Here is a 288,358-nt window from a genome sequence, read left to right as displayed (position 1 = left end):
TATAAGGAGGGGTTGGAACAGAATAGGAGTAGAAAGGAGAGGGCAAAAGGAGGAGATGAAAGACGAGAAGGAAAGACCAAGAAAAGAGGATGGAAGGGATAAGGAGAGACCATAAAAAGGGATGGAAGCAAAAAAGAAGGGACAGGATAGAAGTAGAGAGGAGAGAGCAAGAGGAGGGGAATGTAAAGGAAGATGAAAAAGAGAATGGTATGAAAGGAGAAAGGAAAGAATGGAAGGAGAGAGGACAGAGAATGATAGTATAGAGAAGAAAGAGACTGGGAAGGATAAAAGTGGAGAGGACAGGACTGAGAAGATAAAGGGAGTGGCAAAGAGACTAGGGAAGCAGAACAGAATAAAGTAGAAGAATGTTGAAGAGCAGAAAGGAAGTATAAAGCAATGGATGAAAAAATAAAGGCTCGTTTACACTATTGGCAGCCCTTGCAGCCCCCCTGAAAAGTGATTTGCGATGGATCCCTGTGCTGCAACTAGTTCAGTGGAACACAGTCGATGGTAGTACTGCCTGCCGAGCAGGACAGTTGATATAATTTTTTCTGTGGCCATTCCATGTGTACAACCACCTCTGTCTCCTGTATTAGGTTAAGTGGGGCAGTCGGGGGGCAATAAAAACGTGGCTCAACTACCTATTTTTCCTGCCCCCTTGGCCACAAGTGTGATTGAGCCCTTAAGCCTTGAAATCATGATGAGAATATCGGAGGAATGAACGTCTGCTTTTTTTTTGCATGCTAGTCTCATATGGAAAATGAAGAGGTTACTAAAGTGTAGCGGGCACCTACTTTTATGTAGGTGACCTTTTTGTTAGTTTACAATGTCAGGTACATCTAGGCAGGCTTGTGCTATTACAGCAGGCCTGTTTGTTTATTTGGGATTTGAGTGGCAGGTAGTTTGTATGCGAGTCTCGGCCAATCATTAATTTGTTGGGCAGTGTCCCGGGACTCTCATATAAAAGCCGGGTCACATGGTCTAGAGGGGAGTGTCTTCCTGTTCGAGCTTGGAGAAGCCAGCCTGGTTCCCGGAAGGGAGGGGTTCCCCCTCCGGGGAGCCAATGGAGCCCCCCCTTGCGAGGAGGGTGGGGAACCGGCCTCCATAGAGGAAGAGACGACACCGTACAGCATGTAGTCGCTGGTGTCGTTGGCCGCCCCTGCGGGGAAGGGAGCGTGCCAGAAAAGCGGAAAGGGAACAAAGAATCATTTCGGAAGAAGTAGCAACAAAGCGGAAGGAAACTGGGCGATCGATCGTTTATGAGTGGCACATGGACTATTGATCACGTGAGTGAAAGCCCAAGGTAAGGGTGCTGCCAGAGGCTGAGGGATGTTGGTATGCAAGTCAGTGGGACAGGCGGTGATGGCCTGTGACTTTGGGTTCAGCAATGCCCCGGGATTCCAATCAGTCAAGCAGGAGGAGTTATTCAGAGTGACTTTTCTTTAGCTCAACTTGGAAGTACCATGCAGATGGGAAGTAGTGGTAAAAAGGTAGCGGTAAAGCTGCAAGCACACATGTAGAGATACAGACTGTTCTTGAAAAGTTCTGCAGATGAAGAAGTTATTCAGAGTGACTCTTTATCAGTTATTCTCTATCAAATCTACTTCCATCTTCCCTGATTGAAGAAATCACACAAAGTGATTTCCTATTATCCGCAAGTGATTCTAGTTCTTCCATGAGACACAGTGAAAAGATGATAATGCAACAAAAGAGCATCTCAAAAGAAGTCCTATCCCAGTTCATGTTATTTAATAAAGCAAGAGAAAAAGCATTATGGACTGTGTTTCTGAATTCATGGGTTGCGATGGGTTAGGTTATAAACGTGAATTACGGATATAACAATTATTCAGCCGCTCCTTCGGGGGGTAAGCGCTACAAAAGTATGACAGAATACAACTTTGGAAGTGATGTGATATGTTGTATCGTATTATAATGTATTCTTTCATTTCCGAGCATGCGTGGTCTTGGTCTTCCGATTTTTTATGGATGAATCCTGTACTAATTATATGAAAATCTTACGTTCTGTTATCGTATGAGAAAAATTTTTCATATGAGCGGGCTGGGTGCCTGGGCCTCCCGGTGGGATAGGTCCCCTTCCGCTGCTTGTAATGACAACAAAGCAGCTGCTGAGCTTCATCGGTTGTTGTTACAATAAAGCTGACCATCCGCTCTGTAGAACGGTACTAGTACCAGGTGATGCAGCTGCATGCATCACCCCGGTAAAACCCCTTGAAGCAATATCGGTCAGTTTTGTGACTGATACTTCTAAAAAAAGAGAATATCGGCCACTGATAATTGGCTGCACCGATAATCGGTCGATCCCTAGTGAGTTTAAAGGATAAGTTCACTTTTTACAATAAGTTACACCCATATTCAGGGTGTAACATGTAACATGTTATGAAAGCATCAGAGTCAATGGCTTGGTATTTTGGACAGCTATTTTATCTAAGAGAAATTCACAAAACATGGCCTGTTGGGGGTACTTGAGGACTGAAGTTGAGAATCACTGCATTACGGAACACCAAGACATTAGCAAAGAGAATATCAGACTACGCAAGAGAAGGAGGTGTATAGGGGGAAAGAAGAAAAAGAAAAAGGAAATCATAGACACAGACACATAGACATTTTTAATTTAACGGATATACAATTTTCTCAAGAGGAATTAGAAGTTCTGTTTAAGGTATTAAAGTAATATTAAACCCTCCTTTTTTCTAAATTAAAAAAAACAAACATGGTATACTTACCTGCTCTGTGCAATGGTCTTGCACAGAGCAGCCCCGATCCTCCTTTTTTTAGGTCCACCGCCGTCGCTCCTGGTCCTCCTCTGCAGCGAGAGCCCCCCCCCCCATGGAAATTTGCTTTCCATGGGGGCACCTGACAGACAGGGCGACTCAGCCCCGCCCCCTACTCCCTTGTCACAGCATTTTATTAAAAGCAGCGAGAGCCAATGGCTTCCTATGGGAGATTCTTTGGGCTTTGTATGTTCTTGGGTTATGTGAAGAGGAAAAAGAATGCCTTTTCTAACCATTAGAGAATCCGGCCCAGAGACACCTAATCGCTTGGAGCAAGGGGTGCAGAGAGACCTGGCATCTAAGTAGAGGGTATATTGACCTTCTTGTCACCCAGAAGTCATCAGATATTTTAGGGTTACCCACTGGTCTCTCAGCAGCTCTACTATATCTGTCAGAGTACACTACCAACTACAGACTCGGTGTGTGCACTGTACGACAATGCATTCGATTAGTGCGCTATCCCCTGTATCAATCCCGCTCTGCTCTGACATGTCATTTCAGATGCTGGACTCAATTCACAAAGCAAAATCGCATGTGATATTTGGATCATGTCACTCATTTGATTTAAATTTTGATATGGTAAATTTCATTTCATTATTGGTTTATGTGGTATTTACCAAAAAAATAAGATACGCAAAGTAAACCAGCAAATTCTGCATAAACGGATCTAAATGTCAATTCACTAAAATAAAAAAAATTGAAATAAAAATACATTTGTTAAAAAAGTTGTGCTCTAGCCACATGCTACTTAAAAAATTATAAAATAAATAAATAGTTTGTTGTTAGGGCTCTTTAAAACTGGCAGACTTTGCCAGCAGATCTGCCTGCTTAGCGGGGATCTCCCTGCTGAGCAGGTGGAGGACTGGTCCGTGTCTGCTCCGCTGATGCAGAGTGGACACAGACATGGACACAACCCGCTTTCCTCTATGGGCAGTCGGATTTAAATGGACTACCTGTCCGTTTACATCCGACTGTCATCCTATCTGCCAGACGGATGGGGATCGGATTCCCCCATCCGTTTTTAGTGGATAGGATCGGATGGGATGTTGGCAGGCATAAACTAACACATGTCCATTTAAAGCTGCTGCGCCATAGAGGGCAATGGATGATTTGATCATGTCTGCCTACAAAACTGACAGGCAGGCCCGATCGGTCCGTCCATCTGTGTGAAAGGGGCCTTAAGAAGCACCTGCCAGTCAAGACATGTAAAAACAAACAAAACAGGATGGAGGTTCCCCACCAAGCCATACCAGGCCTTTCAGGTCTGGTATCAAATTTAAGGGGCACTCAGTGCCCAAAAAATGTAGTGAGGTCCCCAAAATCCATACCAGACCCTTATCTGAGCATGCAGGAAAAGGTGGGGAGGCTAGCATGCAACCCCCTCTCCTCCTGAACCATACCAGGCCACATACTCTCAACCTTGGGGGGGGGGGGGGGGTACTTTGCCAGCCTGCATGCTCTGATAAGGCTCTGGTATTAATTCTGGGAGGCACCTCATTTCATTTTCTAAACATTTTTTGGCATTGGGTCCCCCTTAAAATTCATGCCAGAGTGGTGGTGGAGACTTCACACCTTTTTTTGTTTTTTAACCACTTGAACTCCGGAAGATTTACCCCCCTTCATGACCAGGCTACTTTTTGCGATACGGCACTGCCTTACTTTAACTGACAATTGCGCAGTCATGCAATGCTGTACATAAATTATGTTTTATGTAATTTTTTCCTACAAATAAACCTTATTTTGGTGGTATTTGATAACCATTGAGTTTTTTATTTTTTTGCTATAAACAAAAAAAGACCGACAATTTTGAAAAAAAAAATACAATATTTTTTACTTTCTGCTATAAAACACATCCAATAAAATCCCAATAAGTGTATATTGATGGGTTTGCGTAAAAGTTATAGCGTCTACAAGCTATGATATATAATACTGAAACTTTTATTTATTCAATTTTTTTAATACTAGTAATGGCATCAAGCAGACTTATAGCGGGACTGTGATATTGCGGTGGGAAATCTGACACTAACTGACACTTCTGACACTGTGGGAACCAGTGACACTAATACAGTGTTCAATGCTAAAAATATGCACTGTCACTGTACTAAAGTGCTTAGGTTTTCACCTTAACCACTTCAATACAGGGCACTTTCCCCCCTTCCTGCCCAAGCTAATTGTCAGCTTTAAATGACAATTGTGCGGTCATGCAACACTGTACTCAAACAAAATCATTTTCTTCCCACAAATAGAGCTTTCTATTGGTGGTATTTGATCACCTCTGTGGTTTTTATTTGCTGCTAAACAAATAAAAAAAGAACGAAAATTTTGAAAAAAATAAAGTTTTTCTTTGTTTCTGTTATAAAATTTTGTAAATAAGTATATTTTCTCCTTCACTGATGGGCATTGATGAGGCTGCACTGCCGGGCACTGATAAGGTGGCACTGATGAACATGGATGAGGTGGCACTGATGGGCACTGATATGCGACACTGATAGGTGGCACTGATATGCAGCACTGATGGGTACTCATAGGCGGCACAGATGGGCACTCATAGGTGGCACAGATGGGCACTAATAGGTGGGTATGGATGGGCACTGATAGGTGGCACTGATTGACACTGATAGATGGCACTGATTGGCATCACTGATTAGGAGTCACTGGCAGGTATTGCTGGTGCGCACTGATTACATCATGTGTGGGCACACATTGGCATCATGTGTGGGCACACATTGCCACCCATGGCCACCAGGGATCTCATCCCTGGTGGTCATCAGTGGTGGCCATCCCCGGTGGTCCTGGTGACATCCCTGGTGGTCCTAGGTGGGCATCCGAGGGGGGGCTGCGCTGATAATCAGTGCAGACCCCCCCTTTCAGGACAGCTGCGGATCAGATGCAAGTGAGGAAAAGACAATAAATGGCTCTTCCTGTTTACATCGTGATCAGCCATGATTGGACGTGGTAAAGAGTCTCCGTCAGAGATTCTTTACCTAGATCGGAGTTGCGGTTTGTCAGGCTGACACGCCACAACAATGATCACCGGTCAAGATATTGCAACCACTTTCCCAACGTCATTTTGGCGGGTGGCAAGTGGTTAACAGCTTCAGCCCCGGAAGATTTTACCCCCTTCCTGACCAGAGCACTTTTTGCGATTCGGCACTGCGTCGCTTTAACTGACAATTGCACAATCGTGTGATGTGGCTCTCAAACAAAATTGATGTCCTTTTTTCCCCACAAATAGAGCTTTCTTTTGGTGGTATTTGATCACCTCTGCAATTTTTATTTTTTGCGCTATAAACAAAATAAGAGCGACAATTTTGAAAAAAACGCATTATTTTTTACATTTTGCTATAATAAATATCCCCCAAAAATATATAAAAATTTTTTTTTCCTCAGTTTAGGCCAATACGTATTCTTCTACATATTTTTGGTAAAAAAAAATCGCAATAAGCGTTTATTGATTGGTTTGCGCAAAAGTTATAGTGTTTACAAAATAGGGGATAGTTTTTTGGATTTTTTATTAATAATTTTTTTTTTTACTAGTAATGGCAGCGATCAGCGATTTTTATTGTGACTGCGACATTATGGCGGACATTTTTGACACATTTTTGGGACCATTGTCATTTATACAGCAATCAGTGCTATAAAAATGCACTAAACCCTGTGTAAACGACACTGGCAGTGAAGAGGTTAACCACTAGGGGGCGGGAAGGGGTTAAGTCAGTACTAGGGAGTGATTACTAACTGTAGGGGGGATGTGCTAGCTGTGACACTACACTAATCTCTGCTCCCGATGACAGGAAGCAGAAATCAGTGAGACTTGTCACTAGGCAGAATGAGGAGATGCTGTTTACATCAGCATCTCCCTGTTCGTCCTCTCCGTGAGGCGATTGCGGGCATCCCCATGGCGATCGAGTCTGCGGGACCCGCGACACGACTCACGGAGCTCCTGGCCGGCGCGCACGCAATGGCACAGCGGGGAATTCAAATGGACGTACCTGTAAGCCCATTTGCCCAGCCGTACCATTCTGCCGACGTACATCGGCGTGTGCCGGTCGGGAAGTGGTTAAAGCACCCATTTTTACAACTCTTCAGCATCCCTCACTAAACTGTGCACTGTAAACGAATTGGATATTTTTTTCTTTTTTTTCTCAGCACCTACTGTATATCTGCTGTATTCATTTTTCACTTCCTCCTCCCTGGCCGCGGCCCATCGCATCATTTCCTGTTTGCAATGCCTTCTGGGAAGGGGCAGCAACTTCCTCTGACACTGCCGTTGCTATGGAAACCTGACCTGAAACCTATTACACCGCTTGTTCTGCACTGAGCATGTGCGAAATCTGCAAGGATGAGATCCAGGAAGAAATACAGTCTGGCTTCAGATGCCCACACTTAAGATGGCCACGGCCTGCTGTAAGTTTATAAAATAACAAACTACTGCTATAAACTAACAAAACAGACCTTAGTTTACAGACTAACTTTACAAGAATACATTAAGCTTGTGTATTATAGGGGTATTTTTATGTACTTTAAGGTGAAAAACCTTGTGTGCTGCTGCCCCCCCCCCCCCCACCCCACCCCTTTTTCCTACCTTAGCCCGATCCAGCGATGTGATCCTGTTGCTGTCTAGCTCCTGATTGGGCAGATTGATTGCAGTCATTGCCTCCCGCTGCTGTCAATCAAATGCTTTGACACGGGAGTGGGGGGGGGGGGGTTGGGTTGTTGGGCAGACACAGTGGGGCATGCACAGGTGCCCCCGTGGAGAGCGGCTTTCCGTGGGGCAAAAAATGTGGAAAAAATTCAAATTTAAATCGGTTTGAATAGTTTTCAAATCAATTTCGAATAGTTTTCGAATCCAAATAATTTTCAAATTTGGATAGTTTTTCATTTGTTTTACAATTTCCAAAGAGAATAAAGTAGAATAGAAAATAAAGGCATAGAATAGAATAGAATAGAATTAAAGTAAAACAGAACAAAATATAATATAAAAAAGTAGAAAAAAATATAATAGAAAAAAATGGATAGAATAGAAATAGAATAGAAAATAAAACAACAGAGTAAAACAGAACAAAATAGAATAGAAAATAAAGGAATAGCATAAAAAATAGAATAGAATAGAATCAAAAAATGTAACCATCTTCTGAAATTCGAATTTCAAATACATTTGAATTTGAATACAATAGACAAGAATAAAATAGAAAAGAATAGAATAGACTAGAAAATAAAAGAATAGAATAGAACCATTTCCCAAAATTCTAATAGAATCAATTCAAATAGAATAGAAAAAATAGATTAGAATAAAAAAAGAAAAAACAGAATAAAATAGAAAAAAAAACAACAGAATAGAATAGAAAGAATATAACCTTCTAAAAAATCTTCTAAAATTCAGATTTTGAATAGAATAAATTCAAATTTAAATAGAAAAGAATAGAAAAGAATAGAAAACAAAAGAATAGAATAAACAGATAGAAAAGAAGTATATATCAATATAACCGTTTTTTCGAAAATCGCATTTGGAATAGAATAAAGTCAAATAGAATAGAAAAGAATAGAAAAGAATAATGGAATAGAAAGAATATAACCATCATCCAAAATTTGAATAGAATAAATTTGATTTAGAATAGAATAGAAAAAAGGAATAGAATTCAAAAGACAATAGAATAGAATAGAAAGAATCTAACCATTTTCCAAAATTCAAATGGAATCAATTCCAATTTGAATAGAAAAGAATAGATTAGATCAGAATAGAAAATAACAGAATACAATAGAAAAAAACAACAGAATAGAGTAGAATAGAAAGAATATAGCTATCTTCCAAAATTCAAATAGAATCAATTTGAATTTGTATACAAAAGAATAGAATAGAAAATAATAGAATAGAATAAACAGAAAAGAATAAAAAGTATATAAAAATATAGCTGTTTTCTGAAATTCAAATAGAATAAATTTGAATGGAATAGAAAAGAATAGAAAATAAAAGAACAGAATATTAAAAAAACAATAGAATGGAATAGCAATAATATAACCATCATCCAAAATTCGAATTTCGATTAGAATAAATTTGATTTTGAATGGAATTCGATTTGAATGCAATTGGGGTTCCATTTGATTCTAATGCGATTCGGATCGATTGGAATTTGGAAAATTCAAATTGGAATTCAGAAAATTCTAATCGATTTGAATACAAATAAATGGATTGAATTCCGAAAACGAATTTAACAATGCTAATTTATGTAAATAATGAATCTAAACTATTTTTTTAATTCTGCACGTTTATTGGGTAATATATTTTGACTGTATGCACTACAAAGTATTTTTCCAAAGAAAATTTTTGAAAAACCATTGTGCAAATACTGTGTGACATACATTATCTCACAAAAGTGAGTACACCCCTCACATTTTTGTAAATAATTTATTATATCTTTTCATGTGACAACACTGAAGAAATTACTCTTTGCTACAATGTAAAGTAGTGAGTGTACAGCTTGTATAACAGTGTAAATTTGCTGTCCCCTCAAAATAACTCAGCACACAGCCATTAACTGCTTCCGGACCAGCCGCCACAGGTTGGCTCCCCTGCGTGAGCCGTCGTAGCTGTTTGACGCAGCGTGTCCCTGGAGCTGATGCGCGTGCTCAGCGGGCGTGATGACCGCCAGGCACCCACGATTGCTCGTGACAGAGCGAGAACTGGGATCTGTGTGTGTAAACACACAAATCCCGGTTCTCTTAGGGGAGTAGAGACAGATCGTGTGCTCCTACTAAGTAGGAACACCAATCGGTCTCCTCCCCTAGTCCGTCCAACCCCCCCCTTTCCCTGCCAATGACATTTATACCATAATCAATGGCTATTTTTAGCTCTGATCGCTGTATAAATGTCACTGGTCCCAAAAAAGTGTCAAAAGTGTCTGATCTGTCCACCGCAATCACAATAAAAATCGCTGATCACCGCCATTACTAAAGTAATAAAAATAAAAATGCCATAAATATATCCCCTATTTTGTAGACGCTATAACTTTTGCGCAAACCAATCAATGTACGCTTATTGTGATTTTTTTACCAAAAATATGTAGAAGAATACATATCGGCCTAAACTGAGGAAAAATTTTTTTTTGTTTTTTAAATTTGGTGATATTTATTATGGCAAAAATGACAAAATATTTTATTTTTTTCAAAATTGACACTCTTTATTTTGTCTATAGCGCAAAAAATAAAAACCGCAGAGGTGATCAAATACCACCAAAAGAAAGCTCTATTTGTGGGGAAAAAAAGGACATCAATTTTTTTTGAGTACAATGTCGCATGACCGCGCAATTGTCAGCTAAAGCGACGCAGTGCTATATTGCAAAGAATTGCCTGGTCAGGAAGGGGGTAAATTCTTCCAGGGCTGAAGTGGTTAATGTCTAAACCGCTGGCAACAAAGGTGATTACACCCCTAAGTGAAAATGTCCAAATTGGGACCAAAGTGTCAATATTTTGTGTGGCCACCATTATTTTCCAGCACTGCCTTAACCCTCTTGGGCATGAAGTTCACCAGAGCTTCACAGGTTGCCACTGAAGTCCTCTTCCACTCCATGACAACATCACAGAGCTGGTGGATGTTAGAGACCTTGCGCTCCTCCACCTTTCATTTGAGAATGCCCCACAAATGCTCAATAGGGTTTAGGTCTGGTTACATGCTTGGCCAGTCCATCACCTTTACCCTCAGCTTCTTTAGCAAGGCAGTGATTGTCTTGGAGGTGTGTTTGGGGTCGTTATCATGTTGGAATACTGCCCTGTGGCCCAGTCTCTGAAGGGAGGGGACCATGCTCTGCTTCAGTATGTCACAGTACATGTTGGCATTCATGGTTCCCTCAATGAACTGTAGCTCCCCAGTGCCGGCAGCACTCATGCAGCTCCAGACCATGACACTCCCACCACCATGCTTGACTGTAGGTAAGACACACTTGTCTTTGTACTCCTCACCTGGTTTCTGCCACACGCGCTTGACACCATCTGAACCAAATAAGTTTATCTTGGTCTCATCAGACCACAGGACATGGTTCCAGTAATCCATGTCCTTAGTCTGCTTGTCTTCAGCAAACTGTTTGCGGGTTTTCTTGTGCATCATCTTTAGAAGAGTCTTCCTTCTGGGATGACAGCCATGCAGATCAATTTGATGCAGTGTGTGGCGTATGGTCTGAGCACTGACAGGCTTACCCCCCATCCCTTCAACCTCTGCAGCAATGCTGGCAGTACTCATATGTCTATTTCACAAAGACAACCTCTAGCTATAACGCTGAGCACGTTCACTCAACTTCTTTAGTCAACCGTTTCGAGGCCTGTTCTGAGTAGAACCTGTCCTGTTAAACCGCTGTATGGTCTTCGCCACCATGCCGCAGCTCAGTTTCAGGGTCTTGGCAAACTTCTTATAGCCTAATCCATCTTTATGTAGAGCAATTCTTTTTTTCAGATCCTCAGAGAGTTCTTTGCCATGAAGTGCCATGTTGAACTTCCAGTGACCAGTATGAGAGAGTGAGAGCGATAACACCAAGTTTAACACACCTGCTCCCCATTCACACCTGAGACCTTGTAACATAACGAGTCACATTACACCGGGGAGGGAAAATGGCTAATTGGCCCCAATTTGGCCATTTTCACTTAGTTGACAGCGGTTTAGTCATTAATGGCTGCGTGTTGAGGGGACAGCAAATTTACACTGTTATACAAGCTGTACACTCACTACTTTACATTGTAGAAAAGTGTCATTTCTTCAGTGTTGTCACATGAAAAGATATAATAAAATATTTACAAAAATGTGAGGGGTGTACTCACTTTTGTGAGATACAGTAAAAGAAAATTGCAACATTTTAATCTCTAGGGCCTCTGTGTAGAAAATATATTCCATTTTCAATGATTTTTATTAAAGTTTTCACAGTACAGGTTAAAAGACCTCGGCATCCCTTTGAACATTGTACAGTATTTATAGTCCATCAAACATGCAATACAAGCGAGAGGAATACACCTTTCGTTCCTTCAAGGCTATTTATCAAAGTCCTGGTGTAAACTTCATCTTATCTACTTTAGCATTTGTGGTTTATCCACCAGACTATACGGTGGATTCTCCACCTTGCACATTACAATATATTTTGTGGCCTTATGCATGCTCTATATTAACATAGGCCCCAGAGCACGTCCCGCCCGCCGGGAGACACCAGCTCCCCAGCTATGTATTGGGGGAGTCTGGCTTTCCAAACCATGGAGGGGCACCGTCCAGACCTCATTAAGCCAGAGTCTTATGCCCTGTACACACGGTCGGACTTTGTTCGGACATTCCGACAACAAAATCCATGGATTTTTTCCGATGGATGTTGACTCAAACTTGTCTTGCATACACACGGTCACACAAAGTTGTCGGAAAATCCGATCGTTTTAAACGCGGTGACGTAAAACACGTACGTCGGGACTATAAACGGGGCAGTGGCCAATAGCTTTCATCTCTTTGTTTATTCTGAGCATGCGTGGAACTTTGTCCATCGGATTTGTGTACACACGATCGGAATTTCCGACAACAGATTTTGTTGTCGGAAAATTTTATCTCCTGCTCTCCAACTTTGTGTGTCAGAAAATCCGATGGAAAATGTCCGATGGAGCCTACACACGGTCGGAATATCCGACAACACGCTCCGATCGGACATTTTCCATCGGAAAATCCGACCGTGTGTACAGGGCATTACAGAAGGAAAAGGGATAGATTATAAAAGGAAGGAAAATGGGTTTAGAGAAAATGGAGGGCAGAGTTGGGGGTGGGGGGGGTGGGGGAGGCTCCTTGTCATGTCATTCAAGAAGGGTCCTGGTTCGTGATTGTCCGGGGGTGTCGAAAATATGATATAATATTTAATGTTTGGGGGTCCTAGGTAATGTGGTCCTATGTATGGCAGAAATGTGAGAGTTGGCCTGGGAGACAAGTAGTTAATCATGAAATAGTAAAGTTTTTGGACAATACTGCTTGCGCTATTTTTGGTGCCATATTTTAGGCGAGGTTCACACATGTCCAGTGTGAATTTCTCCTCAGTTTTCACTGCGAATATCCAAAGCAGCTGTGATTTAGATGCGGTTCAGATGCAAATTCTTGGAGCCGATGGCCACAGACATCTTTAACATTAGCTGGTTAAGCAGCGGGCCGGGAAGCTCCCGCCATTTCTTAAGATAGCTAAGGTGCGGGGGCCGCGGGGCCACCCGGCGAGAGTCACCGGGTGGCACTGCCCCGGTGTGGTTGTGTTGGTAAGACCTCACAAATTGTCTGTAAAATATGTTCTAGCTACAAGGATTTGATTACTGCACAAAGAAAATTGAGTACTGTCCGTGATACTTTTTTTATTTGCACTAACATACAATTTTTCAGGACAAGCTTTCGGGGTATGTCCCCTTCTTCAAGGTCCAGGACCTTGAAGAAGGGGACATACCCCGAAAGCTTGTCCTGAAAAATTGTATGTTAGTGCAAATAAAAAAAGTATCACGGACAGTACTCAATTTTCTCTGTCACAATTGCACTAATACGGCTACAACAAATCAAGTATTACTGCACAAGAAAGGTAAGCCTGGGACATCAATATGGGGGTTACACCATAGTTGCCAACAGTCCCGATTTTCCTGGGACAATCCCGATTTTGGGACCCTCGTCCCGATTGGAGGCTGTCCCGAATCAGGATTTTCTAGAAGGAAAATCGGGAATGTTGGTTTTTTTGTTTTTGGAGCAGCGGGCTCCAGCAAAATGGCGGCCGGCACCGCCGCTCTATCTTCCCCCTAGTGTTGAGTGGAGAGAGGAAGGGGGCTGGATCCGTGCAGCCAATGAAGCGGCTTCTTTAGCTGCACGGCCCCTCCCCTCTCCACAGAAGCAAGCAGAAGGCACGGCGCCATCGCTGTGTCTTGCTGAAAGTTCCCCAGCCCCGTACTGCGCAAGCGCTGCGCCTGCGCAGTACAGGGGGTCCTCCATTGCCGAGGGGAACTTTCTCGGCAGAACACTGGCCGCGGGGGCTGCATTGAGGGGGGGCTGCACTGAGGGGGGGCTGCACTGAGGGGGGGTCTGCACTAATAGAGGGGGGATCTGCACTAATAGAGGGGGGCTGCACTGAGGGGGGGCTGCACTAATAGAGGGGGGGCTGCACTGAGGGGGGGCTGCACTAATAGAGGGGGGGCTGCACTAATAGAGGGGGGGTCTGCACTGATGGAGGGGATCTGCACTGATGGAGGGGGTCTGCACTGAGAGGGTCTATACAGACTCTGGCTGGGGAACCTGATGCAAGGACAGACTCTGCCGGTGGCACCTGATGCAAGGACAGACTCTGCCGGGGGCACCTGATGCAAGGACGGACTCTGCCGGGGGCACCTGATGCAAGGACGGACTCTGCCGGGGGCACCTGATGCAAGGACGGACTCTGCCGGGGGCACCTGATGCAAGGACGGACTCTGCCGGGGGCACCTGATGCAAGGACGGACTCTGCTGGTGGCAGGCGACGTGGCTAGTGACACGCTTAGGGATCCCACTGATTCGGCATTATGGTGAGTTGAATGATTTAATTTTATATTACAATGTAATAATAGAAATAATGCGCTTCAATCATCCTGACACCATAACAACCAGGGTGCCGGGATGATTGAAGCGTCAACACCAGGTGTTTGGAGTATCTTTATCTGCTGATTGTTAAACTTTCTAGAATACACACATTTCTATTGTGTAGGATCTGGGGCTGCTGTCCCGTCATTCCCCTCTCCCCCTTTCCTTCTCAATCCCTCATTCATCTCAGACTCTAACAACACCCTCTTGAGCCACGCCCATTTAAGCCACGCCTACTTTAACATACGCCACGCCCACGTTTCGTGTAAGCCACGCCCATTTTCCGCCACCGCACGCTGTGCGCGCCGCACTTATAATTTTTGCTAAACCACGCCTACAAACGAATGCCCCGCCCCCTAATTATTTTACGGCTCCGCCTACAGCCAGGATAGTGTCCCACATATTTTTTTTGCAATGTTGGCAACTATGTTACACTGAGGTGGTGGAGCCCAGGGTGTGACCAAATTATTGAAGTATACTGTATAGACAATTTACCACAAGCCCCCATGTAACACTTGTTTTACTGCAGCACACTTCATTTATTACACTTAGTCCTGGTTGACTTCCAAGCATTTTTTACACAAAGTAAACCGCTGACACACACACGCCCAAACAGCGCGGCAGGAACTACTATAACTTTCTCTTTCTCTCACTGAACATATGTGATCTCCAGACAATAGCCTTCTTCTCGCGAGAGCCGCGGGTGCGGTGTGTGGTAACCAAGGAGAACCATAGAGAGGAGATTCGCGGCGCCTGGGTGATTTCCGCTTCCGGTTATGAGGATAGGAAGTCTGTGGCTCCTACGAGGTTTGAAGTTGCCATCTGTGGTGTGCTGCAGAGGCATGGCGAAGAGCAAGTTTGAGTATGTGAGGGAATTCGAGGCGGTGGACACATGTCTGCCTAACTGCTGGGTGGTGGTGAGAGTGGACGGGAGGAACTTCCACAGGTGAGGTCACGTGGTTCTCTGCGGACCTATCATCCCCCATCACAGGCTGAGTGGTCCTGATTGCACACAGCCCCCTGGGATTGGTCATCATGGTACATATATTGGAGTATGATTCAGCTCCCTATCACTGTGACTTTTCAAAGTGTATTCTTGTGTGCAGGAGTGTTACAGATGATTTAAAGTGATGGTAAAGTCTCCTAAACTTGCACTGTTTAGGATATATTCAGAGTGCATGCAGCCGGTGAGGTTACCATGCGTTCTGAAGGTCCGGTGTTCTGTGATTCATTTAAGATCTCCAATCACGTCACTTCTAGTTACTGTAAACCATCAGTAATTGAAGTTTTTGACAACTTGCTGTTTTGACACAACTTCGGCAGCCATGTACTCTCTCTGGTACACCAAGAATCCATTTTTTTGACAGAACAGCCGGTAAGGAGGTAAAAGTTGGCGCCACCTCGGAGGCGGCCATGTTGTTGGTTTGTATCAGAGCAGACTAACAATGTCCGCTCATAATATTGTGTACTGGAGTATACACGGTTGCCGGTGTTGTGTCAAAACACCAAGTTGTTGAAAGCTCCAATTACTGATGCTTTACAGTAGCTGGTGATGCTACTGCAAGTGATGTGATTGGAGTTCTCGTTGAATCGGCTATTTTGACAGAACACTGGCATACAGTGCTGGACCTCAGAGCCTGTGTTGTAAATTGCGGCTCCCACCCACTTCACCCAAGAGCCTAATCACACTGCAGCACATATAAAAATGTGCCTGTAGTCAATTGCACTTCTGTATGGTTTTATGTGCATTTTTATGCATAGCGTGTGTGTGGTTTTTTTTTTTTTTTTTTTTTGCTGGGTTCACATTGCTGCGATGTGTGACATTGCATATGATTTGCACAACACTGCTGTGCAAATCACATGAGATGTCTGTGCGATGTGAAGTCAGCCATACAGATTGTATGGCTGAATTTGCATCGCATTCGGACCAAAGTCGTGCAGGACCCTTTCTTTGGTCCACACCAGAATCAGATTGCATAGGTGTTCACAATCATGCGATCCGATTCCTGAACGAATTCACAGTTAGCACTGCGATATGCGAACCGATCTGGGGGTGTCATTAACTTTGTATTGACACCCGCAGCGGTTGGAAAAAGGCAGTGTGAAGTGCCTGCGAGTCAGGTGTGCGATGTGGGAACCCACAGTGGATTTACAGGGTTTCTTGCATCGCAACAATGTGAACCAAACCTTTCCTCTGAAATAATTGTTGTGGGTGAGAGTTGTGATGCATCGTTTTTGTGCATTTACACGTTTCTGTGCGTTATGCAAACATGTTGCATAAAAAAACATGCAGGTACCTATATTTCTCCATGGGGAACAATGCCAGTAACTGCACATAGTGTGAATGAGCCCTAAATTATATTTTATATTCTGTTAACTGAGGCCTTCCACCCTTCCTCCAATTGTTAGATAATAAACCGAGGTACTGCTCAGTAGGGCCGAAACAACTAATCGATTAATCGACAACTAATCGATTATGAAATTAATCGATTACTATTTTCATAATCGATTAATCGGCCAGTAACATAATGGGGTTAAAAAAGCTAAAAATTAGCCCTATATAGTACAAAAAGAGCAAACAATCTCTACTGTAAATATTACTTTCACTGTTGCACAGTAAAAAAACGAAGGGCTAATTTGTTTTTGTTTTTTTTAACTCCATTATGTTATTAAATGTCTTAGGCCTGGTTCTCACCCATGTGTTTTTTTGGTGCTTTTTGCAGAAATGCACTACAGTTCATTTAATGTTCACATCTATGCTTTTTTCAGCTGCTGTGTATTTGGAAAGGGTGCTTTTTGGTTCAATATACTTCAATGGAGAAGCTGCAGAAAAGCATGTAATATTACAGTTCTGTTTGAAAATCTGCAAAACAGTCTAGAATTTTTTTTTCTTTAAATAAAAAAATTTGATCTGAGTCTGATGATATTTACCAATTCAACCTCTAATAGAGTATATCTCTTCTGTCTGTTATTCTCAGAGAGGATTAAAGATTTTAGTCCCTAACCAAACAGTTGGTTATTTATATTTACCCCTGCGTATAAAGATATTTAGGAATAAATTGCCTTTTTTTAAACTTTACATATTAACTAAATTATACACTACACTTTTTTTTAAGGTTATTAACCGATTAATCGATTAATCGAAACAATAATCGGCCAACTAATCGATAATGAAAATAATCGTTAGTTGCAGCCCTACTGCTCAGTGTTCATTTTTTAGACCCAGTACCACTAATCCAACCTTAAACTACCGTATTTTTCGCTCCATAAGACGCACCTAGGTTTTAGAGGAGGAAAAAAAAATATTCTGAACCAAATGGTGTACTAAAATATTTACCAGTGCCCATGAAATGCAGCCTGATTATTGCCATGAAATTCAGCCTTACCTGTGCCACCTCCACCTCGCACAGGCTGACGTTCCTTATGGATCCGCCTGTCACTCAGAAAACAGAGCAGCCCGAGCGGCCGTATTCGGCTGCTCTGTCTTCTGTGATTGAATGACAGGCCCAGCGGGAGATCACCTGGCGCTTGCGGGAGACAGCCGCACCTGGTGTTGTAATATGGTGGTGGTGGGGGGGGCCTGGTTCTTATTCGGCCATGAGACGCACAGACATTACACCCATTTTTTTTGGGGGAAAGCCCAAGGGCTTCCACACTGGAGTGGTGCGCTAGCAGGACGGCAAAAAAAAGTCCTGCTAGCAGCATCTTCGGAGCGGTGTGTATACCGCTCCTTCACCGTTCCTGCTCATTTGAAATGAATGGGGCAGCACGGCTATACCGCCGGCAAAGCGCCGCTGCAGCAGCGCTTTGTGGTGGTTTTAACCCTTTCTCGGCCGCTAGCAGGGGGTAAAACCGCCCCCGCTAGCGGTCGAATACCGCCGCTAAGGCTGGGCTAAAAATAGCGCCGTTATACCGCCAGCGCCCACACCGCCCCTGTGTGAAAGGGCTCTTATGGAGCGAAAAATACGGTATATTATTAAAATGAACACTGGTATTCTTGTATTGTTCTCTTGGCAAAATGTTGCGGCCATCCTCATTGTGAACTGTATGCGCACATTAAATAATAAAAGGCCAATGCATGCCCCCTATACAAACGTACACCAGCAGGCTTGCAATATAGCATGCAGGATGCTGTGAACAAGCCACTAAGGTGCACCCAGATTGGGAGAGGGAAGATCAGTATTCTGAACCAGGTAGGTTACGCTTGTGTCGTAAAAAGCTGTCTGTCAACTGTTGTGAGCATGATTATAGGAAAAGAGAGCAGAGTGTTACCTAAATGTGTGGCATGGGGTAGGACAATTATGAAGCTTTGTCACTTAATGCCCAACTGCACTGGTCAAACTGTTAGAGGGACCCTGCTGGAGTGCAGAATAAGGTAAGTGTTTCAATTCTCTGCCCCTAAACATATTAAAAGACAATTAACCCTTGCTTTTTAGGGGGATACCTACTATAAAGGTGTATTATTTTTTCCTATGGAGTTGGGCTTTAACTGCACAAGTAAAAAGGGAGGTCACTAACCTAGTTGTGCTGCCTGGGAGGGGTGTTTGGATCACTAGACAGACGGAACACAATTACAAAAACATGAATAGGTGAAGCAGTTAATGTATATGTATTTCAGAAGTTAGTGGAGAACACTTCTGAGTTAGTTTAGTAACGTTCTACAGAAAACGGGGGTTATTCTGCATTACAGCATTTCTATGCCATTTTCATGCCAATGTTACCAACATTGTTTGTTTTTGTTTAGCATGTTTGCTCTGTATATGCCCACTGAGCCATCACTTGTTCCAACAGGTTCTCAGAGCAGCATAATTTTGCGAAACCCAATGACATCCGTTCTCTCCAGCTCATGAACCGCTGTGCACAGAATGTGATGGAGGAACTGAAAGACATCTGTCTGGCGTATGGACAAAGCGATGAGTACAGCTTTGTTTTTCACAAGAAATCTAACTGGTACAAAAGACGTGCAAGGTCAGTAAATGTTTTTGATACATTGCAATCGTTTCTTTTTATCTTTGGAACATTAACCTCTTCACGCCGGCTGCACACATATGTGGCCTCCTGGTGTGTGGGCCTTCACACCGAACAGCCACATATTTGCGGCCTTGTGTAAACCACTTACCGTGCTGAGAGTGCGGTAGCAGATGGTTACCGGAAATCTCCCGATGCATACTAGCGATCAGCAGCTTTCTGATCATATTATCTATGTGACAGCTAATCACATCGGTCACATGACCCGAATACCCACCTCCGGCTCCCGGCATTTAGAACCATTAAAGGGCTGGGAGGCGGCTGGCGGAAAGGGGTTATGGATTAATTCTGTCAGATCCAAAGAAGATGTGTATAAGAAGCAAATCTTTTATCAACTCTAGAAACTATAGGTGCACCGAATGGAAATTTTGGTACCGAAAATGCAGGATGCACTTAGGGGGAAAGATGGCCCCCGCTCGGCTCCATAGCATTGGAGGGCGGAAGCGACGTTAAACGTCACTTCTGCCAAATGCTCTTAAAGGGGATTTTTTTTTTTATCTTTTAATGACATTTAATTATTTTATTTTTAATTGCCTTATAGTGTAAATATCAGATCTGAGGTCTTTTTGACCCCAGATCGCATATTTAAGAGGTCCTGTCATGCTTTTTTTTTTTCTATTACAAGGGATATTAACATTCCTTGTAATAGGAATAAAAGTGACCCAAATGTATTTATTTTTTTTTTTTAAAGGACAGTGTAAAAAAAAAAAAAAAAAAAAAAAAAAAAAAAGTAAACCTAAATAAGGAAAAAAATTTAAAGCGCCCCGTCCCGCCGAGTTTGCGTGTAGAAGCAAACACATGCGTATGTCACGCCCGCATATGAAAACTGTGTTCAAACCACACACGTGAGGTATCGCTGCGATCGTTAGAGCGAGAGCAATAATTCTAGCACTGGACCTCCTCTGTAACTCAAAACTGGTAACCTGTAGACGTTTTTAAACGTCGCCAATGGAGATTTTTAAGTGCAAACATTTGTCGCCATTCCACGTGCGGGCCCAATTTTGAAGCGTGACATGTTGGGTATCAATTTACTTGGTGTAACATTATCTTTCACATTATAGAAAAAAATTGGGCTAACTTTACTGTTGTCTTATTTTTTTTATTTTTTTTTTTAACTCGAAAAATGTATTTTTCTCCTATCACCTTCCAGGACGGCACACCTGAGAGCTGAGAGCTCCTCCTTACAGGAAACACAATCAATTGACAGCTTGTTATAAGTTCCCACCCTTCCTCTTGATCCCCAGTATTTATTGTGTTTCTCCCGAACACGCCAGTATGTTTGTTTTGTTTAAAGACCAAATGACCGGGGAGGGTCGGATGGTCCCCTGTTGAGATTCTAGGGAGGCCGGGGAGGGCTGAACTAACTTGCAGGCTTGTCCTTCTCACAGGTCGCCCTCAAGGCTGCACCAGCGCTCTGGCCGCAGGGAGTGCGAACCATCGCTGCATGTGCATAAAACGTCGCCGCCAGCCGATCTTCATTTCCAGGAACCATCTTGCAGGAAGTGCTGCACCCCAAGCCTCACTCTGGTACACGGCCGCATCACAAGAAGTAGGTGGTGCCAGAGGAACAGCGCAACCCGGAAGTGCAAAAAAACGCCGGGAGAACAGCATGAAGAGCGGTGTGAAGAGACAGAGCAAGGTGGCGGACAGAGGTTGGCTCGCTGTAATAGCCCCACAAGCAGTACCAGCAGCCCAAGACCCAACCAAACTCATGGAACAGGAGGAAGGGAAGAGGACTACAACTGCGGGCAGATCCAGGTCGGGGCCCGGTGAGTAGAAATCCCCTTGGAAAGGGGGGCAGGGAAGGGGGTGAGAGGTCCTGGCTTCTAGGGGTCTGAGAATTCCTGGGCCGGCCAGAACAGGCTGGGCTTCACCAATCGCCTTACCTTTCCTCCCAGTACAAGCCCACAGTTAGGGGGGAGACAGAGTAAAATTACATGTATGCTTTATATTCTGTCTTACGGAATCCCCCAAATGGAACCCAGGAGGCCCCAGATAAACAGCCTCCTGCCGCAACAGGGCATAGCTCCTCAAAAAAAGTGAGTACTGTAAGGATAAACTCCCAAAGTCCCATTCAAAACCCTTCTGCTATAAATGTATCAATAAATTAGCAGGGAAAGAGGCTTCTACTTTGAAAGTTTTTTTTCATCTATGCAGACGGAAATGCTGGCAGCAGTCAAGTCTTTCCGTGAAGCTGCCGGGCAGTCAGCAGCCCAGGGTTCTGACCCAGAGTAGCTTGCCCCTAGTGAAGGCACATCCTCCCTCCCAGGAAAGACTCTCTGTAGGGGTACCTAGTGCTCTCCTCCCCCCTCAGTCACTGCCTCTAGCTCAGGTAGAGGAGGATGGGGGGGGAATAGAAAGCCAGGTCAGGTCAGACCACAGCTCAGATGGAGAGGTGGATCCAGACCAGCTAAGTCTGACCTCTCCTTTGAGAATGCAGGCAGTATTAAGGATCTGATGGACCGTAGATCAGAATCCCTCCTTAGAAAGGCTTGGGATGTCCAGCCTTAGCAGCAGCCAGGAATGCAGATTTCTGGGTGGATAAACTGACCGAACACCTGTCGCAGGAATCGGATAACATCCTTGACTCCATATCAGTGATAGGAAAAGCTGACGCTTACCTTGCAGATGCCACAGTTGAGTCTGCATGAGCCTCAGCTAAAACAGCCGCAATTAATCAACTCGGCTAGAAGAGCTGTCTGGATTAAGGCCTGGGAAGGAGATGTTGCATCAAAGGGTAAACTATGCGACCTTCCCTTTCAGGGCTCATTACTGTTTGGCCAGGGCCTGGACGACGTTCTGTCTAGGTCCTCAGAAAAGGGTAAAAAAATTCCCAGTAAAGCCCAAAAACGAAAAATTTAAGAATGAAAAAGAATGTTTTTCGTAGCCCCCCCCCCCCCCCCCGGTGCAAACACAGCATAGAGCCAAAAGAGAGCCCAACAGAAGGTGGGGCTTTGGTAGGGGAAGGCAAAAGAACAATTTATTATTTTCCTCCCCCAAGGTTGGCGCCAAAGAAACGTGATGCCAAGATCAGGGTGGGGGGTTGGATGTCCCACTTTGTCCCTCAGTGGGAAAAAATATCAGATAGCACTTACATCTGCCAGATCCTGTGAGAAGGTTTTCGCTTGGAATTTTTGGCAAAAACCCCCTCTATGATCACCCTTACACATCGTCGCCCCCCCCCCAGAGATGAATAAACGATCAAGGGGTTAATATGGCGCACAATGGAGGTAGCCGAGTACATATAACTAAAAATGGTGGGGGGAAGGGGGTGGGTTGGGGGTTCCTGAGAGGGGGAACTTGATGGTGGTAGTTAATGTTTCACAACAAGTTCAGGTATTAGTCCATGTAAGGATAAAATGATGCTGAATAAATGGAAGGCAGCCAGTCTATAAAAGCTAGAAGAAGCTCTGGAACAATAAAAAAGAAAGAAGGACGGCGCCCTCTAAGTGCAGCATGTATGTTAAAAATATTTATTACAATAGATAAAAACACTCACATTTGATTTGCTAAAAACCAGCATGTAAAGTAGTTTCATCCGTGTGCTCTCTGGGGATGTGGGTGTCACGGGCCAGTGGGGGGGTTCCTGGGATGTGAGTCCTGTGACCTGGGTCCTGGTAGCTGTTCCGGTGGTACCGAGGGTCCTCAGAGCCTCCGGGCGGCCAGGATGTCGGTCATGGATCCTCCGTGGAGCGCCGTGCTGACCTGCGTCTTCACTTCCGGGAGCGGGGTGAGGCGGGCGGTGCTTCGCGTTCGGAGCATGCGTGCTCCTTCATCAGGATGCCCTGAAAAGATCTACCAATTCCTGCATACCATCCAGAATGGCTGAACAGCAGGTGATGGTACCAGTACCAAAAAAACAATACCAAGGATTCTACTCCCACGTATTCGTTGTTCGCAAGCCGTCCAGAAAGTATCGGCTGATGGTAAACTTAAGAAACCTGAACAAGTTCTTGGAATACGAAAAGTTTACTATGGAGAGGCCTACATGACGACACTGGACCTCAAGGATGCCTACCTGGATGTGCCAATTCACGTGGATCATCAGGCATTCTTTAGGGTTCGCTGTAGTCATCGGAGGGGAGATTTTTCACTGGCAGTTCAGAGCCCTCCCATTCGGGTTAAAAGCCAGCCCAAGGATTTTTACAAAAATCCTAGCAGAGGCAGTAGCCTTTCTGCATCTCCAAGGTATATCTCTGATTCCATACCTGGACGACCTACTGATCTCCGGACCATCAGTCACCCAGGTCAGATCAGATACCAACAAGGTAATGTCTGTTCTGGAAAACCTGAGTTGGATAGTCAGCATGGAAAAATCCTGCCTCAAACCAGAACAGGTCAAGACCTTCCTAGGCTACATGGTGGACACCAGACTACAGAAGCTCTTCTTGCCAAAGAACAAAGTGGCAAAACTAGCTTCATTGGTGGGGGACTTGATAAAAACCCCATCACGCTCCAGAAGGGAGGTGCTAAGAACCCTAGTCTGATTTCGGAAAGTATACCAGCCATAGTCTGGCCGCAACTTCACTCAAGAGTCCTTCACTTCTTCCTGTCCTCCTGGGACAAAAAGGAGTCCCTGGATCAGGAGATAATGCTCACCCCTCAGGTCCTGTCCTCCCTAGAGTGGTGGACAGTGCCCAAAAACCTAAAGAGAGGCAGACCATGGGCGCAGTGGGATCCGGTAAGTTACCACCAATGCCAGTTTTTGGGGGTGGGGGGGCCCACCTAGGAAAGGAGAAAGCCCAAGGTCAATGGAACAGCTCGCTAGGTCAGATGTCATCCAACTACACGGAGCTCAAAGCAGTGGGGGAGGCCCTGAAAGCCTTTTAAAAAAGAATCATGCGCATGGAGGTCCAACAACACCACTGTCGTAGCCTACTTGAGTCACCAGGGAGGTACCAGGTCCAGACCCCTTCTAGAATTATCCAAGGAGATCCTGGACTGGGCCGAGGGAAAAGTTCTCTCCATATCAGCTGCCCACATAAAGGGGACCAGCAACACCGAGACGAACTTCCTCAGCCGTCAGCCGATAAGGCAGGGGGAATGGGAACTGAACCCTGAGGTATTTCAAACCCTGGTGCAGCGCTTCGGAAATCTGGAAATAGATCTGTTCACCAATTGGCAAAACAGGAAAGTAAAGAGAGATTTCTCGATTTCCCAAGAGAGGGAGTCAGCAGGCTTGGATGCCCTGACTCAGACCTGGCAGTGCAGGTTGGCATACGCCCTTCCCACCCCTAGCACTGATTCCGCGGGTCCTTCAGAAGCTTGGCCAGCACCCTGGTTGGCCGAAGAGGGCTTGGTTCGCAAGCTTAAGATCCATGGAAGCTCCCGAAAAGGCCGGATCTTTTCAGGCAGGGGCCAGTACTACACCCAAGGCCGTAATTCTTCCAGCTGACGGCCTGGTTAGTGAGCGCCAGATCCTAAAACGTAAAGGCTGCTCAGAAAAAGTAATAAGTACCCTCATTCTGAGCAGAAAACCAGTGACTAAAAAGATTTACTCAAAAATTTGGAAGACTTTCTGTTCTTGGGGAAAAAAGAAAAACGGATGACCTCCACCACTGTACCGGTTATCCTGGAGTTTTTCCAGGACGGAGTAGACAAGGGCCTAGTGGTCAGCACACTTCGGGTTCAGATAGTGGCCCTCTCGGTATATCTTGATACAAGACTGGCAAAGGAAGACCTCAATAAACGTTTCTTGGTGGCCAGGGAGAGTTTCCCCGGTCTCCAAAGGCAGTTTCCCACCATGGGACTTGACAAGGGTGTTAGAAGCGTTATCTAAACACCCATTTGAACCTATAGAGGAGGTTCCCTTTAAGTTTCTAACCTTAAATATAATTTCTGTTAGCAATTACCATGTCCATGAAGGAACCCTTCTTATTGATACAGCTAGATAGCCACCTTCAGGCCAGACCCTTTGTATCCTCCAAAGGTAGCATCCTTATTTCATAGGACGCAAGATATAACATTGCCATCTTTTTTTGATAAACCAAAAAATGAGACAGAAAAGAAATTTCATTGTCTGGATGTAAGAAGGTGTCTCCTTACCTACAGTCAGGTCCATAAATATTGGGACATCAACACAATTCCAATCTTTTTGGCTGTATATACCACCACAATGGATTTGAAATGAAACTAACAAGATGTGCTTTAACTGCAGACTTTCAGCTTTAATTTGAGGGTATTTACATCCAAATCAGGTGAACGGTGTAGGAATTACAACAGTTTGTATATGTGCCTCCCACTTTTTAAGGGACCAAAAGTAATGGGACAGATTAACAATCATCCATCAAAATTTCACTTTTTAATACTTGGCTGCAAATCCTTTGCAGTCAATTACAGCCTAAAGTCTGGAACGCATAGACATCACCAGACATTGGGTTTCATCCCTGGTGATGCTCTGTCAGGCCTCTACTGCAACTGTCTTCAGTTCCTGCTTGTTCTTGAGGCATTTTCCCTTCAGTTTTGTCTTCAGCAAGTGAAATGCATGCTCAATCGGATTCAGGTCAGATGATTGACTTGGCCATTGCATAACATTCCACTTCTTTCCCTTAAACTCTTTGGTTGCTTTCGCAGTATGCTTCGGGTCATTGTCTATCTGCACTGTGAAGCGCCGTCCAATGAGTTCTGAAGCATTTTACTGAATATGGACAGATAATATTGCACAAAACACTTCAGAATTCATTCTGCTGCTTTTGTCAGCAGTCACATCATCAAAAATACAAGCGAACCAGTTCCATAGACAGCCATACATGTCCATGCCATGACACTACCACCACCTTGCTTCACTGATGAGGTGGTTATGCTTTGGATCATGAGCAGTTCCTTTCCTTCTCCTTACTCTTCTCTTCCCATCACTCTGGTACAAGTTGATCTTGGTCTCATCTGTCCATAGAATGTTGTTCCAGAACTTTGAAGACTTTTTTAGATGTTGTTTGGCAAACTCTAACCTGGCCTTCCTGTTTTTGAGGCTCACCAATGGTTTACATCTTGTGGTGAACCCTCTGTATTCACTCTGGTGAAGTCTTCTCTTGATTGTTGACTTTGACACACATACACCTACCTCCTGGAGAGTGTTCTTGATCTGGCCAACTGTTGTAAAGGGTGTGTTCTTCACCAGGGAAAGAATTCTTCGGTCATCCACCACAGTTGTTTTCTGTGGTCTTCCGGGACCTTTGGTGTTGCTGAGCTCACCGGTGCGTTCTTTCTTTTTAAGGATGTTCCAAACAGTTGATTTGGGCACACCTAATGTTTTTGCTATCTCTCTGATGGGTTTGTTTTTGTTTTTTCAGCCTAATGATGGCTTGCTTCACTGATGGTGACAGCTCTTTGGATCTCATATTGAGAGTTGACAGCAACAGATTCCAAATGCAAATAGCACACTTGAAATGAACTCTGGACCTTTTATCTGCTCCTTGTAAATGGAATAATGAGAGAATAACACACACCTGGCCATGGAACAGCTGAGCAGCCAATTGTCCCATTACTTTTGGTCCCTTAAAATGTGGGAGGTACATATACAAACTGTTGTAATTCCTACACCGTTCACCTGATTTGGATGTAAATACCCTCAAATTAAAGCTGAAAGTCTGCAGTTAAAGCACATCTTGTTCGTTTCATTTCAAATCCATTGTGGTGGTGTATAGAGCCAAAAAGATTAGAATTGTCCCAATATTTATGGACCAGACTGTGTTTACAGAGAACAAAAGAGTTTAGGAGATCCAATCACCTACTAGTTTTGTATGCTGGGCCAAGGAAGGGACTTCAGGCTTCTAAAGCCTCAGACTCCAGATGGATCAGGGGAGCTATCTCCCTGGCTTATGAGAGTTCTGGAGTTCCAGCACCAGCAAAGGATAAGGCCCATTCAACAAGGTCACTTGCAACTTCCTGGACTAAAAAAAGCTGGGGCCTCCTGGGAACAAATCCGCACCGCGGCCACCTGGTCCAGTCAGGATACGTTCCTGAAGCACTACTGCGTGGAAGTGTTGTCACAGCAAGACTTTGGCCGGAAGGTCCTACAAGCTGTGGTCCCATCCTGAATGTAGGCCTGTGTTTACTTGATTATATTCTCATGTGTGCTATCCTGGAAGGTGATAGGAGAAAACCTACGTTAGACTTATCGGTAACGGTATTTCTAAGAACCTTCCAGGACGGCAGTCCTACTTCCCACCCTATGTGAAGGGAAAAAATTAGATGAACACTAGGTGGTGAATACCTATGTGGAGTGATTCTCCTTGTGAACCGCTACGGGATTAGTTTTATTACAAACTGGGGATCAAGGGGAAGGGTGGGGACTTATAACAAGCTGTCAATTGATTGTGTTTCCAGTAGGGAGGAGCCCTCATCTCTCAGGTGTGCCGTCCTGGAAGGTTCATAGAAATACCATTACCGGTAAGTCTAATGTAGGTTTTTCAAAAACAAATTCCGCTTGTAAGACCGCTGCGCAAATACTGTGTGACATAAAGTATTGCAATGACCGCCATTTTATTCTCTAGGGTGTCTGAAAAAAATATATAATGTATGGGGGTTCTAAGTAATTTTCTAGCAAAAAACCTGATTTTAATTTGTAAATGACAAAGGCTCGAGGCTGAAGTGGTTAAATTTAATATGAATTTATTGTTTTCTATTATTGGCACCTTTTAGAGTAAGAAAAGCTCAAGAAAAATGCCGTCTGCAGTCTCTGACCATCTCTTGTATTATGTCCTCAGTCTCCAACCATCTCCTGTATCAGGTCTCTGAAATCTCTTACTTAAATACATTGCTAATAGTATTGGAAAAATTTCCATTCGGTGCACCTCTAGCAGACATGATAGTCGATGGTCAGACTGCAGAGATGATACAGGCGATGGTCAGAGACTGCAGACGTACCACAGGCTATGGTCAGAGACTGCAGACGTACCACAGGCGATGGTCAGCTCCCCCCTCCCTCTCTTACACGGCACACAGCTCAGATTGATTCTCTAACAGATGGCTGCTATCTACACACTCTGTAGCTTCTTGCTATGCTACAGTTCTGATCTGTGATGTTCCCAGATAAAAACAGCTGTGCAGCATACCATCCAGCTACACAGTGTGATAGAGGCTGTCTGTAAGAGAATCGATCTGAGCTGTGCATTGTGTGGGAGGGGGAGAGGAGCTGTGCTGTGTGAAGTCTTGGGCTCCACCTTCAACGCAAAACACAAACCAGAAGGAATAAATAGCCACTCCCTCATCCTCCATTGTTTTGGGTTTCTGACCATCCAGGAGTACACCTCATCATGTATGTTTTGTTTCTCCTGACACTGATATTTGTGGCTGTTGGGCCCCTCTCAGTTTCATGAATAACTTTTAGTAAAACAGTAAAAGAGGATTTAAAAAAAACAAAAACCAAGGGGGGGTAAGGTTCCACTTTAACCAAAAGTTTATCTGTTGTGAACGTAAGTCTATCTTGTCTATCTATCTGTCTCAGTGTAAATTGACAGCCCTATAATAAAGAAGTAAATCAAATAAATTGAGTATCAACATTAAAGCCTTATGCACACATGGCGTGCAGGTTTAAAGAATGGGCGCACTGTCCAGCCCTGCTGCTGACAGCCTGTAGAAGTCTATGGAAGGCTGACAGCTGGACAGGGCTGGACTGTGCATTAAGTGGTACTAATGTTTAGAGCAGTATGCTGGACTTTTCATGCTTCAAGGCTAAAAACCCAGTGTAAAAGAGAGGCCTTAGTATCCAAACTAAGCAAACATTTGATTTTTACCAACTACAGTGCATTCTATACAAGGAAAATATTTGACTGCATAATTTGCAAGGGTTCGTATTTGCATGTTTATATTACAAAATAAAATGCATTGATTACATTTGAAGATTAACATTTGTCACAGCTGGGAATTTTTTTTTCCTTTTAAGCAAGTTTATGACACATGTGGTTTCACAGTTTGCCTCCAGTTTTGTCTTCTACTGGAAGCAGTTCTTCCCGGATCAGCCAATCTTGTACCCTCCTGGGTTTGACGGTAGAGTGGTATTGTATCCCAGTGAGCAGAACCTAAAGGATTATCTCAGCTGGAGACAGGCTGACTGTAAGTAGCCATTGTAATCTCAGCTCATGACTGTGACATGTAAAAGTGTCAATTAGATTGTGTTTTCACAAAATGTGGCCTGTGAATTCGTAAAGAGCCAGTTCCATATACTGATTATATAAGTTGCATTTACATACGATGTGTGTCCATAATTTGAAAATATGTAATGAGAATGATATTTTAAAAATTCTTCTTTTGAAATATTTTACAATTGAACATTGTCTCCTTCAAAGTATGCACCGTGTGAGTCTACACTACGCTCCCAGCGATTATTTGTTTTTTCATGGCATCCCTGGAAGTCTTTAAGTAGGATGGTGTTCAGAGCCTGCGTAGTTTTCATTTAGTCATTCGAGCTTTCTGTTTCAATCTTTTTTATAAAGATTTTGGAAAAACAAGATAAGACATTGTTGGGTAGCACAGTATAGTATAGGCCAGTGATGGCGAACCTTGGCACCCCAGATGTTTTGGAACTACGTTTCCCATGATGCTCAACTACACTGTAGAGTGCATGAGCATCATGGGAAATGTAGTACCAAAACATCTGGGGTGCAAAGGTTCGCCATCACTGGTATAGGCAGTATACAATAAAGGAAATTGTTGACAATATTTGATGGACGATAAGGGTTTAGCTATGAACCCATGGACAGTCCATAAGTAAGTGGGAGAAACTACATCATGCTCAAGTGGTGCTCATTCGAACTTTCTTGGGGTGAGGTGACGTGGGTGTGTGCCATTCTGAACGTTGTTTCTTGGTCTCGGGATCGTACTCAAACACCCAGGATTCATCTCCTGTGATCACTTCAGGCTTTCTTTCCAAACGGGCCAGCAGGTCTTGACTTGGTGATTCCTGTTTCCTGCAATCATTGAGAGCAGACTTCACTGCAGCCACTTTCTGTTCCCATTTTTGACGAAGGGGGGCATCCCAATCATTGTTTGTCGTCTTCACCTTCTTGTCCTTCCCTGAAGGCTTTGTGTCATCGGTACACTTTTGCAGATTATAGCGCAGCTTCTCCACAAGCTTTCCTCACCATTTCCAAGGTTTCTGATGCACTCTTACCCAGTTCCTTACATAATTTTATCGCCTACCGCTGTTCCAAACTCACTTGCATTTGAGACACTTAAACAGAGTGTCCCAAAAAAGAATGTCTGGACTCTGACACAGTGGCGGCTGGTGTTTTTTTTTTTTTTTTTTCTTTTGGGGGGGGCGCAAACAACAGCAGCTGCGATCATTACCCACAAAAAAAAATGGACAGTCTTTCTCTGTGGGTAGTGGGAACATACCTTAAAGAACTGAAGTTTTTTTCTTTTTTGTAATTCAAATATTTGGAAATTGAAATTTTTTTTTTATATCGTGCACACAAAACCCAAAGATTATTATTCTGTGTAATCTTGTCTGGTGTGCACACAGCAACAGGACTTTGTCACCTTTCAGGAGCTTATGTGCCCATGAAATTTCTACAAAGTTCTACACTTAAAGTGGATGTAAACCCAATGTCATCCTTTCTAAACTACTGCCATAGGGGTTATCTATAAGGATATACACGCCTCCTGCATGTATCTTTACCTGTCAAATGTCTCCCCTCTGTCTGTTATGAGACCCGAAAAACTGCAGATTCTGTGGGTGGGTCTGTTGTCTGGAGCTCGGTGGATTGAGTCGTGATGTCAGTAGACTCCCCGCCCACCTCTACACTCCCCTTGTCAATATGCATTTTCTCCTGTGTATTTCTTACACTGAACTTCTGCTATGATCTCTAACATCCAGTAAAAAGACAGGAAAGTAACCACATGACTTCAGTATGCCAAATCAATAATGCCTGTGTCTTAGGCTAGTGCATGAGATGTAAATCAACTTTCACTCACAGCAAGGGGGAGGATTTGACAAAATGTTTTCCTCAGTTTGTCAAGATTTGTCTCACTGAACAATAAGAGGATTGCTCAGAGATGGATTAACTCTGTGTGGCAAGACTGGGCTCAAATGATAGGAAATCTTATACGCTACAGCACAGGTGTCAAACACAAGGCCCGAGGGCCGAATCCGGCCCTCCAGGCCATTTCATGTGGCCATGGCACCTCTCCTGCAGCTGCAGGAGAGCTCCAGCCCTCCTCTGGTCCTCCTCCAGACCCCTAACTTTCTGCTTTCAAGCAATGCATCCAGCTTCTTCCCAGCAGCAGCATAAGAAAAGGGGGTGCACTGTGATGTTAGGGAGAGTAGGGGACTCAACTTCTGATGGTGGGGTGGCTCTTGACATCTAATGTAAGGGGAGGAGATGCGCTGGACATCTAATCTTACAGATACAACCGGCCCTTTTGAGGACAATCATAATGCTGATGCGGCCCATGATGAAATTGGGTTTGACACCCCTGCTCTACAGTATATCAAAAAAAAAAAAAATTGGGGGGTTTACATCTACTTTAATTCATTTTTGTTGTGAACCGTCACTTTTAGGTGTAGTTAATTAATTTTGCCATAGACTGCTTTTCTTTTATCTTGACTGCAATTTTAATGCTCCTCAAAGTTGAGTAAATTGTTGTGTTGATCTCTGGTGATATGACGAAGTTGCTAAACTACTGTAGTTTGGTTACAGCTTACACATGGGCATTATGTTGGCTATTAAAAAAAAAAAAAAAAAAAGTAAGATTGTGCCACTCCACAAGATATGAGCTTTTCGTAAATTCTTCTGCATCCTGCACTTCCAGGAGTGTCAAATGGCCTGATCCCTGCTGTGCAGTTGTTTCATTCAATGGGCCCTTCCTCTGTCTCTACAGGGCACAGTGATGTGGGGGTTGACCGAAGGAACCACTGAGTGCAGAAGGAGACCAGTCACTGGGCAGTCCCAGAGGTGTCAAATGCAAAAGACCTTATAGCAAGCTTATCTCCTCCTTTTTCAGTAGTAAGAGGGAGAACAGGCTGGGCTTCCTTTTTAAACTGGTTGTAAAGTCAGAAGGTTTTTTTTTTTTTTTTTTTTTATCTTAATGCAATCTATGCATTAAGATAAAAAGCCTTCTGTGTGCAGCAGGCCCCTCCCAGCCCCCCAAATACTTACCTAAGCCCCCTCTCTATCCAACGGTGTTCACGAATGCCTCGGCAGTCCGAGACTCACCCTCCTGATTGGCTGAGACACAGCAGTGGCGCTATTGGCTCCTGCTGCTGTCAATCAAACTCTGTTAGCTAATCAGGAGAGAGGGGGCGGGGCCAAACCGCAGCTGCATATCTGAATGGATACACAGAGCTGCAGCTCGGCTCGGTTGCCCCCATAGCAAGCTGCTTGCTGTGGGGGCACTCACCAGGAGCTCCAGCCAGGGACCCGAAAAGAGGAGGATCCAGGCTGCCCTGTGCAAATCCACTGCACAGGGTAGGTAAGTATAACACGTTTGTTATTTTAATAGAAAAAAACCTTACAATCATTTTAAATGGTACAGAGTCTGTCTTTCTCATTTGTATAGCGTAGCCATACACTTTTTCAGGGAAAATTCATCAGAAAATGAACAATTTGGGCATGTATGTTCAGTTAGATCTTATGCACAGGAATTGATGATTTTTTTTTTCTCCTAATTACTTTTCCAGAAAAGGAAAAAAAAATATGTATTTGCTATGTCTATTGTGGCTTTCTCAATAGGTTTTCCAGCTGATGGTACAGGCTTAGCAGGAAGACCTTTTGGCTTGATCCCTCCTGGCTGAACAGCTAAGGGGTAGTAGGCATTTTACACATCACTTAGGCTGGCCATATACAGATACATATATCTTTTTTTTTTTTTTTTTTCGTTCAGCCTGCAGGGTTATTGCATTCCAACAGCTGTCGACAGTGGCTGTCAGAATACCCGAACAGCAACTGCATCTGATTGGATTGTTTGGCTAATTTTTCTTTCACAATATTTTTACTGAATACAGCTAAACTCACAAAACAGTGAACAGACACAGACGCCAAGGTCAATGGCGGAAAGTGGATTGAGAATAACATATATATATATATATATATATATAACAGATAAAAAGAGCAAACGTAGGCAAAAGACCATTTAAAATCAACTCCATGATAGAAACCAGCACCTGTCCATCTTCGTTCTAATGCCACTTGCTCTGTTGTCCTTAGCTGATGTTTATTTGCAGTTGTATACTAGCTAACTCAAGTCCGCTCAGCTAGGGAATCATGTTCAGTCCTTTGAGCAGCTGATTTGATTTCATGGCTCATCTGCAGACTGGTTTTGGGCTTTATTATGGGGTTTGATTTTAAGTGGATTTATTGTGGTACAGACTAGAGGAGGGTTTTTAATAAAAGGATATTTATGATTACATTTCAGTTGCACAGAACATTGCTTTTTGGGAGAAATATTTTTTCTTCTGTGTGCTTCATGAGTTTTAGGACAAGGTTTGGAAGGGATCAGGTCTCAGGTTTTTGTCTGTGGCATGTTGGAGATTCTTTCCCCTTATTTCTTGTGCCAGTGACAACCCTGTAGACAGCAATTAAAAACGGATGGAGAATCCAGTTTTCTCAATTCTAATTAAAAAAAAAAAAAAAAAAAAAAAAGTTTTTTATTTTCCCTTTTATCTTTGTATTAAAATGGACAAGAAGTGAATGAAAATCTCCCTTTTATTTGCACAAATCTCAATAAACACAGGCTCAGATTCTTATCCAAATCAAGGGAAAACAATTGCTGGAGTTCCGTTTTATTTCTATAAAAAAAAGATTAAAAGTACCTAAATATGTCTTTATATTCACCTCCTGTAATCCATATACAGAAGCACTGGCTGAGGAAGAGGCAGCGCTCTGAGCTAGTTAGGGCTGTGTGTAGCTTTGCATAGCACTAGCAAAAACATGCTTTAAAGTGATCAACATGTGGCTACTTTATTATTTGTTCACGGGCTGGGATTGATCTTGGTCCAGGACATAGCTGTCCTGTCTGGCAGGGGTATCACGAAACTGGATGAATATGCTTGTAAAACAGTTGAAATATAAACATTTCATCTGTGTATTTGGCCTTTAGCATTCCTTTACACATTAGATGGCACACTTTTGTCCTATGTTCACTTACACTTTGTTTTACTTGCTTTTCTGCAGGCCACATAAACAATCTGTGCAACACTGTGTTCTGGATGCTGGTCCAGAGGGGAGGATTAACTCCAGCACAGGCTCAGAAAAGGCTACAGGTAAGTCGGATCACTGTTTTTCATCACTAGCGAAGTGGAGGCACAGAATCATTTGATGTAAGGCTGTAGTCCTACTCTGTAACAGTCCTAAAATTATTTGCCAGCAGTTGATGAGAATATAAATATAAATTTTATATATATATATATATATATATATATATATATATATATATATATATATATATATATATATATATATATATATATATATATATATATATATATATATATATATATATATATATATATATATATATATATAAAATATTTTTTTTTTAATCTCACTTAAGAATTCTAGCAGCGTGCAAGATAGCTTTTAAAACAGAAAATCCTGGCTAGGACAGGTCTAGGCACAGCCCCTGGAGGGATAGGATGCATAGGAACACGATACACTTTCTGTGGTGAATAAAGGAAAGGACATTAGCCACCATCTTGGTCTCAAGCCAAGTTTACAAAAAACCTCATCCTCACAGCCCTCCGAAAAGTCTACAAAGCTGAGATTGTATCTAGGCAAGGGATCCTCCAGGTTCCCCATCTTCAGAGTGATCAGAAAGATCCATTGCAACTATGTGGAAATCAGCAAAGAGACTTAACAGTATTCTCAATTTCACCAATCCTCTGTTCAGCATTGGATGCTCTATGCTTCGTTTTTTTGCATATCATGTTTTAACGGAGACAAGACCATCCTGACAGGGTCTATCAGTGAAGTTATAATGGCATGCCATTCAAGTACCGTTTCCACAATCTGCCTACGTTTAGGCAGTGTTTCCTCTAGTGGTCAGAAGTCTGATTTGTCAACATATTCTGAAGGGTAATCCACTAGAGGGCATATACACAGCATTTCTTGGCCAGCACCGTTTAGTGGCTTCCCCTTGGTGATATGTAAAATTAATTTAGCAAGTCACAAGGTGAGAGGCAGTTGCAGGGACTGATCTGCATCAAATATTGGTAAATACAGCCAAGAACTGCACAGGCACCAGGATTTACATGGTTGTCTCAGTCCAGGAATTTAGACTGTGACCTTGGATGATGTTTGAACAAATATGGTTTCATCCCTCTGGAGAGAAAAGCAAATAAAGGCATTGTCAGGGGGTGAGTACTCAGATCTCTGTGAGAGGTAATAAATACCTGGAAGTGTTACATTTACATAATCCTTATAATGCATGCACTGCACAGAGATACAGTGTTATGGCTGGATTCAGAGCTATGTGTTATGATAAAAAAAGGCATTTGCACACAGTTGTGGCGCCGTTTAGGTACATTAGCTGGCAACACAACACAGTGCACTCCAATACACATCCCATGCATTATGGTGCACGTTCTTTTGTCCTTTGTGGTACATTGGCAGTCCCTTCAAAATGAAGGGGCTGCCTCAATGCACCAAATACTATATTTAAACAAGCATGTTCTGCAACAGATCAAAAAAGTGTTAATGGTAATGCTTCATAATCAATGTTCCCGTTTTCTGTGCAATGGCCATTTTACGTACTTACAAACCTGCTGTATTTTTTTGCCTCTCCCCCACAGGGAACACTTGCTGCCGATAAGAATGAAATCTTATTTTCAGAGTTTAACATCAACTACAATAATGAGCCTTTAATGTACAGGAAAGGATCAGTCATCCTAAAGAAGAAGGTAATCAGACATCTCTCATACAGCCTATGTACTGGTATAACTAGATGATACATTGACCTTAAAATTGAAGACAAAAAAGATCCTCCACAAGAGCCATAAACTCTGGACACCCATGATGGATGGTGCACAACCTCTTCAAAAATGTCCTGTGATAAATGTGTGTTATGTTAAACTGTGCTCCCTAATCCATAAATTCATCAAAGTGAATAAGTGCTCAAAAATAAAGTGCAATGTCCATAAACAGCCACCAGATGTCTCCACCTGGATACGAGTGGTATATTGTCAGCTGTCTTCTTGTCAATTCCACATAACAGTGTTTAATATTCTCCTCCAAAACGGATCTTGCGTGACACGTCACTTCTGCCAGTAGTGGAATGCAGGTGTAGTGCATATTGGCGTCCCTGCATTAATCGTGAGCTCTGTAAATTTTTTGCCTTTTGTAAGTGTAACTTGTATAGCGTGTATTTTAAAATAAACATTACATACTTCACCATGGAAGGTATCCTCCTATTTTTATACCATTTTTGGGAGATCTAGTCTCTGTCCAAGTTTGCTGGCCCCACTGATTGGCTGAGAAGAGTACTAGCGTATCATTCTGCTTAATGTGACTACCTGTAATGGGGGTCATGTAAGTCGGGTGAGTGGGCTGTGTGTCTGGGGTTGGTGGAGGAGAATATTAAACACTTATGTGGAGTTGACAAGAAGACAGCAGACGATATACAACTCATATCCAGGTGGCGACGTGGTGGTTGTTTATGGACAGTGCACTGAATGCACTTTATTTTTGAGCACTTATTCACTTTGATGTCAACATTGGATGAATTTTTGATTAGGGAGCATGGTTTAAATAACACATATTTATCACTTATAGGTTTTCACCTTAAAACGGGCAGCTCTGTTAAAAACTTAAACACTGATTCATTGCGCAGGTTAAGGATTATTTCCTAAACTCATCTCTTCAAAAATGTCCTAGTCATCCTCTGTTTTTCACATGCGTGTTTTCTGCATACCCCATCCATTCCTAGAGTGAAAGTGTAGATGACCTTTTTCTTAGGAGTGTGCATCATGGCCTTTCCATAAGAATGAACAGAGATTGTGGTTGCACATGCATGAGCAGAGTATAGCTTGTAGATTTTATTTATTTATTTCTTAAATTTTTAATGCAATACAAAACGTGGTAGAAATAAATTAAGAATAAAACTTAGCATCGCATTATCAGGAAGGCCCTGTACATTATGGATTTGTAGAAATGTAAAAAGAGGAAAAACCTGTGTCTGCACAGGTGAATGAAAATATCACATCATTGAAAAGGCCAACAAAACCAGGGTAAACAAAATCTGCAGTTCAGAACCCTCATTAGGGTTAAGGTAACCCCCAAAAATAGGGGAGAAGGGTGCAGGTGGTGCTTTGGGAAGAGGGTAAGAAAGGGGGAGACGATCCATAATAAACAGCTCCCTAGAGTGGAAAACTCTGCAAAAAAAGGGACATAACCAGTCAAGGTAAGGGGCCTAAGTTGCTTCCAGGTGGCCAGGTCCTAGCGTGGACATTTTTGAAGAAGACTGCACAATGCCCTACTGAACCCAACACATAAATCTCAGTGGAGTGAAAACTGTTAAGTGTAATAGTTAGTGCATATTGTCTGGTGTATTCAGGACAACTGTAATAAGTACAGTTATCCTGTTAACTACTTGTTGATTTATCTCTTTAGAATTGCATCACTTTCCACGTGCGTCAGTTGAGATGACTGACAATACTTGAATTGTTCTTGTTCATTTTCATTCTCATTCTGTACTTCTTGTTTAGGTAAATGAAACCAGCAAGAAGGTAATAAAGCTAGAAGGCGAAGAGGAGAGAGAAGTGGAGGTATCTCGCTCGCGGAACCAGTTTGCCATTCTGCATTGTGATGTCATCAGTGACAAGTTTTGGGAAGAAAACCCAGATATATTTTCTGGTGAAAGCTGATGAAGGTGTTTTCCACCTGTGTGGGTTTTTTTTTTTTTTTTCTGCTTCTTGATAAGGTGGCATAATTGACACCACTGGGATGTATGGACCAAAGAAAAAAAAATGGACAGACTACTCGCCCTCTTAATTTATTGGAACTTTTAAAAATAAAAAACATTTTTTTTTCTAACTCATGTCTGTGTTTGTTGGGGTATCTAAATAAACTTGCCCTGCAGAGGCACTTTTACCCACCTCTCCCCTCGGTGGCCCATGTCTCTTTATATTCTCCCAACGCCAGTGCTACAGTCTCCATCAGTGTTTTCAGCATTCAACCCTTCTGGGTTGTTGGATTCCTGTGTTCTTCCTAATCATGGTTTCACCCACTGATTCATATTTCACTGTTGTATCATGTTGGATTGGAAGAAAAAAAATGCTTGTGAGACTGGTAGAGGCCTAATATGCAAGGGTATGGAGGCATAGGGAGCCAGTTAAAGCTTTAGAGTACACGTCAAAGTTAAAAATGAAACTGTACATTTACTGCATTCCAAATCCCACCTCCAGCCTTTCTTTCAAGTCTTATACTTGACTATTCCCACTACACAAGCACCTGTATTCTGTAGCCTGCTCCGTATCTCCCAACCTCTGATTTACTGTTGGGTTTCTTCTTTCATGCAAGAATCCTAATTCAGTTTATTGAAAACTGTTTGTCCCAACAGAGTCCAAATCGTTTATTGGCACAGATGAAGATTACAAGCACACATAGCAAAGATCTTGGTAGGGTAGGGACAAGTTTTGAGGGGATGGCTAAGGATGGCAATTGGAACCCGATTTTAAATTTATCCTTTAATGCAGAAATAAAATATTCCCAGCAGATATATATAAAAAAAAAAGTCTGTGCTGTAACACTGCCCTTTAATCTAGCACTAATCCTTGCAAAAAGGCCACCTCTCTGCTAGATAGTATTACTCTTCCGGGTAAAATGGTGGCCAGTGTCTTCAAACACACTTTGTGGGAGCCATGCTGTTGTTCACATGTTATGTGACCACTGTGCAGTGCAGGAGTAAGTACCACCCACTACTGGACAACAAAGGGCAAGACCAGTGATGGAAGCAAACCAGCTAGAATAACACTGGAGATGAGGTATATGTAAAAGGTTTTTTTTATTCCCCAATGGGAGAAGGGGTGGGTAATTTTAGATATGTGTTTTTAAAGTGATTGTAAAGTTTCAAGTGGTGTTGTTTTGTTATTTAAAAAAAAAAAAAAAGTCATACTTGCCTCCACTGTGCAGTTCGTTTTGCACAGAGTGGCCCGATCATCCTCTTCTGGGGTCCCCGGTGGCGCTGGTAGCACCTCCCCGCATCCTATAACCCCCTAGGAGAAGCGCTCTCCCGGGGGGGTTACCTTGCAGGCACGCTCCCGAGTCCAGCATTTGCGCCCATAGACGCGGAATGCCGGACTCGGCACCGCGTCATTGGATTTGACAGCAGCAGGAGCCAATGGCTGCGCTGCTATCAATCTATCCAATCAAGAGCTGAGAACCCTGGGCAGAGGAAGAGCGTGTCTCCACCGTGGGAAATTTCAGGGCTCAGGTAAGTAAAACTGGGGGCTGGGAGGCCGGTCACTGCCAGGTGTTTTTTCACCTTAATGCATAGGATGTATTAAGGTGAAAAAAAAAAACGAGAGTTTACAACCCCTTTTAAGTCATGGACTGTATATAGCCTTTCTGTGCCGAGCATCAGGTTTCCATATTTTTATTTTTTTTTTAAATCTGGCTATTGGTGTGATCATTCAGTCCACTGAACCCCCTTTTGCAATGCAGTAGAATTTTCAAACCCGTACTACCAGATTTTTTTGTTTCTCTTGTATAGAAAGCCTAAATCTGTCGGGATCAATTTTTTTTCCTTGCAATCCAGTTACCGCATGCCTTGGACATTTTGAATCTGATTTTTCATTCTTGAAGCTGGGCAATCCACCACCCACAACACATGAGTAGCCGTGTGAAATTTAGCCAAAGAGGATTACATAAATCTCAGGCTGAGGTAAATTGAGATTTTAGCACATATGTTTACCACTAGCTGTACATTCACATAGCTGGAATGAATCTTTTAAACCCACCATAGTAAAATCAGTCTGTATATGCAGTAAGCATGCTTGTTATACTCACTGTGGGGTTAATCATCCGCCTTGTGTGAAAAAGCTGGTTGATCCTGTCTTCTCTGATCGTCCCCTTTTTACTGTCCTCAATCCATCTGCTGATAGTACAGAGCCCTAGGAGGCACTCTGCTCATGTTCAGTGTGGTGTGTGCATTGCTAGATCAGAGCAGAGTATAGCTTGTAGACCCAGCTGGGATCAGGGTCATGCAGCTTCATAGGACAGTCAGAGGAAAATGAAAATTCTTACAAGCTTTATCCAGTGCCTGGCCAGGCACTGATAGAAGTCACAAAACTGCTGATGAGCACATATTTAGCAGTTTGTTCTGTGGGAGACCAGATATAGTGACTGCAGGGTCCTGGGTTTAATAACACTTTATTGCGCCTCTTCTAATCAACAGTAAAGTGTGGTGGCCAGTATTTACCTTAAGATGGACATATGCACAGTATGACCTGCACTATATTACCAAAAGTATTGGGATGCCTGCCTTTATACACATATTAACTTCAGTGACATCCCAGTCTTATGGGGCGTACACACGGTCAGACTTTTCGTCTACAAAAGCCCGACAGACTTCCGGCGGACTTGCAGCAGACTTTCTAACGAACGGACTTGCCTACACACGACCACACAAAAGTCCGACGGATTCGTACGTGATGACGTACACCGGACTAAAATAAGGAAGTTCATAGCCAGTAGCCAATAGCTGCCCTAGCGTGGGTTTTTGTCCGTCGGACTAGCACACAGACGAGCGGATTTTGGGGTCCGTCGTAGTTACGACGTAAAGATTTGAAGCATGTTTCAAATCTAAAGTCCGTCGGATTTGAGGCTGAAAAAGTCTGCTGAAAGTCCGGAGAAGCCCACACACGATCAGATTACCAGCCAGCTTTAGTCCGTCGGCGTCTGTTGGACTTTTGTAGACGAAAAGTCCGACCGTGTGTATGCCCCATTAGTCTGTAGGGTCCAAATCATTTGGTGGAGGGGTGATCATGATGTGGAGTAGATTTTCAGGGGGTGGGCTTGGCCCCTTAGTTCTAGCGAAGGGAACTCTTAGGGTGTCAGCATACCAAGACAATTTCATATCACCAACTTGGGATGGCCCCTTCCTGTTCCAACATGACTACGCCCCAGTACACAAAGCAAGGTCCATAAAGACATGGATGAGCAAGCTTGGGGTGGAGGCACTTCACTGACCTGCACAGAGTCCTGTCTTCAACTCTATAGAACCCCTTTTGGATGAATTAGAGCGGAGACTACGAGCCAGGCCTTCTCGTCCAACATCGGTGCCTGACCTCACAAATGCGCTTCTGAAAGAATGGTCAAACATCCCTATAGACACACTCCTAAACTTTTTTTGGACAGCCTTCCCAGAACAGTTGAAGCTGTTATAACTGCAAAGGCTGGGTCAACTCAGTATTGAGTCCTACGGACTAAGACCGGGATGCCATTAACATTCATGTGCCTGTAAAGGCAGGCGTCACAATACTTTTGGTAATATAGCGTATGTATCATTGCATCTGCTCACCTCCACCAATGTGAGGTCCTAGCTGCATATGTCCACCCTGGTGCTATGTCCTCCTCGTCTCAGTTTACTGTCTTATTGCATTGCCGGGAGTTGATACTGATGATTTAACTCTAGCCCATGCACATTATCTCAGTATCTGGCTTCTGTAAAATGCAAGGACTGTACAGATTTAAAAAAATAATTGCTAGCCTAGTAGGAAAGTAAAAGGTCTTTTGGCAGAATAGACTTCCAGCCATTTCTAGCAAAAGACCCTACTTGTTGGCAAACTTTTGTTTTCAGTGGTTACGTTTGCCTTTAAAAGAACCAAGTATAAGGTCTATCTTCACTACTTGCCTGTGGCTTACACCCCATACACACCCCCTTCCAAAAGCAGTATTTTATGTTTTTCTTTACACTTCAGACCACACAGGACCTTCTTCAGATCTTCTGTAGCATTGGGTTGTATACAAGGAGGGGTGCTGGCATGATTATGTCGGCGTCACTCTCTGCATCATTGTGTGCACTTACAGGCTACAAAGGGGACACCCCCCCTCTAGCAGTCGGTCCATAACTCCCTGCACTCATAGGATTTCCCTTAGCAGAAAATAATTATTCAAGGGACAGCACTGGACATGGTTTGTATTGCAATTAAAGCTACTTTGTGTTTTATAAAATATAAATGTGACAGTGCTGCATCAATATTTGACAAAATAATGAAAGTGATGTGCAAAAAAAAAAATATGCCAAGACAAAAAGTCCAATAGTAAAAGTGATAGTTTCCTCTGTGTAGCATGCAGAGATGCAAAGTACTTCTTTACTTCACACAGCCTCTATGTGCATAGTTCTCCCACCTCCAGATGCAGTAATTGCTCATCTCCTTACAAGAACCTAAAAGGATCAAACACTTTCAAAAGAAAGTGTCTCCAATAGTGCAATATCCAAGGGATTAAAAATAAACCTCTCCACCCCAGCTAGTATACAACGCATATTTTTTTTTAAAACATTAAAAGCACAAATGATACATCAGAAGGTCTCACTCGTGTGCGACAAGGTTCCACCGCCAGGCTCCACACTAGTTTCAGAACCTTGTTGCAAACTAGTGAGATTCATTTTTAATCCCTTGGATACTGCACTATTGGAGGCACTTTTTTTTTTTTTTCTCTATGTACTGTTGAAATTATCGGCGGCCAATGGGGATTATAGTGGATCCAAGTTTGAAGTAGCACAGTGGACGCAACCCCTATCAGATTTGTACCATTATCTGGGTCTCGAGAGTCCATTAGAGGTCACCAAGGACCAGCGAGGTTTTCCCTGAAGGGATTGTTGCACATAATGCAAGGCGTGTTTGACCCTTTCAAGGTCTTGTAAGGAGGTGAGCGATTACTGCATCGGGAGGTGGGAGCACTATGCACATAGAGGCTGTGTGAAGTAAAGAAGTACTTAGTTTCCTCTGTTTAGCATGCAGAGATGCAATCACTTTTAATATTGGACTTTTTGTCTTAGCATATTTTTTTTGCACATCACTTTCATTATTTTGTGGATCTGTTAAATATTGATGCCGAACTGTCACATTTATATTTTATTTACTGTCTTTTCTGTGGGAGCACTTTAGTGACAGCAGCAGCATTCTGATTGTTTTTATTTATATTAATTCATTTTATAGCATAATAGTGCGCAACTAATTCACTTTGTGTTTTAAACACCTCCATATTTTAACTTTTACCCCAAGTTGGGCTCAGTCCACATTGTGCTAGTGTGACAAGAGAAATGGCTACAGATTATCAGTACCTAGGTGGCTGGGATGGTGTGCCAGGAGAGGTAGCAATGCAAGCAGACGTTATACCCTGCACATAGTCCAATAGCCTTGCTGCTGATCCTTTACATGGGTAACAGTGCATATAATCAACCCCCTCGTCAACTCATTTCTACCCTTAATTCCTTACTCTAGCCACCAATCTGCTTACTGCATAGGGGTTTTGCAATAATTTCAAAAACAAAATCGACACAATTTGTGATTAGATAGCCAGCGCCCAGCCTTCCCAGACCAACACACCAGGTTCAACACTGTACACAATACTTTCCTCCTTCAGCCCATTTACTACTGAGGAAGTTGCCAATATACTTTGCAAGGCCTACCTCAGTACCAGTCCCCTCACATTTACTGCAATCACCTTCCTGCTCTATCCTGAACTCCCCAACCCACACCTTCAACCTTTCCCTCCCCACTCAAACTTGCACTAGTTACCCCCATACTCAAAAAGCCTCACTGGACCCCACCCGTATGAGCTACTACCTCACTTACAACAACCTTTTTAAACCCCTAGAGTCCGGTTATTTCCACCCACAACATTGCTGAATTTTAGCAGGGCAGTTTCAGTGAAAACGACCTACTAACTGCTAAAACCAACAGCCAGTACTCCATACTTTTGGACTTTTCTGCTGCGTCTGGACAGTTGACCTCCCACTCCTCCTTAACCGCTTCCTGACCACCTCACGCAGATATACTGCGGCAGATTAACGTACCTGTACGTTGCCCTTTAAGAGGCGGTGCACAGGGAGCTCCATGACCGGGATCGCGGGTCCCCCAGACTCGATGTCCGCAGGCATACCCACGATCGTCTCATGGTGAGGAAGAACAGGGAGATGCTAATGTAAACAAGCATCTCCCCGTTCTGCCTAATGACACCGACACTGATCACACTCCCTGTAATCGGGAGCGGTAATCAGTGATGTGTCACAAGCCCCCCCCCCCCCCCCACACACACAGTTAGAATCACTCCCTAGGACACACTTAACCCCTACAGCGCCACCTAGTGGTTAACCCCTTCACCGCCAGTGACATTTTTACAGTAATCAATGCAATTTTTTAGCATTGATCGCTGTATTAATGCCAATGGTCCCAAAAATGTGTCAAAATTGTCAGATGTGTCCACCATAATGTCGAAGTCACAATAAAAATCACTGATCGCCGCCATTACTAGTAAAAAAAAAAAAAAAAATCAATAAAAATGCCATAAAACTATCCCCTATTTTGTAGATGCTATAACTTTTGCACAAACTAATCAATAAACGCTTACTGCGATTTTGTTTACCAAAAATGTAGAAGAATACATATATGCCTAAACTGAGGGAAAAAAGTATTTTTTATATATTTTTTCTGGGATATTTATTATAGCAAAAAGTAAAAAATAATGCGTTTTTTTCAAAATTGTTACTTTTTTTTTTTATTTATAGCGCAAAAAATAAAAACCGCAGAGGTGATCAAATATCACCAAAAGAAAGCTCTATTTGTGGGAAAACATGGACGTCAATTTTGTTTGTGAGCCACGTCGCACGACCTCGCAATTGTCAGTTAAAGCGACGCAGTGCCGAATCGCAAAAAGTGCTCTGGTCAGAAAGGGGGTAAATTCTTCCAGGGCTGAAGTGGTTAACAAACGACACTCCCTTGGCCTTTTGATTCTGCTCTTTCCTGGTTCTCCTCCTACCTAGCTCAGCACACTTTCAGTGTCACATACAGCATCATCTCCTCTTTTCTCTCTATAACTCTTCCTTGGGCCAGTTGATAACCTCCCATGGCTTCCAATACAACCTCTATGCTGACGACACCCAGATCTAGCTCTTCACTCAAGTCATCTCCTCACCCATCACAAAAAAAAAAAAAAAACACTTACTGTACAACATATCAGTATAGCTGTCACATCATTTCCTAAAACTCAAGCTTTCTAAAAACAGAGCTTGTAATATTTTCCCCTCCCTGTGACTTTAGCATTGAGGTCAATGGCACAACCATTGGTTCCTCCACCCACACCAAGGTGCTGGGTATAACTCTGACCTCTCCTACAGCACCCACATCTAATCACTGGCTACTGTGGTTATTCTTTTAAATGGTATCGACGACTATACTAAGCATTTGCATCGATACCAGAAGTGATGCCAGCTTGGAGGCAGACAGTGGCATCGCTAAAGGGGCTGCGGGCCACATCCAAGTGACACCCGAATGTCCAAGGCAGCTGGGCTGCTCCTTGAGCCAAGGCTGCTCACCCAGCCTCTCTGTGGTGAGCCGGGCACCCATTCCAATTACTGCACAGCTATCGGAGCGGAGACTAGGCCAGCTGACCGTGAAGGGGAGAAGCTGGAGAGGAGACATCACAGACTACAGAAAAAGCAAGTGCTGCTTTGTCAGTTTACCACATTACATAGAGATTACTGATAGGAGAATGCATTAGTCACTGTGTCTGTCTCTCTCTTACAATGTGGAGTGATACTGAAGAGAGTATAACAGAAGGTAAAAAGAAGGCGTCGGAGATCAGATATTCCCTTCACTTCTCATTATCCTCTGTTCAGCATTACTCACATTGTAAGAGAGATCGTTCTTGGAAGCAACAAGGTGTCCTGCATTTAACCACTTCCCATCCACCACACATTTGTGGACATCCTCCGACGGGAAGGGTGATCTCAGTCATCGCTGCAGCAATGATTTAGATATTGTTAGGCCCAGTGATTCTGCACTAGATAAAAAGTAATCCAGGCAGCCAACAAGCCGCTGGATTACTTTTACAGGTGGCAGAAGAGGGTCCCACCCCTCTCTCACCAGCGCCACCTCTACTGGGCTCTCCCATGCGATCAGAGAGCCCGGCAAGGATGCAACCGGCAGCATCCAGCTCTATGTAGTCAGTGAGAGGAACAGATGTTCCTCCACTGTGTGACGTAAAAACAGAATGCAACGAGGATTTTGTCACTTCCTGTTTCGGCTCTTTGTTTACCTGGCCGTTAGTGGCCAGAGAAGCAACCAATCTGTGTCTGATTGGCTGCATTGGAAACCAGAGGAGAGATTTGGGGTCTTATAGACCCCAGATCTCTCCATAAGGAAGACCTGTCAGGGCCCAGCTATTACAAGGTATGTTGTTTATCCCTTGTAATAGCAATAAAGTTGGTAGCAAAAAAATAGTTATCAGCGAGTACTTGAAGTGATTGTAAAGCTTTGTTTTTTTTTTTGTTTTTTTAAATAACAAACATGTCACACTTACCTCCACTGTGCAGTTCGTTTTGCATACAGTGGCCCCGATCCTCGACTTCTGGGGTCCCCCAGCAGCGCTGGTAGCTCCTCCCCACATCGTACAACCCCCTAGAAGAAGTGCGCTCCCGAATCCAGCATTTGCGTCCGGACTCGCTCCCCCCCCGTCATTGGATTTGATTGACAGCAGCTGGAGCCAATGGCTGCGCTGCTATCAATCTATCCAATCAAGAGCCGAGACAATGGGCAGAGGGGAAGAGCGTGTCTCCAGCGTGGGAATTACAGGGCTCAGGTGAGTAAAACAGGGGGAGGGGGGGGGGGGGGGGGGAAAGAAGTAACATTAGTTTTTTTCACCTTAATGCATAGGATGCATTAAGGTGAAAAAAACATGAGGGTTTTACAACCCTTTTGGAGGAAAAATATCAGTACTCGTACTTTTAAAAAAAAAAAAAAAAAAAAAAGGTATTGGTGCATTCCTACTGGTTACATCTTGCTGCTTGAACCTCTGCAACAGTTCCAGAATTTGCCTCTTCCTAACGACACCACAAGACAACATTCACTCCTTGGTTATTTCCTGCCTTAACTACTGCAACTCTCTTCACTGGCCTACCTTTAACCAGGCTATCCCCCCTTTAGTCTATTATTATAAATGCTGCTGCTAGACTAATAAACCTTACTAACCCACCCATGACTGCTGCTCCTCTCTTCACTGGCTCCCCCTACCCCCACCGTCTGGTTAGCCCTTACCCTGTCTGCCTTTAGGCGATCCCTGAAAACTGACTTATTCAGGGAAGCCTACTCCACCTAAGAAATGTACCCAAGTCACCTCCATCAGATAATCCCCTGCAGCTATTACCTTTTGTACCACTTCCCTCTCCCTTTAGATAATGTAAGCTCCATGAGCAGCGCCCTCCTATTCCTTCTGTAATGAACTGTATTATAATTGTACTGTCCCACCTCTACATTGGGAAGTGCTGTGTAAACTGTTGGCACTATATAAATCCTGAATAATAATAATAATAATGTTGAAATGGACACCCAGTCGTATTTTAATAGTCTTCAAGGTGGACACTGGGTCAAGGTGTTCGATGACAATTTTAATTCGCAAACAGGCGTGCTTTTTTTTATGTCACAAAATATTTAGCAGATATCAAATTCCTTTAGGTGAATCTTTCATGTGCAGTAAAATATCAAAAGTTCCCCTTAAAAATAAGTGTATTTTATTATATTTAATTAAAAAAATAAACATAAAAGATACGTAGACTTCATTGGTATAATGCTTACTCCAGGTCATGGACTTATTTAGTAGTACAGTACAAAAGAACGAACAATGCCATTGCCAAATTTTTGTCTTCATAGTGTCAATTTGGTGGAATGTGTCCAGTGTTTTTAGTGCATGAAACTCTTGCCTAGATGAGCAGAATATACTGTAAAACACCATAGAGAGATTGTGACAACACAATAAAATATATTTTAGTGTGAATAACTCTGCTGTCTCATTACCACCACTAGCTACATATTTTGTAGTTATGCTTCATAGCTTAAACTAAGGCAGAGATCAAGACGTTTAAACCCAAGTGTTTAGCAATTTCCTTCAACCAACATAAAACATGATCAGCTAGGGCACAAATATGCAGCATTGTACTATAGACTCACAACACAACTGGGTGTGAAAGAGCTTTTATAACTTAACAAAAAAGAAAAAAAAAAAAAAAAAAAAAAAAAAAAGGGAAGAAGAAGGCTACTTTAAAATACATTTAACAAAACTGGCATATTAAAATATATGTACATGTTAAACACTGCTCACACAAAAAAATAAATAAATTAAAAAAAGAAAAAAAACGAACAAAATCAAGGCCATCATGTATACATTAAATCAAGAAGCAATTACCCTAAAGTCCGATTCCTGTCTATCGGCTGAGAGGCCCCTTCATTTGAGGTGACCTTCCCTCTCATGTATGCACAATATGAGTGTTACACACACTGGGTGGATTTACTAAAACGCAAATAGATTGCAGTTGCTCCAGAACTTGGTAAATGAGTAGAAACTCTGAGTTCCATTAGCCAATTGTGTGCAAGCAAAAATGCTATCTTTTTTACTTCACTTGCATGCGATTGGGTATTCTTTGCAAAGTGAAGCGTCACCTCATTTACTAAGCTCTGCACAGTCCATTTGCCTTTAGTAAATAAACCCCATATGCTAAAGCCAAAACGTTTGTTGACATTTTGAATAGAGTAGGGAATGGTTAACACACCTCTCAGGTCTCCCCTTTATGGTTGTCTTAGGAACAAGTGTTTTCATTGGAACATTTTCCCTTTATTCCTCTTTCAGTGACCGTTCAATATTGTTTTTTACTTCAAATTTTTCCTGGTGAAAATAAATGTTCATCGGCGTGAATCTGCTTAGGGGAGACACAGCCAGCAATAAAAACAGAACAGGGTTGCTAGCTCCTCCAAACCAAGATATAACGGTAGAACCCAAGTGAAAATATGGGCACAATGATTTAAAAAAAAAAAAAAAAAAAAAAAAAAAAAAAGTACCGAAGAACTTGAGATTATACATTTCTGAAAGTGTGAGAAAAACCGATCAGGATTTTATTGTTGTCGGTTTCCCCATCAGGGAGCATTTTTTTTTCTTTCTTTCCCAGATATATATGATAGAAGTATGTGAAAATCTCCTCAAAAGACAAAGTGTCGTTCTGACCAAAGCTGCTCAACCCAATTTTCCTTTAGTGATCCTTCATTAGATCTTCATACATGTCACACTGAAGGTCATCAGATTAATTATATATTTCTGTCTGTCCAGGGATAAAGGGAAAGACAAACTTTGCAGGATAGGAACATCAGAAGTCTATAAAAAACAGTGATCAGATCTGGCCAAAGATCACATATGCCCTAAAAAAAAAAAAAAAAAAAAACATGGGCTTTATAAACCCACCATGTTTTGTGGCCTGCTGAACGGTTGCGTACACAAAAGCATAAGACCAAAATTGCTCAGTGAAAGAAAAGTGCATAAATCCAGTCTAAGTGTAAATAACAAACACTTTGGGAATACCACCACTGTTCTCAGTCTCCATGTTGTCTATTAAAGTGATCTTGTCTTCTTTCTTAGTTTTAGCTTTGGTGGTTTCAGCTATTGTGTCTTCTTTACTTTCCTCTGTGACAGGTGCAAAGGTTTTAAACTGTTGCTGAAGGCTCTTTAAGCTGATGTCCAAGTTATTAAACGCATGGAGCATGAAGACTCCCAAGATTATGATGAGAAAGCCACACACTGCACCAACACCATCAAATGGCGACATGGACACCCATTCCTTAAACAAAATTAAGGATGTAGTAATGACCACTGTGGTGAATAAGACATAGTAGATTGGAAAGACTAGGGATGTATTGAAGGTGTCCAGTGATTTGTTGAGGTAGTTCACCTGGGTGACAACCGATATGATAAGGATAGGGATGAGTATCCATGGCAAAGGATGCTGGTAGACTGGCAGGCCTGTAAGAAGTCCTTTCACAGCTATTCCTAGACCTTTTACAGAAGACACTGAGAAGGCACCCAACAGGGAGCATACCGCTAAATAGATTAGAATGTTCGTTTGGCCAAAGCGAGGTGAGAGAAAGAAGATGAGGACCAGGCAACAGACGAAGAGAATACTGATGTACACAATGAAACCTGTGAATTAAAAAAGGAATTGAATTTAAGCAAGAAAAACATTAGATCAGAAATGTAAACATGTATTATAGGGTATTTTAAATTATATTCTATATATCTAGCAGCAAGGAAATGATAGAATAGATAGACAATTGTTAGAATTAAAAGTGGAGTATGGCCCCCTCCTACCTGGATCCTTAAGCTTGGAGGTCATATCTTCCAGCGTGGTAACCTCTTGTTCTTCTGGGGAGTGGATCACCAGTACAGTGCTCCCCAACACACTGAGTGCACACCCCAACTTTCCCAAGAGATTCAAGCGTTCCCCCAGCAAATAAGATGACATGACAGCACTAAAAAAGGACAATAAGTGAAGTTAACATTACAATTATGTTGTCATCTCAGCTAGTTAGTAGCAAGCCTTTGCTCTATGGAAGGCAATTACCTGATCAGCACACTGAGGGCCCCCAGTGGTGTAACAATGGTTGCTGGCGCAAAGGCATAAGCAGCAAAATTGGCAACTTCTCCACCTCCCACTGCAAAAAAATAACTAATTATATGCAAAATCTAGGTGAACATAACTTAAAAAGATACAAAATGCAATATACCAGTAGCAGTACCAGACAGGGGAAAGCCACAATGCCAGTGAAAGACCTACATGAATTACCTGTTGAAAATGTTATTTTTTCCTATGAATCAAACTAAATAAAAAAATTAAAAATGATAATATGGGAGCTGTTATTGCGATAGTCCATCACATTTGCTTTAATTTTATTTTTGATTTGTAGAACTTTTATTTCCCCCTCTACAGTATGAAACCATTTTTTAATCCTTTATTTAGAATTGCTACCAAGTATTCTATTGAATAAGACAGAGTGTTCACACAATATTGTTTGCCTTGTACATATCTTTACAAAATTACAATAACAAAGCGTAGTAAACATAAGTTATACGAGATAACATTTAGGTGAGCTTGAATGACCTAGTAAAGAATTCTAAAGTGTTAGGAATATTACAATTTTAAATTTTCTTTGTGTGTAAAACTTTATAAAATCAGACATATAGGGAAGGAGGGCAGGAGCTTAGAAGAAAAAATAAAGCAGGGGGTGGGGGTAATCACAAGGCTTAAGGAATTTGTAAAAGGGGAAAATATCAGAAAATGCTAAAGCTGGAGCTGTTGAATATTTTTTATTGGCAAGCTACTTCTTGGTCTGTTAAGACTGAACCCAGTAGAACCAAGTATACATAAAACTCCCACAAACCTTATATTTTCAAGCGCTTGATCCACTTTCCAAATGTGAGCTTTTCCAATTTTTTTATACATTTCTACAAGTAGGTTTATACAGATTCACACTATGTGGAGTATTTTCTTTTTTGGTCATGCCATTTTGAACATTTGAGAGGATTTGGTCCGACAAGTTGGTTGCTTCTGAGGAATGCTTCTCTGTGACATCTCTTGACCAATTGGAACATGTTCCATCATGATCTGGAGCCCAGACGTGGAGGTCCCATACCTTGGTGTTTACACCATATGCCTTGTTGACTCACCAAGCATATGCCCATTTGAGACCTCTCACTCCGGTAAGCCTCCTCACTAACCGGTGGTGGTTTTATTGTCTGTGTCTTCACTTCAACACTGATGTCACGTGGAATCCCCTTTCTGGCTATATAATCTGTTTTCACCGTTTATCCAAGGACTGTTATAGTCATGGTTTAAAAATCTTTATATGATGGAACATAGACTTTTGTTTGGGTGTGAATCTCACATCACTTTTCACTGTTTTTAATTTGTGGTCATTTCACATTATATATTAGATTGTATCATCATGAATTTTTGAGCGCTGCACAAAAATAGGATTTTTAAAAACCGCTTACCTGTAAAATCCTTTTTGGGCCAGTACGACATATTCCCCTGGTCCTTTTTTTGACAGGGAAACAATTTTTTCTGGTAACCATAACTGCTGCAAGAAGGGTATCAGTATTGGCTGCTCTTTCTTGTAAAGAGCCATATTTTTCTGGTTCACAAGGATGAGGTAGTATTGCATCCTCATCCTGACTTTTTACCAAAGTTAGTATCAGGTTTTTATCTAAACCAGGATATTGTTCTACAGCCCTTTTTCCAGAACCCTGTTCTTTGGAAGAAAAATCGCTATATTTTTTTGATGTGGTGAGAGCAGTCAATGTCTACTTAAGGCGATTGCTCAGATTCGGAAAACGGTTGTTTTTATTTGTGTTGCTTGAAAGTCCTAAAGGAGGACAAACAGCATTAAAATCTACTATTCTAAATGGTTTTGACAAGTAATTGTTCAAACTCATGGTTAAAGAGGTGGATTCCACCCTCTCAAATCAAAACGCACTCCTCCTAGGGTTGTAAGTGCTTCCTGGGCAGTGAATCACCAAGCCTCCTTGGCTCAGACCTGCAAGGCTGCAACTTGGTCTTCAGTCCATACATTTACCAGATTCTATCAAATAGATGTAAAAAGGTCATGAGGATGTCGCCTTTGGGCGCAGGGTACTGCAGGCTGCAGTATTGGTCCTCTAGTCTCTTATTGCCCTACTTTTTGTTGTGTCTCCCTCCCTTCAGTTGGCATTGCTATGAGACATCCCACATAGTAACTACTATGGCTCTGAGTCCCGTGATGTACGATAAGAAAACAGGATTTTTAAAACAGCTTACCTGTAAAATCCTTTTCTTTGAAGTACATCACGGGACACAGAGGTCCCTCCCTTCTTTGGTATACACATGTATTGCTTTGCTACAAAACTGAGATACTCTCAGTAGTGGGAGGGGTTATATAGGGAGTGCACTTTTTATCTTAGGGCGTGTCAGTGTCCATCACCTGAAGGTGGCCTATAACCCACATAGTAACTACTACGGCTCTGTGCCCCGTGATGTACTTCAAAGAAAAAGGCTGTTTTGTAATGCCAACAAAACTAAGTCCCAAGGGTTCAGGGGTTACTTAACCGGAGATTAAGCCAAGTTACCCCCTGAATAAAGTTATAGACCAAAAATGCGAAGCAAGAGGTCGTTGTAATAATACCGATAAGGCCGAGACCTATCCTTAGAAAGCACTCAAGGCCAGCTTTATTTCTCACCCCATCTGCAGAAAAAAAAAAAAATCAAGCACTCTACCTAGACTTATTTCCTGGGGTGCAGCTCCTGGTTTCACACCAGGAGACATATGTTTCCCAGACTCCATAATATAGAACCATGGAGGCTGGCTCTGCATAAACCAAGGTAGAAAACTATCGAACCTGACAGCCCGCGCTTCTTCAGAGTGTGGGCCTCAATAGCCAAACCGTTAAAATTATCGTTTGTAAAGTAGGATGGAACTTCGGACCTTGCGAGAGAAAATCTGGGCGTGAAGGTAGGGTCCATGGGTTCCCTACTGCCATCTCTACGATCTCTGCATACCAAGATTTCCTGGACCCCGCTGGGGGTCACAAGAATCAACGACTTCCCTTCCTGCTTGATCCTGTGAAGAAGTTGTGGATGCAGGCAGAATAGGAGGGAATGCACGAATCAGTGAGAACCGATTCCACGGGAATAGCAAGGCATCTTTTCCGCATGCTAGCGGATCCTTTATTCTAGACACAAAGTTGTCAATCTTTTTTGTTAATCCTGGACGCAAAACTGATCTATGTCTGGGATCCCCCATCCTTGACATATTGACAGGAAGATATCGGGGTGAAGGAACCATTCTATCAGGGAAAACTGCTGGCGACTCAAGTAGCCCGCCTACCAATTTTCTATTCCTAGAATGAAAACTGCCGATAGGATAAGATTCACCTTTCTCTGGGCCGCACAACTTCTTGTGCCCCCTTGGTGATTAATTCAGGCCCTCAGAACCAAGTGTTCTGCCTGAATTTTTAAAATGTTAATGGGCAAGGCCATTTCTGATCTAGGCCACTTCTCCTGGACAGCTGCCTCTTTCAGGACTGTCCCCCAACCTAAACAAAAAAGGTTGGCATATGTTGATACTATTTCCCAGGTAACTGAAAATCTTAGTTAGACTTACCGGTAATGGTATTTCTACGAGTCTTTCAGGACAGCACCTGGAGAGAGCGCAGCTCCACCCACTTTCCCAGGAAACACTGCAGTCAGTTTTCTTTATAGAACGGACACTTCCACCATGGCCTCAGTTGTTTAAGAGTACCTCCAGCCATGCTGAAATTAGATAAGCAGAATATAGCAATAACACCACATTTTCTAATACTTATAATGCTTTAGGGCGGGTCATCGGTGCTGTCCTGAAAGACTCGTAGAAAAACAGTTACCGGTAAGTCTAACTAAGGTTTTCTCACCTCGTCTTTCAGGACAGCACCTGGAGATGATAAAAGAGTACTTATTCTAGGGTGGGACCACCGCCTGTAGAACTTTTCTGCCAAAGGACTGCTCTGATGCAGAGAGCAAATCCAACCTATAATGGCGGGTAAAAGTGGAGAAGCTTGTCCAAGTAGCCACCTTGCAGATCCGTCCTGGAGAAGCCCCTGCCCGTTCCGCCCAGGATGCTGCTACTGCCCTGGTTAAATAGGCCCCAACTCCTGCGGGAGGATCTACCCCTGAAGCTTTATAGGCTTCATTGATGGCCATTCGTAGCCACCTACCTACAGTGCTTTTGGAAGCACCGTATCCCTTACGTGGGCCAGAGAATAGTATAAACAGTGAATTTGATTTTCTGAATTCACTTGTGATCTTCAGATAATGTAGTATACATCTCCTTACATCTAGGCTGTGAAAGTCTCTTTCCCTCGTGCCAGATGGTGAAGGACAGAAAGTCGGGAGAACTATCTCCTGCGACCTGTGGAATACCGTTGAAACTTTAGGTAAAAAACTCGGGTCAGTTCTCAGCACTACCCGGTCCGGAAATATAGAACAGAAAGGTTCAATAATGGACAGGGCTTGCAATTCGCTCACCCTCCTGGCTGAAGTGAATGCAACTAAAAGTGCTAATTTAAGGGACCAAAATTTGATTGTTGCTTCTTCTAGAGGTTCGAAGGGTCTTTTGGTGAGACCCTGTAACACCAGAGATAAATCCCATTTTGGGAAAAACTTAAGGGTACTGGCCTAGCTCTGGTCAGTGCCTTAAAAAAAATATCTAATAAGTGGGATAATTGTCTCTCCAGAAACACCGAAAGAGCGGCCACTTGCACCTTTAGGGTGCTAGTCGCCAACCCTTTTTCCATTCCTTCGTGTAGGAATTCTAACACGGAAACCACTTCCCTTGGTGAAAACTGTTTGCTTGCGCACCAGGAATTGAAACATTTCCATGTCTTAAAGTAAATCTTTCTAGGGACCTTCTTTCGGCTGTCTAGAAGTGTTGAAATTAATTTATTAGACAAGTCTTTATTTTTTAGGATCTGCTCCTCAGTAACCAAGCAGCTAGTCTTAGGTGCTCGATATTGGGGTGCTGAAGGGGCCCTTGGGTCAGAAGGTCTCTCTGTAAGGGAAGAAACCAGTGGGGTTCTACCGCCATTTTCTCTATGGTTGAAAACCATGCCCTTTTGGGCCAGAATGGGGCTACCAAGATCATGGCTATAGACTACCTCTGTAGATTTTTTAGTACTAATGGAATCATTTGGAAGTGGGGGAAAGGCATAGCACAAGTGGAAGGTCCATGGTTGCGCTAGCGCGTCTAGTCCTTCCGCTTGATCTCGTCTGTTCAGGGAGAAGTAAGTCTCTACCTTTGCATTGGAGTGGGATGCAAACAGGTCTATTTGGGGAGTCCCCCATCTTCCTGTTATCCTCTGGAATACGTCTGTATTCAGACTCCACTCCGATTCCAGTACCCTTTCCCTGCTTAGGAAATCTGCGATCCGATTCAGATCCCCCTTTAGGTGTACCCCCGTCAGGGATGCTAGATTGGCTTCCGCCCAGGACATAATTTGAAGGGGTGAGGAAAGCAACACTCTGCTCCTTGTGCCCCCCTGTCTTGTTATATAGGCCACTGCTGTGGCATTGTCCGACAACACCTGAATGTGGTGACCCAGAACTTTGTCCCTGAAAGCCCATAGTCCCAGAAGAAGGGCCCTCAACTCCCTCCAGTTGGAGGATCTCCTGGCCTCTCTGGTTGTCCATGCTCCTTGGGCCATCTGTCCATCCAGATGGGCACCCCAACCCCAGAAGCTTGCGTCTGTTGTCAGCCTTTGCTCTATGGGAAAAATCCAAAGTAGACCCCTGTCCAAATTTGATTGACTCCTCCACCACTATAGTTTTCTCTGAACCTGAGGGGGGATCCTGATCAATTTCTCCAGCGGTTCGCCATAGGACCAATTCCTGAGAATTGTCTGCTGGAGATCTCTTGCATGGAGACGTGCCCATTGCACTGCTGATATTGAGGACATTAGGAGGCCTGGAACAGACATAGCTGTCCTGATTGAAATTGGCAGATTTGTTTGAGTTCCTTTTACTGCCTTCTGGACTTTTTCTATCTTGTCCTCTGGGAGAAAAATCCTTCCCTGAATGGAACGGATAGTATAACCCAGAAACTTTGTCTGGAACGGGATCATATTTGATTTTTCTTTGTTGATGATCCATCCGAGACTCTCCAAGTGTGTTCTCGTCTCTTCTAGATCTTTCTCCAATAGATCCCTTGTTCTGGCAAATAGCAAGAGATCGTCCAGGTATGGTACTATTGATATCCCCTTTAGTCTGAGGGGTGCTAGGGCCTCTGCTATAACTTTTGTAAATATCCTTGGTGAGGACGACAGGCCAAAAGGGAGGGCTCTGAACTGTAAATGTAAAATTGACTCTCATATCTTGACCGCTAATCTTAGGTACTTCTGCGATGTTGGGGCTATAGGCACGTGCAGGTATGCATCTCTCAGATCTATTGATGCCAAAAAGTACCCTGGCGTCAGAAGATTTTTCACTGAAAATATCGTGTCCATTCTGAACTTCTTGTATTTGATTGATTTGTTTAATACCTTCAGGTTTAAGATTAAACAGAATTTCCCTGATAGTTTCCTTAGCAGGAATATGTGCGAATAGCACCCTTTTCCCTTCCTTTTCGGGGGTGGGGGGGTGGGGGTGGGACAGTTATAATTACCCTCTGTTGGATGAGTTCCTGAAGTAAAGCTAACATCCCTAGAGATTTTTCTAGGTCCCGGGGAGCCTGGGTTACATAAAAGCGATTTGGAGAGGATTGGGAGAACTCCAGTCTGTACCCCTCTGCTATTATTTTGAGGAAGAACGGACTGGAGGTCGCTGTCTTCCACTGTGGAAAAAAGGCTTGCAACCTTCCTCCCACAGTCGGAGGACTGTCATTGGTTCTTTGTGGTTTGGCCAGGAGGTCGGAATAGTACCCCTGACTCCCCCCTTCCTCTTTGTGACCTCCGGGGTCTTTTATACCAGTCTCCTTCTGTTCGGTTTGTCGAAAAGAACAAAAATTCTTTTTGGCCTGTGGAACTACCTTCTTTTTTATTGGGAAGGCCTTCTTCTTATCAGCCATTCTATCAAATACGGCTTCCAACCAAGTTCCCCTCGTAAGGTAACCCACATAATTTTGCCTTTGAGGCAGTATCCCCTGACCAGGTCTTAACCCATAAAGCTCTGCGAGCTGAGTTTACCAAGGCCGCGGATCTTGCCAACATTTTAATAGATTCGGCAGAGGCATCTGCCATGTACCCAACGGCTTTCTGTAGTACAGGCAGAGTGTCTAGCAGGTCCTTGCGGGAAGTTCCTGCTTCAATGTGCGTTTTTAATTGTTCAAGCCAATGTTCCAGGTTTCTGGCCACCACAGTTGATGCCATAGCTGGTTTTAAATTGGCTAGAGACGAATCCCATGTTTTTTTTTTTTTAATAGGGAGTCTGCTCTCTTGTCCATGGGGTCTTTCATGACGCCCATGTCCTCGAAGGTGAAGTCTGTGTTCCTTGACACCTGTGAAAAGGCCGCATCAAGCTTTGGCTTTTTATTCCAGACTTGATTACCATCGTCCTCGAAAGGGAATCTTCGCTTGAGAGATTTAGAAAAGGGGCCCTCTCTGGGTCCTTCCATTCTCTTTTCACCATTTTGGATATAAACTTATGTACTGGGAATACCGATGCTTTACTTCTCCCATACCCTGGAACATCTTATCGTGCAGAGACAGCTGAGCCTTGTCTTCCTTGATGTTTAAAGTTGTATGTATAGTTTTTAACAGATCATCCACTTCATCTAAAGACAATCTATAGCGAGAAGAAGAAACTTCCTTTTCTTCATCCTCCTCTTCCTCAGAACCTGGGGAAACACTTCTCTCTTCGTCCTCTGAATCACTGTCCCCTCTGGGTACAGGAATACGTGGACGAGAACAGTACAGGATGGCGAATTGCCACTACTGTTTGGTTGTGCCCCCGGATGTTTATCCAAAAAAGAACAGAACGACTCAAATGTGTCCGCTAGTTCTTTCCTAAAGGAGTTTAATAATTCTCCTGGCTGGGTAGCAGGTGTAGTTGGGGCAGTTTCCTCCCCAACTAGGTCTGCCATACAGGTCTTGCATAACGCTTTAGGCCATGATCCCCTAAGCGTATTTTTGCAAGACGGGCATTTCCTCATAGGAGGAGGGGAGGAATGTTTGACTTTAGCCTGAAATACACCAACACAGACCTTTATATTAAAGCATATCCATATATACATAAACATGATAAATGATTAACTGCTTTATCCCATATATTATATATATATATATATATATATATATATATATATATATATATATATATATATATATATATATATATATATATATATATATATATATATATATATATATATATATATATATATATATATATATATATATATATATATATATATATATATAAAGAAAACAATCACCAGCTGCCCAAGAGAAGGAGCTAACCCTTTAGCTCCTATACTTGTTACCGCAGCTTTCCACAGCGACTCTCCCCCACTGAGTCACTATATACAGATATAACAAAAAACGCACCTTCCTTAATACTGTAAACAAGGAAGGTGGCGCAGGCTCCCTTGCACCTCCCTTCAGGGAAGCAAGTGAGGGAAAAACACAAGCTCTAAGATAAAGTACAGGGCCTCTCTCACCCTGCTTGACTGAGCCTGGCTGGTGTTCGTGGCTCCTGCCACCGCCGTCTGCTCCTCTTCCATCCTGGCAAAGCTGTATCGGCCTCCGGCTGCTTTTATTTTAATTTTCCCCGGTCCTTACACCGCTGCGCGGACCGAAAATCACACCTACTTGAGCCCGCCTCCTCTCCCTGCGTTCCAGCGGCTGGAACCAGAAGCCGCGTCGCACCCCCCTGAGTGACGCGCTCGCCACCCGGGACCCGGAAGAAGCATGGAGGCTAATACAAACAGAGGAGACGCCGCTCTCACCTCTGAAGCGCGCCTCCTCCCTGGAGCCCCACAGCCGCCGGTCTGATGAGGACAGGACCTCCTGCAGCCTGAACCCTTGCCGGGTATGAAGGAGAGCAACCTTTATAGCACTGATCTTAGCCTGGGGTATGAATACCCTTTTATGGGTGTACCTACGATTAGGCCCAAGTATTTTCTTCAGCTTTTAAAGAAGATTCCTCTTAGGTTGAGAATGCGACCTAGATATTCCAGGTAGTCGAATGTGGTGACCATACTTTTGGTCTAACAAGAACAGATTGACTAGGTAAACCATAATCGTTATACCTTGGGCCCTCAATCTGGCTAGAAAAGGAGCCAGAACTTGAGGTGTAGCAGCTAGATCGGAAAGCAGCTCTACACACTGAAAAAGAAGATTTTCTACTTTGAAAGAAACTTACTAGTGAGCGAGGAAATAGGCATATGGAGAAATGCATCTTCATGCAAAAAGGGAGAGATTATATTCAGCATTTTTTTGAATTTTAGATTTTTGAGATCTAGAATGTCCATTTGGATTTAACCAAATCCCAATCTCTGCTCTTACATGGGACCACCATGAACACTTTTTGCCAAAAGATGGTCCAATGCCAGAGAGAAAGATTTTTTTCTCTGGATCCTTAGGAACGTTTGATCTGAGAAAACGGAGATGGAAACTCTTGGAACTCCAGTTTGTACGTTGGAGCTATTGACGAAGTCCCCCATTCGTCTTGACATTCCTTCTGCCAGATCCCTGAGAACTGTAGAAGAATTCTCCCCATTGAGCAAGCGGGGGCACCTCCTCATAAAGGGGGCTACAGTATCTTGTAGGCTTCCTCCCTCAAGACCTCTTTTGTTCCTGGGGATTAACCATGAGGATCACCCTTTGAACCTGACGGCAGAGGCCGTCATGACTGCCTGGAGGCTGATGCCCCTGGCACAGAAGAAGGAAATTTGAAATAAAAAAAATACAATTAGTCCTTCACTTAAAAAGGCAAAAGTGGGATCTTTCTTTTGCTAGAAATTATTTGGATATATCAAAAGATATCCCCAGATAGCTGCCGTACCGCAAAAGGGAAGACTAGCCAGGAGCTTCTTGCATGATGCTTTGCGAAAGCGCAATCTGTCATAGCAACTATTGCAAACATAAAGCTGCCTCCTGGACCTGCTGAGCAGGAGAACCTTAAACACCCATTAAAACTGGCTTCCCAACGATTAACCAATTACTGTCAGCGCAGGCTGAGACTCAACCTGCCAGAGAAAAAAGTTGTTTTTTTTTTTTGTTTTTTGTTTTTAATAGGAATTCCAACCTTTTATCCATTGGATCCCCAAGTATTTGAGTAATGTCTGCCGGACAAGTCAAACTTACTCACAAAGGATATACAGTAGTAGCGTTAATTGCTGGTATACCCCGCTTAGTGAATTTTCTCTACCATAGGATAATGTGCGAAAACTTTTTAGAATGGAAAATAATGCTCATCTGGGTGATCCTCCAGATACAAAAAATGTTACCACTAAAGAATGGACAAGATAAAGCATGCACAGCTTTAAGAGGCTTTAGCGAACCCAAACACTCAGTTAAGGGTACAGAAATGTGGTGCGGATCATTTAGCAAGAAATTGTACCATCAATCTTACAGATAGTGAAAGCTGACTTTCCCGCAAGTGACACCTCAGAAGTGGAGTCATCAGCCTTACCACGGTCCCCTGAGGGAATCGTCTTCTCCTGCCCCTAGTTCCTCAGTCTGAGGGTCTTAGGAAAATGGAAGAGAACCTGTCGCATCTAACCACACTGGGATGCGATTAACCACTCTGGGATGAGATTAAAGTCACTAAACTTCTTTTAAAAAAATTATATTACCAGGGGTTGTGGCGCTTCCTGTAGGGTAATAAATGGGAGGGGTGGTTACCCAGATGGTTTCCTTCAGTAGATCCCAATGGAGGTAACTAGACCTACCAGGTAGAAAAAACTTTAGTTACCGTGAGGGTATGTGTGTCTGCACCTACACACACATATCCCCATGCACCCGTGTGTATCAGCAGATAAATAAATAGATGAGTAATGTTTTCAAAAAGGTCTGGTCTGAGGCCCCTAATAGTGTGGTAAATTTACACCATATGCCACCACTAGGTGAAAATACCATATATGCATACTACTGATCTAAAATAAACCATCAAAATAACCCTTTGCTCATCGTGCAAGGAAAACACATGTAAATATGAGTAAAAGAGTAAAAGACATTACATAATATCAAAATAGTCCCAATAAACGTAGTAAAATCAATTAAGTCCAAAGAAACAATTTTGCAGTGATTAAATTCCTTAAAGTGAAAAAACTTATGTGAAAAAACTTTTTAGTGAAACAGTTTTTTGTTCAAATCCAACGTTTCAGCAATTCCGTGACTTGAGTGCTCTCGAAAAATTCCTGTGACTTTTGTGCACCCCCTTTCGGATCCCCACTCACCAGATCCAACAGCCCCACAAGGGGCGACCAGCATAAGATGTCTCAATCACGGTCTCCTTTCCACGGTAGTTGTACGGGCTCCCCAAGGTGGTTTCCGTGCCTCTGATTTTCCCAATGGATTCCTCCAATCTCAGATGGAGCAGGCTGCAAGGGGAGTTGCGGTCCAAATATTCTCTCCCCCACCTTCCTACCGAGCATCCAAATAGTTTCCCACTATTGGTTTCAATGTTCGCAATGGCTCCCTCATAAAAAGAAAAAATAGGAAGCTCCCATGGTGTAGTATATATAAAACGCTTTAATTCAAAAGAACTCCATCAGCTTACAGCGGAGTAAAAAATAGTAAAATAAAATAAAATAAATATACCATATATTTAGCTAAATAAACAACCAGTGAATAAAAACAAATTAGCTCACTCAGAGATACCCTGAGGACAGGCCCATAGCGGTAAAGAAAGTTGAAAAAACGTGCCGCTGTTTGGAGCTGTTTGCGCTCCACCTGCGTTCCAGCTAGGGCCCGTACCCGGAAGTGACGTAGCGTGCGTGGCGTCGTTGTACGCGTTTCGTCATAGGACGTCTTTAGTCGTTGCTAAAGACGTCCTATGACGAAACGCGTACAACAACGCCACGCACGCTACGTCACTTCCGGGTACGGGCCCTAGCTGGAACGCAGGTGGAGCGCAAACAGCTCCAAACAGCGGCACGTTTTTTCAACTTTCTTTACCGCTATGGGCCTGTCCTCAGGGTATCTCTGAGTGAGCTAATTTGTTTTTATTCACTGGTTGTTTATTTAGCTAAATATATGGTATATTTATTTTATTTTATTTTACTATTTTTTACTCCGCTGTAAGCTGATGGAGTTCTTTTGAATTAAAGCGTTTTATATATACTACACCATGGGAGCTTCCTATTTTTTCTTTTTATGAGGGAGCCATTGCGAACATTGAAACCAATAGTGGGAAACTATTTGGATGCTCGGTAGGAAGGTGGGGGAGAGAATATTTGGACCGCAACTCCCCTTGCAGCCTGCTCCATCTGAGATTGGAGGAATCCATTGGGAAAATCAGAGGCACGGAAACCACCTTGGGGAGCCCGTACAACTACCGTGGAAAGGAGACCGTGATTGAGACATCTTATGCTGGTCGCCCCTTGTGGGGCTGTTGGATCTGGTGAGTGGGGACCCGAAAGGGGGTGCACAAAAGTCACAGGAATTTTTCGAGAGCACTCAAGTCACGGAATTGCTGAAACGTTGGATTTGAACAAAAAACTGTTTCACTAAAAAGTTTTTTCACATAAGTTTTTTCACTTTAAGGAATTTAATCACTGCAAAATTGTTTCTTTGGACTTAATTGATTTTACTACGTTTATTGGGACTATTTTGATATTATGTAATGTCTTTTACTCTTTTACTCATATTTACATGTGTTTTCCTTGCACGATGAGCAAAGGGTTATTTTGATGGTTTATTTTAGATCAGTAGTATGCATATATGGTATTTTCACCTAGTGGTGGCATATGGTGTAAATTTACCACACTATTAGGGGCCTCAGACCAGACCTTTTTGAAAACATTACTCATCTATTTATTTATCTGCTGATACACACGGGTGCATGGGGATATGTGTGTGTAGGTGCAGACACACATACCCTCACGGTAACTAAAGTTTTTCTACCTGGTAGGTCTAGTTACCTCCATTGGGATCTACTGAAGGAAACCATCTGGGTAACCACCCCTCCCATTTATTACCCTACAGGAAGCGCCACAACCCCTGGTAATATAATTTTAGTTAGTAGAGAATCCCTAGGGAAGCTCTTTTAAGGGAGGCAGCATACCTAAACTATTGTCCTAAGCGCAGCTCTTTGCATCCAACATCCAAACTTCTTTTAAAAACCTACCATGGCTGAGGAAAGAGTAAAAATGAACAGGGGCTGCAGTGTTGAAAACAGTTGCAAACATTTCATGGCCCCGATGCTCACTCTGACCAGCCACCCCCTTTCAGGGGAGGATGCCATTTGAAGTGTAGGCTTTCCAGAGCTTGAGGGAGACCCTTTTAGCTCCTTTTTTGGGAGTGATTCAACCCCCCCCCCCCTTCTGAATATAGCCCGATACACAAAGCAGAGGTACTACTAGAAGAAATCGCATCTATTGCTTGAGCAATAGTCAGCCGCAGCTATTAACGCTCAGTGTGATGCAAATGGTAAAGGTGTTCAAAAAGAATACTTGTGTCACCAACCTCTTTCACCCTCGTGTCCCTCCACAGCTTGCAGAAATAACACTAGTGCTTTTAAAAACACTCTTTCCTGCACTGGGCATTGAAGGACGCCAACGCTGTTTTAAGCCCCACCCCCCTCTGTCGCCTACTGCCCACCTCCTTTTTTGAAAGAGAGAAGAAGTTTTCCTGCGCAAGCGCGGGCCTCAGATCCTATGGGATCTTACAGAGAAGGAAGAAAATGGCAAGGAGAGCCTGGAAGCTGCCGAGTAGTGCGGCGTGATGTTTTTGGTTTTTTTTGTTTTTTGTTTTTTTTTTTAGTGTTTCTTCCTCTTGAACCCCCCCCCCCCCCCCCCCAGACTAACCGGAGGTCTGCTGCTGGCTGGAGGAAATGGAGCCTGTTGCTCCGGACAATGTGATAATTCAGTTAGGAAAAAAAGGGTGAATCAGAGGTGCTTGGGACGGTTGGCTATCCTCCCCTGATTCCCCCCTTTTTTCCTAACTGAATTATCGCATTCGTGTTGGTGAAACGCTCCTAGCAGCGGTCAGTATCACTGTATGTAAACCTGTTGTATGTCATGCTGTCTCACATGACTAGGTTTCAATCATTATGTACATGTTTGGGATATTTATTTTATCACTATAGATCCAACTTACAACTTTGAAAATAATAAGCTCGGTTTAGTCCCTGAAGATGATAAAAACCATGTGTGTTTTTTGAAACACGTTGGCTGGTCTGTCGTCCTGACAGCTTCTGGGCTTTGGTTCATAGTTGGTCTTTTAATTCTGTGTTTTTTTATGTATATGTCTTGGTTTTACCCAATGCTTTGTATTGTGTTTTTCACCATGAGTTGCCTATTCATGTAATAATAAAAATGTAATTATTTTTCTATATTCTCTCTGTCTGTGATCCATTCAAAGTCCCACTTTTGTGAGGAAATTGGTCTTACTAAAAAACTGAGATACTCTCAGTAGTGGGAGGGGTTATATAGAGAGTGCACTTTTTATCTTAGGGCGTGCCAGTGTCCATCACCTAAAGGTGGCCTATAACCCACATAGTAACTACTACGGCTCTGTATCCTGTGATGTACGATAAGAAATTATATATCTTTCACATATCTCTTGATTTACACTTGTTTTAGTGTTGTGCTGGCTATTTGATATACGTTTGCATGTCAGCGCAACATGCACCAATTTTTCTATACATAAAACTCTGGTTTTATCTCGTAGTCAAATAGTAAGATGTACCCCATGTACATGTTTATGGGGTCTTTCACCCTAGCAAACCACTGTCTTTATTGGTTGTTAGTTATTTTTCCATGGCCAATAGGTTTTTCTTACACGGTTCACAGTAGTATGGAACATAAGATTTAGATTTTAAACCTAAACCATATTCTAGCTGAAAAAAAAAAAAAAACAAAAAAAAAACAAAAAAAAAAAAAAACTTTGTTTAGATCAAATTTTGCATGCCTGTTTGGAGAATGGGGGAAAAAAAATTTGGAGTTATTTACTGGTAATATCTTTTCCAGGACAGACACCTATGGAGAGACCTCGGCTCCTCCCTTCTTAGGAAACACCGCCGAGCCTAGATTTAAAAGGCATGCTTTCCCGCCGGCTCCTCAGTTCTTCAAGAGCAACTCCAGCCAGCTGGGGAGACACAAGAACACATCATACACCATAAATTACTTTTTGATGGTTTCAGAGTCAGGAACCCAAAAGGAAACCAACCAGGGTGGGTACACGGTGCTGTCCTGAAAGACTGCTGGAAAAGATGTTACCAGTAAATCAACTGTAATTTTCCCATATCGTCTTTCATGACAGCCACCTATGAGAGGATAAGCGAGCACTTACCCTTAGGGTGGGATTACGGCTTACAGGGCTGTATCCAAAGAGCCTGATCCCTTTGCTGACAACAAGATCAGCCTCTAGTGTCCGGTAAAAGGTGGGAGAGCTGAATGCACAGATCTGGCGTGGAGTAGCATCAGCTTCTCTGAGATCTCCCTACATATAGGCTTGTCTGATTGTTAGCCAATGCCATTGTCAGGACACCTGAGTCCAGGTGACAGATGCACTCCGTAGGAGTCAGAAGTGTGCCGCTAAGGTAGTGGACCCTAGGACTGACTGCTGCGGAGTGAACTCTGGGAGGTTCAGGAAGCAGGTCTACTGGAGCACCAACACAGATCCCACTGGGAGCTAGAGCATAGATTCCCCAGGGCGCGGAGTCTAAGAGCCAGCAGGTGTTCACCACAGCCTCTAGTGGTGAGGATGGACTGCGCTGCAGTCTGGCTCCAGGTCACAGCCCCCAGGGTCTCACAGCTTATGCTCACGGTAGACTACAGGAGAAAGAGCAAGGAAGCAGCAGGCTGGAACAAGGATAGTAAAGGGATAAGCCAAAGGTCGGGGCGACTAGCAGACAAGGATAAACATGGAACACGCCAAAGGTCAGGGTCACAAGCAGACAAGGATAGTCGAGAACAGGCCAAGATCGGTAACTGGAATCAGACGTAGGAGACACAGCAAGTTGCACACGAAAGCTAAACACACAATGGTTGATCAGCAAGGTTGGCTTGCAATGTACAGGTTAATATAGTGTTTCTAATTAGAGGCTGAGGTGGAGCTATGCTGAGGGAGGATTATATAAGCAGTCAGGTGAGGGTGGCTGGCCTCTAAAGGTGAACACAGCAAGGAGAGGCAAGCTGACAGAGAAAGATTACTGCATAACCATGACACCCATCTTGCCCAGGTACTGCTAGAGATTTTAACCTTTATTTTAGTCCCTGCCAAAGAACAAAGGAAGGAAACCCCTTATTGACACATGAACCAAAATTCAAAAGGAAAGTCCCACGGGGCCTGCAATAAGTAAAGTTTGGTCCTACTTGGGAGACTGCAGACCTAAAACTGGTCCAGCTGCCGTAATGCCTCCAAATCTCAGATAAGTGGAGCATAAAATATAATCTTGGAGGGATCCCTCTTAGTAGCCAGACCACCAGATTCCCAGAGCCCTCAGGACAAAGAACCCTTGTCCTTTAAGCCTGTGTGATGCCCACCATAAGACTGCGGGTGGGCGAGATGGCATAGCACCTGGGGAAACGCCAGCACTGAGCGTCGGCATCTACCCAAGAGTACCAATCCTATACCAGTTAAGGCCCAAAGAGGAAGTTTTATGGGAGGAAACCAGAGTTCCCGGAGAAAACTCGAGATCCCAAGGTTAACCGGCCTATAGATGGTCCAGATGGAAGTGCCTGCAACTACAAGAGGATGCCTCCACCAAGTTTAGTCTTAACTTTCGTGATCAGGCGAGATTGGGTGCATTCAGGGTACTGTGGCCATAGCCCAGCATTCCTACCTGTGTCACCCTTGTATTTCACAGGAAGGGCTTTACTGTCTGCTATGCGATTCAAGAATCGCCTCTGGACCAGGACAAATAACAGGTCCCCTGTGGGAGGGATAGCGCACAGTATTGGACATACTGTTTGTCACCCACCACTTGGATGGCTGCCCGTCCTCTTACTGACCGTGCATCAATGTGTGTCTGCAATTGTGTCAGATAATATTCTGAGATGCGTGACACCAGTTTAAATGTCAGAGTAGTTCATTTTCCTACGATGAAAAGAATCACAGGTCCCTTTCAGAAGAGAGAGTTCATTCTCTTGAGCATGGAATCCAACAATACCACCCTGTCTCCCAAGACTAGGCCGGCAAGTCTGGATCTGTGGAAAAAAAAAAAAACAAAAAAAAAAAAACTGTCTGGTGGGAGCAGAGGGTACTGAACCCAAGCCTTCCAAGAAGCTGGACCCTAGTCTTCTTCAGCTTCCATCAGACCTAATGGATAGAAACGCCCTTTCCCACTGCTCTGTACTTGATCGTGGAGCAAGAGTGTTTTTCTTGTCCTCCTGCAACCACCTCCGCCAGAGAAATTCTGTAATGAGGTGGCCTCCTGGTTTCACCATCCAGGCCTTCTCCCACTTCTTAACAAGTGTTCTAGAAACCTGTGTATCTTACTAGGGTCTGGTCACCTGAAGGCATTTAACCCCCCGTGATGCCATCCAGGGAGCCACCCAGTGGCGTAGCGTGGGTTGTCAGCACCTGGGGCAAGGCAAATAATTTGCGCCCCCTAACCTGTGGGCTTTTAGCACTCCCCGAGTCCCTTCGAATACAATAGCACTGACCTACCTGATTCCTATACTGACCACTACACTAACCTACTTGATTTCAACACTGACCAACCTGGTTCCTTTACTGACCATTACACACTACACTGAGAACTACACTGACCACTATACTATACTGTCCACTACACTGACCACTATACTGTCCACTACACTATACTGTCCACTAAACTGACCACTACACTGACCACTATACTATACTGTCCACTACACTATTGACAACTACACTGTCCACTACACTGACCACTATATTGTCCACTACACTGTCCACTATACTGACCGCTACACAGTCCACTACACTACACTGACCACTATACTGTCCACTACACTATACTGTCCACTACATTACACTGACCACTATACTGTCCACTATACTATACTGTCCACTACACTGAGAACTACACTACACTGACCACTATACTATCCACTACATTACACTGACCACTATACTGTCCACTACACAACACTGACCACTATCCTGTCCACTACACTACACTGACCACTATACTGTTCTGCCTACAGTCTTCCTATACTGACACTACATATACGGCGCCTCCCCCCCGCACCCATCCATCCCTCACCTTCTTGTCCTGCATCGGTCCGGACTCCGGAGGAGGAGGAGAAGAAGACAGCGGCCCCGGCGGCTCACACATTCCAGTGCTAGTCTCCCCTGCACTCCAGCCGCCATGTTCAGTGTTTCCCGGTGCACTGTAATTGGGCGTATGGGGGTTATGTGAGGGTGCGGGACTTCAGGAGCAACCGCGATCGTGGACAGGCCAGCCCCACTCTGCACATGATCCCCATACGCCCAATCACAGGGCGCCGAACACTGAACATGGCGGCCAGAGCGCGGGGGACACAGGAAATTTAAATTAGGAGGAGGCAGCCAGTAGTGACACTACTGGCATGAAATTGCGCCCCCCCTAAATGTCGCACCCGGGGCCACGGCACCCCCCGCACCCCCCACGCTACGCCACCCCCTGGATATTGGGCCCTGGTCACCAGAGATCCCCTGTTTAGTTTCCTATCGGGTGCATACAGGTGATGTGGCCATCAGGCACCATCCGTCCGGCAACCCTGTAACCTCAAAACACTAGTGAAACATGCAGGGTGCTAGCTTGGATGGGATTCGAACTCATGACCTCAGTGTTTAAGGCACAGTTTAGGTGCAACACCTTCAATGTGAGGTAATTTTCTTCACTGTTTGTGGGTTGACCAGGAGAACCTGAAGACCCTTGCCTGAAGATTTTAGGGGAGCTGGTTTGCTGGTTCTACACAGGCAAAGTTTTCACTGCAGTGCCTATAGTGCAGACTATATAGTGCAGTGTGAGCTGACCCTTCTGGTCATGAGTGCACGCCACCCAGCCAATGTGCTAGGTATATCCAATGCCAGCATGTGTTTGGGGCATGTAAGATACCACACACACACACAACACAGGGAGAACCACCAACTTGACACAAGTACCGGAATGTTGGGGATCTGAACCAACCACCCCAGTGCTGCCAGGCAGAATTGTCAGCCACCCAGGCCTTCTCCCCTGGATAGCCTCGGCAGAGCGACCAGGAGATCGCTCATGGAATGGACTTTCAGCCCCATCGAATCCCCCAGAGCTGCCACTGCATAAAGTGACTTGTCAAAAGGTCAGAAGGAGCTGACATGAGGATAAGATCCTATGTCTCCAGGAAGACTACCATGGCTACACTGGTTGTGAGCTATGACTGCCTCACCATCGTTGCCTTTCGGCGGCCAGCCTCGTATTTTACCACACACACTCCATACACCTCATGCAGAAGGGGAAAAATATGTTTCCCCTTCACCCAGTTACAAGAGGCAAAAACTCTCAAAGTATGTGCATGGAAGAAGAAACGCTTCAGGTTTACCTGCGAGGTGCTGGGGCCTGCTTTCGCTGCCTGTGCAGGTTTCGCAGGGGAGTCCATCCCACCCCTTTGGTGGTCCGCAGCCTCTGCTGGGTCTTCACTTTTTGAACACCAGCGCCCCTGAAACATTGCCCACTGCCCTGTTCCACCAGCAGGGAGTTGCACAGTACCTAGGACACGCACAGCTTCTCAGGTTCCCAGCAGACCAGTCAGAGCCCTAAGGAATGGCTTGAACTCACAGCAGCCAGAGGACTTACCACCAAGCCAACTGCTCCCTTTGTAGTAAAGCATGCTCATCCTATTTCTTCAGGATTAGGACTGGTGAAATAATGGCATGAACCCATGGAGCCAGCACACCCCCCCAGAGCATGCAACACTGAGCCAACTGCTCCTCCGGCAAGTCTGGATCTCTGTTCGCGCCGTATGGAGACTGTAACCTCTCCGGTGCCCACTGATGAGGTCATACACCCCGGAGGTGACCCCACTGGATGCTTCCTGTGGGCCAGCTTGGAGTGCAATAGCTCCGCCCCCTCACACGCTGCGGCTTTCTCTTTCCCCTACACATACCAGCCATGCTGTCGGCGGGGAAAGTACGCTGCCATGCCACCTATGCGACCGCACTTATGGGGACGACATCACCGCGGTGCCTTTTCATGTAACCAACAATTGAAATCTCCAGTCACCCTTTTCCCCCCCGGAGGGGGTCACAGACAGGAAAGGGTATGGAACCCTACTACTGCTGGTGAGGCACAGTCTGGGGCTGTGGGATTTACCACTCGCTCCCTGTTTCTGTGAGGAAGTCCGAGCCTTGGGACCTTCCCCACCAGCCAGACCCGTAAGGGACCACCCCCAGGAGAGCACATAGAACCACCAGCTCCCGGGTCCCATGTGCCTCCTCCCTTCCGACCACCAAGAGGGAACCCCACCTGTGGAGCTGCAGGTGACAGACAGGTAAGGGACGTAACCCCCTGGTCCTCCTTACCTTATGATGGCTGATGTCGGCCATGCCAGGAGTCGACAGGATGGCCCCTGCCTCTAACATGCTCTCCGTGAAAAGGATGGTCTTGCCTCTAGAACCTCCAACCGCCTGTGCGACCTTTTCTGGCTCCACATCAGCCAAAGCCTGGCCTGCCTTCAGCATCCGCGGCTGGAACCGGAAGCCGCGGATCAAGGAGTGGTGCACACCCCCCACCTGAAGTGACATCACCCGCCATACGGCCCCGCTGTGAGCTCCGTGCGGCTCGCAAACAAAAATGCGAGGGGAAGGAGGAACAGCGCCTCCTCTTGAGTCTCCACTGAGAACCTGAAAGCAGGCCCCCGAAGCATCCCACGATACAACTTTCGGAGAGCTGGGGTGGCAACGGAAAAACAGTGTGGCTATCAAGTAACCTCTCTCCGAGGCATCGCACCGCCACTAGAACCCAGATCCCTCTGTCTCCTTCCCGGACATACAGACTTCAGCCTCCCTGGCTGTCTTTAGCCATGGTTCCTCGCAGTGTCTCCTGCCGGAGGAAACCCCAAAAACTGAGGAGCCGATGGGGAAGCATGCCTTTTAAACCTAGGCTGGGCGGTGTTTCCTAAGAAGGGAGGAGCCGAGGTCTCTTACAGGTGGCTGTCCTGCAAGACAATATGTGAAAAAATACACTTACTTGTTAAAAGTCCAGCCCACCACAGCCAGTCCTTCAGGTACCCATGTCCACCTGCACCTAAAAAAATAGACAAAGGCAATGTGACAAAACTTAAAGACTGCTTGTACATACATTTTCCATATCGGGATTAAGTGCAAGTAAAACCAAACCGTTTTTTCAGTTCTAGATAGGAGTAAACTTATAAGATGGGCGGGGGGGGGGCTTAAAAATTTCTGCCAGGGTATTTTTTTAAATTCCCAGCTTAGAGAGTTACCTTAACAACAAGGAGCACATGGAAGAGTGGCCTTAACAACAAGGAGCACATGGAAGAGTGGCCTTAACAACAAGGAGCACATGGAAGGGTGATGAATGTCAAACAAGAAAAATTCCCAGCTCAACCTACCAACCAGCCTGCTAAAAATGGAATTGTCCTGTCTAACATTTCACATTAAAAACAGGGGTTTAGTTTGCACATGTTAGAAAAGTAAATGTCAAAAAGGCAAGCTTGCCTTTTTTATTCAAGCCCAAAAAAATAAATTTGGAAGTAGCATTTTGTTACATGAAGATTTGACTAAAATAAATATGCATGCAACCATACGGTCACAAAGATCTGTGGTGATGGGGCACCAAAATATAAAAAGAGGTTTTGGTCCACATCATTGAAGCCCAGACTTAAAAAAAAAAAAAAAAAAACACACACCTCTACCCATTAGCATTGAGTTTTCCTACCTGCCCGTGTCCTGCCCTGCTCAGATAGATGTAAGAGCCCCTTTTTCTTCAGAATGACACTGCCGCCAATCAGTAAGCTAGAAAACACAGCGAGTGCCAGACCAATGAGAAATTCATAATTGGTCTTGCTTGATGTAATGCTTGCATTAAAGGTCAGGTTTTGGGAAGTACAGTTGGACAGGTCAGCTTCATTCATAATCTGGCAGACCACTCGACGCGAGAGGCAGGTGAGTGTCACCAATGTCCCTGCAAAGAAAGACAATAATTACTCAAAAATGACTAACATTCCAGAACACTACATTGATTGCATACCTTTTACACAGATTTTACTATTATTTCAAACATTCATTAGCATTGAGCATTTCTGGAGGTACTCGCAACCGATAAAACCATCAAATACCAGTCCCAGAGAAACTTCCAACCCTATGTATATGACTACAATAGTCATATACGCCTATCCTATGGCAACATTGGTTACCCACTTGCTGACCACCCTATAGCAGTTTTACTTCTACAGGACAGCAGCTCTGCACCTGATCATGTATTCTGTACTTCTGTCTGCAGGGGGCGCACGTGCTGCCGGCGTGCCACTACTGCTGTGATTATTCACAGTAGAAGCCGATCTGCGGGTGTCAGGCACTCGATATCCGCTGGCAGCTGCTGATTGTCGGGCAGAGACTCAGAACGGAGCTCTGCCTATGTAAACAAGGCAGATCTGTTTTGGCAGGGGGACGGGGAGGGACTGATTTTGTGTTCCTGCAAAGCAGGGACTAAAATCCATCTCTTCCCCTAGTAAAAGCAGCACATACAGTAAAAAACACTGGCTAGGAACACAGTTAACCCTTTGATAACCCTAGATGTTTAACCCCATCCCAGCCAGTGCCATTAGTACAGTCACAGTGCATATTTCTATCACTGTATTAGTGTCACTGGTACCCGCAAAGCGTCAGCGTCCGATTGTTCACTGCAATATCACAGTCCCACTAGAAGGCTGGGTTCACACCTCCCTGCGGAGCGGCTCACAGCAGAGGTCCAGAGCATCCCTGTTCACTGTTTCAGGTCCGATTTCGGCCCAAATTTGAACCCGAAACGGACCAGAAGACGCACAGGACTTCTGTGCAATTCACTCCGCAGCCGTCCCAGAGATGCATGAACCAGCTCCATAGAGAGCCAGTCAAAGGCTCCTGACATGCGAATTGGATGCATGGAAATAGCCGCATCCAATTCACAGTAGTGTGAACCCAACCTTAGTCACCGATAGCCGCCATTACTAGATTAAAAAAATTCCATAAATATATACCATAGTATACCACGTATTTCGATTGTAGCAGAATACAACCAGTCAGGTTATGGATAAAGGGAAAGAAGGATCCACATGCAATCTGTTGCTGCCAAAGCCCTGTTTCACAGAAGACACGGTTTCTATATCTTCCTTGAAAAAAAAAAAAAAAAAAAACAATAACAGATTGCTATGCAACGTGGATAAAAGTCTCAAACTATGTTGTTTATATTTTATAAGACAGTAGTTCTGGATATGGAGTTAGCTACCAGAACATGATTTGCATGTACAGTATCTCACAAGACTGAGTACACCCCTCACATTTTTTGTAAATATTTTATCATATCTTTTCACATGACAACACTGAAAAAAATGACACTTTGCTACAACATAAAGTAGTGAGTGTACAGCTTGTATAACAGTGAAATTTGCTGTCCCCTCAAAATAACTCAACACACAGCCATTATTGTCTAAACCGCTGGCAACAAAAGTGAGTACACCCCTAAGTGAAAATGTCCAAATTGGGCCCAATTGGCGATTTTTCCCTCCCCGGTGTCATGTGACTTTCTAGTAATATAAGGTCTCGGTGTGAATGGGGAGCAAATGTGTTAAATTTGGTGTGATCACTCTTACTGGTCACTGTAAGTTCAACATGGCACCTCATGGCAAAGAACTCTCTGAGGATCTGAAAAAAAACAATTGTTGCTCTACATGAAGATGGCCTAGGCTATAAGAAGATTGCCAAGACCCTGAAACTGAGCTGCAGCATGGTGGCCAAGACCATACAGCAGTTTAACAGTACAGATTCCACTTAGAACAGGCCTCGCCATGGTCGACCAAAGAAGTTGAGTGCATGTGCTCAGCATCATATCCAGAGTTTGTCTTTGGGAAATAGACCTATGAGTGCTGTCAGCATTGCTGCAGAGGTTGAAGGGGAGGGGCAGCCTGTCAGTGGTCAGACCATGCACCGCACACTGCATCAAATTGGTCTGCATGACTGTTGTCCCAGAAGGAAGCCTCTTCTAAAGATGATGCACAAGAAAGCCTGCAAACAGTTTGCTGAAGACAAGCAGACTAAGAACATGGATTACTAGAACCATGTCCTGTGGTCTGATGAGACCAAGATAAACTTATTTGGTTCAGATGGAGTCAAGCGTGTGTGGCGGCAACCAGGTGAGGAGTACAAAGAAAAGTGTGTCTTGCCTACAGTCAAGCATGGTGGTGGGAGTGTCATGGTCTGGGGCTCCATGAGTGCTGCCGGCACTGGGGAGCTACAGTTCATTGAGGGTACCATCAATGCCAGCATGTACTGTGACAAGAGCACGATCCCTTTGGAGACTGGGCCGCAGGGTAGTATAACACCATAACGACCCCAAACACACTGAAGTAACTGTTGCAATATTATACAATCTAGTATATCCTATATAACTATTGCTTATATGTATCAACTTGTCTAGTCCCTATACTTGCTAGTCTAATCTATCAGAGTATGCTAGGCCTAATGATATAGTGTTAACTATGAAGACAGACACCTTTGCTTAGTGAAAACAATATGTTCCATTTATTTCCCAAGGAATTAGGAAACTAACATAAAAGTATTAAAAAGGTATTACAATGTTACATAGCTTACAATCAGAACACAATATACTAAACAGCAGATATCTACAACATATAACACAAGAATATACTTATCACATCCTCTTAGAATAGACTCGTCCTGCTGGTCTCAAGTTATTAAAAGGAGAGCTGTGGGCCTCATGGAGTTTAGGCCCGAGCCAGCACCCAGAACAAGGACTCAAGATGGCAGAGCCATGAGGCTTGCAAAGACCAGCATCAGCAGAGAGAAGGAACAGAGAGAGAAATTGCCTTTGTGTGCTCCTTTCATTCAAACATACATGCCTACTCGTAGCCATCCCCATTTGCCTTCCATCCAATAGATATTGCCTTCAAATGTCCGCCCATGCTCCAGGAAGCATGCAATATTGATCCCTAGGGGCAGCGTTTGTCCATGAATCATCTCTATTAGTCCTGTGTCAAATCTCCATAGACATCTTGGCATCAGTGGCTCTCTTGGAAGCTTGTAATCACACATCACAGCAGGTGGGTTTGAGCCAAGCCATTGTTATTCTGATTACAAAGCTTTGATGTGTTTCATTCCAACTGAGGCTACCTGGCTGTATCAACCAGGAAGTGAAATACCAGAAGTATGATAATAAACCATGTTGCTATCCAAAATATGCCGCTTTGCTCCTAAAGAGCACACACCACCCTTCTTCAGACACGGCTCCTATTGAACAGTCCATAACTGTCTTAACGCGTGTCGCTCCCCAACATGGGTTCCGTACCAGTACCTATGGAACAGTCCTTAACTGTCTTAACGTGTTGCATTCTTTCAACACGTGCTTCAGAAACAGTCCATACTGAAAACTCTATAAAAAATTTAGCGCATGTAAAATATAAGTGTGATATGCTCCCAAAGACCACAAACCTATCAACCAGGTGTGGTAAATGGAGCAAATAAAAACAAACAATCTGAGTCAAAAAAAAAAAAAAAAAATAGTTGTAAATAAAGACCAGAGTCACTAAATATGTACATAAAGAAAGTCTCCGAGCAATGGTGGATGTTCTGAATGTTGGAAGCAGACTTGGAAGAGGACTTGGAAGATCACTACATGGACACTTCCTCAACTCACAATGGCATCAAAACAGAAAATGGTAGGCGTAAACTCTTACCGAATCCAGTGGACTCCCCTGTCTTAGACATGGAGTCATGAAGACATGGTGCCACCCAGGGCATGTGGAACGATATCCGGACCGTCAAAATTGGCAGGCAAGTGGTTCACCGGTGCTGGCCTGGTCATCGGATGGATGTTCACGGTAGATGCAGGCTGGATGATGCCAGCTGGGATGCACAACATGTGATGGAGATCAGGCATTTACTTCTTTTATGCAAAGAGAAAAATAAAGCCTCTCCGTGGTACAGATAAAAAAGGTATCTTTTATTGCTAAAAAAAAAAAAAAACAAAAAAAAACGATCACAATAAAGGTCAAGGGCAACATAAGAGATGGTGTGGAAGCCAGACGCGTTTCGACCCATAGGTCTTCTACTGGGGCATGAACCACCAGCTCAGAGTTGCCAATATTTATAAATAATACATAAAATTAGAACAAATCACAAGAGGAGAGAATAACTTGATGTGATAGGGCGACTAGATGTCAGCTGATCAAAAGAGGGGCAACTGCACGTAGTGCGACCAATCATATCCCACAAGTGAAAAAGAAACAAACTCAGCAGTCAATCGGTGAATTGGCAAGAGGCATATAGGTGTTACACCTCCAAATGCCACATGTCAAACAAAAGGATATGACGTCCGGCCCAAAAGGGCACCAAACGTCAATCCTAAATAATATACTGAAGGACAGGCGGACTTAACAACCAATAAGAACAGCCCACAGTAACTCCATCTAAGGCTGTAGGTCGGCGTGTTCCACCTTGGAGTCCTACATTGCGTACAGTGGCGTGCCCAGCGTATGACTCCAAGGCACGTGACTGTGGGCAAACATCGTACGTAATCACGTACGAGGAAGTCTCGCGACCTCTCGAACGTCCTGGCCGCGTCTCTTAACAAAAGACAGAGACCGAGCATGATCACGTACAGATGGATCTGACAGCGCATCTAACATGGAGGGGACGCATAGCGTCCCGGCCAGGAAGTACGTGCAGCCAACGTGACACAATAACTCAATGTCCCCCAGACTAATAAAGACCGGAAGTGGAAATCCGAAGATGTCAAATTAATATCCTAATGTAAAAACATTAATATAAAATACATATACTAAAAGGCGATCCTGCAAGAACTACTAATATACAAAAATGGAAATAGAATGGTAATCCAATTCCCAAACATGAAAAGTATATTAAAGAAATAACATATAAGAAAAATGTATATCCCTTATATATAGTGAATGGCAATACTGGGTGGAAGGGGAGAATCTCTGTGATTGATTAATCAAAGAGTTGAGGTCCCATTCCACGTTCAAACCGAACGGGAAAAAGGACCTCAACTCATATATCCAATACGTTTCGAGGAGCGAAACGCCCTGAAGACATGATTCTCCCCTCCAACAAGGAACAAATCTGTCAATCACTTGGAAAAGAGTCCCGGTCGGGTCTTTATTATGATATTGTAAATAGTGGCGTGGTACCGTGTGTTTGCTTTTCCCTCTTCTGATACCCGTCACATGTTCATTGACATGTATGGAGAAGGTTCTAATTGTAAGGCCCATGTACTGCTTGTGGCAAGGACAAGTAAATACACGATATATTGTAATGAACAGGTGGTGAAGTGTTTCATGCTATATATTTGAGGTAACCGTCGACTTGAAAGTGGTACTTTTACACCTTCCTCCAGAGTTAGAGGCACACCTTACATTTGCGGCAAGGATAATAGCCCTTACATTCCTAGAAGAATGTAACTTTTTTAAGTGGATCTATTATGTTAGGGGCCATTTGTCCTTGGATGGATCGTGAAAGTTACATTCTTCCAGGAATGTAAGGGCTATTATCCTTGCCGCAAATGTAAGGTGTGCCTCTGTAACTCTGGAGGAAGGTGTAAAAGTACCATTTTCAAGTCGACAGTTACCTCCAAAATATATAGCATGAAACACTTCACCACCTGTTCATCACAATATATCGTGTATTTACTTACTTGTCCTTGCCACAAGCAGTACGTGGGCCGTACAATTAGAACCTTCTCCATACGTGTCAATGAACATGTGACGGGTATCAGAAGAGGGAAAAGCAAACACACGGTACCACGCCACTTTTTACAATATCATAATAAAGACCCGACCGGGACTCTTTTCCAAGCGATTGACAGATTTGTTCCACATTGGAGGGGAGAATCATGTCTTCGGGGCGTTTCGCTCCTCGAAATGTATTGGATATACGAGTTGTGGTCCTTTCTCCGGTACGGTTTGAACGTGGAATGGGACCTCAACTCTTTTATTAATCATAGAGATTCTCCCCTTCCACCCAGTATTGACATTTACTATATATAAGGGATATACATTTTTCTTATGTTATTTCTTCAATATACTTTTCATGTTTGGGAATTAGATTACCATTCTATTTCCATTTTTGTATATTAGTAGTTCTTGCAGGATCGCCTTTAGTATTTTATATTAATGTTTTTACATTAGGAGATTAATATGACATTTCCATGGATTTCCACTTCCGGTCTTTATTAGTCTGGGGGACATTGAGTTATTGGGTCACGTTGGCTGCACGTACTCCCTGGCCGGGACGCTATGCGTCCCCTCCATGTTAGATGTGCTGTCAGATCCATCTGTACATGATCACGCTCGGTCTCTGTCTTTTGTTAAGAGACGCGGCCGGGACGTTCGAGAGGTCGCGAGACTTCTTCGTACGCGAGCACGTACGATGTTTGCCCACAGTCACGTGCCTTGGAGTCATACGCTGGGCACGCCACTGTACGCAATGTAGGACTCCAAGGTGGAGCACACCAACCTACAGCCTTAGACGGAGTTACTGTGGGCTGTTCTCATTGGTTGTTAAGTCCGCCTGTCATTCAGCAAATTATTTAGGATTGACATTTGGTGCCCTTTTGGGCCGGACGTCATATCCTTTTGTTTGACATGTGGCATTTGGAGGTGTAACACTATACGCCTCTTGCCAACTCACCGATTGGCTGCTGAGTCCGTTTCTTTTTCACTTGTGGGATATGATTGGTCGAGCTACGTGCAGCTGCCCCTCTTTTGATCAGCTGACATCTAGTCGCCCTATCACATCAAGTTATTCTCTCCTCTTGTGATTGGTTCTAATTTTATGTATTATTTATAAATATTGGCAACTCTGAGCTGGTGGTTTATGCCCCAGTAGAAGACCTATGGGTCCAAACGCGTCGGGCTTCCACACTATCTCTCTTATGTTGCTCTTGACCTTTATTGTGATCACTTTTTTTTTTATACAGTATGTATCGTTTTTTTAAGCAATAAAAGATACCTTGGGGGGGGGCGTGACCGGAAGCTGTCCTGTATGGAAGCCTGAGCTCTTAGCTCTCCGTCAGCCCACAGCCTAACGGCCTATTAAGGAGATTTTTCACACCTGTATATGGGTGGAAACAGGAGAACAAGATCCTTTAGGACCGGAGGATCATCTCAACCACCTCCCGGCCCTTCTGCGACCCTCCGAGGGTACTTTAAGCTGCCTTCCGTCTCCGACGGGATGGACAAGATGGCACCGACGACATCCGCCTCCTCCACGAGGCCGCCGCTACCGCCGAGCTCACCTCCACCATCGAATCCACAGAGTATAACAGCATCAGCTCGGGAGACAGGCGGGCTGCAACACAGGGACCCAGGTGTGGCGAGTCCATCTCAGTTTGTGCTCTGTTGGTGTGTGTTTGCTGTCTGTTGGTGTCTGTTGGTGTGTGTTTGCTGTCTGTTGGTGTGTGTTTGCTGTCTGTTGGTGTGTGTTTGCTGTCTGTTGGTGTGTGTTTGCTGTCTGTTGGTGTGTGTTTGCTGTCTGTTGGTGTGTGTTTGCTGTCTGTTGGTGTGTGTTTGCTGTCTGTTGGTGTGTGTTTGCTGTCTGTTGGTGTGTGTTTGCTGTCTGTTGGTGTGTGTTTGCTGTCTGTTGGTGTGTGTTTGCTGTCTGTTGGTGTGTGTTTGCTGTCTGTTGGTGTGTGTTTGCTGTCTGTTGGTGTGTGTTTGCTGTCTGTTGGTGTTTGCTGGGTTGCATTTTGGGGACTTTTCCTTTTAGTTTTTAATTTGCCTTTTGCTGTCACTTTTTAAATAGCTTTTTTTTTTTTTTCTTGTTTCATCAGTCTATCAATTAAAGGGGTGTGGTTAATTGCTCACAGGTGCCTATTTAACTTGTTGTAGGACTCAGTCTGAGCGTGCTCAGTTTGAAGCTGTGGAGCTTGGTGTAAGTGGAGCTGGATTAAGTGGGAGTTAAAAACAAGAGTTTAAAACAGGAGGTTATAACAGGGGTCATAGTACCTGTGTAGTGTGAGTATCTGAGTGTTGTCTGAGTAGTGTGTGTGGATCGTTAGTACTTGTGTATTGTGTACCTGTGTATTGTCTTGAGTATTAGTGCCAGGAAGCTAGTTGTTGTTAGGTAATTTGGACAGGGTAAAATCCCCAAATCCTCACCAAATTTAATAGGTACGATGCCCGGCGGGTGTGGAGAGGCGACTCTTTGTACATCTTGCCGCATGTATGCGTTCCTTGATCATCCGATCGAGGGCGAATACTGCTGTGCAAAATGTAAGCACATTGTTTCCCTGGAAGCCCAGGTTCTGAATCTGGGGAAGCAACTGTCAGCACTGAGAAGTCCCTCCATACTAAAGGTGAGCCAGGAACGTACACGGCAGGTGCCGGCAGGGGCCAGCACAGAGGCGGGTGGAGACAAAGAGGTGCAGGCACTAGCAAAGAGTAGATGGGTGACAGTCAGGAGGGGTAGAGGGGGAAGTGCCAGGGAGGCCGATCCAGGACTGGAGCATCTCAATAAGTACGCCCCATTGAGTCACATTGGTGTAACCAGTCAGGGACCAGCACTGCTGGAGATGAGGGACTCTCCTAGCTGCCAGGGGAAGAACTCCTCCAGTGAGAGTGGGGGGGCAGCAAAGGGAAAGGAAAGACAGATTCTGGTGGTAGGGGACTCAATTCTTAGAAGGACAGAGAGGGCAATCTGTAACCAAGACCTGAAGCGCCGAACAGTATGTTGTCTACCGGGCGCTCGGGTTCGGCACATCACGGATCTTGTGGACAGATTACTGGGAGGGGCTGGGGAAGACCCTGCTGTCATGGTGCACGTTGGCACCAATGACAAAGTCAGAGGCAGATGGAGTGTCCTAAAGAACGATTTTAGGGACTTAGGAGCTAAATTGAGGAAAAGGACCTCCAAGGTAGTGTTCTCAGGAATACTACCGGTACATCGAGCCACACCAGAGAGGCAGAGGGAGATTAGGGAAGTAAACAAGTGGCTGAAGAGCTGGTGTAGTAAGGAGGGGTTTGGGTTCCTGGAGGACTGGGCCGACTTCTCAGTCGGTAACCGGTACTATAGAAGGGACGGACTGCACCTAAATGAGGAGGGTGCAGATCTGCTGGGAATGAAGATGGCCAAAAAGTTAGAGGGGTTTTTAAACTAGGCGATGGGGGGGAGGGTCCAGAGACAGTGATAGCCAGCGCGGAAGATATTCCAGAGGGTAGTATTGGGGGCATTAGTGGTAGGTTAACCAAAGCACAAAAACACAAGGTGAGTATAGTAGCAAGTCCAAGTTGCAATCTTGAAACACCCAATACGGAGGACAATATGCGACCGGTCTAAACTATGTGGCATGTTCACCAATGCCAGGAGCCTGGCGGACAAGATGGGTGAACTAGAGATACTGTTGTACAAGGAGGATTTGGATTTTGTGGGAATTTCAGAGACCTGGTTCAACAGCTCTCATGATTGGCTGGCAAACATTCAAGGGTATACCCTATACAGCAAGGACAGAGAGGGTAAAAAAGGGGGAGGGGTATTCCTATATATCAAGAATAATGTACAAGTGAATGTGAGAGATGACATCACTGAGGGGGCTAGGGAGGAGGTGGAATCTTTATGGGTAGAGCTCCAAAGGGATGAAGCTAAGGGGAAAATAATACTGGGAGTATGCTATAGGCCCCCTAACCTGAGGGAGGAAGTGGAGACGGATCTCCTATCACAAATTGGATTAGCAGCAAGGATGGGAAGTGTTATCATAATGGGGGATTTTAATTATCCAGACATAGACTGGGCGGAGGGAACCGCGCATTCATTTAAGGCTCGCCAGTTCCTTAGTGTCTTGCAGGACAATTTTATGGGTCAGATGGTAGACGCACCAACTAGAAATAAAACATTACTAGATCTACTGATTACCAACAATACAGACCTGATAACAGATGTGGAAATACGGGGCAATTTAGGTAACAGCAATCACAGGTCAATTAGTTTCAGTATAAATCACACAAATAGGAGACATGAAGGGAACACAAAGACACTGAATTTCAAAAGAGCCAACTTCCCTAAACTACAAACCTTGCTAAAAGGCATAAATTGGGATAAAATATTAGGAACAAAGAATACGGAGGAGAGATGGGTTTGCTTTAAGAGCATATTAAATAAGGGCATTAGCCAATGTATCCCATTGGGTAATAAATTTAAAAGAGCGAACAAACATCCTGGATGGCTTAACTCCAATGTAAAAATGCATATAAAAGCAAAGGAGAAGGCCTTCAAAAAATACAAGGTTGAGGGATCATCCACAGCATTCAGAATTTATAAAGAATGCAATAAGAAATGTAAGGGTGCAATTAGGATGGCTAAGATAGAACATGAAAGACACATAGCGGAGGAGAGCAAAAAAAAATCCCAAGAAATTCTTTAAGTATGTAAACAGTAAAAAAGGGAGGACAAACCATATTGGCCCCATAAAGAATGAGGAAGGACATCTGGTTACAAAGGATGGGGAGATGGCAAAGGTATTGAATTTATTCTTCTCCTCAGTCTTCACGAGTGAATCGGGGGGCTTCAGTAACCAAAACTGCAGTGTTTATCCTCATGACACAACACAGGAAGCACCTACATGGTTAACAGAGGACGGAATTAAAATTAGACTTGAGAAACTTAACATTAATAAATCACCGGGACCAGATGGCTTGCATCCGAGGGTACTTAGGGAACTCAGTCAGGTGATTGCCAGACCGTTGTTCCTAATTTTTACAGACAGTCTATTGACTGGAATGGTACCAGCTGATTGGAGAAAAGCCAATGTAGCACCAATATTTAAAAAGGGCCCAAAAAACATCCCTGGGAATTACAGACCAGTTAGCCTAACATCAATAGTATGTAAACTCTTGGAGGGGATGATAAGGGACTATATACAAGATTTTAGTAATAAGAATGATATCATTAGCAGTAATCAGCATGGATTCATGAAGAATCGTTCTTACCAAACCAATCTATTAACCTTCTATGAGGAGGTGAGTTGCCATCTAGATAAAGGAAGGCCCATAGACGTGGTGTATCTGGATTTTGCGAAAGCATTTGACACAGTTCCCCATAAACGTTTACTGTACAAAATAAGGTGCGTTGGCATGGACCATAGGGTGAGTACATGGATTGAAAACTGGCTACAAGGGCGTGTTCAGAGGGTGGTGATAAATGGGGAGTACTCAGAATGGTCAGGGGTGGGTAGTGGGGTTCCCCAGGGTTCTGTGCTGGGACCAATCCTATTTAATTTGATCATAAACGACCTGGAGGATGGGATAAACAGTTCAATCTCTGTATTTGCAGACGATACTAAGCTAAGCAGGGCAATAACTTCTCCGCAGGATGTGGAAATCTTGCAAAAAGACCTGAACAAATTAATGGGGTGGGCGACTACATGGCAAATGAGGTTCAATGTAGAAAAATGTAAAATAATGCATTTGGGTGGCAAAAATATGAATGCAATCTATACACTGGGGGGAGAACCTCTGGGGGAATCTAGGATGGAAAAGGACCTGGGGGTCCTAGTGGATGATAGGCTCAGCAATGGCATGCAATGCCAAGCTGCTGCTAATAAAGCAAACAGAATATTGGCATGCATTAAAAGGGGGATCAACTGCAGAGATAAAACGATAATTCTCCCGCTCTACAAGACTCTGGTCCGCCCGCACCTGGAGTATGCTGTCCAGTTCTGGGCACCAGTCCTCAGGAGGGACGTACTGGAAATGGAGCGAGTACAAAGAAGGGCAACAAAGCTAATAAAGGGTCTGGAGGATCTTAGTTATGAGGAAAGGTTGCGAGCACTGAACTTATTCTCTCTGGAGAAGAGACGCTTGAGAGGGGATATGATTTCAATTTACAAATACTGTACTGGTGACCCCACAATAGGGATAAAACTTTTTTGCAGAAGAGAGTTTAATAAGACTCGTGGCCACTCATTACAATTAGAAGAAAAGAGGTTTAACCTTAAACTACGTAGAGGGTTCTTTACTGTAAGAGCGGCAAGGATGTGGAATTCCCTTCCACAGGCGGTGGTCTCAGCAGGGAGCATTGATAGCTTCAAGAAACTATTAGATAATCACCTGAATGACCGCAATATACAGGGATATGTAATGTAATACTGACACATAATCACACACATAGGTTGGACTTTATGGACTTGTGTCTTTTTTCAACCTCACCTACTATGAAACTATCTCCGCCCCACACATCCCAGGCTGAACGGCAGCATGAACTCTGGGACACAGCGCTGGGCCTCACTACAGCCACATACACGCAGTGCTCTGTGGCCTTCCCAAGGCTGCTGCGCACGGCCTCAGACCCGATCCTATCCCAGGGAGGAGATGTGTTCTCTACCCCCTCACTGCAGTCGGGCGACTTTCCCCCGCTACCAGCTCCAGAGTATGCCCAGGGCCTGGGAACCCTAACAGCGGAGCAAACTGGAGAAAGTACCCCCCAGCAGGCGCATTATCCTGCTCCAGACTCGCCACAGCCACAAAGACAATCTCGCCACGGTAACCCCAAATCCACAGAGTGGGGGACAGGACAGGCAATGTCTTATGCTCAGGTGACCAGCTCCCCGAACCTGACCCATATGGATGTGACAGCAAACGGTCACCCCTCTCCTTCACAGCTACCTATGTGGGGCAACTCGCAGGATCCCCAAATGCAAACCTGGGAGTCACCGCGTCCTGCGCCCCCTGCCCCTCAGCGTGAATCTTCCCCACCACATTATCCACAACAACAAATGGGGGTTGATCCCCGATTTCAGCAGGCCCCATCATGGCAGGCCTGCCTCCGAGCCATCCCCACCAAAGAGGACTTTAAACTCCTTATTGAGGAGGTCAAATCTGCCTGTCGGGCGGAAATCCAAGTAATTCATGCCAACCTTAAGCATCTCTCAGAGAGTGGAGATAGCGGAGGAGGAAATTCAAGAGACCAAACTAGCCGTGCATCGCACCCAATTACAGGGAGCTGACCACCATCTAATGCCCCGGAACATGCAGCGCCATATTGAAGATTTGGACAATAGGGGGCGCAGAAACAACATCTGTGTTAGGGGCCTACCTGAATCAGAGGGCCCTGAAGATTTACACGAGACCCTGCAATCTTTATTCAATAATCTTTTGGGGGACCCCCCGAATAAACCCAGAGAGATGGATCGTGCACACCGTGCCTTGCGCCCTAAAGGGCCTATCTCCAGACCCCGTGATGTTATATGCAGGGTCCATTCCTTCCCTTTAAAAGGAATACATCATGCGAAAAGCCTGCATCGCCAAGAAGGTGGTCTATGAAAACACACCAATTCAGCTATACCCGGACCTTTCTTGGATTACTTTGCAGAAACGCAGACTTCTTCAACCTCTACTCACTTCACTACAAGAAAATAATATAATCTACCACTGGGGTTTCCCTTTCAGCTTAACAGCTCATCGGCAAGGCAAATCAGCAGTGTTGCGATTCCCTGAGGACTTGGACAACTTCTGCGACACCATGGAAATTCCTGTTCCTCGTCTTCAAGAATGGGACTTAGTGGAAACACCAACGCCACCCCCATCGGTCTGGCAGAGGATCCCTCCAACTAAACGTCCTAGGGAACGCTCGAGGGTCTACTAAACCTAGGCATGGTTGACTGCCATATTAGTTTCTCCTGATATACCCATCAGCCTTATTTGCACTCCCCTTAGGCCTCCTACCCGATATCTTGTTTAGTTCATTGGGCATCCCCTAATGGAGACTTGAAAGTGGTAATCTTCTGATCGCTAGACCCCCTATAGGACAACCTTACTAAAGTTCCCCTTTTTTACCTTGTCAGGGTATTTGAGTACCATTGTTTCTGTTTTTTGCGGTCCTCTATGTCCCCCCGACCTGGGCCCTAATTCCGGGCTCTGGCCGGGAGGACTTACTGGAACTTAATGGATCCCAGGTGGTTTGAACTGCTTGGGACTTTATGGCAATGTATACTTTTAATTACTAAGTTTCTAACCAATCTTTTTTTTTCCTCCTCTCCTTATATCTTTTTTATCCACCCCCTCCCCCTTCCTGATGAGACATTTGCTCGGGATGGTCACCTGGACGTGTCTTGCGCATGGGTCCCCTCCTTTCCTGGATGTCGAGGCACTCTTGCGGGTGGATCAGCTAAGTAATCTTGAGTCCACACACATTCACGACCATGGCTAAGATTATGTCACTTAATGTCCATGGTTTGAATTCAAATAGAAAAAAAAAAAAAAAAACAAGACATCTTGCGTTGAGGGAGCTCAGGCATTCTGGGGTGGATGTGGTCCTGCTGCAGGAAACGCATTTTAATAAAGGAGACGCCTTCACCTTTGCATCCAGACAATATCCTCAGGTTTACCAGGCATTTAGCCCCCGTAAGCGAGCAGGAGTCTATTTAAACGGGGTTCCCCCTTCAAATGTGCTGAGTCTTATAGATCCACGGGGACACTACATTATTTTGCGAGGTCAGTGGCACACACAGGCGGTCACTATCTGCACCCTGTATGCCCCTAACTCCCGACAAATTAATTTCCAGTCTAAAGTATTTGCACAACTCTTTAGATCCTCCAATTAATATTTGATCATTGGTGGGGACTTTAATCTATCCCACTCAGTAGGTCTAGATCGCCACGTAATGAACCCCCCACAGGTCCACAAACCCGCACGGCTCGGGACTCAAAATTATTTTGCCAAATCACTAGACGTTATGCCTTATTTGATATATAGCAGGCCCTGCACCCGAGAGATAGACAATACACATTTTTTTCTGCCCCTCACCGCATGCACTCCCGTATAGACTATTTCTTTGTCAACAATGCCACCCTTCGCGCCACTAAGGATGCCCAGATTTTACCTATTTCCTGGTCCGATCACGCCCCTGTAACTATGTCCTTAGAGATAGGCATCCCTACCCGTAAACCATGTAACTGGCAATTAAACAATTTCCTCCAACACACCCCATCTAAAATTGGAACTAGAGTCCACATTGCAGAACTATTTTATTGAAAATGACACCTCTGATGTCTCCCACTCTACTCTCTGGGAGGCCCACAAGGCGGTTCTCAGAGGGCGTTGTATAGCGATCTCCTCAGCCATGAAGAAAGATGCGAAAGCTTCTAAACTCCAAGTTGAAAGAGATCTTAGGGCCCTAGAACTCCAATTTACAAACTTCACCATCCATACCTCTGCTTAAAAAAAATTGTCTGCTTACGGACTACCCTCCGAGACCTAGCAATGGGTCATGTGGAGAAGGCACTTCTTAGACTAAAACAAACCTACTATGACAAAGGAAACAAAGCCCACTCACTATTGGCACGCAAATTGTCAGAACGCTCCCACACGACCGCCCCCCACCAAATAAAAGATAGAAGAGATGCACTTTTATCACACCCTCAGGACATAGCTCGGGCCTTTGGGGAATTCTATACAGCCCTATATAATGACCCTGAGATTCCACAGGACCCTCTCCCCCCCGAGCTGGTTGACCGCTTGCAACATTATTTGGATGAAAGTGGAATTCCAAAGCTACAGGCGTCGGACTTGCTTTCCCTCAATGCCCCTATCACGGTAGAAGAATTGACAGCCACCATTAAAACTTTGCCATCACATAAATCCCCCGGCCCGGATGGCCTCCCCTATGAATTCTACAAGACATGTCTCCCGATTCTCCTACCTCATTTGTGTAGGTTGTTTAATGCCTTTCTTCAACAAACCCCTATCCCTTCAGACATGTAGAGGTCATACCTTACGTTAATCCCCAAGCCTGACAAAGATCCTTCATTATGTGCAAGTTATAGGCCAATCGCACTTCTAAACTCCGACCTAAAAATTTTTACTAAACTCCTCTCGATGCGATTGAACCTGATACTCCCCTCTTTAATACATAAGGATCAGGTGGGCTTTGTCCCCCTCCATCAGGCTGGGGACAATACGAGACGGATTATTGACCTCATAGATGTGGCGAACAGGGACAGGTTGGAGACACTAGTCCTTGGGTTGGATGCCGAAAAAAAACTTTTGACCGACTTGGCTGGCCCTTCCTGTTCGCCACGTTGAAATGCATGGGGTTCCGGGGCCCTTTTTTACAGGCCATTCAACACTTATACACAAATCCCACATCTCAGGTGAAGACCCCCTTTGCTCTGTAGTCTGCCTTTCCGATTGCGAATGGGACCCGCCAGGGGTGTCCACTCTCGCCACTATTATTTGCGCTATGTGTTGAGCCTCTGGCGGCTTCCGTTCGAAAAAAATCTGAATATACACGGGGTCCCGGTGCAGGGAAGGGAATTTAAATTAGCACTGTTCAAAGATGACATTATACTTACCCTGACCCAGCCTAGGATCTCACTTCTCAATTTACATGCTGAACTCGACCTTTTTCGATCTCTTTCTGGCTATAAAATTAACGCAGCTAAATCAGAGGCTTTACCTATCAATATCCCAGCAGCAGAGACCCAGCATCTACAGCAATGCTTCCCAGATCACTGGAAGACAACAGCCCTGAAATGTTTTTTGGGTTCAGATCACCCCTCTATACACTACCCTATACCGTGCCAACTTTCCTCCCTTGTTCAGGTCCATAAGGGACTTACTACAAAAATGGAAGGCTCACCATATCTCCCTCCTGGGGAGGGTGGCCTCTGTTAAAATGACCATCCTTCCCAAACTTCTTTACATCTTCCAAACGCTTCCCATCCCAATTCCACATACGGACTTGAGGAAACTTCAGGCAGATTTAGTGCGCTTTGTTTGGAATTATGGGAGACATTTCTCGTTCTGTCTTAACGGCGGCGCGCTCAGAGGGTGGGTTGGCGTTCCCTGACCTGCATAAATACTACCAAGCTGCCCAACTATGTGCCCTGGCCTCTTGGTTTCCCCAGCGGTCTTACAATAGATGGACAGAAATTGAAAAAATATGGATGGCACCCATACATCCAAATAGCATGCTCTGGAATGCAAATGTGGATGTGGACTTGGCCCGGCTTCTGGGCCCCATGCTCCACCTTAGATCACTCTGGCGTAGATTATCCCGAGTTCATGGGCTGGGCTCGGAGAGGTCACTCCTCACGTCATTCCTTTACAATCCCAGAATGCCTGCAGGCCTTACACATCAGATGTCTTTCCCATGGGTGACAAGGAATTTATTCCACTTTGGTCATCTGGTACATCCATGTACACGTAGAATGCTCTCATTTCTAGGTATTTTATGGGTACCTGCAGATTAGACATTATGCCCAATCTTTCGCTCCAAACTTACAATTCTCAGTGCCAACTCCATTTGAGAGTTTGATGTTAGAGGGTTCGGCACGCCGAGGTTTAATTTCAGACATATACTGGGTTCTAAATTCCTACTGCTTTAATACCCTGGGAGAGGAAATCCCAGAAACGACATGGCGGACGATTTGGTCTCAGGCAGATAAGAGTTTAGGGAATTCTTTTTTTTTGGTATCAGACCTGACATTCTCCATGCCATTTACCCTTCCAGTTCAGATAGATGCTGGCGTTGTCAGGGAGACAGAGGGACCTTGTACCACATTTACTGGACTTGTCCTAAGATAGTGCCTTTTTGGACGGAGACACAGCTTTTACTGACCCGTCTTTTGGGTGTGCAGGTTCTCAGAACCCCGAAATCATTCCTCCTTGGAGTTTGTTTTACAGATACCCAAGCATTCTAAAAAACTGCTCAGACATGTCCTGACGGCCGCGAGATGCCTTATTGCCCTTTACTGGAAACAACGGGACCCGCCTACTCAAACGGACCTATACACCAGAATAAAAGACAGAGCTGATGGAAAAAATGACAGCTAGATTGCAAGATAGATTGGAAGCACATGATAAGGTCTGGGAAGAATGGCATAGACGGGAAGACACGCCCTGAGTCAGTGGCAGAGCCCCCCCCCCCTTCCCATCTTATTCTCTCTTTCTTTTCTCTACTGTACTCTTTTCCCTTTTTTCTCTTTTGATTTTGCTAAGCTCCATGTTGAAACCTACTTGTTAGCTACTGAATGTTACATGGAACTTGATATTAATCTTTTATATTCAATATATTATTTACTGATGCTCGATATCTGCCAACTTTACTGCTGGACTGTTGAAATTTGTACAACGCAGTGTCAATGTTCTCTTTTATTTACCTGCATTTTTGTTTAATAAAAAAACTTTTTTTTTTTTTTTTTTAAATAACGATACCTTTTTATCTGCACCATGGGGAGGCTTTCTCTTTGCATAAAAGAAGCGAATGCCTGATCTCCATCACATGTTGTGCATCCCAGCCGGCATCATCCAGCCTGCATCTACCGTGAACATCCATCCGATGACCAGGCCAGCACCGGTGAACCACTTACCTGCCAATTTTGACGGTCCAGATATCGTTCCGCATGCCCTGGGTGGCACCATGCCTTCATGTCTAAGACAGGGAAGTCCACTGGATTCGGTAAGAGTTTACGCCTACCATTTTCTGTTTTGATGCCATTGTGAGTTGAGGAGGTGTCCATGTAGTGATCTTCCAAGTCTCTTCCAAGTCTCCTTCCAACATTCAGAACATCCACCATTGCTAAGAGACTTTCTTTATGTACATATTTAGAGACTCTGGTCTTTTTACCACACCTGGTTGATAGGTTTGTGGTCTTTGGGAGCATATCACACTTATATTTTACATGCGCTACATTTTTTATAGAGTTTTCATTATTTGCTTGTCACATTGTATGTAGCTGCTTTTTCTTTGTCACCAGTTAGCGCAGTGTTTTCTCTTGTTATTTTCAACAGTCCATAATGGTCTTACCGTGCGCTTCTCAACATATGCTTCAGAAACAGCTCCTATGGAATAGTCCATAACAGTCTTAACGCGCTGTGCTTCCCAACGTGTGCTGCTTTGCCACTGAGTGACACACCACCATCATTCTTCAGCGACAGCTTCCATGTCACCATTCTGTATCTTCTCTTTTCCGATATCTTCAGGATGTGTGCAGTACCGGCAAGGGGTGACCATTCACTCACCATTAACTAGCACACACTCAGAGCAACATATTAACCAGCTTTCAGATACCGAGTTTCGAGGAGGGCCTTTTGCCCATTTTACTAGCCTAAAATACACCTTTAGCACACTAAATCAACCCATACCATAATATATACATATATACGTGACCCATCCAACTATGCCTCCTGCTCCCAACCTCCAAGACAACCACTGCCTTGCTAAAGAAGCTGAGGGTAAAGATGATGGACTGGCCAAGCATGTCTACAGACCTAAACCCTATTGAGCATCTGTGGGGCATCCTCAAAACGGAAGGTGGAGGAGCACAAGGTCTCTAACACTCACCAGCTCCATGATTTTGTCATGGAGGAGGAGGAGTGGAAGAGAACTCCAGAGGCAACCTGTGAAGCTCTGGTGAACTCCATGCCCAAGAGGGGTAAGGCAGTGCTGGAAAATTATGGTGGCTACACACTATATTGACACTTTGGGCCCAATTTGGACATTTTCACTTAGGGGTGTACTCATTTTCTGGGCCGATTAAACTGCACGCATGTTCAGTGAGCTCTCCCCTGCTGTAGCTGATGAGCTCTGAAAGAGAAAAGAGAAAAAGAGAAAGAAAAATAAAATTTTTTTTTTTTTTTTTTTTAAAAGAAGTCCTTCGCTGATTAAAGACCAAGTATTCACTCATTGAGGTGTAAAATGACTCCAGTACAGCAGATCCATCAAGCATGACAAATGGCCGTTACCTGCATCCACTCATTTCCTGTTAGACAAATGACCACACAACGGGTGGGGTTCAAAGGAATTTGCAGATTTAAATGGCCCATCAGTTCAGGAGCATTTTTCCACCCACCCCAGACTCCTAAACACTACAGATCAACTTCCTGATCCAGTATGTGTTTGCCGGTCAGACATGTGCATTACAGTCCTGCTAATGCATCCCTTTAAGTTTTGCTTGCTGTAAGTCAGTTCGAAATGGATTTTGCCCCCCAAAAATGTGTCAATTCTGTGTAGAACATGGATAGGTTAGAATTTGTCAGTGTTCTATTGCCGTGTCCCCATTGGGGAGATCCACCCTCTCTATTTGGCCTGGTGACCATTGTTATTGGTTCAGTAAGTGATAGGAAAGCCAACATTTTGTAGTTGTGACAAGTACAGTAATAGATGGGAAAGCTTCTGACAGGGACACCTGTTCTGGTGTGTAAGAAGGGATATCGCTTCACTTTTTGGAGAAATCTCCTTTTCCTTCATTCTGTGCTTTTTTTGGGACAAAAAGTAAAATCTTCCTAATGGGACTCAGACAGCAAATAAGAAACTCCTTTTTGTATCACCATGTATTGGTCAGGCAACGCACTGACACCTTCGCAGCCATTACGCTACATGCTGAATGCTCAGTGTGCTCGTGTACCTTTTAAGAAGGGGTGGGGCTCCACTTCAGACCATCTGCCCTCCACCTATCCATCAGAATGCATGTGCCTCCACTGTGGGGACACTCATTAGTTAGTGATAGGGACTACAGATACCAGGGTGCCTTGGCAAGGCTCTGTAGCTTACTCATGCATTTGCAAATGCGTGCAGGCTAAACCCCTGTTTTTAAAACGCATACTGTTAGGTTGATTCGGTTGTCTGTGAGCTGGTCGTTAAGTAAGCTTGGTTTTTTCCTTGGCCTTGTTTGTAAGAAACTACTAGGGGTCTAAAAGTATTTCTTACTCCTAGGGAGGAGTCTAAACCCATGTTCAGACCGAATTTCAGCCGTTTAGAGGTGCACCTACCAAATAGGTGTTCGGTTGAACCTAAAAGGTGAACCCCCTGCGCAGTTTTTTTGTGTATTACCCATTTTTTTTTTTTGTGAATGATTTGTAAAGCGCTGCAAATGCGAACTGAATCGCCTCAGGGCGCTAATGCGTTTTGTGCTGTCATCCTCTTAGAAGAGGAAGGTCTTGAGTTTTTTCCTGAAGGCCAGATAGTTTTCTTCCATGCGGATGTGAGTCTTAAGAGCGTTCCATTGCCGAGGTCCCTGGACTGCGAATCTTCGTTCTCCCCTTGCTTTGTAGCGGTATTTGGGAATGAGGAGGAGGTTTTGGTTAGATGATCGCAGATTGCGATTGGGAGTGTAGTGTTTTATTTTCTCTCTGAGGTATTGAGGGGTGTTACCTTGTATGCATTTGTGGGTGAGGCAGAGGGTCTTAAATGTGATCCTATTCTTTACGGTTAGCCAATGTAGGCTCCTCAGGGATGGGGAGATGGACTCCCAGGGTTTTTTTTCGTTTTAGCAGTCTTGCGGCCGCGTTTTGGATGGCCTGTAGGTGCTCAAGCTGATATTGGGGTAATCCTATGTCGAGTGAGTTTGCGTAGTCGAGTCGGGAATTGATGATTGTTCCAACTACTGCTGCTTTGTCCTCTTCTGTGATGAAGGTTTTGGCACTTTGGTTAGCGTGTAGGAGAAGAAGTTCTGTTTTTGACCCGTTGAGTTTGAGGGAACTAATGATCATCCAGTCATCTATCAAAGTGAGGCATTTCTCTAATTGCTGATGGTGGTCTTTTTGTCCGGTGATGCGAAAGCAGATTTGGGTGTCATCAGCTTATGAGTGGAAGCAGAGGTCTGATTTTTTGATGATTTTGAGGAGTGGGCGGATGTAGATGTTCAATAACACTGGCGACAGGGGTGAACCCTGAGGAACTCCACAGGAGATTGTTCGGGTTTCAGAGGTGAAAGCTTCTAGTTTCACTGTCTGAGACCGATTCTCCAAGAAGGATGCAAACCATTTTAGACTAGAATCTGTGGCTCCTGCTACTTCTGTGAGGCGGACAAGTAGAGTATTGTGGTCCACTGTATCAAAAGGCTGCACTGAGGTCTAACAGTACCAAGAGGCATGATTCTCCATCATCTGCTGCTTCGAGGGCATCATCCCATATTTTTAGAAGTGCAGTTTCTGTGCCATGGCCAGGGCAGAAGCCCGATTGTAGAGTGTCCAGAAGTTGATGTGTGTCCAGGTGGCGTTGTAGCTGTTGTACTACCACTTTCTCCATAATCTTGGAGATGGTGTTAAGGCTTGTTATCAGTCTGCGGTAGTTAGGGTCCTTAGGGTCGAGATTAGGTTTCTTTAGCAGGGGTTTGACGATGCCTTGCTTGAGGGTGGTTGGTACAATCCCTTCTTTGAACGACTGATTTATGAGGTGTGTTATAGTGGGAGCCAGGATGTCGGAGCATGCTTTAAAGGAGTTTCGTGGGAATTATGTCATTTGGGGATGTGCTGTCTCGAAGGCTTCTCATAATGTCTTTAGTCATGTCAGTGGTGATTGGGGTCAGGAAGAAGTCCAGTGGTTGTGTGATGTTTGTGTTGATATCCTCTTTTTGCTTTGGTTGGGTAAAGTTGGTTGTTTTTTTCTGTTGAATTGATTTCCGAATGTTGTCGATTTTGTCAATGAAGAAATTTGATAACTCATTGCAGAATTCTTGAGTATCGTTTGCTGGGGGCTCTAAGCAGGTTGGGTTCATCGACTGGGCGACTATTTTAAAATGTTCCCGTGGCCGGTTTAAGGCAGTTGAGATGGTTTTCGAGAAATGTTCTTTTTTGGCTTTGAAGATTGCTTTGTGGTATTTCCCAGTGAGTACTTTGTAGTTTGTGTGGTTTTCCTTGGTAGGGCTTCTTCTCCACGCTCTTTCAGCTCTTCTACATTCTTGCTTGAGTAGGGTGAGCGTGCCATTAAACCATCTTGAGTTTTTTTTGCGGATGAGTGTTCTGCGTTTTGGCGCTACTGAGTTTAGCAATTGTATTTTTCTTGACAATGTGGTTTTAAAGAGTTCGGAGTGCAGTCTCTTCTGAGATCTGTTCCAGTGTGTTGTTGTTGCATGTTTCTGTTGGTTGGTGTTAGTGGTGATTTTAAATTTGATGGCGTGGTGGTCCGTCCATGGTAGTGGTGTGTTGTCGAATATGTTGATGTCTATATTCTGTTTGAAGATGAGGTCTAGAGTGTGTCCTGAGCCATGCGTGGGAGTATTTATAAGCGGTTGGAGACCTAGTTCTTCTAGTTGGTTGATGCAGGCGGTCGCAATAGGGTCTTGGGTAGAGTTTGCCCAGAGGTTGAAGTCCCCAAGTACCAGAAGGTTTTTGGTTTTCAAGGTGTGCATTGAAATGAATTCAGTGAGTGGTGTAAGGAGGTTAGTCTTTGGTCCTGGTGGCCTGTAGCATAGTAGTATGTGAATGGTGTCTTGGGGTGTTGTTTGAAGATGCAGGGGGAGTATCTCCATGAAAGGCACTGAGTTCTGTGAAGTTGGTTTGGTGAAGGCAAGGTGCGATTTGAAGATCACTGCTAGGCCTCCTCCTTTTTTTCCTATTCTGTGCTCGGTTAGGATGCTGTAGTTCTCAGGCACTAATTCAGTTAGGATAGTGTTGCAGTCGGATGTTAGCCAGCTTTCCGTAATGAAGAGGCAATCTATGTTGTTTTCGATGATGAAGTCATGGATTTCCAGTCTGTGCTTGACTGCAGATCTGGTGTTGATCAGGGCGCATGCTAGTTGTTGTGGTTGGATTGGTTTCTCCCTGTATTTGATGGTTGCTTGTAGGTTGGTCCTTAGTAGTTTTTCTTTTTTTAGTCTTTTTTGAGTGGCGGCTGGTAAAGTTGAAGCAATGTTTCTTAGCCTGTGGAGGGCGTCCACTGTGTACTTGAAATTGCACATGGTGAGAGCACAAGTTGCTGAGGGAGGGTGATGGAGGCTATCTATCGCCCTCCTGTTGATCCAGAGGAAGGCAAAAAAACCCCTAGCTGAGCTGGGCAATTGCTGCAGCAGAGGAAAAATTCCTTCCTGACCCCCCGAGGGGCGATCGGACTCAAGGAACCTGGATCAAACTACTAGGGTCCCCGTGGGCTTACCTGTACAGGGTGGTCTGGAGGCTGGCGGGTGGGGGGGGGGGGTGAGGGGTAGGGGATCTAACCGCTACTTACTAGTTGGAATGGTGCTGCGGCTGGGTCTAGGAGGATCTCAAATGGATGCTAGTCAGGTCCAGAGTTTCCAGTGGTCACCTGTGCCCACGCATTAAGGTCCAGTGTCGAGGAGGGGGTGATCCAGGTGAGGGGCACGGGGGCCCGCTGGACAGTTGTTGGTGGGGGTGAGGAGGCTGCTGGATCTAGGCCGCAGCCGTGGTCTGTCCCCCGAGTCTAATGGCTAGAAAACGGGGTGATTGGACGGCGGCTGCGGTGGTGCCCCGAGGGGGGTGGGACCGTGATAGGAGGACGGTGGGATGGTGGTCCTGCCTGGAGGTGGGCCGCTGCAAGCCTGGGGGGGGGGGGGCGCCGGGAGGGTCCGGGTCCTGGTACTAACCTGCTGGGGGGGTCCGGGGAGCTCCGGGTGGAGGTAGTGGGTTGCGGCCGCAACTGGGTGGACCAAGATGGCCAACGGGCTAGGCCCAGGCCACAGGCTGTCCTGATTCTCAACTCCCACGGTGGCTAGGTCCTGTTCGTTGATGGGGAGTCTGAGGATGAGCTCCGGGTGGAGGTGGTGGTAGCTGCTGCACAGGGTGGACCAAGATGGCTGACTGGCTAGGCCCGAGCCGCGGGCTTGCCTGATGCCAAGCTTCTCGGTGCTGAGGTCCCGTCCGTGGATGCTGGGATTAGCCCTGAATGGATGGAGCTCCGATGAGGCTGGGGGTGAGCGGTGGCCGGCACTGGGGGCTGGCCGGAGCCGCGGTGTGTCCTATGAACTACTCCGGGAAGCTGCTGTGCACAGTGTTCCAGCGGGCCGAGGCGGCGTAGAGCAGTGAGGGCGGAGCTTGGCGGATCTGATACTAAAGGTACCGGGGTCTCGCACGTGGTCCACGGGGCTGGTGGGGTTGGGGGGGGGGGGGGGGGTGGTACAATGTGCTGGGAGTCCGGGCTAATCTTAATGGAAGGGGGGCCGGGTGGCCGAAGCCTTCTGGAGGCACTGGAAGCCGGAGCTTCCACACGCACGTCTGCTCTCTCTGACAGTCAGTGAAGATCTGTTCGCAAGTGAATCCTCGTCTAGAACAAGGATCTGGTATAGATGAAGGGAGTGCCAAGTAAACAGCCAGGAGATGTCATTTACCAGCAAAGAAAAAATTTTTTTTTGGTCTTTGTAAAATGTCAATTTTGCTGTAGTAGGTTGTATAAATCATACAGATGTGCCAAATCACGGGCAGGTTAAGGGCATCCATCAGCCATGTTAAAGGAATTTTGTATTTTTATTGTGGCCTTTAAAAATAATTTCTCCCCACCAAATGGCATTTATAACATTTTCTTGCTTTGGTACATGTCCTCTAGGGCAATGTCCAGCTCCCCCTCTTCATGCCATTAGTTTGACTATCCCTTGCCCAGTATCCTGTTCCATGATAAAGATATCCTCCATGAAAAGTAAAGCGTAATGCTGTATACAGGAAGCTTCCAGCGCATAATTTCAATACTCTGACAACAGGTGTTGGTTGGGACCCAGGCACTGGACAGGATATTGCAGGTCTGAGTACTGTATACAAGCTACTGAAAGATGGCAAGTGGTTCAGATGTGAAGGTCGCAATTGTAAAGCTGAACAAAACCAATTACCAGCTATGGAAGTTTAAACTAGAAATGTTTCTCAGCAAGGATGACTTGTGGCAAGGGCTGAATACAGGCACACCCACAAACGGAGAGACGGAGGACTGGAACAGGAAAAATAGGCAGGCAAAAGCGACTATAAAGCTTGCTAGTGGAAGATGACCAGCTTATCCACATAAGAACAGAGAAAACATCCAAAAGGTATGCAGACTGCATGAGAGTTCAAGCCTCAACAGTAAGCTGTTTCTATTAAGAAAGCTTTATGAGAGGAGACAAGAAGGCCAGCAGGTGTGTGACCACGTGAAAGTTATGCTGAAGATCATAGAGCAGCTGCGCACCATCAAAGAGACAAAAGCAGTCACAAAAGGAAACTGAAGACTCATGGAGTGGCACCTTTAAAGTAACAGAACGGCAAGCCACTCGGCTGGTGCATGGACTCAGGAGCGACAAGCCACATTACTAGTGATGAGACTCTTCACAAACATTGATTACAGTGCAAAAGACAGTTTTCCTAGCAAACCGGAAAGGCATCACATCAGAAGGTAAAGGCCAGGGCTTCCTGAACTGGAAGGGGAGCACCAGTCCCCTGCCACCAGATTTAGCATGTCACTTGCCACCAGAGGCGTATCTAGTGAAAATGGCGCCTATAGCAAGCACTGAAACTGCGCCCCTGTAAAAAAAAAAAACAAAACACAAAAAAAAAAAAAAAAAAAAAAAAAAAAACTACAAGTCAAGCTCTCTAATCTTTCTATTAACAAATTATGGATTAGTACTACATAAACTGCCCAATGGATCAGTTCGCCCCTGGTCATTAAACATTCTACATTCAGTGAAAGTTCATGTACTGCAAAGTTTGCACTGCATGAACTTTCACTGGATGTGGACTGTTTAAAAGGAGCTTGTTGCACAAATCACTTTATTAAACTTTATGATATCTATTTATTTAATCCATATTGAGCACTATTTGATTGTGTGTGTGCCAAGCAGAAGCAGCCAATCAAATATGGTGCTCAATATGGATTAAATGAATATGCATAGCCATAAATATCAGAAATAAAAGTGTAATAAAGTGATTTGTGCAACAGCAGGTACTACTTTTAAATAGACTGTAGATGTGACTACAGGAGATGACCAGACTGCGAATACAGGAGATGACCAGACTGCGAATGCGACTACAGCAGATGACCAGACTGCGAACGCGACATACTACAGGAGATGACCAGACTGCGACATACTACAGCAGATGACCAGACTGCGAATGCGACATACTACAGCAGATGACCAGACTGCGAATGCGACATACTACAGCAGATGACCAGACTGCGAATGCGACATACTACAGCAGGTGACCAGACTGCGAATGCGACATACTACAGCAGGTGACCAGACTGCGAATGCGACTAGAGCAGATGACCAGACTGCGAATGCAACATACTACAGGAGATGACCAGATTGCGAATGCGACATACTACAGCAGATGACCAGACTGCGAATGCGACTACAGCAGATGACCAGACTGCGAATGCGACTACAGCAGATGACCAGACTGCGAATGCGACTACAGCAGATGACCAGACTGCGAATGCGACTACAGCAGATGACCAGACTGCGAATGCGACTACAGCAGATGACCAGACTGCGAATGCGACTACAGCAGATGACCAGACTGCGAATGCGACTACAGCAGATGACCAGACTGCGAATGCGACTACAGCAGATGACCAGACTGCGAATGCGACTACAGCAGATGACCAGACTGCGAATGCGACTACAGCAGATGACCAGACTGCGAATGCAACATACTACAGGAGATGACCAGATTGCGAATGCAACATACTACAGGAGATGACCAGACTGCGAATGCGACTACAGCAGATGACCAGACTGCGAATGCGACTACAGCAGATGACCAGACTGCGAATGCGACTACAGCAGATGACCAGACTGCGAATGCGACTACAGCAGATGACCAGACTGCGAATGCGACTACAGCAGATGACCAGACTGCGAATGCGACTACAGCAGATGACCAGACTGCGAATGCAACATACTACAGGAGATGACCAGACTGCGAATGCGACATACTACAGGAGATGACCAAGTAGCCAGTTTTAAAATTTAAGCTTTCAGCAATGCACAGCTATACAGGGGGTAAAGAACATTGTCAGGGAGGGTTTAGTAACACTGAGTCTATAGGTAGATAGACCTACCTGACCAGCCGGGCTCACCTCTCAGAGGTCCGGGGGCAGAGCTTTCCGTGGTAGGGCGGGGCTTACGGCGGTAGGGGGCGGGGCTTACAGCAGTAGGGGGCGGGAATATTCGTGGTCCAGGAGAGGCGATGTCAGTGCTCCGAGCACATACAGAGTACATGGGGCGGGGCAGGGCAGGGTCAGAGCATCAGTGGAGCTCCCTGCCCCGCCCCTCCCTGCTGACAGAGCCTCCCTCAGCCTAAACAGAGCCCAACAGCCATCTGATAGAACACCAGCGCCGTGATCCTGCAGGCTGGCCGCAGCGCCAGGGGCTATATTAGTCTGGGACGACAGGTGGGGGGGTTTTTATTCATGCAGAGGGCGGCTTTTTGCCGCCCCTTCCCCCCATGGCACTTGCCATACCTTAGATACGCCACTGCTTGCCACCTGTCTCCTGACACCAGATTCAGCGTGTCACGCTGAATCTGGTGGCAGGGGATGGAAAGTGACACTCTGAATCTGGTGACAAGGGACCGATGGCAACTGATACACTGAATCTGGTGGCAGGGAATGGAATCTAATCATCATCTTGAAGATGCCACACCTGTGAGGTGGATGTATTATCTCGGCAAAAGGAGAAGTGCTCACTAACACAGATTTAGACAGATTTGTGAACAATATTTGGGAGAAATAAGCCTTGTGTACATAGAAAAAGTCGTAGATCTTTGCGTTCAGCTCATGATAAATAGGGGCAAACACAAAAGTGTTGCGTTTATAATTTTGCTCAATGTATGTTGATGACATTATAACCTGAACAATAGATTACAAATCAAAGAGCTAGGGAACATTGTCTACTATCTGGGAATCCAAATAGGAGAGAGAGAGAGAAGATGGAAGTTATCTTCTCAACCAATCTCAGAAATCTTGGAAAAATTCCATATGCAAGATGTAAAGGAAGTGAAAACTCCCATGCAGCCAGACTATCAAAAAGAGCAATGAAGCAGAAAACTTGCTACCCAACAATGACACTTATTGCAGAGCAAATCGGTAAGCTACTATATGTTGCCACTGTGACAAGACCAGACATACCTGCAGCAGTGGGCATACAATGCAAGAAAGTTTCAGCTCCCTGTCAGCATGACTGGAACGCAGTAAAAACAGTGATACAATACCTTAAAAGGAACAATTCAGATGAAGTTACGGTTACCAGCAACATCACATCCAAAATTGGTTGGATATGTAGATGCTGATTGGGCCGGGGACTGCACAGACCGCAAATCCACAAGTGGATTAATCTTCCAGTATAGGGAAGGAACCATAAGTTGGTCTAGTCGAAAGCAAACAACTGTCTCTCTATCATAAACTGAAGCAGAGTACATTGCAGCAGCATACGTGCGTCAAGAAGCCATATGGATTTGTCAATTTTTTTGAGGACATTGGGGTAGACATGTCAAAACCAATTCCCATTTTTGAAGACAACCAGGAATGTATAAAGCTTATGCAAACAGAATGGTCCTAGGATTGAACCTAACACATCATCGTCAAGTATCACTTACTGAGGGACAATCAATAGTAGGGATGGGCCAAACGGACCCCTGTTCCGTTCGCACCAGAACTTTCAAACACTGTAAAAGTTCGGACCCGAATAACAAACCCCATTAAAGTCAATGGGACTCGAACATCAGAAATCAGAAAAGTTCCCATTTTGAAGGCTTATATGCAAATAATTGGGCATACAGTGGTTAAAGGGGTCCGGGTCCTGCATCAATAAAAAAAAAAAAAAAAAGTTTGTGAAAAAAACATCAATTTTTAAATGAGCAGTGATTTTTTTGATTTTTAAAGTGAGAGCATAAAAATGAAAAATTCATTCCAATATAGTGCCTGGGGTGTCCCCTTAGTCTACTTGTAAAGTGACAGATCTGTACCAGGTCTAGAATCTGCTGCAGCAATAATTGCATTTATAAAAAAAGGCAAAAAAAATAAAATAAAATTTTCCCTGCAAGCTGCCTTTATTTTGCTCAGCAACAGCTGGGGAGCCACTGTGTATGACGAGGCCACAATGTAGTGCACTGGGAACAAGATTAGAGATTTTTTGGATACATTCTGGTGTCACTTTGACTTTGGATAGAAGTAATGGGTGCAGAAAAATTGGTCTTTGGGTGTCATTGGCGCCTTCCCACCGTAACCCTATAGAGGTACTCTTGATGAAAGCAAGAATTGGCCTTGCTGTAAAAAATTGCAATGATATGCACCTGTCAAACAGGTGCAGAATAATTGGTCTTTGGGTGTAAATTGTGCCCATGAAACCTATACCAAAAACATTTTTCAAGATGAAATGATTGAAAACCCTCAAAGCTAGGCAGCCTTGAAGTCCTGCAGAGATTTCACATCCCAAAAAGACTTAATCAATGACATCGGCATCATAGCTGGTAATCCAGGACTGATTCATTATTATAAAAGTCAAACGATCCACAGAGTCTGTGGACAGACACGTTCTACCAACATCTGAATCCGGTAATGGTTGGGCATCATCAAGGAGCAAGTGGCTGATGCCATGGTCAAATAACTCAGCTAACTCCTCCATGGCTGATGTTGGGGCTATGGCAGGAATAGATGTGGACAAGGTGGCAGGTTTGTCCACTCGGGCAACTGCAGGGGACTGCACACTTGTCTCTGCTTGTGTGACACAGGATGAGGAAGGTTTAGCAAGCCAGTCCACCACCTCCTCTGCATGCTGTGGCTGGATAGCATGGGCAAACTCAGTAAACAGAGGAAATGATGCCCTGCCTGAGGACTGACCACCACGTCCACCTTTGCCTGTGGACACATTTGTTGCTGGCCCCCTTACAGTGCCAAGGGAACATCTGCCTCTCCTTGTTGTCCTCCCAGACATTATTGGGAGGGGGGGGTGCTTAAAAACAGATGTAGAGAAGAAGTGGAAATCTGTACATAGATGCACTTTAATCAATGTAAAGTGGTGTTTGGCGCACTTTAAGTACTTTTGAGTACTCAGACACACCATAACATACTGCAATATAATACGCCGAACGTATAGAACTATATGGCATTAAACTTGCAGTAACGCACACAGAAGTAAATGATGTTAAACTGGCAGTAACGCAATCAAATAGATGGTGTTCAACCGTCACTACATCTGAACTGTCCCTACTCTAGCTATACACTAATGTAAAGATTACTGACACGGTCTCACTACACTACAGTGAAACTATCTGAGCTGTCCCTACTCTAGCTGCACACTATGCAAAGCTTAATGATGGTCCTCCTCACTACACTCACACTATCCCTAGACTGACACTAAACTAATATTCTACACTGACAATTGAAGCAAAATAGCACACTTACTAATAGCACTGAACAGAGCCCTGTTCTATCTCTCTCCACACCAAAAAAAAAAAAAAAAAATTTATATATATATATATATATATATATATATATATATATATATATATATATATATATATATATATATATATATATATATATATATATTATATATATATATATATATATATATATTTTTTTTATTATTATTAATAATATCACACTGAAAATGGCTGCCATTGAAATAATACTTTTATACTGTGGGGCAGGAATGAGCCATGATTGGATAAAGTCATGATGACAGTGTCTGATCATGACTCTGAAAGTGCTCTGTGCCCTGATTGGCTGAAGCCATCGCTGCTTCAGCCAATCAGGGCTTGCAATGCATTGTGATCAGTTCGGGTCAAATGACCCGTTTGTTCAGATGTTCGCCAAACGTCCGAACAACGAAAGTTCGGCCCGAACCTATGCTTGCACAGAACCGTTCGCCCATCCCTAATCAAGAGCAAGGCGTTATTGACATTCGATATTGCCCATCAGAGGAGATGACTGCTGATGCACTCACCAAGCCTTTGTTTAAAGGAATGTCAGTTATTTCCATTAGAAGCTGAATATATTTTGACAAAGCACCTGCTGTTGAGAAGGGGTGTTGGAAGGACAACAGCATGTCATGTAAAGTACTGTGAACTATATACATTACACCTTTCTATCCAGCAGGTGGCACTGCAGTGTTAGACTATGTATTCTATGGTAATGTAATGAGAGGAAGCGTTTGTCTGTGTTCTTGTATTCTTCTTCCTCTTTAATGATAAAGATATCCACCATGAAAGTAAAGCTTATTGCTGTATACAAGAAGCTTCCAGCATAATTTTAATACTCTGACAACACTATTGACTTCAATAGGGTTCAGATTTGGCACCGAACATAAATTTGCAAGATTAGCCCTGATCCAAACCCCAAGTATGCAGCTCATCATTCCCTCCTCCATCACCGCTAACAGGAGTCATACCAACCAACAACATTATTTTCTTAGGCCAGCTAAAGATGGAGCAAATTTCTTTCCTGCTAAAATTGGTTGCAGAAAATAGATATGCCTCCTCCCCCAACACAGACTGTGTTCACAGGGGAATCCCTCCTCACGGAGCCATTGTGTTCTCCCGGCAGGGGGGCAGAGGAAGCCGTCTCCACGGGAAGAAAACTACACTTTAACAGCATGTAAAATCCGACAGGCTGGTTGTACCCAAGTTGAACAATCAATCAACTTTGGTACTTTCAGCATGCCCATACATGGTTAAAATTTCAGCCGGTTCCTGCTGAACATTTCTAGAAGCAATTAAAAAAAAGGAATCCAGACAGTCCGGTATATAAGGATTCATGGTCCTAAAGGCAATTGCCTTACGTATCAAACACATACATATATGATACGTCATTATTAACAAATTTTTAGGGAAAATATATATTAAAAAAAAAAAAAGTATGTATGTATGTAAAAATGTATTTTTGTCTGCACAAGATCAAGGGATTCCCAAGCTTAACATGCAATAAAAAAAAGTCCAAGTCAATACTTCAAGAATAAGGATTACTCTAGTTTAACTATAGCCAGACTCAGGTTACCTCTAACAGCAGGAGGTTAGAAAGACTTTAGGTTCCAAATACTTCCACCTATCAAGAGTCAAGCTGCCCAACCCAGTCAAAAGTGTCAACAAGTCTATGGATGACAGATATTGATCCTAGAATGCAACGTGTCCCTTAACCTGCCAGTGACAGCGGTTTAAGCTGAGACTGTACAAGTAGCTTGTTTTCAAGACTCGCAAAACATTATCTGTGTAACAAGTTGGGAGTGCAACCTGATTTCATTGTGTCAGGACCATAGCCTAGCATGGTTGTTCAGGACAAAATAATCTGACATTCCACATAAACAGAGGGGCAAGAAATTCCAGTCTGCCCAATTGCTATCAATGGCTATTAGCATTTTCACTGTGCAATCACTCACAGGTATCTTCATGTATGGTTGCATAGCTTTAAAGAAAGCTTTTCTTAACAAAAGGAGCTGCCATCTCTAAATTCACATTCTGTAAATTGGCTTTCATCTGGATTATGTAAATTGCCATCTCCCAACCTTCCCCTTACAACCAGAAAGTTTTTGGAGCCCAAAACTCAAGGCATTATTTTATGGCAATGCAAACTTCAGAACTTGTGATCACAGTTTGGCAAGCATGGTTCCCCACCCTCACCCTCGCCCTATCAGGTTGCTCATTGCAGGTGAAAGACAATAAGGAGGCCCAGGAGTACAAAGTGTGATTTTGGGATCTGAAGTTGCCATGTTATTGAAGTTGTGTAAGAGAGCACCTTGGGTAACTTTGAGTACATGCAGGCACTTCCAAGGCCCCCTTTATAATATGCTTTGCGTTAATTTAATGTTTCACTGTGCATTAAGGTGTATTGCAACCAAAAAAGGCAAAAAACTTTTCTTTTCCATTTTGGATAAAGCAAAAGGAGGGTTATAACCCGTCAGATTTTTTTTTCACCATCCCATTGCTAAAACAGGAAGTGAGGAAATCCCTCCATACTCAGAATTCCAGGTGTGTCCCCATTGGAAGATTTCCCCCTCTATTCCTGTTCTTATGTCAACCCAAAATTTTGGATTTTCTTTTACTTTCGATGATAACGGTAAATAGGACAAATGGAGAGGATAAAATCTCCCTAAATGGGGACACAGACAGCAGTAAAACCTGTGTATATATATATATATATATATATATATATATATATATATATATATATATATATATATATATATATATATATATATACACACACACACACACACACACACACAAAGAGGGGGGGGGGCGGCATAGGTCCCTTTCACATGGGCTGTCCGATCAGGTCTGCCTGTCAGTTTTTCAGGCAGACCTGATCGGACCCTGCATTGTCCTCTATGGAGCGGCGGATGTCAGTGGATGTGTCCCCTGACACCCGCCACCATCTGATCCGATCTGCCAAAAACAGACGGATGGCGGTCCTACTTTCCCATCCGTTCAGCAGATCAGATGGAAATGGACAGGCGATTGGTTTCCATCTGATTGACCCATAGAGGAGAGCGGGACTATGTCTGTGTCTGTTCTGCATAGTGGAGCGGACACAGACCTGTCATGCGCCTGCTCAGAGAAAATCCCAGCTGAGCAAGCGGATTCAGCATAGCAGAGGTGCCCGTGTGAAAAGGGGCCTTATAATAAAAAGGAATCTCCCCCCCCCCCCCAAATTCTTTAGAAAAACAAAAAAAAAAAAAATAATCTATCTATCTATCTATCTAGGCAAGACTAGCAGTAATATCGTACAAGAAAAAACAATATGGGAAAAGGTCATAAAGATCTATTGCAGATATAACAACACATAAGGGTACAAAATATAAATCACATCTAGGTAATCAGTAGAGGGGTATAATTCAATAGTGCCCAGCCATACCAAGCATGGGACATTGGAGTCACCCTATTTTATTGCACTAACTAGCTAGCATACACACACACACCCACACCCCTTTTATTTAACACAGCACACAGATGTGTTGTGATATGCTGCAGCACGAGTGCCTACTACTGTAATAATGATTTGATTAGCACTGCAACACATTCCCAAAGGCTTCATACACACTGGCCTTTTAGCCCCATGCATGAAATTCTGTCATTTTTGTGCAGGCAGAAGGTGCATGCACACCACCGGTAAAACCCTGACAGAGCTTCTGGACGGTGCACTGAGTAGTACTAACATTTAGGGCAATATGCGCCCAGGGACAAATTCCCAAAATGCAAGAAATCTGCATTGTAAGTGCATAGTGACCTAAATGTTAGTACCATTGGTGCACCGACCAGCCAAAGCATGTTTCAGCCTCTAATAGCGGTGTATGGGTTGCTGGCAGCAGATGGTGTGCCTGCGCCTTCTGCCCGCACAAAAAAAAAAGCAATAATCTCATGCACAGGAGCTTAAACGCCCAGTGAGGTCTAACATAAAAAAAACGTGAGAAGGTCATAAGGGCCGCTTCACACCTGTGTGTTACAACGCATGTTTAGTGCATTGCCATTAAATTTTCAATGCACTAAGGGTGTGCACATTACATTAGAATCCAATGAGCAGATTCCTCAGCAGGTCCTTTCATTCTTAATAGCGCAGTCACAATTTGTAGCATGATGTTCTGAAAAGGCACCAGCATTGCAGCACATCGCAATGCTCATTAATGCGCTGTTGTGGTGTGCCACATCAGAAAAAAGGTGCATTTTAGCTTTTTTTTCCTGCCCTAATGCTTTGGTAGACTATTGAAATGAATGGGCTGCCTTAACAAGAAATATAATACATATTGATGCAAAACACCAGAATGTAAAAGGGGGCTCAAACATCCACCACTTAGGCTCCATGCACACTGGAGCTCATAAATGGCTGTTTTTTGGAGTTTGAACGTTTTTTTAACAGCCCATGAACTCCACTCTATGTTATCCTATGTGTACATGGACGTTTTTTAGCTTTTATCAGCAGTGGAGTTTATGGGCTGTTCTCTGAGTGCCATAAAACCGTGTTCAAAGTGCTGTTTTTCTGACCACAAAAAAAAAAAAAGCTTAAAAATGCTAAATGCCGATAAACGCGCGTTAAATTAGCGTGCGGCGTTCTATTTTTTTCAATGTATTGTGGGAGTTTGAGTGTCCTCGGTGTATTTTTATTAAAAACGCCCATAAACGCTAAAAAAAAAAAGTGCATAAACGCTAGTACAAAACGCTGTTAAAAGCACGTTTTTCAACAAGCGTTTTCTGCCAGCCTGGCGTCCAGAAAAAGCTTTTTTTTGAGCTCCAGTGTGCATGGAGACGAAGTCTTGCTGGTAGTTTAAATGCACACTGGACCCATTCACACCAATGTAGCTTTTTTTTTTAATTACAAATTACTTTAAGCAGAAAATTTTGAAAGTACTCACCATTGGCACAGCTGAGATCTGATAAGGTAGCCATATAAGAATCAACCATGTCAGGCTGTAAACATCCCAATACTACAAGATCACAGTCACTCTTGTTGTGTTAAACGTCTTCTCCCTCACCTGATGTTTAACAGGCTATAGTGTCCAACTCCACCCCTTCAATAGGTTCCACACACCTCCTATTCCAAACAGTTTCACCCTCCCTGCTGCTTTTAGTCTCGCCTTGTGTCCCACTAAACTTCCAAACGCAGTCTCCTTGTACAGGTGTAGTGTGTACAGTTGTACCTGTATACCTGAAAGCATACCTGGGAGCAATTAACATCATTGCACAATCCATCTTCCCAAATAAAGGGGGAAAGATCCCTTCCTGATTTGAGGAGCAACAATTTTGTAGAAAAACTGCTGATTTTGGCCGAAAGCCTCTGATTTTTACCATGAGGACTGCGTATGCAAATACATTTCTTAAAAAAATCTCTATATTTATAAAAGTAAAAGCTACATAATAAAATTTTTAAAAAGTATTAAAATTATACATGACATCTCAAGAAAATCTGTTTGTGTTGCTTTACAAAGTGTTTTTTTTTTTTTAGCAAGAAAAAACTAAACTTTTCTAGTATGCTAGAATGTATTTGCATTATTTTTTTTCTTCATTTGTTTGTTGTCCTTGATTGTTTTTTGATGTTTTTATCACATAGCTATACTGTATACATACTTTTTTTTTACTTTTTTAACCTTTAAACTTAAAGACCAGCCTCGTTTTGAGATTTTGGTGTTTACATGTTTAAAACAGGTTTTTTTTTGCTAGAAAACTACTTAGAACCCCCCAAAATTCTATATTGTTTTTTTTTCTAACGCCCTAGAGAATAAAATGGCGGTCATCACAATACTTTTTTTCACACCGTATTTGCGCAGCGGTCTTACAAGCGCGCTTTTTTTGGAAAAAATTCACTTTTTTGAATAAAAAAATAAGACAAGAGTAAAGTTAGCCCAAGTTTTTCTTATATTGTGAAAGATAATGTTACGCCGAGTAAATTGATACCCAACATGTCACGCTTCAAAATTGTGCCCGCTCGTGGAATGGCGTCAAACTTTTACCCTTAAAAATCTCCATAGGCATTGTTTAAAAAATCCTACAGGTTGCATGTTTTGCATTACAGAGGAGGTCTAGGGCTAGAATTATTGCTCTTGCTCTACCAATCGCGGTGATACCTCACATGTGTGGTTTGACCACCATTTTCATATGCGGGCGCTACTCACGTATGCGTTAGCTTCTGCGCGCGAGCTCGTTGGGCGTTTTAAATTTTTTTTTTCTTATTTACTTTACTTGATTTCATTTATTTTTACACAGTTTAAAAAAAAATAAAAAAATGTGTCACTTTTATTCCTATTACAAGGAATGTAAACATCCCTTGTAATAGAAAAAAGCATGACAGGTCCTCTTAAAAATGAGATCTGGCGTCAAAAAGTCCTCAGATGTCATATTCTGACTTAAATGTAATAAAAAAAAAAAATTGTCATTTGAAAAATGACATTGAAAAAATGTGCCTTTAAGAGGTATGGGCGGAAGTGACGTTATGACGTCGCTTCTGTCCTGCAGTGTCATGGAGACGGGTGGGGGCCATCTTCCCCTCACTCATCTCCATGTCAGCCCAGGAGACGGACGCGATCGCCTCCGCCGCTGCCGACGACTCCGGTAAGCGGCGGAGGGCACCGGATCGCGGCGGGGGGCCCCCTCTCCCGCCACCGCTAAAAGTGATCCCACGGCGAATCTGCCGCAGAGACCACTTTTATCTTGTAGCCGGCCGCAGGCCAAACACGGGGATACCGGGGTTATGGCAGCCAGCTGCTGCCATAACAACAATATCTGCCCCCAAAAAAGGGACGTATAGGTACATGCGGCGGTCAGCAATTGGTTAATAAAAACTGTTGATCCTGTCATTGTGTAAGCATAGCTTCTGTAAGGACAGCATTACTTGAGTTGTGTGTGTTCATTTTGTTGTGAAAGCGTGCTACAGGGCTAATCATAATTTGCAACCCTCGTAGAGTTGCCACCTCATCCCTTTAGCCCTGGTTCACACAGGGGCGACTTGTCAGGCGACTTAGCCGCCTGACAAGTCGCATCCCGTTCTGTACTATGGAACAGTTCTAATAGGAGCGACGCAAGTCGCTCCGACTTAAAAAAAGGTTCCTGTAGTATTTTTGGGGCGACTTCAGGTGACTTGCATTGACTTCTATACAGAAGTCGTTTTGCAAGTCGCCGCTGAAGTCGTGTGCAGGTCGCCTCGGTGAGTCGACCTGCAAGTCGTGTTGCCCCCGTGTGAACCGGCACTTACAGGTTCTGAGGCTAATTAAATGCAGATAAGGTACCAAGTGAGTTTAATTACCACCTTAATCAGCCACAGAACCTGTGTAATTAATATGTGTTGGGGTTTAAAGGGATGAGGTGTCAACCATACTACCCAGTGAGCTACCGAACTGGATTAGGCATGCACCCAGTGATGTCTAAAAAAAAAATCTCTCCACTACACGCTTGTTCCAGTTAGTGACCCACTACATGGGCAAGTCAGTATAAACTTGAATATGATCTTGTACCCTTAGGGTCCTTTCACACAGGATGGATCCGTGTTGATCCACTCCGTGAACATCCGCTTGCTTAGCGGGGATCGCTCCGTTGATCCCCGCTGAGCCGGCAGATGACAGATCTCCGCTCTCCCCTATGGAGGGATCGGATGAACACGGACCATCTGTCCGTGTTCATCCGATCCGCTCTGCAGACGGATAGAAAAATAGGATTTTCCTCCGTCTACAGAATCGGACCATAGCGGGGACGGATGATATCGGGTGTCAGCGCATGTTCATCCACTGACACCCGCTATCCCATAGGGATGCATGTATGTCCGTATTTCTTCCGAAAACGGATGGATGAAATACGGACATACTGTCCGCACGTGTGAAAGGGGCCTTAAATGTTTCTAAAAACTTTTTTTTTTTTTTTTGGTTATGGGTAGAGTAGGGAATGCTTAGAACACCTGTCAAGTTTTCATTAAACTGTTACTAAACCCAGGACCCTGCATTTACTATATCTGGTCTCTCACAATACACAGAACATGGAAATGAAATTATTTTAGTAAATATAAACTGCTAAATACCTTTTCTCATCAGCAGCATATAGCAGTTTTGTAAGAGGAGTTTTTTCATTTTCCTCTGACTGTCCTATGAGGCTGTACGACCCCTGACCTTCTGTCCAGACAGTGCTGACCGGCCCTGTGCTGATCACATGCACCCTCCCAAAAAAAAAATTATCTTTAGCAATACACACCAAACTGAGCATGCGCAGAATGTCTCTTAGGGCTCCTCTACCATCCCTGCCCATTGAAATGAATGGGCAGCGCTGCCGAATTGCCTGCAAAGCACTTCGGCAGTGCCACAAAACGGGCGCTATTAACCCTTTCCTCGGCCGCTAGCGAGGGTTAAAAGCGTCCCGCTAGCGGTTGAAAAGCACCCCGCTAAAGGTCGAAAAAGCGCCAATATAACATCAGTAAAGCGCCGCTAAAACTAGCAGCGCTTTACCGCTAACGCCCGCACCGCTCCAGTGTGAAAGGGGTCTTAGGGATATTTCTTGCTTCCTGCTGCATGTTTTTTTTTTTTTTTTTTTTTTTACAGTATATAGTTGTCACTGTGTGCAGGCAGCCTATGGTACTCTATAGGGACGCAGCAACTGTACAGACAACAGCCACAGGTCCTAATTTGCAGGCATGTAGAGGCAGGTGTATGGCCCCAAGTACAGACAGTGTGCATTTGGGGACCCTCAAAAAAAAAAAAAAAAAAAAAAAAAAAAGAAAAAAAGGAGGGCGCATCGACCTAGTGCATTACCACTGGTAGAATGTATTACAGTGTAAAACAGCAAAATATATACTCACAAACGAGCATGAATGACAGGCATTGATAATGCTACAGGTACTCAGTTCTGAACATCGACAAACCAGGACCGGACATCAAGTGAATATAGCGATGGCTAACGCATTTCGGGGGAGAACCCCCTTCCTCAGAGCCTAAGCGGGTAATGGCTGCTCACATGTATTTACCCGCTTAGGCTCTGAGGAAGGGGGTTCTCCCCCAAAACGCGTTAGCCATCGCTATATCCACTTGATGTCCGGTCCTGGTTTGTCGATGTTCAGAACTGAGTACCTGTAGCATTATCAATGCCTGTCATTCATGCTCGTTTGTGAGTATATATTTTGCTGTTTTACACTTTAATACATTTTACCCATGGTAATGCACTAGGTCGGCGTGCCCGACTTTTTTTCTTTTTTTTTTTTTTTTAGCCTGTGAATACCCATTATTCTGAGGAGGGCTGCAAGATGGCAGATACCACTGAACGTATACGGTCATACCACACGTTGAGGAACTAGACACCTGAGCGCAAGAGAGATTTCTATTTTTGGGACCCCTCAACCACACCTGTGAAATTAGGATCTGTGGCTGTGTTCGTACAGCTGCTGCATCCTCCAGCCACACAAACAAACTCATGGGCTAGAGAACCCATGTGAATGAGCCCTTCATTTTTTTAAATTATTTTATACAGTTTTTATTTATTTTTTAGTATTTTTTTTTTTCATTCATTTTTTTTTTTAAACAATGCTGTTTGGGTCGGAGGGAAGAGGGGCTTTGGTAAAATATCAGGGGTCTAAATAGACCCTTGATATCTTACTTTTGAGACAGAGGAAGGGGCTTAGAATATTCATTCCTCAGTCTGTTTCTCTGCACCCTCAGCTGCACTGGACAGTGAATGAACAGAAGGCTTTTTACAGAGGCTCCTGTTCATTCACAAACTGAAGCATAGTAAACACGTGACATATTTACTGACCCCCTTCCCCGGCTCTCCATCCTGAACATCCCTGCCCTGTGAGCTTGCTGCAGCTGGCAGAAAAGGAGAGGAGGGAAGCCGGCCGGAAGCACACACTGAGGGTCCGGGCAGTAGGGTGATTGAATCCTAAACAGGGAGGATGATCGGGGGCAATTATAAGAACCAATCCAGATGCAAGGCTTTAAAGGCACCCTACACAAGGCATACAAAGTCTGGGGGTGGTTTGCCCACTCTGGGGTCTTACACCATGATTCGGCAACTGGAGGAGTATTTTTTAGGATTTTTTAATTGCCTTTACATATTTTAACAGCAATACAGATGTGAAATCCAGGATAATGTAAATGGAATAAGTACTATATTTTCCAGAACAGTCACAAGGCTGTAAATCTCACAATAGTGATAAGTACATAGCTCAAAATCTGTAAGATCTTTATTTTCCTATCTATGGTTGTCTACTTTATTGGACTATGGGGTGGGGGACTAAATATGCTATGAAGTGTCTCCTAGGAGGACTTGCATAGAGGACTGGAGAATTTAAAACTGTTGTTCTGCTTTGCCAGCAATTCGATTCTAGTTGTAGGGTCCCAATGTTGGTGAACTGTAAGCACACAGTACAAAATGCATTTTTTGTACAGGGATATAACAGTGAAGACTGTGGTGGATTGCACTGGAAGATAATGCAAAAGTCCAGAAACTTTCCATTATAAGTACAAATCTTTTAATGACAGTTAGTGACATAATATGTGGGATGCTTTACGGTTAGGCTTGCCACCTGTCCAGGATTCACCCGGACAGTCTGGGTTTTGAATCATGTTTCCGGGTTTCAGTCCACCTAAAACCCAGACATATTATTCAGACGGGACCGTGGCTCCCAAGTAACCAAGATAATCACACACAAATCTGTTGCCGCCCCTGAGCTGTGGGTGGCTTTCTGGGGGCAGGTTTGGCATCACTGGAGGGTGGGGCAATGAAGTCAGCCACACCCAGTGTTCGCCGAGGCACACTGCATTACTACTCTCCTTGGGGCACCTAAATATGTCCCAGGTCTTTTATAATCCTATTGTGTTTACTGTGAAAAAAAATTGCCCTGTGCCACTAAAGTGTTCGGGTTTGGCTTGAAGAAAAGGTGGCAACCCTATTTATGGTAGTCCTGCTGCCAGTGGCATCAAGGGGGGGTGGGCTGACGTTGGCTGGAGCCCCAAGTGGGTCCCCAAAAAAGCCCCGGGTCTCAGGCATGCACAGTTGTATTATTAGCCCGCTGCTGAGCGGGGACCGATCTGACCCCGAGCGCTGCAGGCTCCCGCCTTCTGGAGCCTACAGCGCCTATGATGGATGACCCACTGGTCCAATGCCGTGACCGTGGGACGTGTGATGTCCATCATAAGCGCTGCAGGCTCCAGAAGGAGGGAATTACAATGCGGCCGCCGCGCCACTGTCAGAAGATCCCCACTCTGCGCTCGGACGGGCAGCTCTCCTGTCCTCTCCTGTACTATCATGGTTCTGGTTGCCTGGGGTGCCTGCTGTCTACTCTACTGGGATGGCTGCGCCGCTGAGCTGCAGAAGGCGAGGAGGTCACGTCACTTGAAGTCTGGTCAGGTAGGTCAGTGTATGTGTCAGTGTGGGTCAGTGCATGTCAGGTAGGTCATTGTTTGTTGTGTGGGTCAGTGTATGTCAGGTAGGTCAGTGTTTGTTGTGTGGGTCAGGGTATGTCAGGTAGGTCAGTGTGTGTCAGGTAGGTGAGTGTAATGGTCAGTGCGCATCGGCAGGTAACACCCCCCCAGTGCCAGGCTTGGACTTCGGGCTGAAGCCCCTGGTCTTTTTGCCACCTAGCAACCCCCCTGCCTGCTGTCCTAGGCTACGGCCTATGTTGGCTGCGTGTTGCACCATGTTACACAGTACATTGAGCTTGTCACAGAAGCAATAAGATGACTTCAAGAATAATCACATCTTACTGGCCATCGCTCTCAATGAAATAATTGCCTATCTATGGACAACATTAGCCACTCTTCACCAATTTATAAGGTGACATGAACCAGGCATTGCTTTATTGTCATTATGTCATTAGACCTTCGCCTTTCCATGCTCTGACCTGTTTCACAGGAATTTCAGGTGTTACTGGATGCCTGGGAACTGAGGCTGCACTTCAGGAAACACCGATAACAATCTCCAGGAACTAAGAGGCCTCTCCTCTGGTATACATGACCAAAGACACAATTAATACACCAATGACAATCTAGTGCTGGAGCACATACCAAACATGCGCAATAGAGTGAGCCTTTATCTTGCAGCCTCTATTACTTCTACATTTTTCAATTACTTTCTTTCTTAACAGATTGCATACATATTTTCAAGCAGAAATCACTCTTTTTCTGTATTGTATGCAGTATACAAAATACTGTACTTTCTTATTGATTGCACAAACTGGGTAAAACGATTAAGCTTGAATAAGGCTGGGTTCACACTGCTGCGGTGCGGGAACGCAGCGAATTTACTGCGGGTTCCCGCATCGCACCAACTCGCACGGCAGTTCACACTGCCATATGCGAACTGCTGGGGAGTGTCATACAATGTTAATGACACCCCCAGTTCAGCCCGCATATCGCACTGCGAACTGACAATTCGGACATGTATCGTATCGCATAGGTGTGAACACCCATGCGATCCGATTCTGGTCCGAACAAAAAAAAGGGTCCTGTGCGAGTTTGGACCGAATGCGGTGCGATATCAGCCATACTATCTGTATGGCTGATATCGCACAGCACAGACATCGCATGTGATGTGAACAGCAGTGCGCTGCGAATCACATACGATGTCTGCCACCGCAGCTGTGTGAACCCAGCCTTAAACTGTACCAGCAAGTCACAGATTAGTCCCTCTGCACCCTTACCCTATGGTCACATCTCTGCCTGTGGCTGCGGGAATCGTAGCAATACTCGCAACCAGTGAAAACGCACTGCTCTGCATTCTGAATGGCACGCATGTAAAATCGCAGTGCATGTGCCAAAAATATGTAGAATACATATTGCCCTAAACTGACGAAGAAATTAGTTTTTTTTATATATTTTTGGGGGGATATTTATTATAGCAAAAAGTAAAAAATATATTTTTTTTTTCAAAATTGTCTTTTTTTGTTTATAGCGCAAAAAATAAAAAACGCAGAGGTGATCAAATACCACCAAAAGAAAGCTCTATTTGTGGAAAAAAAAATGTGCAATTGTCAGTTAAAGCGGTGCAGTTAAAGCGGTGCAGTGCCGTATCGCAAAAAATGGCCTGGTCATTAAGGGGGAAAATCTTCCGGTCCCTAAGTGGTTAATGCATAGAATGCAATAAAGTGAAAAACCTAAAGGCTTTACAACCACTTTAATTGAACAAACTGAAGTTAGATGCTGATTGGCTACCATGCACAGCCGCACCAGATTTTGCACTCTCTAATTTTAGTAAATCATCAAAGTCTAGGTTGCCCAAAAAAGACACTTCTTTGTCCTGCCCCTAACAATATGTTATTTGTATGTACACTGCACGGGTCATGTGCAGTACAGAGTGCACTACAGTGTATGTATGCTGTGCATACATACGGGCTTCAGCTTGTATTAGAGTAGGTTGAACTTCAAGGTTTTATTACACTTTGAGCAAGTCTTTGCAAAGCTTTCAGCAAGCTTCAAGCAGCTTTCTCTAAGCATTTAAAGCGCCCTTCAGCTCCATTTGGTAAATGTTGAACACAGATCCTAATGGGAGTGCTGATTATAACTTTAACCTCTTTACGTTGACATAACACATATACGTGGCCTCACTGGACTGGGCTTTTTTTCAGTGGGACCGCATATATGCGTATCTGTCTTTGTGCTGGGAGCGCGCTGCACAGAACCCTCTCAGCACAGAGACTAGGGTCTCACCGAGAACCCCGGGCCCCGCACTAACAATCAGGATCAGGAACTCACAATTCCGATCGCTGTTATAGCCTCTGATTGGATATCACAGTGATAAGTCCCTGTGAAGCTGGCCCCTGTGTTTCTCTCTCTCTCTGTGAATGTATCTGTACATTGTATCTCTCTCTTTCCTTGCAGAGAGGAAAAAAAAGTGTATGTAAAAACAAAAACAAAAAAAACAAACAAAAAAAACCAAATAATAATAATAGTAATAAAAAAATAAATAAAAAAATAGCTAGATCAAGATTTGATCTAGGTTAGTGTTTGGATCAATTAAGGGTCAAAGATCATGGTCAGTATATTTCGGGCAGGGTTTTTAAAAAAAAAAAAAAAAAAAAAAAAAAGGAGCAAGTGTCAGTGTGTTTTAGGTAGGATAAAAAAAAGCAAAATGCGCACTATTAATTTTGGGCTGTACTACGGGTATATACAACATCTAACATACACTATATTATCAAAAGTATTGGGACGCCTGCTTTTACACACACATCAACTTTAATGGCATCCCAGGCTTCGTCCGTAAGGTTCAGTATTGAGTTGCCCCACCCTTTGCAGCTATAACAGCTTCAACTCTTCTGGGAAGGCTGTCCACAAGGTTTAGGAGTGTGTCTATGGGAATGTTTGACCATTCTTCCAGAAGCACATTTGTGAGGTCAGGAACTGATGTGGATGAGAAGACCTGGCTCGCAGTCTCTGCTCTAATTCATCCCAAAGGTGTTCTATCGGGTTGAGGTCAGGACTCTGTGGCAGGTCAAGTTCCTCCACCCCAAACTCGTTCATCCATGTCTTTATGGACCTTGTTTATGCACTGGTCCAAATCAGGGGGATTATGGTGCGGGGTTGTTTTTCAGGGGTTGTACTTGGCCCCTAAGTTCCAGTGAAGGGAACCCTTAAGGCGTCAAAGACGTTTTGGACATTTTAATGTTTCCAACTTTGTGGATGGCCCCTTCCTGTTCCAACATGACTGCACACCAGTGCACAAAGCAAGGTCCCTAAAGACATGGATGAGCGAGTTTGGGGTGGAGGAACTTGACTGGCCTGCACAGAGTCCTGACCTTAACCCGATAGAACACCTTTGGGATGAATTCGAGCGGAGACTGCGAGCCAGGCCTTCTTGTCTACATCCGTAATGTCCAAAGACATGCATTCAAATGTAAAATGCAACTTTTGATAAGAAAAGCTTGTGTTGACTTGTTTTCCCTGCAATTCAAACTTTCCTCAATAGGACAAACTACATCTGAAGAAATGCAGAGCAGACCAAATTTGTTGAGTGATTCCAAGAAGAACAAAGTTTACAGTGCAAAGCAGTTCATTGTAGAGTTTACATTGTAGAGTGCAAGGACAATGTCTGGGGTGTTAAAGAAATTTTTATGGCTATCTGTGTATGCAAAACCAGAAATCCCGAACCTCGTGTTTTCTTGCCTGTGAACAATTCCCCACAAATCTGGCTACCTTTTAGTGAGATATTATGTTTCAATGTACATTGTGTTTTTATTACTACTGTTGTTTGTCACTCATGACCAGGTAACACCAAGCTGTAAATGACTTGGCAGGTGCTAAGGACAATAACTAAATCTGTCCACTGGCCTATTGTGTACCTTGTTTGATGTCCTTGTGGATAGATCTCCATTGCTTGGTGTGTAGAGAAAGTATACAATTACTTGTTACCTGCCACAAAGCACTATGGAACAAAGAACAATGGTAGGTATATAACAAAAACACAAGCAGGTAAACAAAGTCGCAGCTCAGACTCAAACGGTGAGGATTAACACTCTATTATTTAATAATCAATTATTGTGTTAAGTGGTAATTATTAAGAGCAGTCCTCACCAGCAACAAATTAAAATCGACTAGTACAAGATAGATTGTGACTGGTTACTTTTAGGCAGGCCATAGATGAGATTTTCCTGTGGTTGCAGGAAAGAAAATTGCTTGAATTCCTCTCACGGAACTATCGTGTTGTCCCGGCGGGTGGGTGGAGGGATAGGGACCGTGCCTGCCTGGAGAACACAGCGATTATTGCTAACTGCTGGCAATAAATAATCACATTTAAAAATGCAACATGCTGGCTGTACCCAAGTCAATAGAGGGAGCGACTTGGATACAATCAGCCTGCCCATAGATGGTTTGAATCTCGGCCAGTCCCTGATTTAGTTGTTACAATGGGTGGCACAGTGGCTTAGTGGTTAGCACTTATGTCTTCAAGCACTGCAGGCCTTGGCAGGAATCTTGGCCAGGACAACATCTGCATGGAGTTTGCAAATTTTCTGTGTTTTCCTCCCACACTCCAAAGACCTGTTGGTAGGTTAATTGGCTCCTGTCTAAATTGGCCCTTGTATGGGTGTACAAATTAACTATGCACATGTTTTATCACATTCTACATGCCAATCCCTAGCCTGAGCTATTGAGCAGGGTTGCAGAAAGATCTGGTGAAAAAATGACCAAGAAAATTCTATGAAAAAGACTTATAAAGGCTATATCCATTGTTAGCAAAAATAATAAAAAAGCATTTATTAGATTTTTGCAAATGAGCCTGAAAAGCATTACAAGTGCAATCAGTGGATCATGGGTGCAAACTTAGGCTCCTGCAGACTCTTCTTCCAGCTTTATGTCTGTACTGAGTTACAGACTTTCAGTTAGAGAGCTGGAGTAATAGTCAATGGACAACGAGTGTAACGTTCACCGCACTTGTGTTCCATTGAGAACTAGAAATCCACTTGCCACGGTGGCAGACAGTACTTGTGATTTATTCATTCACAGATCTCTATGAATGACTGATACATTTTGGGGGTGGGGTCAGGCACTTGGCAGCATTTTACACTCTAAACAAGAGTGTATAGCCTAGTATACACGGGCCGAATGTTGGGCGACATTGGCCGGTTCAATACGAGCCCTTTCACACTGGGGCGGGGGCGTTGTCGGCGGTAAAGCGCCGCTATTGTAAGCGGCGCTTTACCGTCGGTATGTGGCCGCTAGCGGGGCAGTTTTACCCCCCTGCTAGTGGCCGAGAAAGGGTCAAAACCACCGCAAAGCGCCTCTGCAGAGGCGCTTTGCCGGCGGTATAGCCGCGCCGTCCCATTGATTTCAATCGGCAGGAGCGGTAAAGGAGCGGTATACACCCCGCTCCTTCACCGCTCCGAAGATGCTGCTGGCAGGACTTTTTTTACTGGCCCTCCAACGCATCGCTCCAGTGTGAAAGCCCTTGGGGCTTTCACACTGGAATTAAAGCAGCGGCTGTTTCGGGTCAGTTTGCAGGGGCTATTATTAGCGCAATAGCGACTGCAAACCGCCCCAGTGTGAAAGGACCCTAAAAACCAGCTGACATTTGGCCCGTGTGTATGGCAGCCAGTCCGACAGAAGCCTGCTCTTTGGCCAGCTTCTGTCGGACGAGCATGCTGTAAAACCAGCAGCCAACCGTCCCCCCGATCAGCGCTCTCAGCCAATGGCTGAGAGCACTGACTGGAGTGTTCTGGCAGGGGCGGCCATCCCCCTCTCAGAACACAATAGAACAGCAGGGGATATTGCTGAACTAACATCGGATTGTTAGTAAGGATGAGCTCCGGCGTGTTCGCATGCTGCACGTGCCGATCCCGCCAGGAAGTCGGCACGGCGCAGCGCTAATCACAGGCAGTGAGACATTTCCCGAGCTCTGCAGCCACACATCGGGAAATGTCTCACTGCCTGTGATTAGCGCTGCGCCGTGCCGACTTCCTGGCGGGATCGGCACGTGCAGCATGCGAACACGCCGGAGCTCATCCTTAATTGTTAGTACAGCAGCTCAGACCGGAACATTCAGGGTTTTTTATTTTTGGTTCAACCCAAAATTAGTAGTGTGTACTAGGATTTACATGCCAATACTATAAAAGATGGAGTTAGCCTTTATCAGCCATGATGCCCAGAGAGCTGGCCCATAGGATTACTAAGAGTAATTACAAGATATTTATTTCAAATTTGTTAATGTTTAAAGTGTATGTAACTCCAAAAGGTTTTGTTTAATTCAGATAGAGTAGGGAAGGTTTAAAACCCATTATAGTTTTTTTTTTTTCCTGCTTGTGTCTCATTCAGGAGATTTCCCTTCATTTCCTGCCCTGGAGGAGCAACAGAAAACAAGAGAAAATGTCTTAGACCCCATTCACACAGGGACGACTTGTCAGGCGACCTAGTCGCCTGACAAGTCACCTCCCGTTCTGTACTATGGAGCCGTTCTAAGGGGAGCGACGCAAGTCGCTCCGACTTAGAAAAAGGTTCCTGTACGACTTCGGGGGCGACTTGGGGCGACTTGCATAGACTTCTATGCAGAAGTCGTTTTGCAAGTCGCCCGGGCATTCGTTTGCAGGTCGCCTCGCTGAGGCGACCTGCAAGTCGTGTTGCCCCTGTGTGAATGGGGTCTTAAAGTGAACAGAATTGCAGTCTTAAAATCATCACAGGAACAGATGAACCCATTGGAGGACTATCCTCACCTTTTGTTCAGATGACAACTTGAATGACTTTCTGTCTCGGTGACAATGATTATCAGGACAGGTAGCTGTATTGTTTTCAGAAACGGACAACATTAAGTGAATATCAATAGACAGGAGATGTTTTTCCAAGTGTCTCATCTCTTAACAAAAGTAGCAAAATGGAACACAAAAGAGAGGCTGAATGGGATTCATGAGCAAATAGGATCAGTATAGACTCTACTTCCTAGTGCACAGGGGTTCTGCTGCCCCATTCATTCATATAGGTGAACCACATTTCTAAGGACGGCTAGAATATGTCTTACCAATAGGAATATATGGGGCCACAGTATGCCTGTGCACTAAGAAGAGGATCTGGGGGAAGCATTATCAGAAAGGCAGGGTTGCACAGTGAAGATCGCTGAAACAGGGAGGAAGCTAAGTATTTAACCCAGTAGGTTGCACTCAGGTCGGCCATTTATTATGAGTTAAGTTCACGAATAGTGAACCTGGCATTTAGGCTTCATTCACATGGGTAGCCGTGTAGATACATGCAAATAGAACCTCTAACCAGACCCTAGATTCAGATTGTTTGCATGCGGGGACATTGGGGGGTTATTTACTAATGGCAAATCCACTTTGCACTACAAGTGCAAAGTGCACTGAAAGTGCACTCCCTGTAGATCCGAGGGGGACATGCAAGGAAAATAAAAAACAGCATTTTATCTTGCACATGATTGGTTGATAAAATCAGCAGAGCTTCCCCTCATTTCAGATCTTCCCCTCAGATTTACAGCGATTGCACTTCCAAGTGCACTTTGCATTTGTAGTGTAAAGTGGATTTGCCTTTCGTAAATAACCCCCAATGTTTCTGGCTGCACACAGCTAATAAAGCCAGTAATTTTTTGTACATGTCAATTGAATCTCCTTGAAATCATCTGAAAATTCTCCCCACATACCAAATATTTAGCAGACAATGACTGATAGAAGAGACAAGATCAGACAAAAGATTTTTTTTCAGTTTTTTTACTTCTTATTCACAGGCGAGAAGGTAAAATAATGTAACTTTTTTTTTCTCTTTTCAGTTAAACAAATAATAGGAACAAAATATATATAAAAAACAAAATTAGAATGTAAACACAGAACTTTAATACAATTCTGTTAAATATTTTCTAAAAAAAGTTACCTATTTCAGGTACTTAATTCAGCTGTAGGAGTGGCAGTAAAAGGAGTGCTCCACCCAAAACAATTACTTTGGTATGGCTGGATAGTGATTAGGGCATACCTGTGTGATATCATGATAACTTTTTGATTCCTGCGGCCATCTTATATATTATTTATTATATTTAGAAATCTGACAAGATTGAAGGCCCACTATAATGAAAAATATTGTATACTGATAATTATGTGGAGGTTATACCTCTAATAAAAGTAATTTTTTTTTTTTTTAATTTCACTGGACTTTATTATATTTTTTTTTTCTACATTTACATGAAGGATGAGCTGCCCAGCAAAAGTTACAGTTAAATGGGTTAGGGCAAACCATATACGACTGCTAGGGGTGCTTGTAATGCACATGCTTTTTTTACAGTAGATGTTGTATATTTTATTTCTCAAAAAAGAGAAAACTGTTAAAAGCATAAGATAGAGTTGGGTTTCAATTTGTTTTTGCCTTACTTATAGTCCTTTTAAAACTACATAGTAAATTGTGTGGTCAGCGATCTATGTTAAGGTTTACAAAAGTATGGCACCAACATCCCGTTTTTAGATGAGGGGAAAAAACATAAAGAGGATATGGGACTTTCAAGGTGCAAAAATACACAAAGTGACAAAATATAAAAGAAAAATATATACAATTTTTATTAAACGAATTACATAAAATACATGTAATTAGTTTAATAAAAATTGTATATGTTTTTCTTTTATATTTTGTTGCTTTGTGTATTTTTGCATCTTGAAAGTCCCATATCCTCTTTCAAAACTACATATTTATTTAAAATGACCTTGTCCACAGGGTGACAACGCTGCATGTGTCATTTAACTGCAGAGCAAACTACGTTGACACCCTTTTAAAGGATGTGAGAAAATAATGGATCTATTAGCAGGATCACCAAGTAATAAAACTATCTTACATAGGGGAATAAAAGAAAACCAAAAACTGCTAACTTTTTGTGTGTTTTTTATTTTGTCCATAATTTTGCTTTAGTGTAAATATAATCAACGTAGGTTAGTATTTTAAAAAAAAAAAAATCTATAGTTTTATTATATATTTACACAGGGGCTGTATTGGACCATTAAAAACACAATTTGAGCTTCCTAGTACCGTAGTGATACGCTTTACTTTTTCTCTTGTCTCAGTTCAAGTCTATAGGCAGAGAGCAGTGGCAAAATACTCACTGAAAGTGGTTGGTTCGCTGCACAATCTAATGAAAAACATATGCAGTCTGCAAAACAATAGATTCATTAAATGCAATAGGGTTTTCTACGGCAGTGGTTCAGCAAAGATACAGACTGTACTGTCTGTTATAAAGATAGCCGCTAGCGGAAAACTATGATATAGCAAGCATATAAAAAGGTGAGTATTATGTCTAAGGCTACTTATAGATACAGTCAGTAAATAAAATGTAGAATTCCCAAAATAATTGTTGTTCTTCAAGGAGAACCAGCTTCAAGGAGAACCAGCTTAACAACCTGGCTTATGCCTGAATTAATTCTAATAAATATTAATTTATTATTGAAGGTCTAAAATCTAAACCCAGACATCAAAATCACAAATAATTGTTAACATGCTGAAATAATATCCAAAGACATTTTTTAATCTTTTGTTGTAGCATTTCCTGTTATGGGGTGACAACTAATTCCCATTTTCTCAATCTGGCCATATACTACTGGAATCTTCACCTGTCACTACTTTACTAGCAAAATTTGCTTGTTAGGTGGCCCTGTAGGCTTCCTTCTGGCTGACTGAAAAATCAAAAGAGCCAGGCAGAAAACTGTTGGCTGAAAAGTGGTTGCATCCATTGTCAAAAAATAAATAAATATATCATTTGTATTGCTATTACAATTCTGATGTTATAAAATGAAAGCGTATGCTATGACTATAGATCTGCATTCATTTTGTAGGATGTATATTAGAAACCCTAAGGTATGACAACTGCTACTATTTCAACCTCTAGACCTCAATGTTGATACCTAGCTCCTGGAGTGCATATAAAGACTCTAAAACCGGCCATAGAAGGTGCGATTTTCTTTCCTGCAACCATGCGGGGGGTGGGGAGCCGTCCCTGACAGGAGAACACACAGTGAATATTGCTAGTGGCTAGCCGCTGGCATTAATCGCATGAAAAATCCGACAGGCTGGTTTTACCCAAGTTGATCAATTGGTCAACTTGGGTACCATCAGCCTGACAATATATGGTTCAAATCTCTCTAGATCAAGGGTTCCATAGTTAAGAGGAATGTAAACAATTATGTAGCTCTGGTATTTGTAGTACACAGTTCTGCACACTCAGGACCTAGGAGATCCCACGTGTTATCTATATGAGGTCAAACTGTTGGCACATTAGCAACTGCTGACCACGGAGAAATGCTGGCCATACATTGTTCGAATTTCAGTGGGTTTCTGATGAACCGGTTAAAAGTCACTTTGTGGATGGCCCTGTCAGCACCCTTCAATCCTTCAATTAAAGAATCAAAGGAGCCGAGCAGAAAATTGTCACCTGAACTGCCCCTGCATCCAATCAGATGCAGGCACTGTTGAAATATTCTGATAGCTGCTGGCTCACAGCAAGAAATTCATCTATCCATGTTGTAGTGCATAAATGGAGGAATCTGTCAGCTTGCAGACTGAATGAAAAAAATCTATGCGTGTATAACCAGCCTTAGGCAGGCCATACACGATTCGAATCATGTATTGGCAGGCTAAATGTACCAAGCTGAACGCATGTTGGGTTTTACCTGTGATCATTACTAGCGGCTGTTATAGCCACTAGCAATAATCACGGCTTCCCCCGCCCTCCCCTGCCCCCCCCCTCTGGGAGAAGACAATGGCTCGGCAGGAGGGATTCTCGCATCTACAGTATCTGTGTTTTTGGGGGAATCAAGTGAATTTCTTTCCTGCATCCCATGGTTGCAGGAAAATAATTTGCTCCGAGTATGGCCGGCCTTACACTTTGTTCAACAGTTGTCCTAAGATAAAGCAAAGGTAATCAGGGAAGCCAATTTAAATCTTTTAAAATTAGGATTGCACAATCAATGTGAAACATCTTGCATGAGTTTATTTGTGACTGGTTCTCTTTGGGACGTCATGATGTGACCTTACGCCTTACCATTCATGTTACAATCTGGCTGTACAATATCTGTTAGATTGACCAAAACAATGTATTATGAAAACCTACCTAAACTATGCAATCAGGCAAGCCCTCGTACTACATAATGAGATTTTAATGTTTGTGGCAGGCCTAAAAAAATTTCCTCCTGTTGTTTTTCATATTAGTTACATGATAGCATCAAATCTTCCTTCAAAAATTCTGATCAATGTAGTGGTAGGAAGGAGTGGGATGGGGGTAGTTGGGCTGATGATGGACAAAGTTTGCAGTAGGCCTCAGTAGGTAAGTATCTGAACACAGCAAGCTGCCTAATCACCCTCCACTCCATAGTAAATTTTGAGCATCACATGGCGTTTTCCGTTATGGGGATAAAGTTGCTCAGATCATTGGCCACTCAAACAAAATAAATTGATCGTTAACATGTACTGTAGAAGTTGACAAATTGGCAATATAGTCTTTAAGCAAATGAGATTACCACAACACTGTACAGCGTCACAATAAATAGATTGATCAAACAAATTCCCAGTGACCACACTGACCAAAAGCCGGTAACAACCTGAAAATGTCTGTTTTACATCATAAAAATACTTAAAAGTTGGGCCAAACCAATATTAATACCGCCCTGCTTTCACCAGACTTCATCAGACCTTGGCTATGATGTCATAATGTGGAATTTGTCACCACACACGGTGACAAAAGTGGAAGTCAGGCCACACCTCTTTACATGGCTACATCCTGTACAGTCCTGCTGCTTCTATAGCATCATGTAGGTGTATTGTGAAAACAGGAAGAACATGCACCACAACGTTACGGGATTTGTCGATATCGTCCGGACTGTGGTCTGTGCTATGCCCCTCTCAGCAGGTGGTGGCCAGTGATTGGTGAATAGGAGGTTGGAAGCACCGTACGTGTTCTACTGTGGAACTGTCACTCTCTACAGATTTCATATATTTGTTGAGGACTGCAAAGATCTCATTGTTCAGGATCTGATACTTCCGGATGCGATCTGCCATTTTCTTTAGCGGCTGGAGGGATGGTCAGAAACAGGATAGCTGGTTAGTGAATGCGAAGACTTAAGAGATCATAAACAAAAACTTCAGCGAAGAAAATTTTGCAAACTGGAAACGCAATCCATGCAGTGCTGCTTCCACACTGCCATCAGAAACTCCATGACCTCATTTAAAGCTGGATTGGCCTGCTGAGTCCCTCCCACAGCTCTGCTCTCTGCAAAGGCTATGTGTATCCCAGATATTATTTCATTGCTACTTTAGAAGGTACTTTCTGGGTTGCAACGGCATTGAGTGCACACAAAGTGGATTTCAAACCCATTGTGGATATTGAGCTATATGTTTTAATAAAATGTTTGTGCCTGGAGCTCAGCTTTTAAAGAGAATGTGCAGTGTTTTCTGATATAGTTGTTGTCCCGGCTATAAAATACATTTTTTTTTACATTTTTTTTTTTTAGTCAAATAAATATTAAATATTGAATATAAATATTTTTCATACCATTTGCAACCAGTACCTAGTGCATTAGGCTATGTCCCCCTTTTACTAGGTTGACTGAATAATCTAAATGTGTGCTAGAAGGGAAAGATACTGCCTTCTCTGCTATGGGATTTCCATTGGACAGCCAGAAAGTGAAAAAACAGTGCTGGGCTTCTATTTTAGAAAGGTCAGAAAGGGCTGCAAAATCTGAGCCATAGGCAAACCCAGTACTAATGTTAATGTATAAAATTGAGAATTTACAAATATAATAAAAGACACAAAAAAAGTACAAAATATTGAAATAAAACTGACAAAAAATCATTTATATTTCCCCCTTAATCTATGTTGTAAAAAAAAATTATATATATATATTTATATATTTATTTATATATAGTGTGTGTGTGTATATGTATGTATATACATACTATATACACTGTACAGTGTGTATATGTGTATATATATATGTGTGTGTGTGTGTATCTCATCTCCAACACTACAGATACCCTTTCATCTATGAGGCAGAAGCTCTGCCTGTGCCCATGTCTTATTTGTGTTGGGCACTGTTCACCAGAATTAATGACGCTCAGAAGGTGTTGAACACATTGATTTGCCAAAAGTACATTTAGCATTAACCATCAATGCCAGTATGTCTGGTCAGTCAGTGAAACTCACCACATTTTTTATGATTTCATCTTTCCCGTCCTGTCTTTGAACTTTCAGAAGGTGATAGCAAAAGTCAAAGAGGTCAAAACGACGTTGCTGTCCCAGAAGCACAATAATGGCACAACCCGCCCAGTTCAAACCGTCTCCGAAGCACTGCCTGTAGGGGGAAGCAAAAGACAGGACACAAAATTAACAAGACAACGGAGCTTGTTAGAAACTTGTTATTAGGGGTATATAGAAAACCTCAGCTTACACTTAACTAGCCCTAAAATTGTCCTCTACCCCCTCCTAACAACTATGCTAACTAACCTGTGTAAGATAAATACACTTATTTATTTTCAGACCAGTCAAATAATCTACACTAGCTAGCAAAGCCTGAAGTGGTGATGTCACCCATAAGCTTTAATGGCCCATCCACTGTCAGCGGTCCCTCCACTCCCCTGCAGCCTAGTTACTGTAGGTGTAAGCTGGAATTCCACTTAAAATGTTTATGTTTTGATTGTATTTTCAAAAATACTTAAAGAAGAAGTATGGCCAAAGCTTTTTTGGCTATACTTCACCCACGGATCCCAGGAGTGCAGTTTGTTCTGCACACCTGTGACAATTTTAGCCAACAGTGGGCTAAAGCCTGCTGTCCGCTGACATCACTCAGCCGGTCTAGGCTGGGGAAAGATTCCAACTTTACAGTCGGGATCCAGCCACATGCCTGGATCGGCAGCTGGCTCAGCCTCTCAGCTGTGCCGGTGGGAGACTGAGCCAACTGCTCCCTCCCCAGCCCTGCAGTGAGCGCTGGAGGGGCAGAGCAGGGAACCGTTGCCCAACAGTCACAGCTCTCTGCTCAGAGCGGAGGGGAGAACTGAGTAATCAATTGTGTTCGTTTGCTCAGTTCTCACTGCAGAGGCGGCAGGGGACTCGATGCAGCATCGGATCAATGCTGCATCCACCTAGGTTAGTATAAGGTTTGTTTTTTTTAAAAACCCCATACTTCTCTTTAATTATTATTCTGGCTACAGTGTTAAAGAGACAAGACAACCCACTGGTGAACAGCAGTTTTCAGGGAGATAACAAGTACTCACTCTGCAGTAAATTCATTGGTCCCCACTGGAATACAGTAAACAAACTGCATGGCGCTCCAGAGTCGATGAAACTCCATACACTCGTCCACATGCATCACTCCATTGGTGGGGGGAGGACCACGCCAGATGGGGTCCTGCAGGTAGCTGCGGATCCGGGTCAGGATGACTTCAAACATGGAGAGACCACAGCACAGGCGTTCCTTGGTCAAAAGATCTCCCTCACGGGCTATAGCAATTTGCTAAAAATAAATATGAGAATTACCAAAATTTTGTGTTATCTTTTATATTATGTTACACTATTGAGTCTAGTAATGCCTAAAATAATACAAACTATTTTTGCACTGCTCCCTAAGTGGAACACTAGACAAACAACTAGGGTGATTACACTATGGCTTCCTGTTTCAGCTTTGCTACTTCCTAGTTCACATCCTGCAACCTGGACAGAGTTGATCACTGCAGATACAGTGTCCCATGAGCAGGCCGAGAGATAACCACAAAATGAGTGTGTTCCTTTGCCTGGTTGTGTGGTAGAGGTATGCAAATCACAAGACTGGCTAAACCAGGCAAACGGATAGACATTTATGTATGTATTTCAAGGGTATATTTATCTGTCTGCCTGGAGTATTGCTTTAAATTAAAAGCTGGTCTCCGATATTTCTGTGTAACTTTGATTCTTCTCTTTACAATGCCCTTTGAGCAAGAATGGGTCATTTTTCCTGGAGATAACGCTGGTGTGTTACATTACACTGACACAAATTCTGCTCTAATTACAAACCCTGTCCTTATATACTTTGTTTCTAAATGCACATTAATTATTGCCAACTAGATCTCAGCTGTTCTTGTGCCTCCCCTTCCTACCCCCACTGGGAAATGTTTAGCCTTGGGTAATGACATATATTTTTACATACATGGAGGTTGATTTACTAAAGGTAAATAGACTGTGCACTCTGCAAAGTGCAGTTGCTCCAGAGCTTAGTAAATGAGGTAAAGCTTCACTTTGCAAAGAATACCCAATCATGTGCAAAAGAATAAATATTACTGCATTTTTGCTTGCACATGATTGTATGATGGAAGTCAGCAGAGCTTCTGCTCATTTACCAAGCTGTGGAGCAACTGCTCTTGCAGAGTGCAAAGTTCACAATCTATTTGCCTTTAGTAAATCAATCCCCTGGCTCTTCAATTATTTAAGTGTATAGAATTGCAGGAGTTAAATTGGCATTGTTTTTGCATTGGGGATGTTTTCTTACATTATAGCTAATGCTTTTGGTATGACATTTCAGATCAGCTCTGAGTTCCTAATGATGCTGATCGCAAAACAAACTGAACAAGGCCGCCTCTATGCTACTGCTTGAACCAGTTATATTTACATGTGATTAAACGCTCTGGATCCATGGTAGTTAATGTGTGTATATAGATATATATATATATATATATATATACATAAAAATACGGGCTAAGCAGAGAGTGCTAGATGCTGGCGGTTAGGGGTAGTGATACGGTAGTGATACTGTATATGGCTGAATAACCTTATATTATAAGTTATGTGGCATTCATTTTTAATGGTTGTCCTTTCTTTTAAAATTTGCGTGTAATAAAATACTGTATTGGTTTTAATATACTCAATAGCTGACAGTTATTTTCAGCACACCCACAATCTGATTCATCTGACTGTTTATCTAGACATTACACCTAATAATATAGGAGAAGAAATGTTTTAGGGCCAGTTCACACCAGACTTATTCCGTTCAGTTACTTTCGCTTTTTTGCACTAAAAATGCATGCACAGTATTTTCCATGTATTCTAATGGCTCTAGTTCACACCATGCAGTCGGTTTCCGGTCATTTTCTGGTGCAGAAACTGACCAGAACTGACTGTATTGGTGCAGAAAAAATGGAACTGCATGGAACTGCAGCTGGTGTGAACTGGCCCTAAAGTCAGTTCATACCAATGCAGTCCAGTGCAGTTTTTTTCTGCATCAAAAAGGCATGGATAGTAAGTTATATGGCTTTCAATGGCATAGTTCACACCAGTGCTTGCAGGTCCAGTGTGTTCCAGTTCCAGAAAAAAAGTAGAACATGCTGCATTTTTATTGCACCCGAACGCTGTAAAACGCACGAAAAACGCACTGGAATGCACCTAAACACACCAAAAAACGCACCGAAACACATATCTCCTCATTTAGGGTTAAGTAATAAGAGAGTGAAAAAATGCACTGGACTGCATCAAAAACCCTTTAAAAATGAACTAGAACGCATCAAAAGCACCGGACTGCGTTTCTGTGGTGTGAACTGGCCTATGTTTTAGGCAGAATACAGATCGCCTAAATACTGTGTATTTTAAAAAGTCAAATGATAATATCATGTTCCCTCTGGACCTTCCCTTATGTAGAATAAAATTATATATGATGGATCTGAGAAAGAATAACACCTATGTCCTCATGAGAGAAGCAGAGACACAGACTGTAGCACAAAAAATTCGCCCCCTGTCTACCATGTGATAAGAATTCAGCCCAGTGCCAGAAGCAACTTCATGAAGGCCCCTAGGCAGTCAAAACCTTGGGGCCCCACTTGCAGGTTTCTGCAGGTTTCTCAGACACGCACTCTAGGGGGTTATCATTGAACTAAGTAGTATGCACAGTGGCCGCTAGATAGAGATGACCACACTACTGTACATTACACGAACATAGGTTGCACCTAATCTTTTTACAAACTGACAGCTGAAAGAAGATGAGCTATTCAGAGACAAACTGTAAATGTTACCCTGATATCTATGGTTTATGTACTTTAAGTTGTTATTGGGTACATAACATTTAAAGAGGTTGTAACCTTAGAAAAAAAAAATCATGCTCCTATCCCTTTAAGGCATGAGCTATAGCATAGTGCTTTTGCCTTGTCAATTGTCGCTTTCTATCTTCTACAGTACCTGGTTGTTCCTGCCTGTTCCTGTCTTCCCCTCTGTGGGCTGACCACATTTATCATGGCTGCTGAGTGTCAGAAACCATGAAATCAGACCGAGACAGAAGTACAGTTAAATCACACTTGTTTAATAATAAAAGTAAATAGAACAAACGTAGTCAAAACCTAGCCAAACATCAGGGAGTCGGAGATGAGCGTAGTAAAATAGCAAACAGCATCGGGAGCCAGAAGGGATGTCAGCCAAGCAAGTCTTTTAACAGGACTGCAGGCGAGCGTCTCTGTGATGTTGACTAAGGCGAAGGCAGAGATCCTCTGGGCTGGACGGCTTAAGTAGGCAGGACTGACAAGCAGGATAACATCAACAGATGAGTAACTGTGGACAGATAGGAACTGGCAATTAGCCGACAGCTGAGAGGCCAGCTCAGAGAAGGAAGGGCTGAGCCCAGCCCTTACAGTACCCCCTCCTCAATGACCCCTCCCCCTTGGAGGACCACCAGGCTTGAGGGGAAAACGTCTATGGAAATCACAGAGGAGGACAGGGGCATATACGTCTGAGGATGAGACCCAAGAGTGTTCCTCCAGACCGTACCCTTTCCAATGCACCAGGTACTGTATGTGCCCACGGAACCTACGGGAGTCAACAATGGACTGTACTTCGTACTCCTCATGGTTCTCAACCTGTACAGGGTGAGGACGTGGCACTGAGGTGGTAAAGCGGTTGCAGACCAAAGGTTTTAATAAGGAAACATGAAACACATTCGAAATACGCATATTAGAAGGAAGGTCTAATGCGTAAGCCACTGGGTTAATCCTGCAAAGAATACGGAAAGGCCCAATAAACCGAGGTGCGAACTTCAGTGAGGGAACACAAAGTCGGAGGTAGCCAGACCCTGTCCCCAACCTGGTAGGAAGCCGCAGGCAGGCGTCTGCGGTCAGCATGGAGTCTGTACCTACCATTAGCATGTCGCAAAGCCTCCTGGACTTGTGCCCAAGTGGAATGAAGACCACGGAGATGCTGCTCTAATGCAGGAATACTCTGCGCAACAAACGAGTAGACATGTACGCTGTAAATAAATTTGTTTCGTTTTGTTCCGTTTCGTATTAGAATTAATTCGTATTTTGTAATTCGTGTCCGAAATTTCGTACAAAATACGAATTTTCGCTATGTTCGTTAACTTTTTGTAACAATTACGAATGTTCGTTATGATGAATTTATTATTATGAGGGGCTCCCACCATCCCTGTGCTGACTTCCTGGCTTTTTAACTTTTAGGTTCGTTAACTTTTCGTAACAATTACGAATGTTCGTTATGATGAATTTATCATTGTGAGGGGCTCCCACAATTCCTGTGCTGTGCTGACTTCCTGGCTGAATTTTTTCGTAACAATTACGAATGTTCGTTAGGAATTTTGATCCGAAATTCGTAAACGAAATTTCGTATTTCATACAAAATTCGGAAGCATAGCAATTCGTATTTCGGATCCTCCGGAATGTACGAATTTATGGAAATTCGCACAAATTTTCGATTCGTATGAAACTAATCGCACATGTCTACAATCGAGTCAGGCAACATGGAGGGTTGGAAACCATAATTCGCCATAAGCAGAATTCAAGGCACTGTTGTGAGCAAACTCTGCCCACGGTAATAGGTCTGACCAGTTGTTATGATGGTCAGAAATATAGCAACGTAGGAATTGCTCCAAAAACTACTTGGCTCATTCCCCCATTAGACTGCAGGTGATACGCAGAGGAGAAAGCAAGCTGAACTCCCAACTGTGCACAAAAGGCTTGCCAGAACCGGGACACAAACTGACTACTCCTTGGGTAGCCCATGTAACCAAAAGATCTCCCGAGCAAAAATGGAAGCCAGTTCCTTAGAAGTGGGCAACTTCTTTAGTGGAATACAATGACACAACTTTGAGAACCGGTCAACCACCATAAGGATAGCTGTGTTGCCCTGGGAGTTGGGTAACTCCACAATGAAATCCATAGACAGGTGGGTCCAGGGCCTCTCTCCATTGGGTATGGGTTGTAGGAGGCTCACTGGAAGGTGTCGTGGAGTTTAATGCCCTGTACACACGATAGGATTTTCCGATGGAAAATGTGTGATAGGACCTTGTTGTCGGAAAATCCGACCGTGTGTAGGCTCCATCAAACATTTTCCATAGGAATTTCCGACACACAAAGTTTGAGAGCTTGCTATAAAAATTTCCGACAACAAAATCCGTTGTCGGAAATTCCGATCGTGTGTACACAAATCCGATGCTCAAAGTGCCACGCATGCTCAGAATAAATAAAGAGACGAAAGCTATTGGCTACTGCCCCGTTTATAGTCCCGACGTACGTGTTTTACGTCACCGCGTTCAGAATTACATAGTTAGTAAGGTTGAATAAAGGCACCATTCCATCCAGTTCAACCTGAGTGAGTGTCTACAATTGTCCCTATCCCTGTACATTGTGTCTCATTAAGATACTCATCTATTATATCATTATTTAAGGTACCCATATAGAGCCATCAATTTACACAGCACTCCACACTCATCACTCCCTACCCTCAAGGAGCCCACAATCCAAGGTCCCAAACTCACATTCATAAACTTCATAACCAATTTTGGATAGAAGCCAATTAACCTACCAGCATGTCTTTGTAGTGTGGGAGGAAACCGGAGTACCCGGAGGAAACCCACGCAGGCACAGGGAGAACATGCAAGCTCCAGGCAGTTGGTGTCGTGGTTGGGATTCGAACCAGCGACCCTTTTTACTGCTAGGTGAGAGTGCTACCCACTACACCACTGTGTTGCCACAAACGATTGGATTTTCTGACAACTTTGTGGGACCGTGTGTATGCAAGACAAGTTTGAGCCAACATCCGTCGGAAAAAATCCATGGATTTTGTTGTCGGAATGTCCGATCAATGTACGACCGTGTGTACAGGGCATTACTCTGAGCACACACATAACAGGTAGCTACGAAGGCGGTTATATCAGCACATAGACTAGGCCACCAGAATTGTTGGAAAATGGCCCAAAAGAGTTAATTCTTCCTCCCAGGGTGGCCAGCAGCCTTGGGAGAATGGTAAGTCTGGAGCATGGCAGTACGGAGACTCTCTGGGACAAAGCAGCAGTCACAAGTTTTCTCGGGAGGAGCGTGGACCTGAGCACCCAAAGGAGAAGTGAGACGGGTGCGAACTGTAGCCAGAATATGATCAGGAGGAATCACAAGAACCGGAACAGTCTCCAACTTGGAAGTGGAGAAAAATTGTCGTGACAAGGTGTCAGCCCTTACATTCTTAGTACCACCACACATAACTGCAACAAATCTCGGAGGACATCGTTAATGAATTACTGGAAAACTGCGGGGGCGTTACAAAGGCCAAAAGGCATTACGAGGTACTCATAATGGCCTGTTCTGGTATTAAACGCAGTTTTCCACTCGTCGCCCTCCTTAGTCCTCACGAGATTGTATGCCCCTCTCAAATCAAGCTTTGTGAAAACCGTTGCTCCCTTGAAGCGGTCAAATAACTCCGTAATCAACGAAATCAGATAGGCATTCTTAATCGTGAAACAATTGAACCTCAGCACGGAGCCAATCAAAAAAGGGGTTGTGCCTCTGTAACCAAGGACAACTAATAACCAACGGAAACTTAGGTGAGGAAATAACTTGGATTTGGATTATCTCATGGTGAAGAGCCCCTACGGCCATGGACAACAGAACTGTCTCATGAGTCACATGGGCAGGCTGTAGGGATCTCCCGTCAAGAACCTCAATGGCAAGTGGAGTGTTACGCAACTGCAGCGGAATCGAGTGCTTCGATACAAAGGCAGCATCAATGAACAGGCCTGCAGCCCCAGAGTCGATTAGAGCCTGTATCTCGATGGACGACTCAGCCCAAGAAAGGGTGACCGAAATCAGGGGCTTATCCTTCTGAATAACTGGGGATCGAAAAACGCCACCTAAGGTCTGTCCATGACAGGACCTCAAGGTTCGGGCGTAACCTGGACGGGTAGGAAAAGACTTCAAAAAGTGACCTGCCTGGCCACAATAAAGGCACAATCTCTCCCTTCTCCTAAAGGTCCTCTCATCTATAGAGAGATGCGTGAAGCTCAAGTGCATGGGTTCATCTTCACTGACTGACTTGGTACCAGGAGGCATGGGAGGTGAGGGAGGCACGAGTGGGACTGCAAAGCTCGGAGGCAAATGTACAGGAGGCTTCCGCAAGCGCTCCTTAAAAGAGAGTCTTTCTCTGAGTCTGGAGTCAATGAGGATGACAAACGTGATCAACTTCTCCAGCTCAGTGGGTATATCTCGGGCTGCTATCTCATCCTTGATGGAATCCGAGAGACCATGAGAAAAAGAAGCCACAAGGGCCTCTTTGTTCCAAGCAACCTCTGCTGCCAGAGTACGGAATTCAATGGTGTAGTTGGCAACATTTCTCGTACTTTGATGGACATGAGGCACTTGGCAGCAGAAGCGGAGCGTGCGGGAACGTCAATTACCCTTTTAAAGGAGGCCACAAACTCAGGGTAACTCAAGACTACAGGTTTTTGTGTCTCTATTAGAGGATTTGCCCAGGCCAAGGCTCTCTCAGAAAGCAAAGATATCACAAAACCTACTTTGCTTCTGTCCGTGGGAAACGCCTGGGGCAGCATCTCAAAGTATATCTCAACCTGGTTGAGAAACCCTCTGCATTGGACTGGATCTCCCCCAAATCACTGGGGAAGTGGAGCGAAACCAGACATACCTCTTATAGAGGTAATACTTGAGGAGGGTGCCTGCACAGAGACTGGCGCAGCAGCAGAGACGGCCTGCAACACAGGTTTTACCGGAGCAGCCACAGTGGGAGATTCCAGGTGAGCCCTGTGTCTCAGGAGCATTTGTAACGCCATGGCAAACTGATTCATGCGGTGATCTTGCTCATCCAATCTGGAAAAATATTACCAACAAGTGGATTGACTGTATCTTCTGAATTCATGGCCTTCGCCTACTGTCAGAAACCATGAAATCAGACCGAGACAGAAGTACAGTTAAATCACACTTGTTTAATAATAAAAGTAAATAGAACAACCGTAGTCAAAACCTAGCCAGAGTTCAGGAACCAAAACGGATAGTCAGACAAGCCAAACATCAGGGAGCCGGAGATGAGCGTAGTAAAACAGCAAGCAGGATCTGGAGCCAGAAGGGATGTCAGCCAAGCAAGTCTTTTAACAGGAATGCAGGAGAGCGTCTCTGTGATGTTGACTGAGGTGAAGGCAGAGATCCTCTGGGCTGGACGGCTTAAGTAGGCAGGACTGACGAGCAGGATATCATCAACAGCTGAGTAACTGTGGAGAGATAGGAGCTGGCAATTAGCCGACAGCTGAGCGGCCAGCTCAGAGAAGGAAGGGCTGAGCCCAGTCCTGACACTGAGCCATGAAAGCGTGGTCAGTTTAAGTGCCTCCGTCATCCAGCTATCTCCTCAGCGTCCCTGCATCTCCCCCCTCTCTCCCTGTCAGTTCTGTAGTCTTCAGTGAGAACACAATCTCCTCCCCTCCCCCTCCTCTTTGTTAAAGTGGTAGTAGACTCTGTTACACCACTTACACCCACAGGTAAGCCAATATCAAGGCTTACCTGTAGGTACTGTGATAATCTCCTAAACTTGCACTGTTTAGCAGATATTCAGAGTCCATACAGCAGGTGACATCACCGGCGCATGCGCTCTGACCTTCAGAGCCCAAGCCGTAAATGGCGGCTCCTGTGCGCATGCGCCGGAGTGATGTCATTTCGCCCTGGCCACTCATGTAGCCGAGGTTACATGAACCTGGAAGGAAGATCGGGGGAAGCCCTTTCAGAGGTGACAGCGTGGCGCTGGAGGGATTCGTTCTAAGGGAAATGATGCATACTAGCACATTATGACATTGCCCTGCTGGGAATTTTTTTTTTCACCAGCTGTGGTTTACTACCACTTTAAAGCTACAGTGCCCCAGGCAGTGTTTTGTCATGGGAGAGAGCAGCTAGCAGTTCAGTATTACAGGCTTTCACATGGAAATAACTAAAAATTTTAAATACTAAATTACTTACTGCAGATTATTTTGTTATACTTTTTTTTATTTTTACTATACAGGGACATTAATCATGTAATTAATAACCTATATAAGCACACTGGTTCACACCATGACTGCACGTGCATCACAAAGGAATGCGCTGTGTGTTCCTGTGGAATTCACATTTGGTTCTGTGCGGTGTTCGATTTCAGCACATTCATTTAGAAGGTGCTAAAATCCAACCGCACCAAAAGTAGCGCATTCACTATTTTTAAAAAAAAACAGTGTAACCGGATCACATGGTACAAAAGTAGCAGGGCAGGTGAGGGCAAATGCACTTTGTTTGTGACCTGCGTTTGGGGTGTCGTTAACTTTTTATTGACATCCGCTACAGATCACAATTGAATTGGGTTTTGCATGTGGTTTGAATCGCACAAGAACGCATATCCAATTCCTGTGCGACTCATGTGCGGACATTATGTGAAAGCCACATTCACATCTGCATGCAGCATGCACTTCTGTTTCATTATTTTTTTCCATTGTTGGTAATATCCATACGTTGTGCATAGGGCAGCCTATTGAGTTTAATGGGCTAAACTACGCACAAGGAATGTGCCACACAATCTCTTGACCTTTTAAAAGACTTTTAGAGTCATGTGTGGCAAAATGTGTGTCTGGTTAACATGTTTGTTGTGCCATTAACAATTCACTCTTCACAAATTTGGATTGTGTGCATCATCACCACAGTTCTAAAATTGCACTGCAATGGTGGCAAAACACAATATTCATTGATTTTTAATGGCACCTCAAACGTGCTGCATTGTTGACGCAATTGTCACGGCAATCAGCATTATGCAAAGCTTTTTGTCCTATTTTTGGGGGCGAAGCTTCGCATGATTTAGTTTGACATGACTGCCACGTGACAATTGTCACTCCAGCGCACCATGTTTAAGGTTCCATTAACAATCAGTGTCACCTAAACATGCGTGTTTAGTTTTACCACAATTGCAGTGCGATATGGCAATAATGCCTACAATTCAAAACCGCGAAGTGTGAATGCAGCATTAATGGCACAACGCACATTTGCAGCATGTTTTTTAAACGCTGCTTCCAAAGGTGTTTTTTCTATGCATTTAGGCTCTATGGACATCTAGAGATTTGTGATTGTGGGTGCAATCACCGCTATTCTGCCAGAGATTCCAAACCACACTGCAATCCTGGCAAAACGCACCACACTTGCTTGTGTGCCATTCATTTTGAATGATGCCTAAAACATACGGACCTGACAGTGGGGGGTTTCACACACAATCCAATGGCTCCAGCCACTGGGATTGTGTGTAAAACTGACAAGCAGACTCCTGCCTGTCAGGTGGAAGCATTTGGGCGGCTGCGTCGCCTCTCATTTCCTGCACATACCCCTGGTAATGGCGCACCCCCACAATGTATTCTGGCCTCCCCTTACCCATCTATGGGTGGCGGCAGGTGGAGGAGAGGGAGAAGAGCTGACACACGTCCGCTCTCCTTCCCTTCTTGCTGTGACCCGTAAAGCAACGTTTATAATGTCACTTCCGCGTAACCCTGTCACTTTCCCCGGCCAGCATAGACAGAAAGGAATGTATTGTAATGCGGTCTGCATTGCATTACATTCAGTGGAGTACAGAGGAGACATGCAGGGTCTTTTAGACCCTGCATTTCCCGTAAAACAGAACCTGTCGCCAAAAAATCATCACATCACTATTTGTCCCCTATGTGATGAAAAAAAAAAGATAAGCAAAAAAAAGTTTAAAAAAGTGCAAAAAAATTAGGTTACCCCAAGCACATTAACCCCCCCCCCCTTTTTTTTTTCATATACACACGTATTAAAGTAAATGCACGCATGGGGGCACCTACGTATTATAACATTGATTGCAATACACACATCGCCGCACACATCATAGTGAGAGCAATAATACAAGTGCAAGACCTCCTCCCTAACGCTAAACTGATGACCTATAGGGGGCTTAGCATCACCTATAAAAAAAAATGTAGGGTACTGAAGTTTGTTGCCATTTCACTGCCCTACACAAATTAAAAGTGTTACTAAACCCACAACAGTAAAATCAGTCTGTATATGCAGTAAAGCATGTTTGTTATACTCACTGTGCAACCTAAGGGGTTAATCCTCTGCATTGTGTAAAAAAGGATGCTTGATCTTGTATGCACAGATCCTCCTCTTCTTTCACTGACTACAAAACAGGTCCGGATAAGACAGAGCCTTTGCAGTCAGGCTGCACGTGCTCAGTTTAGTGTTGTATTGCTTGAGAGGTTTTTTTTTCTTTGGCCCTGTGCTGATCACATGCACTGTCCAGACAGAGAGTCAGGAGCCTTGCAGCCTCATAGGACAGCTCAGTGCAGTATGGAAACCCCTCCTACAAGCTTCATCAGGAACTTATAGAAATCACAAGATTGCTATATACTGCTGATGAGAAAAGGTATTTCGATGTTTATATTTACTAAAATAATTGCATTTCCGTGTTCTGTGTACTGTGGGAGACCAGATATAGTAATTGCAGGGTACTGGGTTTAGTAACACTTTAAGGTTTGGCATGTTGGGTATCTGTTTACTTGGTGCAACCTCGTCTTTTATATTTTGCCAAAAATTTGGGAAACTTATTGTGTTTGTTTGCCCTAAAAATCACTTGTGTTTTACTGCCATTTTGCGTTTCCTAGACTTTTGCGGTAATATCACGTGACATAAAATAACCACTATTTTATTCTCTAGGGTGTCTGCTTTTGAAAAATATATAACTTTTGGGGTTTTTATGTATTCTTCAGGCCTAAAATCATTTATTAAACAAGTGTACAAAAATTGCTCTGCCGCATCTGGTTCTCCCTCTCGCCCTTCCTGTCATTTCCATGGTCTGTGTGAAACTGATTCTCTCCCCGCCCCTTCCCTCCCCTCCTAAAACTAACAGCAGAGGAATGTGAGCTCCTCCCACCTGAGTTCCTCTGCTTGGGAGGAAGACCCGAGAAAACCATGCACAGAAGCACTGCTGGGAAAAGGTATTTAGAGATTATATTGCTGAAAAAAAAACACACTGCCATTACTATTGCCCCATAAGAGAACCTATCATGGGAGTTTATTGTGGAGACTTTACAACCACTTTAATACAGTTTGTTCTCTATAGAGCCTTTAATGTAAAGTTTTCGTTCCTTTGAGTTGATTAACCACTTCAGCTCCAGAAGATTTTACCCCTTTTATGACCTGGCCATTTTTTGCTATTTGGCACCTGTGCTATTTTAACTGGCGAATGCGTGATCATGCAACACTGTACCCAAACGAAATGTATATTTTCACAGAAATAGAGATTTCTTTTGGTGGTATTTGATAACCACTGGACTTTTTATTTTTTGCGATATAAACAAAAAATATATATATATTTTACTATCTGCTATAATACATATGAATGTCAACACAGAGCTCTGGGTTGTGATTGCACACACCTGATCAGCAGGTTATGGCCAGGATTTGCTGACAGGCCCCCGATGTGCACAATCAAACCCAGAAGTAGGAGAGCGACGTACGGGTACGTCGCTTTGCCTACAGCGGCCGCTCGTCCGCAGTACATTGCGGGCAGGCGGTTGCTAAGTGGTTAATTTTTTTCTATCTTTTGTAAACAATTTAAGAAAACTTCATTGTAATTTTCTTTCATGATCAAATCAATATTATTTTGATCTGTTGTCACGTGGACTCTTAAACGGCATGGGGCCCAGAGGCCGGTGCCTACTATGCCTATTTGGTAGTACAACACTGATTCAGCCCACTGGTGACTACTCAAGACTGAAGTATCAATTTTGGATGGAGTAAGGCTTCAGATAGAACCTCCAAAGCTTACCTGTGGGGTGCCCAGTCTCTCAATTAGTGGGACGAGATGCAGTGGAGCATACTTTGCCTCTAGTCGTTTCATCCTGACCTCCAGACGTTCCCCCTCTAAATGGCAAAATAAGATTAGAAGTTAGCTGAACAAGCATGAAATGTTTGGATCTTAGAACGGTTCAGGTCAGACTCACCTTTGATGAAAACTCGCGGTAAGATGTTCTGGAATGGTGCTGCATGAAGAAGATCACACACCTCCTCCTGGGACTGGGTGATATAAAGTGAGAAGAGATGAGGGTCACAAAGATTACAAGGAGACTGCGACAGCAATCACAACCACCAGTGCTAGACATCCCAGTCTATGTGATCTGCAAAATCACCACATGTGGAGCCAAAATGAAAACTGATCCATTAGCTCTCTAGATACAAGTTACAGATTTATGATATGAGAATATTTTCTAATTGTCCTCCATTCATAAAACACCAATATGCTATAGGAAAATGCTATATTTTAGTGTAAAGGATGCGATTTTTGAGGCACAACTATTTACATAAAATATATTTCCTTTTATTGTAGATAAATCTAAAAACATGCTGATATGCCGTACAACATTTTTAAAAATAGATCCATGATACAATCTTATTCATTGGTTTCACCACAACAATTTGTAATAGTAGTATAGACATATGCTGGTTTTATATGGTCCAATGGTCAGGCCATATAAGACGTAGCCCTTGACGACATTCGATTGGATGAAACACGCGTTGGGTGGATTTCTGACGTCACAACGCTGCAACGTGTTGACCTGTATTGGTTACAGTACAGGCTGGTACATGGATTAAGTGTTTATAAGTATATACAAGTGGTGTCATTCATTATGCTGAAGGAGAAGATGCTGAAACATACTTTAGGTGGATATAATTCAGTTCTTACCAGAGCCTGTTCTATGAGCAGACAGAAGAGGATGGCATTGCCCACCTCTCTGAGGCTCTGAAATACATCTGTCTTCAGCTCTGCATATTCAATGATATCCTTCAGCTGATGATGGAAGAATTCCAGGATGCCTGAAAAGAATTTATATGAGGGGTTTAAGATAATATGGGTAATACAGGCATTAGATAAAGCATCAAAAAGAGTATCAAATCTTAGAAGGGTAGTCTTTGAATACCTGTCACAAATAACCTCATACCAATTCTTACCCTTCCCAACACAACTTTAAATGTGTGTTTTATGTCCACATTGGAGAGATTTTTCATTACTTCCCTTCCTGGTGACAACTTCTCATTTGGAAAGAAAGTGTGGAAAAATGTCCTCATTTGGGTCCCAGGCAGCAGTAAAACATGATAGAGGTTCTAGCCCTTCCATGCTCTATCTAAACTGAAATAAAGGTTTGGCTGAAGTTGTGTTTAAAGTGTTACTAAACCCACAACAGTAAAATCAGGCTGTATATGCAGGAAAGCATGCTTGTTATACTCACTGTGGAACCTAAGGGGTTAATCTTCTGCATTGTGTATAAAGGCTGTTTGATCCGGTCTTCTCTGATCCTCCCTTCCTTCCACTGTCCCCTGATAATTTCCTGATAACACAGAGTCTATGGAGTCAGGCTGCACATGCTCAGTTTGGTGTATATTGCTAGAAAGGTTTATTTTTTTCTTGGGAGAGTGCATGTGATCAGCACAGGGCCAATCAGCACTGTCCAGACAGAGAGTCAAGGGTCTTGTAGTCTCATAGGACAGTCAGAAAACTCCTCCTACAAGCTTTAACCGGTGCTTAGCTGAACACTAATATAAGTCACCAGACTGCTATATACTGCTGATGAGAAAAGGTATTTAGCAGTTTATATTTATTAAAATTATTGCATTTCCATGTTCTGTGTACTGTTGGAGACCATATATAGTGAATGCAGGGTCCTGGGTTTAGTAACACTTTAAGTAAAGGTTTGTAAATGTAAGAATGTGTCTATAGTAAGGTCAGTGCTGGGACAAGGTCCTTAAACACTCAAGGTGAATCATTCCCCTCTATAAACTGTGAATTACCTTAACAGCATTGGTTGCAGGTCCTGCCCTAATTGTTCCTCACCTGGATTAGGGTTATCAGCAACAAGTATTTTTTTGTACTTGCAATGTTTTTAAAACCCTGTTTTGTTAGAGACCACATATGCATGTTTTGCAGAAATGTAGTATAGCTCTGATAGGCACTTTAGGTATAATCATCAGCCCAGCTCCTACCTGGAGATCCATATTCATGTCTTGGCAACCGACAGATTTTTGGCATAACCTCGATAAGAGTCTTCACATACTGCAATATGGTTCCCTGGAGCTGTGGATAGGACAAGTCAAACAGTAAAAATCCATATTGCAATGCCTTGTAAGTGAGAATATTGAAATGAAGCTTTTAGAGCCACTTTTTTTTTTTTTTTTTAAAGGAGTTGTAAAGTCTCAGGGTTTTTCACCTTAAAGCATTCTATGCATTAAGGTGAAAAACCTTCTGTGCTGCAGCTGCCCCCCAGAGCTCCCATTTTTCTTACCTGAACCCGATCGTTGCAACGACGAGCATGAGCCCCTGTCTTGGGTCCTCATTGGCTAGATTGATAGCAGCAGGACCAATTGGCTCCTGCTGCTGTCAAACAAATCCAGTCAGGGGCAGGGCCGAGTCCTGCTGTCTGTGTCAATGGATGCAGCAGCAGGACTCGGTAGCGAGCCCACACGGGTGCCCCCTTGGAAATTGGCTCTCTGTGGGGACACTCATCAAAGAGGAGGAGCCAGGAGCACTGCCGGGGACCCCAGAAATGGAGGATCTGGGCTGCTCTGTGCACAACCCTTGCACAGAGCAAGTAAGTATGACATGTTTGTTATTTAAAAAATAAAATAAAAACAAACCTTTACAATCACTTTAAGCTGCAGGCTCCTAGACTGCCATGCTTTATTTACTAGACCCTGGAACAAGCATGCAGTAAGCAAAGTGTGAAAAGTCTGAACTCCTGCATTTGTATGTGGATTATTCATAGGTAGACTAGAATGATAGCCTGGAGCCTGCAGCTTTAAAAAACAAATTCACAATAACATCGCTATACAACAAAGATTACTGATACAGAACAGGCCGTTTTAGATCCGAGGCTACTCTCTGTGACTGAGCTGAAAACAAGTCAACCTGTTGATCAATAAGCCACTCCAGGCAAAGGAAGCCAGAATGGAGCCTGGGCTGCAAAAACTGGACAAGAGTTAAACTGGGGCCCCTTTGGGTTCTCCGACTGCAGGCCCTCTGATATTTAAGGAGGGGGGAAGCTTCTGGGTACTGTAAAAATGAAGGAGCCCTGGGGAATTGCCCTTGTTTTCCTGTTCTAATCACTGGCCCAGCCAATAAGAGAAACTTAAGGCGTCCTGGTCTCACACAGTTACAAAAGACATCAAACCATTCATTGTTAGCATTAAAACACAAACAAAGGGCAAGTAGGCATATGAGATCTATTGTGATATGTAGATATTTCAGTTTTATCTTTATGGTGCCTGCTGAATGAACTAAAATACATCTCTATTTAAGCAAGGCTCCCACATACCCACACACCTCCTCTTCAATTACATTATACCCCATCTCACCAGGCTCTTCACAATTTTCAGCAGCTCCTCCATGACCACAGCGATGCCTTGGTACCCCAGAAGACGGCAGATGGTTTTAAAGTGTGGCGGACCCACAAAGTTGCGGTATGAGCTATATATGTGGCTGTAGGCAATATTGAGGGGCTACAAGACAAGATATTTTTAATGATAATCACATATAGGAAAAAAAAATACAATACAAGAGTATGGTGAACATTATAACATTTGAGCTAAGATTGGTCCAACTCTTACAACTCTTGTTGTTTGGAATACATTTGTGGTACACGTTATACTCCTGACAAGCTATCCAACAGATGAACTGGATGTCTCAGAGTATGGTCTATGAAGGATCAGATTTGGTTTAACTTCTCTAGCTTATTTTCCTATCAAGAAGTATTCAATTCAGTCTTTACTGACCTTTGACCCATACAGATAATATGGCTGGACATTTGCTGGCTTATCTCTCTGTGGTTCCTGTGTGAAAGGAATGGCTGTTCGAACAAACCTGCAGGAAATGTAAGAAATATTAGACAAAAAAACAAAGGTCTGCAGAAAAAAATACCTTGTATAGAGTATATTACACATATTTTCATATTCGGTAAAGTAACTAAAAAATGATGAAACACAAAGTACAGGTGTCAGGTCTGTGAAAGACAAATAGGGATTGATTGCCATTGGAAACAACATTTTAAATCTATTAGTCTACTGGCAGAGCTGCTAAAACATGTAGTCCCATCACAGCTGGAAGGTCACAGGTAGCCTTATGCCCCGTACACACGATCGAACTTTCCGACAACAAAACCGTGGAATTTAGTTCGAAGGTTGTTGGATCCAACTTGTCTTGCATACACACAGTCACACAAATGTTGGCCAACAATTACGAACATAGTGACGTACAAGACGTACGGCGAGCCGATAAAAAGGAAGTTCAATAGTCATGTGATATCTCGATTACGAACGCTAGTTTTACAAGACCGAGCGCTTCTGGCTCATACGTGATTCCGAGCATGCATGGACTTTTGTGCAACGGACTTGTGGTCACACGATCGGAAAGTCTGACAACAAAAATTTGTTGGCGGAAAATTTGAGAACCTGCTAGCCAACATTTGTTGGCAGAAATTCCGACAACAAATGTTTGATGGAGCATACACATGGTCGGACTTTCCACCAACAAACTCACATCCAATATTTGTTGTCGGAAAATCCGATTGTGTGTACGGGGCATTATGCCGCGTACACACGAGCGGAATTTCCGACAGAAAGATTCCGATGGGAGCTTTTCAAATTATATTCCGACCGTGTGTATGCCCCATCGGACTTTTCCTGTCGAAAATTCAGATGGACTTAGATATAGAACATGTTCTAAATTTTTCCGACGGAACAAATTACTATCGGAAAAACTGCTTGTCTGTATGCTGTTCCGACACACCAAAAACTACGCATGCTCTGAAGCAAGTACGAGACGGAAGCTATTGGCTACTGGCTATAGAACTTCCGTTTTCTAGTCCCATCGTACGTGTTGTACGTCACCGCGTTCTGGATGGTCGGAATTTGGTGTGACCGTGTGTATGCAAGACAGCTTGAGCGGAATTCCGTCGGAACTCCGTCGTAAAAACCTTCAGAGTTTATTCCAACGGCAAAACCGGTCGCGTGTACAGGGCATAAGAGGCAATTCACACTGGTCTGATGCATTGTGACACTTTACAGCAACTGCATTAACATGCAATGTATAAGATCAGCCCATTTATTTTAAATGAGATGTTGATGCACCACAACACTTACGGTACTTATTTTAATGTACGGACACTATTTTTGTCAATGCAGCACACCACAATGCAAAAACAATTTACATCTGTGCTTGGTAATGTGTTGCTAGAAGCAATGGGGTAGCATTCAAAATCAATGGCACTGCAATGCACTGCACCTAGCTTCCTGTATTACTGGGTGTTGCAGTAATGCACACACTACCACAATGCACCAGTGGGAACAGGATCTTAAAGATCAAGTGCACGTTTGTGATAAAACTGAAAACAATTGTAATGTTGCTCCTTATACTTGGTTAAAGCAACTCTGCAGTCAAATATGACCATAAAGATATGTTACCAGTCTTGTTTTTATGGATGCATAAAGGGTAATGGGATGAAATATTCATGGAGAAGATTCTGCTCTGTGCTCTATCCAGTACTGGTCACGTGATCAAAATCCTAGATCTTTAGTAACATGACTAGACCAGTGTGAAATTTAATATTTCATATCAGATTGTAAGCTCTAACGAGCAGGGCCTTCTGATTCCTCCTGTATTGAATTGTATTGTAACTGTACTGTCTGCACCATGTTGTAAAGCGATGCGCAAACTGTTGGCGCTATATAAATCCTGTATAATAATAATAATATCAGCAAAGATCACATCATGGTGTAATCTTTTGGTAAAGTAAATGACACTGGAGGTAGCCAGGAGCAACACATTGGGGGTTATTTACGAAAGGCAAATCCACTTTGCACTACAAGTGCACTGCAAGTGCATTTGGAAGTGCATTCGCTGTAAACCTGAGGGGAAGATCTGAAATGAGGGGAAGCTCTGCTGATTTTATCATCTAATCATGTGCAAGCTAAAATGCCGTTTTTTAATTTTCCTTGCATGTCCCCCTCAGATTTACAGCGACTGCACTTCCAAGTGCACTTGTAGTGCAAAGTGGATTTGCCTTTCATAAATAACCCCCATTCTCTATATGCAGGGTCCTATGTTTTCAAACATCTGCAGATGTGTTTATCAGATAATAAAAATATACACTGGCAGAACCATGCAGTATGTCAGCACTGCCCCCAGAAGACAGCAGGAGTAAGGAAAAATGTGATAAGTTAACCTGTGTGATTTTCCCAGGTATACAGATGGGGTAGCTATTTTATATTAAAAAGACAAAAATTTACATCTCTCTTGGAAGAGCAAGTTACACCCTATCGTTTTTACTTGCCTGTTTGTAGAGCCATTATAACAGTAGTTGGGTAGGAAGTCGAAGTTGAGCTCCCAGAAAACATGCAGTGTATTCCTGCCGTATGGAGCAGATACGTTATGATTGGCCTCTCGAAACATGGCATCAAAACTGTCGAGGGTCAGGTGTTTGGAGAGGAGCCGATGAGTGAGGCGGTTGATATCAAGTAGCCATTCCAACTCCTAAAGCAAGAACAGCCAATCAAGAATCCAGAGTTTTGTTATAACTGAGCCTTGGGCATAAAAAGGAAGTAACAGGAAAATAAAAAAGACTCCTCATTCACCCACTTAATGCTACTAAATTAGTGAATTTCCTATACTAGAGATTGTCCTCACCTCCCTCTATCACAATCACTTTGACATAATTCTGCTTTATTTTTCCTTTAAGCTACCATTACACTGTCACTAGAGATCAATCTGAACAGGAACTTCTTTCTGTGTAAGTAAAAGTAAAAGTGTCATATATTCAAAGTGTATGTCTGGAAAAAAAACATATGCAGTACGTTTGCAATACATGCACATTTCCCCATATTTTGTCCATTTAAAAAAGCTGTAAGCACAGAACAAAATAGCCGTTGACCTGGCAGTAATCCAGTGTGCTCCTAACTTCCTGTTTAAGCTGAAAACTCTGCTTCTGCTGCACTGAAATCCTAAGCAGGTCTCTTCTCCTGGACTACAGAACATCTCCCCTTCCTCTCATCTCCATACCACAAGGGGAAGGTGTTCTGTAGTCTACCATAGTAGAACTCAAGAGAAAGTTTAGACAGGAGAAAACCAAGCACAGCTGCAGTGGATGGTGACAGGTTCACTTTAAAAAAGTTGCAATAGCAAAAAAACACCCACCACTATGGAGGTGAGGTCTTCACTCTCAAAGCGACTGATTGCCTGATCAAGAGACTTGTACATCGCAGCAGAGATCCGCTGAGTGATCAGCCTGTTCAAGTCAATAGATCTTCCGAGGAGCTGTGTGAGATGTAAAGGCAAGAGTGAGTTTATAATGTTTATTTACGCACTGAGCAATGAGAATATACAAAGTGTCGCAACGCACAGTAGCCAATCAGATGTCAGGTTTTTATCTGTTAAAAAAGTGTTGCTTTGGGTTTTTACATTTTGACTTTTGTGTACATATGTGTACATTTCATAAAGTAATATGATAGGTTATTGCTTTTTGTGCTTTAGTAATGTCCCTGCTGTTTATTTGCATCCAGGATTTGCCTCCAGCTGTGTGCCAAATACCATTACAAAGGCAACATCCTCCATGCAGACAAAGAGTAATAAGTGTTTCTACATAAATACATTCTTACTTGTATTACTAATATCATTAAGCTCACCTGAACATGGCGCTGCTTGAGTAGCGTTTCATAGCGATTGGATGGGGGATATGGAATAATTACCCCATAGTTTTTACACTCCGCCCGAAATCGTTTATCAAGCAAAACACTGAAGAAAGAAGAATGACTGTTTAAATCGATTCATTTGTCTTTGACATCGCCCTATTTCAACTGTAGTATAGAGAATGAAAGCAAGCATTGGGTTGACAATATAACTTAGCTCTCGTTCACACCGGTGCGATTTGTCATGTGATTTGACATTTCCAAATCGCACGACAAGTCACGCCCCATTGCCGGCAATGGAACCGTTCAATTTGCCACAACTCACGTCGCAGCGACTTTGAAAAAGTTTCCTGCACTCCTTTTTTCCGATTTCATTGCGACTTGCATAGATTTCTGTTAAACGAAGTCGCAAGCTACAATGATATCGGAGGTACAAATCGTACTGATCTGCGGCTTTGAAATCGCGCTGAAGTAGCGTGATTTCAAAGCCACACTGGTGTGAACCAGGGCTTCATTCACAGGGCACTGTTAAGAAACCTAATATGTTCTAAATTATTTTTTTTACAAGAAAAAACTTTTGTTCAGGGAATGCACAAGAGTGTCTGTTCATACCTGCCAGACATGGCTTTGTAATAGGCAAAGATCTGATCAGATAACTTGTACACAAACTGGTCAAAGCACAAATTCACCTATAAGAGAAGAGAAAATAAAACTAGTTAACCACTACCCCTCTAAAGCATTTTTTTCTGGTTTTGCAGGCATGCTAAAATCTGAATTTTGGCTATAAAATGACGTAAAACCCCCAGGAGATTAAATATTTTCTAAAAGCAAGGGCCCTGCAGAATAAAAAGACGGTAGTTGTCATTTTTTATGTTCCACGAAATGTGTGCAACTGTTTATCAAAATCTGTAAAATTTAGTGTAAACACACACAATACAGTACCCAATGTCTTGGTCAAATATAAAACAAGGGGTTATGTTGAGTAAATAGATACCAAACATTTCAAGTTCTAAAACTGCATGCACCCATAATATCATGAAAAACTATCATACCTGAAATTCTCCATAGGCAAATCTTAAAAAGCCTTTATAGCTCATTCGTTTAGAGTTAACGGTGAATTATGTCCCTGGAATTACTGTTCTCACTCTTATGTTTATGACAATATTTCACATTTGTGGTGTGATCGTGGTCTACATACATGTGCACACCCTGTGCATGTGTTTGCATTTACAGGTGTGCACAAGGCAATGGAAGCTACAATTTTTTTTTAAGATTACATTTTAATATAATTTTTTTTTTCATTTAACTTTATTTCTATCACAAGGTTTTTGACACAATGTCTGTATATTTACACCATATGTAAAGTGAAACCTATGCTTCCAGTAACAAAGTGAAACTAGGGCTAGGTTTACACTATTTCGGTTGCACACGTTCTCGCACCAGCAGGTAACCACAGCAAAAGCATGCTGCTGTTTAGCAGATTCATGGAGGTGCCATTATTTATTCCACGTAGTACGTCACTACGTTCGTGTTTGTTTGTCGAAAATTGTGTACCGCTTGTATGCAAGACAAGTTTCTGGCACCAGCCCTTCGGACAAAAATCAGACGCTTTGTTGACCAACAATCCGATCATGTGTACGAGGCTTAAGTCAGAGAGGGACACAGTAGAGGCTCTTCTGATTAATACAGGCAATCTTGTGGCGTCTGTCCTTGGGCAGCACATTTACTATTAACATTCTAAAATTGAATAAGGTTTACTTTAATGGAGGGCTAACATTTTTTATGGAGTATTGTAAATTGCACATGTTGATAATGGGGGAATTTAGGGTAATGACAAATAAGGGCTTGGTGAAATCATCTGGCCATGTTTTGGCTAATAAAGGTGTAGTGAGTTAGTTAAAATATGTAGGCAACCTACCTCAGCTTCTATTTCATCATAGAGAAACTGCTTCTTAAACTTGGTGAGGGCATAGTAGGCACTGTCATTGTACAGGTCCAGGGGATATAGCACATACCTGTGAAATAAAATGCAGCCACTTTGTTATTATTCCCTTATGATTACATGTTATTCCATTCCAAAAGATGCACATATCAGTTTGTGTATGGTCCGGAGCAGTGATATCTAAAGCTGACCATATAGGTTACAGTCTGATTGTACAATCATTGCAGATCCACCATCGGTTATGTTGTGCAAGAGCCTGCTTGATAACATTTAAATTGAATGAATTGTTTAAGCAAATTTTCACAGTTTCTGAACTCCATGCAGATATAAAAGACACCAAATATTGAAATATATTCATAAATATATCCTTAAATGTATTTTTTACATGCAAGCATTGTGAGTACCTGAATTTGATTTGGTATCAAGGCCCTGTACAGCACAGTAAAGAGAGAGCAAAGGAGATGCAGCACAAGGAGCTAATCAGGTGTGCTATAATGCAAGGAGCATGCTGATAAAATCACAGCAGAGAGCAGAGTGACACAGAGATGAGCTCATCAATATGCTGCTTCTCCTTTCACTGTACAATCACAGGGTGGGCAAGGGAAGAAGGTAGGCATAAGAAAAACTGCAGCAGAGCTGTGTAAGGCTGGGTACACATATATGCGAACTGGATGCGTTTTAAGCTGCATCCAATACGCATGACATGTGAATGTGACTGGCTCTCAATGGAGCTGGTTCACACATGTACAGGACGGCCGCGGTGCGGTTTCAAAAAGGGTCCTGTGCGTTTTTGGGTCCGGTTCAGTGCAAATTCAAGCAATCCCACCTGAACCAATGAACAGAAACGCACCGGACTCCGGGGCTGCAAACCGCAGCCGCACATATGTGAATCCAGCGGAAATCTCAGGCCTAAAAGGACAAAAATACATTTCCTTTAGCAAGTAAAACAGCTCTCGTATATGTATTTCAAATACATATCTGTTTGCCTGTACAATCAGACCGTAAATTGTATAGCAAGCTTAGCAACCATGAGACATCATTGGCAGGAAAGTCAGGGAACTATTTCAATACTGTGAAAAATAATGACAGACTTGGGTTTTGGTATGTGGAAAAAGGATGTCAGCACCTAAAATGATGAAATTAAATTGGTTGTAAAGGATTAGGGTTTTTTTTACCTTCATGCATTCTATATATGAGAGTAAAAAACCTTCTCTGTGCTGCTCCCCCTCAGCCCCCTCTAATACTTACCTGAGCCTGATCTTGATCCAGCACTGTGCAAAGGAGCAGCAGCTCTGGCTGGTCTCTTTCTCCTCACTGGCCAAGACACAGCAGCGAGAGCTATATATTGTGAGGCTGTGATGGGAGCTGCAAAGATATGCTAATACATAGCAAGCAGCACAGAAACCCAGGGAACTGACACACTAACAAGTGTCAGAAACTAGGAGCAGTGACAGGGTCTCTTTCTATACAGCCTATATTTAGGTAAGGTGGCATATTGTTGAACATGAACAGCAATTGTAGCAGCTTTATTTGTAATCTCTTACTCCATCATGGAAGGCTCCTTGGTCTCTAGGATGTGATCAGTCAGGATCCAAGGCATTGACATCTCAATAGGGAACTGAATACGTCGACCCATGGTAAGTTCAAGGAAGAATTCCCGGAACCAGAGCTGGGACAGGTCACAACACTGTTGCAGAGCCTCTGAGGAAGGGACAAAGGGGACACAAACAGAAATTCATTGAAGTCATTGACAAGTGGCATTGTGCTTTAACTTCAAAATGAATATGTTTCTGAGCTGACTACCTAAACAAAGTAAATCTAAATAATCTGCTACTGTAAATTAGTGTGAATAAAACAAATGTGAAGTACTACAATAAAACAATAAAATAAATTTAAAAAAAAAATCAAAATATTGTTTCAAATACAGTCAAAATAGAGCAAAACATTAAGTGAAAGAAGTCAATAAAGTGAAAAAGATTAGGCAACCTATGGTACTTTGGAACCTTAAACAAAGTCTTGATTGACGAAACGTGTCAGGCCAAGCTATTGCGTGTACCAGATGATGATCCTGGAGGAACACAAGTGTGTCACATGGCCTGTTAAGCCTTACATTACTAACGTTGTGAAGCACTTGCGCCGTCTGTTCTCCTGCTGGAAGGTTTATTGTCCTTATTACAATCAAAGAGAACTGAGGAGAACCGGAGTTGCTTTACCTAATTAAACACTATATCCTTTCCATGATAGAAAAGGACATAACTAAGTTGAGAGGTTTCTCTAGCTGGTTGGGAAAATTTGGTTTAGGGGAGCATGATTTTATAAAAAAATAATCACAAGAATTTTGTCACTGACTGACAAATAATAGGAAGAAAAGCATCAAATTGAATATTCTTGTTCACTTTATAGACTTTTTTGTCACTTAGGAGTTGATTTACTAAAACTGTAGAGTGCAAAATCTGGTGCAGCTCTGTATGGTAACCAATCAGCATCCAGGTTTTTTTTTGTCAAAGCTTCATTGAACAAGCTAAAGTTATTGGCTACCATGCACAGCTTTACCAGATTCTGTGTGCTCCAGTTTTAGTGAATTCTCCCCTATTGTTTTGGAAGATTTTGGTTAAAGCAGAACTTCACCCTAAAGGGGAAGTTCCACTTTATGCTCTCCTCCTCCCTTCTCTTCTTCTTTTGGCACTTTTTTGGGGGAGTAACGGGTACCTGCTTTTGACAGGTATCTGCTCCCACTTCCAGTGAGATTGCCGCAGTGATTCCAACAGAAGTTCCCCTTCTTCCCGCAACCTTCTGGGACACTTCATAGGTCCCAGAAGGCTGCGGGACCATTTACAAAGCGCAGCCCTTCTCGCGTCTATGCAGTGGGAAGCCGGCTGTGAAACTATAAGAAATAACAGCCAGCCTTCCAGAGTTACCATGTTGGCGCCGAGGACCCGAGGACTCACAAAGAACTGGCCCGAGGGAGGACGGCACTGGATCTCTGGACAGTGAGTGCGTGTTTATTAAAAGTCAGCAGCTACAGTATTTGTAGCTGCTGACTTTTAATTTTTCTTAAACAGACTGAAGCTCATTACAGTATAGCGAATGTTATTTTAGCACTGCAGTTCCTATTTTTTATGTTAAATGCCTTATTACATAACGTTGAATATATCCTTTTGCCAGGACCATGAGGTGTACATCAGTCCTATTCTGAATATCGATCTGTGTATTTGTAAATCTTACTGATTATTTGGGAGGGTTATAAAATAAATCGGTACTTCTTTTGATGGTATTAGTTTTTATGGGTTACCATTGTCTGAAAAATGTTGTACAAAAAACACAATTAGAAAATCAGCTAAAAATCTGCTTGATTTCTACTTGTAGTTACAGGATTACTACTGTGAGTTAACCCCTATCTCCAAAAAAAAAAAAAAAATGTTCAAAACAAATGGTAACTAAAGGAATGGTGAAAGTCTGCAGACTCCAAATTTGGAGGATGGTATCCCAGCTGTACAACTACTTGTACCACTTTGGTCCAGGTGGAAAATGTAAGAATGTCAAGTGGCAAAGGGTATTTCTACCTGGCTGAACATGCTCAGACAACTGTAACTAAACCATACATATTAAATGGCACAGTTGAGGCTTGTCCATAGGGACTTCTGGGGCAGCGCCCCACCAGTTTTTGTTGCAGAAAAAGAAAGCGATATGATTATTTTTTCTGTTGTAAAATATGTTCTGTGCTAGTCCTGCACTTGCAAGTTCCCTTCCCCATTGTTATACTGTATCTCTCTCTCTCTCTCTCTCTCTCTCTGCTGCTGTTGCTAGGTAGATTAGAAAAAAAAAAATGTCTATGATTAAACTTCTTATTTCTAATCTGCCTAGCAACAGGACGTCCGTCCGAAAAATAATGTATTTAGGAAACGAAGTAAACCGTTTCTGCACGCTTAGGCTTCATGTACATTGGACATTTCAAAACCTCTTATGAACGTTGTAACTTGACAGCTAGTAACCGACATTAAAAAAAGTCAGTTTTGGCACATTCACATGCCGCGTTTAGGGGCGTTAATGAACGTTTTAGTTTACAAGCGTTTTGAATGGGAAATCTTTTCTGACCATTTGCAATGGGAAAATTCTCTCTCTCTCAACTCAACTGCCTAGAAACGACTATAAAGGACGCTGTGTACATGTTCTGCTAAGATAACATAGAGGAGAGTTCAGGGGCAGCTGAAAAAAAATGTCCAACTGCTCCTAAACGTCCATTTACCAGCTGCAGTGTACATGATACCTTACTGGCTGCTTGCCAGTTTCCTATTGAGTTATATGGAGCTTAATTGGGCGGGTCGAAATATCAACCTGGCCTACCCATTGAGCTTCCCAAATTGCTTCCTGAGCCAGAACAGAGGAGAGGAGGTGTCCCTGGGTTCTCCACAGCTCCCAGGTCATATCCTGGGCCCCATCAGTTCCTTCAGAGGAGCTCGGGAGGCTGTAGCATGGAGTAAATATTTTTTTGAGGGACCATGCTGCAGCGGATTAACACCATCCAGCACTGCATTTCCTGAAAATCAGATTAAGGGTCCGGCTGGGCCGGCTCGGCAGAGTGATCAGTCACAGGACACTCAAGTCAGCAGAACAATCAGTCAGCAGCTTCTTCACTGCCTGCCTCCTTCAGCAAGTAGGTGCCGAGGAGAGGGCAGGCTCCATTCAAGCAAATCGCCAGCAGCCATTAAGACACAGAGAGGGACAGGCAGCACAGCAGGCTCCAGGCTGTTAAAGTGTGAGGAAAGTAGGGACCATCACTGCTGTAAATTATTTTTCTCTATAAAGGTACAGTGATTAAAACACCCCCCCTTCACCTATGCCATGCTGCCCCTGTTGCCTATGATTGAATTATACAGCAGCCAGATGTGATCATCATCATTATCATAATGATAATCACACAATGTAGGTGCATTGAACCAGAACACTTGTATTGTGTGATTATCATGCTGATAATGATGATGATCATCATAAAAGAGAGTGAAATCATGCATCCTTAGGTCTCATTTAGGGCCCAATCATACACGGCGCTGCAGATATGCTTCTCTTGTGCAGGGCCATCTTTTACCAGCACAGGGATGCACACAACATCGTGCCACTATCCCATTCATTTTTATTGGGATATTATTATATTTTATTGGTTTTTGTGCTAATCAGTCACTTTTTCTCTTTGTCACACTATACATCTCAGTAGATATCCCATAAAAGGGCCCCTAACCCCCTATTATCGGATATATACTATGTCTGAGGAACCCCTTAATATGGGATATACTGAGAGTGAGAAACCCCCTATCATGGGATATATACTGAGACACCCTATTATGGATATACTGAGAGACCCCCTATTTTATTATAGGAGTTCTCAGTATATCCCATAATGGTGGGCTCACAGTGTATATCCCATATGGGGGGGGGGGGGGTCTCTCTCACTCTGTCAGTATATCCCATAATAGGGGGTCTCTCAGTATATCCCCTAGGATGTTTCTCACAGTATATGCCGTAATAGGGCCTCTGTCCAGTATTATGGGATATACTAGTACTAAAAGACCCCTAATGTGGGAAATACTGGGAGTAAGAGACCTCCCTATATGGGATATATACTGAGTGACCCCCTATTATGGGAAATACTGAGAGACCCATTATTATGGGAAATTCGGAGAGACCCCCTATTATGGGAAATACTGAGAGACCCCCTATTATGGGAAATACTGAGAGACCCCCTATTATTGGGTATACTGAGAGACTCCCTATTATGGGATATACTGAGAGACCCCCTATTATATTAAAGAGGGTCTCTCAGTATATCCCATAATAAGGGGTCTCTAAGTTTAACCCATATGAAGGGGTCTTATGAGAAGTGGGAGGGGTTAAAAAGGAGGGGTCAGCCCCCACTGAAATGGTGTAAAGCTGCCCACACATGCTATAGTCCTACTGTAAAATCTTTTCTTTAATGGGGGGCCTACCTAATCAGTCCCCTCAGTTTATATTTAATGAGATAGTCTCCTAAATTACGTAGTTGTTCGGAAATCTATAGCACACTGTACAATTGTACTATAACATGGTGATCAGCTTTAGACCATGACTGTCAAAGTAATTCCTGGTAAGTTTTAGGCCCTGTTCACACATACTGCGTTGACCAGGGTTTTACCGCACTGGAAGTGGTCATGCCTGATGAAGGGGTCCTGCGTGGCTCCAAAACGTTGCACTACTCTGTTAGTGGTGTGATCTTATGTCAAAGAACACATTTCACTGCATGGGCACATAGAAAGCAATTGTTTTCTATGTGTTCTTTTCCACACAACAATGCTAGTGTCAAGTGCAGTGTGAAGTTAAAATGCTACATGTATGCATTTTAATGCAACGTAATGCATGTCAACACATGTAAATGTACATCAACACAATGCAATGCAAGTTTATTGGGGGGAAAAATATTGAAAATTGTACCAAATACTTACCGTACTTTTCCTTTTCAAGTGCCAATTCATGGCAGCATACTACCACATATATGCTGCCATATTGGCACCAGGAAAACAGAACATTTTATCAAATACTTACCGTAATGTTCCTTTCCTGGCGCCAGTCCATGGCAACATACTACCACATATATGCTGCCATATTGGCGCCAGAAAAACTGAAAATTGGATCAAATACTTACTGTCATTTTCCTTTCCTGGCGCCAATCCCTGGCAGCATATACTATATATGGTAATATCCTGCCATGCTGGCGCAAGGAAAATATTTTCTATTATTTTGTCCTATACTAGGACCCAAACAGGAAAATGGCAGAAGAAAAACCCTACAAAATACATAGCAATTTAACACGTATAAAATGCATATCAACTCATGTTAAATTGTGTGTGAACACGTATGAAAATGCACATTAATGCACGTCAATGGAAGGCAATGCACATATATTTTTCAAGCATTTTTATGCATTTTGATACAAGTTTATGTGTGAACAGTCCCTTAAATTTTTTCTTTGCATCTCTGGTAGAAGTAACAAGATGACTACCCATTAACAAGTTGTCTACTTATATAGCCTGTACGCACCACTGAAGTTGAGCAAGTGAGTGAAGAAAAAGGACTGTTTATGGAACTCTTCAATAGCCTGTACAATTGGCCCATCCAAACTGCTGCGCAATGTCTTTTTGGAACCACTTTTGTCCGCGATTAAAGACTCCAGCATAGTACGCACCATGTACAACTGTAAAAAGGTGGTAAATATAAGTCATTAGAATACGGAAGGTTCATTTTTTAAAAAGAAAACAGCCTGATAATATTACGATAGAAAACAGACTTACAGGAATGAAAAAGAGTGTTCACCACTTGCTTACTGGGCACTTAAACCCCCCTCCTATCCAGACCAATTTTCAGCTTTCAGCGCTGACGCACTTTGAATGACAATTGCGCGGTCATACAACACTGTACCCAAATGACATTTTTATCATTTTTCCCCACAAATAGAGCTTTCTTTTGGTGGTATTTGATCACCTCTGCAGTTTTTATTTTTTGTTAAAAAAATGTCAAAAGACTGAATTTAAAAAAAAAAAAAAAATTATATTTTGTTATAAAAAATTTAAAACAGGTAATTTTTATCCTTCATTGATGTACACTGATGAGGCGGCACCGATGGGCACTGATAGGCGGCAGTGATGGGCACTGATGGGTGGCAGTGATGGGCACTGATGGGTGGCAATAATGGGCACTGATCAGTTACACTGATAGGCAGCACTGCTAGGTGGCACTGATTGGCACTACTGGTGGGCATTGATAGGTGGCACTTGTGGGCACTGTTAGGTGGCACTTGTGGGCACTGTTAGGTGGCACTGTGGGCACTGTTAGGTGGCACTGTTAGGAAGCACAGATGAGGCAGATGTGCCTCTTCCACTTCGGGACCTTTGTCCCTCGCATCTGAGCTATCAGCATGAGGAGAAAAAAAAACGATTACCAATCTTTTGTTTACATCATGTGATCAGCTGTCATTGGCTGACAGCCGATCACATAGTAAGGGGCCGGGACCGGCCCCTTACTCGGATCGGTGATCAGCCGAGTCTCAGTGACTCGGTGATCTCGGCGCGCGCCCTGCAGGGCGCACGCAGAGCGCGTGCACAGGGGAGGCCTTCATATGACGGCCTCCCAGGAATTCAGGTCCGCGCTGTGGCCGTCATTCGGCCATAGCGCGGATGTCAAGTGGTTAAAGTGTACACAAATTCTAACAGACTTTGTTCACATTTGGTCTGTTAAATACAGTGAAAGTGCATTTTTTGATAAAGTGTCAAAAATACTTGTTGATCCTGCCAGAATTCTTCTCAGCTGATAATTTCCTGTGCTCTCCACCTGTTCTGCACTTTTATCAATTATATTGTTTTGAGGACTACAGGACCCATTTATATATTATCTACAAGAGCACTGGGGGAGTTTCTAGTACTGTAGTCATGTCCTGTGTTTTTTTTCCATCCTGATGCAGTACTCACAAATGTGCGAATAAAGAAAGATTATAAAGCCACTCGTCTGTAGCTAAACAGTCCTGGACTCAGTACACTCCAGAATTCAGGGTGACCCTTCCAAGTTCCAGACTGGTTGACGCGTTTCAAAGGTAGCTCTGATGAAGAAGGCACTACATTTGAAACGCGTCAGTCAGGCTGGACCCAGAAAGGGTCCCCCTGGATTATACAGTCCAGGACCATTTAGCTACAGATGAGTGGCTTTATTTGCACGTTTGTGAGTACATTTTATGACAATTTCTTAATAAAGTGAATTTGTAGGATGATGCACTAGGCTGGTGTGCCCTTTTGTGTTTGTTTCTTGTAGTGACTTCAGGACATCACCAGTCCTAGAGGGCAGCAAAGCTTGAATTGCAACTCTTTGTTGTGAATTCAGCTCCAGCCATTGTACAAGGCTACCACATTCATGCGCAGGAGATATTTTTTCTGTTAGTAATTGTTGTCACCCTAGGACAGGACGTGTGTTACTGGCAGGATCACTGAGTGAAAATAAAGAAAAAGAAGCCTAAAAATAACACTTCAACCACCACATGTAGGCACTGATAAGCTGCAATATATTACATTTTTTTATTTTTGGGTTTAGACACACACTGATCCTGACCTGCGTGCTGGAGGGGCCGACTGCTCTGCGAGGAACTTTAATGTCGAATCCACCTTTAGGATCCTTTTCTCCTCTCAAACACGGGTCATTGGGCGGCTCACGCCCTGCTTCCCAGTCACAAATAGTCTTGCGGATTGCCTGCAGAACACTGAAGCAAGAGAAGAGGCAATCATATATAACATGATCATATTTTAGCCTTTTAAATGCTTCACCTCTAAATCTGGTAACCAAAATCTATACTATAAAATATTCTTCCAACAAAAATAAAAAATCTAATATAAAATAAAAAAATGACCACAATGCATTTACTGTCACGCACCTAATCAGAACATTTTTCTTCTTGCGCACAGCCTGACGTAGGGGTTCCCGCAAGGTGCTTTGTGCAAAGTCTTGCAGGGCAGCATATATGGTATTGCGGATGGCCTGGTTGAAGACGCTCTCCATACGTCCCATGAGCACTTGCAGACCTTTCACCATAGCAATCACCTTAAAGCAAAATAAAATGTATTACAAATGAATATATTACACAAATTAGGTAGGCTATACATTTTATACTTTTGGCTTGTATATTGCATGTTTTCATTATTTTCTTACAATTAGGTGCCTATATACTATATATATAAGGGTGCTTGTCAGTCCCAAGCTGAATTGTACGTAAGTACCTAAACACACAGCGGCAAATACAACATACACATACGGTAGGGGGAAAAAGTATTTGATCCCCTGCTGATTTTGTACTTTTGCCCACTGACAAAGAAACAATCAGTCTATAATTTTAATGGTAGGTTTATTTTAACAATGAGAGACAGAATAACAACAAAAATATCCAGAAAAACACATTTCAAAAAAGCTATAGATTGATTTGCATTTTAATGAGTGAAATAAGTATTTGATCCCCTATCAGTCAACAAGATTTCTGGCTCCCAGGTGTCTTCTATACAGGTAACAAGCTGAGATTAGGAGCACTCTCTTAAAGGGAGTGCTCCTAATCTCAGCTTGTTACCTGTATAAAAGACACCTGTCCACAGAAGCAATAAATCATTTGGATTCCAATCTCTCCACCATGGCCAAGACCAAAGAGCTGTCCAAGGATGTCAGAGACAAGATTGTAGACCTACACAAGGCTGGAATGGGCTACAAGTCCATTGCCAAGAAGCTTGGTGCAAGGGTGACAACAGTTGGTGCAATTATTCGCAAATGGAAGAAACACAAAATAACTGTCAATCTCCCTCAGTCTGGGGCTCCATGCAAGATCTCACCTTGTGGAGTTTCGATGATTATGAGAACGGTGAGGAATCAGCCCAGAACTACACAGGAGACTCTTGTCAATGATCTCAAGGCAGCTAGGACCATAGTCACCAAGAAAACAATTGGTAACACAGTACGCTGTGAAGGACTGAAATCCTGCAGCGCCTGCAAGGTCCCCCTGCTCAAGAAAGCACATGTACAGGCTCGTCTGAAGTTTGCTATGTAACATCTGAATGACTCAAAGGAAAACTGGGTGAAAGTGTTGTGGTCAGATGAGACCAAAATCGAGCTCTTTGGCATCAACTCAACTCGCCGTGTTTGGAGGAGGATGAATGCCGCCTATGGCTCCAAGAACACCATCCCCACCGTCAAACATGGAGGTGGAAACATTATGCTTTGGAGGTGTTTTTTTGCTAAGGGGACAGGACAACTTCTCCACATCAAGAGGACGATGGAAAGGGCCATATACCGTCAAATCTTGGGTGAGAACCTCCTTCCCTCAGTCAGGGCATTGAAAATAGGTTGTGGATGGGTATTCCAGCATGACAACGACCCAAAACACACGGCAAGAGAACAAAGGAGTGGCTCAAGAAGAAGCACATTAAGGTCCTGGAGTGTTTCCAGACCTTAATCCCATAGAAAATATGTGGAGGGAGTTGAAGGTTTGAGTTACCAAACATCGGCCTCGAAACCTTAATGCCTTGGAGAGGATCTGCAAAGAGGAGTGGGACAAAACCAGGCGGCCAACTACAAGAAATGTCTAACCTCTATGATTGCCAACAAGGGTTTTGCCACCAAGTACTAAGTCATGTTTTGCAAAGGGGTCAAATACTTATTTCACTCATTAAAATGCAAATCAATTTATAACTTTTTTGAAATGCGTTTTTCTGGATTTTTTTGTTCTGTCTCTCACTGTTAAAATAAACCTACCATTAAAATTATAGACTGATCATTTCTTTGTCAGTGGGCAAACGTACAAAATCAGCAGGGGATCAAGTACTTTCCCTCACTGTATATGAACTGTTTTATTTGCTAAAATATTTGTTATTCTGTCATCTTTTTTGATTTATTCACTTCTGCCAGACAGCACAACCAGGTGGGTGATATCACTTTCTTTGTAGGCTGTCAGATAGGCAATTCTACCAGTAGAGATGTGAATCACTGAGGTTCAGGAATTTTCTGTAATTGACATTACTCGCTCACTGAACTGGAATCCTGCAGAAACCTGCTAGCTAGCAATGACATAGCATGTTGCTTGTACCACCAGTGAGGGGACAATGCTGTAGACAATGTTAAGTGGTCTCTATCTCTATGGATTGGTTCACTATTTCTGGTGAAAGGTGCACGTTTGGACCACTTTCATTCTACATTCAAAACCTTCTTCGAACTGTCCGTTTTACCATCTACTGCTTATAGACTTCTATTTGTGGGGAAGACCACATGCTGTGATATTGTGTTTTTATCACGTTTAATTTTAGCGCTGTTTTAGTATTATAATAATCTAGTGTTTGAACTGTTTATTTTTATACTACTGTTTGCTATTTTTCCTATTCTTTTTAACAGCTGCTCAGTACCTTGTAAATATTGTGATAGTTATATTTCAAGGATTATACTTATTTCAGCTAATAGACTTGTGGGATTGATCTGGCGCTGAGTAGGTGCCTTTTTAGGCCTTTCTTGTGCACCTCTTCTTTTTAAATAAAGAGGACCTGTCATGCTTATTTCTATTACAAGGGATGTTTACATTCCTGTTAATAGGAATACAAATGATAAAAACAAATAAGATAAAGGTACAGTGTAAAAATAAAAATTAAAAGTAAAATAAATAAGATTTCATTTTTTTTTAAACCACCTCATTGCGTCGTGCTCGCACGCAGAAGCGAGCGCATACATAAGTCACGCCCGCATATGTGAACGGTGTTCAAACCACACATGTGAGGTATCACCGTGATCATTAGAGCAAGAGCAAAAATTCTAGCAGAGGACCTCCACTGTAACTCTAAACAGGTAACCTGTAAACATTTTTAAAGAGTCGTCTATTGAGATTTTTAAGTATCGTAGTTTGTCACCATTCCAGGAGCATGCGCAATTTTGAAACATTACATGTTAGGTATGTATTTACTTGGAGTAACATCATCTTTCACATTATACAAAAAATTGGGCTAACTTTACTGTTAAGTTTTTTATTTTTTTAATCCATTAAAGTGTATCTCCAAAAAAATAGCTTTTTTTTTAAAAAAAGACTGCTGCGCAAATACGGTTTCACATAAAATATTGCATTTTATTCTCTGGGTACTTTGCTAAAATATATATATATATATATATATATATATATATATATATATATATATATATATATATATATATATATATATATATATAATGTTTGGGGGTTCTAAGTAATTTGGTCTTTAAGTGGTTAATAAGTCATCAGTCTGCTCTCTCTTCTTGTCAGCATGCTTCCTGTTAGCCCATGTGCATATGGGCTGACAGGAGGTTGATATCAAGACAGGTACTTATAGTAAATGTATGTAAATACACATTTCATTATTTTTAATAAAGGAATACACCCATGCACTAAATGTTTTTCCTATATTTGCCTAGTTCAGGTTAAATGTTAACTGTCATGATTGGAATGTCTTTGGGCACCCTCAGAAGTCCTTAGATCTATTTTTCACTCAGCTCATTAGTATAGTAATGTAGAGCCTACCATGGCTCCTGAGATTTATTAGGACTGCAGCAATTGTTACACCTACATTTCCATTTACTGGACAAACTGGGTATTTAAAAAGAATATATAATACATTGAATCTCTATGAGAATTGTTAATTTGCATAATCAGACCTAAAAAAGTACTGTAAGTAACAGAAAGACTATGTAGGTGAGCAGCCCATTACATGCATGAGTCCCATTGAAAGGATTTCCAAGTTTTTGTAAAATCCCTTTATGGCTGATATTTCAGTGGCTGCTTCTTTCTTCATATCATGAAATAAACCCCAATGTTGGTTAGGAGTGTCATTGAATGCGGTGTTGGAACAAAGTCAGTCTTACTTCCACAAAGGCAAATTTCTCTTCACTGGTGTAGTTGTACCGCGTGGCTCTCTCATACTCCTCCGCTGTACCAGGACAATCTTTATTACAGAATTTGTCTGTAGGATGAACCAACTTCCAGGAATACTACGTGATTTGACAAAAAAAAGTGACATTATGCAAATGTTGTCATAACTTCTATTGACCACAATTAGCCAATAAGCAATGCACACAAAGCAAACCCATAGTGTCATTGGGAGGAATAGTGTCCCATGATTGGTGTCAATGGGATGAATAGTGTCCCATTGTTGGTGTTAGTGGGAGGAAGAGTGCCCCATAATTGTGTCACTGGGAGAAATAGTGCCCTATCTTGGGAGAATTAGTGCCCCATCATTGATGACAGTGGGTGGAATAGTGCCCCATCTTTGTTGTCAGTTGGAGAAATACAGCCCTGTGGCTGATGTCAGTAGCAGAAATTATGTCCTATTGTTGATGCCAGGGGAGGATTAGTGTCTTGGATCTGTGGAAGGAAAAGTGCTTCAAGATCCGGATAAAAAGCAAGCAAAAGACCGAAGTTTGGAGACCACTGGGTTAGTGCATCATGCACAACATGCACTTTAATGGAGAAACACATATGCTTGAGCAGTTAAAGTTGTAGTAAGTGCAAAATCCTTTAGTGAAGGGATTTACTGATTTTGCCATTGCTGGAATTGGCCGTAGGTTATGCCAAGCATTTTCAGTAGGTAGAAAAAAAAATTAAGTCTTTATGAAATTCAAAAGCAGCTAGAGTAGGTCAAATGCAGGTCCACTGCACCTACAATGAGTTATGATATCAAAAGCTTTTGCCTATCAAAGCCCATTAAAACAGACCCTTGGGTTTCCTCTGTATCTCGGTATTTAACATTATGCCCCCAGCTTATGAGGAGCCATTTTTGGCACAAAGCAGGTCCATGACAGTTGAAAGGTTTTCCCAACTCTTAAAGCTAATAAAGTCCCTTGCAAAAAAAAAAAAAAACACCCAATTTAGCCTTCATTAGTTCAATACATATAACCGAAATGTAAACATTTAGCCAAAATGCCCCAATTTTTTGCAAAAATGATAACTCCAATTTATCTGCCATTACTGCACTTACCAATACCATATCAAAACAGACACATGAAAGAACATAGAGCAGTGTGAGTCTTCTGCGATGAGTTCTCTATAGAAGTCAGCAGAGGACAAGACATATACTGTACATAAATACATAAAACTGATCTTGGCGACTCACCACTTCCATGACATGGGCACTCCATTTGGAAAGGAGCTGAAGACCCCTCAAAGCTAAGTCAAACAGTTCTCGATATTCTTCATCCGATTTTTGACTGTCCAGACCAGAGCCAGTCACAACCTACCACAAGGAAAACAGGAGGAGTGATAGTCTTCAAAGCAGCTCTCCAGTCCTCTCTACAGAAACATTTATATATAATGATTTACATCTTATCAACTATTTAATCTGCAGTCACAGATTGTGAGACTGAATTTAGTGTCAACTGGTTTGCCCATATCTGTCCTAAAAGGAATGCATATTGGTTTTATACATATTTTCTTTACTTACTGCTGTAATGACTATAAAAAAATAATTTATGGTTAGGTAAATATGAAATACTGCATATGAATATTTTTTTTTGTTTTTTAGTACGAGAATGCAGTTGACATTGAAGGTGGCTGCAACATTTGACCACTATAACAAAATAAGAATAACAGTGTTTGATATACTGGATCCAGCAGTAAACAGTGCTTGCTGGATGGATGGCGGTCAGTTAACTATCTCACAATTGGGGGAGAGGGGGAATACAATATATAAAATATAAAATATAGTTTAGGCGGGAAGTGAAAGGTCAATTGTAAGGTGATGGATGCCGGTACTCAGGCTGAGCAGATCCGCCATTACTGCTGCCTTGCTTCAGAGACCTTGTAACTCAGTGAATAAATGCTCTCAGCCCACCCAGTCACTAGCCATAACTCAGTGTAGGATGGTAAGAAACAAAATACTTTTATGGAAGAACAGACACAAGAATATATACAGTATCTCTGGGGACAATCCCCCCTCCTTGTTGGCATAGAGACACACAGGGCGGGGTAAACTCTACATCCAATAACACAAGGTATGGGTACATTCAAACATTTCACCAAATCTTATAAACAAAAACTGGGCCAATTTTGTCTGTGGGAAGGACACTTGAGGAAACTTTCCCCTTTCTTTGGCAGGCCACACATGGTTTTGAATTGCGAACAAATTTTCTTTCAAAAATCTTTTCAAAGAATTTTCGTTCGGCTTTCGCACCTTTAGTGTGACACAGCAATGGCTGATTTTCGTGCGGCTATCGAATTTGAGTGATTGGACATATTGGAAATTTTTTCTAATCAATGATGGGAGAATCATGTGAGAAATATAATTGAAAAAGGAATGTACAAGTGCAAGAAAAGAGAATTCCTGGAAAGAAAATAAGATTCCCAGACATGAAAATTCTTTTCTGTAGCAACATGAAGTGAAATTGAAGGCTTGGTTGGTCGAATTTTGAAAATCAATAGTATGACCATCGGATCACAAAACGCACAAAATTTCTGGTTTTGAAAAGAAAATTAGTTTGAAATTCCACCATGTATGGTAGACATGTGCACACTGAAATATTTCGTTTAGGAATTTAGTTTTCGTCCGAAAAATAAATTTATTTAGTTACTCCCGAAATTCGTTTTTATTTATTTAGTTTTTCGTTAAAAATTGCATTCGTCCGAAAATCCAAATTAAGGTCCAATCTGTCATTGAAGGCTTATGGTGTCTGTCGAATGTTCAAAGAAGATTCGATGGAGCAGCTAAACTGTACGACGCCGTATAGTTTACCTGCTCCGCCGAATCTTCTTAGAACTTTCAACAGACATCATAAGCCAAAGTATGTGTGTACTTAGTTCTAGCTATTTTACTGCTCCTCCTCTTTGGTTACAATCAGCCAATAACATTCATCATCATCATTATTTTTATTTATCTTTTCTCCCCTACGTCGAATCTTTTCTCCCCTACGTCGAATCTTTTCTCCCCTACGTCGAATCTTTTCTCTCTATGTCGAATCTTTTCTCTCTATGTAGAATAATCTTGGACTAATAGAGTTAAGGTTAGGCACATTCGACCACAGGTTTGATGGACACAGATTGTTATTGTCATCATCATGTCGAATCTCCTATCTATATCGAACTGTTGTAGCAACGAAAACGAAAATAAAGCATTTGTTTATGTCGGATTTTTCGTTTTTCGGATTATGCACTTTCGTTATCGTTTGTTAAAACGATAACGAAAATACCTGAAATTCGGACGAAAACGAATGCACATGTCTAATGTATGGCCTGCCTTACTCTACCTCTGGTCTTCATGCTTGGAATATGCATAATACAATCAGTAAAAAGGGTGGGGTAGCATTAGTGACCAGCATTAACCCCATAGGCCCAGATGGAAGAAGTGTGGCTGCCCGATGCCTTAGCAACATGGTAAGGCGGTCACACTCTATATCTGGGCAACGAAATGCTGTATGGTCAGTGACAGCAATGTTATGTCCAATGTCAGTGTTCTAAACATAGACAACCTGGCTGGTTCAGGGGCCGGTATAGCAGTGAAGAAATGGGAGTTGGGACAGATGCTAAATGGGACTGGTACTGTCACAATATTGTTGATAAATATTACTGTCCCAAGTAAAGGAGCCTCTCCAACTTTCAACACAAACCACACATATACGGCCCAGGATAACAGGGGTAAAACAAAATGCTGAGTCCAGTGTGGTTGTACTGCGAGTCTGGTTAGGGCAGGCCAGACTGGGCTTCTTGGTCACCCTGTGTCCCAATAGACATAGGGTGACTTACACATAAGAGGGGTCTGGGGAGCTGAAAAAGCAGTTTCCTGACCTCTCTAAGGTAAGCTGGATTCCATGGGCCCCACCCAAAGTGACTCTCGTCACAGAAGCTAATTAGTTAATAGTCTGATTTGATACAATTGAAAATAATGAACTATAGATAGTTGGGTATCAGTAGGTAAGGTTTGAATGAGAAATTCTCAGACATCAAAGAATTTGTGGACCTGTGTTTAGAGAGGCCTCCACCCATTCCATGTGGAAAACATAAGTAATATTTTGTATATTTTTATATGCAGCAAACTGCATGTTTCCCAGGCTCCTCTTAGCTCCCCTGCAGTAAAAAGCTTGTTCACAGAACTCATCAGCTCAAGTTATGATTTGTATACACAAGTTAATGATTCAGAAAATGTATTCATCTGCTCCCTTCCCCTCCTTGTCTGTCTTTTCAGATATGTACATATAAAATTTCAATCTGAGAGGAAAGGGAGAGAGCGTGAAAGTAAACTGATTCTACTGTATTCTACCTATGCTCTGTGAATCCAGTGTCTGCATAACACGCTAATTAAAAAAGCAAAGATTTTTTATATAGTAAAAAACAGATATAAAAAAATCTATTTAACAATGTATAAAAAAGTACAAAGAAACAAATCAAAAGCCATTATAGTTTAATGTCTGACTCCTATGTTCAGTATATACAAATGGCACCACACAAGCAATACATTTTAATCACCCTAGGTGCTTCCTGCTGTCAGTCACATATTGAAATCCCTGTTCTCTATAGATATCAACTATATTTTAGCAACCTGTTACTGTCACCTAAAACCAACAAGTTAGGTGCACTCAGGAAGGCAGGTAAATTAGTTAACCCCTATGGATACAGATCAGGTATATTCCTTGAAAGAATCTGAAAGTGCAAAGACAATGGCTTTCCACCTGCCTGTATAAAAGGAACCATACCCAGGCACCTGATCTGCTATGAATTGTACAGATCAGGAAGTCAAGTTGGGAGACTCTCTGCAGATTGTTTGACTGGGTCTGTGTATTCATGTGTATAATTGGATGCTGATTTTATGATCTGCTGGAAAACTGATGTACACATAAGGATTTTCCCCTTATAAGACAAAGTGACATGGTTGGTTTTCTCTAGCTGCTTCCTGACGTGGCAGGCTGGCTCCCCTGCACGAAATCACGTTACTGTACGTGATCTTGCGAGGTCCGGATAGCAGGTGCGCGCAGGTCTGGACATCGCGGCCGTCGGCCACGAGCGATCGTGACCAGGAGACACAGAACAGGGACGAGTGTGTGTAAACAAACACTTCCCTGTTCTGTTCTGACAGGAGTGACAGATCGTGTGTTCCTATTAGCTAGGAACCACTTTCTGTCACTTCCTGTAGTTATTCCATCCCCCTTCAGTTAGAATCACCTCCCAGGGAACATAGTTAACCCCTTCACCGCCCCCTAGTGTTAACCCCTTCACTGCCAGTGACATTTTTACAGTAATCAATGCATTTTTAATCGCACCGATCGCTGTATTAATGCCAATGGTTCCAAAAATGTGTCAAAATTGTCTGATGTGTCCGCCATAATGTATCATGATAAAAATCGCAGATTGCCGCCATTACTAGTAAAAAAAAAAAATATTAAAAATGCTATAAATCTATCCCCTATTTTGTAGAGGCTATAACTTTTGCGCAAACCAATCAATATACGTTTATTGCGATTTTTTTTTTACCAAAAATATGTAGAATACATATCAGCCTAAACAGAGGAAAAAAATGTTTTTTTATATATTTTTGTGGGATATTTATTATAGCAAAAAGTAAAAAATAATGCGTTTTTTTCAAAATTGACGCTCTTTTTTGTTTATAGCGCAAAAAATAAAAAACGCAGAGGTGATCAAATACCACCAAAAGAAAGCTCTATTTGTGGGAAAAATAGGACGTCAATTTTGTTTGGGTGCAACATCGCACAACCGCGCAATTGTCAGTTAAAGCGACGCAGTGCCGAATCGCAAAAAGTGCTCTGGTCAGGAAGGGGGTAAAATCTTCCGGGGCTGAAGCGGCTAGATTCATAGGTTGCACTTTCAAAATGGCTGACAGTCAGACTTAAAGGGTTTTTCTAGGACAATGGAAAATTAAGTATTTTCAAGAATTGTTAATAAAAGAAACCCTGACATAGTTTTTATCTTATTATATGTACGTGAAATCAATAAAGTATACAGCCTTAGTCACTTTTGTGCATGTTTTGGTTTATTGTTTATATGAGAAAATTACACTGAGCCCCTGTAAAGATATCACATTCTTCCCTCTTTATAAAACTCTTATGCCCTGTACACACGGTCGGATTTTCCTATTGAAAAAGTTTCGATCGGATTGTGTTGTGGGAAATTCCAATCGTGTGTGGGCTCCATCGGACTTTTTCCGTCGGAATTTCCGACACACAAAGTTTAAAATTTTACAACAACAAAATCCAATCATTTAAATTCCGATCGTGTGTACACAAATCCGACGCACAAAGTGCCATGCATGCTCAGAATAAATTAAGAGACGAAAGCTATTGGCTAATGCCCCGTTTATAGTCCTGAGGTACGTCACCGCGTTCAAAACGATCGGATTTTCCGACAACTTTGTGTGGCCGTGTGTATGCAAGACAAATTTGGCCCAAAATCCGTCGGAAAAAATCTGATGGATTTTGTTGTTGGAATGTCCGATCAATGTCCGATAAATGTCCAATCGTGTGTACAGGGCATAAGTCATGATATGAGGTATTATGTCTCACCTACAGTCCACATGAAAAATGCTAGCTGTCATTCCTAGAAATATGAAGGGACAAATCTGACATATCTCCCAATATATTATTCATAGAAAGCTTAGAAGTTCCAAAGAATATATAATATGATCATCATTTTCCCCATGTGATGGAAATGAACCTCTTACCTCACTGTTGCTGTAGCGGGCCAGCTCGGAGATGAAGCGGATGTGGTCATCACGGATCTGTACCATCTGCTCACAGATATTGTACTGCGGACTGATACTGCTCTGTGTGCAGGTCCACCTGGGCAGGAAACAACTGCTTAAGCCTGTGGATGGACCTCAAGGGGGCACGTGGAAAGAGTCTAGGAGGGCTTATTAGATAACAACTACACTACAGAATATTACCCAACAATAACCACATAATGTATTATAGAAGAGGTGACAAAGGGGCCGCTCTTTAATGATTCATTATTTTATCTTAAAAATTAAGGTGCAAATGTGAACCAATGAAGGGGCATTTATCGTATAACACAAAAGTGATTTTAACATATCAATATGCGAATGGATTTACAGTATATATACAGTATATAATATGATAAACTGTTATATGTGTGTCCAGTTCTACTATTTTCCAAAGCCTTTCATGATTTAATTTAGCTGTAGTAGTGTACCATACCAAGTTAGCCATTGATTAATGTGGAAGGTTTGGAGTTTAGGTGATAACTTAAGCTAGCAATTAAAAGGTATTAAAATTGCAAGCTTTCAGGATTCCTTAGATCATCCTTTATACAATTCAGTTGTATAAATGCTGGCAAAGGGGTCTAAGGCATCCCAAGCTTGCAATTTGAATACCTTTTAATTGCTAGCTTAAGTTATCACCTAAACTCCAAACTTTCAGCATTAATCAATGGCTAACTTAAGTTAGCCAATAAAGCCTATCACTTAAACTCCACACTTTTTACATGATATCATTTAGTAAACTTCTATAGAAAATGAAGGGGTTGATTCTGACTATTGCAGTTGCTCTTTTGACAGCCATACACGTTGCAATTTACAGAGAATTTCAACAGCTTTCAATTGCAGAAATGACCAATTAAACTGACCAGCACTGAGTTGGCCCAATAATTTTCAATCTCTGTATAGATTTAGATTTCTTTAAATTAGATAAGTAAATAGATAAAGATTTCCTTTAGATTTACCAAAACTACGTAATGTGAAAACCTCTTTAAGGCAGCCCATACATTGGACAATTTTATTTTTGTTCAAAAAGCGGGTTGCACTGATTGATCAGGAAAAATCTGGTTCTGATCGACTTCTATACAACCAGTCTGCCCACACATGGATCGAAATTCGACTAGCCCCTGCTGAACCAGTTGAATTTCGATCAGTGTATAACTGGATTAAAGGATGCATTCAACTTGTTTCCAAACAGGCAGACCCTCACACAAAATTGTTTGTAGTGTTAAAGAAGATTGTATAATCAGACTGCGATGTGTATTGTCAGCTTAATGATTCAGTTGTAGGCAGGGCCGGTGCTACCACTAGGCAAACTAGGCAGCCGCCTAGGGCGCACTGCTGCCTAGGGCACCCGGCCACTGGTGTTCCTACTCTCTTCTCTCTACAGCAAGCAACTAAGTCTCAGCATGAGCAGGCAGCCACTGCGCCATTCGCACATAGTGTCAAAGGCGCAGCGGCGGTGGAGGACTGTGTCTGTGTCCTGGCTCCCGAATGAATGGAAGCAAGCAAACATTCATTGATGGGCACTGGTAGGCTGTATTGTTGGGCGCTGGTAGGCTGCATTGATGGGCACTGGTAGGCTGCATTGTTGGGCACTGATAGGCTGCATTGATAGGTATTGGTAGGCTGCATTGTTGGACGCTGGTAGGCTGCATTGTTGGGTGCTGGTATTCTGCATTTGATGGGTGCTGGAAAGGCTGCATTGATGGATGCTGGTGAGGCTGCATTTGATGGGTGCTTCATTAAAAAGGTGGGGTATACATGGGTAGGGCAAAGAGGGTGGAGTCAAGGGGGGAGAGGTGGCAAAATTAGGTTTCGCCTAGGGTGTCAAAAATCCTTGCACCAGCCCTGGTTGTAGGAACACTTAATGGATCTCAGGCCAAGGCTGATGTGTGCCCTTTCAGATACTGACGTTCACTTATCTCAGAAATTTTAGTACAGGACCGTTATGAAAGGACTACAATTGGAACTCTTTTCTGGGCTCCATAGGTCAGATGGCTTTTAGAGAAGTGCTAATTTTCATTAAAAATTTACAGAAAAGAACAGAGTGTATTACAGCCTTGTGTATGTAAAAGTCTGATCGAATAGCTGCCTATAAGTGGGTAAAGAACAAAATGTTAAAGCATAATGATCAATACCAACCAAACCCTTAATCATCATTCATTTTTCTACTTGCTCTAAACTGATGGAAAGGTGGCCTGACTGGTTGCTGTTGCTAATTGTAGAGAAAAAGGTGTAATGAATTAAAGTGTCAGCAGTAAGAATTGAAGATATTTCCTCACAGACACCATTCAAATTAAAACTTGACCTGAAAGTTTGAATCTGATTGGCTTTTAGGAAATTGGTCCATGTCTTAGTGCTGACTATGTGACACATCAAGTTTTACGTGATCTGTGCAAGAAAATTGTCACTATAACAAAAAAGTTAAACACAAAGTTACGTAACAGTTTGAGAAGCCTTACATGGAAGCTTCCATTCTCTGACGTGCAGTGAAGCTGAACAAGTTCAGCTTTACTGCCCTGAAACTATAAAACAGTCCAGGGGGGCCAAAGAACAGCAGTTTCCATTGCATGGCCACTAATGAGAAAAAAGATACATTCTTCTAACCTTCTGCTGACTGACCTTCTTCTGAAAATGCTAATTGTTTGACTGCCTTACACATCCAGCGGCTTCAGTAATTTCATAGTTACTGACCTGGAACAAACATGCAGATCAGAAAAGCCACATAAAAAAGTCAGAACCCCTGAATGCTTTTTTAAGTGACTAAAAAAGTACTGGATCCATTGGATCAGAATGATTGCCAGGCAACTAACATTTTCAGAAAGAGAGGGCATCAGTGGCAGCCTCCATATTTCTTAGGACAAGTATCACTTACACTATCAGTGGGTAAAGGCTCCAATTTTGAAAGGGTCAGTCCACCCAAAAGTGATATTTTTAATGTTTGATAAATGCTGGAGAGTTAAGCCACTTAACAATGTTTTATATCTCTATGGGGCTCTGTTAGTGAGATCTATGTGTTGTGGGTGGCCACACTTGCTGTAGCCATTAGGAGGGGTTTTCCATTCCTTGTTTTTTCTTGTGTTATATCATGTAGACTTCAAAAAACCACGCTGGAACACACAATGGTGGGCAGGAATTTCCCAAAACTATCAGGTGGTCAGGAACAGAGTTTAGAATAACAGCAATGACATTTCACTGTTGGGGTTTTTAAAAAAACAGAAGAAGCTACAAACTGACTCAGCTACCCAAGCAACACCTATAACTAAAATATCACTTTTGGGTGGGGGTCATCCTTTCATAATCAACTCTACTGTCTTACTGTCTGCAGCACTAAACAGCTTGTGGCAGCAAAGCCCAAATCACAATAAAAGCATTTTACAACCACAAGCTGCTTATTGCTGTGTATATTGGTTTCCTCGCCAGTTACCATAAAGTATGACTCATCAAGTTCCACTTTGATCACCGCTCATCCTACTACTGCCAAGAGACATTACGGCATGCACTCACTTTGACTTGTTCTCTTCATAGTGAGCACTGGTCTTAATGTATCTGGCCAGCTCAATTTGCATGTCTCCAAAGAGAGGTACCACCTGCAGCTGCTGTAAGAGAGAAAACAGACGGACTGCACACTTAGACACACAGAAACACTGCACAGGGATCTTTGTACATGAACACACTGGAGCACCATCATAAAATATGTAGGACTTCACATATAAGAGTATCAAGTCTTGCTATCCAGAACTCTAGTACCAAGAGAGCATTCCAAGATTAGTACACAACACTTTTTTCTTTTAATTTTCCAGGCACTCCCGGTTGTGGCCACCTAAGCGGTTACATCATTAGGCTGTACTGTTGACTCCTATGATATCGGGGTCATCTATCCAAGGAGTCTTCAGGTAGACAAAGTGTCTAATATAACAGTATTTCCAGACAGGAAATTACACGATTGAGAGGTGCATGCTGGTTAGCCAGCTGCACTAAATCCTGGAACTCAGTGGCGCAGGCTTCAGACGTCCATAGCTAAGATGGCCGCCACCAGGATTTTTGCAAGGGCCAGTAAACAGGACTTTTGGCAAGTAAGGAATATAATTACATTATTGACAAAATCCAAAGTAAATCCAGCGATTTGTGAAGATCATGGGGATGTGTTCGTTACATTTTTGAGTAGGAGATTGTAGCTCCTCTTTAAAGAAGAGGTCTTACCAAACAAATATTCAGTTCCTCCTGTCCCCCTAGGTGTGGTGGATGCTGTGCTAACATGGTCAACAGCATGCCACCCCTCCCTCCACTGCTGTTTGTCCATACTGCTCAATAGGAGACAAATGGCTAATTCGTTTTGATTTAGAGCACTTGTCTCCAGCACCATATGCTTGCCCAAGACAAGAGCCCCTCACCACTCAAACACGGGGGGGGCGGGCTAGGTCTGTGAGAGTCTCCTGTTACCTGTGGACAACAAATACAGCACTGAGCACAGAACAGAAGAGCTTTTGTATATCAGGACTGTCCCATTTAAATCATGGGTGTAGCGTCTGCAAACATGCATTAAACGTGCAATATGTTTGTGGTGCCATTATTTCTTAATTGTGACCCAAACTGAGGTAGGAGTCATTTTGGCATGTGTTTTCCGTGCAAAAAAAAAACAAAACGCAAAAACGAGACATAAACCACGCTTGGCTCATGTCCAACATTTGGTACATGATCTTCTTTAGCGCACTTTTGGAGCGGAGGGAGGCCCATTCAAATGAATGGTGCTGCTCAAAAAACATGCTAAAAAAGCTCCACAGTAGCCTTGCTCGAATATAAACGGTGCAGGACATGAATAAAACTGGCAATAAGTATATATTTGTTAGATCTATCTATAAATTTCATGTTTGCTGTGGTTGGCTTCCGGGAATCGTCTGCCCCGCTGAAAGGAGTGCATCATGTCAGCATGTCCAACATGCACACTCACAGAGCAGGGGGAGACATCAATTGAGCTCTGCTTGAGCTCCACAATGGGAACAACCACAAACCGGGTTTCTGTCTGGGGAGCAGCTGATATGGAGTAATGTCAGAGAAAAAGAACTGATTTAATGCACAATCATTTGGTGTTTCTTTTGACAAGAAGAGATCAGTACATAAATAAATAGATTTGTTTTTGATTGCTTGTGAATTTTCTTTAAGTCATGTTAGTGGCTTTAACTATTTAACTAGTGCTCTACAGCAGCCAAAGCGTTTGAGCCGAAATTAACTCCCCAATGCATCTATTTACGGTACCCACTCAAAGTACACTATACAGCCAGAAGTTCTCCACTTTTCCCATGTGTTTGTCACATAGGGCATGTTCTCCTCCACCCATTACAAATTATCAAAAATGAGGTAGGACTTCCAGGAAAGGCAATAGACTTCAGGACTGTACAGTATAGCATTTTACAAAAGCATGTGAATGAAGTATTGTGCACTCTGGAGTTGCACTGTGGGTGAAATTCTAGAAGCAAGACTTGCAATTTTCATATATGAGGGCCATTGTGTTTTATCTTCCAAAATTGCTGTTATTCCTAACTTAACCAAGAAAATATCCAATTTGAGAATCACCTATACTTTACCTTTTTTTCAACGTTTGATATAATAGGGCAGGCAGATTTCTAAGAAATCATGGAAATAAATGTCTATGTTGGCCATTGCATCCAGCTGTCTTGATTTGTATACTGAACTAGATGTTTGACAGCTAGCTTGTGACTGACTGCGACAGGCAGTGAGGGCACTAATTACTTACATTCTTTAAATGACAATTTGCCACTAAACAGAAACTATCAGGTATGGATTACTGGTTTAAATGATATCTATAAAAGTTTCTAACCTGCATTGAATAAGTAGAATTACAATTTTATTGGCTGGCATGGCTTACACCTCCATCGCTTATATGAACTAGCCCCAGTAAATTGGCATGGGTGGGAAACATCAAAACAGCAGAGATGTAAAACAAGGTTTGGAAGCTGCACTTCACAAATATGAACCAAATGCTGATCATAGTTCCAGATTCACTAGACTAAAACGTAGCCTGTACATTTGCTAGCATAGGATAGTCTTTCTAAAATGCCAATTGAGATACATATCTACAATGTTGCACTCATTTTTAAAACAGATTGCTGGTGATTAACTTAATTCTGTACAAAAATGGGGAAACTCAAACTTATAATATGATAAAAACACGTACATAAGCAGGCGTTACATTACGTTAAAAATCATAAGGCAGAATGATTACTAGATCTAGTAATTCAGGCAGCTAAAGATATACATCCTTTTATTGGAAAAATTGGCGTGGGCCCCACCCCTCCACGTTCTGTGCCTCCTCATTGGTGTATGGTGTCCAATGGGAGGCTTGGGGAGCAAAATGGGCTGTGCCTATCTCAGCTTTACAGTAAAGTCAATATTTGCATATAAATTTAGCGACCTGTACCTCTGGATCTACTCACCAGTCTGACATGCGTTTTTTCATTGAAGGTAACCTCAGCATTTTTTATTAAAATATGCTAAATTAAGCAGCTTCTTGATGGAATTATTTTAAAAATTTGAGTGTATCATATGAAATAATCACAAACTGAAATGGCATGTAGTTACATAGAAGATCTCAAACTAAATTTTAGTGATTCGTAGACATCACCTTAAAAAATTTGTCGATTTTGCTTAAGTTTATCCGTTTTTTTGCATCAAGTTTGTAAATATTGCTGACATTTCCATCCATCAGATACAACCCGAAGCCCATCACCTGCAAATGAGAAAGAGAAATGTTTTGCGCTCAATGCATGTTTGCATTAACTTTTTCCACGTACTGTGTAGCTGTAAATTGTCCTTCTTACCCACACATATATAGGCCTATTTTAAAGTTTTGCATAAGCGTAGCCAAAAAGAAAAAAAAAAACGGAAATCAGCACAAGGGACATGACTTACAGACAGTGGGATGGGTCCTCTGTGCTGATTCCTCCTACTCCGTCTATGCCCCACCCTCCACTACTGCAATCTTCCGGTGTGGTGGGGGTTAATACAACTAATGGGCTGTCACAGGCTCTCGTCAAGAGAGCCTGACTATGCCTGCCCTTTTTGCCCAGCACATGGGACAATACTTACAATCAACAATAGGTGTCCCATGTGCTGATGGTTGCTGTCTTTGTTTAACCACTTACAGACCGGAAGATTTTCCTCCTTAATGACAGGCCAGTTTTTGAGATACGGCACTGCGTCGCTTTAACTGAAAATTGCTTGGTCGTGCGACGCTATACCCAAACAAAATTTATGTCCTTTTTTTCCCCGCTTTCTTTTGGCGGTATTTGATCACCTCTGAGGTTTTTTTTTTTTGCACCATAAACAATTTTGAAAAAAAAAACAATACTTTTTGCTATAATAAATATCCCCCCCAAAAATGTAAAAAAACAAATTTCTTCATCTGTTTAGGCCAATATGTATTCTTCTACATATTTTTGGTAAAAAAATTTGCAATGAGCGTATATTGATTGGTTTGCACAAAAGTTATAGCGTCCACAAAATGGTGATGATCAGCGATTTTTAGTGGGACTGCGCCATTGCAGCGGACAGATCGGACACTTTTTTGGGACCAATGACATTTATACAGCAATCAGAGCTAAAAATAGCCACTGATTACTGTATAAATGTCACTGGCAGGGAAGGGGTTAACACTAGGGGGCGATCAAAGGGTTAAGTGTGTTCCCTGGGAGTACTTCTAACTGTATGGGGGCTGGGCTAACTGAAGGAGGAGAGAGATCACTGTTCCTAATCACTAGGAACAGCAGATCTGTCTCTAACTCCCCTGCCAGAACTGAGATCTGTCTGTTTACATTGACAGATCCCCCTTCTGGCTCTTGCTCCCGCGATTGTGGGTGGCCAGCGGACATCTCGGCCACCTGACATACAGCAGGCACGCGTGCGCCTGCTACGGCTCCTTAAAGGAGCCAACGTACACCTACGGCGATTTGTGGAAAGTGCTGACCTACTGTCGTATAATGACGGCAGCTGGTGGGCAAGTGGTTAAATCTTCCATCCTCTGCCCCCCCTATACCCTCACAGCAGTAATCTTCTGGTCCTTCACGGGTTACTACAGCTCCTAGATCTGACATAGTCAAAAGTGCCGACTATGCCTGCCCTTTCCGACCCTCCTCCATTCATAGCAGCTGTACTATAGCTTCCAGTAATAAAAAGCGCTCTATGAATTGAGGATGGACAGATGAATGAAAAGTCTGCCTTTTCCACTTATAGAGTGCTTTTCATTGATGGAAGCTATATTATTATTGTTATTATTTCTGCCAAATAACAGGAGATTAGAGTCTGTTAACATCCTAGCAAATTATACAGTGTAACTGAAACAAAGATTGTTGTTTTTAATTTTACAAAAGAGGACTTACACTTTAAATTAAACCTGTGTTTTTACCCATTCAGGGGCAAGCCACCCCTTCAGCAGCATACAGTATACATACTTTTACTTTGTTCTCCTGCTGCTCCACCCAGAGCCAAAAGTTGAAGATAATTTCCTGGACTTCCGGGTAAAGAGAAACATGTGACTTACTCCAAGCAATAGGCCAATTAGCACTGTCATGTGGGTAGTTCATGGCCCTGTGTACGTTTCAGGAACTTCTAGCTTACAAATGGATGTTCATTCATTTCACCAGCTGAAGAGAACAGCAGTGGAACAAAAGGAAGGCCAGTATGTAAGTCTTATGGTCTGCATTAAAGTGTACCTACTGCTGTGCCCTGCCTTGGAAAAGCAGATTTACATTGAACTGGCCAGCTTTACCTCCTGTGGCACATTGTAAAAAGAGCTTATGACCCCGGATTCTCATCCAGGTAGATCGAGTGGCTCCAGGGGGCTTGTGTCATTCAGAGAAAACTGGCTTTTCAGTTTCCTCATCGGCGGGTAAAACACAGAACCTGGAAATTTCATAGAGATCTGGGAGGGATGAAATCTCCAATCATGGGTCCTGGTTTTCAGAACCACCAGCAGACAAATTAGGCAGGTGTGTGCTGGGCTTTTAGGAGAGACCTGACTAGGGTTCTGGGCTCCACCTTAGCAGACAGAGGAGGTCTCTGCCAGGAGTCAGGAGGGCTCCACTTAGGAGAGAGGTGGGAGCCAGAGCAGCAAAGGGCTGCCAGGTGTATGAACCAAAACCTAAAGGGTGAGGCCAGGGCAACAGCGCTGCAGATATAAGCCAGGAGCCTAAATGTCTATTTCTTTGTGAGAGAGAAACTCTCAAAACCTCTTAAAGGGCAACTCTTTGATTTTTATTTCAACAAAAGAAGAAAAGGAAGTAGTTAAAATTTCACTGTTTGAAGCGAGTTCTCACACACCGTCAAAGAGAAATTTTCACTGTAAGGGTTACCTTTAGCAGCATGTGCTTTTCACTTGGGGTCAAATACATTTTATTCTCATAATAATCCACACAGATGTTGACAATGTCGGCAAGCAGCTCCTCGTAGCCGGGAATCACCTCCAGCTGCTGGTGCAGGCACTACAAGGAAAAGAGCAAACCATGAAACAAATGAGTGCAATGTTATACTAGCTGATTCTCTTCTTATCAAGACAGACACCTACGTATTCTGAGTACAGAAGTTCAAACCAATCAGATTGCCTGAAACAGGCACTGTCTTCTATAAAAATCGGCTACATAACTGAATGGGACAATATTTGTTTCAGTTGCATTACCTATAGGCAAATTTGTATGGCCCCCAGCTGTCCCTGATTTTGAGGGACTGTCCCTGATTTGGAACAATGTCCCTCTATCCCTCATTCCCCCCTCATTTGTCCCTCATTTTGGTCTGATCTATATAGTTGTATATCAAATGCAGTCTTTATCTCTCAAAAAGTGTTTCCCAGTTCTAAACCTTTCATCCAATTTCTAAATTGTTGCATTTGTAAATTTCAAAAGCCAATATAAAGGAATAGTAGAGGTAAAAAAGCACTCGTGGGTTTAACCAATCATTTTTTTCCATACAATGAAAAAGGAGGACACATATATAGAAGAGATGGAAAAAGCTGCACACCCCAAAATTGGATTATAGAAGAATTGTTTTCCCCCATGGGGCTTTAAAACAGCAATGTACAAGATCAAAAAAGAAGTTCTTAATAGATGTATAAAAATATTTTGTCAAATATCATGGTTTATTAAAATACAGTATGAGGAGAAACATCTGGTACAGTAACACAAATCATATTCCCCAGTGCAGTACCAAACACATATTAGTACACATTGTTACATTACATAATGTTACATGGATAGCAAGCCCCGACGCGTTTTGACCTGTCTGCGGTCTCTTCAGGGGGACAGTTGGATCTAAAGAATAATTACATAAGTAAAATTAAAATACATAAATATATATGTTGTTGTGCATCACTTTGATTACACCAAGATAATATGTTTTTACCGCTCAACGGTGGAATGAGTGTTCTATGATCCAGAATAGGTACTGGGGGCCAATGGGAACACCGGAGGGCTCAGGAGGCCACCCTCAATTCCCCAGGAGAGCCAGCCCCAAGGAGCTTACAGGAAGCCACACTTTGCGCGCCCCCGGGGGGGGGAAGGGAGGAGCACACACCTGCAACAGATACCCAAGGGTAGCCGTGTATTAGTTAGAGGAAGTTTGATAGTTAGCTTGGTAATATGATGAGTATTTCTAAATGTATATGTAGAGACTGACGTTGGGTTGGATTGTTACTGTGTAAATATATTACGGTATTATTTTCGTCCCATAAATGTAATCAACAAGGTTCAATGATCATACAGTCTGACAATGCAGTAGTGTGGTATGTCTTTGTGATTCATACTGAATGGGTAAATTAAATAGGTCAAAAGGTAAAAAGCTGACAGATGTATGTGTGAAAAACGACAATTGCCTTAGTCGAGAAAAGTGCGTTGTGTGCAAAAGGATAATGTGATGTTGGATGGTGCATGAAGTGATAAAAGCATAACATGGTGCCTGCCTGGTGCCAGCTGTGTAAAGAACAAAAACAAGTGTAGACTGAGAGGTGGTGAAATCTAAAAAATGGGTAAACACCAACCAAAATGTGAAAGTGTGTGTGTAAGATGATGTGAAGTGCTGTGTGAAGTGATGTGATAGTAACAAATAGTTTACCTTATCAATGTTGTAGATCGTGTAGGCTGGAGGTTGTATTAGACTTGTAAGATTAGGGCAGTAGCATCCATCCTGGCCTGCATGAGATCATAATCTGATTCTCAGGCATCCAGTCTCCTAATATATCCGAATTCAGGCAAATGGGATAATCATATGCAGGTGCGAGCCCCCCCCCCACAAGGGCATGGCGCAGGGACCGCTAATGGAGCGGCCCACGTGTGGCTCCCTTGGCGTCCTGGAAGGCCGTACGGCCCCGACTGCTGTCGTCATCTCCGCCGCAATAGGCTATCCTTGGGTATCTGTTGCAGGTGTGTGCTCCTCCCTTTTTTCCCCCTGGGGCGCGCAAAGTGTGGCTCCCTGTAAGCTCCTTGGGGCTGGCTCTCCTGGGGAATTGAGGGTGGCCTCCTGAGCCCTCCGGTGTTCCCATTGGCCCCCAGTACCTATTCTGGATCATAGAACACTCATTCCACCGTTGAGCGGTAAAAACATATTATCTTGGTGTAATCAAAGTGATGCACAACAACATATATATTTATGTATTTTAATTTTACTTATGTAATTATTCTTTAGATCCAACTGTCCCCCTGAAGAGACCGCAGACAGGTCAAAACGCGTCGGGGCTTGCTATCCATGTAACATTATGTAATGTAACAATGTGTACTAATATGTGTTTGGTACTGCACTGGGGAATATGATTTGTGTTACTGTACCAGATGTTTCTCCTCATACTGTATTTTAATAAACCATGATATTTGACAAAATATTTTTATACATCTATTAAGAACTTCTTTTTTGATCTTGTACATTGCTGTTTTAAAGCCCCATGGGGGAAAACAATTCTTCTATAATCTTTTTTCCATACAATTCTCCTTTAAGGAGGGCGTGGCAGGGGGTGTGTCCTATACCTGCATACGTTTGCTAATAGGTGTCCCTCTTTCCCATTTCAGAAAGTTGGGAGGTATGAAATTTGTTCTTTTTTAATATGAAAAGGTTACAGTTTCTGTCAGTTTTTTTACATCTGCCTCCCATTGGGGAGATTTACTCTCACATCCTGTCTTGAAGACACACAAGGACTTAAATTAGGAGGAAGGAAGGAAGGACATCTCTCTAAAAAGATGGGAATTCCTCTCAGCAGAACAGGTTTCCCCACACCTCCTGTACTGTAAAAGTTTTAGATTTCCCAAGTTTGAGATAGTTATACATTTTAGGTCCAACATGCTTCAATATTACATCTAATGCCCTGTACACACGACCGGTTTTGCCGTCGGAATAAACTCTGAAGGTTTTTCCAACAGAGTTCCGACAGAATTCCACTCAAGCTGTCTTACATACACACGATCACACCAAATTTCGACCGTCCAGAACGCGGTGACGTACAACACATACGACAGGACTAGAAAATAGAAGTTCAATAGCCAGTAGCCAATAGGTTCCATCTCGTACTTGCTTCAGAGCATGCGTCGTTCTTGGTACGTTGGAACAGCATACAGACGAGCATTTTTTCTGATAGTAATTTGTTCCGTCGGAAAAATATAGAACATGTTCTCTATCTAAGTCCGTCTGAATTTTCAACAGAAAAAGTCCGATGGGGCATACACACGGTAGGAATATACGATGAAAAGCTCCCATCGGACTCTTTCTGTCGGAAATTCCGCTCGTGTGTACGCGGCATAAGAGTTGCATTCAAATTTCCATGTACTTTGATGGGAAGTAAAGATATTTTGAGTCAAACAAATGCCTGTATACGTATATATAAAAAAAAAAAATCATATTTATTTTTTTCCTGATAATAGTATAGGTATCTGTCTCTTGAGATCAGCCTCCAGTATTCTCACCAGATTAAGAGGGAGGGGCAGCATGCTCAGCCAATCAATGCTCAAGTACTTTGAGCAATGTTGGCAGGAACATGCATACAGTACATGAGATCACACGGCGGACCTCAACAATGTGCTCCTGCTACTTTTCTGTCCAAATTACAGACTGGGGTGGATACTGGACTAGGCTGTTTTGCCATACGTCAGTGTAGTCTGCAGAAGTATCCAGGACATGACTATGCTCTCATGTATGGGTGATTGTATCTAGGGCTGAAACAACTAATTGACAAAATCAATTATAATTGAGTTTAAAGATAGTTGTCAACTATTTTCATAATCAATTAGCTAGTCAGACAATTAGTCGGCCTGCATACAGAATTCATTATTTGTGTACATATCAGAAAATACAGTGCAGCACACATACAGCTCAGTACACCACCACACTTTTTCGAGGTTTTTTTATCTGATTAATCGGCCAACTAATCGATTATGAAAATAATCATTAGTTGCAGCCCTAATTGTATCAAATGATTGGCTAAACAGAATTACAAATCCTTGGCAGGTAAGACAACTCACACATATGTATTTGAACTGTGTACTTAGCTGTTTGCTTGGCATTCAGGTTTAATTAGTATAGAGCAGTACACATGTTTTAAGTTGCAGAAAGTGATTTTTAATACATTTTACAATAAAAGACTTCAAATACCATCAGCTTGGAGAACTATCCTGCTTTCAGCATACAATAATGTTATAAATGTCCCCATGTTTATTTTCGAGACTTCCAGCTGCAAGCACAGTTGCACTTCTTAGTACCACTTTAACAGAGTATTCTTACCTGAGTGATCCTGTTGTGATTGGCCAGAAACATAGAGAGATTCTGTGACTCTTGTATAGATTGAGGGTCTGCCATCTTCCGCAGAAACTGGGCAGCACTGCGATAAAGTATACATAAACAATGCATAACTAGGTATAAATGTAAAGGATAACGTTTCTCTGTTCTATATACCCACATCCTCAAATACATGTAAAACAGAAACATTCTTGTAGCAATGGATTTTTTCTGAGCATATAGAAAATGGTAACAGAAAGTAAATTCACTAAATCATAAAGTTCAACATACAAATATTAAAACTGCATGTAGCATCATATCCAGTGTTTTCAAAGTGAAGTTCACAAAACTTATTTCAATTTAACATCCACATGTTAGCTCAACTCATTACGAATGCTTGAAGCTGAATGCTTGATTATTAGTTTATTACTGCCTGGGTTTTTTATGTAGCGATTTCCCTTCTCATCCTGTTCCAATGCCCATTGCCACCTTGGACAGGAAGTCAGAGAACATTTTCCACAATTGGGCAAAGACAACAATACAAACCTTTTAACCTTTCTCCCTGCTATCCAGAACTAAAGTCATGGGTAGATAGGCATACCCCACTTTTAAGTACACAATGGAGTTTATTTAATAAGGCTGGAAAGTTCAAAATCAGGTTCACTTCTGCATAGAAACCAATGAGCTTCTAACCCCAGCTTGCTCCGTTAAGTTTTGGTAATAAAACCTGGAAGCTCATTGGTTTCTATGCAGAAGTCAGCCTGATTTTGCACTTTCCAGCTTTAGTAAATAAACCCCATTGTGTACTTAAAAGTGGGGTATGCCTGTATCTAAAGAAACCCAATCAGGTAAGACAACCAGTAAAAAGTTACCTGTGTGTATGAAAGACATTAGGGGATATCTGCATCTACTTTTTGTATCTTCCAGTGCATGTGTCTTTTAATATATTTGTGCACATATGGCATCCACATTGCATTGCCTAAACACCAACTGTACAAGGCAGGAACTGATCCCCTATCAGGTCTTTACTGCTGTACATGAACATGTCCATTACAAGGAGACTTCACCAGAAAACTTTTTTTTTTTTCTTTTCATTTTGGCTAGAGTAATGCCGCGTACACACGATCGGACTTCTCGTCGGAAAAAGATATGATGGCTTTTCCGACGGGATTCCGCTCAAATTTGCCTTGCATACACACGGTCACACAAAAGTTCGCTGAACTTACGACCATCAAGAACGCGGTGACGTACAACACTACGACGAGCTGAGAAAATGAAGTTCAATGCTTCCGAGCATGTGTAGGAATTTTGCGTGTCGGAATTGCCAGAGACGATCGCATTTTCGGACAGGAACTTTTTCCGACCGAAAAATTGAGAACATGCTCTCAATCTTTTGCTGGCTAGAAATCGGCCAGCAAAAGTCCGATGGAGCATACACACGGTCACATTTTCCAACGAAAAACTCCCATCTGTCTTTTGCGGGCCGAAATTCCGATCGGTGTACACAGCATTAGGGTTATAACCTTTGTCAAAGTTTTTTCCACTCTGTGCCCCATTGGAGAGATTTCCCTTCACTTTCTATCCCAAAGCCAATACAGGAAGTCAGAGGAAATCCATCCAAAGTGAGGGAATCCTGGTTGTCACCAGGGTCAACAGAACTAGTATCCCAAGTGGAATCTTTCCCCTCTATTACTGTTATTGGGACAACCCAAAATGTGATATTTTTCACTTTTGGTGATAAGTGTAAACATGGCAAATAGAGAAGGTGAATCTCCCTAATGGGGACACAGACAGCAATAAAACCCTCTCCACTCTATCCAAAACAAACAAAAAAAAATGCTGGGACAGAAGAACAAAGCAACTGACAAAAATCCTCATGACAACTGTTATTATCAGGGTTCCTTACCGTTTATAAGCAGAGTGGTCATTCTTCACACTGCACTTCATGTTTTTTAGCTCATCCAGTACAGCGAACATGTTGATGAACTTCCCCAGGGTGAGCAAGTAGGCTTCCGATACAAAATCCTTCCTGCGCTCAGCATGACAGAGGCGCTTCACCTCATTGCAGAACCTCTCTATGGCTTTACGCTGAAAGTGATTATGGTTGACAGCTAGTACATTGTGCTCAGAAGCAGAGGTGATTTATAAAGTATACTTAGATCCAGAATGGATGGTCCTCTTCCCCTACGTGTTATGACTGTTGACCGATTTTGATTTCTCCCTCCATACCTTTCTCTTTCAGTAGAAATGCTGCTTCCTGCCTTCCCTCTCCAGTGCTCTGTGCTGCCAGAGGGTTGTAATAGCCACACCCCTCAGCATAAGCATCCTAAAGACTTGCTTTGCAGAGAAAAGGAGGGGGGAGTATCTTACCAGAACTGATACATTAAAGCGGATCTCCAGGCTCCTTCAGAAAAAATGAAAAGTCAGCAGCTACAAATACTGTAGCTGCTGACTTTTAATATTAAGACACTTACTTTCCCACAAATCCAGGGTGCTGCTGACGCCATCTTGGGTAAGGGAACCTGGCAGTGAAGCCTTGTGGCTTCACAGCCTGTTCCCTACTGTGCATGTACAAAGCTTCGTGAATGGCCTGGTGGCAAGGGAAAAAGGAGGGGGCCAAACTTCCAGAGGACTTTGCTACAACCAAGAGTGGGAGCGGGTACCTGTCAAAGCCAGGTACTCGCTTCCCCCCTGAAAGGTGCCAAATGTGGCAGCGGAGGGGGTGGAGGCAAATAAGCCAAGCTTCCCCTTTTGGGTGGAGCTCTGCTTTAATGAGTGCACTGGGTCTGCTGCCAATTGACCTGCAAAGTCATATACAGACATCCGCTACCACTGCTATAACAGGAAAGAGGAGCTAAGACTATGAAAATGGAAGTTGTGCAATGTCTGACTGCATATCTATTCTGTGACCTCAGTTGGGCTTTAAAGCAAAAGAAAGTGTATTGATTATACAAAAAGAATATAAACAGAATGATATTTTGGAAATGTGTAACTTTACTTGTCAACTATTTAGGTATAGTTTTTGCTGACTTAGCTGACCAAACATGGGCTCTATATGATGTATGCTATGAACTGTGAAAAAGACATGGTATAATGCAGTGCATTCTCACATCTTGTTCTCCTACAGGGTATGAGTCCTGGCTGCTCCCTGGCTGTTGGGAGTTTACTTTGGTTTCATACTAGGACAGACAGATGAAGGTAGAAGTCTAGTAAACCGAGTAAAGCTAAGGACCTGGAGATGCTTATGGTACTTTAAAATGTCAGCCTGGGAAATAGTCTAAATCATTTGGTGAACCGCTAATGTTTTCTAGAAAACATTGCTACAATGCTAAAGCCATACATTTACCAATTTCTTGCTTTCTCCCGGAGCCAGACTAAGCAGGGCTTTAGGAGTGCTTCAGGGAAGACCTACAGTCTCTTGCCAGTCATTCTGTGTGACATAACCTTTTTATATCTCAAAGCATTTTCCCCAGAGCTTCCAGGAGACTGTAGCACAGGAGGATCAGGGAACAAAATGTCATTTTGAATGGTTAGGGATAAGCACATTTAAAATATGTGGATCCTGAGCATGCATAAATATGCCTTTCCTATGTCTTCAGTTTGGTTCTGATGAGTGTTTTTAAAACTTACTTGCCTAGGTAATCCTACTTGGTCACCAGCAATTAAAATGGTTGTAAAGGTAGAAGTTTGTTTTTCCCCTTAATGCATGCTCTGCGTTAAGGTAAAAACCTTCTGTATTCAGCCCCCCTAAATACTTATGGGAAAAAGGTTGACTCGCGCTTAAAACAAAAAAAAGAGCTAACGTGTATAAGGCTGAAAAATCCCGGCCTGTTTGTGATAATTTAAACATTAAAAAATGTGGCAAAAATATATATCAAGTTTGGAGATTAGTCCCACCTCCCCTTAAAAGGTATATATAACCAATGGCAACTCAAATTGGTACATAAACCAAAACAAAAACGCTTAAAGGTTGCAAAGTAAATCCAGGGGTGCCCCTGGAAGACGCAATCTCTTGCGAAACGCAGCGTAGGGCTGAGCGGTGTCATCGCGTCACCTCCCTCTGTCGTTGGTACTCCAGTAGGACGGGCGGCCTGTGTACATCCGGCTGGTGTCACAGACTGCCTCTCACCAGAGGACAAGTGCTTTTTTAATGTGAGTGTTTACTATATTCTTTTAATAAATATTAAGTGATTTTACACTATGGGAGCCTCCTTCTGTTTCCCCCACATGACGTTTATATTCCATTGATTGCTGAGCTTTGCCTTTTCCCTGGAGATCCACCTGTAACACAGCTTTTACAGCACCACAAACTCCAAAGGTTCCAATCCAGTCTCCTTTCAGGTCCCCAGGCTGTCGGAAGCAGCAGGACTTCAATGCCCATTTAGACCCTCTGTAACGGGGGGTCATGGGGTTCCGGTAAGCGGCCAGGCACTTCATTCATGGTGGTGGACCCACACATTTAGGACTGTATACAATTGGACACCTTTTGGTTTAATCACAGCACGTTTGGTGTTTTTGTATACTTCCTTTTTTATATTTTTCCTAAAATCAGTCAATTTACTTTGCAACCTTTAAGCGTTTTTGTTTTGGTTTATGTACCAATTTGAGTTGCTATTGGTTATACATACCTTTTAAGGGGAGGTGGGACTAATCTCCAAACTTGATATATATTTTTGCCACATTTTTTAATGTTTAAATTATCACAAACAGGCCAGGATTTTTCAGCCTTATACACGTTAGCTCTTTTTTTTGTTTTAAGCGCGAGTCAACCTTTTTCCCATTCGATTTTTGTGTGTTTGTGTCATATATAGGACTCTGCAGCATAGATGGTTAATATTTTATTTTATTTTTTGTTGCGCAGTTATTTCGACATCTTTTTTTGTTCCCCTAAATACTTACCTGAGCCCAATCTTGATCCAGCACTGTGCCAGAGAGTAGCGCCTCTCTCTGCTCTCTCTTTCCTCACAGGACAGTGTGACAGCAGCATATGTAAACCCAATCACTAAAATCTTATATAAGCTTTAATGTTAATGCCATTTTAATTTTGCACTTTCAATATTTTTTAATCTGAAACTCTCATCGAAATAATACCTGGTGATCCTACTATGGTATGTCTTTGTTCAGACATTTCGTGTTATACAACACATTAAAACACATTACAGGTATGCAGACATTGTCCAATATGGTTACCATCAGGCAACCCACCCTGAGATATGCAGACATGCAGACATCTCTGTATTGCATGTACACAGGAAGTGGTTGCTAAGAGGCTACATGAGATTAGCAGAACTGAAATGTAACATATGATGAAAAAAAGGCGACAAGTGCATTTAGGAAAAACTGGCAGTTGTTTGTGATACACAGCTTTTTTTGTTTCATTTTTTTAGCAAAGCAAGGGGGAGATTTACTAAAACTGGAGCACTCAGAATCTGGTACAGCTGTGCATGCAAGCCAATCAGCTTCTAACTTCAGCATGTTCAATTAGACTTTAGGAATAAAACCTGGAAGCTGATTGGTTTCTGTACAGAGCTGCACCAGATTTTGCATGCTCCAGTTTTAGTAAACCTCCCCCTAAATATCATCTAGTTAGGGTTTACATCTGCTTCAGATAAACCACTAGTGCACCAATTCCCAGAAAAGACAAAGATAAGAAAACTTAAATGTACCTGGAAGTACATAAACTTCATTAGTTTTGTGACTTCCGGTTCTAGAACTTCCACCGTCTTCTCATAAATCTCCACACGGTTAGGCTGTTCATTGCACTTCACCTAAAAAAACACATTATACACAGGTATTTATAAAGCATATGTGAACCCTTACCTTGTTAAACAACCTATGCAGTTTAAAACAGAAATAGGTGTGGGTGGAGACTGCAGAGGGATGTGTCAGAGGGGGGCAGAGAAACAGCAGCACACTGATCTTCCAGTGAAGTGCTGTGCGGGGGGGGGGGGGACCATTGGAATACAGACAGCAGCTGTGCTCCTAAGTAGAATGCAAAGAAGAAAACTGGCCACACTGGGAGGGATGTGGTCTCATGTCTAGTGTGGTCAGTTTGTATGGTCACATCAAACCAATGAAATCATATATTTCTGACCAGTCACATGCAAAGTAGATTTTTTTTACCTGTGGAATGGCTCTAGAACAGCTCCTCCATGTGTACAGCATGACTGCATACTCTTGTCCTTCTTCCAGCATCTCATTCTGCAGCATAAACAATTTAAGTCATGTTATTTGATGTGATTTTATTAATATATAATGTATATAACACATGTGTAATATACAGTTAGTTGACAGGCCATGGTAGGACTTTTAGCTTCTTAAAAAAAATAGCGGCATTGGGTTGTCTATGCTTCATTTAAAATATACCTGCCATGGCAGAAATATAGATGTGCCAATACTGGCCTCATTCTAAAAGTGCATTCACATTTAGACTGAATTTAGAAGTCACTTACCATGCTGGAATGGACTGTAGCTTGTTCAATGTACCTGGCTATACCAGTTACAAACGCATTCCGATCTTCAAAATTGGTATCAAAGTTAGCCTGTAGGAATTAAGAACAATAACAACTTGAACTCACCCTAGAAACTATTGTAAAATTTATCTAGGTGGATCTCTGATTCGTTTTCTCCAGAAACCTCAGTAATTTCATCAAAGTTTCTATAAATCGAGCTTTGGATAGAGTAGGGTTGGGCTTTCATTTTTGCCTGGGTCCCTGCTGAGGAGACCTAGCCTCTCTGTTTGTCCTGGTTACTACTGTCACTGTAAGTTTGAGTTGTCATTGGAACAAGAGATGAGGGGAAATCTTCCAATGGGACAGCAATTCCACTGACAACTGTCTATGAGCTGATTTCATGCTTAAATGAGAGGAAGTTAAGGGAAATCTCCTCACTAGAGACACAGGCAAAAATTTTTTTTTTTAATCCATTACTTAATCTGTCCAAAACTGATAAATAAATGTTCAAATGATATACAGTACAGAAATTGCTTCGCTTTGCAACCCAGTCTGCCTGCCTAGATGTTTCCTCTGGCTTTCACCCCAACATGCTTCACACCCGTAGAGTAGAACTCAAACCAAAAAATTGTCTTTAAACCATATATCAAGGCAAAAAAAAAAACATATTTCATACATTTCTGCAATACATGTACATCCACCCATGTTTTATCCCTTTGAAGCACTGCAAGCCTATCCCTCCACATCTGCTTCCCCCTCCTCATCTCAATAACCCATCCCTGTGCACAGCAAGTTATCATTTCACCAGATTTCTGACACAATCTACGGGTATTTTCTTTTACTTTTCACCAAAAGTGGAAGTAAAAGAAAATCCCAAATTTTAGGTTGTCCTCAGAACACAAATAGTTGGTATATTATGTTTTTTATATGATATTTTTATATTACTGCATATATTTATAATATAATATTATGTATATAATATTTATTATTATATTAGTTGGCCTTCTTCTCCAATTGCCATGTCTAACCCTGTTGCTTTCTTGATCTAATTCCTTGCACCTTATCTTCTTTCATTCCTGCTGCAACATGACTTTTAATTTAGTATTTTCTGCTGCCAATTGTCCTCCCTCCTGAAAACTCACAGTCCTAAAATCAAAACATTTTTTGGACCCTTTGGCCTGCTCAAGCAGACGTTGGCTCTTTGGCCTTCTCAAGCTGACATCTTGTACTACATCTTTCCTTGTTATTCAAACATTTTGAAAAGAACATTCACTCAGAACTGGCTAACTGTCTATCCCCTCACTCAGCTAATTTCAACTAATTTCCTGTTAGATCATCTACAACAAGGATTTCACACTTACCATGAAACTAAGTGATTGGATATTCTTTGCAAAGTGGAACTTCACCGCATTCACTCAGCATTGGGGCAACTTCTCTTGCAAAGTGAACAGCCTATTTACCTTTAGTAAATCAACTCTATAGCATCTATAATTTCCTCACTATCTTCTCTCCTAGTGTACCACAAGGCTCTATCCTTAGAGCCCTACTCTTCTTCATCTTTTTCTTGGTAGTATATTTGCTTACAGCAATACTTTAACAGTACATGCAAATAATACTCAAATCTATTATTCAGATCTTGTTCTCACTTCCTTGTTACCGCGTGTTCCCGATCGTCTAACCGTCTTCTTCTCCTGTTTCCTTAAATGTAATGTCAATATTTTTTGAACATTTTAGTTGGCTTCCCTGGCTAAAATATCTGTTACTGCTGGTAGGACACCAATAACTCTAGATCTCCAAGTGCATTGATAAGGATCATATTTGCTTTTGTTCTCACATTTAGGCTACATTCACACCTAAGCAGAGAGCGATTTTCAGGCGTTTTTGAGTGTTTTGCCATTCATATTTGGAAGCGTATTCCAAGTGTTTTGTTTGAGGCAATGGAAAGCACTAAGTGGAGGAGACCAGTTCTTACAGGCTCAAAATGCCTTGACTATGCCTGAAAACATTTTCAAAAACACTAGATTTAAGCGTTTTCAGACCTTCCAATTAAAGTCTATGGGGCCAAGAATGCCCAAATCTACCTCAAAAGTAGCTCATGTTGCTTTTGGAGTTTCAGGCTTTTGGAGCTTTGGGTATTTGGAGCTTTAGGCTGGGTTCACACTGCTGTGCGGAGCGGCTCACAGCAGGGGTCTGGAGTGTCCCTGCTCTCCGTTTCAGGGACGAATCAGGCCCCAAACCCGAAACGGACCAGAAGACGCACGGGACTCTTCTAAAAACTGCTCCGCAGCCATCCTGGAGCTGTGTGAACCGGCTCCATTGAGAGCCGGTCACACTCTCCTGACGTGCGAATTGGAAAGCCACATCCAATTCGCACTAGTGTAAACCCAGCCTTAAGCTACAAAATGCTCAGATGTGGATGGGGCCTTAGACTTTACAATCACAAATAAACCCTATGACTCCAACTTAATGTAGATTTGACCCTATATGGGGATGTAATTGCTGACCTTCTGAATATACATGCAGATGATGATTACTTGTATCATTATGTCTGTTTGGAAGTATTGATGGCCTGCATGACAGCCAGGTAAGCAGAATTTTAGGAGGGTAGTTGAGCAATGGGCAACCTTCTTGTTTCTCTCGTGACAGATTTCCTTCAAAAAATTGTATCTGTTCTTTCCTGGCATATAAGGCATCTAAAGTACTAATGCATGTGCTCATCATTTCTTGTTCTGATTATTTAAAACGTCTCCTCAGTGATCAACTGATAAACAAAATGGCATCACTTTAATCCATCCATCCAGTCCAGCAGCAGGAAGGTGACCTGCTGCTGGACTGTAATAAAGGGTCCCACGATGGAGGTAAAGGACCCCCAGCATCAATGGGAAGAGCCCTGGTCGGGGTCAGGAGGCGCTTTATGTTTTTTTGGCACTGGGGCCCTGAAGGTTCTAGTTACGCTTCTGGAATTAAGTCCCACACTTTGACTTTGTGATGTGTAGCACTAATGCCTATGCGTTTATGTACATTGCGTTAAGACTGATAGAGCAATAAAATAAATGGGCTCCAAACGCACTACAACAATCAAAAAAATGGGCATGCAGCATTTTTTCTGATGCAGCACACAACAAAGTGTGGTCATATGTTAACGTGCATGGTGGTGCACTGCTAAATATGTGCGTCAGAGGTTCATTGGGTTAGCACATGGCTCTCCAAACTACGCCCTGTGAGCCAAATGTGGCCTTTACCTGCCTTATCTGGCTCTTGGGGCACTTCCACTGACACCAACAATGAGACACCATTCCTTTAGTTGACACCAACAGTGGGGCACTATTCCTCCCACTAATACCAATGATGGGATTCCCCCTCCTACTGACCACAGGCGTTAGGTCATTTTTTGTCCCAATGATGTTGGGACATTTTCTACCCCTACCGGCCCCCCTAAGGGCTGAAGGACAGTAAGCTGTTTAGAAAGTTTAGAGGCCCCTGGGTTAGCGTGTAGAGGTGCCAGTGAAAATGGGTTTCTGCAGAACTCAAGAGGGTTTAAAAATATGCAGGTACCCCAGGGCGTATGCAACCAATTTATGTCAGTTTAGGTTACCGATTGTTTTACTTCAAGAGCAGCTCCCTCGCCTATTCACGTCTTTAATCTTATTTTATATTTTCTAGATTTTGGGATCCTCTAAGCAGAACTTTCTGTGTCGCATCTTGCAACTGCTGTATAGGTTTTGCTAAATAACTGTACAAGTATCATTTCAATCTTATTTATATATTTGCACTATATATGTGCGCAATCCTACTTTGCTTTTGCACATGACTGAACTCTACCTGAATTCTGTCTGCCTAAGCCCCTCCATCATTTTTCCTTTAAAAATATCAAAGTGACAAACCATGTGTATAGCAAACATACATACAAATTTCCTTGTGTGTGCTCTTTAGCCACTGCGGAGGAGGTAATGGGAATTTAAAGTGAAACTTCACTCTTGCAATCAACATTGACTATTTTTAATTCTTATTTTGCTAGCATTAGTAAATTGAGAGGAAAGTATATCACATTTACTTGTTTTAAACTTTTTTTACATTTCATCAGTTACTTCCTGGTTTCCAGGCCTAGGCTTGTGATGTCATACGTCCCAGAAGTCTTCGGGAGGGAAGGAAGGGTTTTCTCAGCTAAACACACCCTCCTGCCTGCATGCCTGAGCTAAGGGCAAATGGATTCCAGGAAGTAAATACTACATGAATCATCTGCCCTTACTCAGGATGGCCACGGCTAGTGATTTCTCAACAAAATAAAGCATGGAGACATGGATAGAAGGGTGAGCTTGCCTTGAATATTAAAAATGAATTAAACAGTGTTTTTGGTTTGTGGTGCTCGGCTACAATGAAGAAAGAATTATTATAAAGGCCCTTAATAAAAAAAAATCCTGATTATGAAAGGAAAACGTGAAGCACTGCAGCTCTGTGACAAGATGATACCTGGTACATTATGGAGGACGGAGGAGGTTCGATGCATGGCTGCTGGTCAGGGAGTGGTAACTCCTCCAATAGGTCCACGTTAGATAACGCATCTTCCAGCGTCACGTGGGTGGTCATGCTGAGTAAATCCGGTAGCACCAGTCTCCAGGGATTTTATGACAAACTTATCTAAATAAAGAAGAAAAACACAAAATATTTAATATACACTTATGACACATCTTGTACATTCTTCATCCCAGAGAAGGGCTTTAAAGTTGAACGCCAGGCAGATATAAATGGCACAAACTAATGTTGCCTTATATTCATTAATACATCATTAAATGCATTTTTACATGCAAACAGTGTAAGTCCCTTACTTTTACTTGGTATCAGCCTCTCGTAACCCCCTATACAGCACATCTCAGAGTGGGGGAGGCAGAAGCAGCACAAGGAGCAAAATAGTTTATGTGCTGCAGTGCGTGGAGCATACTGATAGGAGGTGAGAGCAGAGCGAAAGAGAGATGAGCTCATCAGTGTGCTGCTTCTTCTTTCATTCTCCAGTCACAGGTCGGGGATGGACATGACCTGTAAGTTTTTCTCAATTGCAGATAGGGCAGCACTGTGCAGAGGTTTGTAAATCTTTGGTATGGATGGACAGAAATACAAATCCTTTGGCAGGTAAAACAACTCCCACATTTCTATGTTATCTATGTATTTATTTAGCTGTTCAGCTTTAAAGCATATCAGTTTACCAACATGAGGTGAAGTGACTACATTCGTTTTTTTTTTTTCCTTTATTTTCACCTGGTGATCCTCCCAATAACACACTATGAGTAAGCACTTGCCTTGGTGTGAAACATGTAAGCTGATACCTGTAGTTCACCTTTGTATCCGGCACTTGAATAAGGAAATTGCATAGGAGTGCGGCCATCCAGCCTTCTTTTCTTCTAAATAACACACTTCCTGTCTTAAAGTGACAATAAAGGGTTTCTTTTTTTTAAAATAACAAACATGTCATACTCACCTGCTCTGTGTAATGGTTTTGCACAGAGCACCCCCGATCCTCCTCTTCTCAGGTCCCTCACTGGTGCTCTTGGTCTCTCCCTCCTGCCGAATGCCCACAGAGAAAGCAGCTTGCAATGGGGGCACCTAAGCAGGCTCGTTCATGAGCCACGGCTCTGCGTGTCCATTCACGCATAAAGCCACTGCTCAGACCTGCCCCCCTCTCTGCTCATTGGCTCGCTGGCTGTGATTGACAGCTGATGTCTCAGCCAATGAGAAGGAAGAGCAAATGTAAAACGAGGCCTTACTGGCTGGATCACCAGGTGAAAATAAAGAAGACAAGCTAAAAAATTGAAAATCTAATGCAGCCACCACATCTAAGGATTGGTAAGCTGCAGTATATAAAATGTCTGTTTTTGGGTTTAGATTCCTTTTAATGTCTATGTACAGTAATCAGAATCTGTCTGTGCAAATGTGATTTTCAGGAAAACAGAAACTACAAAATAAACAAGGATACCCCTGTAACTTGATGCATATTCGAAAAGGTTCTTTATATGTATATTTCTTCTTATTTGTAGCATTGACTTTCTTAAAAATAGAAATAAAAGAACAATTGAAATAGGAAGCCCAAAATAAATGTGAGTGCAATAGGAAAGAAGATACTTATTAAAAGCTAGAGAAGTTTTGCAAAGGTTTGCATGTCATGAAGAAATAGAAACAAAGTAATCTTAGTGGCTCGCTTTACCTAACCTCACAGGACACGTTTCATCTATACAGGAAGCACACAGCAGACACTACTGTTCCTGTTACAGACTGTTACATGACTATAATACTTAAAGTGATGGAAAAAAGTATTTGATCTCCTGCCGATTTTGTACATTTGCCCACTGACAAAGAAATGACCAGTCTATAATTTTAATGGTAGGTTTATTTTAAGTGAGAGGCAGAACAACAACAAATTACAGAAAAAACGCATTTTAAAAAAGTTATAAATTGATTTGCATTTTAATGAGTGAAATAAGTATTTGACCCCTTCGCAAAACATGACTTAGTACTTGGTGGCAAAACCCTTGTTGGCAATCACAGAGGTCAGATGTTTCTTGTAGTTGGCCACTAGGTTTGCACACATCTCAGGAGGGATTTTGTAGATCCTCTCCAAGTCATTAAGGTTTCGAGGCTGACGTTTGGTAACTCGAACCTTCAGCTCCCTCCACAAATTTTCTATGGGATTAAGATCTGGGGACTGGCTAGACCACTCCAGGACCTTAATGTGCTTCTTCTTGAGCCACTTCTTTGTTGCCTTGGCGTGTGTTTTGGGTCATTGTCATGTTGGAATAACCATCCACGACCCATTTTCAATGTCCTGGCTGAGGGAAGGAGGTCCTCACCCAAGATTTGACGGTACATGGTCTCGTCCATCTTCCCTTTGGAGCGGTGAAGTTGTCCTGTCCTCTTAGCAGAAAAACACCCCCAAAGCATAATGTTTCCACCTCCATGTTTGACGGTGGGGATGGTGTTCCTGGGGTCATAGGCAGCATTCTTCCTCCTCCAGCTGAGTTGATGTCAAATGTCTCGATTTTGGTTTCATCTGACCACAACACTTTCACCCAGTTCTCCTCTGAATCATTCAGATGTTCAATAGCAAACTTCAGACGGGCCTGTACATGTGCTTTCTTGAGCAGGGGGACCTTGTGGGTGCTGCAGGATTTCAGTCCTTTACAGCATAGTATGTTACCAATTGTTTTCTTGGTGACTATGGTCCCAGCTGCCTTGAGATCATTGACAAGCTTCTCCCATGTCGTTCTGGGCTGATTCCTCACCATTCCCATGATCAATGAAACTCCACGAGGTGAGATCTTGCATGGAGCCTCAGACTGAGGGAGATTGACAGTTAATTTGTGTTTCTTCCATTTGCGAATAATCGCACCAACTGTTGTCACCCTTTCACCAAGCTGCTTTGCGATGGTCTTGTAGCCCATTCCAGCCCTGTGTAGGTCTACAATCTTGTCCCTGACATCCTTGGGCAGCTCTCTGGTCTTGGTCATGGTGGAGATATTGGAATCTGATAGATTGATTGCTTCTGGCTCCCAGGTGTCTTTTATACAGGTAACAAGCTGAGATTAGGAGCACTCACTTTAAGAGAGCGCTCCTAATCTCAGCTCATTACCTGTATAGAAGACACCTGGGAGCCAGAAATCTTATTGATTGATAGGGGATCAAATACTTATTTCACTCATTAAAATGCAAATCAATTTATAACTTTTTTGAAATGCGGTTTTCTGGATATTTTTGTTATTCTGTCTCTCACTGTGAATTTAAACCTACCATTAAAATTATAGACTAATCATTTCTTTGTCAGTGGGCAAATGTACAAAACCAGCAGAGGATCAAATACTCCCCCCCCCCCCACTGTATGTAACATTTATGTCCCTGAACATTACATTTTGTTAAAAGTTAAACTTTGGCTTTGGGTTGTCCCCGTCTCCCCAGGCACCCCCTCCTGTCTTACTGGAAGAGCTTTTTTTATTTTTACCTTTTCTAGATGCCAATCATGTGACATGCAGGGTCCTCTTATTCAGATGTTCTGTAGCAGTGGATGGAGCTCAATACTCAGAGTGGCTGATGATGTCAGTAGGGCAGGTCCATGCATTCATAGAATGTCCTCAGTTTTCTGGGTTAAATAGTGCCAGGTGTCATTCAGCTTAGAAGACTAAGGACTGAGGACATCTAATGGCAGAAAGGGATTACTATGGGGGCAGTGCCAGAAAGGAGATTAATATTGTTGCCAATGTGGCTTTTTTTTATCCACTTGGCTTCCAAAAGATTTAGCCCCCTTCATGACCAGGCCATTTTTTGCTATACGCCACCACGTTACTTTAACTGACAATTGTGCGCTCATGCCATGCTGTACATAAATTACATTTATGGTCGGAGCCCTATGTCCGATATGGACATAGATAACACTTATAGTAAAGATAAGACTTACCATCGGAAATAGACCTGAAAGTGTGGACTTACCATATGAAATAGACCTGAAAGTGTGCCTTGGTCTAATGGCCGGTATGCCAAAATAAGGGGGCATACCCTGGTTTAAGAAATGATTATTCTGTAAGAGAAATGAATGAAATGAGTAGTTGAGAAATGCTGTGAAATGGGGATGGGAGGGTGGGTATCGCGCACAGGAAACCGACAAGCACCACAGGTGAGCGGGCTGCTTAAATACCCCCCGGGCTCCTCCCATAAATTCAGGCCACCATACTGGCCTTCCTACTTATGGTCGGAGCCCTATGTCCGATATGGACATAGATAACACTTATAGTAAAGATAAGACTTACCATCGGAAATAGACCTGAAAGTGTGGACTTACCATATGAAATAGACCTGAAAGTGTGCCTTGGTCTAATGGCCGGTATGCCAAAATAAGGGGGCAAAAACATTCAGGTAGGGTTATAATTTTATTGGTTTTCAGTTATTTATTGAGCCAATTTGGAGAATGCCTGTGCCATCTCTGTTTGTGGATTGGGGATGTACCGGGCGAAGCAGGCTGATTTCCACCTGCCTAACCTTTTGATGATGTGATCTGGCACCCCGTGGCGGGATGCCGCGGAGGCTGCTCCGATGCGGAAAGAGTGTCCGGAATACTGACTAGGGTTAAGGTGGAGATTGCGGAGAAGTATTCTTATGTGGCTCACAAACTGAGAGGCATTTAAGGGTTTGACTGGGAATGGTAGAAGGGGACTGCTGTCTGGTTGTTCAGGCAGGAGAGATAGGAGTCGGTTGAGTACAGCGACTGGACACCAGCTGTTGTTGGTTCTGTAGAGGTGGATGTTCACTCCCGAGCCAGTTTGCTGGGTTTTAGAGACCTCGAGATGCAGGATAAAGTGGTCTTGGTGTCGAAGCAAGTGTCGTCTGCATAGTACTAGGTCTGTGGGTTTGTTAGTGGTGAATTCGCCAGGCCGCAAGAACCCGTAGTAAGCTAAATATATGGCTGCTTGTAGGACCGTGCTGGGGAGCAGACCGAATGGCGAAGTAGCCAGTATGTTTGACATGTCCCTAAAGATGGGCCCCGTAATGGGCAAACGCTTAGTGCTGATGACTGGTTGTTGTTTCTGTATTCCCCTTAGGATGGCTCGTATAGCGTGGGATGAGAACAGTGACGACTTCGTCGGGTCTTCAAGCGCCATGAAATGTTGAATGCCGGCTAGGTATAACCGGATGGTGTTGTAGGATAAGGCCAGCTGCGTGTGGCAGTGTGCCGTGAAGGCCAGTACCTGTTTGATATCTGTTGGTTCTTTGCGGCAGGGCGTGAGGAATTTGTTGAAAGCCTTCCAAGCTGTCTGGTAGGCTTTGAGTGTGTTGCGGGAGAGGGAATTATTTATGAGTTGCGTAGCTCCGTGTAGATGTTGCACTAATCCAGGGTCAGTTGTGACCAGACGGGGATAGGGGCCGACATTGGGTCGGCATCGGGAACCTGTTTGAAAAAGGAGGGATAATTGAAACGTGATAGTGCGTCAGCTGCTGAGTTGTATCTGCCGGGTATAAATTCACAGTGTATGTTGAACTGATGTTGTAAAGACAGTTGAACCAACCTGCGCAGGAAGGACATGACTGCTAGGGACTTGGACCTGCCTCTGTTGATGATGTCTGCCGTGGCCTGGTTGTCGGTGGTGAAGACTACGGTTTGTCCTGTCCAGTGGTGGCCCCAGAGTTGTGCGGCTGCCACTATGGGATAAAGCTCAAACAGGGCAGATGTTTGGAAAAAGCCAGGTATCAATAGTATCTGTTGAGGCCAGGGTCCTGAAAACCAATGATGGCCAAAAATTGCCGCGAAACCTGTGGAGGCTGCAGCGTCAGTCACTACCTGGGGTGAATGGATCGAAACCATAGGTATGAATAGAGATATGCCATTCCAGGCGGACAAGAATTCCTCCCACATTGATAGGTCCGCTATAGCTGCGGAGTCTAATTTCAAAATCTGATCAGGGTCTTGAGTTTCTGACAGAAATCCAAGTAGGCGTGATACGAATGTGCGGCCTTGTGGGATAATTCGCATAGCGAAGTTGAGCATACCTAGGAGAGACTGCAACTGTTTTTTGGTACAGCCGTTGGTGTGTGTAAACTCGTAAATAACTGCCCTAATGCGTGTTAATTTGTCGGGAGGGAGACTGGCCTGCATTGCGCAGGTATCCAAGCTGACCCCGAGAAAGGTGATGATGTTTGCTGGACCGTCGACTTTGTGCTCGGCGATAGGAACGTTGAGGTTTCCAAAAATTACTCTCAGTTTGTCGAGATCTCCTGGGGGCTTGTTGGGCGGTTCTATCAGTAGGAAGTCATCCAGGTAATGGATGACTTCATGGCATTGGCCCTTGTGTAATAGTATCCAAACGAGGGACTGTGCGAACGTGTCGAAGAGCCACGGGCTACTCTTCGAACCGAAGGTGAGTTTCGTAGCAAAATAATACGCTTCCTTCCATTTGATGCCATGCCAGCACCACAGGGATGGGTGGATGGGCAGGAGCTTGAAGGCATCCGAGATGTCGGCTTTGGAGAGCCAGGCACCTGTGCCTGCTTTGATGATCGCTTGTATTGCCATGTCCACTGAGGAGTATTTTAGGGAAAACTCTTCGGAGGGAATCAGGGAATTGAGACTGGGTATGTGCGAAGAATGAGGCGCAGACAAGTCGTACACCAAACGCAATTTATTAGAGAATTTGCCCTTGACAAGCCCAATAGGGCTGACTCTCCATGTGCTGAAAGGGGGGCAAGTGAAAGGGCCTATTACATAGTCTCGATCTACCTCTGCCTGTAAGAGCTGATCTATGGCCTGTTCGTCGATGGCTGCCGAACGAAGATTGGCGCATTCGTGAGTACTGTGGGGCAGTGCAATGAGGCCGGTGTGAAAGCCTATTGTGAAGCCTTGGATAAGGTAGGTGGCCAGGGAAGGGGTGGGGTGTGAAGTGAGATACAGTCCTAGCCATAAGATGTTGATTCGGCTTAGTCATGCCCTCTTGTTTTGCTTGACTTCACACAAATTCCTAGGGTGTGCTCTTTGGCATAAAGTGCAGATGTGAAGTAGGCGGCATTGGCTGAAGTTGCAGGACCCGTAGTTGTAGTTATTACAGATGGCTGCCCCTCCCACGGTTCGGACTGGGCGTCCGAGTTTGTCCACCTGAGGCGTTGGTTCAGGGGGTGACTGGCCCTGTACTGTACCTGAGGTAGAGGGGAACTCGAAGGGCCGTCTGATCGCCGTATTGGAGCACCAGGTGGCAGTGTGGGTGGAAGACTGGCAAATTGCACACAGAGGTGAGCGTAAGCCGGCAAAGTGGCGGCAGAAGAGCTCTGTGTCCATGAGACTCCAATCTGTCGCGATCTGGAATTGTGCGAATCTGGCGGCGGCCTTGGCTGAGAAGGAACGATGATAATCGTAGAAAGCGAAACCTCCATACTTGTGGCCCAAGTCTACCACAGTATGGAGGTATAAGTCCAGCTCTTCCCGCCTGCTGGGGGTGGCTGAGCATAGGACATCTCTAAGCATGCCAAAGGCCAGGGTAAATTCGGGGACTGATAGCTTGCGGTTCAGCCTGGGGTCTTTGGCTTTAATGACCACCGATATGTCGCCCCAGGAGTAGGCTTTATTTTCTGCTAAATCATGCACGGAGATAAGGAGAGAGGCCAGGTTGACGTCCTTGCCGTCCAAAATGTCCTTCCTGATACTGGTTGGGACCAGGTGGGAGGGGTAGACAATGACGCTTGAGCCTGAGGTACCTGTAGGAAGAGGTGTCAAGGTCTGAGTTGCCGTTGGGTCGGGGACTGCTGTGGCCGGTCGGGCCTCCAGAAGTGCCACCCTGGCTTGGACGTCTGCAACTGAGGTGGATAGAGATGATACCATTGTGAGTAACTGCGAGATGGCCGATGATATGGACTGGAGAGATGCCTGTTGGGTACTGGCTCCTGCTGCTGGTGGGGGGAAGAGGAGTTTGAAGAGCTCGCCTTTCCTCGCTGTGGCGGGGAAGGGGATACCTCTGCGTCTGAGCTCTGCCGTCAGTCTGGGGATAGTCCATCCCCTGAGGGATTGCACGCTGCCGCTTTCTGAGACCGGAGTAGGTGATAGAGGGGCCGTGAAGTCTTCACTGCCGGCCTGGGACATGGTTGCTCTGGTGAGGATCTCTCGAGCTTTATCTCCTGGTTGACTGTAACCTATTGGGGGTGAGATGGATTTCAAGTTTTTCTTTGATCCGCTGCGTCATACTTACCCGACTTGTTCTCCCTCTTTTTTTTTTTTTTTTTTTTACCTGGGGGGATATCGTCCAACCTGGTGCAGGGTGGACCTACTGAACTTTGACTGACCTGAGGAAGATGAAAGGTGACAATTCGTGAAGGGATTGCTAAGTAACTTGAAGCAATGATTTGTATGGTGCTTGCAATTTGTGACAATGAAATGGTTCGAAATGTTTGCCTTGATTGTGAAATGAATGAACTGCATGACAGAGGTGCGGCCTGGTCGTGTCACGATTTGTTCGACCGTGGACCGGGCTCTGGAGCATGTACTGAAATGAGGCAACTAAAATACTGGTGCTCCTGGGTCGAATCGGTGCTTGTTTGCTGCATCTGGATTCGAATAGGAGTGCGGTATTGAATAAATGAGAGAAATGATTGTTTTGACCGAGGCTCGTATTGGTTGTGCCGTGTTAGCGACTGGCAACCAACCGAGCTCTGGTGTGGGTATGAAATGTGATCGAAACCTGTGATGCATGCCGTGCCGAATCGGTGCGCCTTGGATGCGACTGGTTTCGAAACGGTGATGCGTTGTGAGAGTACAATGGTAGAAATTGCGTGACAGAGATATGGGTCAATCCCCGGTGTCTGCGATTCAGCTATGATCCGGATTTCTGGAGCATGTATTAGAAATGTGGCCAATCCTGGGGCACGCCGAGACGAATCGGTGCATTTTCATGCGACTGAATTCCTGTCGGAACGTGATACGTGGGAATGAAATGATAACCATGACAGAGGTACAAATGACTGATAAGGTAACTCTGGAGCATGTATAGAAATGAGGCCGATCCTGGGGCACGCCGAGATGAATCGGTGCATTTTATGCGACTAATTCATGTCGGAACGTGATACATGGAAATGAAATGATAACCATGACAGAGGTACAATTGACAGATAAACGTAACTCTGGAGCATGTATAGAAATGAGGCCAATCCTGGGGCACGCCGAGACGAATCGGTGCATTTTTTATGCGACTGAATTCATGTCGGGACGTGATACATGGGAATGAAATGATAACCATGACAGAGGTACAATTGACAGATAAACGTAACTCTGGAGCATGTATAGAAATGAGGCCAATCCTGGGGCACGCCGAGACGAATCGGTGCATTTTTTATGCGACTGAATTCATGTCGGGACGTGATACATGGGAATGAAATGATAACCATGACAGAGGTACAAAATGACTGATAAAACGTAACTCTGGAGCATGTATAGAAATGAGGCCAATCCTGGGGCACGCCGAGACGAATCGGTGCATTTTTATGCGACTGAATTCATGTCGGAACGTGATACATGGAAATGAAATGATAACCATGGCAGAGGTACAATTGGCTGACAATAACGTAACTCTGGAGCATGTATAGAAATGAGGCCGTAATAACTGGGGCACACCGGGACGAATCGGCGCATCTTTGGTGCGATTGGATTCGAATCGGAGCGCGGTAGGTGACTGAAATGAGAAATGATTTGAAATGTCAGAAATGAGTTTTCAGAAATAAGAAATGATTTGAAATGTCCGAAATGATTTTTTAGAAATGTTTTTCCAGAAATGAGAAATGATTTGAAATGTCCGAAATGAGTTTTTTTTTTTTTTTTTTTTTTAAATGTTTTAGAAATGAGAAATGATTGGTACCGAACTAACTTGATTTGATAACTTTACAAGCTGCGACTGGCTATGGCTGTCTACTAATACCGACATGCTAGAAATGATGCGACGTCAGCGTCGCTGTGCTATCGAATTGTAACATATCGAAAGTACGAGCGATATACATTGCAGTTTATGCGATGCGGGTGAAACGAAATTTGAACTCACGGTTTAGTGACATGATATGAAAAACGAAAAGTCCGACGGGACCTTACCTGCGACAGCCAAGCCAGACGCGTGGTACAACTATAAACGAAAACGCGGATTTCGAAAGTTTAGAGTACGGAGTATCGAATACGGGAACTGCGAGGCAAGAACTTGCGGACGCTGGTATCGAATAGTCGGCTTAGTGACGTATATCGCGCACAGGAAACCGACAAGCACCACAGGTGAGCGGGCTGCTTAAATACCCCCCGGGCTCCTCCCATAAATTCAGGCCACCATACTGGCCTTCCTACTTATGTCATTTTTTTTCCCTTACAAATAGAGCTTTCTTTTGGTGGGATTCGATTGCCACTGGGGTTTTTCAACCTGACCAACTATGTTATAGCAGAAGCAGCACATCCCCTACCCGGAAGTACAGAATTACGTATATATACATGGCTGCCCTGTAGCAGTAAATCTGTTATAGAGCAGTCAGCAAATGGTTATTTTTTATTTTCCCCTTCTGGGACCCTCATCTTTTGCCGAGTGCCCCCATAGCAAGCTGCTTGTGGGGGCCCCACCCCCCAATCCCGCCTCTCTGCCCAGGATTGACAGCAGTGATAGCCAATAGCTCCTTCTGCATCTCAGCCAATAGAGACCCGGGAGAGCCTCGGGTCTCATGCACATCGCTGGATTGAGATCAGGTTTAGGTAAGTATTGGGGGGGGGTTGAGGGAGCAGCTGGACATAGAATGCATGAAGAAAAAAACCCTCAGCCTTTACAGCCACTATAATGTCAATGAACTGTGAATGATTTAGTGTGATTCTGTACATTTCTTGGCCTGTTCAAGTGTATCAACATTGGGGCAGAGTATCAGTTCACACTTTGAATACAGACAGCCGCTGTGTATGAAGTGATGTATGATATACTGTCTGTATACATGCTAGCTTCCTTAACCATTCTGCTATGACAGCTACGGGCAGTATGGGCTGGAGTTTCACTTTTACGGCATTTGAATAATTGTGACATATTCCACACAGTTAGGAAATGATTCTCTGTGACAAAATACATAAGGAGAAAGCATAGGGACTGTCAGTGTTACCACCTAGGGTTGCCACCTGTCTGGAATTTACCCGGCCAGTCCGGGTTTTAAATCATGTGTCCGGGTTTCTGTCCACTCATTATTCAGATAGGAATGCGGTTCGGAATAGGGCTTGACAGGAGGGTGAGGGGGCACTATGTACGCTACATTACTATTCTCCTTGGAGGGCCCAAAGTTGTCACAGGTCTGTTACAATCCAATAGTGTATACCGTATATACTTGAGTATAAGTCGTTCCAAGTATAAGTCGAGGCCCTAATTTACCGCAAAAAAATGGGAAAAACTTAGTGACCCGAGTATAAGACGAGGGTGAGACATGCACAGGTACTGTAAGTGGAAAAGAGGGTCAACAATGCCCATTTGCAGCCTCACTGTGCCCATTTGCAGCCATAGGTCCCCCGAACTTCAAACTCGGTAGTTAAGGGTTTCTAGATGCCCCCTAGCTGCAGCCAAAATTTGGGGTCTCTGAACCCAAATGGTCCGGAAATGACATTGCTGCAGATGGACACAGTTGAACGACTTTGGGGCCCAGTATCTTAGGGCCATTTAGTGCTAGGAACCCCAAATTTGGTGTGCCAACTCAGTGGAACTAGCACCATAAAATGTCCAAAGCTGGGGTTTCTAGCACTAAGTGTCCCCGAGATACAGGGCCCCAAAAATCGGTTCAGAAAATGTCAAGCACTTTTCTGCAGCAGAGAATGACATTTTCTGAACCGGATTTGGGGCCCCTGTATCTCGGGGCCACTTGGTCCTAGGAACCCCAGCTTTGGATATGTTATGGTACCAGTTCCACTGGGTTTGCACACCAAATTTGGTGTTCCTAGCATATAGTGGTCCTGAGATATGGGGCCCCAAAGTCGGTTCGGAAAATGATTTTTTTTGCTGCAGAAAAGTGCTTGACTCGAGTATAAGTCGAGGGGGGCACTTTCAGCACAAAAAAATGTGCTGAAAAACTCGACTTATACTCGAGTATATACAGTACTAAAACAAAAAAAATTTACTGTTACTGCTAAAGTGTTCGGGTTTGGCTTGAAGAAAAAGTGGCATACCTACTACCACATGCTGTGGTAAAAGAAAGAAAAAGTTCAAATGTATGTATAGCCTTTTTTTTTAAGTTTCAGTTTAGCACCCCTGTCAGGTTTTTTAAGTATAACTAAAGGCAAAACCTTTTTTTTAAGTTTTGGATAGAGTGGAGAGGGATTTGAACGTTTGTCAGTTTTTATTGCTGTCTGTGCCCCCATTAGGGAGATTCACACTCTCTATTTGTCATGTTTACCATTATCATTGAAAGTGAAAGTAAAAGAAAAGCCCACATTTTGAGTTGTCCCCAGAAAAGTAATAGTGGGGAAATTTTCCACTGGGCATGCTAGTTCTGGTGATCTGGGGGTTCCCAAGTAATTCCCTTAATTTGCAGGGATTTCATCCTACTTCCTGTTTGGCTATGGGACAGGAAGTAAAGGGAAATCTCTGCAATGGGACACAGGTGGTGAAAAAAAATCTGACTGGGGTTTTAACCCTCCCTCACTCTATCCATCTAGAAGCCTGCAAAACATTGCACCTGTGATAAGAGCTTTGTCAGGACCAAAAAGAAGCAAATAAGATTCATTGTTAAGGGTTTATATGCTCTTTAAGTTCAATTTGTTTGTACTGCTTAGTTGTCTAAGAACATGATATTCTCTCTTCTTTTTCATTTATTACAGAGGCAGTGAACAATAAATGCCAAGAGGTATGCATGTTAAACTAGTTTGAAGTATGTTTCATATGTCTTGTCTTTGTGCTTTGACCCTGGGAGGGCCTACTAAACACATATCAAAGAACAATAGAATTATATAATTCCTACATAATTGATAGGTACAAGGTAATAGGTGAACACCAGTCTATATCCTAAACAGCTAAGCATACCTCCCACCTTTCTATGACAGAGAATAGGGACACCTTTGAGCAAAAATTAAAGCAAAGTTCATATCCCCTACATGCCCCCATTAAAAAAAAAAAAAAAAGGATTACCCAATTTTTTTTTTTGAAACTCTACATTTTCCTCCACATTAGGGTATCCAGTATCTCTAAAGAGAGCCCAGTCATCCACAAGGCAGCCTTGGCAGGAGTTTAGGGTCCGGTGGTTGTCCAGGGGGCCTAGCTTCAACCTTCATGTTCCTACAGTAAACCAGGGGGCCTGTACGGCTAGTCAAAGCTGTGCACCTGCCTGTCACTTCACAAGGGAGGATGTACTTATAGGCAGGTGGTGTCTGATGGGGTCATATCAATATAGACAAGTGTTTCTCAACCTCCTTTCAGTTAGGGCACCCTTTAAAATTATGGACAGTCTCAAGGCACCCTCTAAAATTATGGACAGTCTCGAGGCACCCCATTCTAAAATGTAAAAAAGTATTTTAATAGTTTTACATAATACATCAACATCCACACACGTAGGACACCCAACGTTAGTGGTGATTAATTCTTCCAAATCCAATACACTTTTGCACACTGGTACTGACTAGTATTCCAATGTTTCTCTACCCCCTCAGTTTCTCTCCATCACTCAGCTAGTGTGACCCCAGCACTGACAGAGAGGAGCAAGGGAGGGTCAAAAAAGGATGCTGTGCAAACAACCAAAATCCTCTTTATCAACTGATGACATCATTGGTTGTTAGGATGCCGGTGGCTAGAAGGTCATTATGGTGGACAATGAAAATCTGTAGCTTTGTGTAATTAAAAGGCAGGCTTCATCTACCTGCTGGATTGTATACAATTTGGGGATGATTTTTAGGCATTTGGGCAAAGTACCCCTGAAGAAACCTTGAGGCACCCTGGTTAAAAAAGGCTGGTATAGACAATGCAAATGGGGTAGCTCCTCTGTGCCTATTGCAATCCCTAATAACGTCAATAAAAGGGATAGGGGATGCATGGTCAAAGTGGTCACCTTGCTTAGAGCTCCAGTTTGCCTTGACGACCAGTGCGCGGCGATATACGTTGGCACAATGGCACGGCTGCGCAAATGGGCGTACAGGTACGTCCCCTTTAAGACGCGGCATTGTGGGCGTGCGCGCCTGCCGGGTGCTCTGTGACTGTGCCCGCGGACTCGATGTCCACCGGTGTCCCGCAATCATGTCACAGAGCAGCAGAACTGGGAGATACCTATGTAAACAAGGCATTTCCCCATTCTGCCTAGTGACATGACAGAGATTTACTGCTCCCTGTCATCGGGAGCAGTGATCGCTGTCATGTCATTGGTAGCCCATCCCCCCCACAGTTAGAATCACTCCCTAGGACACAGTTAACCCCTTGATCGCCCCCTAATAATTAACCCCTTCCCTGCCAGTGTCATGTATACAGTAATCAGTGCATATTTATAGCACTGATCGCTGTATAAATGACTATGGTCCCAAAATAGTGTCAAAAGTGTCCGATGTGTCTGCCATAATGTCGCAGTCATGATAAAAATCGCAGATTGCCGCCATTACTAATAAAGTAAAATTAATAATAAAAATGCCATAAATCTATTCCCTACTTTATAGACGCTATAACTTTTGTGCAAACCAATCAATATATGCTTATTGCAATTTTTTTTAACCAAAAATATGTAGAAGAATACACATCGGTCTAAACTGAGAAAGAAATTAGGTTTTTTTTATATATTTTTGGGGGATATTTATTATAGCAAAAAGTAAAAAATATTGCTTTTTTCAGAATTGTCGCTCTTTTTTTGTTTATAGCGCAAAATATAAAAACCGCAGAGGTGATCAAATACCACCAAAAGAAAGCTCTATTTGTGGGAAAAAAAAGGACATCAATTTTGTTTGGGTCAATGTCGCGTGACCGCACAATTGTCAGTTAAAGCGTCGCAGTGTCGTATCGCAAAAAGTGCTCTGGTCAGGAAGGGGGTAAATTCTTCCGGGGCTGAAGTGGTTAATCCATTTCTAATTCTCTAAATAAAGGAAATCTGAGATTGTACAGTAGACTATGGTTAAAAACTGAAAATAAAAACCAACCAAAAATTGCTTTTCTTCACCACTACCTCTTCTTTTTTGCAAGCTTTTCAAAATAACAAAAACAACAATTTAGACTCAAAAGTACCTTTAGTTTTCTATCCCTGTCAGCAAGCCTGTCGTGGGTTGAAACGCATCTGGGGATTGTGACTTGTTGTGTGGAGACGGTAAGTATGCAAACATCTTATTTTTCATGATATAGATCAAAAATTGGATTCTATGATGGCGTGCGACTCTCATCCGGTACATATTCTCATGTTGGAGCAGAGACTGCTCATAGGAGTTAGCACCTTAATAGCCATGGATAAGTGGAGGAGGTTTGGAACAGAGCTACACATTGTGGATTGTCCAGCCAATTACAGAGGTCACACGATCGGGCAGACCTTTCTATCCTCCGGGCGTAATAGCCCAGTCAAAGGAACTCTGGGGCTGGACATGGAGAGGTTAAAACATGACTGTTAACCAATTTTGGGGGTAAATCTCTCCTGCCAACTGTAATTTCTGTATGGTGTTTTATTCTCTCAATAGTGAGATGCATTCAATTAGCTCCTGAGCACCACCTTCTAGTCTGTGGGCCCAAAAACTGGGGCTCATTCTGTCCAGGGATGCAGTGCTGTGATCTTGGACATGTAAGATATAAAGTAAGCGTTCATAGTGTCTATGCTGTGTACACTGTAATGTTATACAGTCCTGTACCACATGGAAATGTGACAAAGTGAAAGTATTTTACAAGAAGTCCATGGAGGGCAAATAGAGAAGAACGGACACAAACATTGGAACCAAAAGTGGAAGAGAGAGTTGCGTCCCTTGCTTCTGGGAGGGAGTACTTTGCCGCTAATCAATACTCCCACACACAGCCTCTACAATTTTGGCCCTGAACCAAGCATGTTTTGCATCGCGTGTTTTGGCACCACAAGCATGTTGTGTGTTTTATCACGTTTTTCAGAAACGTAAGCAAAAATGCTCTTTTCCGCCTGCGTTTACGCTACTCCCAGTTTGGAACACAGCCTTAGGTGCTAATTCTATTCATTTTGGAAAGATTTCCTCTCATTTCCTGCTGTGTCTCCAGGACAGAAATTGAACGTAATACTTTCCAGCTGGACACAGGCACCAAAAGATAACATGATGAGAGGTTTAACCCTTCTCTACTCAACCGTAGCCTAAAACACTTGGGTTTTACATACACTTTAAGCTTGTTGATGCTGTATTAATATTATTAGTAAAGCTATGGAAGGTGAATGGGTCGCTTAAACCTCTCCTTAATACTGTACACTCATCTGCTACTGTCCAGGGTGGTGATAGGGTCTCTTTAAAAATTCATTCTTTTTAGAGACCTATACATCAGACCAAAAAGAGGGACAACTGAAGAGGGATTTGTTTTCCAAAGAGGGACAGTCGAGAGTTATGCTTAAAGTGATTGTAAGGGTTTGTTTTTTTTTTTTAAATGACAAACATATCATACTTACCTCCGCTGTGCAGCTCGTTTTGCACAGAGTGGCTCCGTACATCCTCTTCTGGGGTCCCGTGGCGGCTCTCCTGGCTCCTCCCCACATCAAATAACCTCCTAGAAGAAGCCCTCTGCCGAGGGGGGTACCTTGCGGGTACGCTCCCGAGTCCAGCATTTCAGCATTCATAGCCGCTGTATGTATGACTCAGCCCCGCCCACCCCCCGCGTTATTGGATTTGATCAACAGCAGCGGGAGCCAATGGCTGCGCTGCTATCAATCTATCCATTCAAGAGCCGAGAACCCCGGGCAGAGAGACAGCGCATCCCCGCCGGGTCAAGTTCCAGGGCTCAGGTAAAAACAGGGGGTAGGGGGGCCGGTCACTGCCATAGGATGCATTAAGGTGAAAAAACATGAAGGTTTACAACCCCCTGGCAGTATTCCCGAGTGTGGCTCGGGGTGACTTTTCAGTACCAAAAGCGTTAACCCCGAGCCACACTCGGGATCGCATCGCAGGATCCAGGTACAGTTACTTACCTTGTCCCCTGGATCCTGCGATGTCTCCCCGCTGTGTGTGCGAGCCGTACGCCGCTCAATTCATCACAGCGCAGAGCTCCGTTCCCTGCGAGCATTGCAACGTATGTATGAAACACATACTATACATACAGTACACTGTAATCTTACAGATTACACTACTGTATCAAATAATTTCACATCCCTTTTGTCCCCAGTGCTTTGTCCAGTGCCCTGCATGCAGTTTTATATTATAAATACTGTTCTTTCTGCCTGGAAACTGGAGATTGTCCATAGCAACCAAAACTGTCCCTTTACATCAAAAGTGGTTTTAGACCAGCTAGAAAACAGCGATAATAAATTAGAATCACTCGCAGAATTGAGTGATAGTGATTTGTGGGGAGATCCGTCATCAAACACTGAAAGTAATGACAGCGACAATTCTGCAACTGAGCAAATTTCAGTGTTTTTGATTTAATTACATTATTGAATAATATTTATTATTATTATATTATTATTTGTTATAATTATTTATTATATTATAATTTATGATTTTGTGTTTCAAACTTTATCATAACTGGGCTGTCTACTAGACTCTTGTTTGGACAGATTTAAGTGAGTTATTCCTAAGAATTACAGGCCTACAATATAAAACGCCAAATTTCCATGCAAAACATTGTACCGCTTTGAGCATGAAAAATCTGAAATAATCATACCGCCAGGGAGGTTAAGCCCATAAATACACTATATTACCAAAAGTATTGGGACACCTGCCTTTACACACACATGAACTTTAATGGCATTCCAGTCTTCGTTTGTAGGGTTCAATATTGAGTTCGCCCACCCTTTGCAGCTATAAAAGCTTCAACTCTTCTGGGAAGGCTAGCTAAGAAATTGAGGCAACTTTGGACTTTTCGTGGTACGGTATAGACTTACAATGCTCAAACACCTTTTTATAAAATTATAAATTTATTGAAAACATCCATTAAAAGACACCCAAAAGGGCAGACATATAGCATAAAGAAGTTACAGAGTATCCAATGATAGGGAAAAAACTTAAACAGTTAGATTCCTCTGGTGTGAAGTGGAAAGAAATAGATGTATCGACCCACGATGGGGAATTGGATATTCGTCTTTTTCCAGTTACATACTCTACATATTTTGCGGAAACCCGCTTCTTCAGGAGTATAATTCAGAGCAAGATCACTTCCTCAAACTTGACCTATCCAAAACCGAGCTCATGATATTTCCTCCCTCAGTTGCCACTTCCCCTGATTTCTCTGTCAATATCAACGGCTCAACTATCAACTTGTCCCGCCATGCCAAGGTCCTAGGTGTAATCCCGGACTCTGAACTAACCTTTCGGCCCCACATTCTATCACTATCCAAAATTTGCCACCTCAACCTCCGCAACATCTCCAAGATATGCCCCTTCCTAACCAATGTCACCACAAAGCTTCTAATCCACTCCCTGGTCATCTCCTGCCTCGACTACTGCAACTCCCTCCTCATTGGCTTATCTCTAAATAGGCTATCCCCACTTATGTTCATCATGAACACTGCTGCCAGGCTTATCCACCTCACAAACTGCTCAGCGTCTGCTATACCCCTCTGCCAATCGCTCCATTGGCTGCCACTCAGCCACCGAATTAAATTCAAGATACTAACTATAACTTACAAAGCCATCCACAACCTGGCCACCAGCTACATCACTAACCTAGTCTCAAAATAGCAACCTATTCGCTCCGTTCCCTTCACTCCTCCCAAGACCTCCTGCTCTCAAACTCCCTTGTCACCTCATCCCATGCTCACCTTCAGGACTTCTCCAGAGCCTCTCCCATCCTCTGGAATGCTCTACCCCAATCTGTCCGATTTTCTCCTACTTTATCCACTTTCAGACGTTCCCTGAAAACTCATCTCTTCAGAGAAGCCTATCTGGCCCCTACCTAACAACTGTACATTTATCTTCTCAATCAGCACATCACCCAGAGTTATTACCTCTTGTATCTCTTGACCTTCCCTCTTAGATTGTAAGCTCTAAGAAGCAGGGCCCTCTGATTCCTACTGTATTAAAGTGTATTGTATTTGTACTGCCTACCCTCAAGTTGTAAAGCCCAAATTGTTGGCGCTATATAAATCCTGTATAATAATAATAATAAAAGAAAATTCATTAACTTATTAATTAATTAGCTTACAATAAACTTATTGTATAAGTAGGGTTCAGGGAGATTGGGAGGATCCTCCAACCCCTGTTATAGACCCTGATTTGTAACATGATTTGTAACATCCATGAGGGTGTCTTTGCCTTACACCCCTTTTGTATTCTCTATTCAACAGCTGTTTTTTCCATGTTACCCTCACCTACCTCCCGCACTCGCCCGGGAGACTGCTATTGCGCCCTTGAGGTGTCTGGTTTGTTGGTGACAGTCCTGCTGGTGAGGACTTTTGCCCATGGGATTTTCCTCCTGATGACCATGGAAGATGGGGATTAATGTACATATTTACCATGTGTAGTGAGTTTGACTGTAGTGGGGTGTCTCGCCATTGTGGCAGTTACCTGGTGGTCCGCTCCACATCCTGCAGTTCTACCATATGATCAAGTCTTGTTATATGAAAATTTCTTATGTGTATGCTTTTCTTTTAGAACAAATCTTTCTCTGAATTGTACTCCTGAAGACGCGGGTTTCCACGAAACACGTAGAGTATGTAACTGGAAAAAGACGAATATGCAATTCCCCATTGTGTGTCGATACATCTATTTCTTTCCAGTTCACACCAGAGGAATCTGTTTAAGGTTTTTCCCTAGAATGGGATACTCTGTACCTTCTGTATGCTATATGAGTGTCTGCCCTTTTGGGTATCTTTTAATGGATGTTTTCAATAAATTTGTAATTTTATAAAACCCTGTTTGAACATTCTAAGTCTATGCCATACCACGAAAGTCCAAAGTTGCCTCAATTTCTTAGCTGTGTTTGTAGAATTGATAGGACGAAGGTACATCATATTTCTCTTCAACTCAGTTGCATAATATATTTCTTCTGGGAAGGCTGTCCACAAGGTTTAGGAGTGTGTCTATGGGAATGTTTGACCATTCTTCCAGAAGCGCATTTGTGAGGTCAGGCACTGATCTTGGACGAGAAGGCCTGGCCCGACTCCGCTCTAATTCATCCCAAAGGTGTTTTATCGGGTTGAGGTCAGGATTCTCTGCAGGCCAGTCAAGTTCCTCCACCCCAAACTAGCTCATCCATGTCTTTATGGACCTTGCTTTGTGCACTGGTCATGTTGGAAAAGGATAGGGGCCATCCCCAAACTGTTCCCACAAAGTTGCAAAAATGAAATTGTCCAAAATGTTTTGGTATGCTGATGCCTAAAGAGTTCCCTTCACTGGAAATAAGGGGCCAAGCCCAACCCCTGAAATACAACCCCCCACCATAATCCCCCCCTTCACCAAATGATTTGGACCAGCCTACCTGTCCTTTATTTTCCACTGGTGATGCTGCCAGTAACATACTTTCTGTCTTAGGGTGACAACACACACTCAAGATAATATATCTATTGAGGAGCAGCATTGTCATGCTAGAGTGTCCTCCTGATATGGACTATAAACACCTCATTTTTATAACATTGAGGGAGGTGTTCTGTAGTTTCCAAAAGAGAACAAGGTAGTGCAGATAATGAAGTTTAAAATGGTATTAAACCCAAATGCAAAAATGTACTATATTGCAGGTTAATGTAAACACAACATTTCATATTCCTGATATGTGCCTGCTGTGCCATGTTCTTGTATGAGAAAGTATCCTTTTCGCTTTGTATTGCTTCCTTTGTGTGAAATCCCTTACGTTCCTGCCAGTCCCTCTGCTTTCCTATTAAATCGGTAGTACTTGTAGTTGCAGTAAATATCTCCTAAACGTGCACCGTTTAGGAAATATTTACTTTAGTATCCGTATGTGACATCACCGTTGCATATGCACTGTGATCCCAATAGGCTGCATGCCATCCATTAAAAGAGATATGCCTGAGCTGTTACTCCAGCACACATGTGGGGGAGTGACATCATCATGGCGTGGCCATTCAAACGGCGGGAGCCCATGAATGCAGAAGGAAGCCTGGGTGAAAATGGAGGCCCTGTCAGCGGTGACAGCGCTACGCTGGAGGGCTTCAATTTGAGGTAAGTCTTTTATAATGTGCTAGTATGCAATCCATACTAGCACATTGTGCTCTTAACTTGCAGGGGGGAGATTTTTTTTTTTTTTGTGATTTACTACTGCTTCAAAAACTGACTGCACTAGGCATGAGAGCATTGGCTGTACTGCTCCTTTAAGGTGTCTCCACTCTGGACGGAGTAGCAACAAAGACACCTTTGGACAGCAGCAATGCCAGTCTGCGTATAAGATAGCATTAGACTGATTTACATGGACTTGACTAATAAAGTTGAACTTCAACTAACACTTTATAAACAGTTAGGCCGCTTTCACACTGGGGCGGTAGGGGGCGTCGGCGGTAAAACAGCGCTATTTTTGGCACTGTTTTACAGCGGTATTCGGCCGCTAGCGGTGCAGTTTTAACCCCCCGCTGGCGGCCGGAAAAGGGTTAAAACCCCTCGTATAGCGTGAATACACCGCTCCTTCACCGCTCCAAAGATGCGGCTGACAGGAGATTTTTTCTTCTCCTGCCAGTGCACCGCTTCAGTGTGAAAGCCCTCGGGCTTTCACACTGAACAAACAGCGGAGGCTGTTTAGGGGCGGTTTGCAGGCACTATTTTTAGCGCAATAACGCCTGCAAACCGCCCCAGTGTGAAAGGGGTCTTACAGCAACTGTTTGTTTTTTTTTGGTATACAGGCTTTACATAAACGAATAAAAGCTGACCATTGTAAGCACCACTGTCAGTGATAAATGGTTTGTCTCAACCATCTAACTGCCACTTTTGTTAAACAGCTTGGTCCTGATTTCTGGCAGGAACAACACGTATTTATCTATGCTTCCAGGAAGTGCACCTAGCCTGGAAATAAAGAAACCAAATGCAGTCACATCTAAGGACTGGTAAGCAGCAATGCATTACATTTTTATTCTTGGGTTTAGATACATTTTAAGGGTACACGCACACTAGACGTTAAAAACAACTGCTCCTGACATTTGTTTTTGGCAGCAAAAAAAAAATTGCTCGATGCTGGTAAACGTGTGGAATTTATTCTGCACACTGAAATAAAGAAACGCCCTAGCCCTAAACCGCCTAGGGTTTACACACGTTTTTGATACATTTGGTGTTATTCTGTCAAAACACTCCTCTCATGAAGGTGATTCTTCTGCATTCAGGAGAGAAGCATTTCACTGCCTTCAAATTCTGGTAAAAGCCTATGCATGCATGGACGCATAGGGGGGTATTTACTAAAGGCAAATCCACTTTGGAAGTGAAGTGGCTGTAGATCCGAGGGGGACATGCAAGGAAAAAAAAAAAAAAACAGCATTTTTGCTTCTACATAATTGGATGATCAAATCAGCAGAGCTTCCCCTCATTTCAGATCTTCCCCTCAGATCTACAGCGACTGCACTTGCAGTGCACTTGTAGTGCAAAGTGGATTTGCCTTTAGTAAATCAACCCCATAGGCTTTTTATGGGCTTGAGTTCAGGTGCTTTGGCAAAAAAAAAGCCAAAGACTCCTAAACGCGAGTTTAGGAACAGCAGTGTGCATGATGCCTTAGCAGGGAGGATGTGAGATGCTAGTCTCCCCTCCCTCCATTGAATAGTCTATAAACCTCTACATTTAAAATAATAACAATAATATGGAAGAACAAGCAAGTAAAAATATGAAAATCACATGAAAAAGTACTTTAAAGCAGCCCCACAATCATCGCCCAAAATGAACAGTTAGTTTCAACCTAACAGCAAAATTGGGAAAAAAATTGAATAAAACAATAAAAAATATTTGCTCACTTTACACCTAATATTTCAGCCCTGTCACCTAAATGAGAGTGATGTTACCTGGCCTTCTTGCAGGATATCCTGGGAAAGCTGAAGATCCAAATCCCTTATGCCCCATACACACGATAGGATTTTCCGACAACAAAATCCATGTTTTTTTTCCGACGGATGTTGGCTCAAACTTGTCTTGCATACACACGGTCACACAAATGTTGTCAGAAATTCCGAACGTCAAGAAAGCGGTGACGTACAACACGTACAACGAGCCGAGAAAAGGGAAGTTCAATAGCCAGTGCGGCTCCTTCTGCTTGATTCCGAGCATGCGTGGAATTTTGTGCGTTGGAATTGTGTACACATGATCGGAATTTCCGACAACGGGTTTTGTTGTCAGAAAATTTGAGAACCAGATCTCAAATTATGTGTGACAGAAATTCCGATGGAAAATGTCCGATGGAGCCTACACACGGTCGGAATTTACAACAACAAGCTCCCATAGAACATTTTCCGTCGGAAAATCCTATTGTGTTTATGGGGCATAAGGCCTCTTGCACACTGGAGGTTTTTTACTGAGCTAAAATAAAGGCCATTAATTGTAATGTGCCTTTGCACACAGGTGTGTAAACAAGCGCCGTGCCACAAAAAATTGCGTGGTCGCAGATGCACAAATACATGCAAAAAAAAGTCTGAAAAAGTAGATGCTCAAACAGGAGTATCGTGTGCAAGCGACCTTAGAGAATTTAGTTCTGTGTTGTTTCCATCTTTACTGTTTGTAGTACCAAGCAGGGCCGGGAGGGGGAGAGGCAGGAGGGGCGGCTGCCCTGGGCACTGGCGTTATGTGATGTGGGGGGCAATGAGAGTTTGTGATGCTACAAGCTAATAGGAGTACTGACAGCAACTTCACTACTACTGTCAGCTTAACGCAAAAAGTTATAGGTCAAATCTTTAGGGGAGGAGAGAGCCAGGAGTCAGATGTGCTCATTCTCCCCTCAAGCTCCACACTCGTGCCACTGCAGTACTCCCAATCGAAAGGGTCAGATCGGGACTGTATAGGGGCCGGATAAACAAACCCTATAAAATCAACAGCCAATCGCTAGTGCAGGTCCCCGGTTCCGCAATCCCATGCCTGTAAAAAGTATTGCAATGCTTTCTCCTAAGCTCCTCCTCAATTGTGACCTGTGAAGATGAGGAACAGCCCAGGAGGCAGCCTGCAAGATGAGGAGGAGCCGGAAAGGCAGCCTGCAAGATGAGGAGGAGTCGGAAGGCAGCTTGCAAGATGAGGAGGAGCTGGAAGGCAGCCTGCAAGATGAGGAGGAGTTGGAAGGCAGCCTGCAAGATGAGGAGGAGTTGGAAGGCAGCCTGCAAGATGAGGAGGAGCCGGAAAGGCAGCCTGCAAGATGAGGAGGAGTCGGAAGGCAGCCTGCAAGATGAGGAGGAGTCGGAAGGCAGCCTGCAAGATGAGGAGGAGCTGGAAGGCAGCCTGCAAAATGAGGAAGAGCCGGAAGGCAGCCTGCAAGATGAGGAGGAGCTGGAAGGCAGCCTGCAAGATGAGGAAGAGCTGGAAGACAGCCTGCAAGATGAGGAGGAGCCGGAAGGCAGCCTGCAAGATGAGGAAGAGCCGGAAGGCAGCCTGCAAGATGAGGAGGAGCTGGAAGGCAGCCTGCAAGATAAGGAAGAGCTGGAAGACAGCCTGCAAGATGAGGAGGAGCCGGAAAGGCAACCTTCAAGATGAGGAAGAGTCGGAAGGCAGCCTGCAAGATGAGGAGGTGCCGGAAAGGCAGCCTTCAAGATGAGGAAGAGTTGGAAGGCAGCCTGCAAGATGAGGAGGAGTTGGAAGGCAGCCTGCAAGATGAGAAGGAGCTGGAAGGCAGCCTTCAAGATGAGGAGGAGCTGGAAGTCAGACCTGCATCTGAGGTCTGTGTGTTGAAATGAGGAGATGATTGTGCTGGGGACCTTGGGGAGTAGAAAACATTTTTGTTGGGGATGAGAGTGTGCTAGTAGGAGGGAAGGAGAAGAAGATTAGTGCTAGCTGGGGGAATTTGTGCTGGAAGAGGGACATTTTGGGGGGGGTGACAGGATTAAGATTTGTTCAAAGAGAATAATTTTTTTTGGGGGGGGGGGTGATAGAGGTAAGATTTGTGCTCACAGGGGGGAAGGAAGAAAATAATTTGTGCTAGTAGGGGGGATTTTTGCTAGGGGGGATTAGGGGGAGGGAATTTGTGCTGGGAGGGGAAATTTTGGGGGCAGCAGGGAGCAAGATTTGTTATAGGACGGGAAATTTGGGGGGCATGTGCTAGTAGGGGTGATTTGAGAGGTTTTGTGCTGTGGGATGTGGGAAAGCATTTTGGAGCTAGAAGGAAGGATGTGCTAGAAGGGGTGATTTGGGAGAGGGGAGAAGATTTGTGCTAGGAGGAGAATTTTTTGGGGTTGTGAATTTGATCTAATAGGTATGATTGGGGGGGAGGGGTTTGGGGAGAAAGGATTTGAGCTGGGAGGAGGAATGGGGGGGGGGCAAAGATTTGTGCCAGGAGGGGAGATTTTAGCAGTGGGGATTTGTACTGGGAGGAGGGGGAATTTTTGTTTAGGGAAAAATTTGGCCTGCAAAGGGGATTTATGTTTAGGGGTAAGCATGCAGATTAGTGCAGTAATATTTTTTTTTTGGGGGGGGGGATTTGCTGACACATAATGCTTATACATCTTGTGATGGGGGCGGAATTTGGAATCTTTGCCCTGGGCACTAGATCTTGTCCTGGCACTGGTGATAAAATATAGATTGGGTGACCTTTTAAAATTACCCGGACTCTATTTTGAACTGAAGCATGCCTGCAGCATACGAGTTTACATACCATACTCATACACCGAGAAGGGATTCCCTCCTTTTTGCCGGCATGAATACCCACCCAGAACCGGTGACTAATCTAGTCAGTCCAGCACGGTCTCCAACACAAGCTATATACCCTCCTGTGAAAGAACCTGGAAGTGACAAAAAAAGTTATCACTTCCAGGTTCATAGCTTTTATTCCTTGGCAGCACTGGCCAGGGAAAAAACTGATCAAGCACTATCTGTTCCAGATCAGCTTCACTGGGGTCCATAGGTGACATTAGGGGCAAAAGGAATGCAGAGGCATGTCAGCCTTACTCCCCTCTGCATTTCCTTTGCTGGTGCTTGCCTCTACCACTGCCGTTCTCAACCTTTTCAACATGGAGGAGCCCTTGAAGTAATGTTTTGCCTTCAGGGAACCCCTGCTTATAATTTTTAAATTTACAGCTCACAATACATTAGTATCATGGTCAGTGTGAAGAATGCCCCTTACATTTGTGGTCATTAGGAAGAATCGCCCTCTTACAGTGTCAGTGGTTACTCATCTAATCGGTAGAAATTGATTATTGTTCAAGGAACCCCTAGCAACTTCTGGAGAAACCCTAGGGTTCCGCAGAACTCTGGTTGAGATACCCTGATCTAGCAAGCGCTGGAGCTGGAGACAGGTGCTTGTTAGCAAAGTAGCTAACAGTGTTGGACAACCATGGGCCGATGGTAGGGGGCGCCCTATCTTTACAAGGCACCTAGGAAGATGGGGCAAAATACTATATATACTTTATTCCACCAAAACACAGAATACTGTAAAAAATATATATATATATAGGTTTTTAAACAATTTTCTGAGGTGACTGGGTTACTTTCAGGGGAATTCTGGACTTCATTTACTCATGCTGGTGGCCAAGTTCCAAATATACATCTGTTAAGGAATTATGTGATATGAAAGGATTGCAATGTGCAGCTGGTCCTCTCCATCTACTCTCAGCTAGAAAAAGAACAAACTTACAGGCAGAAAAGCACACAATAAACAGGCAATTTATAATAAGTTGTCTAGTAAGCATTCCCTTCTTGTTTCCATCCAGACCCTTTTTTTTGAACCCCCGTTATCTTATACATGGATATCAGCAATGGGAAACTTCATGATGCACACGTAATCCGATTACTCACAGTGGAGAGTCCAATACAGATAAATGCCATTCATGTGCTTACAAAGTGAAAGAAGTTAAAATAATCAGTCATTTCTGTATCCCTGCAGACAACAATGGAAAAGCTCTTGTAAAAACTGCCACAAGGCCCAGAGTCAATCTATGCATTGCAATGTACTTTGCCAGGACTTTAATGGCACAACAGCAGCAGACAGACCTTACAGCCCTCGTCACTTAAAACTGAAGTCTGGACAAACAGATGAAATACATACATGGGACATTTTTTACCTGCCAAAGTTGTGTATTTCTGTCCATCCACTCCTGAGGTTTATAGAGCTCTGCCACACAGTACAGCCAGGGGCATAACTAGAAATAGCAGGGCCCCATAGCAAAATGTTGTATGGGGCCCCCCTGCAAACAGCCCCCCCCCCCCCACAGCTGTCCTAGTGTCAATGCAGCGTGACCTGTGCCATATACAGCGTAACCTGTGCCCAATGCAGCGTGACCTGTGCCCAATAGAGCGTGACCTGTGCCCCATACAGCGTGACCTGTGCCCAATACAGCGTGACCCGTGCCCCATGCAGCGTGACCCATGCCCAATACAGCCTGGTCTGCCTGTGCCCCATACAGCCCCACCTATGCAGAGGAAGAGGCAAGCCACCCGGATCAGCAGAGAGCGGGATTGCTCGCTGTAAGAGCTTTCATTTGAATTTCCTGTCTTCCCGGGGCTCATCGTCACATAGCCCCACCTCTTGGCCCGACGCCTTTGATGACGTCACACGTCCCACATTGGATCGGCGTTCTGTCTATCAAAGGCACCGGGCCAAAAGGTGGAGCTATGTGACGTGAGCCCCGGGAACACTGGAAGTTCTAATGAAAGCTCTTACATCGGGCAATTCAGCTCTCTGCTGATACGGACAGCTCGCCTCTTCCTTTCCTCTCTCTTCCCCTGGCTGGGAGACTGTGCCGGCGGTACTCTTATTCTCACTGGGCCACATAGCGCATGGGTCGCTATGGTGGTAGTTACGCCCCTGAGTACAGCCCTGTCTGGCATGACAGGAGAACTGATTTTTTTTTTCTGCTGCAGGTACGTTACACTTACAGCCTGTAACTGGACGGTGAAAGGAGAAGCAGCACATTTATGAGCTCATCTCGCTGTCACTCTGCTCTGAAAATTGGAAAAAATGGCATGCTGATAGGAGGAGTCTTATCAGCATGCCATTTTTTCACTGCCGCACTACTGATTGGCTGCTTGTGCTGCTTCTCCTTCTCCTAGTCTGAGCTCTGCTATACAGGTACTGCAAGACGCTGATTTCAAATCAACTCCAGGTAGTTATACCGCTTGCATTAAAAAACAATCAATTATATTTTTAAAAAATACAGTACTGCATTAGTTTGTGTCTTTTATATTTACCTTAACACAAAGAAAAGCAATTCTACCGTAACTTTTCCTCAATAAAATCTTCCATACCAACAACATAGGTTTCATTACGCAAGCAAATCCATTAACTTTGGATGAAATAAAATGTGATTATTAAAAAATTATTTCATTTTTCACTGATGTTGGTACAAAGGTATTTGGTTTCAACAAATAGGGGGCACTTTGGCACGAGGTGCAGGGCTGCAACAGGCAAGCAGAGTGGCATAGAATTGCAGGCAAGGTTAAAGTGACACTAAACTGTATTTAACCACTTCAATACCGGGCACTTTCCCCCCTTCCTGCCCAGGACAATTTTCAGTTTTCAGCGCTGTCGCACTTTGAATGACAATTGCGCGGCCATGTAACACTGTACCCAAACTAAATTTTTATAATTTTCTTCCCACAAATAGAGCTTTCTTTTGGTGGTATTTGATCACCTCTGCGTTTTTTTATTTTTTGTGAAACAAACAAAAACATTTTTGAAAAAAAAAAAAGTTTTTCTTCGTTTCTGTTATAAAATTTTGTTGTCTCCTTTACAGATGGGCACTGATGAGGCTGCACTAATGGGCACTGATGAGGTGGCACTGATAAGGTGGCAACGATGAGGAGGCACTAATAAGTAGAATTGATGGGCAATGATAGGCTGCACTGATATGCAGCACTGATGGGCACTGATAGGCTACACTGATATGCAGCACTGATGGGCACTGATAGGCGGCACTGATGGGCACTGATAGGTGGCACTGATAAGCGGTACTGATGGGCACTGATAAGCGGTACTGATGGGCACTGATAGGCGGCACTGATGGGCACTGATAGGTGGCACTGATGAGCACTAATAGATGGCACTGATAGACAGCACTGATAAGGAGGTACTGACAGCCATTACTGATGGGCATCTGTGAAGGGCACTGACAGCCGTTACTGATGGACACTGATTTGCACTTTGCTGGGCACTGATTGGCAATTTGGGTGGGCACTGACTCGCAGCTCATGGGCACTTATTGGCATTGTTGTGGGCACCTCTGATGGGGGCTGTGCTGATAATCAATGTGCTGACTATCAGTACACACTACCCCCCACTGACAGGAGAGCCGACGATCAGCTCTCCCTGTCAGCGTGAACCGACGACAGCTGATTACCGGCACTTCCTGGTTCACTCTGTGATCAGCTGTGGTAGGTCACAGCTGATCACGTGGTAAAGAGCCTCCCTCAGAGGCTCTTTACCACGATTGGAAATGCGGTGTGCCAGAGTGATGCCACACCACCGATCACCGCGCTGCACGCCCCCCCCCCCCCCCCCCCCCCCCGCGCGCGCGCGGGCGCGCGTCCCCGGCTTGTCCTGCTGGACACCCAGTCAGGATAACTGAACCACTTCCTGGGCATCATATCGCTATGGGCCGGGCGGGAAGTGGTTAACTATGTATTCTTTATTCAACAAGGCCCTTCTGTTGCTCTCAGCCTCCTCCAAATCTCCAAACTCTCAAACTCTTTTTTTTTTTTTTGCTGCTGTGATCTGACTTCCTGTTAGAGGGTGGCTACATCCACTCTCCATATTCCCCACTGTATGTAGGAATGTAGTCACCTCCTCTTGCTCACTCCTAAAATGAACTAGGAACTATGGACTCTGGGATTTGTAGTGTGCATAGAGCAGTGGACATGAATGCAATTAACGTGCACTCCTCGTTCCAAACAAGTGAATTTGAGGGAGTAAAGGGGAGGTTTAGGAGTTTAAGGAGGCAGAAAAACACAGTAAAAAATAATTTCATGAAAAACAGATAACAGAGCCATTAAAGCGGGGGTCCACCTATCTATCGTTTTTTTTTTTTTTTTTTAGTTTATTCACAAACTTTTCTTCTCAGCATTACATACTGACATATTGTGTGTAATATGTCCGCCTGTGTCAGATTTCGGCGGAAAGAATAACTTATATTATTCACTGCAGGCGGTTTCCATCTTCATTGTGGGCATTTGAAGCCCACAAGCATTTATTTCCTGGATGTGGTGAATGCTGTGCTCCCAGCATTCACCGCTCGTTCCCGCACATGCTCAGTGGCATCCTGGGAAGCCTGAGACTAGCTCCCAGGAGTCTGGGAGAGGCTAGAAACACGCCTCCTCCCACGGGAGGAGAACCAGGAAGTGCAAAGAAGAATAGAAAAATAAAAGGTAATTACGCCGATTTAAATTTTTTTAAATGGCATGTCAGCATCTAGGCAAGGAAGAGAATACATACAGATATTGTTCAAAATTTGGGTGGAACCCCGCTTTAAGTAGTGGATGTATATGGATTATATTTGGGGAATATGGATATTGTTTAGTGTCACTTTAGGTAGAAGGGCCCGCTCACACCTTTGCAGCTGTATTTAATTAGCAATTTTCAATTATCACGTGATTCCACACATACATTAAAGCCCGTTGTTCTGGAACTAAATCTGTTGATTTTACTAATTCCCAAGACAGTTATGGTCAAGGCATGATTATAACTGTCACAGTTGCTTGTGCTCGCAATGAACTGTCAAGCCATCAAATAGCTGGTGTCATACCTCATCACACGTGCAACACCATGACAGCTGCAGATCAAACAGAGGATAAGATGGCAGCTTCCTTGGCTGTAAAGGATTGGAGGGCTTAGTTTTACTTTAAAGCGGCATTAAACCCAACACCAAAAATGTAGGATATTGGAGCTTACCAATCATTGGATGTGGTGGCTGCATTAGTTTTTTTTTTGGCATTTTTTCCTTCTGTTTTCACCTGGTGATCTGGCCAGTAACACACCTCCTGTATTAGAGCGCCCCACTCTGGATGAAGGAGCACAGGAGGCAACTTTTGATGGCAGCATTGTTAATTTGGGGGGAGGGGAGTGTTAGCAGATTTAAATACATTAAAAAATTCAAGCCGAACTCTAGCTGCTTTATAATCAGTTATGGCATACAGCTTTTTTTTTTCCTTTAGGGATAAAGGTTTTACATAACTAAATAAAAGCTGATCATTGTAAGCACCTCAGCCAGTGGTAAATGGTTAGTCTCATTTCTGTAACTGATACGTCTGCAGTACAGCTTGTTCTTTTGAAAAACAACAGACTTACTGGCTGGATCAGTAGGTGAAAAAGAAAGAAAGACCAAAAAAAGAAAACTAATGCAGCCATCACATCTAAGAATTGGCAAGCTGCAATATAATAAATATTTGCTTTGGGTTTAATACTGCTTTAAATTTGCTCTAAAGGCAGAAGTTTTTTTTATTTTAATGCATTCTATGCATTAAAGTGGTTGTTAAGCCACTGTAACCTGTATACACCATCAGCACTGCCTCCTATTGCAGTATCCAGCTCTGTGTGTGATTTATAAAAATAAATGCTGCAAATACCTAATTTCACTGTCGAGATTGTGATCACATGACTGGCCAGCTTTCTCCTTTTCTCCTTAGAGAGATGCAGTGGGTGGGGCAGAGATTCCTCTGCTGATGTCAGTCTGGAAGGGAGGAGCCGAGGAGAAAGCTGGCTGGTCATGTGATCGCAATCTCAGCTCTTATATTAGGTATTTACAACATTTATATTTATAAATCATTCACAGAGGGGAACACTGCAATAGGAGGCAGTGCTGATAGTGTATACAGGTTAGTGTTATGAGAGCAGCAGGAGGGGGGAGGGATAGCTCACACACAGACAGAGAGGGGAGGGGGAGGAGTACACAGGAGCAGAGAGGAGAGCAGATAGCAGGCTGCTGATGACAGAGGCACATAAACTGACCAGTGTCTGGTCTCAGCAGCCATGATACACTGTGGTCAGTTTACGGAGAGGAGGGGAGAAACTGGCAGGATCAGCCAGTTTTTTTAGGTGTTACAGGGGACCAAATGACACAGGACAAGCACTGTGTCATATAACATGCTTTAAAGGAGCAGGATCCATTTTTTGGGGGGGTTAATAAACGCTTTAAGATAAAAAATCTCCTGCAGCAACCCCCCAATACTTACCTGAGCCCCAACTCGATCCAGCAATTGGCACCTCCCTTCTTATACTGGCTGAAACACAGCAGCGGCCCCATTGACTCCTTTTGCTGTCAGTTAAAGTCAGTGAGCCAATGAGGAGAGAGAGGGGGCAGGCCGATCCGCGGCTCCATGTCTGAATGGACATACAGAGCAGCAGCTCGGCTGGAGTGCCGCCATAGCAAGCTGCCTGCTGTGGGGGCACTTGGCAGGAGGGAGGGAACAGGAGCAGCGGTGAGGGACCAGAGAAGGCGAGGATCTGCGCTGCTCTGTGCGAAACCACTAAACAGAGCAGGTAGGTATAACATGTTGGTTATTTTTAAATAAAAAAAAACAAAAAACAAGACTTTAATATCACTTTAAGGCTCGGTTCACACAAGATGCAGTGCAAATTGACAGCGAATTCACTGCAAATTCGCACCGCATCTAAATTGCAAACCTGTTCATGCAAACTGATTGCGGAGTGTATGTTTAGTTAACGACACCCCACAATCACAGACATCCCAACCTGCAAAAACTCATTTCAGGGAGGTGGTAAACTGATTTCAGGGAGGTGGTAAACTGATTTCAGGGAGGTGGCACTTCGCGCCCGCAACCCCCCGCGGCAAAATATTTTTTAAATCACCTTTTTAATATTTTTCCACAGTGCTTCTGGGGAAGGGGGTGGGTGGTGGTGGACGGTGTCAGTATTTTTTTTATTTTTAATAATTGTTTTTTTTTTACAATTTAATGTGTTTCTTAATTTTGTTTCACAATGCTTTTTGGGGGGAGGGGGTTGGGGCAGTGGACGGTGTTGGTAGGACAGGGGAGAGTGGTGTTAAACTTTTTAATTTTTTTAAATTTTTTTACAATTTTTTTTTTAGATTTTTGGGGGGGCTTTGGTGAGATGTCAGCATATACACTTGCTAATTTTTTTACTTCAAAGCAGATTTTATATATATATATATATATATATATATATATATATATATATATATATGCTCTGAAATAAAGTAAAAAAACATAACAAATAAACAAACAGTGTGTATATGTATATATATATATATATATATATATATATATATATATATTGTCCTATGCTGTAAGGAGACTCAACACAAGAAGAACGTTTGTTCTCTAGCGTTTGAGAATTCTCCCATTAAAATCAATGCAATTTGGAGCCCTAATTACAAGGACAGATTGTTTCGTGTTGATGGGGATGCTAGGGGCGGAAGCTGTTTGCAGAGATGTCTGCGGGGACAGAGTCTATCTTCATAGCTGTTCCCCGCCACACCGATCATTCCCGGGAGATCGGGAGGCGCTTGCGGGTGTGCGGGACCCACCGCAGAAATGCGGGAGTCTCCCGCACCTCGCGGGAGACTTGAGATGTCTGCAATCAGTTCGCAAAACGCAGCGCTATTTGCAGAATCAGATCGCATGGGTGTGAACACCCATGCGATCCAATTCTGGTGCGAACCCAAAAAAAGGGTCCTGCAAGCCTTTTGTCCGAACGCGATGCAAATTCAGCCATACAGTTTGCATGGCTGAATTTGAATCGCACAGACATCACGTGATCTGCACATCAATGCGGTGTGAATCACATGCAATGTCTGGCATCGCACTAGTGTGAACCGGCCCTAAGTGTGTTTATATATGGAGCATTTACTAGTAGGCAGTACAAAAAAAAAAAAAACATACAAATGATGCATTTTCATTGCCTAGACTACTACAAACCTCACAATGCTATACAATGGGAAAAAAGACAGGTCATATTTTCCAAATCATACTGCAAAACAGTGCCTAGACCAGGGATATGCAGTTAGCGGACGTCCAGCTGTTACAAAACTACAAGTCCTATCATGCCTCTGGGTGTCATGCTTGTGGCTGTCAGAGTCTTGCTATGCCTCAACAACTGCAACAGCTGGAGGTAATTGCATATCCCTGGCCTAGATTATTAGGACTATGAGGACATGCACTGTAATACATTTCAACGCTTGGCCCTAAAAGTATGTGTATAGAGCGTGTCCAAACAAGAGAACCTGTCCCTTTACCCTGAATGGTTTGTTCAATGATACAATAATACGTATATCAATGATTCATGACAATATACTGTACAAGTGGTTGAACTGTAGACACCAAATCCTACAAAGTAATATAAACAGTACATACTTCTAATTGTATCCAATCCCTTTTTAATTGGTCCAATAAAAAATTAACTAAATGAAGCACTTTAGGCTTTCCATCATCAGTAAGCAGGGATAATTCCTCTCTGTGAAAGACATTATTGCATGTTGCCATGGTGACGCGGTTAAGAGATTCTTTAAAAGAGCCTGAAATACATCCCCCAACCCATTACAACAATACCATTTAATAATACAAGCTGATAATAGTTTATACCATGGGATTTTTGTGTGGGTTTACCTAAAGAAAAAGAGGTGAATCCAAACAGTTCTTGTGATCTTCTTCACAAGGGAAGGATCATCGATTGTGTTCTGCGAGCTGCAAGAAAAAGGAAAATAAAACCTTCTGTTACAAAATAAGAACCAGTGAGCGTAGAAAAAAATGTTACCAAATATATATGTAAATGTAAATGAATATATATATATATATATATATATATATATATATATATATACATATATATATATATATATATATGTATGTATGTATGTATGTATGTAAATATTACCAAACCTTTTTAGAATCTTTATTTGTAACACAGAGAGTACAACATAGCCAACAATGTCCTACTGATGAGGGTTTGCAAGTAAGAAAACAGAGGTAAATGCATCGACATACATGGCTATAAAAACATAGGGTATAAACGGGGATGGGGAGGGAACCTAGGAAAAGAAGGAAAAATATAGAACAACATTGCTTTCCCCTATGTGACTCCTGGGTAAGCATTCTGACTGAATAAAATAAGAGATCAATTCAAAGGGTAAACTCCAAAAACTCCTGGACGCTCCACCATGAAGCGGCCGCAGAGGACCCCACCGGTCTTCTGCGGACCGGTGGGGTCCTCTTAACAACAGTAATTCTGGACCTGACAGAAAAAAAGGAAGACAGCTATATACAGAAGATCTACAGTTATAAAAGCAAATTTGGGCAGCTGATGAAGCCTAAAAAGACATCCCCTGAAGTAGTCGCAGTCAAACTAATGAAAAAAAGAGAATGGCTACAATGTGAACCTAGGACCTTATGATTGATTTCATCATGCTTTTTAATATTAGTTTTTTTTTAACTATTGATCTTGTTTCCTCTATTTTGAGGTGCCAGCACCACTATTGTTATTTTTAGACTTTTTCCACACTGCTCCATGCAGTTTTCCTGCAGCACAGGTGCAGCGCAGTGTACTCGCCGTTTTTGTGCAAGTGACCCGCACTTTCCCATAGACTGCTATTAGATCAGGCGTTTTTGGTGCGTTTTCTGAAAATGTACCAAAAATGGCAGATCTAATTAAAGTCTATGGCAGAGTGCGAATAACCTGCACAAAAAACGCGAGTACACTGCGCTGCACCTGTGCTGCAGGAAAACTGCACCAGAGCAGTGTGGAAAAAGTCTAATAATAACAATAGTGGTGCTGGAACCTCAAAATAGAGGAAACAAGATCAAAAGTAAAAAAAAAAAAAAAACTAGTATTAAAAAGCATGATGAATTAATTTATAATAAACAAGCTTATTTCTATAAAATGTATCAAATGGATCAGTAAATGAAATGCAGCCACAATCAGGGTGATTTACTAAGGAGTTGATTCAATTCAATACATTTATTAAATATTCACTTAAATTATCTAATCAAACTCACATGATTGGATAACTAAAATGAATATTCATTAAGTTTATTCTCAATACCTTTAGTAAATCAGCCTCTGCTTTTTTACTCACAGTGATGTGCAGCTGCAATGGACCTAATTCACTAAAGAAGAAAATGTTCATTTTAAAAGGAATTATCACCTAATTTAGTGAATGAGGTGAAACAAAGTAAAAATGAATGTTGCAAAAAATACCCAAACATGTGCATGGAAATAAAAAAATAAATAAAAAACAGGATATTTGCTTGCACATAATTGGAAGTCTGCACAACTTTGCCTAATTCGTTAAGCCCGAGTTCACACTGCCCGCGACTTCCACGTGACTGTGTCATCGGACCCCAGCGTGACTTTGGCACCACTTGCATACGACTTCTTTAACAGAAGTCAATGCAAGTCATATTAAAGTGGGACCAAAAGTAGTGCAGGAACCTTTTTCTAAGTTGGAGAGACTCAAGTCACAGCGATTAGACCAGTTCCATTGTACAGAATGGGGTCCGACTGGGGTCTGACTTCTGGAAACATTCCTCAGAGATTTTGGTCCATATTGACATGATAGCATCACGCAGTTGCTGCAGATTTGTCGGCTGCACATCCATGATACAAATCTCCCATTCCACCACATCCCAAAGGTGCTCTATGCTTTCATGTTGTTTACTTCAAATCCCGACCCTACCATCTGAATGTCGCAGCTGAAATCAAGACTCCTCAGACCAGGCAACATTTTTCCAATCTTCTATTGTCCAATTTTAGTGAGCTGTGCAAATTGTAGCCTCATTTTCCTGTTCGTTCTTAGCTGACAGGAGTGGTACCCGTTGTGGTCCTCTGCTGCTATAGTCCTCCTGCTTCAAGGTCCGATGAGTTGTGCATTCAGAGAAGGTTTTCTGCATACCTTTGGTTGTAAAGAGTGGTTATTTGAGTTACTGTGACTTGACAAAGCGCTGGACGCGAAACATGTTGTCACGGTGACGGGACCATGCACATGATCTGCCTCCCTGTGCCTTCTCTCCACTCCCTCCATTGGCTATAGCCGTGTCCTTTGGCGCATGCGAGTGACGTCATCGCTAGACGCTGCATCTGTACGGTGCCACTGCAAGAAGATTCATAGAGCCTCTGGTTAGGCATACGCCATTCCAGTGGCGGCTGGTGCTCAAAATTTTTGGGGGGGCGCAAACAAACTGAAAAGTTCTGAAAAAAAACCCCATCAATTGCAGCCTCACTTTACCATCAATCGCAACCACTGTGCCATCAAACGTAGTCACTGTACCCATCAATTGCCGCCGCTGTGCCATCAAACGCAGCCACTGTGCCAATCAAACGCAGGCACTGTGCCCATCAACTGCTGCCACTGTACCATCAAACACAGCCACTGTGCCATCAAACGCAGCCACTGTGCCCATCAATTGCCGCCACTGTGCCATCAAACGCAGCCACTGTGCCCATCAAACGCAGCCACTGTTCCATATCAAATGCTCCCACTCTGCCATCAAATACTGCCACTGTGCCATCAAATGCTGCCACTGTGCTCCATCAAATACAGCTACTGTGCCCATCATATGCAGCCACTGTGCCCATCTTATGCAACCACTGTGCCCATCTTATGCAGCCACTGTGCCCCATTAAATGCAGCCACTTTTCAGCATTGAATGCAGCCACTGTGCCCATCATATGCAGCCACTGTGCCCATCAAATGCAGCCACTGTGCCCATCAGATGCAGCCTCACTATGCCCCATAAAATGCAGCCCTTCTGTGCCCATCAAATGCAGCCTCACTGTGCCCATCAAATGCAGCCTCACTATGCCCCATAAAATGCAGCCCTACAGTGCCCATCAAATGCAGCCATTGAGCCCATCAAATGCAGCCACTGTGCCCATCAGATGCAGCCTCACTGTGCCCATCAAATGCAGCCTCACTATGTCCCATAAAATGCAGCCTTATTGTGCCCATCAAAAGCAGCCTCGCTGTGCCCCATCAAATGCTCCCAGTGTGGCCTATCAAACGCAGCCACTGCGCCATATCAAATACTGCCAGTGTGCCTCCCGTCCACCGTCTGTACTTACCCTGTCTCAGGAGCGGTGGGACAGCTCCTTAATGTCTTCTCCCGTCCTCTGTTATGATTGAACGCCTGATAGGCATCCAATCACAGTGCCTGTTGTTTCAGCCAATCAGGTGACAGGTAACAGATCCGAAACGGAGAGGCAGTTTAGTGTTAGGAAAGCGAATATTCATTCGCTTTTCTAACACAGCTGAGTGGCGCTCGCAGATCACCTTATTTGATGCCTATTAGAGCCTATGGCTCTAATCAGATGCTAAAAAAAAAAAACCCTACCGAAAAGGGGCAGGGCGCCTGAATAGGGGGTGGAATGCATGATTCTATCTATTGGTGCTAGAGGGGGTGGCTGGAGAGAGGGGGCGGCGCCCCTGCGCCCTTGCGCCCTTATGTACACACCGTCACTGCACCATCCCTAGTACGGATCAGAGGCTCCCTATCATCCATCCTCTCTGCTGTTTGGATTATCAACCATCAACACCCACGACACCGCTGGCAACCACAGTGACACACCTAGGACCCTTCCATCCGAGGACAGGCATGGCCTTATGGAATTCTGAGATCTGCGGACTATCGGTCGTTTGGGATGGCAGTTCCCATGTAAGTTTCAAATTGTTTATCAATAAACTACTTTTATTAAGGAACTTATAGAGGCTGTTTTTTACATCATAAGACTGAGTTTCATTCTCCCCCACTGTCACGGAGCAACACACGAGAGTCTAAGCGATGTATGGAACGAATTGTTGCATTTTTATCATCTCCAACCAGTCTGCCCATTCTCCTCTGACCTCAACAAGGCATTTTGCATCCACACAACTGCCGCTCACTGGATATTTTCTCTTTTTCGGACCATTCTCTGTAAACCCTAGAGATGGCTGTGCATGAAAATCCCAGTAGATCAGCAGTTTTTGAAACACTCAGACCAGCCAATCTGGCATCAACAACCATGCCGCGTTCAACGTCACTTAAATCCCCTTTCTTCCCCATTCTGATGCTCAGTTTGAACTTCAACAAGTCGTCTTTACCACGTCTCGATGCTTAAATGCATTGAGTTGCTGCCATGTGATTGGCTGATTAGCAATTTGTGTTTCCAAGCAATTAAACAGGTGCACCTAATAAAGTCACCGGTGAGTGTACATAGTTACCTTTCCCAGAAAAATGGTCACATTTACAGCTTACCCGTTCCGGCTTCCATAGCAACTTGTGTACTACCCCTGCCTGGAGGGCAATTTACAAACAGCAGGGCACTAAGCAACTATGGCCTTCCTCTAAAGCCGTGGCATATTGCACTGCTGTATGATATAAGCCCTGATTTCCATCTTTTATACATAATGATTACAATGTAAATGCAAACACAACATACAGCACAGTTCTATGGAACACGCAGCTCTAATTACTGAAAACGATACATTTCCTTCCTATATCGAGGCATCTGACCAAGATGGGTTCATAATGGTGTTTACCTCTCCTGGGAGGGGGTGCTGCAGTCCCCAGCTTGGTGTGGGTGGATGTTTCTCAGATGCTGCGGATGTAAGAGCTGTATAGAGAGATCAGTCAGCTAAGCTTAGCTAAGCCTATCCCTTCCTGTCTGAGCACCTGCTGTACATGTATGCTGATCATACTGCTTACACTGACACAGGGGAAAACAGCCTGGCCTACTGGAGCACAGCAACGCTAAACCAGGAAGGAAAGAAAAATAAAAAAAAAATCCATCACCTAATATATAATTATGATATAAGATAATGACATCTGATACCCAGGAGCCGGCGCTGGTACACAAATCTGCTTAAAGGAAACACTTCTGTTTAGAGGGTAGATTTATACAACTTTGGACAGCTTCAGTAAAACTAACAATGAACTGCTAATTCATCAATAGGTCCTATAACTGAAGATGCTTAAAAAAAAAAAAAAAAAAAAAACATACCATGTCAATGCAACCCACAGAGGTGGACTACCACCATTTAAAACAATTTCTAACCTGAGAACATACGTTGATGTGTGTTAAAACGCATAGGCACAATGGGCCAGAAGAGAAGCAATCAATTTCTAAACATGCGGAATAAATGATTCATATTCATTTCCATCCACAATCATTAGTCAGCAGTCAGAAAATGTCAAGACTTTAGTTTATTTGATGAGTCTATGGGGTTGATTTACCAAAGGCAAAGGCAAATAGACTGTGCAGTTGCACTAAGTTGCTCCAGAGCTTAGTAAATGAGCAGAAGCTCTGCTGACTTCCATCATCCAATCACATGTAAGCAAAAATGGTGTTTTTAAAATTTTCCTTGCATGTGATTGGGTATTCTTTACAAAGTGGAGCTTTACCTCATTTACTAAGCTCTGGAGTAACTGCACTTGCAGAGTGCAATTGCAGTGCAAAGTGCATAGTCTATTTACCTTTAGACCCCTTTCACACTGGGGCGTTTTTCAGGCGTTTTTCAGGCGCTTTAGTGTAAAAAAAAAGTGCCTGAAAGAAGCCTCATCTGCAATCCCGATGTGAAAAACCCGAGCCCTTTCACACTGCCAGCGCCCGAAAAACGCTGGTAAAGCGCCGCTTAAGACCTCTTTCACACTGGGGCTTTTTCAGGTGTTTTTCGGGCGCTGGCAGTCTAAAAGGGCTCGGGCCATCTGCGCACCCAGCCCCGGGGCAAAAACACGAAAGCGCTGCAAAGAAGCTGCTTGCAGGACTTTTTTTTACGCCCTGCCAGCGCAGCGTCCCAGTGAGAAAGCACTCGGGCTTTCACATTGAGATTGCAGATGAGGCTTCTTTCAGGCGCTTTACAGGCGCTTTTTTTAACGCTAAAGCGCCTGAAAAATGGCTGAAAAACGCCCCAGTGTGAAAGGGGTCTTAGTAAATTAACCCCTATATGCCTGTTTTGTTATATTACCTGATGCTCATTATACCACTGATATCATGCTTTTCTGGCAAAAAAAAGTTAGCATTTTGTCTATTATTACTATCATCATTATCATTATTATCACTATTTGTATTATAATAATTGGTTTTATTAAATCCATATTATTAATAAAGCAACACTTTTTAAAAATGTATTTAAACGAGAAGTGCAGGATTTGAAAAAAATTAACATTAATCATACTAACCTACTGTATGTGGATGCAGCATGTGTCCCCCACCACCTCTACACCGAGACCTGAGTGATCAAAGAGCAGCGATCACTCAGTTCTCAGTGAGCAGACAGCTGGTGATTATCATTTACCGCCTCTCTGCTCTGCCCCTCCAGTCCTCACTGGAGCGCCTGGCTGTGAAGGGGGCGGGAGAGGCTGGCTCAGGCTCTCAGTGGCATGCTAAGAGGATGAGCCGGCTTCCGGTCAGGCATCTGGGCGGATACCGACATTATTGTCAGGATCCCTCCAGAGCCTGGACCAGCTCTATGACATCAGGTCTGTGAATGCAGGCCACAGGAGTACAGAACTACAGAAGTACAGTGCACTCCTGTGCACTCCTGTGACCTACAGGAGAAGTATGGACAAAGAGCTTTGGGCATACTTCTTTTATCCTGAGATTTTATCAAATCATACCAAATATTTGTTACAGCTTATATATACCCTTTGGTTATGTTTTTATCTTATTTTACTATAATGTCTCAATACGCCTTCCTGATGAAGTGGCCTGCATAAGCCAATGAAACGCATTGATGGTGTTACATTTTATCATATGATCAATAAAGAAAATTTCAAGCATCTCCTCCTCTTTTCGCGTGCCTCTGCTATCTACACTACCCATTTTTCGTGCTAAGCTTCTTCCACTTCATATGGAATAAATTGATTGCTAAGGCTAGAGCTACATATAGGACTTTTGATTGCACGACTAAGAAAAAACAAATTATAATTTATGCCACACAAATGCGCGTGTTTGTGTTTGAACGTTTGAAATTTTTGTTAGGGCACTATTGCAAGGCCCCTTTCACAACAGTGCATTGTGGTCAAAGGCGTGTTCTATCACAATGCTTTAAGTGCAGTACGATACTTTGCGGTGCCATTCCCACTGGTCAGCTATGGGCTTTAATTTAGTTTTGAATGGCACTGTCAGGGCTGGGCTCTCAGCCCTTCCTTCTCAGGTTGCTCAGCTGTCGGTTAATTGCCAGTACTCATCGTTGCACAGTGGCTCACCTGTTGATCATCTCCTGCTCGTCAGTCAAGCCCAGAGCCAACCCCTTCTGGCTATTTAAACTTCCTGGTTCATTTCATGAACTGCCTTCGCCTTGGTCAACATATCTAGAAACTCTCTGCTGTCTTTCTGTTGTAGACTTGCCTGGCTGACGTCCCTTCTGGTCCCTGATCCTGTCTGCTGCCTCTGACTATGCTGATCTCTGGCTTCCTAATTTCCTGTCTTGTTCTGACTACCCAATTTGGCTATCGAACCCTGGCTATGTTTTGACTACATTTACCAGTTGTACCATTTTATTAAAAGGTGTGATTTTTACTGCATTTTTTCTCTCTGTCTGTTTCATGGTTCCTGACAGGCACCCCATGAACCTACACAACACAAAGATGTGAAACAACTGTGTCTGTGGCACACTTTGTTGAAAAATTGGTGCATGTCTAGTTTTGGTGGGTTGACATTCAAAATTAATGGGTTGCTTAAGGCAACGTACATTAAACAAGTAATACTGCATGTTAAGCACCTGTGTGTTAGTGCAAAACACTGGTGTGAACAAGTTTTAAAGGTTGGAGTCTTCACTGGGTTATTTCCTGTACTCTAAGGCCCCTTTCACATTAGCGGACTGATTGGGTCTGCCTGTCATTTTCAGGCGGACCCAGTCAGACCCTCCAATCTCCTTTATGGATCGGTGGGTGTGAACGGACATGTGTCAGTTTACACCCACTGACATCCAATACAATCTGCTAAAAACAGACGGATGGAGATCTGTTCCCCATCCGTCTGGTGAATTGGATCGGATGGCAGTCGGGTATAAACGGACAGGCTCTCCTCTATGGGCAGCTGAGTGTAAACGGACCGCCTGTCTGTTTACATCCAGCTGCCCATAGAGGAGAGTGGGCTTTGTCTTTGTCCGCTCTGCATAAGCGAGTGAACACAGACTAGCCATCCACCTGCTCAGCAGGAGTCAGTGGACAGATTCCCCGCTGAGCAGGAGGACTTCAGCTGAGTCTGCCCCATGTGGAAGGGGCCTAAGGCTTAAAGGGGTTGCAAACCCTCGCCGTTTTTCACCGTAATGCATGTTATGCATTAAGGTGAAAAACCTCTTTTGCTGCAGCAGCGCCCCCGAGCCCCCCTTATACTTACCTGAGCCCCGTAATTCCTACGATGGGAATGAGCACACCGGCTCCGGCCAGTGTCTTGTGTCCTGATTGGATAGATTGATAGCAGTGCAGCCATTGGTTCCTGCTGCTGTCAATCAAATCCAATGACACGGGCGCCGGGGGCAGAGCCATGTCCTGCTGTCTATGTCTACATACGCAGCAGCAGGACACGGGAGCACGCCCGAACGGGTGTCCACGAAGGAGACTGCTTCTCTGATGGGGCACTCGAGAAGAGGAGGAGCCAGGAGCACCGCGGAGGGACCCCAGAAGAGGAGGATCGGGGCCACTCTGTGCAAAACCAACTGCACAGCAGAAGTAAGTATGACATGTTTGTTATTTAAAAAAAAAAAAAAAAGAACCTTTCCAACCACTTTAATGCACATGACCATACAGGGGCACACAGGGTGTCTAGAGCGGGCCTAATCAACATCTCAGTACCTGCCCTGCCATGTACAGCTGTCAATTAAGATGAAATAAAAAATGCAGTTGTCTAATTTATGCACTGTGGGTTGCATAAAGCACCTGCACATGCATAGATGTATGCTCCAGACCCAGATACGATGCATTTGGAGCATATATCTGAGCATTTACTTTACGCGACCCCCATCACATGACCATGTATGGCCGCATCTTCTAATTCATCTCCATGGGAGGCTGTATGCTGCAATGGTTACGCAGGCTCTGCACACTGTACGGGCAAAATTGTGTAAAGAAACAATAAGATGCAATTACCGGTAATCATAGTTCTCCATTTAAAAGTTACAGCAAAATAATTGCTACTATGAGTAGAGGACTGATTTGGAGCATTGTGATACTGTCTGCGATCACTCAACAACCGCAAATTATACTTCAACAACTAAAAATAAAATGCCCTAAGGCAGGTCCAAAGCAAAGCAAGTGATTTTAGTCGCTCAACTGCAAGATCAAAAAATTACCTATCATGTCATGTGTTTTATTGTTTAGCGCTTCATTGCTACCTTTTTGCCAGCAATTTCAGTAATATACTTTAGCTACTATAAAACTGTAGCTCAGTCAGCTGGTGATTATATGCCAGTAAAACAAAGAAATGGTCACACTCTGAATTTCCAAAAAACTTGCTTGATGTACCTTTATTGTCACAAGTGTATCAGATAGACAGAGGACAAACAGTTGACGCATTCCACAAACGATAGCTTGCTTGTTCACAACCATGGATTATATGCCAGTAGGGGATGGAATCAGACAGACATCTTTAGGACCACTGATGGAGTAGAAAAGCATGAAATGTGACATGCGGGCATAAGACTGTGGTCCAGGCTGCACACCCACTTAGTACCCCTTGTTCTCCACAGTGCAAGTGAAGTGCTGGAAGGATGGAGAAATCGAACGTGTCCTGGAAGTAACATAAAAATGCCTCTTTCACATGGGCATTCAGGGGATAGGGAAGGGTGGTGGTGTTAGAAACAGGCATTTGAGCCGAAGTTTTACTACCCCCCCCCAAACCACCAACCTACAGCCTGCAATACAGCCAGGAGGGCTCTGTGCACATGCCATGTCATGAAGAGTTGACAGGCGGAATGTCTGTCAAACTTTGCTCTTCCAGTCAATGGGGTCGTGCTGCAGTTTTGGCTCACGTTTGTGGCGCACTGGTCCCATTTAAAATTGTTCAGCAATAAAAAAATGTAAAAAAAAGCAGGATTGCCTCCTGAACACCTCATAGCGGCTGTTTAGTTGCACTCTGAAAAGCAATACACTGCAGATTGCCTATTGAGAGACTGGGCATGCTGTGTATCCCATGCTGTGTGTACAAGGCCTTACGTATACAGGAACTAAACAGGCGCTTTGTGCATTTTATTTTGTGTGTATGTTACTTGTACAGTTCAGCTCCAGCCAAAGGTATTTATTTTGTTTTGGATAGAGCAGACCAGGGTTGGTGACAGTTTTTTGACTGTCAAGCTTTTGGAGGGGAGATTTCCCCACATTTCCTGCCAGAACAGGAAGTGATGGGAAATAAGCCCTACGGTGACTCAAATAAAAAAACACATTTGTAAACATAACAGCTAGTATTTCAAAAGAAAGTTCAGCAATGGCAGCCTACGTATTTTCTAATTGCAGGCTTGCTTTAAAGTAACCTTTTCAATAGCTCCAGAAGTCTACATAGGATAACCCTCGATGTGTCACAATACACAGCAACAGTAAGGCCTCATGCACACCAGGCGTCTGTTTACCCCCTTTGAACGCCAGAACACCTAGCAAGAGAAAACTGCTTTAAAAAACGTGTAAAAGCCGCGTATTGCACATACATTTAGACGCGTGAAGCGTCTGAGTATTAATGGATTCCATTGACTTAGAATATTAATTCATTCTGGCTACTGGAATGCATTAACTCTCAAATGCACTTAAATACATCTAGCATTTAGATGCATTTACACGCGTTTGCGTGCATTCAGCTGTTTAGTGGAGGTTCTGCCAGCTCATTAAAAGGCAAACCATAAATACTGCTAACAGTACTTCTGTACAGAAGCTGCAAGCAGATATAAAGTAAGCACTACGCACTCCTGCTCTGTGTTGCTTTGTATCATTCAGTGCATTCTTTAATACATGCAGTAGAAGAGCCTGAATTTGTTTCGATATTAGCATCCTGTATTCCCCTGCAGAGCTGCACTTAGACTGGAAGAGGGAGGGGCAGTACTCTCAGCTAAAAGGTCTCTTTTGCTTTACAAACTTACATTTTAAGTGGAAACATGTTTATGGGAGAAAAACACAGACCTAATTCATATGCAGTAACCCCTTCACAGCCCTATAGGCAGGGCCAGGTGGTTGGTACCCATTATTGTGGTGGGTCTGTTGTTGCTGGAGGAGCCTATTGTTGCTGGGGTGAGGTCTATCAAACTTCATACAAATTACTTAGCAGCACAAAATGATACTTGGTCCTGTATTCTGTAAAAGGGGCGGTACTGGGGGGTGGGTAGGGGGTGAAACCAAGAGACAGTGCTCAGAGGTGGGTAGGGGGCAGAGATGAAGGGTGACTAAGAAGGTGGGGAATCCTGCACCTATTCTCTGAGAAAAAAAGCCCTGTACAGTATATATATATATATATATATATATATATATATATATATATATATATATATATATATATATATAAAATGTCCCTAGTTTGGGGAAAGTAGACAAGTAAGGTTGAGCTGTTAGTTTGGGAGATTTGTTCTTACTTCCTGTCCTGATGACCAGACAGGTAGGAAGTGAGATAATCTACTCCAGAGATAACAATAAAAACATATCAGAAGGAAGTTTTGTGCACTTGATTGTTGTTTCGATTAACTGTTCTGATTCTGTACTGTTCTGTTTTGTAAATGAGAAATGATCGTTTTAACCAACTCAGCAATGTGTAATGGGCCTCAGTCAGCACATGCCTCGTGTAGATTTGTGTTTGGCTAGGAAAGCACCAGACATGTTTTGTAGTGTCTAAAAGTAATTTGTAAGTAATATTTAATGAACATCCAAAGCAATCTTAGGAGTCTTCTTTTACCCTCTCCATGCTGCAGCACTGCCCTCAACTTCCTTCTTGGCCTAGCGGTGGTAGTCATTCTAAGGGCACTACTCATCCTGCCATTTTTCTGGGGGCTCACAGTACTCGGGGCTGAACAGCACTTACACTAGTACACGAGTGCCACTTAGACCTGGAAGAATGCTTGTCCCCTGCTGATGCTGGAGGAAGAAAAAGTCCTGGTGACATCACTGGACTGCCAAGCAGGGTTGGCCTGTCCATTAAGGGCGCACAGCTGCCGCCCCCTCTATCCACACCACCCCCTATATGATTAATAGAATGGCCTATTCATGCACCCGGCCCCTTTCAGGACGCCGGGCGCATAAATTACAGCGGCGGGGGTGTTTTTTTGAAGCACCTGATTAGAGTCATAAGCTCTAAAAGGGTTCAAAATAGGGTGGACTCGTGGCGCAGAGCATTGCGCTCGGAGCCCATCCAGGTGTGTTTGAAAAGCACTGAATCGCCTCTCAGCCAATCAGGAAGCATGAGTCTCATACCCTTTTCCTGATTGGCTGAAAGGTCAGGCGATCCTATTGAACACTTAGGAGGAGCAGGAGGGGGATGTACGGTCGAAGCCACCATGATCCACACCACAGGAGGAGGAAGAAAGCTGCCGGACACGCTGCCCACCTGTCCGCTTCCTAGATGGGGTAAGTGCAGGGCTTTAATGTCCTGACTGTCCTCGGGGGGCGGGGTGGCTGCTTGCATGGGTTTAAAACTCCCATGTTGCTGCGCTTCCGAAGCGCATTTCTGGCATTGGAATGGGCAATGCCATTGGGCAGGGGCTATTTGAGAGCGCTGTATACAGCACTCCCAAACCGCCCCAAAAATGCTGCTTGCAGGACTTTTTCTAATGGGATGTGCAAGAGCACCGCCTGGGTGTGAAAGCACTCATTGCAATGAATTGGAGGCAGTTTTCAGGTGCTATTTCTAGCGCTAAAACACCTGAAAACTGCCTCAGTGTGAAATGGGTCATCGCATACTAGCACATTATGAGAGACTTACCCTAAAACAAAGCCCTCCTGTGACAGGCTGTCACCATTGACAGGGCTTTCATCCTTCACGCAGTCTTCCTTCTGGATTCACAGGCTCCGGTCGTTTAAATGCACATACGTGTGGGAATCACGGCACAGAGCTCTGAAGGGATGGCATACTTGTGTCACAATGACGTCACCGGCTGCTGCTCACTTGAATATCTCCTAAATGGGGCACATTTAGAAGATATTTATATTACCTACAGGTAAGCTTTAGTATATGCTTACCTATAGGTAAAAGTACTAGAAAAGAGTTTGCTACCACTTTAAGCCTATTTTCAGCAATCTGCACCTTCTTAATAGCAGCCGTCTCCATTAGCAACCAAATATTTCCAGGGGCAGCAGCAGTAGTCTCCATGATTTTATCTTGATGATTTCCCAGGTTCCTCACCAACCTCATGTGGCAAAGTGACACTGCCAGTCAGACTCACAGACCACAGAGCTTCAAGCATCAGAACTCACTGGACAGACAGATATCTTCTGCTCCAAGCATATGCACAGGTCTCAGGATTCAGGCCAGGGTAGAAGAGGATAGATCACTTGGCCCTCCCCAAATATTAACACTCTCCCCCAGCATGCACCAGTGGCCATAAACCTCCTTTTGGTTGGCGAGGGTAAGTATGAATATTCATAAATAGGTTTTACTGTAGTTTCTCATAATAATAATAGAGGTACCAATGACACCTACTGGCAGAAGAGGAAAACTACAGCTCCATTGAGTTTAGTGGAAAAACAAAATGAACAAGTAGACTAGAAATCAGCTAGGTTGTCAACCACCCAGCAGAACTAAATTTGACAAGTGGCACCTGTTTAGGACAGGGTGGCTACACATGCCTGGAGGTCTGCATTAAGGGCCAATTTTCACTATTGCGATGTGTCAGTACACAAACATTATGTCTTGTTTTATTATGCATTGTGTGAAGGTAGCCCATTTATTTCTAGCAGTGTATTGCATGTTAGTCAGCAAGGAGCATTGGGGTGCCATTCAGAATGTTATTTGCTTTGCCACGTGTTGCAGTTACATGTGCATTACTATAATGGTGTGAATGATCCCTAAACATTGAGAAAACAGTATCATGGTGAGTTGTAGACGTAATCTACAGTATCAGTGGCAGAATAAAACACCACACTGGTATACAGTTACTTCTAAGAAAACAGAAGACTGACACACAATACTTGGGAGCCACAGGCTAGTAGACATCCAATGGGTTTCATACAAAGTTACTACAAAGAGAGCTGGTAGATAGGATAATTGAACCAGATGATGCTAAGAAAGCAAAAGCCTCCTACTCAGTGCTAATGTACAGAATCATTATACTGCAATACCATAGTTATCATTTTCAAATAATCTACAGGGATGCTTTGCTGCTAAGACATGCTACAAACATCATGAACAATAATATTCCTGACAAATTTAGACCTCTACTATTCTATTGCAACAGCTGAACAGGTTTAAAGAAAAACTTGTCCTAAGAGAAGAATCCAGTCTGCCATTGCTAACCTCTTTATCTGAAAATGCTAGGAGTCTGGTCTCCATGCTGGTCCTCATGCTTTGGGCTAAGGCAGGCCATAGATGGTGAAAAAAAAATTCCTGCAAAAAGAAATTCACACGTTTCCCCTATCAACACAGACAGAGCTGACAGGGGATTCTCTGTTTTTTTTCCCCCCCGGGCGGGAGAGGGTGGGGGAAGCCGTCCTCGCCAGGAGAAGACAGTGATTATTGCTAGTGGCTATAGCAGCCGCTTGTGATAATCGCAAGCGAATCCGGCAGGCTGGTTGTACCCAAGTTGATCCTGCTGTACCAGCCGAGATTTGATGTATCGCCGGCCTAACCCGCCCACCCGCAGCTATTCATGGCCATCCACAGGTAAACGTTGTGTAACTGATTACATCAGAATGACCTTGCTGTCTCCCATGGTCTCCTGCCGGTAATCGCAGTCTGCCCCATTTCTCCCATTTGCAAGTGTGAATGGGAATGCAGATAAGGACTTTGCATTGCATACATTGATAGTAAGTGGTGTAAGAAGCCAAGCTCCCCTGACCCTGCCCTGGTGCCATACTCACACAGGTACTCATTGATGGCCCTCTACTGTGTGTACAGCTGCTGCAGCATTGCCAACGTTGACTTCCACCTGGTGGACATGTCACAAATGAGGCGGTTGGTGGGCAGGTTGCATTTCCTTTCAATGTCAGCCAGCCGAGCACTGGCATTGTATGACCATTGGAAATTACCACAGACTTTTCTGGCCTGCCTCAGGAAATCTTGTAAGCCTGGGTACCTGCTCAAGAACCGCTGCACCACCAAATTCAGGATGTGTGCTAAACATGGAACATGGGTCAAGTGTCCATGTCGGAGGGCGGAGAGAAGGTTGGTGCCATTGTCGCATACAACCATTCCTGGCTGAAGCTGGCGTTTCGTCAACCACCTCTGAGCCTGCCCCTGCACGGTTGACAGAATCTCTGCCCCAGTGTGGCTCCTGTAACCTAAGTAGTGGTTTAACCTTAAACTACATAGAGAGTTCTTTACTGTAAGAGCGGCAAGGATGTGGAATTCCCTTCCACAGGCGGTGGTCTCATTGGGGGGGCATCGATAGTTTCAAGAAACTACTAGATAAGCACCTGAACAACCGCAACATATATACAATGTAATACTGACATATAATCACACACAACATAGGTTGGACTTGATGGACTTGTGTCTTTTTTCAACCTCACCTACTATGTAACTCATGCACTGCATGGCATCTTTTTGCCTGAGTGCTTGCGTAGCCCCTTGAATGCATACGAAAGTTCAGAGAAAAAAATCTGCAGAAGAGGCCATAGAGGAAGAAGAAGAGGAGGGGGTGGAGGAGAGAGCTGTGGCAGAATCACCACTAGCATTTTGGAGGCGTGGTGGCGGAACAATCTCCAACAATACTGAACCCTGTTCTGCATCCTTCCCAGCTGTCAGCAGAGTTACCCAGTGTGCCGTGAAGGAAAGGTAACATCCCTGCCCATGCCTGCTAGACCATGAGTCTGCGGTAATATACACCTTACTGCTCACCTCCCTGTCCAACAAGACAAAAACATTGCCTTCCACATGCCGGTAGAGACCTGGAATGGCCTTCCATTAAAGGAAATAGCATTTTGGAACCTGCAACTGAGGTACAGCACATTCCACAAATTCACGAAAGGGGGCAGAGTCTACCAGCTGAAAAGGCAGTAGTTGCAGTGCTAGCAATTTGGCCAAGCTGACATTCAAGCTAGCATTCAGACTGTGAGCATGTGGATGGCTGGGACTGAATTTGTTTTTATGGTTTAGCAACTGGGGTTGGGAAATTTGCCTGCTAAAATCAGATGGTGGTGTACTGCTAGCAGATTGGCTGCAATTACTTGGAACACCTATTGCTATACCTTCATTCCTCTCAGTGCAGGTTTTCGAGAGGACTGGAGTAGGATTGGAAATCCCAGATGAGGAGCAAGGAGAAGTCCGCCTTTTTCTTTGATGTGGGTCTTTCAAGTGCTGTTGCCAACTGACTTCTTGCCTTATGAGTGTATGTGAAATCTAGATTAATAGCTGTAAAATATTGGAATTATGAATATATTTCATTTATATTTAATTTATTTATATTTAATGAATATATTTTATTTAGCTTTTATCTATGTAGGGCGGATCATATTATCTTCACAGAAATCTCTGGTAGACCAGACAAATCGTGCCTAGGCTTGTGTATACAAACAATGGAATCCAAACCACACTGTTTTACACATACTCACTTCAAAGGATCCCATGCTGGGATATGCAATGAAGGGAGGTCAACCCATAATCAATACTTAACTTCCCAGGAAAAATCAAGTTAAGCTCCTGCTCAGAATAGTCACAAGGATTTGCATTAAAGGGGGCTGACTTGTGCAAAGTATAGGGATTGGAGATGTCGCCAGTCCTTAACCAGGAATAGGGAAGCTCACCAATCAGAGCCATGCTATGCCAACCAATGAGGCATCAGCATGTAATGATATACACAAACTAGATGGGAGGGAAACACACACTTTTTGGGAGAACAACCATCAGAATAGAACCTTGGTGCAAAGGGTAATTATGGGAAAGGTCTGCATTTTACTTGTAACTAAATATGTTTGCAGATTAATGTTTTCAGGAATATATTCTGTATTCCTTCATGTAATTCTCTTATTTTAACCAAATATTTTCTTCCTTGGTGTAGACTATAGATAGATGGTTGTGTATTAGATAGACTTTCAACTACTCACCAATAAATGTTGTTATTGTGTTAAAGCTTTCACTCATGGTCAAAGAACTCTCATTTAACCCAAATCATACCTGAGAGATATTAAATCTCAAATATTGTATATGGGAAAAAGACTGCATGGGAGGTCGTCATATGTCTGGTCAATCATATGGTGCCCAAGCGGCTGCTGTTGTGGCCACACTTGATCCGCTTCAGACATAGGTTGCAAACAGCACGGTACGATCTGCTGCACACGTGTAAAAATCAGGAACTTTTCAAAATCAGCGGGGAGTCAGCAGTGCCCTGCACCTGCGGAGCTCTGCAGTGTGATGCAGTAGGGTGGCTGCCCTTAAGCTGCCCCCTAGAGGACATCCTGCCTTGTTGGAGTTGTGCCTCCCCCACCTCCTCTATTCTATTAGGCACCCAAGTAGAGTCAGTGACTTCATCATCCCCTCCCTCCTCGTCACTGGACCAAACTTGGCACTACGCTGCAGCTGAGTGAACATGACTGCCAGTTTCTTGTCCTTCTTGGGCACCCCCTCTCTCTAGGCTCACGTTACTCCCTTCCTCAACCTGGGAACCAACATCGGAGCCTTCAAATCGCTGCGCATCCCCCAGCAGCATGTACCCGACACTGTGGTCGAATAGTTTGGGGGACTCCTCCGTGCATGATGGTTGGGCTACAGAAGGAGTGACTGTGGACAAGGAGGCGGTGGAATAGGCCGCTTTGGCAGCTGCATAGGAAGGAAAACTACTCTGAGCCTGGGTGACAGAGGATGAGGAGGATGAGGAGGATGAGGATGGCTTTGTTATCCACTCCACCAACTCTTCTGCATGTTCTGGCTCAATAACCCGGCAAGCAGCAGAAAAAAGGACAAGTGTGCCTCACGGCCACCGGCAGGGGATGCACCATGTTCATGACCAGCACTGTTGACTGTAGACACAGCCTGCTTTCCCTCTTTTAGTGGCCTGTGAGCATCTGCCTCTCCTTGGTGGCCTTCTGGACATGATGTATATTTTGTTTTGCAACACCACACTACACTGTATTGTGTACTGTGTACACCACCAGAAAAGTAGTAGCAACTGCACTACGGCTGCACTGTATTGTAATTACAATTTTTGATCTAATATTTCACAGCATGGCCTGTTCCTGCGCTCAACATGAGAATCTGTGAGGCTTTACAGTGTTGTGCCACCATCACCACCAACACCGCCTAAGGCACAATTTTTCTGCCCCTATTTAATAGGGGCATGTAATTACAATTCTTGATCTAATATTTCACAGCAGGGCCCGTTCCAGCACCCACCAAGAGTAACTGTGAGGGCTTACAGTGTTCTGGTACCAACAACACCTAAGGCCCAATTTTCCGCAGAGTATATAGGGCAGGCCGTATAGTATATACAGGCGGTCCCCTATTTTTAAACATCCGACTTACAAACAACTCGTACTTACAAACGGAGGGAGACAACAGGAAGTGAGAGGAAATCTACTCCTAGGAAGGGAAATTCTCTCCTGTAAGAGTTAATATGGGGAAAAAGGTGTTTCCACTGATGCTTTATCACAATCCTTGTTTGCCTAATAACCCAAAATTTTCAAAATCCAATTGTCATTGGGACAGAAAGTGAGGTAAAGTCTTCTGAACAGAGGCACAGACAGCAAAAAAAAATGTTACAGGGGTGATAACCCTGCCCTATATTATTCAAAAAGCTTAAAAATAGATTTTTGGGCTTGAGCTACACTTAAAAAATGTACCTGTTCCAAATTACAAACAGATTCAACTTAACAACAAACCTACAGTCCCTATCTTGTTTGTAACCCGGGGAACGCCTGTATACTGCTGCTGTTCAGAGTATATAGGTCCTGGGGACCCCATGCTTTTTTTTTTCTTATTTGGGTGTGAGGTTCCCCTTAATATCCATACCAGACCCAAAGGGCCTGGTAATGGGCTGGGGGGGGGGGGGGGGGCAACATTACATTATAGCCGCATATTACTTTTTTTCCTTTACAAATGTCATTTTGTGCAGGGACTGTTCTAAACCCAGGGGAAAAATGCGCCACTTTACAGGATTACTATAGACACCCCCCAGGCACGATATTTAAAGGAATATTACACTTTTATTGTTTCACTTTAAGCATTATTAAAATCACTGCTCCCGAAAAAACGTCCGTTTTCAAAACTTTTTTTTGCATTGATATATGTCCCCTGGGGCAGGACCAGGGGCGGATCCAGAGCCTAGTCTCGGGAGGGGCAAAAAACAAAAATATGTTTTTTTGGGGGCAATTTGTCGGGGAAACGGCTGGTGTTGATGCTCCAATCATCCCGGCACCATGGTTGATATGGTGTCAGGATGATTGAAGGGCATTATTTCTATTATTACATTGTTTTAAAAAATAAAATAGTTCAACTCACCATAATGCAGAATCAGTGGGAGCCCTGAGCGTGTCACTTGCCACCGTCGCCTGCCACCAGATGCAGATTGTCACTTGCCACATCATCTGCCACACGTTGAGGATTGTCACTTGCCACGTCACCTGATGTGGATTGCCACTTGCCAGGTCGCCTGTCACCAGATGCAGATTGTCACTTGCCATGTTGCCTGTCACCAGATGTGGATTGTCACTTGCCACGTCACCTGTCACCAGATGTGGATTGCACTTGCCACGTCGCCTGTCACCAGATGCAGATTGTCACTTGCCATGTTGCCTGTCACCAGATGCGGATTGTCACTTGCCACGTCACCTGTCACCAGATGTGGATTGCCACTTGCCACGTCGCCTGTCACCAGATGCAGATTGTGACTTGCCAAGTCACCTGCCACACGTTGCGGATTGTCACTTGCCATGTCACCTGCCACACGTTGTGGATTGTCACTTGCCACGTCATGGATTGTCACTTGCCACGTCACCTGCCACACATTGTGGATTGTCACTTGCCACGTCATGGATTGTCACTTGCCACGTCACCTGCCACACATTGAGGATTGTCACTTGCCACGTCACCTGTCACCAGATGCAGATCATCACTTGCCACGTCACCTGCCAGCGGTTACAGATTGTCACTTGCTACATCACGGATTGTCACTTGCCATGTCGCCTAACACATGTTGCGGATTGTCACTTGCTGGGTCACTTTCCTGTGTCCCAGAGTCAGGCAGCAGATTATAAGTCAGGCAGCAGAGAGATGATGTCATCTCTCTGCTTCCCGCAGCTGCCTGCACAGTGAGGGTGGAACTGTACTGCAGGGATTCAGGGCGGGCGCCGGGCAGTGAGAGATGTCATCTCTCTGCTCCCCTGCCCACGGCTCCCTCATTGGCCAGCCGTCTGTTCACCCACGACCCGCCCAGCTGTTCGCCTGCTCTCCCTCCTACAGAGCCGCCTGACAGCCTGTGGAGCCGCCCGCTCTCTAACCTGCAGAGCCGCCCGGGAAGCCGCCCACTCTCTCACCTGCATTCTCGGGGGGGGGGCTATTGCCACGTTGCCCCCCCCTGGATCCGCCCCTGGGCAGGACTCGGGTCCCCAAACACTTTTTATGACAATAACGTGCATATTAGCCTTTAAAATGAGCACTTTTGATTTTTCACGTTCGAGTCCCATAGACTTTAACGGGGTTCGCATGTTCGCACAAATTTTTGGTCTGTTCGCATGTTCTGCTGCGAACCGAACCGGGGGGTGTTCGGCTCATCCCTAGTGGAGTCTGGTGGGCAAAAGACTGAGAGTAAAGGGTCAGTCCACCCAACAGTTATGATTTAGTTATACGCGGAGACTGGTGGGCAAAAGACTGAGAGTAAAGGGTCAGTCTACCCAACAGTTATAATTTAGTTATAGGGGGAGACTGGTGGGCAAAATACTGAGAGTAAAGGGTCAGTCTGCCCAACAGTTATAATTTAGTTATAGGTGGAGACTGGTGGGCAAAAGAAGCCACTGGCTTCTTCTTATATGTCTTGGGTGCTCCAACAAGAAAAACTCCCTGCCATTATTCCTAACTCTGCTCCCGTCCACCTGGGAGTTTTTGGTGTTCCTGCCCATATTTGTGCCATGCATTCCCCACAATATAAAAATTCAACTAGAGTAGTATGACTCCCTCCTAATGGCCATGGTAGGTGTGCAGACAATATATGTTTTTAGAGGATCGACCCTTTAACTAGTTCCCGACCAGCCACAAAGTTTACTGTGGCAGGTTGGCTCTCCTGCGCGAATCACGGTCATTGTACGTCCGGCGCGTACACGCCGATCTGTGCCCCCGGCGGCACGCACATGCACATTCGCTAGAGGGGGACCAATCAGCGGGTTCAGTGGACTCGATGTCCACCGGCCACACGCGGTCGCTCCACAGAGGGGCAGAACTGGGATCTGCCAGTGTAAACAGACAGGGGAGTACAGGAACAGCGATCTCTCTGTACTCCCAGTCAGTCCCCTCCCCCCACAGTTAGAAAGCACCTCCCTAGGGAACATTTAACCCTTTGAGCGCCCCTGGTGTTCACCCCTTCTTTGCCAGTGTCATTTATACAGTAGTCAGTGGCTATTTTTAGCACTGATCGCTGTATAAATGTCACTGATTCCAAAAAAGTGTCAAAAGTGTCCGATCTGTCCACCCCAATGTCACAGTCCTGCTAAAAACCGCAGATCACCGCCATTACTAGTAAAAAAAAAAAAAGAAAAAAATACCATAAATCTATCTCCTATTTTGTAGATGCAATAACTTTTGCGCAAACCAATCAATATACGCTAATTGGGATTTTTTTACCAAACATATGTAGAAGAATACATATTGCCCTAAACTGGGGAAGAAATTTGTTTTTTACATTTTTTGGGGGGGATATTTTTTATAGCAAAAAGTAAAAAATATTGTTTTTTTTTAAATGGGTATAAGGAAGAGAGGGATTTTCACGGTGCAGATAGATTAAGTGTATGAAAAAACTATATATCTTTTCTCTTTTTCTTAAAAAAAAAGAACAATTTTATTGTTTACATTTAAAAAACACATATACTGTATCAAATAAACTCATTATGACAATATGATTAAAACAAAGTGGTCAAAAAATGGGAAATGACAAGTAGGATATACACTACAAATTCATGGGTGGTAGTTATTGCATACTAGCCCGACATGTTTCGCATTTGTCGCTTTCTCAAGGGGTATGCAACTATATAGTGAGTCATCCAATACTTTTAGTGATTCTACAAAAAAAAGGGGAAAAGAGTTTTTGTATACATAGATAAACATTTTACAATAATGATACAACATTAGAAGGCATGAGGAAATACGTGTTTTCACTCCGAAGTATCCATAAAGGCTTACATTTTTTGGGGGGGATATTTTTTATAGCAAAAAGTAAAAAATATTGTTTTTTTTTTGTTTTTCAAAATTGTCGCTCTTTTTTTGTTTACAATGCAAAAAATAAAAACCGCAGAGGTGATCAAATACCACTAAAAGAAAGCTCTATTTGTGGGAAAAAAAGGACATCAATTTTGTTTGGGTACAACATCGCACGATTGCGCAATTGGCAGTTAAAGCGATGCAGTGCCGTATCGCAAAAAATGGCCTGGTCAGGAAGTGGGTAAATCCTTCCGGGGCTTAAGTGGTTAAAATAATTTTCCACTTTCAGGCATAAAAGGGAATAGCCTGTTAATATAGTCCCACCTCTCTCTGGCCTGATCCACCACAGCTGAGAGTCAGAAACAGAAAACAGTATTCTTAAGACAACCAGGGACACAGCAACAGTCACACGGTGCAACCACCACAGTAGTGGCTTAGAACAAAGTTCTTGCACAGGCAGTTCAACTAAGTGAACATAGCCTCATTGGGCCAGCAGAATGAATACTGGGTGATCTACTCTTTTTCATAGATTAGGTGACTCTGAGAGTAGCGGTGCAAGTCTGTGATTGCCCATAGACTTACAATTTGCAGTCAAATGTTTTATGTCTATGGGTAGCTCACCTGGTTTACAGCACTGCTGAGCAAACAGTGTTGGCCATTAAACTCTAACTAGATGACATTTAGGGGTTGATTTACTAAAGACAAATAGACTGTGCACTTTGCAAATTGCAGTTGCCTACTGCAAGTGCATATGCTCCAGAGCTTAGTAAATGAGCAGAAGTTCTGCTGACTTCCATCATCCAATCATGTGCAAGCAAAAATGCATTTTTTTTATTTTTCTTGTTTGTCATTTACTAAGCTTTGGGGCAACTCCACTTGCAGAGTGCACAGTCTATTTGCCTTTAGTAAATCAGCCACTTAGTTTGCTGTGTAAATACTGTTTTTCAACTTTGTACCCTATTTTTTCCAACCCTTTTTCAGCCACTTCAGTCTAAGCTGGACATACATGGATCAAAATTTGGCATGTACTGGCCAAATTTTGATCCACGAATGGGCATTGTGGTTGTTCAGAAGTCGATTCAGCGTTTGACTTTTGTACAATCAGCCTGTCGGATTGCCTCATTCAGTTAGCACTGCAGGCTATAGACCATCAGAATACAATGACACAGTGGGTAGGATTCCCCAATCCACCTCAAATGTGTGGATGGGGAAATTGGGTCTTTTTTATTTGTTCAACCTGCTGGTTGAATGGAAAAACCTACTAATTTATGGGCTACCTTACATGCACTTGCTCCAACTACACATCATTGCTCTGGGCTTGCTTCCTCAAAGTTATGACAGGGAACTATGTAAAGTGGGTCACAACGGCTGCCTGTAATCTCCCCCAGGGGTGCATGTGACAGGGTGACAACACAGCTGCACAACTGGGAGACAGGTGTCACTCCATAACAGGAAGTACCTGGGCAGGAACCTTCATAGAAGGATTATCAGGCACAGTATTAATATAAACTGCAGATTTAAAATAAATAAACATAAATAAACGCAACTTTTGGAATTCCATTACATTTTAAAGCCTTTCTAAGATTTTAGTGATTGGATTTGGATCTTTGTTAACTCAGAAGATACTAAGCTGGTTAACAGTGTTTCTGAGCCAAGAGCTGGAAATATATTTTTCTTGTACATACCTGGGCAGAGCCTGAACATATATCGGCATAATACACAGAAGATACCAGGCACAAAATAGTATTGCAATCAATGCTGATATAGTACAATATTGGGGGTACAGTGTTGGCCAGAACTACAGAGGAAAAAGATGTGGGGTTCTTATTACAGATGATTGTAAAATGAGCAAACAGTGTGGCCTGGCAGTGGGAAAAGCAAATATAATTCTGAGGTGTGTCACTAGGGGGGTCACCAGCAGGAGGAGGTAGGTCCTGATTTCCATATTAAGATATTTAGTTATCACTAGAGGGATCTCCAGCAGGAGGAAGAAGGTCCTGAGACCTCTATATAGATCTTTAGTTATCACTAAAAGGATCACCAGCAGGGGGGTGGAGGTCCTGATTCCACTAAACAGATCTTTAGTCATCTCTAGCGGGAACATCAGCAGAAGGAAGGAGGACCTGATTCTCCTATATAGATCTTTAGTCATCTTTAGAGGGATCATTAGCTGGAAAAAGGAGATTCTGATTCCTCTGTATACATTTTTAGTTATCACTTGAGGGATTGCCAGGAGTGGGAACAAGATCCTGATTCCTCTGTTTAGATATTTTGTCACTGAAAGGATCACATGCAGGGAGAAGGAGGTCCTGATTCCTCTATATAGATCTTTAGTCATCACGAGATGGATCGCCAGTTGGTGGAAGGAGGTCCTTATTCCTCTATACAGATCTTTAGGTATCACTGGAGAGATCACGAGTAGGTGAAAAGAGGTCTTTATTCCCCTATACATATCTTCAGTTGTCACTGGTGGGATCACCAATAGGGGGAAGGAGGTCTTGATTGCCCTATACAGATCTTTAGTTATCGCTGGAAGGATCATGAGCAGGAGGAAAAGGGTCCTGATTTCCCTATACAAATCTCTAGTTATCACTGGAGGGATCACCAACGGGGGGAAGGACATCCTGATTTCCCTTTATAGATAGAGGGATCACCAGCAGGAGGACCTGATTCCTCTATATGGATCTTTAGCCCTGGTTCACACTGGTGCGGCTTTGAAATCATGCGATTCAAAGGCGCAGATCAATGCAATTTGTACTGTCGATTTATTTGTGGTTGCAAGTCACAATGAAATTGTAAAACGTAGTGCGGGAACCTTTCTTTTTATAATTGCTCCGACATGAGTTGCAGCGATATGAATGGTTCCATTGCCGTGTCGTGTGATTTGGGACTGTCAAATCGCATGACAAATTGCCCCGGTGTGAATGAGGGCTTAGTTAGACCTCATTTAGAATACTCTGTCAGGTTCTGTAGACCTCTGGAAAGGTCCGAGAGTTAAAACAGACAGGAGACACTGTCAGAATTAATTATATTCAGTCTTGGGGAAAGAAGGAAATTGGGGGATATGATTTATCCTTTAAATACATGAAGCATACCTCCCAACATTTTGAGATGGGAATGAGGGACACCTACTAGCAAACGTATGTAGGCATAGGACATGCCTCCTGCCATACCATCTTAAAGGAGAATTAACCCCAAAAAAAAGGTTAATTCAATCCAGAAAGGCTTTTTATTACCACTACTATTCCTTTATATTGGCTTTTAAAATTTACAAATGCAGAAATTTAGATTTTGGATGAAAAGTTTAGCTCTGGGAAACACTTTTTGAAAGATAAAAAGTGCATTTTATATACAACTCTATAGATCAGACCAAAATGAGGGACAAATGAGGGGGAAAGAGGGACGGAGGGACATTGCTCCAAATCAGGGACAGTCCCTCCAAATCAGGGACAGTTGGGAGTTATGCATGAAGAGTGTGAGTAAGATTCAAGATTTTCAATATGAAGCTAGGACCAAGAACATGGGGGACATAACCTCAAACTAGAGGAAGCAATGTTCAAAGCTAAGCTTAGAAAGTATTATTTTCCCAAAAGAGTAGTTGATGCTTGAAACAGACCTCCAGCAGTGGTAGTGAGTCAGTCAACAGTAAGTGAATCTAAGCATGCTTGGGACAAACGTAAATCCATACTATACAGAAGGTTAAAAAAAAATTAATAAATAAATTAAAAAAAAAGGACAGACTCAACGGACCACTTGCTCTTTTTCTGTTGTCGCTCTTCTATATTTCTATATCTGGCCTCCTACATAGGGGGTGTAAATGCAGCATCAGACTATCCCTCTACCCAAAATTTCAAGGAGGAATCTGGAAAGGCAGATTGTGCAGATTCAGATGATGCCATCTTGAACGTCGGCAGCTAGCAGGTGCTTCTGGGCTGAGCAGCACACATGACATCATACAGCTTTGCAATAGGATGAATGGAAACCCCATGATACATAATGAATGATGGAAGATATGGCCAGTGGATGATGGACACTGCAGGTGGAAGCTGGCTGACATTTTCTACTGAATGAAATGACTCTCCCTTGCCCATAGTACACAGCAGAAAATACAAATAAGACCAACATTGGTGGTGGGATGGAAAGGATGAAGCTAGCAAATAGCAGCAGCAACCCCAATGACAGGCTTGATGCTGATGTCACTTACCAGCTCAGCAGCAGCTCATGGTCCTGGGGAGGCTGCAGGAGGATGCTGAGGGCTCAGGTGCAAGCAGATGCTGCTGGCCTTCTCTGCATAGATTCTATTTTTCTCTATGAATATCCAAGCAGCAGTCACAGGCTGATGTCTCCCACCATCCTCTAGCTCTGATCAGCTTGTGTGTGTTTCTCCCCTCCCCTCTCTCCCACCCCCTCACAAAGAGCCCAACATGGCTGCAGCAGCAGCAGATGGGAAGTACTGCTGTATGCGTTCCCCCTCCCTTCCCACTCAGACACCAGCCAACCCCCCCCCTAACAGAGGTCATATTAATGCAGAGCATTTTAATCTAGGCATAGAACACAAAGCTCAGTGTGACCATTTAACTTAGTGACATAAGCGCTACTGTTCATTCATATATAGCCCTTTATCTCATGTGCTAATTCACCCAAGACATATAGTTCAGTTTTTGAAAGCATGAAACCGCTGGTGAGTTTCCTGTATGTCGCAGGTTTTTGCTGCTCAGCTTCAGCTGCTGCCTTTATGATCTTTTTTTTTTTTTTTTTTTTTTTAACCTTTTTTTTTTTTTATATTAAAGTTATATGTCATAGACAAAATTTATCATTTTTAAAGCTGAACTCTAGAAAGAACTTTGGTCATTTTTCTCAACTTTCCATCCACTAAATCCTCTGCCCTTGTTGTTTTAAAGTGATTGCAAAGCTTTGTTTTTTTTTTGTTTTTCAAATAACAAACATATCATACTTACCTCCACTGTACAGCTCGATTTGCACAGAGTGGCCCCGATCCTCGATTTCTGGGGTCCCCCGGCGGCTCTCGCGGCTCCTCTCCACATCAGATAACCCCCTAAGAGAAGCGCTCTCCTGAGGGGGTTACCTTGCGGGCACGCTCCCGAGTCCAGCATTTGCGTCCATAGACACGAATGCCGGACTCAGCCCGGCGCCTGCGTCATTGGATTTGATTGACAACAGCGGGAGCCAATGGCTGCGTTGCTATCAATCTATCCAATCAAGAGATGAGAACCCTGGGCAGAGAGACAGCGCGCCCTCGTCGTTGGAAATTCCAGGGCTCAGGTAAGTAAAACGAGGGGGGGGGCTGGGGGGCCGGTGACTGACAGAAGTTTTTTCATGAGGGTTTACAACCCCTTTAACTTTTTAATAGTAAAACATTTTTTTTTTCTGCCAGTAAATACCTTATAAAGCCCACTTCCTGTTTCTTGTCTGGTAAAAAGCCTAGGCTTATGACATCATGCACAGCTCTCTCTCTCTTTTGAGAGTTTACCAGGAAGGGAGGGGGGATGAGTCATAAAATGGCCAACGAGAGCTACAGAGCTGGAGGTGTGCCTCTGTGCGTCTGTGTAAATCCAGGAGGTGAACAGGCAGCAGCTTCAGCTGCCCACAGTTAAAATGACTGCAGCCAGACTTATGGCTTGTACACACAATCCGAATATCGTAGACAGTTTGTACAACTTTTTTTTGCTTAATAGTCGCAAGTAGAAATTGAATAGGTTACTAAAGTCACGAAAATTCTCGTACGACAGAAAAAAAAAATCAGAAGTGATGTCATGTGTTGTAATGTATTTGTATTGTATTTTCTGACAAAATTTTCTGTGTTAGTAAAAGTATTGGTACTCACTGTACCCTCCTGATCCAGAAAGTGTCCATCCTGAGTGTGGGCATCTGAAGTCGGCTAGGAGTCTGTTGCAGGATAAGGTGCTGCTGGCTACCCATCTCGCACATGTGCAGTGGGAACTTATCCAGGCAGTAGCAATGGAATCTAGCATCGTGTCATTTCTGGTTTAGAAATAACGTGATGCTAGCAGCAGAGGATGCCCATTGACTCCTGGGATTGATTACACTGGTATCCCAGGAGCGAATGCTAAAAAGTATATGACATACCTACGCTGCGGTGAGGATGCAAGGAAGTTGAGCTTTGTTAACAAAAAAGGTACTATATATGTAGCACCCTGATGTTTAGGCAGGGTTGCTATTAAATTTATCTGCCAAGTGATAGTTGCCTTGGCCAATTGATAGGAGGTCCATTGATTTCACCCTAATTCTGGAATTGCTGCACTTCTCTCTTCTGACACTAGATGGCCGGGTATCTGGGGGCATTAGATAAGACAAGGGCATTGCAAGGACAGATTAGAAATGAATGAGGTGTCTCAGCCAATGGGCAAGGATTTTCTTGGGTCCCTTGACCTGCTGGGAGAACCTATTTATTTGGGTGAAGTCAGGTGATCGGGGTTCTGTGCCACCTGGATGGCTGTCTGGGTGGATGTGTGTTGTAATGTCCCAGGTTGCTAGGCCATAAGCCTTGGGCCTATCCCGGGGACATCTGGCTGCTAGGCTGTCTGAGAGCCTATCCAGAAGCAAGAGAACAGCATAGGGTTGGGACTGCGGCTTGCAGTCCAACCAGAAGTAATGGTTCCGCCGGCCGGAGAACCAGTCGTGGTCAGAGGTAAAAGGAAAGCTGTCGCCGACAAGGCACCACCCACCTTGCTACCGGAGAATACTGTGAGTAAGCTGAGGCCAGTACCAGAGCAGATTTCTCGCCAGGCGGGGACGGTAAAGAAGTGGGAAAACTTCAGCAAGTGCCAAGTCAGGGACCCAGCGGCACAGCAGAGGTGACGCTTGTGGAGTGCCAAGCCAGGGACCTAACGTGTCAGCAAGGGTGAAGCTTGAGGTGTATCTGCGTGTGTCAAGCTAGGGACCCAGTGGTGAAGCGGGGTTGACGCTTGAGGAAGATAGTAAGTGCTAGATTGGAAGAGCCCAGGGGATCCACTGGCAGTGGATCAGTAAGTCTAGTGAAAGACTGAGGGCTCAGTGGAAGTGGAGTACTACAATAGGAGATTGTAGAAGAAGTGAAAGAGTTCATTGCAACCTGTTAGAAACTGTTACAAGACTGTTGCCATAGGAGACAGCGTTCCTACTCATGCAGATGTGGTGTCTGGCTAGATGCCTTTCCCTGCATGGCTGTCTGCCTATAGAAGTCTCGGAGTCTGTCAATTAACATTGCATCTACTTAAGGGTGTCCTGGCCCTAACCCTCTCTCCCACAGGTCTGTTAACCCCTTCCCGCCCGGCCTATAGCAAAACGACGTCCGGGAAGTGGTTTAGTTATCCTGACTGGGCGTTATATGACGTCCAGCAGGATAAGCCATGATTGCGCACCCTAGGGGGTGCACGGCGTGGCGATCGCTGTTGTGGTGTGTCAGTCTGACACACCGCAACACCGATTTCAGTAAAGAGCCTTTGACCTAGGCGCTTTACCACATGATCAGCCGTGTCCAATCACAGCTGATCACAGTGTAAACAGAAAGAGACGTTTATCGGCTTTTCCTCACTCGCGTCTGACAGACTCGAGTAGAGGAGAGCCGATCAGCTGCTCTCCTGACGGGGGGTCTGTGCTGATTGTTTATCAGCACAGCCCCCCCCCCACCGCGGATGCCCACCCAGGACCACCAGGGATGCCGCCAGGATGCCCACAAAGGATGCCCACCAGGTATGCCACCCTACCTACCAATTAGTGCACAGTCAGATGCCAATCAGTGCCCAGGCAGATGACAATCAGTGCCCATCAGCAATGCCTGCCAGTGCCAGTGCCATCAGTGATGCCTATCAGTGCCATCTATCAGTGCCGCCTATCAGTGCCCATCAATGCCCATCAGTGCTGCCTATCAGTGCCACTCATAAGTACCCATCAGTGCAGCCTTTCAGTGCCCATCAGTGTCGCCTATCAGTGCCCACTAGTGCCACCTATGAGTGCCCATCAGTGCGGCCTATCAATGCCCATCAGTGCTGCATATCAGTGCCACGTATCAGTGCCACCTATCAGTGCCGCCTATCAGTGCCACCTCATTGGTGCCACCTCATCGGTGCTGCCTTATCAGTGCCCATCAGTGCAGCCTCATCAGTGCCCATCAGTGAAGGAGAAAACTTACTTATTTACAAAATTTTATAACAGAAACAAAGAAAAAAAAAATTTTGCAAAATTTTTGGTCTTTTTTAATTACCCGTCTTTTTAATCACCCATTACGTAACCCCGCCCCCTTCTGACATCACGGGGAATGACACAGGGAAGTTCCCGTCAAGTCCCCGTGCATCAGAGGGGGGCGGGTCACCAGGTGGCCCCGCCCCCCGTTATTTAAGAACCGTCAGAAGAGGAGAAGCGTCACACAGCAGGAGCCTCCCATCATGCCATCATATATGCAGAGCGGCCCGAGGAGAAGAAGGGAAGAAGACGCCGGTGCCGCGGAGGAAGATGCCGGACGAGAACACCGGAGGACGAACCAGAAGAACTAGAAGAAGATGGAGGAAGGAACCGAAGGAAGATAGAAGATAGAAGAAAGAAGATAGAAGATAGAAGAAAGAAGAAGCATTTAAATAAAGGATTTGTCAAAAACTGTCTCTTGTCATTTTTAACATTTTTGACACTTTTTTTGTGAAATGGTAGGGGTACTTTTGTACCTCTTACCATTTCACACAGGGGGGAGGGCTGGGATCTGGGGGTCCCCTTATTAAAGGGGGCTTCCAGATTCCGATAAGCCCCCTGCCCGCAGACCCCCACAACCAAAGGGTTGTGGGGATGAGGCCCTTGTCCCCATCAACATGGGGACAAGGTGTTTTGGGGGGCTATCCCAAAGCACCTTCCCAATGTTGAGGGCATATGGCCTGGTACGGTTCAGGAGGGGGGGGCGCTCTCTTGTCCCCCCCTCTTTTCCTGCAGCCTGCCAGGTTGCGTGCTTGGATAAGGGTCTGGTATGGATTTTTGGGGGGACCCCACGCCATTTTTTTAAAAAATTTTGGTGTGGGGTTCCCCTTAAAATCCATACCAGACCTGAAGGGTCTGGTATAGATTTTGAGGGGGACCCCACGCCATTTAAAAAAAAAAAAATGTTGGCCGGGGTTACCCTTAATATCCATACCAGACCTGAAGGGCCTGGTATGGAATTTAGGGGTACACCCCACGTCATTTTTTTTTTAAATTTTGGTTTGGGGTTCCCCTGTGGGGAATTCCCATGCCGTTTTTTTCAATGAACTTTTATGTGTATTGTCGGACCGGCAATTCATTAATAGCTGCAAGTAGTTTTAAATGACTTTTTTTCCTTTGAAATGTCATTTTGCTGTCAGACTGTTCTAAACACAGGAAACATGCGCCCCTTTACAGGCATACTATAGACACCCCCCAGGTACGAAATTTAAAGGAATATTACACTTTTATTGTTTCACTTTAAGCGTTATTAAAATCACTGCTCCCGAAAAAACGGCCGTTTTTAAAACTTTTTTTTGCATTGATCCATGTCCCCTGGGGCAGGACCCAGGTCCCCAAACACTTTTTATGACAATAACTTGCATATAAGCCTTTAAAATTAGCACTTTTGATTATTCATGTTCGTGTCCCATAGACTTAAACGGTGTTCGCGTGTTTGAATGAATTTTTTGCCTGTTCGCAAGTTCTGGTGCGAACCGAACAGAGGGGTGTTCGGCTCATCCCTACTATTAAACAAATAGAAAAAAAAGGTTGTAATTAGGCCTGCTGATAAAGGGGGAGGGCTGGTGATCCTGAACAAAAAGGACTACCAAGAAGAGATGGGCAACCTACTACAAGTAGAAAATACATATAAGAAGCTGAAAGAAAATCCTAAGAAGAAATACGAGACGAAATTGAAGATGTATGTGGAAAAGGGGAAAAATATGGGTATCCTGAACCCCAAAGAAGCGGAGTATCTGGTTTCAAATTCAACCAAGACACCAGTTATATATTGCACAACTAAGATCCACAAGTTATTGGAAAAACCACCAGGGAGAGCCACTATCAGTGGAATCAATTCGGTCTTCTCCAGACTTGGGGAGTATCTGGACAAATACCTTAAACCAATGGTGCAGGAAGGGAAATCATACCTACGGGATAGTTTACAACTCATTCAAGAACTACAGAAGATCAAGGCTGCAGAACATTGGCTGCTTGCAACAATCGATGTTAACTCATTGTACACGAGTATTGAACAAAAAGATGGATTACTAGGAGTGGAGAAGGCACTGTATGAAAACACAGGGATGAAACAGCAACAGATCAACTATATCTTAGAGGGTCTGAAACTTGCCATGGAATGCAATTATTTTTGGTACAATAAAGAGTATTTTGTGCAAACGAAAGGTGTTGCCATGGGAGCTCGCTATGCTCCAAGTGTAGCGAACCTATTCATGAACACGTAAGAGGAGGAGTATGTTTTCAGTAAAAACATCCCCCAAATTAAAATGTACAGAAGATACATAGATGATTTGATTATACTCTGGGATGGGACACCAGAAAGTTTTGCAAAGTTTCTTGAAACTCTAAACACAAATAGATATGGTATTGCGTTCACGGGCAAATGTAATTACCAAAAGATCGACTACTTAGATCTTGAGATCTTTAAAGTAGAAGATACCCTATGTACCCGTACCTTTTTTAAGGTAACTGACCGCAATGGGTATATTCCCACTTCAAGCTGTCATCATCCAAAGTGGAAATGTAACATTCCGAAGGGCCAACTATTGAGGATACGCCGAAACTGCGACACAATCGAAGATTTTGAGGCGCAGGCTGATACCCTTATACAAAGGTTTTATGATAAGGGATATGCACTTGACAGTCTTATGAAATTAAAATCAGAAATTATGGGAATGGATAGAAACAATCTACTCCATAATAAGAATAAAAACAGGAACAATCAAACGGACATAGCATTTGTAACTGGGTTTAACAGCCAGTATAAATATTTTGAACGCATTATGAAGAAATACTGGCCTATCCTGAAAGAGGATCGGGTTCTGTCTAAAATCTTGCCCGCAAAACCTAAATTTGTGTACAGGAAGGCACCCACTCTTGCCCGCAAAACCTAAATTTGTGTACAGGAAGGCACCCACTCTCAGGAACCATCTAGTACACAACGTCATAGACCCTCCTAAACCGTTTAAAATCTTTTCTGATATGAAAGGTTTTTACACATGCCAAAGATGCTTACCCTGTAAAGCCAGTAAGAGACAACCAAGAAAGAAAACATCTTTCAAATCATGTACTGACCATAAGGAGTACCAGATAAAGCAATTAATTACATACCGAAGCACCCACGTCACATACATCATTGAATGTCCATGTCACCTCCAGTATGTGGGAAGAACTACTCGTCCTCTCTTTATCCGCATATGAGAGCATATCAAAAATATTAGAAATGGATTTCCCAACCATAATCTATCAAGACACTTTGATGAAGTGGATCATAGAGATCTGAGTGGACTTACATTTTATGGTATTGACCTAGTACAGGACCATTGGAGAGGGGGAAACAAAGAAACTTTAATTTCAAGGAACGAAACCAGCTGGATATACCAGCTGGGATCCCTTGCCCCTAAAGGACTCAACCTGGACATAGACCTGAATTGCTTTATAGCCAACCCATAACCTAGCAGCCATGGGGGGAATGTTGATGGGAGGCTGCGTTTTGACCAGCATATTGGTGATAACTGATCCTAGTATTTACCCTATGACATATTGATACCTGATAGTTAGTCGGGTCTGGGTGTATGCTAGGAGTCACCTTATGGGATACTCGTCACCTTGTCTACATCACATCATTCAATCTATTACTGTACTACCACCTGGTATGCTTACCAGTGTGGTTTCTGAATATGGTCATCCATTCTGAGTAGTCAGTTTGAATTTATGACTGACCTCATAGACTGTTATTGAGGGGTTTCTATTTTTTATCTCTGTATTTATATTTATTTTTATTTTTTATTCTTTAGATATTATATCCTTTGCTATGAATAATCCTTTTTATGTACATCACCATTCCTGGTCATGTAGATACTACTATAATCTGCTATGTTAATAACTCTTTGGTTTAATCATTACTAGCTTTACCAGGTAGTATCTGGGTTTGCTATATATACAGCTTATGACGATTCGATCTGCATTTCTTCGGCTGGCCACTTGGCAAACCTATTGATCTATTTATCAATCAACATAGGTATACTCGGACACATTATGAAGATGCATATTAGTTCTCCCCTGTCCACTACTCTGTTACTTTGTACTTCCGTTAGCCATCAATTGATTCCCCTACATATATTATTTTTGCCATTTATCTATTGCACATTTAGATCCTAGATCCTTATACCACCTAGGTCCTATGGAATGGAGAGTAGGGACACCCCTTCTTATATAGGACACAGGAGGACTATATATGATATGCACCCCCGGTTGTAATTTAACCCCTTTTTTTCTTTGGTTTATTTATTTTTCTTTTTTCCTTTCCCATATAGTTCAATGCCGAATTATAAACTGTGCACATTTTCGCATATTTTGCACTTAGTAGCCTGTCCCCTCCTGGGAGGCTGCCTTTAATCATACCTTTTTCCTGGCATATTATATTTCCACAGACGAGGATGAGAGAATGTCCGTGATAGGCTGTACACTGACTGCTGGAAAATGGAGTTTTCTGCCTATCACAGATAAGGAGGAGGCGCAGCTTTTGAACAGTGAATGCCCGCCGAATGGTAATAGCACACGCTGGCCGCCGTCTACCTGCATGACGCGTTGATCATGTAGGCAGACGGCGGTGACTCGAGTATAAGTCGAGGGGGGCACTTTCAGCCCAAAATAAAGGGCTGAAAATCTCGACTTATACTCGAGTATATATGGTATTTTTTCACCTGATGGACACATTTATACATATATAATTTCGCAATAATATTTTTTGTGTATGTTACTTTTTGACTGATCACTCATACCACTTGATTGTAATTGTCTTTTATGCACTGATATTTGTTTAACTACATCTGTGCGTGTACGCTTCCATCACTGGAGGGTACACATATATACACTTAGTCCTCACAGGAGAGGCACACATATATATTATTTATTCCATACAGGATAGGCACCCCTTGTTTCTTATTGTAAACAGGGCACTTACTTACCACTTTCCTGTGCACTTATCTTGTTGAATAGGGTAGCGCCAACCACCCCACTTCATACCTCTACTTACCGTAAGTTCCCTTCGGAACCTAATAGGGGGGGCTGCAACCCGTTATCATCCTGAGCGCGGAGCATAACACATATTTAAGAAGGACATTCAACACTTTATTACTATGGTAAATGCCAAAGGAGAGGCCTTGAAGTTACCTGATCCCAGATATTACTGGTAGAAGATGTCGAATTGTGTTTCACTGACCCTATGTGGATTACAAATGTGTGCTTTGTGGAGTTAGGACAATATGCTAGAAAGCCACTCCACCTTCGTATGGAAAATTGTTGCTAGTGGAGAACATTCCTGTTAGCTCAGGCATGTCCAAAGTCCGGTCCGCGGGCCAACAGAGGCCCGCGTTCCAGTTTTGAACGGCCCGCCTGGTTATCTGGACATATATATCTTTTGTGGCCCCCAACAATCTCCCAGCACCGGGGCCACAAAAGATATATATGCTGGATGCCTTGGAAGGGATGGCGATGGGGAGGAGGCGGGATAACTGCCGTACACACAGGAGTATTTCCTGTTTACATAGCAGCCTCTGTAATAGGAAGTCCCCTCTCTGGCACTGCAATTGGACGACTGTTCTGTCCATCAAAGGAGGCGGGACTTTCTATTAAAGAGGCCGCCGAGAAAACAGGAGTCTTACCTATGTGTAATCTTTTGGCGCTCGTTCCGCCCCCTCCCTGTCCCCTCCGAGGCTGCAGATGGATGGGCATCAATCAAGCTGCACTGATGGCAATGGTGAGTCTGCATTCCTGGCAATGGTGGGTGCTGCATTCCTGGCAATGGTGGGTGCTGCATTCCTGGCAGTGGTGAGTGCTGCATTCCTGGCAATGGTGGGTGCTGCATTCCTGGCAATACTGGGTGCTGCATTTCTGGCAATGGTGGGTGCTGCATTCCTTACAATGGTGGGTGCTACATTCCTGGCAATGGTGGGTGCAATACTGGGTGCTGCATTCCTAGCAATGGAGGTGCTGCATTTCTGGCAATACTGGGTGCTGCATTCCTGGCAATACTGGGTGCTTCATTCCTAGCAATGGTGGGTGCTACATTCCTGGCAATGGTGGTGCTGCATTCCTGGCAATGGTGGTCCTGCACTGATGGAAATGGGGGTGCTGCACTGATGGCAATGGGGGTGCTGCATTCATGGCAATGGTGGGGCTGCATTCAAGGCAATGGTGGTGCTGCATTCATGGCACTTGTGAGGCTGCAGATGGGCACTGACCCTTATTTTGCTTCACAGTTCTTTATTTAAATTTTTTTTTTCCTGAAACTTCCCTCTCAAAGCGAAGGTGTATGTTGTACGCCAATAAATACGGTATATCCAAATAACATGCCCAAGCTCATCTCTTCAGTACACACAGCCACAAAGGCAAGAGAATTCTTATTGGGTAGTGTATTAGTGCTCGAACGAACACACTTAGACCGAATTTTAATCACGAATGTTCACTTCATCAAATCTGGCCCTCTTTGAATAAAGTTTGGACACCCCTGTGTTAGCTGTATTGCTGAGACTGTGCTGGACTGAATACTGCCGGCAGATGCAGGGAGTGCTGGCTAGTGTTGTGGAATTGCCAGTGCGTCTCCCTCTGAAAAGTAACCTGTTGACATGACATTCAAAATGTTTGTTCTTTAACCAATGAGGAACTCTTTCTCAGTCCCCGGCTGTTGTGTGGACAGACTGCGATTACAAGGGGACCTGTGTTCCAAAGTGCGGTCCCTTGCACCATGGCCTGGCTGCTTGTTGCTTGATTGCAGCCATGCCTCCTGTCCCCGGAGTTGTCCCTGAGAAGAAGGCAGACTGCTGGCAAATATTGTTCTACCCCGAGTGAAATGTCAAGGACACTGGGGTGCTTAGCTAGTTAGGTAGAATAAGCAAACAGGCAATTTCTCACCTTACCTTTGAATGATGGACTGTTCAATATACCAGGATTGTTTCCTATGCTGGTCACCAGGTGGCGTGAGCAGTGCCAACCTGAGTGAGCCTTTATTCATATTATGTGTATATCTGATAGAACATGCTAAGGAAAGTTTCTGTAGACTAGTTGTGGAAGGGGGTGGCATCTTCAGACGAGGATGGAGCCCACTTTCATTTATATGTGTGTAGTTTAGACATAATATAGGGTGTATTTGCACTACTATGATGGTCTCGGCTGAGGACAATTAACAACTTTTTAAGGTTCGCTTATGTATATATTAGAGCTGCGCGATTAATCGTTAAATAATCGAGATCTTGATTCAACCCCCAGCAGGATCTCTATGCAGAATTTCCCAATTCATTCATGTAACGAGTGCAGAGAGATCCCTGCTCACTCAGCTTTCAAAAGAAAAAAAAACAGGCAGTCTGCCAAATTTTTCACAACATTGTCAGCGCTAGTAGAGAACTATTACATTGTAACTTTTCCTTCTTAGATCAAAGGACTGAACTTCTAACCACTAAGGGCCAGTTCACACCATAGAAACGCAGTCCGGATGCGTTCCAGGTGCTTTTCTGCATGCGCGTTTTTGATGCGTTCCAGTGCGTTTTTGATGCATTCCAGGTGCGCTTTTGATGCAGTCCAGTGCTTTTTTCCCTCTGTTTTTTCTTATCCTTAAATAAGGACAAGTGTGTTGCAGTGCGTTTTTGGTGCATTTAGGTGCGTTTTAGTATGTTTTTGATGCGTTTTACATTGTTCCCAGTACAGTTCAGTGCAGAAAAAATGCAGCATGTTCTACTTTTTTTTCTGTTTTTGATGCAGAAAAAAACGCACTGGACTGCATGTGGTGTGAACTGGCCCTTAAAGTCTAAAAATTTTTATGAACCCATGCAGTTGGACTTTACACGTCTCTCTGCAGATGAGAGGACCTTTAGGAGGAGGGAGAGATTGTGCCTTTATTGTGGCCAGGCAGGTCACTTTTTGAAGTCTTGTCCTACCCATTCAGGAAACACCTGCACCTTGAGGTCCTGTTGTTTCGTCCCCAGTTATCCGGAAGGATAAGCCCCTGGTAGCAGTTACCCTTTCTTGGTCTGAGTCGTCCATCGAGATACTGGCTCTATAGATGGTGCCTTTGTGTCCAAGCACTAGATTTCGCTGCAGCTTCGTGCCACTCCACTTGCCATTGAGGTTATTGATGAGAGACCTCTGCAGCCTGCACATGTGAATCATGAGACTGCTCCATTGACCATGGCCGTAGGGGCTCTTCACCATAATCCAATTCCAAGTAATTTCCTCACCTCATTTTCCAGTGGTTATTGGTTATCCTTGGTTACAGAGGCACAACCCCTCTTTTGATTGGCTTCGTGCTGAGGTTCTTTCCTGGTCGCCACAATGCAGGGAGACATGTTTTCTGAAAGTGACTAAGGTCTTGTGCACCCCTTCACTCTCCACCCTGCAGGAGGACAAATTTTGCGATGTCTTTGACAAAGGTCAAGCCGGTAGTTTGCCTCTGCATCGGTCATATGATTGCACAATTGACCTTCAACCTGGTGCCATACCCCCTCGTGGTTGGGTCTACCCTTTGTCTGTCTCGGATAACACAGCCATGGAGGAGTATGTGGCCAATGCACTTTCTCAAGGATTCATCCTTAGATCCTTGTCTCCTGCTGGTGCTGGTTTCTTCTTTGTGAAAAAGAAGAGTGGTGAACTGAGACCTTGTATTGATTATAGGGGTCTCAATCGCCTCACGATTAAGAACGCGTATCCGATTCCTTTGATTACGGAGTTATTTGACCGCCTCAAGGGAGCAACGGTTTTTACGAAGCTTGATTTGCGAGGGGCATACAATCTCGTGAGGATCAAGGAGGGTAACGAATGGAAAACTGCATTTAATACCAGAACAGGCCATTATGAATGAAAGAAAAAAACTGCGCTGTTTAAACATACCACACAAGCTGCAAATCAAAGTGAAATACACACAGATACAAATATAAAACATAAGGAGCTGGGCTCACAAAAATTTGATAAGTGAAAAATGATGTGCAAGTGAGTAAATCAATCTGGTAAATGAGTCCAAAAAGATGAACTAAATAAAAAAAAAAAATAAAAAAAGAAAGAGAAAAATTTGGTATATAACATATATAGAAAAAATATATTATGGTGAATATTATGGGCACGGGCCCCAGGACGATGTCAGATTAGTGACGACACGTGTCGGGAGGAGCGACGTGCTGACGTCACCGTGCTGTTTTTACGTCGCGCTTGCATGGGCATTTTGGACTATTGCTTGCTGGCTGGCTTTCTTACTACTTTTAAACATTTCTACTCCATGCTTGTAATCATAACTTTTATTTAAATAAAATACCACTCCTTTTTACCGATGGTGATTTCTCTTTATTTTGTTTCCGGATTGTTATGAACACTCACACTGAGTTCACTCCAGTGGCTGGCTGCTGACCGTTGAATACATCTACAGTCTCCAGGAACACCTGGCTCATCGGCTACTGGAGATGCTGGGAGGATTAAAGGCCCTGGCTGGGTATTAGCCACAAGCTCAAACAGCTTGTGCAGCTGGTAAGCTTGCACTCTACGTGGTGGTGAATTCACATTGTCTCTTAAAAGTCACAGAAGATTTCACTATATTGTGTTTCTACAATCACTTATTCATTTACCATTGGAGGATTCTAGGACTGTTAATTTATTTGTATTGATTTAATCCCCATAATATATGTTTTCTATATATGTTATATACCAATGTTTTCTACTTTTTTTTTTTGTTTATTTAGCAGCTCCTTATGTTTTGTAGGCCATTATGAATACCTAGTTATGCCGTTTGGTCTTTGCAATGCTCCGGCAGTTTTCCAGGGATTTATCAACAATGTCCTCCGAGATTTGTTGCAGCTATGTGTGGGGGTTTATCTCGACGATATTCTCATATTTTCTGAGTCCCTAGAGAGCCATCACAGAGATGACCACCGTGTGCTGCAGAAATTGAGAGATAATAACCTGTATTGCAAATTGGAGAAGTGTGAGTTTCATTGTGAACAGGTTAAATTCCTGGGTTATGTCATTTCAACTGCTAGTTTGATGGACCCAGAGAACCTTTCGGCAGTACTACAGTGGCCCCGACCTGTGGGTTTACATTGCGGCATTTTATTGGTTTTGACAATTATTATCGAAAGTTTATTTGTAACTTCTTGTCTCTGGTCAAACCCCTGACTGATATGACCAGAAAGGACGGTAACCCACAGAATTGGTCTCCAGACTCCATTAATGCCTTTGAGAGTCTCAAGCCTGCCTTTGCTTCTGCTCTTGTGAGAGCGCTATGCATCCTTGTGGGTACTTTTCCAAGAAATTATCTCCTGGGGAATGCAATTATGAGATTGGGGACAGAGAATTGTTAGCGATCATTTTAGCCCTTAAAGAATGGAGACATCTCCTCGAAGGTACTACTGTGCCGGTTCTTATTCTGACTGACCATAAGAATCTCACATTCTTTTCTGAGGCTAAACGCCTCTCTCCCAGAAGGGCGCGAAGGGCTCTTTTCATGTCAAGTTTCAATTACATTGTCTCATTCTTACCCAGTACTAAGAATGTAAGGGCTAATGCTTTGTCGCAACAGTTTTCCTCCACTTCCAAGATGGAGTTGGTTCCTGTTCATGTGATTCCCCCCGATCGTATTCTGGCTATGGTTCGCACCAGTCTCGCTTCTCCTTTGGGTGACAAAATTCTTGCCGCTCAGATCCATTCTCCTCCTGAGAAACCTTGTGACCGCTGCTTTGTCCTTGAGAGTCTCTGTACTGCCATGCTCCAGACTTACCATTCTCCCAAGGCTACTAGCCACCCAGGGAAGAATCAACTCTTTTGGGTCAATTCCCTACAATTCTTGTGGCCTAGTTTATGTGCTGATGTAGCCACCTTTGTAGCTGCTTGCTCCGTGTGTGCTCAGAGTAAGACACCACGACACCTTCCAGCGGGCCTTCTACAACCCACACCCAATGGAGTGATGCCTTGGACCCACCGGTCAATGGATTTCATTGTGGAGTTACCCAAATCTCAGGGCAACACAGTTATCCTTATGGTGGTTGACCGGTTCTCGAAAATGTCTCTTTGTACTCCACTTAAGAAGTTGCCTACATCTAAAGAACTGACTTCCATTTTTGCTCGAGAGCTCTTTCGCTTACATGGGCTACCCAGGGTGATCATCTCGGACAGGGATAGCCAGTTTGTGCCCAGGTTTTGGCGAGCCTTTTATGCACAGTTTGGACTTCAGCTTTCTTTCTCCTCTGCGTATCACCTGCAGTCCAATGGGGCCACATAATGAGCCAACCAGTCCTTGGAACAGTTTGTCTCCATTCATTGTGAATTATGATTTCCAATCATCCATGTTGCTGACTCATTTGTTCCTCAGGGCATTCCTGCATTGGAAGAGCATCTCCGTGGTCTTTGTTCCACTTGGGTACAGGTCCAAAAGTCCTTGTGACGTGTCAATGTTAGTTGCAGACACCTTTCTGACCGCAGATGCGGGGGATAGGGTCTGTCTGTCATCTCGCAACCTCCGGGTTCCCTCTTTAAAACTGGCACCACGGTTTATTGGGCCTTTCTGTATTCTCGGTAGGATCAACCCAGTGGCTTATGCTTTAGACCTTCCTTCCAATATGCGGATTTCAAATGTATTTCATGTCTCCTTATTAAACCTTTGGTATGCAACCGTTTCACCATTTCGGTGCCACATCCTCACCCAGTTCAGGTTGGGAACCATGAGGAATATAAGATACAATCTATCATTGAGTCCCGTAGCTTTTGTGGGTGCATACAGTACCTGGTTCTTTGGAAGAGGAACGCTCTTTGGTCTCATCCTCGGACGTACATATTCCTGTCCTCCTCCGTGCCTTCCATAGATGTTTTCCCCTCAAACCTGGTGGTCCTCAGAGGGGGAGGGGTCATTGAGGAGGGGGTACTGTCAGGGCTCAGCCCTTCTTTCTCAGAGCTCTCTGCTCAGCTGACGGTTATTTGCCAAAGTCTTCATTTCCTGCATGTCAGCTAGAGCTGCTGGTTATATAAACTCCTTGGATCAGATCTTCTGTGCCTTTGCTTTGGTCAACATATCCAGACTCTCTCTGCTGTGTTTTTCTGTGAAAGACTTTTGCTTGGCTGACTTCCCTTCTGGTTCGTGATCCTATTTGCTGTACCCAACTTCGCTGATCTCTGGATTCCTTTTTCTCTGGCTCGTTCTGACTCCCCATCTGGTTACCAAACTCTGGCTATGTTTTGACTACGTTTGCTCTGTTTATACCATTTTACCACTGTATCAAATAGTGTGATTTTTTTTTTTTCCATCAAACAAAGTTTTATTAAGCAAAGATGGTGCATATAAATACATAGTAATACTGATATATATATATACAGAAGATGCGTATTAAACAAGGAGAGTATACATTGTTAATATAGTCAATATTAGGAGTAATATATGCTAATGTTGAAATAAATGCATACAACTAGGAAATACTATCATTATAGTGTGTAATATTAACTCCCCCCCACCCTCGTTGAACATATTTGATTTAATTTCATTCTATTTTAGTACACGTGGTGTATATATGCATAGTGTGACGTTCTCATATGTGTTACATACCTTTAAGTCTATAGGGGATGTATTGTGTGCAGCACAGACATGACCATTTTGGGAGAACAACATGAACCATGGTGTCTTTTGATTTACACTTTCTCTGTATGTATCTGGAATAGTGTTTTAATTACATATATCCAAGTGTTGTATTACTGAGCGAGTTTATATTTAAGTACAAGTTTCAGGTTCTTGCAACCATCGATCCCATATTTTGTTGTATTTTGTCGGACAACCTCTATTAATGTAGATATGTTTTTTGTATGTCAAGGTTGCGTTCACTTCTGTTTTCCACTCCTCAACACTGGAGGGGATGGTCTCATCCACTTTCTTGCTATAATTTTTCTGACAGAGAATAGAGTTTCATGTAGGAATACCTGGGTAAATTTGTCAACTGTGTCTGGAAATATCCCTAGAAGACATTGTTTTGGTTCTAACGCTATTGGGGAGCCCATGGTGTCGTGTAGAAATGTTATAACCTGTTTCCAAAGTTGTTGAATTTTGGAGCATGTCCATATTAAATGAAAGAACGTGCCTGTTTCTTGGCCACACAACGGGCATAGAGTAAACTGATTACGCTTATATCTGGCTACTCAAATTGGGGTAAGGTATGTTCTATGTGTTATGTAAATCTGAGAGAGTCTGTCCGAGAGTTTTGGTGATACTGCTTTGCATGTCTCGAGGGCTTCCTCCCACTCCTCATTTTCCATCAGGCCCACCTCTCTCTCCCAGCGAGGCTTCAAATCAAACCCTATTTTTGACGAAGTGGGAGTTACAAGCATATTATAAAATATGGATATTAGTCCCCGTGGGTCTGTACTTTTAACAATAGCCATAACGGGATGGAGAGTAGGTGAAGCCTCTGCCTGTAAGAATTGTGTTTGGATCGCATGTCTTACTTGCAGGTATCTGAAGAACATGAAATTTGGAAGAGAAAATTCCTCTTTGAGTATGTTGTAAGTTTTGAGGGTTCCATTTAATAGCAGATGGTGTATATAGTAAATTCCCCTAGATTCCCACAACTCCGAGCCTGGTATGTTTATAAATTCTGACATATCTCTATTGTGCCATATCGGTGTATGGTCATGCAGTCTTGGTATTCCTAATTTAGTGGAGGCAAGGTCCCAAATACGTCTGTAATGGTATAGCAAGGACTTCTTGTCTCCCCCCATTTCAGTATTCCTGGATCCCGCCGATATTGCGTAGAGGGAATCACCTGTAAGTTGCACTCTTTTGGAGCAAAGAAGGGTCAGGAAGCGTACGTTATCTGTCTTGTCTATGTGAAATAGTTGTGATAATTGTGATGCAATGTAATAAAAGTTCAGATCCGGTAGGGCCATACCCCCCATGTCTGTCGGGTTTTTAAGCGCTGACTATGCAATTTTATGTCTGCTAGTCCCCCGTACAAAGGGTTTGAGTAAAGCTTCAAGAGACTTAAAGTGTTTTAATGGGAGATAGATTGGGGTATGCCACAATATGTAAAGGATTTTTGGGAGAAGGACCATTTTTATCAGATTTATGCGACCCCATACAGCCTAGTGGTAGACGGGCCCAAGTACGTATTTTGGTTTTGACTAGTGAAAAGAGGGGTTCAATGTTGAGGGGAATATAATCAGCCGGATCTCTGGATATATGAATTCCTAGGTATTTGATTGTATCTGCTCTTTTTAGTGGGGTCTCTGTCCATGATTCAGGTGGTGGGAAACTGTCTATAGGTAGTATCTGGGACTTTTCCCAATTCATCTTTAAACCGGAAAACGTTCCGAAGTGTTCGATCAACTGTAATGCTTTTTGAAGGGAAGGGCATGAGTCAGCGAGATATAATAGGGTATCATCCGCGTATAAGCTAATTTTTTCGGTTAAGGTTCCCATTTGTAGACCCACGATCTCGGGGCTTGCATGGATAGACACAGCCAGAGGCTCTGCAGCTAGGGCATAGAGAAGTGGGGAAAGAGGGCAGCCCTGTCTCGTGCCTCGACTGAGGTCAAACTCTTGAGACGGACATCCGTTCGCCACCACTCTAGCTGTGGGATTTTGATAAAGTAGTTTGATCCACTTAAGGAATCTGGGGCCAAAGCCATATCTCCCTAAGCATTGCCATAAATATCCCCACTCCACAGAGTCAAACGCCTTGGCCGTGTCAAGCGTCACAATCACCCGGGATCCTACATTTTCATGTGTGGCCTGTAAATTTATAAACAATTTCCATAGGTTGAACGAGGTGTTGCGACCAGGCATGAACCCCGCCTGATCTGTATGGATCAGAGAAAGAAAAACTTGATTAAGTCGGAGGGAGAGTACCTTGGCTAATATCTTGATATCTACTTGTAATGAGGAAATTGGGCAGTAGGATTCGGGGTATCCTGGATCTTTTCCCGGTTTGGGTATGAGGACTATTGTTGCCTCTCTCATAGAAGCGGGAAGTGTAAATGTCTCGAATAAGTGATTATATAAGGTGAGCAGTTTTGGGATCAAGAAATCGCTGAACTGAGAATAGAATTCTATAGGTAGGCCGTCCGAGCCCGGGGATTTGGACCTGGCAAATCCAGCAATAGCTATCGCTATTTCTTCCTCGGTGAGTGGTGCCTCGAGGAGGTTAACCTGGTCTTCTGTTAACTGGGGAAATGCCTTCTCCTCCAAAAAGGAGTGCATTGGGCCCTTGTCCTCATGACTTTTTGAGGTGTAAAGGTCAATAAAAAACCCCCTAAACATAGAGGTCACTGTGAGGGGATTTGTAATGGATTGACCGCCAGGACCGTGTAACGATATTACCACCGGGGGTCTATTTTCATTGTGTACCAGGTATGCTAGGAGCTTGCCAGCCTTTTCCCCGTGCTCAAACAGCTTTTGTCTAGCAAAGAACATTTTGTGTCGTTCCTTCCCATATTGGAGTTGGGCTACTACTCTGGCCTGAAGTTTAAGTAAGTCTGCATTTGCGGGAGAGGGATCATCCATATAATTTTGTCCAGATTGGGATAGTACCGTTACCGCTCTATCAAGCTCCCTAGAAGAATCTATTTTAATTCTATGAATGTGGGTTGAGAGTATCATGCGAACATGAGATTTAAAAGATTCCCAGATTGTTGTCATGGAAGCTGAACGGTCATTGTTCCTGAAGAACAACTTCCATTCATTCATAAGTTCATCATCCTCAGGGAGTAGTGAGAGCCAGAATGGGTTTAATCGCCAGTTCCGTTTTGGTTTGTCAGTGGGCACACTTAGTGTAATCCAGTATGGGCTATGGTCAGACAACAACCTGGGAGAAAAAACTGTCTCTAGTAATCGATGTGTGAGACTTTGTGATAAAAATATCATGTCAATTCTAGACATAGAGTTGTGGGAAGAAGAGAAGAAAGAGAATGATTGTTTGTGTGGGTTTTTGTATCTCCAAGAATCCACAAGGTGAAAGGGGGAAATTAGATTGGCAAATTTGGTTTCTCTGTTGGTTATTGGATGTGGATTCGAGGGTTGAAGTCTATCTACTGAGGGGTTTAGTGTAGTGTTAAAATCCCCCAGCCAGACCGTCTGGACTGTGGGGTGTTTGGTCATGAATGTAAACCCCTCTAAGATTATGGGTATGGAGAATGGGGGGGGAACATAGAAAGCCAAAATAAGGAAAGGTTCCCCATATATCTTAACAGATAAAAAGACGTACCGTCCCTGCGGGTCCGTGGAAAACTCTATAAGTTCAAATTGTACCGATTTGGCCACCAAAACTGATACTCCACGTGCGTGTGATGTGTAGGTCGAATGAAATGCCCATCTGACCCAAGGTCAGCGAAGAGCCATTTGCAATCTCCCCTCCACATGGGTCTCTACTAAGACTAAGATGTCAGCGTGTTGTTTTTTAAGGAACGTGAGGGCCGCCGAGCGTTTTATCTCCTCACGCAAGCCCCGCACGTTCCAGGTAAGAAATTTTAAAGTCCCCATGTGTTCCCTTCTATACAGCTACGTATGTCAGCTATCATGTGCGCGTCTAGTTTTTTGGTTAGTCTTCTCATATGTCTGTACTGTATATTTAGTGTACACTTTACTAGGTATAGCATAGCGTTCAATATCGGCAGCAACAGTGCCAAACTTTGGTTGGTGTACAGTCTGGTTACAACACATACAAATCTGTTCAACGGTTGAACTATCCCCCCCCACCACCCCCCACCCCGCCTTACAACCTACCCAACTGTTGCAGGCATCGTCCCCAAACCAACTGAAAATCCCCAACAAGAAAATAAAAAACTTTGCATGGTAAAGCCATAAACATGTGAGTAATTGGGACCACCATACTAAAGAGTGATGACGGGATACACTCCGTGTTGGAAGAACGGTATATAATTGTTCATTGCAGTGGCGCCCAATCTCACTATCATATTCTCTGGTGTTGAGTGGGGTTAAGTCTCGCTGCACTTTGCAATAAAGGGGCAGGACTATGTCCTCTCTGGGGCTCCGTCCTCTCAAAAAGAATAATGAGCCACATAAGATGTCAGGGGAAAACAAATTAAAGTAAAAAATGTGGGTAAGGGAAAAATCAGCTTGTTGACTGTTTAGTCTAAACTTGACTCTCGTAGTAAGGATACAACTCACAGTTCCTTGGCGGGTCTTCCATCTGGCTCACTGAACAAATAAATGGGCTAGTGTGAAGAGAGTTTAAATCTAGCAGATTGATCAGTATATGTCCACTTCAGTGTCCAGCGCATATCTGTTAAGTTCTAATCAGGTCTGCAATAAGTGTCAGGGGTTGTATGCTGCATTGATTGTGGTAAGTGGTAGCAAAAAGTGTACTTACAGCGGTATCAGTCTGCTCTCTCCTGTGCCCCTTGGCGTTCCAACCAGGCTATCACCTCCTCGGGGTCCTCAAAGAAGTGGACTCTGCCATCTTGCTCTACTCGGAGTTGGGCTGGAAATAGCATAGCATATTTAATTTGCTTTAATCTCAGCCTACGTTTGGCCTCTGTGAACCCTTGTCTGCGGCACTGTACTTCTGTCGAAAAGTCGGGGAATATGACGATTTTACTGTTCCCTAGTTGAATGTTGCCTTTTTCTCGCGCCATTCTCAGGGCCGCATCCCGATCCTTATAGTTAAGGAGCTTGGCTATAAAGGTACGCGGGGGTGCTCCCTGTGGAGGTGGTCTGGCAGGCATTCGGTGGGCCCTTTCCACAGCTAGCAGTGGGGAGAAGGCCTCTCTGCCATAGTGTGTGATGAGCAGCTGCTCCAGAAATGTGGTGGGATCCTTACCCTCAGCGCCTTCAGGGAGGCCGATTAATCGCAGGTTGCATCTCCTCAGTCTGTTCTCCATTTCATCCTGCTTGGAGAACAGTTGCTGAATTTGGCGCTGCATACGTTCTGTCCCCTCTTGCAGGGGCGGGATGGCGTCTTCCACATTGCTGATTCGGTTTTCCGTAGTTTTAACCCGGTCCCGGAGTTTATGTAAATCTTGCTGGATGAGAGATATATCTACCTTTACCTCCTCTATCTGGGCTGTTAGTGAGGTTCTGCAGAATGTAATTGCCTCGAGAAGTCGCTCTGTGGCTCCCGTCGCACGTTCCTCCTCAGGCTTCTCCGCAGGGCCATTTTCCTCCATCTCCTCTCCCTCCTGCCGGCGGTACTGAGCTAGTTTCGCCGCCGTCTCTGCTTTTTGAGCTTTTGTGGGAGACATCGTGACTGGACTCTTCAGCGATCGCAAGAGGGAAGCCACTGAGCCTGTCAAGAGGGATCTGCGGGCACAGGATGAGGTAAGAGCAGGAGTAATGGACGGATCTTCTCGGGAATGCGTCCTATTCCACTGTCAGGCCACGTCCCCAGGAGAAACTGCTTTTAGAGGGGGATAACAGGGCCACAGTCTATGTGTACAGCACAATCAGAGGAGGCAGGTGTGCCAAAATGGCCGCCGGTCAGCACATGTAGGCCCAGGCCGCAATCTAGGCCGGTTGTGAGCGTCAGTCTCCCGGGTCTCAGATGGGTTAACAGGCCAGGAACAGAGGGATGAGTATAGTCTGGCTCCTCTAGGGAGTTGTCTTATAGCCAGGTACCTGTGTTGTGGAGCTGGTTACAGGCAGGGTCGAAATTGAGGAGGACCAAGATGGCCGCGGCCTCCGATTGTAGGCCGAAGCCGCGGTCTCGATTAATTTTGCCGCCGAGTGGGTGATCGGCGCTCCGTTCGGGCCGCCGTGCATCCTATTTCTCCAGGAATCAGGCCCAGCAGTTCCAGGTGTCACAGGGAGACAATCCAGCCAGGTGATTATTATAATAAGTCCAGGATTAATAGTTTAACAGGAGTAATGAACGGAGCTCTGAGTCCACACGTCCTACTCCATGCTGTGTCAGGCCACGCCCCCTAAATAGTGTGATTTTTACTGCACTTCTGTTTCAGTCTGATTCACGGTTCCTGACAAATGCTAACTATTCATGCTCTTTACTACTGTATATATTAGATAGATAGTTAGGGTATAAGGCTACTGTTTATATTTTTTTTCCCTCAACCATTTGGGTGGTACACCACACGTAAATTGCATATAATGTCTAATATTTATATGCCTGTGTGAACTGCCATTTGCTCATGTATATGTTATACGTGTTTAATCCATGTGGTACGCCATGTGTATTGTTTGTTATTATTATTCCTTTCCTGTTTTCCCACCCATCCCAGTTAGGATAAGACAAGGGCATTGCAAGGACAGATTGGGAATGAATGGGGTGTCTCAGCCAATGGGCAGGGATTTCCTTGGGTCCCTTGGCCTGCTGGGAGAGCCTATTTATTTGGGTGAAGTCAGGTGATCGGGGTTCTGTGCCACCTGGGCAGCTGTCTGGGTGGACATGTGTTGTAATGCCCCGGGTTGCTAGGCCATAAGCCTTGGGCCTATCCCAGGGACATCTGGCTGCTAGGCTGCCTGAGAACCTATCCAGAAGCAAGAGAGCAGCGTAGGGTTGGGACTGCGGCTTGAAGTCCAACCAGAAGCAACGGTTCTGCCGGCTGGGGGAACCAATCGTGGTCGGAGGTGGAAGGAAAGCTGTCGCCACTAAGGGGCCATCCACCTTGCTACCGGAGACTACTGTGAGTAAGCTGAGGCCAGTACCAGAGAAGATTTCTCGCCAGGCGGGGACGGTAAAGAAGTGGGAAAACTTCAGCAAGTGCCAAGTCAGAGACCCAGCGGGACAGCAGAGGTGACGCTTGTGGAGTGCCAAGCCAGGGATCTAATGTGTCAGCAAGGGTGAAGCTTGAGGAGTATCTTTGAGTGCCAAGCCAGGGACCCAGCGGTGAAGTGGGGGTGACGCTTGAGGAAGATACTGAGTGCTAGATTGGAAGAGCCCAGGGGATCCAGTTGCAGTGGATCAGTAAGTCTAATGAAAGACTGAGGGCTCAGTGGAAGTGGAGTTCTACAACAGGAGATTGTAGAAGTGTGGAAGAGTTCATTGCAACCTGTTAGAAACTGTTTCAAGACTGTTGCCATAGGAGACAGCGTTCCTACTCATGCAGATGAGGTGTCTGGCTAGATACCTTTCCCTGCATGGCTGTCTGCCTATAGAAGTCTCTGAGTCTGCCAATTAACTTTGCATCTACTTAAGGGTGTCCTGGCCCTAACCCTCTCTCCCACAGATCTGTTTAAGAGACAATAGATCTCTTTGCATTCAAAAAGTGTCTGGTGCCCATCAATCTACTTTGCATTACACTCACCATGCCTTGCAACCAGTGGCGGTGCGTCCATAAGGGTGCACGGCGCCACCCGCTCTCTCCAGCAACCCCCTCTATCACCAATAGATAGATTCATGCATTGCATGGCCGGGGGGAGGGGGGGTGTTTTTGAAGCACCTGATTAGAACCATAGGCTCTAATAGGCGTCAAAAAAGGTGACCTTCGAGCGCCATGCTTGGCGCTCACCGTTCACCCAGGTGTGTTAGAAAAGCAAATGAATATTCGCTTTCCTAACACTGAACCGCCTATCCACCAAGCAGGTGCTGGGGTCTGTTACCCGTCACCTGATTGGCTGAAAGGACAGACGCTGTGATTGGATGCCTATCAGTGGCAGCATTCAATGGGCACAGTGGCTGCATTCAATGGGCACAGTAGCAACATTCAATGGGCACAGTGGCTGCATTCAATGGGCACAGTAGCAACATTTGATGGCACAGTGGGAGCATTTGATGGGCACAGTGGCAGCATTTGATGGCACAGTGGGAGCATTTGATGGGCACAGTGGCGGCATTTGATAGGAACGGTGGGAGCATTTGAGGGCACAGTAGAAGCATTTGATAGGAACAGTGGGAGCATTTGATGGCACAGTGGAAGCATTTGATGGCACAGTGGCAGCATTTGATGGGCACAGTGGGAGCATTTGATGGCACAGTGGCAGCAATTGATGGGCACAGTGGCGGCGTTTGATGGCACAGTGGCAGCGTTTGATGGGCACAGTGGCAGCGTTTGATGGCACAGTGGCAGCATTTGATGGGCACAGTGGGAGCATTTGATGGCACAGTGGCAGCAATTGATGGGCACAGTGGCGGCGTTTGATGGCACAGTGGCAGCGTTTGATGGGCACAGTGGCAGCGTTTGATGGCACAGTGGCAGCGTTTGATGGGCACAGTGGCTGTGTTTGATGGGCACAGTGGCGGCATTTGATCGGAACAGTGGCTGCGTTTGATGGCACAGTGACTGCATTTGATGGGCACAGTGGCTGCGTTTGATGGGCACAGTGGTGGCAATTGATGGGCACAGTGGCTGTATTTGATGGGCACAGTGGTGGCAATTGATGGGCACAGTGGCAGAATTTGATGGCACAGTGGCAGCGTTTGATGGGCACAGTGGCAGCATTTGATAGCACAGTGGCAGCGTTTTATGGGCACAGTGGCTGCGTTTGATGGGCGCAGCGGTGGCATTTGATGGGCACAGTGGCTGCGTTTGATGGCACAGTGGCTGCGTTTGATGGGCACAGTGGCTGCGTTTGATGGTCACAGTGGTGGCAATTGATGGGCACAGTGGGGGCAATTGATGAGCACAGTGGCACAATGTCAGAATTTTTCAGTTTGTTTGCGCCCCCCAAAAAATTTGAAGCACCAGCCGCCACTGATTGTAACCCACTCTACACAGAAGGATGTCAGCTGTCCCTAACCCTGGAGGTCACCATTAGGCCTCAAGGGCACCGGGACTTGGCTATATATATATATATATATATATATATATATATATATATATATATATATAAAATTACACTATCCAAAAAGGAATAGCGGAGCGATCGGCAACACATGTGGATGTGCATGCAAATTAGGGTGGAACTCCACTTTAATAGTTTATTTTTATGAATCAACAAAGGAAAGTAAACGAGAAATCCAAATCAAATAATTATTTGGTGTGACTACCCTCTGCCTTCAAAACAGCATCAATTCTTCTAGGTACACTTGCACACAGTTTTTGAAGGAACTCGGGAGGTAGGTTGTTCCAAACATCTTGGAGAACTAATCTCAGATCTTCTGTGGCTGTAGGCTGCCTCAAATCCTTCTGTCTCTTCATGTAATCCTAGACAGACTCAGTGCTATTGAGATCAGGGCTCCGTGGGGGCCAAACCATCATTTCCAGGATTCCTTGTTCTTCTTTACACTGAAGATAGTTATTAATGACATTGGCTGTATGTTTGGGGTCACTGTCCTTTTACAGAACAAATTTGGGGCCACCCGCACGTCTCCCTGATGGTATGGCATGATGGAAAAGTATCTGCCTGTATTTCTCAGCATTGAGGACACCGTTGATCCTGACCAAATCTCCAACTTAATTTGCAGAAATACAGCCCCAAACTTGCAAGGAACCTCCACCATGCTTCACTGCTGCCTGCAGACATTCTGTATTGTACCGCTGTCCAGCCCTTCGTGAAGAAACTGCTTCCTGCTACAGCCAAATATTTCAATATTTCCTGCTGCCATTTTTCTGCAGGCCAGTTTCTATCTTTTCATGCATAGCTGAGTCACTTAACCTTGTATCCATGTCAGAGGTTTGGCTTTTTGGCTGCAATTCTTCGATTAAAGTGGTTGTAAATGATTATTACCTTGTAAAACAACTCATTAAAGGCAAAACATTTGTGTATAGATATACAAAAAAATTATAAATACCCTTTTTCCCATTGGTCTATAAGTGGTTAAAATATGTATATTTTTACAACATTCTTACTTTATAGCCTACCTTCAAATCTGCCTAAAACATTTGCACAGAACTGTATTTTAAATGCAAGCAATGTAAATACCTAAATGTGACCTGGTATTGCACTCCCTGTACAGCAAGGCTGGAGTGTGAGAGGAAGAAGCTGTACAAGAAACATACTGATAGGGAGAGAGTGATGGGCAGAAGCGCTCATCACTTTGCTGCTTCTCCTTTTACTGTCCATCACAAGCCTGGGGCAGAGATGAGAAAACCTGGGCACAGAGGAAGTAGGTTGAATGATGCTAACCATCAGACTGAGGACATCTAGTGGTAGAAAAAAAATACCGCAAGGGAAATGTCTGGGTTAATGTAAATATAGCGGCAAAAGCAGGTTTGTTATTTTATCTTTTAGGGCCTGTTCACACATAAACGTGCATTAGAATGCATAACAATGCTTCCATTAACCGCTTGCCGACCGCCTCACGCAGATATACTGTGGCAGAAGGGCTCCTACAGGCAAAACCACGTACCTGTACATTGCCCTTTAAGAGGTGGCCAGCGGGCGCGCGCGTGCCCGCGGCAAGCTCCGTGAGTCAGGTCGCGGGTCCCGCGGACTCGATCGCCGTGGGGATACCCGCGATCGCCTCACGGGGAGGAAGAACGGGGAGATGCTGATGTAAACAGCATCTCCCCGTTCTGCCTAGTGACAGTGTCACTCAATCTCTGCTCCCTGTCATCGGAGCAGAGATCAGTGATGTCACACACACAGCCCATCCCCCTGACAGTTATAAAACACTCCCTAGTACTGATTTAACCCCTACCCGCCCCCTAGTGGTTAACCCCTTCACTGCCAGCGTCATTTACACAGGAATCAGTGCATTTTTATAGCACTGATTGCTGTATAAATGACAATGGTCCCAAAAAGGTGTCAAAAATGTCTGATGTGTCCGCCATAACGTCGCAGTCAAAAAATAAATAAATTAATAAAAATGCCATAAAACTATCCCCTATTTTGTAAACACTATAACTTTTGCGCAAACCGATCAATAATCGCTTATTGCGATTTTTTTTTACCAAAAATATGTAGAAGAATACGTATCGGCCTAAACTGAGGAAAAAAAATAGTTTTTTTATATATTTTTGGGGGATATTTATTATCGCAAAAAGCAAAAAATAATGCGTTTTTTTCAAAGTTGTCGTTCTATTTTTGTTTATAGCGCACAAAATAAAAACTGCAGAGGCAATCAAATACCACCAAAAGAAAGCTCTATTTGTGGGAAAAAAAGGACATCAATTTTGTTTGGGAGCCACGTCGCACGACCGCGCAATTGTCAGTTAAAGCGACGCAGTGCCGACTCGCAAAAAGTGCTCTGGTCAGAAAGGGGGTAAATTCTTCCGGGGCTGAAGTGGTTAAAGTGCATTGATGTGCATTTTTATGCACGTTAACGCATATTTTAACACTTGGTGATGTGGCCAGTAACACACTTCCTGTATTAGAGTTCCACTCTGGATGAAGAAGCACAGGGGAACCTTTGGACAGCAGCATTGTCAGTCTGAAGGGAGGGGAGTGTTAGATGTACTAGCAGATTTACAGTATCTCACAAAAGTGAGTACACCCCTCACATTTTTGTAAATATTTTTACAAAATATCACGCAGGACCCCTTTGTCAGGCATGTGAGGGGGTCCTGCGTGACTCTGAAACGTTGCACCTCTTTGTGCTGTGATCATGCAATAAACTAAACCGTTTGGACGCCACCTTGTGCTGATCCTTGGTGTGCTGGTAAGTATCTACATTGTGACTTGAACCAGTGTCCGGCTGGTTGTTGCTGCAGCACCCAACCTTTAGAGCTTATACCAGGAACATGTGCGATGGAAATATGAAACATAACACTGAAGAAATGACACTTTGCTACAATGTAAGGTAGTGAGTGTACAGCTTGTATTAGGGCTCTTTCACACGGGGCGGATCAGTGATGATCCGCCCCGTGAACACCTGCTTGCTCAGCGGGGATCGAGCAGGAAAATGACAGTGTGCAGCGACGGACCTGTCAGAGCGCCGCTCTCCCCTATGGGGGATCGGATGATGACGGACCGTAGAGTCCGTTGTCACCCGATCCGAAAACGGATGGAAAAGTAGGGTTTTCCTCCGTTACACTTTTCGGATCGGAGCGGGTCGGATGTCAGCGGACATGTCACCGCTGACATCCGACGCTCCATAGGGATACATGTATGTCCGTTTTTCATCCGAAAACGGATCCCTGTGTGAAAG

General features: G+C 43.5%; 3 protein-coding genes and 1 non-coding gene across 7 annotated transcripts; 2 read left to right on the top strand and 2 right to left on the bottom strand.

Annotated features, from left to right (window-relative positions):
• The first annotated feature begins 15,104 nt into the window (after positions 1-15,104).
• THG1L (tRNA-histidine guanylyltransferase 1 like) lies at positions 15,105-38,366 on the top strand. 2 transcript variants are annotated; one of them, XM_073621171.1, is made up of 6 exons: positions 15,114-15,325; positions 19,171-19,347; positions 29,291-29,460; positions 34,518-34,606; positions 36,134-36,241; positions 38,045-38,366. In XM_073621171.1, the coding sequence occupies exons 1-6, from the start codon at positions 15,156-15,158 to the stop codon at positions 38,201-38,203; spliced, it is 873 nt and encodes a 290-aa protein (XP_073477272.1). In that variant the 5' UTR covers positions 15,114-15,155; the 3' UTR covers positions 38,204-38,366. The 2 variants fall into 2 exon arrangements, with proteins under 2 accessions (XP_073477273.1, XP_073477272.1); XM_073621172.1 differs by lacking the exons at positions 29,291-29,460; positions 34,518-34,606; positions 36,134-36,241; positions 38,045-38,366 and adding an exon at positions 20,796-22,230 and having other exon boundaries at positions 15,105-15,325.
• LOC141135767 (small nucleolar RNA SNORA68) lies at positions 30,811-30,933 on the top strand. Its single transcript, XR_012243621.1, has one exon. It is a non-coding gene; the product is annotated as a small nucleolar RNA SNORA68 (small nucleolar RNA).
• Positions 38,367-49,364: 10,998 nt separating the features above from the next.
• Positions 49,365-109,625, bottom strand: NIPAL4 (NIPA like domain containing 4). The gene is made up of 6 exons (XM_073621170.1): positions 109,214-109,625; positions 72,892-73,137; positions 72,184-72,240; positions 50,944-51,034; positions 50,691-50,851; positions 49,365-50,522 (listed from the first exon to the last, which is right to left on the bottom strand). The coding sequence occupies exons 1-6, from the start codon at positions 109,260-109,262 to the stop codon at positions 49,876-49,878; spliced, it is 1,251 nt and encodes a 416-aa protein (XP_073477271.1). The 5' UTR covers positions 109,263-109,625; the 3' UTR covers positions 49,365-49,875.
• Positions 109,626-124,678: 15,053 nt separating this feature from the next.
• Positions 124,679-259,612, bottom strand: CYFIP2 (cytoplasmic FMR1 interacting protein 2). Of its 3 annotated transcripts, none has more exons than XM_073621167.1 (32): positions 259,408-259,612; positions 232,373-232,450; positions 197,599-197,766; positions 193,129-193,218; positions 192,800-192,877; positions 192,343-192,444; positions 188,583-188,764; positions 186,683-186,779; positions 182,284-182,412; positions 179,559-179,663; positions 176,423-176,514; positions 172,862-172,979; positions 167,315-167,434; positions 166,068-166,193; positions 162,088-162,254; positions 161,769-161,916; positions 159,714-159,867; positions 154,190-154,346; positions 152,622-152,718; positions 151,316-151,392; positions 150,701-150,809; positions 150,213-150,332; positions 149,353-149,552; positions 146,798-146,885; positions 146,381-146,524; positions 145,013-145,103; positions 143,718-143,848; positions 142,978-143,050; positions 142,803-142,897; positions 129,992-130,230; positions 128,925-129,072; positions 124,679-127,792 (listed from the first exon to the last, which is right to left on the bottom strand). In XM_073621167.1, the coding sequence occupies exons 3-32, from the start codon at positions 197,713-197,715 to the stop codon at positions 127,625-127,627; spliced, it is 3,762 nt and encodes a 1,253-aa protein (XP_073477268.1). In that variant the 5' UTR covers positions 197,716-197,766; positions 232,373-232,450; positions 259,408-259,612; the 3' UTR covers positions 124,679-127,624. The 3 variants fall into 3 exon arrangements, with proteins under 3 accessions (XP_073477268.1, XP_073477269.1, XP_073477270.1); XM_073621168.1 differs by lacking the exon at positions 259,408-259,612 and adding an exon at positions 237,277-237,409; XM_073621169.1 differs by lacking the exons at positions 232,373-232,450; positions 259,408-259,612 and adding an exon at positions 232,121-232,226.
• Between the last annotated feature and the right edge of the window lie 28,746 nt (positions 259,613-288,358).

This window comes from Aquarana catesbeiana, linkage group LG03 (assembly GCF_042186555.1).
Source record: "Aquarana catesbeiana isolate 2022-GZ linkage group LG03, ASM4218655v1, whole genome shotgun sequence".
Taxonomy (NCBI): Eukaryota; Metazoa; Chordata; class Amphibia; order Anura; family Ranidae; genus Aquarana; species Aquarana catesbeiana.
Note: the sequence above shows the minus strand (reverse complement) of the source record. Positions and strands in the feature narration are given on the sequence as shown.

Excerpts from the sequence above, each read along its gene's own strand:
- THG1L (XM_073621171.1), top strand. The coding sequence starts at position 15,156 with ATGAGGATAGGAAGTCTGTGGCTCCTACGAGGTTTGAAGTTGCCATCT. Across the intron at positions 19,348-29,290 it reads TGGTACAAAAGACGTGCAAG|CAAGTTTATGACACATGTGG; the intron begins GTCAGTAAATGT and ends TTTCCTTTTAAG. Across the intron at positions 34,607-36,133 it reads AGGCTCAGAAAAGGCTACAG|GGAACACTTGCTGCCGATAA; the intron begins GTAAGTCGGATC and ends TCTCCCCCACAG.
- NIPAL4 (XM_073621170.1), bottom strand. The coding sequence starts at position 109,262 with ATGGTTGATTCTTATATGGCTACCTTATCAGATCTCAGCTGTGCCAAT. Across the intron at positions 72,241-72,891 it reads GCAGGGCAGGACACGGGCAG|GTGCAGGTGGACATGGGTAC; the intron begins GTAGGAAAACTC and ends CTATTTTTTTAG. Across the intron at positions 50,852-50,943 it reads GCCCTCAGTGTGCTGATCAG|TGCTGTCATGTCATCTTATT; the intron begins GTAATTGCCTTC and ends GTCCTTTTTTAG.
- CYFIP2 (XM_073621167.1), bottom strand. The coding sequence starts at position 197,715 with ATGACCACCCACGTGACGCTGGAAGATGCGTTATCTAACGTGGACCTA. Across the intron at positions 192,878-193,128 it reads CTACAGTCCATTCCAGCATG|AATGAGATGCTGGAAGAAGG; the intron begins GTAAGTGACTTC and ends TTTATGCTGCAG. Across the intron at positions 130,231-142,802 it reads AGAGACTGGGCACCCCACAG|CAAATTGCTATAGCCCGTGA; the intron begins GTAAGCTTTGGA and ends ATTTATTTTTAG.